This window comes from Dendrobates tinctorius, unplaced genomic scaffold (genome assembly GCF_039654945.1).
Source record: "Dendrobates tinctorius isolate UK_male_01 unplaced genomic scaffold, ASM3965494v1 ptg000364l, whole genome shotgun sequence".
NCBI classification, from domain to species: domain Eukaryota; kingdom Metazoa; phylum Chordata; class Amphibia; order Anura; family Dendrobatidae; genus Dendrobates; species Dendrobates tinctorius.
The window spans coordinates 288,490-576,847 of record NW_027362030.1 but is presented as its reverse complement, the minus strand read 5'-3'; the positions used below and the strand labels follow the sequence as shown (position 1 = coordinate 576,847).

General features: G+C 52.1%; 2 protein-coding genes across 2 annotated transcripts; both read left to right on the top strand.

The window, feature by feature from the left end:
- Positions 1–38,238: 38,238 nt before the first annotated feature.
- Positions 38,239–42,618, top strand: LOC141075582 (E3 ubiquitin/ISG15 ligase TRIM25-like). Its single transcript, XM_073562694.1, has one exon. The coding sequence runs from the start codon at positions 39,210–39,212 to the stop codon at positions 40,740–40,742; it is 1,533 nt and encodes a 510-aa protein (XP_073418795.1). The 5' UTR covers positions 38,239–39,209; the 3' UTR covers positions 40,743–42,618.
- A 52,246-nt stretch (positions 42,619–94,864) lies between these two features.
- Positions 94,865–249,365, top strand: FAM20A (FAM20A golgi associated secretory pathway pseudokinase). The gene is made up of 11 exons (XM_073562690.1): positions 94,865–99,040; positions 178,649–178,833; positions 191,869–191,919; positions 192,125–192,203; positions 192,305–192,397; positions 208,497–208,612; positions 218,403–218,583; positions 241,064–241,173; positions 244,598–244,679; positions 248,236–248,295; positions 249,039–249,365. Exons 1-11 carry the CDS (start codon positions 98,706–98,708, stop codon positions 249,301–249,303), a joined length of 1,557 nt encoding a protein of 518 aa, XP_073418791.1. The 5' UTR covers positions 94,865–98,705; the 3' UTR covers positions 249,304–249,365.
- The last annotated feature ends 38,993 nt before the right edge of the window (positions 249,366–288,358 follow it).

The window sequence follows — 288,358 nt, the reverse complement described above, 5'->3', positions numbered from 1 at the left end:
TGGAGAATTTGGGGGACTGGGGAGAAGGTGTGTGGGGAGAATGTGGAGGACTGGGGAGAATGAGGGGGCTGGGAAGAATGTGGAGGACTGGGGAGAATGAGGGGGCTGGGGAGACGGTGTGTGACTTGGGAGAAGGTGTGTGACTGGGGAGACGGTGTGTGACTTGGGAGAATGAGGGGAACTGGGGAGAAGGTGTGTGACTGGGGAGAATGAAGGGACTGGGGAGAAGGTGTGTGACAGTGGAGAATGATGGGGCTGGGAAGAAGGTGTGTGACTGAAGAGAATGAGGGGGACTGTGGAGAAGGTGGGGGACTGGGGAGAAGGTGTGTGACGGGAGAATGAGGGGGACTGGGGAGAATGATGGGGGCTGGGAAGAAGGTGTGTGACTGGGGAGAAGGTGTGTAGGGAGAATGAGGGGAACTGGGGAGAAGGTGTGTGACTGGGGAGAAGGTGTGTGACTGGGGAGAAGGTGTGTGACTGGGGAGAAGGTGTGTGACTGGGGAGAAGGTGTGTGACTGGGGAGAAGGTGTGTGACTGGGGAGAAGGTGTGTGACTGGGGAGAATGTGGAGGACAGTGGAGAATGATGGGGGCTGGGAAGAAGGTGTGTGACTGGGGAGAAGGTGTGTGACTTGGGAGAATGAGGGGAACTGGGGAGAAGGTGTGTGGGGAGAAGGTGTGTGACTGGGGAGAATGAGGGGAACTGGGGAGAAGGTGTGTGGGGAGAATGAGGGGAACTGGGGAGAAGGTGTGTGGGGAGAATGAGGGGAACTGGGGAGAAGGTGTGTGGGGAGAATGAGGGGAACTGGGGAGAAGGTGTGGGGAGAATGAGGGGGACTGGGGAGAATGAGGGGAACTGGGGAGAAGGTGTGTGGGGAGAATGAGGAGGACTGGGGAGAATGAGGGGGACTGGGGAGAAGGTGTGTGACTGGGGAGAATGAGGGGAACTGGGGAGAAGGTGTGTGGGGAGAATGAGGGGGACTGGGGAGAAGGTGTGTGACTGGGGAGAATGAGGGGAACTGGGGAGAAGGTGTGTGGGGAGAATGAGGAGGACTGGGGAGAATGAGGGGGACTGGGGAGAAGGTGTGTGGGGAGAATGTGGAGGACAGTGGAGAATGATGGGGGCTGGGAAGAAGGTGTGTGACTGGGGAGAAGGTGTGTGACAGGAGAATGAGGGGAACTGGGGAGAAGGTGTGTGGGGAGAATGAGGGGGACTGGGGAGAAGGTGTGTGGGGAGAATGAGGGGGACTGGGGGGAATGAGGGGGGACTGGGGGAATGAGGAGGACTGGGGAGAATGAGGGGGACTGGGGAGAAGGTGTGTGGGGAGAATGAGGGTGGACTGGGGGGAATGAGGGTGGACTGGGGGAATGAGGAGGACTGGGGAGAATGAGGGGGACTGGGGAGAAGGTGTGTGGGGAGAATGTTGAGGACAGTGGAGAATGATGGGGGCTGGGGAGAAGGTGTGTGACTGGGGAGAAGGTGTGTGACGGGAGAATGAGGGGAACTGGGGAGAAGGTGTGTGGGGAGAATGAAGGGACTGGGGAGACGATGTGTGACTGAAGAGAATGAAGGGACGTGGGAGAAGGTGTGTGACTTGGGAGAAGGTGTGTGACAGTGGAGAATGATGGGGCTGGGAAGAAGGTGTGTGACTGAAGAGAATGAGGGGGACTGTGGAGAATTTGGGGGACTGGGGAGAAGGTGTGTGGGGAGAATGTGGAGGACTGGGGAGAATGAGGGGGCTGGGAAGAATGTGGAGGACTGGGGAGAATGAGGGGGCTGGGGAGACGGTGTGTGACTTGGGAGAAGGTGTGTGACTGGGGAGACGGTGTGTGACTTGGGAGAATGAGGGGAACTGGGGAGAAGGTGTGTGACTGGGGAGAATGAAGGGACTGGGGAGAAGGTGTGTGACAGTGGAGAATGATGGGGCTGGGAAGAAGGTGTGTGACTGAAGAGAATGAGGGGGACTGTGGAGAAGGTGGGGGACTGGGGAGAAGGTGTGTGGGGAGAATGTGGAGGAATGGGGAGAATGTGGAGGACTGGGGAGAATGAGAGGGCTGGGGAGACGGTGTGTGACTTGGGAGAAGGTACGTGACTGGGGAGAATGAGGGGGACTGGGGAGAAGGTGTGTGACTGGGGAGACGGTGGGGGACTGGGGAGACGGTGTGTGACTTGGGAGACGGTGTGTGACTTGGGAGACGGTGTGTGACTGGGGAGAAGGTGTGTGACTGGGGAGAATGAGGGGGACTCGGGAGAAGGTGTGTGGGGAGAATGAGGGGGGACTGGGGAGAATGTGGTGGACAGTGGAGAATGATGGGGGCTGGGAAGAAGGTGTGTGACTGAAGAGAATGAGGGGGACTGGGGAGAAGGTGTGTGACAGTGGAGAATGATGGGGCTGGGAAGAAGGTGTGTGACTGAAGGGAATGAGGGGGACTGGGGAGAAGGTGTGTGACTGGGGAGAAGGTGTGTGGGGAGAATGACGGGACTGGGGAGAAGGTGTGTGACAGTGGAGAATGATGGGGCTGGGAAGAAGGTGTGTGACTGAAGAGAATGAGGGGGACTGGGGAGAAGGTGTGTGACAGTGGAGAATGATGGGGCTGGGAAGAACGTGTGTGACTGAAGGGAATGAGGGGGACTGGGGAGAAGGTGTGTGGGGAGAATGTGGAGGACTGGGGAGAATGAGGGGGCTGGGGAGAAGGTGTGTGACTGGGGAGAAGGTGTGTGACTGGGGAGAAGGTGTGTGACTGGGGAGAAGGTGTGTGACTGGGGAGACGATGTGTGACTGGGGAGACGATGTGTGACTTGGGAGAAGGTGTGTGACTGGGGAGAAGGTGTGTGACTTGGGAGACGATGTGTGACTTGGGAGAAGGTGTGTGACTGGGGAGAAGGTGTGTGACTGGGGAGACGATGTGTGACTTGGGAGAAGGTGTGTGACTGGGAAGAATGAGGGGGACTGGGGAGAAGGTGTGTGACTGGAGAGAATGAGGGTGACTGGGGAGAATGAGGGGACTGGGGAGAATGATGGGGCTGGGAAGGTGTGTGACTGGGGAGAAGGTGTGTGACAGTGGAGAATGAGGGGGACTGGGGAGAATGTGGGGGCTGGGAAGAAGGTGTGTGACAGTGGAGAATGAGGGGGACTGGAGAGAAGGTGTGTGACTGAAGAGAATGAGGGGGACTGGGAGGAAGGTGTGTGGGGAGAAGGTGTGTGACTGGGGAGAATGAGGGGGACTGTGGAGAATGAGGGGCACTGGAGAGAAGGTGTGTGGGGAGAAGGTGTGTGACTGGGGAGAATGAGGGGGACTCGGGAGAAGTTGGGTGACTGGGGGGAAGGTGTGTGACAGTGGAGAATGAGGGGGCTGGGAAGAAGGTGTGTGACAGTGGAGAATGAGGGGGACTGGAGAGAAGGTGTGTGACTGAAGAGAATGAGGGGGACTGGGAGGAAGGTGTGTGGGGAGAAGGTGTGTGACTGGGGAGAATGAGGGGGACTGTGGAGAATGAGGGGCACTGGAGAGAAGGTGTGTGGGGAGAAGGTGTGTGACTGGGTAGAATGAGGGGGACTCGGGAGAAGTTGGGTGACTGGGGGGAAGGTGTGTGACAGTGGAGAATGAGGGGGCTGGGAAGAAGGTGTGTGACAGTGGAGAATGACAGGGCTGGGAAGAAGGTGTGTGACTGAAGAGAATGAGGGGGACTGGGGAGAATGTGGGTGACTGGGGAGAATGTGGGTGACTGGGGAGAATGTGGAGGACTGGGGAGAATGTGGGGAACAGGGAGAAGGTGTGTGACTGGGGAGAAGGTGGGTGACTGGGGAGACGGTGTGTGACTTGGGAGAATGAGGGGAACTGGGGAGAAGGTGGGTGACTGGGGAGAAAGTGTGTGACTGAAGAGAATGAGGGGGCTGGGAAGAAGGAGTGTGACTGGGGAGAAGGTGGGTGACGGGAGAAGTTGGGTGACTGGGGAGAATAAGGGGGACTGGGGAGAAAGTTTTGTGACAGTGGAGAATGATGGGGCTGGGAAGAAGGTGTGTGACTGAAGAGAATGAGGGGGCTGGGAAGAAGGAGTATGACTGGGGAGAAGGTGGGTGACGGGAGAAGTTGGGTGACTGGGGAGAATAAGGGGGACTGGGGAGAAGGTGGGGAACTGGGGAGAAGGTGTGTGACTGGGGAGAAGGTGTGTGGGGAGAATGAGGGGACTGGGGAGAAGGTGTGTGACAGTGGAGAATGAGGGGGCTGGGAAGAAGGAGTGTGACTGGGGAGAATGAGGGGGACTGGGGAGAAGGTGGGTGACTGGAGAGAAGGTGGGTGACTGGGGAGAAGTTGGGTGACTGGGGAGAAGGTGTGGGACTGGGGAGAAGGTGTGGGACTGGGGAGAAGGTGTGGGCCTGGGGAGAAGGTGTGGGACTGGGGAGAAGGTGTGGGACTGGGGAGAATGTGTGTGACTGGGGAGAATGTGTGTGACTGGGGAGAATGTGTGTGACTGGGGAGAATGTGTGTGACTGGGGAGAATGTGTGTGACTGGGGAGAATGTGTGTGACTGGGGAGAATGTGTGTGACTGGGGAGAATGTGTGTGACTCGGGAGAAGGTGTGTGACTGGGAAGAATGAGGGGGACTGGGGAGAAGGTGTGTGACTGGGAAAAATGAGGGGGACTGGGGAGAATGAGGGGAACTGGGGAGAAGGTGTGTGACTGGGGAGAATGAGGGGAACTGGGGAGAAGGTGTGTGACTGGGGAGAATGAGGGGAACTGGGGAGAAGGTGTGTTACTTGGGAGAAGGAGGGGAACTGGGGAGAAGGTGTGTGACAGTGGAGAATGATGGGGCTGGGAAGGTGTGTGACTGGGAAGAATGTGGAGGGCTGGGAAGGTGTGTGACTGGGAAGAATGTGGAGGACTGGGAAGAAGGTGTGGGACTGGGGAGAATGTGGAGGACTGGGGAGAAGGTGTGTGACAGTGGAGAATGAGGGGGACTGGGGAGAATGTGGGGGCTGGGAAGAAGGTGTGTGACAGTGGAGAATGAGGGGCACTGGAGAGAAGGTGTATGGGGAGAAGGTGTGTGACTGGGGAGAATGAGGGGCACTGGAGAGGTGGTGTGTGGGGAGAAGGTGTGTGACTGGGGAGAATGAGGGGGACTCTGGAGAAGTTGGGTGACTGGGGGGAAGGTGTGTGACTGGGGAGAAGGTGTGTGACTGGGGAGAATGAGGGGGACTCGGGAGAAGTTGGGTGACGGGGGAAGGTGGGTGACTGGGGAGAAGGTGTGTGACAGTGGAGAATGAGGGGGCTGGGAAGAAGGTGTGTGACTGGGGAGAATGTGGAGGACTGGGGAGAATGTGGAGGACTGGGGAGAATGTGGAGGACTGGGGAGACGGTGTGTGACTTGGGAGAATGAGGGGAACTGGGGAGAAGGTGTGTGACTGGGGAGACGGTGTGTGACTGGGGAGAATGAGGGGAACTGGGAAGAAGGTGTGTGACTGGGGAGAAGGTGTGTGGGGAGAATGAAGGGACTGGGGAGAAGGTGTGTGACAGTGGAGAATGATGGGGCTGGGAAGAAGGTGTGTGACTGAAGAGCATGAGGGGGACTGTGGAGAAGGTGGGGGACTGGGGAGAAGGTGTGTGGGGAGAATGTGGAGGACTGGGGAGAATGAGGGGGCTGGGAAGAAGGTGGGTGACTGGGTAGAAGGTGTGTGACAGTGGAGAATGAGGGGGCAGGGAAGAAGGTGTGTGACTGAAGAGAATGAGGGGGGCTGGGAAGGTGGTGTGTGACTGGGGAGAATGAGGGGGACTGGGGAGAAGGTGGGTGACGGGAGAAGTTGGGTGAATGAGGGGGACTGGGGGGAAGGTGGGTGACTGGGGAGAAAGTGTGTGACAGTGGAGAATGGTGGGGCTGGGAAGAAGGTGTGTGACTGGGGAGAATGAGGGGGACTTGGGAGAAGGTGTGTGACTGGGGAGAAGGTGTGTGACTGGGGAGAAGGTGTGTGACTGGGGAGAAGGTGTGTGACTGGGGAGAAGGTGTGTGACTTGGGAGAAGGTGTGTGACTAGGAAGAATGACGGGGACTGGGGAGAAGGTGTGTGACTGGGGAGAAGGTGTGTGACTGGGGAGAAGGTGTGTGACTGGGGAGAAGGTGTGTGACTGGGGAGAAGGTGTGTGACTGGGGAGAAGGTGTGTGACTGGGGAGAAGGTGTGTGACTGGGGAGAAGGTGTGTGACTGGGGAGAAGGTGTGTGACTGGGGAGAAGGTGTGTGACTGGGGAGAAGGTGTGTGACTGGGGAGAATGAGGGGGACTGGGGAGACGATGTGTGACTTGGGAGAAGGTGTGTGACTGGGGAGAATGAGGGGGATTGGGGAGAAGGTGTGTGACTGGGGAGAATGAGGGGAACTGGGGAGAATGAGGGGAACTGGGGAGAAGGTGTGTGACTGGGGAGAATGAGGGGAACTGGGGAGAAGGTGTGTTATTGGGGAGAAGGAGGGGAACTGGGGAGAAGGTGTGTGACAGTGGAGAATGATGGGGCTGGGAAGGTGTGTGACTGGGAAGAATGTGGAGGACTGGGAAGCTGGTGTGGGACTGGGGAGAATGTGGAGGACTGGGGAGAAGGTGTGTGACAGTGGAGAATGAGGGGGACTGGGGAGAATGTGGGGGCTGGGAAGAAGGTGTGTGACAGTGGAGAATGAGGGGCACTGGAGAGAAGGTGTATGGGGAGAAGGTGTGTGACTGGGGAGAATGAGGGGGACTGTGGAGAATGAGGGGCACTGGAGAGAAGGTGTGTGGGGAGAAGGTGTGTGACTGGGGAGAATGAGGGGGACTCGGGAGAAGTTGGGTGACTGGGGGGAAGGTGGGTGACTGGGGAGAAGGTGTGTGACAGTGGAGAATGAGGGGGCTGGGAAGAAGGTGTGTGACTGTGGAGAATGTGGAGGACTGTGGAGGACTGTGGAGAATGTGGAGGACTATCTGCTATCTGCAGACCGGATATAACTACAAGAGAAATGTGCTGTCTTCCAGGTGCAAAAATTAAAGATGTGTCTGACAGGATATCAGGACTCTTCAGACCTACAGATGACTACCCATTCCTGCTACTACATGTGGGGACAAATGACACCGCAAGAAACGACCTGGAAATCATCTGCAGAGACTTTGAAGACTTAGGCAAGAAAGTGAAAGAACTGGGAGCGCAGGTGGTCTTCTCTTCCATCCTCCCAGTGGATGGCCATGGAACAAGGAGGTGGAATAAGATTCTGCAGGTGAACAACTGGCTACGTCGATGGTGCCGTCAGCAACGATTTGGATTTCTGGATCACGGAGTGAACTACTTATACGATGGACTACTTGCTAGAGATGGGGTGCACCTTACGAAGACTGGAAAGCATGTATTTGGAAGTCGCCTTGCTACACTTGTAAGGAGAGCTTTAAACTAGAACAACATGGGAAGGGAAGCAAAAGACCAGAAAAAGCCATACACCTGACAAATGCTATTGAGAACTCTGCTATTAGAAGTGGAAAGGAAGAACAAAGACGAAAGAATCTAATTAATAAAAATAATGGAGAAAGAGAAACCAATCACAAACTAAAATGTTTCTATATTAATGCACAAAGCATGGGCAACAAACAAGGAGAATTGGAACTACTAACACAGGAACAGAAATATGATGTAATTGGAATCACTGAAACTTGGTGGGACAATACACATGATTGGAATACAAGACTAGAAGGATACAACTTATTTGCAAGAAATAGACTTGATAAACGAGGAGGAGGTGTCGCATTGTATGTTAGAAACGCGTATATCTGCACAGAGATTGAAGCTTCAGAGACTGGGAGTTCTGTGGAAACTGTTTGGGTAAGAATACAAGGACAGAACAATGGAAAGGACACCATTGTAGGCATTTACTACAGGCCGCCTGTGCAAGCCGAAGATATAGATGAACTCTTTATGCATCAAATGGCCAAGTTCTCCAAAAAATATGACATAGTTGTCATGGGAGATTTCAACTATCCAGACATTTGTTGGGAATCTCTCTCAGGCAAAACTAACAGGTCAAGGAAATTCTTATCCTCTCTTGCTGACAACTTTATCTTCCAAAAGGTAAGGGAGAAAACAAGGGGAACTGCTACCTTGGATCTAATCCTTATAAACAGGGAGGAAATGGTTGAGGAGGTAAAAGTGGCTGGGACCCTAGGAGGTAGCGACCATGCTATTTTAGAATTTTGGATTACTAGAGGTGGAAGACCTGTGAAGACTCAGACGTCAAGGTTAGATTTCAGAAAGGCAGATTTTAAGGGATTCAGAAAGAGAATTGGAGGGATCCAATGGCTGGATATCCTTAAAGACAAAAATGTCCAGGAAGGATGGGAAATCTTGAAAAATGAAATTCTCAAAGCACAGTTGTTAACAATTCCGAAAAGAGGGAAGAATAGGAAGCATTTAAGGAAACCAGGATGGATGAACACAGAACTTAAGCACATGCTAAAAAGGAAGAAAAAAATGTTTATAAAATGGAAAGAGGGAGGCATATCTAAAGAAGAATATAATGCTGTCTGCAGAACCTGCAGGGCACAAATCAGATTAGCTAAAGCTGAAAATGAACTGAGGCTTGCAAGAGATGTCAAAAGCAATAATAAAGGATTTTGGGGATATGTCAAAAGTAAAAGAAAAGTCAAAGATGCTATAGGATTTTTACAGGATGAAAATGATGAAATGGTAAGACAGGATGTTGAGAAGGCCGAACTTTTAAATTCCTATTTTGCATCTGTTTTCTCTCAGAAAGGAAATGTAACATCAACTGTTCTTCACTGTCCTATTAAGGGAATAGAAGAATCCAGGATATCTATAAACAGAAAGATAGTGAGGAAACACTTAGCTAACCTAAATGAATTCAAGTCTCCAGGTCCAGATGAATTACACCCCAGAGTACTGAAGGAGATAGCAGAAGAAATTTTTGAACCCCTCTCCATAATCTTTGAAAATTCTTGGAGAACAGGAGAAGTGCCAGAAGACTGGAGAAGAGCAAATGTTGTTCCTATCTTCAAAAAGGGGAAGAAGGTGGACCCAGGCAACTATAGGCCGGTGAGTCTGACTTCTATACCAGGAAAGATCTTTGAACAAATTATTAAACAACATGTATGTCAATACCTGGATAAGAATGAAGTGATTAAACAGAGTCAGCATGGGTTTGTAACTAATAAGTCATGTCAGACTAACTTAATTTCCTTCTATGACGGTATCACTGATTGGGTGGATCAAGGAAATGCTGTAGATATAGTATATCTTGACTTCACCAAAGCATTTGACAAAGTCTCTCATACAATCCTTATTGAAAAAATGACTAAGTATGGAATGGACAAGGCAACTGTTAGGTGGATTCATAACTGGCTTAGTGATCGGACCCAAAGAGTGGTCGTAAATGGCTGCACATCCAGTTGGAAGAATGTCTCAAGTGGGGTACCACAGGGCTCTGTCCTGGGCCCTGTATTGTTCAACATCTTTATCAACGATTTAGATGAAGGAATTGAGGGTAAACTGATTAAATTTGCTGATGACACAAAGCTAGGAGGGATAGCTAATACTAGAGAAGAGAGAGAGAGGATTCAAAAAGATTTAAATAAACTGGAGAAGTGGGCAGCAACTAACAGAATGGTTTTTAACAGGGAGAAATGCAAAGTACTACATCTGGGCAATAAAAATGAAAAAAGCATATATAGAATGAGAGGAATAGGGCTAAGTGACAGCACATGTGAAAAAGACTTGGGTATACTAATAGATCACAGACTGAATATGAGTCAACAGTGTGATGCAGCAGCAAAAAAGGCAAATGCAATTCTAGGATGTATTAACAGAAGCATACAGTCTAGAACACGTGAAGTCATTATTTCCCTCTACTCCTCTTTGGTCAGGCCTCATCTGGAATATTGTGTCCAGTTTTGGGCACCACATTTTAAAAAAGACATCAACAAACTGGAGCAAGTTCAGAAAAGAGCGACCAGAATGGTGACCGGTCTGCAAACCCTGTCTTATGAGGAAAGGTTGCAGGATTTGGGAATGTTTAGTTTGCAAAAGAGAAGACTGAGAGGAGACTTAATAGCTGTCTACAAATATCTAAAGGGATGTCACATTGTAGAAGGATCAACTTTATTCTCATTTGCACAAGGAAAGACTAGAAGCAATGGGATGAAACTGAATGGGAAGAGACACAGATTAGATATTAGAAAAAACTTTTTGACAGTTAGAGTGATCAATGAGTGGAACAGGCTGCCACGAGAAGTGGTGAGTTCTCCTTCAATGGAAGTCTTCAAACAGAGGCTGGACAGACATCTGACTGGGATGATTTAGCGAATCCTGCTTTGAGCAGGGGGTTGGACCAGATGGCCCAGGAGGTCCCTTCCAACTCTACGATTCTATGATTCTATGATTCTATGACTGGGGAGACGGTGTGTGACTTGGGAGCATGAGGGGGACTGTGGAGAAGGTGGGGGACTGGGGAGAAGGTGTGTGGGGAGAATGAGGGGGCTGGGAAGAAGGTGGGTGACTGGGTAGAAGGTGTGTGACAGTGGAGAATGAGGGGGCAGGGAAGAAGGTGTGTGACTGAAGAGAATGAGGGGGGCTGTGGAAAATGAGGGGGCTGGGAAGAAGGTGTGTGACTGGGGAGAATGAGGGGGACTGGGGAGAAGGTGGGTGACGGGAGAAGTTGGGTGACTGAGGAGAATGAGGGGGACTGGGGGGAAGGTGGGTGACTGGGGAGAAAGTGTGTGACAGTGGAGAATGATGGGGCTGGGAAGAAGGTGTGTGACTGGGGAGAATAAGGGTGACGGGAGAATGAGGGACTGGGGGGAAGGTGGGTGACTGGGGAGAAAGTGTGTGACAGTGGAGAATGATGGGGCTGGGAAGAAGGTGTGTGACTGAAGAGAATGAGGGGGCTGGGGAGAAGGTGGGTGACGGGAGAATGAGGGGGCTGGGGAGAATGAGGGGGACTGGGGGGAAGGTGGGTGACTGGGGAGAAAGTGTGTGACAGTGGAGAATGATGGGGCTGGGAAGAAGGTGTGTGACTGAACAGAATGAGGGGGCTGGGAAGAAGGAGTGTGACTGGGGAGAAGGTGGGTGACGGGAGAAGTTGGGTGACTGGGGAGAATGAGGGGGACTGGGGAGAAGGTGTGTGTGGGGAGAATGAGGGGAACTGGGGAGAAGGTGTGTGTGTGGGGAGAATGAGGGGACTGGGGAGAAGGTGTGTGACAGTGGAGAACGATGGGGCTGGGAAGAAGGTGTGTGACTGAAGAGAATGAGGGGGACTTGGGAGAAGGTGGGTGACAGTGGAGAATGATGGGGCTGGGAAGAAGGTGTGTGACTGTGGAGAATGAGGGGGACTGGGGAGAATGTGGAGGACTGGGGAGAATGTGGAGGACTGGGGAGAATGTGGAGGACTGGGGAGAATGTGGAGGGCTGGGAAGAAGGTGGGTGACTGGGAAGAAGGTGTGTGACTGAAGAGAATGAGGGGGCTGGGAAGAAGGTGTGTGACTGGGGAGAAGGGGGGTGACTGGGGAGAAAGGGGGACTGGGGGGAAGGTGGGTGACTGGGGAGAAAGTGTGTGACAGTGGAGAATGAGGGGGCTGGGAAGAAGGTGTGTAACTGAAGAGAATGAGGGGGTTGGGAAGAAGGTGTGTGACAGTGGAGAATGAGGGGGTCTGGGGGGAAGGTGGGTGACTGGGGAGAAAGTGTGTGACAGTGGAGAATGATGGGTCTGGGACGAAGGTGTGTGACTGAAGAGAATGAGGGGACTGGGGAGAATGTGGGGGACTGGGGAGAATGAGGGGGACTTGGAAGACGGTGTGTGACTTGGGAGAAGGTGTGTGACTGGGGAGAAGGTGTGTGGGGAGAATGAGGGGACTGGGGAGAAGGTGTGTGACAGTGGAGAATGATGGGGCTGGGAAGAAGGTGTGTGACTGAAGAGAATGAGGGCGACTGTGGAGAATGAGGGGGCTGGGAAGAAGGTGTGGGGAGAATGAGGGGGACTGGGGAGAAGGTGGGTGGCTGGGGAGAATGAGGGGGACTGGGGAGAAGGTGGGGGACTGGTGAGAATGAGGGGGACTGGGGGGAAGGTGGATGACTGGGGAGAATGAGAGGGACTGGGGGGAAGGTGGATGACGGGAGAATGAGAGGGACTTGGGGGAAGGTGGGTGACTGGAGAATGAGGGGGACTGGGGGAAGGGTGACTGAGGAGAAGGTGTATGAGGAGATCAAGGGGGGCTGAGAATGAGGGGGACTGGGGGGAAGGTGGGCAACTGGGGGTGAGGCGTGTGACTGGGGAGAAGGTGTGTGAGGAGAATAAGGGGGACTGGGGGGAAGGTGTGTGAGGAGAATGAGGGGGACTGGGGAGAAAGTGGGTAACTGGGGAGAATGTGGGTGACTAGGGAATCGGTGTGTGGGGAGAATGTGGGGAACTGAGGAGAAGGTGTGTGGGGAGAATATGGGAAACGTGGGTGACTTGGGAGAAGGTGTGTGGGGACAATATGGGTTACTGGGGAGAGTGGGGGACTAAGGAGGAGGCGTGTGGGGACTGGGGAGAAGGATAGTAAGGTTTTGATGTGAGGTAGGTAGGGGTTGAGGTTAGGGGATGGTGGACTAGGATTGGGGGAGATGTCCCCTGAAATCTGTAGGAGTAGGAAGATAAAGAGCAAGTAGTTATTGGAATTGTCAGGTTTTTTTAATGCGATGTGTTTGGGCAAGATGGGCTGAAGTTTTTCAGGAAGGTGAGAAGTGCATGGGAGCTTAAAGTTTTACATGGGAGAAGGAAGTATAAAGGGGCTTGTGATGTACCATGTCTGCAAGATATGTTTTCTGTTGCAATGTGCTAACAAATCCTCCATCCTAGGACATTGTAAACTCTCAGTAGTAGGAATTCCTTCCCCCCAGGTTTTATCAACCCTGCCACTTCCTCTGGAAGAGCAGGAATGTTAATTAGCTAGACCATCTTCCTCACACCATTTGCCTTCTCTCCTCTTCAGAGCGGGAAAAACTTCTTTGTTTGAAACGAATAAAACTATGAGAGACTATACCATAAGAACCAAATACCCTAGAGATATGAAAATCATATTTTTGTAACCTGAGCGGTCCCAGCTTCGAGACCGCGTATGTTTCGAAGTTCTACCCTGTCCAGAACATGAGATAGGATTTGCGCCCAAATGGACGGTCATATCGCATAGATGTTTGATGTTTTCTTGATGGGCTCATTACGCTGGGAAACATGATACCACTGATGAGTCCATACCAGCTTCTCCCATAAAGTTATAGCTAATCTAAGTTTTGTAGCCAAAACATAACTTGGATAAGAGAGGTGGGATCAACCCAGAATGCACCTCTCTGTGATGTCACATAGGAAAGTCTATAAGGCATTTCCTGGGCAAACCAGCTCAGAACAGCTGCAGAATCCGTGCTGACAAGAACTCAGATGAGCGGAGAAGTGCAGCTCCGCCTCCACCCACCTTAGCCGCATGGTCTGCCTAAGGAACAATATGGAACTGTGAGTGTAATCTCTTTGTTTTCTCCACTTTTATTTTATACCTGTACTGTACATATTTTATGTCTCAATTTTATAGCAACTTTTATCTGTAATCACTGTCCTCTTTCGGAAAATAAATGAAATTATTTAGATCTGTCTCCATGCTCTAAGAATCGAACTATACGCCTTTGATGGATAATCGCTACTAATTCAAGGGGTTTGCCACGGACCCTCTTAATTTAACACTGTGAATTAAGTAACCGTGACTGGTGGCAGCGCGTTGTGTACGGCTATTACGGCTTGCTGGCAGTCTAGAAGGGTCTTATATTGCTGAGTAAGGGGCTTCAGCCACAGCATTGATAATTCCCTTACTGCAGAAGCCTAATTGCCGGTTCACAACAGGCAGCCCGTCCGGCGACTAATTATCCTAGGTGCAGTTCCCTGACTGACCTGAGGGTAAGGGGGGCGCCAGAGAGCTGCGAGTTCCAAAGTGGAACTGAGAAAGTGGGATATACATAAATCCCCGCAGTACTTGGAAGATTGATAGCAGTGGTGGGGCATCCAAATTAAACTCCCCCTGCGGCAAATTGTAGAGCGAGATTAGCTTGCTGGATATTTTTGGTCACATGGTGCCAGTGTTGGGATAACTAAGATAAGCCCCACTGCGCCTGTGATAGCCGTGTGCCGGCATTGTGTCACGCCCCTCCGTCCGCTGATACACCCGTGTCAGTGGTGGGACTGTGACATAGTGGTGACACAGGGTCCGCTGTCCGTCGCGTTTTGGTGGCAGCGGGACTCCCGTTAGTGTCGCCCGTAAGTGGACGAACGGCGGTGGGCTGTTCGTCACATATTGGTGGCAGCGCGGTGGGATAATCCTAGAGCATTAGTGATTTGGTTTGAGCAATCATTCCTCTCACTAAAAACCTGCACGGTTCCTGCGGGAATCCTGCATCATAGGTTTTGGAGAACAGACTCAGTGGTTACTAGTCCTGAGACATTAGTGTGTACTTGCAAGTATCCCCCTCCCGTTTCTTCGTTTTTCTTTTTCTATCTTTTATTTGGCAACCATGGCGGCAAAAGGAGAACCTTGGTACACCCGGCAGACAAAGGAAGTTCTTGCTGCGTTATGCACGTACCAAGGCCTTGACGCCACGAACAAAAACAGAGCTCAAATGATCGCGGCTCTAGTGCAGCTGGACAACGACCAGAATCCAGCGAGTGCAGAAGTTGGCCCAAGTTGCAATGGGGCTGCAGCAGAGGCTCCACTCCTGAGCGCTGGCCCCACATTCAACCAGAACGGGGTGGACCCCTATCTGCAAATGGCCTTGGACGAACTCCCCGCCGAAGACAGTGATGGGCGGGTGAGGCTGATCCAGCAAGCTCGAGAGAGAGCAGAGCAGCGAGCCGAGCGCCAGGCGGAGAGAGCTGAGCGCCAAGCTGAGGCTGAGAGAGCCGAGCGCCAGGCGCAGAGGGCCCATGAACTGGAGGTACTCCAGCGGGGTGGGAATGCCCTCACAGCCCGAAGCCGTGAGCCCAGCAGCGTCCAGACTCCTAAACCCCGGCCAGAGCATTTTCCCGTGATGGAAAAGGAAGGGGACTTGGACACATTTCTGCGAGCCTTTGAGAAAGCCTGCAGACAGTACCAGCTGCCTAGAGACCAATGGGCAAGGTACTTGACCCCAGGGCTAAAAGGCAAAGCCCTGGAGGCATTTGCTTCTCTTCCGCCAGAAGCCGATGATGACTATGACGCCATAAAGCAGGCGCTGATCGCCAAATACCGGCTGACACCTGAGGTATACCGAAAGAAGTTCCGACACCTCCAACGTGGCCCACACGATAGCTACAGTGATGTGGTGCAAGGACTCAGGACCCACTTTGACCAGTGGATCCATGGACTGTCCGTTGAAACCTTTGAGCAGCTACGGGACCTGATGATCAAAGACCAGTTCCTGCATCTCTGCCCAGCTGAGGTCCGACAGTTCATCCTGGACCGCGAACCAACGAACGCGGACAAAGCGGCGCAGATCGCCGACAACCACGAGGCCAACCGGAAGCCCGAGATGCGGAGGCCAGTCGCCACCAGCTGGAAAGGGGGTAAGCCAGCAACCAACCCCAATGCCCCAGCTAGCCGTCCCTCCGGAGGCCCTGTCCCTGTTGCCAACAACAGGCCAGCTACTGACAGTCGCCTGTGTCACCACTGCCAGCGGCCTGGTCACTTCTTTTACACCTGTCCGAACAGGCCGAAGAACCCCCCAGCCAAGGCCCCCGGGCCCAATGCCTCTGTTCTTTTGGTGGGAGGTGTGGTTGGGAGGGCTGACGACAACGTTCAACCTGTTCAGGTGGGGGCCCGTCTTGCTACAGGCCTCAAGGACACCGGGGCTGAACGAACCCTCATCCGTCCTGGACTGGCGGCCCCTGAAGAGTTTGTTGAGGGGAAAACCCTGACTGTCACCGGGATTGGAGGCACCCGTTGTCCCTTGCCAGTGGCACGAGTTTTTCTTGACTGGGGTGCCGGGAGCGGGTTGAGGGAGGTGGGAGTGTCTGAAAATTTGCCCACTGATGTTTTATTGGGGACTGACTTGGGGAGGATGGTTGCATACTATGTCCCTGACACCCTTCCCCAAACTAATAATAAGGGTAACGTTAACCCTGATGATGATGATGGGAAACTGAATGTGTTACCTGCTAATGCCTTGATGAGTAATGATGCAACTAACAACCATTCTTTCCCCAGGTACGATGCTGATGCTGATGTGAATGTACCAAAGCAAACTGATAACCATTCTTCTCCTAGGAAGGATGATGATGATGTTGATGTATCTGTGCCGACTGAACCCGTTAACCCTTTCTTTGAAGCGGTAGATGTGTCCACAGGTACCGAAGTGCTCAGCCCCGTCACTCTGCGGAGTGAGACGGCTGAGGAACCCCTGGCAGGAGTAAGCAACGGTGCTCAAGGAAATGGGGAGGTGCATGGGGACCATGAGGAAGGTAATGCCATGCAGCTGACCAGTGCCACCGAGGAAGGTAACTGGCCCATAAGTAGCACTGCTCCTGAAGTGTTGGGGGTGGATGGGGAGGTAGAGCCCAGGGCAGCACCAGCTGGTGGGTCTGCAGAAATCCCCAGGGAGACAGCATACATAGCAGCTGTCACACGCAGTCAGAGTGCCCAGATTGCAGGTAACGCACTGTCTTCTGGACCCTCTGCTGCTACAGGAGAGACTGAACCAGAGGTGAACCCAGAGCCGGTTCCAGAGGGTCCCAGTAAAGAGGGGACCCTGACGTCACTTCTGGCAGCCTCCAGCATGGAGTTCCAGGCTGCTCTGCACTCAGATGCCAGCCTGGAGAAATTGAGAGGTCTCGCCGAGACGCCCACCTCCAAGTCTGATAAGGAGAGGGTGTTCTGGGAACGAGGAAGGTTGTACCGGGAGACAGTACCCGGAGATCCTAAAAAGGAGTGGTTGAGGGAAAGACAGCTGGTCGTCCCCTATCAGTTCAGAACTGAGTTGTTGCGGATTGCCCATGAGATTCCACTCGCTGGACACTTGAGGATCAGCAAAACAAAGGCACGACTGTCTCAACACTTCTATTGGCCCAAGATGGGGACAGATGTAACACACTACTGCCGCTCCTGTGCCACCTGTCAAAAAGTGGGTAAGGCGGGGCCTGCTCTTAAGGCTCCCCTTATTCCTTTGCCGGTGATAGAGGAGCCTTTCCAGAGAATCGCGGTGGACATTGTAGGACCGCTGTCCGTCCCCAGCAGCTCCGGAAAGCGATACATTCTCACCGTGGTAGACTACGCTACCCGGTACCCAGAGGCAGTAGCTCTGTCTTCAACCAGGGCAGATAAGGTGGCTGACGCACTGGTGACCATCTTTTCGAGAGTAGGATTTCCCAGGGAGATGCTTACCGATCAAGGGCCCCAATTCATGTCTCGCCTAATGGAGGCTCTCTGTGAGAAAATGCAGGTGACGCAGCTGGTATCGAGTCCGTATCACCCACAGACTAACGGTTTGTGTGAACGTTTCAACGGTACCCTCAAACAGATGCTCCGCATACTGGTTGAGACCCAAGGGCGCGACTGGGAGCGGTACCTCCCACACCTGCTGTTCGCTTACAGAGAAGTTCCGCAGGCTTCGACCGGGTTCTCCCCCTTCGAGCTCCTGTATGGCAGGCGAGTCCGGGGACCCCTTGGGTTGATAAGAGAATCCTGGGAAGATGAGCCAAACCCCACAGAAGTGTCCATCGTGGATTATGTCATGCGCTTCCGTGACAAGATGCAGACCTTGACGCAGTTGGTGCATGACAACATGACGCAGGCTCCGGCTGACCAGAAGCGCTGGTACGACCAGAACGCCCGGGAGCGGACCTACCAGGTGGGTCAAAAGGTGTGGGTGTTGGTCCCGGTACCAACGGATAAGCTTCAGGCAGCCTGGGAAGGCCCGTACGTCGTCCACCAACAGCTCAACCCGGTCACCTACGTGGTCACGCTTGACCATGCTCGGGGTAGGCGCAAGGCCTTTCACGTCAACATGCTGAAGGCGCACTACGAACGTGAAGCTTGCATCCTACCGGTCTGCAATCTGCCAGAGGATGGGGAGGAAGATTCCCTCCTGGACATGCTGGCCCAGGCCAAGGCCAATGGGTCCATTGAGGACATGGAGATAAGTGGTTCGCTCACCGTGTCCCAGCGGTTGCAGTTGATGGCCACCCTGGAACTCTTCCGGCCCGTGTTCACCAACCGTCCTGGGAGGACGGAGTTAGCGGTTCATGAGGTGGACACCGGGAATCATGCCCCATTACGGCGAACACCTTATCGGATCTCTGAAACGGTGCAACAAGTCATGCGCCAAGAGGTCGATGAGATGTTAAGGCTGGGAGTGATTCGACGGTCAAAAGGTGCGTGGGCTTCACCTGTAGTCCTCGTGCCTAAAAAGGATCGAACCACCCGGTTCTGCGTGGACTACAGGGGGCTCAACGCCATCACAACCTCTGATGCCCACCCGATGCCGCGCATCGAGGATCTGCTCGAGCGGTTGACAAACGCCAACTACATATCCATCATGGATTTGAGTCGGGGATACTGGCAGATTCCCCTGAGCCCTGAGGCGCAGGAGAAATCCGCCTTTATCACCCCCTTTGGACTGTACGAGTCCACGGTCATGCCCTTCGGCATGAAGAATGCCCCTGCCACTTTCCAGCGGATGGTCAACCACCTGCTTCGGGGACTGGAGGAGTACGCAGTGGCGTACTTAGACGATATTGCCGTCTTCAGTTCCACCTGGGAGGAACACCTTCAGCACCTCCAGGAGGTGCTCAAGCGTCTTCACCAGGCAGGCCTGACCATCAAGCCGGGGAAGTGCCAGATAGGCATGCGCGAGGTCCACTACCTGGGGCACCGGGTAGGCGGGGGTTCCATGAGTCCGGAGCCAGAAAAAGTGGACGCAATCGTGTCCTGGCCCACCCCCAGGACCAAGAAACAGGTGAAGTCCTTCTTGGGCACTGCAGGGTACTATAGGCGGTTCGTACAGGACTATAGCGCCCTTGCCAAACCCTTGACTGACCTCACCAAGCAGAGGCTACCCCAAACAGTCAACTGGACAGATGACTGTGAGGCGGCTTTCCAAGCTTTGAAAGCAGCCCTGTGCAACTCTCCAGTGTTGAGAGCAGTCGACAGCAGTCGCCCGTTTCTGGTACAGACCGACGCCAGCGAGTTTGGCCTCGGTGCTGTGCTTAGCCAGGTCGACTCGGGGGACCAAGAGCACCCCGTGTTGTACCTGAGCCGGAAACTTTTGCCGAGGGAAGTGGCATACTCGACCATCGAGAAGGAGTGTCTGGCCATGGTGTGGGCACTGCAGCGTTTGCAGCCCTACCTGTATGGGCGCGCCTTCATGGTGGTAACCGACCACAACCCACTGAGCTGGTTGCACACCGTGTCGGGAACCAATGGAAGATTGCTCCGCTGGAGCCTTGCCCTTCAACAGTACGATTTTACTGTAAAACACAGGAAGGGCAGTGAAAACGGCAATGCCGATGGGTTGTCCCGCCGGGGCGAACCCGCTGAGGTGCGCATGGCCGATTACCGAGAGGTAATGCCTCCTTAGCGCCCTCTTAAGGGGGGAGGTGTGATGTACCATGTCTGCAAGATATGTTTTCTGTTGCAATGTGCTAACAAATCCTCCATCCTAGGACATTGTAAACTCTCAGTAGTAGGAATTCCTTCCCCCCAGGTTTTATCAACCCTGCCACTTCCTCTGGAAGAGCAGGAATGTTAATTAGCTAGACCATCTTCCTCACACCATTTGCCTTCTCTCCTCTTCAGAGCGGGAAAAACTTCTTTGTTTGAAACGAATAAAACTATGAGAGACTATACCATAAGAACCAAATACCCTAGAGATATGAAAATCATATTTTTGTAACCTGAGCGGTCCCAGCTTCGAGACCGCGTATGTTTCGAAGTTCTACCCTGTCCAGAACATGAGATAGGATTTGCGCCCAAATGGACGGTCATATTGCATAGATGTTTGATGTTTTCTTGATGGGCTCATTACGCTGGGAAACATGATACCACTGATGAGTCCATACCAGCTTCTCCCATAAAGTTATAGCTAATCTAAGTTTTGTAGCCAAAACATAACTTGGATAAGAGAGGTGGGATCAACCCAGAATGCACCTCTCTGTGATGTCACATAGGAAAGTCTATAAGGCATTTCCTGGGCAAACCAGCTCAGAACAGCTGCAGAATCCGTGCTGACAAGAACTCAGATGAGCGGAGAAGTGCAGCTCCGCCTCCACCCACCTTAGCCGCATGGTCTGCCTAAGGAACAATATGGAACTGTGAGTGTAATCTCTTTGTTTTCTCCACTTTTATTTTATACCTGTACTGTACATATTTTATGTCTCAATTTTATAGCAACTTTTATCTGTAATCACTGTCCTCTTTCGGAAAATAAATGAAATTATTTAGATCTGTCTCCATGCTCTAAGAATCGAACTATACGCCTTTGATGGATAATCGCTACTAATTCAAGGGGTTTGCCACGGACCCTCTTAATTTAACACTGTGAATTAAGTAACCGTGACTGGTGGCAGCGCGTTGTGTACGGCTATTACGGCTTGCTGGCAGTCTAGAAGGGTCTTATATTGCTGAGTAAGGGGCTTCAGCCACAGCATTGATAATTCCCTTACTGCAGAAGCCTAATTGCCGGTTCACAACAGGCAGCCCGTCCGGCGACTAATTATCCTAGGTGCAGTTCCCTGACTGACCTGAGGGTAAGGGGGGCGCCGGAGAGCTGCGAGTTCCAAAGTGGAACTGAGAAAGTGGGATATACATAAATCCCCGCAGTACTTGGAAGATTGATAGCAGTGGTGGGGCATCCAAATTAAACTCCCCCTGCGGCAAATTGTAGAGCGAGATTAGCTTGCTGGATATTTTTGGTCACATGGTGCCAGTGTTGGGATAACTAAGATAAGCCCCACTGCGCCTGTGATAGCCGTGTGCCGGCATTGTGTCACGCCCCTCCGTCCGCTGATACACCCGTGTCAGTGGTGGGACTGTGACATAGTGGTGACACAGGGTCTGCTGTCCGTCGCGTTTTGGTGGCAGCGGGACTCCCGTTAGTGTCGCCCGTAAGTGGACGAACGGCGGTGGGCTGTTCGTCACAGGGCTGATGTGTATGAGTCGTGATCGAGGGGGGATGAGGCGGTGAATGTGGATGGCAAGGGAACACAGGAGGATAGAAATAAAGCACATTGTCATGCTCGCCATGTCTGTCGTGTCCGCCATGTCTGTTCTATCCTGCATGTTCCCTAGAGCAGTGTGCACAATCACCTCATGACTGTTGAGCTGCGTTTCTGCTCTGCCTTCTGTGATCGTCTCGTCATGTTTAGAACCCCTGATCATGTGTCCTTCCTATGTTCCAGCAGAGGCTGGTTCTGCAATCATCTCTGCATGCCTGGAACTCTGATCATGTGACCTGCCTAGGTTTCAATACTGGTTCTGCAATCATCCCTGCATGTCTGGAATCCTGATCATGTGACTGCTCCCTGTGATCCTGGAGGACTGAACTGGAAGTTCTTCCCTGGTCCTGACCCGGAAGTGGGGGTGCTATGCCCTATATCAGACCTCCCCTTCCTATGCTCAGGGCCTGAGTATTGTGTTGCTTCCCTGCATGGCTGTTTGGTCTGCTGGGTCGCTCCCTCTATTCTGTGCCTTTGCACTCTGCTCTGTTGTGCGTCTCTGCACACGCTCAGTGCTTGTACTCCGTCTCTTGTCTCGTGTTGTCCTTCGTGCTTTGTTTGTCCTCGCTGTGCTTCCTTGTTATGTTTTGTCTCTGCTCTGCTTTGCCTTGTAGTCCTTCCTCGCTCTGATTCCGTTCTGTGCTTCAGCCTAGCTTCAGTTCCTTGTTCAGTACCTTGTCTTGCTCTGCCTCGCTCTCTCCTATGGTGCTCTGTAGTGGTCCCTGGCACACGCACCATTCCTCCTCTCTTTCCTTTTGTGCTCTTTTCCATGTCTAGTCCCAAGGCTCTGCCTTGGCCCGGCTCTGGGCTTCGGCCTACGCTCCGCTGCTAGCTCTGTTCTTGCTCTGACCTGATTCCATGTTTCTGCCTATGCTTCCATTCCTGGTTCTGTACTCTGCCTAAGCTCTGCCTGGTGTCTTGTCTTCCCTTGCTGCTTCGTGTGCTCTTTGCATGCGCCTGGCCTTCCTAGCCTCCTGTTTGTGCCTCAGCCGTGCCCGCCCTAGCCGTGCCCGCCTGCTTGTGCCTCAGCCGTGCTCATCGGTCAGTGACAGCTGTGTCGCCTGCTATGCCTCAGCCGGGTTCGCTGGAGTCTTGCCCGTCAGTGCCGCAGCCCGATCAGCTAGCCAGTGCCCCAGCCGTGCTCTCTGTGCTTCATTGCACTTCACGCTGTTTCCGCACTGTGCTTTCCGTGCTCTCTAAAGCACGCGCAGGCCCTTGCCTGCCCATGGCATACCTCCCCATGCTTCTATAAAAGTACGCGCAGGTTTTGCTATGTATCCTGTTGTACCCTCTTGCACGCACAGGCCCTAACCCTGTTCTCGTACTCTGTCCCTGGCGTGTCCTCGCACGCGCAGGCCACCGTCCTTGTACCTGTCCCTGGCGTGCCCCATGGCATGCGCATGCCTCCGTCCTGTGAACCTGATCCTGGCATGTCTCCAAGCACGCACCCTGCCTTGAACCCTGGCGTGGCTCCAAGCACGCACCCTGCCTCGTATCCTGGTTTGCCTGTCGGATTCCCGAAACCTGCCGACCGCTGCCAGAGGTCCGGAACCAGATTTCCGCAGCCTGATGCCTGGATCCTGTCGGTCACTGCCAGTAGTCCGGAGTCCGATGCCATCGCACCCTGCCTTGGACCCTGGCGTGTCTCCTGGGCACGCACCCTGCCTTGGACCCTGGCGTGTCTCCTGGGCACGCACCCTGCCTTGGACCCTGGCGTGTCTCCTAAGCACGCACCGTCTTGGACTCTGGCGTGTCCTAGCACGCATTCCTCCTAGGAACTCTGGTGTGATCCCTAACACGTACCCTGCCTTGGACCCTGGTATGTTTTCTTCACGTGTTATGTCTGGAACATTTGGCGCACGCCCCTTGCCGTGTTTCACCGTTTGTGCCCTGCACCTGATTCCCTGTTCATGCCTTGCACCTGAATAAAGTGTGTAACTTCGTTTGCTGAAGAACCCTGTGACTTCGCTTTGTGTTTCGTATCCTGCCCGTCCTGTTGCCTGACACTTAATAGTGTCTCCCTGAGCCAGCCGTCTGGTCCCAGCAGTCGTGGTGGCCCACCCCCTTGGTCTTGCCCCTGACACTCCCTGTATAGGGGGTGGATTCTCACTAGGTCAGCTTGCCCTAGGTGGGTGGGTGCCACGGCCCAGAGGGTCCACTCATTCAAAAGGAAAACGACTCAGCGTAAGCTGACGCTCGTCACACAGATGACTAAACGGGAGAGCAAAGTGTGAATTTCCTGTCTCTTGCCCTGTCTAACTGCCATGGATTACCTGCTTTTTCTTGATGATTAGCTTCTGTGATGCTTTGCCTATGGGATGCGTGCATGCACCCCACACTGCGTGCACCCCTTAGAATGCTTCTAAATTTATAGGCCACACTACAGGGTCAGGAGAGAGGGATTGAGGAAGCTGGTCTGGGATAAATTAGCAGCTGCTCACACACCAGGGGGTGGATAGATGATAAAACAGTAGTCCTGGCTCCATCTCTATGCTATAACACCTTTCCCAAGATGATATCTACAGTGACCCCAACCATGGATATACAGCAGTGAGTATTGAGTACAATGCAACAGATGAATTATAGCAAGGATTCAGCAAGGAGAGTTCTATACCATTAACGTGTCATGATCCATGCTGGATCATGACAGATGAAAAGCACTAGTAACCTTTTTTTTTTTTTCTTGCACTGTGGTGGTTTCAGTTCTAGTTTTGCCCCCGGTGGCCATTAGGGTCATTGCACGCTGGTGGTTTCAGTTCTAGTTTTGCCCCGGTGGCCGTTAGGGTCATTGCACTTGATGTTTTCTTTGCTTTGCCTTTTGCCCCCGTGGTCAATGGGATTATAGCAGCCTTTAGCCCTGATCATTTGACCATTCCCTTTTCCTATATAGGATACAAAAGTGGACATAACCCATTAAAAACATTTAAAAAGTCAAAGATATGACAATAAACCCTGCTAGCCTACAATAGAGCTAGAAAACTCCCCCAAAGACAACACTTAAAATGCACATTGGTTTATGTAAGCTCAAAAAACCATAAGGCATGCAGGACAAAATATACAGAATTCAGAGATCATGTCACAAGAAATTTCTTGTATGTACACATAATGAATCCACTACACTGGAAATGACGTCAAACAATACCTATTCCTTTGTCACTAACATGCTAATATACGCTGTAGAAATGTAGCCAAAGATGTTGCCAAATAATTTAAATTACCATGTGTAGACGTGAAAAAATCCACAGGGAGGGAAGGAGAAAATTCCCAAAAATACATCGTATAATTGTCCCAAATGACATACATACAAAAGATCACTCAAATGCGATGGCTACCCGTCCCTCCTAATGGAAGCTGAATGGGATCATATAGGCATGTCTATTGCTGGGGGAGCTTGTGGAGATGCCCGACGTGTATCGCCACACCTGGGTGGCTTCGTCAGGGGCAAGTGGTTACACCAGAGCATATCCTATATATAGACTTAATCAAATTCGCAAAAATGAAGTGCAGCTGCGTCGTCGTCGAGTATTTTGTTATGTGAGCCATGTGATTTTTGTTGATACACCTAGGCTGAGCGATCGTTATTATCGCACTGTATACCATGGTTTGTATTTGTTTCCTCCGTTACCAGGGTCACTCCCCCCTTCCTGTGACGTATTTCCGCCTTTGATGTCGGTGATGTGAGGAGGCAGTATGTGATTGTGCGGGCGCCGATTTTGTCAGTACTTAAGCGCTGGGTGTATCAGTATGCGAGCTATTGGACGGCGCAAGCGCCGATTATTCTTGTCATTTCTATGCTGCGCGATTGTCACTCCCGCACTATTCAACATGTTCTGTATTTGTTTCTTTCGTTACCATGGCTACTCCCCTCCCTTTTGACGTATTTCTGCCCTAGACATCGGCAATGTGAGGAGATATGTGACTGCGCAGGCGCCGACTTGGTCAGGACCTATGCGCCGGGTATTTTGTCTTGCGAGTGTTATGACTGCGCAAGCGCCGACTCTGTCAAGACCTGAGTGTTTAACACTCTGTAATACTTCCGGGTTTTATGGAATCCGTCTCTATCCACATGTGAAGTGTACACAATACCATGGACTCTCTGAGGATTTGCTGCCGCCCCCAAAAGGGTTGTGTCCGATGAGCTAACGCCACAGCTGCACTTCATTTTTGCTAATTTGAGGTCTGAAGCCACTGCAGAAACCTGGTGAAGTTAGCAGCTGGCTTGAAGGTTGGAGCCACTGCTGAAACTGGTGTTGAACTCTGTCTGCCCGGTGTCCGCAGCAGAGTGAGATGGTGAAGGTGTCAGCTGGCTCTGAGGTGTCGAGCCACTGCGAAAAGTTAATCTGGTGATGCACTCTGCTGCCTGGTGCTGCAGCAGAGCAAGATAAGTCTTTTTGTGTTTCCCCTGTTTGTACTTTTCCTTGGTGTGTATTAGTACAGCGGTGGGGCCAGTGCCTGCACCACCCAGCTCCCTAGCAAGGGATAGGTGTAGGGTGTGCTAGGGTGACAGATATCCTGATCGGCGCCCGGTGCGGAACCGGACTAGGGAACGTTAGGAGTGGAGGGAGTGCAGGAGGTCTCCTCGTCCCCATTCCCTATCACGGGGTCCACCGTTGTAATTGTTTCCCCTTCCCCCGTGTCTTGTTGTTTTAGTACCGGCCTGCGGGCCGTGTCACACAGGACAGTTACACGTGCCGTGTTTTGTTGTCTGAGTTACTGGCCTACGGGTCGTGTCGCACAGGACAGGTCCACGTGACATTACGTTGTTGCAGGATAACAAGGCATTAGATGATAGACAGCAACCAGAGTTCTATACCGACTGTTCTAAGTGGAGGTAAACAACCAGATGGGCTGAAAATTAGGGAAAGATAATCAGCATGTCAACATCCATGAGGCCAAAATGGCTGCTGGCATAATATGAGCAGCGCCTGCCTAGGATACAATCCATCTGCTCAGAAGGCATAGGACAGCAGGCCGCTATGTGTCGCAGACTGTGACACCGCCAGCAGATCAGGTCTTTACCAGCAGCCTTTGGTAACCCCTCAGTGGCTCTTGGGAACTTGAAGTCCCCCCTGTGGTGGCTCTGTTAACCCTCTTTCGGGACCCCTTGGCTTTCTCAGCAACCTCTCGACCACCTGGTACTTTTCTACGAGGCCCAACCACGTCATCCGCATTCCCGGGGTCTCCTTGGGCAACCTGTTATGATTGAGTCACCGTAGGAGGCAAAAACAAAAATGCTAGCTAAGTCCAGAAATCCAGAGAGGTTGGCAGCTATCGGACTGCAGACCCCTGATCCTATCACAACAACTAACAGTAGCCGTGGGGGGTTCCTACGATGCCCTAGACCCCTCGATCACAGCCGGAGAATTAAATAGGCCTAAAGAAAGAAAGGGGAAATCTAAACTGCCCCAGAGCAGACCCCAAAGCAATAGGCAGCCCCCAACATATAATGACGGTGAAGCAAGATGAAAACACTAACACAGACAGAAAGATAGACTGAGCAAAGACGGGGCCCAAACTACCTAGATAGGAAAGGACAGGAAGGCTGCTGTCTGCAATCCGTGAAAAACCCTATGAAAATAAGAGCCAACAGACTGACAGTGAAAAAGGCCCTGAAGACGCTAGGCTTCAAAAAAGCTATGTCAGTACTCAGGAATATTCTGAAGACAGAGCAACCGGCAAAAGGAGATTCAGCTCATCCCAGCAGGGAATGGCAGAATCCAGAAAAGCAAGGAAAACATACACAAAACATAAATGCAAACAGGCAAAGCAGAAACTTAGCTTTAGGGAAGCGGGAATCAGACTGGTGTCCTAGAAGTCCACAGAGAAATCACCCGCAGGGCAGAAGGGCGTCGGCAGCCTTATATCCAGTCAGTGACTCCACTCAGCCAGTCATCCTCATTAGACTCAGGTGCCTGATAATCAGGCTCATTACCTTCCTTTACCAGAATAGGGAGTTCACCAGACCTCAGTGACGAAGGGGAAAATGAACTCACAACAGCAACACATGTCTGCACCAGCCTGGGGAGCGAGTGAACACATCTGTCCATAATGACCCGCTCGACCATCTGGGCTGGAGTGGAGGACTCCGGCTGCAATGATTTCTGGACCAAATGTAACAAGTCAAACATTTGTGAGCGGGGTTGTTTGTCACCATGATACGCCCAGTGATGAACCCTTTGGGCTCTGACAGACATAGTGACCCCTGAGCATTCCATTATGTCTGTTTTTAACTTGGCATATTCCCAGGCATCCTGCAAGGTCAAGTCAAAATAAACTTTCTGGGGTTCACCTGTCAGATTGTGGGCCAACACCTCCGACCACTGATCCGGGGCAGCCTCTTCCACTCCTGCAACCCATTCAAAAACAGTCAAAAACGCCTCTATATCATCCCCTGGGGTCATCTTTTGCATGGCTCGTCTTACCGCTTTCCAGACGCACTAGTCATCACCTTGATGTGGGGGAGGGGCGGTTTCTCTGCTGCAGACATCTCCCACCAGGAGTTCCATATGTCTTTGCTGTTGTTGCAGCTGCTGTATTAGGAGCTTATTAGTTTCTTGCTGTACCTGGTGCTGCTGTTGCTCCTCCATTTTCCCCAAACGCTGTTCCATCCCTGTAGCCGCCTTCACCTAGCACATACGGTTTATCCACCGCTGCTATACATGTTCCTGGAACGTTGCCCGCATTCTTCACCACGTGTGAGGAGTTGCCCGGCTTAGCTGCTCCTCGAGGTAGACTCATGTTAAAGTCTGTGATTTATTGCGTCATAAACCCAAAAAATAAAATGGTAACAGTAAAACAACCTGTCCAGCTCAAATGAAAATAAACAGTTCATACATCGTCCTGCCCAGGTCCTCTGGGACAACACATACGACAGCTCTCGCAGGAGCTAGCAATCTGGAGGCTTGCTTTCCTCCACACACACAGAGAAAAAAACTGGCTGGACATTTAACTCCACCCCAGCAGCCACACCCTGGAGGTGGAGATATGGTTGGTAGGCGTCTTATTATGAGCTCATTTTCTGCTCCAACAGTTCTGTTCTCCCTCTGGTGATGACGGGAGGTAGTGAGGTTGGTTTAAGTGGTGGTGATCTGCCACCTGGTGAGGAAGATAATGATTGGATCTCTGGAGTATCAGACTGGATATAAGACAGCCGACGCCCTATCCAGGGGCTGGTGATTCAGCCTGCTTCTCAGGTCTAGGACTCAGCTCTGTTCCAGTCTTCTAGTTTGTTTTTTGCTAATGTTCACACTTGCTCTTGTTGGTCTTTTCAGTTTTTTGTGTGGTCAGCCAGCCCGGCTGGGCTGTGCTGAATTTCCACTCTTATTTGCCAAATTGCCTTTTTTTTGTCCCTTATTAGATTGGCCTCTTTTTGCTCTGTCTCAGAATATTTCAGAGTGCTGATATAGTGGGAGAAGTCTAGTGACTTCAGGGTTAATTTTGCTATCAGTTGTGTTGGACATTTTGTAGGGTTTTTTGGCAGACTGCAGACAGTGTCTTTCCTTTTCTGTCCTTTCTAGTTAGTCGGGCCCCATCGTTTGCTAAGCCTATTTTCTTGCCTTTGTTTGTGTTTTCATCTTTTTTCACCTTCAATACATGTGAGGGACTGTCTCTCCTTTGGGGTCTGCTCTGGGGCAGTTAGTTTTCCTCTTTTCCTGCTTTAGGCTTATTTAGTTCTCCAGTTGTGACGAGGCGTCTAGGACCACCGTAGGAACGCTCCACGACTGCTGCTAGTTGTGTGTTAGGATCAGGGGTCTGCAGTCTGTATAGTTACCAACCTCTTTGGTTTTCTGAAACTTAGCTTGTATTGTTTTTTATTTCCTCCTCGGCTACCCGTTCATAACAGCGTCCTGCCCATCTCTGACCTACCCACCATGAAAGCCATCCCCATATAGCAACTGGATTGCTCTCAGCACATATCATGCTGAAGAAAAAACTTATGGCTTTCACATCACACAGGAAAGCAATCTTTATGACACATCTCTCCCCTCATGTACGACACCAGTAACCCTGTCACACATCTTTGACTTTTCTTTTTTACTTTTGACATATCCCCAAAATCCTTTTTTATTGATTTTGATGTCTCTTGCAAGCCTTAATTCATTGTCAGCTTTAGATAATCTGATTTGTGCCCTGCAAGTTCTGCAGACAGCATTATATTCTTCTTTAGATATGCCTCCCTCTTTCCATTTGATAAACATTTCTTTCTTTTTTAGCATGTGTTTAAGTTCTGTGTTCATCCATCTTGGTTTCCATAAATGGTTCCAATTCGTTCCTTTTTTTCAGAATTGTTAACGATTGTGCTTTGAGAATCTCATTTTTCAAAATTTCTCAGCCTTCCTAGACATTTTTGTTTTTAAGGATATTGTCAAGAACACCGTACTGCACTTGCTCACTGAGCCAGTGCGCGTGTCCTGAGTAAAACAAACTGTGTCCACAGATACCTGTGGAGCTGGGCAGCAGCGGTGAAGATGCTTCAGACAAACATGACCTGAAGCATGTGACTGATGGGGGCGTGGCCTAAGCTCCAGAGAGCTAGGAGCTGAAGAAAAACTCCTAGAAGGGTAACTACGGGACAAAGTTACCAAGGGGCATAGACAGGGACATAAAGCAGATCAGGACAGGGTTAAAGCACGAGCTAACACGACAGTACCAAAGGATTAGACAGAATGGATAGTCAGGATGTAGCCAAGGGGTCATACTCAGAGAGGGATGCGCTGTACAAGAGAAGCGGGCAGAGGATAGTCAGGATGTAGCCAAGGGGTCACACACAGAGAGGGCAGCACAGTACAAAAGGGGCAGGCAAAACGCGTAACAGGTACACAGCCAAATCAGAACCAGACACACGTAACGTAGCACAAAGCACTGCTACAGGCACAACAGGGTCAAACACACTAGGCCAAGGGTCAGAGTATAAGCAACTAGAAATGGTCCCACAATGAGGCTCTAAGAAGCCTCCCAGAATCCCAGAGTGAGGCCATCCAGGTTAACCCTAAAACCACCTAATCCCAGACACTCAGCAGATCATGACAGATATCCGGCCATTGGATCCCTCCGATTCTCTTTCCGAGTCCCTTAAAAATCTGCCTTTCTGAAATCTAACCTTGACGTCTGAGTCTTCACAGGTCTTCCTCCTCTAGTTATCCAAAATTCTAAAATAGCATGGTCGCTACCTCCTAGGGTCCCAGCAACTTTTACCTCCTCAACCATTTCCTCCCTGATTATAAAGATTAGATCCAAGGTAGCAGATTCCCTTGTTTTCTCCAATACCTTTTGGGAGATAAAGTTGTCAGCAAGAGAGGGTTAGGCGATATCGGATTGGTGCAGGGATTTCGGGTATGTGACTGGGGCGGATGTTCGTGCTATGTGACTGATGCAGGGCTTGGGGGGTGTCTGTGGTGTGGGGGTATCTGACTGCTACGGATGTTGGTTGGTATCTGACTGGCGCGGGCTTGGGGGGTGTCTGACTGGTGTGGGTGTTGAGTGCTATCTGACTGTGGTGTAGGGCATCTGACTGGCATGGAAATTGGGGGATTTCGGACTGGTGCGGGGGTTTTCGGTATCTGGTACGGGATTTGGGGTATCTGACTGATGCGTTTGGATGCTATGTGACTGGGGCTTGGGGTGTCTAACTAGTGTGGGGGTTGAGTGTATCTGACTGTGGTGCAGAGGTTGGGGGGTATCTGACTGCAGTGTGGGGTTTGAGGGGGTATATGACTGGTGTGGCTGCATGGTAGCTGACTGGCATGAGGGTTGGGGGTGTATCTGACTGGTGCGTGGGTTGGGAGGTAACTGACTGGCATGGGGATTGGGGGGTATCTAACTGGTGCAGGGCTTGGGGGGCATCTGACTGTAGTGAGGGGCATCTGACTGTGGTGCGGGGGTTGGGAGGTGTCTGACTGGTGTGGGTATTGGTTGGTATCTGACTGGTGTGGGGTTTAGGGGTATCTAGTGCAGGGGTTGGGGTCTCTGACTGTGGTGTGGGGGTTGAAGGGCATGGGTGTAGTGTGGGGGATTGCGGGGTTATCTGAATGTGATGCAGCGCATCTGACCGCGGCATGCAGGTTGGGGGATATTTGTCTGGTGTAGGGATTTTGGGTATCTGGCACGGGTGTTTGGTGCTATGTGACTGATGCGGGGCTTGGGAGGTAGCTGACTGTGGTGTGGGATATCTGACTGGTATGGGGGTTAGGTGGTATCTGCCTAGTGCGGGCTTGGGTGGTGTGTGACTGGTGTGGCGGTATCTGACTGGTGTGGGAATTGGATATCTGACTGGTGCGTGGGTTGGGAGGTATCTGACTGGCATGGAGGTTGGGGGGTATCTAACTGGTGCGGGGCTTGGGGGGCATCTGACTGTGGTGCAGGGGTTGGGTGGTATCTTATTGGTGCAGGTATTGGTATCTGACTGGTGCGGGGTTTGGGGGTATCTAGTGCAGGGGTTGGGTGGTCTCTGTGGTGTGGGGGTTGAGGGGTATCTGACTGGCGTGGGTGTAGTGTGGTGAGGTTGCGGGTTATTTGAATGTGGTGCAGGGCATCTGACCGTTGCGTGCGAGTTGGGGGGATATCTGACTGGTGCGGGGGTTTTGGGTATCTGACTGGTGCGGGGGTTTGGTGCTATTTGACTGAGGCTTGGGAGGTATCTGACTGTGGTATGGGGGCATCTGACTGGTATGGGAGTTAGATGGTGTCTTACTGGTGTGGTGGTATCTGACTGGTGTTGGGGCTGAGTGCAATCTGACTGTGGTGCAGAGGTTGGGGGTTATCTGACTGTGGTGCAGGGCTTGGGGGTATCTGACTGTGGTGCAGGGCATCTGACTGGCATGGGAGTTGGGGAATATCGGACTGGTGCGGGGGTTTTGGGTATCTGACTAGTGTGGGATTGGAGTAGCTGACTGGTGCGGGTGATGTGTGCTATGTGACTGGAGTGGGACTTGGGGTATCTAACTGTGGTGCGGGGGTTGGGTGGTATCTGTCTGGTGTGGGGTTATCTGTGGTGCCGGTTTAGGGGGTATCTGACTGTGGTGCAGGAGCTGAGTTATCTGACTGGTGCAGGACTTGAGGGGGTATCTGACTGTGGTGTGGGGGTATCTGGCTGTAGTGTGGGGATTGGGTGTTATCTCACTGTGGTGCAGGGGTTGGGTGGTATCTGACTGGTGCGGGGCATAAGTGACATCTGACTTTTGTGGGGGTTAGGATGTATCTGACTGCTGCAAGGTTTGGGGGCATCTGACTGATGCGGAGCTTGGGGGGGTGTCTGGTGTGGAGTTTTAGGGGTATCTAACTGCTGTGGGTATTGAGTGCTATCTGACTGGTGCAGGGAGTATCTGACTGTGGTATTGGGGGATATCTGACTGGTTTGGGGGTTTTGGGTATCTGCTGTGGTGCGGAGATTGGGGTATCTAACGGATGTGGGGATTCTTACTGTGGTGCGTGGGTCGGCGGTTATCTAACTGATGTGGGGATTGGGCGTTTTCTTATTGTGTTGCGAGAGTTGGGGTATCTGACTGGTGTGGTGGTTGGGGGGTATATCTTACTGTAGCGCAGTGGTTGGGGTGGTATTGGTGGCATAGTGGTTGGGTGGTATCTGTGGCACTGTGAAGGTTTGGGTGGTTTTTGACTGGAGGTTTGGTGGTATCTGACTGGAGGTTGAGTGGTATTTAACTGCGGATCTTGGGGGGTATCTGACTGTGGTGTGGGGATTGAGGGGTATCTGACAGCTGTGGCGGTTGGGAGGTATCTGACTGATGTGGGTATTGAGTGCTATCTTACTGTGGTTTGGGGGTTGAGTGGTATCTGACTGTGGTGTCGGTGTTGGCGGATATCTGACTGGTGTGGGTGCTATCTGAGGTGCAGGAGTTGGGGGTTGTCCACCTGGCGTGGGGATTGGGCGTTATCTGCCTGTGGTGCGGAGTTTGGGGGTATCTGACTGTGGTGCTGGGGTTGGGGGATATCTAACTGGTGTGGGGATTGGGCGTTTGGGCGTTATCTCACTGTGGTGCGGGAGTCAGGTGATATCTGACTGGTGTGGTTGGGGGGTGTATCTTACTGTTGTGCAGTGGTTGGGGTGGTATCTGTGGCACTGTGAAGGTTGGGTGGTATTTAACTGGAGAGGTTGGGTGGTATCTGACTGTGGCTCGGGGGTTGGGATATTTGACTGGTGCCGGTGTTTGATTCTATATGACTGGTGCAGAGCTTGGGGGGGTATCTGACTGATGCAGAGTTTGTGGGTAACTGACAGTGGTATGGGAGTTCTGTGGTGGTGCATGATTGTGACACATTGGTTGGGTAGTATCTCACTGTGGCACAGTGGTTGGGTGGTGTCTGGCACAGAGGTTGGGTTGTACATGACAGCACCCAACTACTGTGCCAATCTGACTATGACACAGTGGTTGGATGTATATGACTGTGGCGCAGCAGTTGGGTGGCGTCTGACTGGAGCAGTGGTTGGGTGGCATCTGACTGGCTTGGGGGTTGAGTGGAATCTCACTGTGGCACAGTTGTTTGGTGGTACATGACTGGTGCAGTAGTTGAGTGGTATCTTACTATGGAGGTTGGGTGGTATCTGACTGTGCTGCAGTGGTTGGATGTACATGACTCTGGCGCAGTGGCTGGGTGGTACATGATTGGCGCAATGGTTGCGTGGTACATGGCTGGCTCAGTAGTTGCGTGGTGCATGACTGGCACAGTGGTTGGTTGGCCCATTACTGTGGCGTAGTGGTTGGGTGGTACATGACTGTGGCACAGTGGTTGCATGGTACATGACTGGCACAGTGGTTGGGTGGTATCTTACTGTGGAGGTTGGATGGTACATGACTGTAGCACAGTGGTTGGGTGGTATCAGACTGTGGCACAATGGTTGGGTGGTATCGGACTGCTGCACAGTGGATGGGTGGTATCGGACTGTGGCACAGTGGTTGGGTGATTTCACTGTGACGCAGTTGTTGGGTGGTACATATCTGGCGCAGTGGTTTGGTGGTACATGACTGGCACAGTAGTTGAGTGATATCATACTGTGGAGGTTGGGTGGTATCTGACTGTGGCGCAGTGGTTGGATCATACATGACTGTGGCGCAGCGATTGGGTAGTATTGGACTGTGGCGCAATGGTTTGGTGGTATCGGCCTTTGGTGCAGTGGTTGGGTGGTACATGACTCGCGCAATGATTGCATGGTACATGACTGGCGCAGTGGATGCATGGTACATGTCTGGCGCAGTGGTTGCATGGTGCATGTCTGGCGCAGTGGTTGCATGGTGCATGTCTGGCGCAGTGGTTGCATGGTGCATGGCTGGCGCAGTGGTTGCATGGTGCATGGCTGGCGCAGTGGTTGCATAGTACATGGCTGGCGCAGTGGTTGCGTGGTACTTGACTGTGGTGCAGTGGTTGGGTGGTACATGACTGTCGCGCAGTGGTTGGGTATTATATGACTAGGGTGTAGTGGTTGGATGGTACATGACTGGCGCAGTGGTTGCGTGGTACATGACTGGCGCAGTCGTTGCGTGGTACATGACTGGCGCAGTGGTGGTGGTATCTCACTGTGGAGGTTGGGTGGTACATGACTAGTGCATTGTTTGGATGGTACATGACTGTGGCACAGTGGTTGGGTGGTATCAGACTGTGGCACAGTGGTTGGATGTATCGGACTCTGGCACAGTGGTTGGGTGGTATTGGACTGTGGCGCAGTGGTCAAGTGGTATCTTACTGTGGAGGTTGGGTGGTATCTTACCATGGAGGACTGTGGAGCAGGGGTTAAGTGGAATCTTACTGTGGAGGTTGGGTGGTACATGACTGGCGCAGTGTTTGGATGGTACATGACTATGGCGCAGTGGTTGCATGGTACATGACTGTGGCACAGTGGTTGAGTTGTAGCTTACTGTGGAGGTTGGGTGGTATCTGACTCTTTCGCAGTGGTTGGATGGTACATGACTGTAGTGCAGTGGTTGAGTGGTATCGGACTATGGTTCAGTGGTTGGGTGGTATTGGACTGTGGCGCAGTGGTTGAGTAGTATCTTACTGTGGAGGTTGGGTGGTATCGGACTGTGGAGCAAGGGTTGAGTGGAATCTTACTGTGTAGGTTGGGTGGTACGTCACTGAGGCACAGAGTTTGGATGGTTCATGACTGTGGCGCAGTGGTTGCATGGTACATGACTGTGGTGTAGTGGTTGAGTGGTATCTTACCATGGAGGATGGGTGGTATCTGACTGTTTCGCAGTGGTTGGATGGTACATGACTGTGGCGTAGTAGTTGGGTGGTACATGACTGTGGTGCAGTGGTTGCATGATACATGACTGGCGCAGTGGTTAGGTGGTATCTTACTGTGGAGGTTGGGTGGTACATGACTTTGGTGCAGTGTTTGGATGGTACATGACTAGCACAGTGGTTGGGTGGTATCAGACTGTGGCACAATGGTTGGGTGGTATTGGACTGTGGCACAGTGGTTGGGTGGTATTGGACTGTGGCGCAGTGGTTGGGTGGTATTGGACTGTGGTGCAGTTGTTGGGTGGTATCTTACTGTGGAGGTTGGGTGGTACATGACTGTAGCACAGTGGTTGGGTGGTATCAGACTGTGGCACAATGGTTGGATATTATCGGACTGTGGCACAGTGGTTGGGTGGTGCAGTGGTTGAGTGGTATCTTACTGTGGAGTTTGGGTGTTATTTTACTGTGAAGGACTGTGGAGCAGGGGTTGAGTGGAATCTTACTGTGGAGGTTGGGTGGTACATGACTGTGGCGCAGTAGTTGGGTGGTACATGACTGTGGCACAGTGGTTGCGTGGTACATGACTGACGCAGTGGTTGGGTAGTATTTTACAGTGGAGGTTGGGTAGTACATGACTGTGGTGCAGTGTTTGGGTGGTACATGTGACTGTGGCACACTGGTTGGGTGTTATCGGACTGTGGCGTAGTGGTTGGGTGGTATTGGACTGTGGCGCAGTGGTTGAGTAGTAATATCTTACCGTGGAGGTTGGGTGGTATCGGACTGTGGAGCAGTTGTTGGGTGATACATGACTGTGGCGTAGTGGTTGAGTGGTATATTACTGTGGAGGTTGGGTGGTATCTTACTGTGGTGCAGTTGTTGGGTGGTACATAACTGTGGTGCAGTGGTTGAGTGGTATCTTTTGTGGAGGTTGGGTGGTATCTTACTGTGGCACAGTTGTGTGGTACATGACTGTGGCGTAGTGTTTGGATGGTACATAACTTTGGCACAGTGGTTGCATGGTACATGACTGTGGCCCAGTGGTTGAATGGTACCTTACTTTGGAAGTTGGGTGGTATCTGACTTTTGCAGTGGTTTGATGGTACATGACTCTGGAGCAGTAGTTGGGTGGTATCGGACTGTGGCGCCGTGGTTGGATGGTATCTTACTGTGGAGGTTGGGCGGTATCTTACTGTGACGCAGTGGTTGGATGGTACATGACTGTGGCGCAGTGGTTGAGTGGTATCGGACTGTGGCGCAGTGGTTGCATGGTACATGACTGTGGCGTAGTGGTTGGGTGGTATCTTACTTTGGAAGTTGGGTGGTATCTTACTTTGGAAGTTGGGTGTTATCTGACTTTCAAAAAAACCTCCAAAAAATATTTTGGGATCAAAGACAAGAAAAGAAACCAAGGTAGCAACAGAAAAATGATCCCTAAAACTTCACTTTTAATCAATGTTTAAAATCTGGACAATCCCAGTGCATAAGGACTAGGGTAATATTTAAACAGACACCTAGACAAAAAATAGTAATAAATACTCCAGGTCACTAAACTCGCCCTAGTAGGCCCTGGCAATCCCTGCCTAGCCGCGGAGGTTGGCACCATAATTGTAGACGATAGTGGCGCCCCCGCTCAACGTCGGTGACCCTAATACACCCTACAAAACCCTAGTCCACGACGAGGATACACAAAAAAACACACAGTAACCACCCGAAAAAAAACCTTGGTGGAGAGACTGTATAACGTCTCAGAAAATGTTTAACATATCTCGTACTAAAATCATGGGTAAATAAACCCATCCCAGATATTATCTCGTAGTAAAAAATACAGATATATAGCAGCTTATATTGACTTATCTCGTAATAAAAAGGCTTATGCTGCATAAATGACAGACCTGATATAGCCCCCCCCAAAAAAAAGGGGAAAAGAAAAAACGTATACAGTAAGAGGTGCAACCACAGGGATGCACAATCCAAGCACCTCAGATTACAAAATTATCCACCAGATAAAGATTAGTGGCATAAAAATAATATACACAACGCTTAAATAATGGACATAATAGTCCTACATATAAACAGTGGTGGCAGCAAAAAACAATCCCTGATTGCCAGGTTGCCCTAATACAGAAACATTTTGCCAACCATCAAACAATAGGTCTGTCAGCGTTATGAAAATACTTATCAGCCATCAGAAGATATGAGGCCCAGCCCGACGCGTTTCCCCCTCCTGGATATTGAGGGTTCATCAGGGGCAAAGAAGGAAAGGGGATTCCATCCCCTCTGGCCGAAAGATCAGTGCAGTGTGCGGCGTCTTTTCTGTGTCTCTGAGGCTCATATTTACCGCGTTACTAGAATAGAGATAATATCTGGGATGGGTTTATTTACCCATGATTTTAGTACGAGATAAGTTAAACATTTTCTGAGACGTTATACAGTCTCTCCACCAAGGTTTATTTTCGGGTGGTTACTGTGTGTTTTTTTGTGTATCCTCGTCGTGGACTAGGGTTTTGTAGGGTGTATTAGGGTCACCGACGTTGAGCGGGGGCGCCACTATCGTCTACAATTATGGTGCCAACCTCCGCGGCTAGGCAGGGATTGCCAGGGCCTACTAGGGCGAGTTTAGTGACCTGGAGTATTTATTACTATTTTTTGTCTAGGTGTCTGTTTAAATATTACCCTAGTCCTTATGCACTGGGATTGTCCAGATTTTAAACATTGATTAAAAGTGAAGTTTTAGGGATCATTTTTCTGTTGCTACCTTGTTTTTTTGGTATCTGACTTTCACAGTGGTTGGATGGTACATGACTGTGGCGCAGTGGTTGGGTGGTATCTTACTGTGGAGGTTGGGTGGTATCTCACTGTGGTGCAGTTGTTGGGTGGTACATGACTGTGGCATAGTGGTTGAGTGTTATCTTACTGTAGAGGTAGGGTGGTATCTGTTTCGCAGTGGTTGGATGGTACATGACTCTGGAGCAGTGGTTGGGTGGTATCGGACTGTGGCGCAGTGGTTGGATGGTATCTTACTGTGGAGGTTGGGTGGTATCTCACTGTGGTGCAGTTGTTGGGTGGTACATGACTGTGGCATAGTGGTTGAGTGTTATCTTACTGTAGAGGTAGGGTGGTATCTGTTTCGCAGTGGTTGGATGGTACATGACTCTGGAGCAGTGGTTGGGTGGTATCGGACTGTGGAGCAGTGGTTGGATGGTATCTTACTGTGGAGGTTGGGTGGTATCGGACTATGGCACAGTGGTTGCATGGTACATGACTGCGGTGTAGTGGTTGGGTGGTATCGGACTGTGATGCAGTGGTTCTCACTCCCTGTGTGGCTGCCGTCTTCCCAGCCAGGGACTGTATTTTTTCCAATGACAATTCCACCTGCCTAGAGGTTTATTGCCAGTTAGGGTTGGTGTTGGTGGCAGTGAACTTTGGCCAAGTACAGGTTGCACCTCTTATGTAATCAGAGATTATTACAATACTTGAGTCTCCTGGTTACACAGTGATTATCAGATGTGGAGGGACGTTAACCCTTCCAGAGCTTCACGCTCAGTGTTAGTAAGCTGCTGGCTGTGCACCTGTGCCTCTGATATCTGCGGGAATAGAGATTTTATTGCTGGATGTTCCTCCTTGTCTTGATGTGCAGATCATTCTCAGCAACGCACTTTATTTATGGTATCCAGGGACAGCGAGACTACTGGGCGAGATACGCCTGACTACGGGTGGAGTTCACCTTTGCTTGCACAAATAGTCTAAAGTTCATTTGATCGATACTTGAGGTGGGGTAAAGCTCATCCGCGGTTTATTCAGCGTTTTCCATGATGGCTTCTGCTGATCCGACTGAACCTCTTACCTGTCCCAACTGCCAGAACACAAGTGTGGACACTGGAGCCGTCTCATGTGAGCACAACTTCTGCTGGGTGTGTATCGACTGTGTCCTGGACAAGCAGCGTGGAGTCCACACTCATCATGAGTGCCGAGTGGAGGAGCGGCCTTTTCAGGAGCGCAGAATCCGGGAGGTGGCGGGGTTCCACAGCGGCATTACCTGCACCTACTGCGTTCACTCCCCCATTCCAGCGATAAAGTCCTGCGTCATGTGTGAAGCTTCTCTCTGTGAAACCCATCTGGCTGTCCACAGCAAGTCACCAGAACATGTCCTGATCGAACCCACCACAGCTCTAAGCAACCGGAAATGTTCCATCCATAAGAAGATTCTCGAGTATTACTGCACCGCCGATGCCGCCTGCGTCTGTGTGTCCTGCATTCTCTTTGGAGATCATAGGGGACATCGGGTGGAGACGTTTGATGTGGTCTCCGAGAGGAAGAAGAAAAGCCTTAAGATCGACGTGAACAGACTCACCTCAAAGAGTGAAGAAACGGAGAAGAAAATCCAAACTCTGCAGACTCGTCGAGGGGAAGTAAAAGCCAAAACATCAGATATAACTGAGAGAGTCACTGCACTGTTTAGAGACATCAGAAGACAGTTGGACACGCTGGAGAAGAGAGTCTTGAGTGAGATCTCCAGACAGGAGGAGCAGGTGTCAGTCTCAGTCTCCAAACTGATCCAACATCTGGAGCTGCAGAGGGATGCGCTGTCCAGCAAGATGTCCTATCTGGAGGAGTTGTGTGCTAAGACTGATCCTCTTACCATCATCCAGGAGCAGGAATCTGAGAGAGAAGACTTCTGTGATGTAGAGGAGGATGCGGACGACTGGCGTGACAGGCAGATCTACAGAGTACCCGGTGTGGATGAAGGTCTGGTCTCAGTGACTTTACACACAGGATTATGTGCTATAATGGCCGGCATAAAGAAAGGGATCAACGTCCAGGGAGGTGTGGACATATCACTGGATGTCAACACAGCCGGCAACGATATCCAAGTATCCGGAGATTTGAAAGCTGCGTCTTGGTCACATATCAACCAGAACTACCCAGAAAAACCTGGACGGTTCCAGTATGACCAGGTACTTAGTACCAAAAGTTTCAGTTCGGGGCGGCATTTCTGGGAGGTAGAGACAAGTGAGACAGGAGTTTGGTTTCTAGGGATGTGTTACCCCAGCATTGATCGCAGGGGGCGCCAGTCATGGATTGGAGATAATAACAAGTCATGGTGTTTACGGCGCTATGATAATGTCCAGTACTCGGTGATACATGATGGGAAATGGCTGCAGTTACCCCACAGTGTGTCCTGCCAGTTACTGGGGATTTACCTGGACTATGAAGCCGGCCAGCTCTCCTTCTATGAGCTTCGCGACCCTATAAGACACTTACACACCTTTAGTGCCACCTTCATTGAGCCTTTGCACGTAGCCTTCAGTGTGTACAAATCATGGGTGCGCATCAGTGGCTAGGAGTGGGTGACCAATCCTTCCAATTTAGAGTCTGATATTGGACATCAGGGGCCACGAAGCGGGCAACGCATCCTGCCGATGTAGTGTTTGGATATCGTCCAACAGGGGCAGTATCAGAGGTCAAGTGTGGGCTCCCGATGTAGTGTCTGATACCATACATGGGGGGACAGAATCTGGCCAGGAGTGTCTGATATCAGACAGAAGTGGCAGCATCAGTGGCCAGGAGCGGGTGACTGATCCTCCCGATCTAATCTCAGATATCAGGGGCCAGGAGTGGGTGACTGATTCTCCCTATGTAGTGTCAGATATCAGGGGGCCAGGAGCAGCCAACTGATTCTCCCTATGTAGTGTAAGATATCAGGAGCGGGTGATTGATCCTCCCGATCTAATCTGAGATATCAGGGGCCAGGAGCGGGTGACTGATACTCCCGATGTAGTGTCTGATACCATACATGGGGGAAAGAGAACGCTGGTAGTGCAATAAGAGACTGTGCTGCTGTGGTAGAATTCAAGGTATCTTTATTGCCAACGCGTCTCCTGAGCCAGTCCCAGCTCACTTCATCAAGGCATGACTCTCACAACCCTATCAGGTGAGCCTAACACGTGCTGTGCACTCATCTACTTTCCATACAGACCTACACATTGGAAGCGCCCTGTCTCCCCCTTTTCTTTTTACCATACATGGGGAGACAGAATCTGGCCAGGAGTGTCTGATATCAGACAGAAGTGGCAGCATCAGTGGCCAGGAGCGGGTGACTGATCCTCCCGATCTAATCTCAGATATCAGGGACCAGGAGCAGGCGAACTATCCTCCCAATTTAGTCTCAGATATCAGGAGCGGGTGACTGATCCTCCCTATCTAATATCAGATATCAGTGTCCAGGAGTGGGTGACTGATCCCCCGATGTAGTGTCAGATATCAGGGGCCAGGAGTGGGTGACTGATCCCCCGATGTAGTGTCAGATATCAGTGTCCAGGAGTGGGTGACTGATCCCCCGATGTAGTGTCAGATATCAGTGTCCAGGAGTGGGTGACTGATCCCCCGATGTAGTGTCAGATATCAGGGGCCAGGAGTGGGTGACTGATCCCCCGATGTAGTGTCAGATATCAGGGGCCAGGAGCGGGTGACTGATCCCCCGATGTAGTGTCAGATATCAGTGTCCAGGAGTGGGTGACTGATCCCCCGATGTAGTGTCAGATATCAGGGGCCAGGAGTGGGTGACTGATCCCCCGATGTAGTGTCAGATATCAGGGGCCAGGAGCGGGTGACTGATCCCCCGATGTAGTGTCAGATATCAGGGGCCAGGAGTGGGTGACTGATCCCCCGATGTAGTGTCAGATATCAGGCCAGGAGCGGGTGACTGATCCTCCGATGTAGTGTCAGATATCAGGCCAGGAGTGGGTGACTGATCCTCACGATGTAGTGTCAGATATCAGGGGCCAGGAGCGGGTGACTGATCCTCCCAATCTAATCTCAGATATCAGGGGCCAAGAACGGGTGACTGATGCTCACAATGTAGTGTCAGATATTAGGGGCCTGGAGCGGGTGACTGATCCCCCCCGATGTAGTGTCAGATATCAGGGGCCAGGAGCGGGTGACTGATCCCCCCGATGTGGTGTCAGATATCAGGGGCCAGGAGCGGGTGACTGATCCTCCCAATCTAATCTCAGATATCAGGGGCCAGGAGCGGGTGACTGATCCCCCCGATGTAGTGTCAGATATCAGGGGCCAGGAGCGGGTGACTGATTCTCCCAATCTAATCTCAGATATCAGGGGCCAGGAGCGGGTGACTGATCCCCCCGATGTAGTGTCAGATATCAGGGGCCAGGAGCGGGTGACTGATCCTCCCTATCTAATCTCAGATATCAGGGGCCAGGAGTGGGTGACTGATCCCCCCCCCCCCCCGATGTAGTGTCAGATATCAGGGGCCAGGAGTGGGTGACTGATCCCCCCCCCCCGATGTAGTGTCAGATATCAGGGGCCAGGAGTGGGTGACTGATCCCCCCGATGTAGTGTCAGATATCAGGGGCCAGGAGTGGGTGACTGATCCTCCCAATCTAATCTCAGATATCAGGGGCCAGAAGCGGGTGACTGATCCTCCCAATCTATTCTCAGACATCAGGGCCAGGGGCGGGTGACTGATCCTCACGATGTAGTGTCTGATATCAGGGGCCACGAGTGGGTGACTGATCCCCCCCGATGTAGTGTCTGATATCAGGGGCCACGAGTGGGTGACTGATCCCCCCCGATGTAGTGTCAGATATCAGGGGCCAGGAGCGGGTGACTGATCCTCCCAATCTAATCTCAGATATCAGGGGCCAAGAACGGGTGACTCATCCTCACGATGTAGTGTCAGATATCAGGGGCCAGGAGCGGGTGACTGATCCCCCCCCCGATGTAGTGTCAGATATCAGGGGCCAGGAGCGGGTGACTGATCCTCCCGATCTAATCTCAGATATCAGGGGCCAGGAGCGGGTGACTGATCCCCCCCCCGATGTAGTGTCAGATATCAGGGGCCAGGAGTGGGTGACTGATCCTCCCAATCTAATCTCAGATATCAGGGGCCAGGAGCGGGTGACTGATCCTCACGATGTAGTGTCAGATATCAGGGGCCAGGAGCGGGTGACTGATCCTCACGATGTAGTGTCAGATATCAGGGGCCAGGAGCGGGTGACTGATCCCCCCGATGTGGTGTCAGATATCAGGGGCCAGGAGTGGGTGACTGATCCCCCCGATGTGGTGTCAGATATCAGGGGCCAGGAGTGGGTGACTGATCCCCCCGATGTAGTGTCAGATATCAGGGGCCAAGAGCGGGTGACTGATCCTCACGATGTAGTGTCAGATATCAGGGGCCAGGAGCGGGTGACTGATCCTCACGATGTAGTGTCAGATATCAGGGGCCAGGAGCGGGTGACTGATCCCCCCGATGTAGTGTCAGATATCAGGGGCCAGGAGTGGGTGACTGATCCCCCCGATGTGGTGTCAGATATCAGGGGCCAGGAGCGGGTGACTGATCCTCACGATGTAGTGTCAGATATCAGGGGCCAGGAGCGGGTGACTGATCCCCCGATGTAGTGTCAGATATCAGGGGCCAGGAGCGGGTGACTGATCCCCCCGATGTAGTGTCAGATATCAGGGGCCAGGAGCGGGTGACTGATCCTCCCAATCTAATCTCAGATATCAGGGGCCAGGAGCGGGTGACTGATCCCCCGATGTAGTGTCAGATATCAGGGGCCAGGAGCGGGTGACTGATCCCCCCGATGTGGTGTCAGATATCAGGGGCCAGGAGCGGGTGACTGATCCTCCCAATCTAATCTCAGATATCAGGGGCCAGGAGCGGGTGACTGATCCCCCCGATGTGGTGTCAGATATCAGGGGCCAGGAGTGGGTGACTGATCCTCCCAATCTAATCTCAGATATCAGGGGCCAGGAGCGGGTGACTGATCCTCACGATGTAGTGTCAGATATCAGGGGCCAGGAGCGGGTGACTGATCCTCACGATGTAGTGTCAGATATCAGGGGCCAGGAGCGGGTGACTGATCCCCCCGATGTGGTGTCAGATATCAGGGGCCAGGAGTGGGTGACTGATCCCCCCGATGTGGTGTCAGATATCAGGGGCCAGGAGTGGGTGACTGATCCCCCCGATGTAGTGTCAGATATCAGGGGCCAAGAGCGGGTGACTGATCCTCACGATGTAGTGTCAGATATCAGGGGCCAGGAGCGGGTGACTGATCCTCACGATGTAGTGTCAGATATCAGGGGCCAGGAGCGGGTGACTGATCCCCCCGATGTAGTGTCAGATATCAGGGGCCAGGAGTGGGTGACTGATCCCCCCGATGTGGTGTCAGATATCAGGGGCCAGGAGCGGGTGACTGATCCTCACGATGTAGTGTCAGATATCAGGGGCCAGGAGCGGGTGACTGATCCCCCGATGTAGTGTCAGATATCAGGGGCCAGGAGCGGGTGACTGATCCCCCCGATGTAGTGTCAGATATCAGGGGCCAGGAGCGGGTGACTGATCCTCCCAATCTAATCTCAGATATCAGGGGCCAGGAGCGGGTGACTGATCCCCCGATGTAGTGTCAGATATCAGGGGCCAGGAGCGGGTGACTGATCCCCCCGATGTGGTGTCAGATATCAGGGGCCAGGAGCGGGTGACTGATCCTCCCAATCTAATCTCAGATATCAGGGGCCAGGAGCGGGTGACTGATCCCCCCGATGTGGTGTCAGATATCAGGGGCCAGGAGTGGGTGACTGATCCTCCCAATCTAATCTCAGATATCAGGGGCCAGGAGCGGGTGACTGATCCCCCCGATGTAGTGTCAGATATCAGGGGCCAGGAGCGGGTGACTGATCCTCCCTATCTAATCTCAGATATCAGGGGCCAGGAGTGGGTGACTGATCCCCCCCCCCCCCGATGTAGTGTCAGATATCAGGGGCCAGGAGTGGGTGACTGATCCCCCCGATGTAGTGTCAGATATCAGGGGCCAGGAGTGGGTGACTGATCCCCCCGATGTAGTGTCAGATATCAGGGGCCAGGAGTGGGTGACTGATCCCCCCGATGTAATGTCAGATATCAGGGGCCAGGAGTGGGTGACTGATCCCCCCGATGTAGTGTCAGATATCAGGGGCCAGGAGTGGGTGACTGATCCCCCCGATGTAGTGTCAGATATCAGGGGCCAGGAGCGGGTGACTGATCCTCACGATGTAGTGTCAGATATCAGGGGCCAGGAGCGGGTGACTGATCCTCACGATGTAGTGTCAGATATCAACCTCATGCCGATGAAGGACCAGATCGAGAAGCGAACCGTCATTATTTTTTTGATTATTTGTGATTGTAAATAAATATCTTCTGCTCATTGCATCAATCTGAGTCTCATTAAATACTGTTAGGGTTTGGACCCTTCTATGCCACCGAGCATCTCTGCCGGAGAGCCGAAGACCATCACTACCAAAGTCAGACACCAGGAGGCGCCAGTTATTAATAATTACTATAGACTAACTGTTTCCAGACTGGTCCAGATAATAATGATCCTGCACTGTAATAAACGTCTGACGGACAGCACATTGATCACACGGGGCCACAGAATACAGGGGGATCACACGGGGCCACAGAATACAGGGGGATCACACGGGGCCACAGAATACAGGGGGATCACACGGGGCCACAGAATACAGGGGGATCACACGGTGTCACAGAATACAGGGGGATCACACGGGGCCACAGAATACAGGGGGATCACACGGGGCCACAGAATACAGGGGGATCACACGGGGCCACAGAATACAGGGGGATCACACGGGGCCACAGAATACAGGGGGATCACACGGGGCCAAAGAATACAGGGGGATCACACGGGGCCACAGAATACAGGGGGATCACACGGGGCCACAGAATACAGGGGGATCACACAGGGCCACAGAATACAGGGGGATCACACGGGGCCACAGAATACAGGGGGATCACACGGGGTCACAGAATACAGGGGGATCACACGGGGTCACAGAATACAGGGGGATCACACGGGGCCACAGAATACAGGGGGATCACACGGGGTCACAGAATACAGGGGGATCACACGGGGTCACAGAATACAGGGGAGATCACACGGGGTCACAGAATACAGGGGGATCACACGGGGCCACAGAATACAGGGGGATCACACGGGGCCACAGAATACAGGGGGATCACACGGGGCCACAGAATACAGGGGGATCACACGGGGTCACAGAATACAGGAGGATCACACGGTGTCACAGAATACAGGGGGATCACACGGGGCCACAGAATACAGGGGGATCACACGGGGCCACAGAATACAGGGGAGATCACACGGGGTCACAGAATACAGGGGGATCACACGGGGTCACAGAATACAGGGGGATCACACGGGGTCACAGAATACAGGGGGATCACACGGGGCCACAGAATACAGGGGGATCACACGGGGCCACAGAATACAGGGGGATCACAAGGGGTCACAGAATACAGGGGGATCACACGGGGTCACAGAATACAGGAGGATCACACGGTGTCACAGAATACAGGGGGATCACACGGGGCCACAGAATACAGGGGGATCACACGGTGTCACAGAATACAGGGGGATCACACGGTGTCACAGAATACAGGGGGAGATCACACGGGGCCACAGAATACAGGGGGATCACACGGGGCCACAGAATACAGGGGGATCACACGGGGCCACAGAATACAGGGGGATCACACGGGGTCACAGAATACAGGGGGATCACACGGGGTCACAGAATACAGGAGGATCACACGGTGTCACAGAATACAGGGGGATCACACGGGGCCACAGAATACAGGGGGATCACACGGTGTCACAGAATACAGGGGGATCACACGGTGTCACAGAATACAGGGGGAGATCACACGGGGCCACAGAATACAGGGGGATCACACGGGGTCACAGAATACAGGGGGATCACACGGGGCCACAGAATACAGGGGGATCACACGGGGTCACAGAATACAGGGGGATCACACGGGGTCACAGAATACAGGAGGATCACACGGTGTCACAGAATACAGGGGGATCACACGGGGCCACAGAATACAGGGGGAGATCACACGGGGCCACAGAATACAGGGGGAGATCACACGGGGCCACAGAATACAGGGGGATCACACAGGGCCACAAAATACAGGGGGATCACACGGGGCCACAGAATACAGGGGGATCACACGGGGCCACAGAATACAGGGGGATCACACGGGGCCACAGAATACAGGGGGGATCACACGGGGCCACAGAATACAGGGGGATCACACGGGGTCACAGAATACAGTGGGAGATCACACGGGGCCACAGAATACAGGGGGGATCACACGGGGCCACAGAATACAGGGGGATCACGCGGGGTCACAGAATACAGTGGGAGATCACACGGGGCCACAGAATACAGGGGGAGATCACACGGGGCCACAGAATTCAGGGGGATCACACGGGGCCACAGAATACAGGGGGATCACACGGGGCCACAGAATACAGGGGGGATCACACGGGGCCACAGAATACAGGGGGATCACACGGGGCCACAGAATACAGGGGGATCACACGGGGCCACAGAATACAGGGGGATCACACGGGGCCACAGAATACAGGAGGATCACACGGTGTCACAGAATACAGGGGGATCACACGGGGTCACAGAATACAGTGGGAGATCACACGGGGCCACAGAATACAGGGGAGATCACACGGGGCCACATAATACAGGGGAGATCACACGGGGCCACAGAATACAGGGGGATCACACGGGGCCACAGAATACAGGAGGATCACACGGGGTCACAGAATACAGGGGGAGATCACATGGGGCCACAGAATACAGGGGGATCACACGGGGCCACAGAATACAGGGGGATCACACGGGGCCACAGAATACAGGGGGATCACACGGTGTCACAGAATACAGGGGGATCACACGGGGTCACAGAATACAGTGGGAGATCACACGGGGTCACAGAGTACAGGGAGATCACACGGGGCCACAGAATACAGGGGGATCACACGGGGCCACAGAATACAGGGGGATCACACGGTGTCACAGAATACAGGGGGATCACACGGGGTCACAGAATATAGTGGGAGATCACACGGGGCCACAGAATACAGGGGGATCACACGGTGTCACAGAATACAGGGGGATCACACGGGGCCACAGAATACAGGGAGATCACACGGTGTCACAGAATACAGGGAGATCACACGGGGTCACAGAATACAGGGAGATCACACGGTGTCACAGAATACAGGGAGATCACACGGGGTCACAGAATACAGTGGGAGATCACACGGGGCCACAGAATGCAGGGAGATCACACGGTGTCACAGAATACAGGGGGATCACACGGGGTCACAGAATACAGGGGGATCACACGGGGCCACAGAATACAGGGGGATTACACGGGGTCACAGAATACAGTGGGAGATCACACGGGGCCACAGAATACAGTGGGAGATGACACGGGGCCACAGAATTCAGGGGGATCACACGGGGCCACAGAATACAGGGGGATCACACGGGGCCACAGAATACAGGGGGATCACACAGGGCCACAGAATACAGGGGGATCACATAGGGCCACAGAACACAGGGGGATCACACAGGGCCACAGAATACAGGGGGATCACACAGGGCCACAGAATACAGGGGGAGATCACACGGGGCCACAGAATACAGGGGAGATCACACGGGGCCAAAGAATGCAGGAGGATCACACGGAGCCACAGAATACAGGGGGATCACACGGGGCCACAGAATACAGGAGGATCACACGGTGTCACAGAATACAGGGGGATCACACGGGGTCACAGAATACAGTGGGAGATCACACGGGGCCACAGAATACAGGGGAGATCACACGTTGGTCACAGAATACAGGGGGATCACATGGGGTCACAGAATACAGGGGGATCACACGGGGCCACAGAATACAGGGGAGATCACACGGGGCCACAGAATACAGGGGAGATCACACAAGGCCACAGAATACAGGGGAGATCACACGGGGCCACAGAATACAGGGGGATCACACGGGGCCACAGAATACAGGAGGATCACACGGGGTCACAGAATACAGTGGGAGATCACACGGGGCCACAGAATACAGGGGGATCACACGGGGCCACAGAATACAGGGGGATCACACGGGGCCACAGAATACAGGGGGAGATCACACGGGGCCACAGAATACAGGGGAGATCACACGGGGCCACAGAATACAGGGGGATCACACGGGGCCACAGAATACAGGGGGATCACACGGGGCCACATAATACAGGGGATCACACGGGGCCACAGAATACAGGGGGATCACACGGGGCCACAGAATACAGGGGGAGGTCACACGGGACCACAGAATACAGGGGAGATCACACAGAGCCACAGAATGCAGGAGGATCACACGGGGCCACAGAATATAGGGGAGATCACACGAGGCCACAGAATATAGGAGGATCACATGAGGCCACAGAATAGAGGAGGATCACACGGGGTCACAGAATACAGGGGAGATCACACGGGGCCACGGAATACAGGGGAGATCACACGGGGCCACGGAATACAGGAGGATCACACGGGGTCACAGAATACAGGGGGAGATCACACGGGGCCACAGAATACAGGGGAGATCACCCGGGGCCACAGAATACAGGGGTGGTCACACGGGACCACAGAATACAGGGGAGATCACACGGGGCCACAGGATACAGGGGGATCACACGGGGCCACAAAATACAGGGGGATCACACGGGGCCACAGAATACAGGGGGAGGTCACACGGGACCACAGAATACAGGGGAGATCACCCGGGGCCACAGAATACAGAGGGATCACACGGGGCCACAGAATACAGGGGGAGATCACACAGGGCCACAGAATACAGGGGGGGTCACACGGGGCCACAGAATAAAGGGGGGGTCACACGAGGCCACAGAATAAAGGGGGGGTCACACGGGGCCACAGAATACAGGGGGATATCACACGGGGCCACAGAGTACAGGGGGATCACACAGGGCCACAGAATACTGGGGGAGGTCACAAGGGGCCAAAGAATACAGGGGGATCACACTGGGCCACAGAATACAGGGGGAAATCACACGGGACCACAGAATACAGGGGGATATCACACGGGGCCACAGAATACAGGGGGAGGTCACACGGGGCCACAGAATACAGGGGGATCACACTGGGCCACAGAATACAGGGGGAGATCACACGGGGCCACAGAATATAGGGGAGGTCACACGGGACCACAGAATACAGGGGGATCACACGGGGCCACAGAATACAGCGGAATATCACACGGTGACACAAAATACAGGGGAAGATCACACGGGGCCACAGAATACAGGGGGATATCACACGGGGCCACAGAATACAGGGGAGATCACACGGGGCCACAGAATACGGGGAGATCACACGGGGCCACAGAATACAGGGGGATCACACGGGGCCACAGAATACAGGTAGGATCACACGGGGCCACAGAATACAGGGGGATCACACGGGACCACAGAATACAGGGGGAGATTACATGGGGCCACAGAATACAGGGGGAGATCACACGGGACCACGGAATGCAGGGGGATCACACGGAGCCACAAAATACAGGGGGGAAATCACACAGGGCCACAGAATACAGGGGGGATCACACGGGGCCACAGAATACAAGAGAGATCACATGGGACCACAGAATACAGGGGGAAATCACACGGGGCCACAGAATACAGGGGGATCACACGTGGCCACAGAATACAGGGGGATCACATGGGACCCCAGAATACAGGGGGGAGATTACACAGGGCCACAGAATACAGGAGAGATCACACGGGGCCACAGAATACAGGGGGATCACACGGAGCCACAAAATACAGGGGGAAATCACACGAGGCCACAGAATACAGGGGGATCACACACGGGACCACAGAATACAGGGGGATATCACACCGGGCCACAGAATACAGGGGAGATCACACGGGGCCACAGAATACAGGGGGAAATCACACGGGGCCACAGAATACAGGGGGGATCACACGGGGCCACAGAATACAGGGGGAAATCACACGGGGCCACAGAATACAGGGGGATCACACGGGGCCACAAAATACAGGGGGATATCACACGGGGCCACAGAATACAGGGGGGATCACACGGGGCCACAAAATACAGGGGGGATCACACACGGGACCACAGAATACAGGGGGATATCACACGGGGCCACAGAATACAGGGGGAGATCACAAGGAGCCACAGAATACAGGGGGAAATCACACGGGGCCACAGAATACAGGGGAGATCACACGGGGCCACAGAATACAGGGGAGATAACACGGGGCCACAGAATACAGGGGGAAATCACACGGGGCCACAGAATACAGGGGGGATCACACGGGGCCACAGAATACAGGGGGAAATCACACGGGGCCACAGAATACAGGGGGGATCACACGGGGCCACAGAATACAGGGGGATCACATGGGACCCCAGAATACAGGGGGGAGATTACACAGGGCCACAGAATACAGGAGAGATCACACGGGGCCACAGAATACAGGGGGATCACACGGAGCCACAAAATACAGGGGGAAATCACACGGGGCCACAGAATACAGGGGGATCACACACGGGGCCACAGAATACAGGGGGATCACACACGGGACCACAGAATACAGGGGGGATCACACGGGGCCACAGAATACAGGGGAGATCACACGGGGCCACAAAATACAGGGGGAAATCACACGGGGCCACAGAATACAGGGGGGATCACACGGGGCCACAGAATACAGGGGGAAATCACACGGGGCCACAGAATACAGGGGGATCACACGGGGCCACAAAATACAGGGGGAAATCACACGGGGCCACAGAATACAGGGGGGATCACACGGGGCCACAGAATACAGGGGGAAATCACACGGGGCCACAGAATACAGGGGGGTCACACGGGGCCACAAAATACAGGGGGATATCACACGGGGCCACAGAATTCAGGGGGGATCACACGGGGCCACAAAATACAGGGGGGATCACACACGGGACCACAGAATACAGGGGGATATCACACGGGGCCACAGAATACAGGGGGAGATCACAAGGAGCCACAAAATACAGGGGGAAATCACACGGGGCCACAGAATACAGGAGGATCACACACGGGACCACAGAATACAGGGGGATATCACACGGGGCCACAGAATACAGGGGAGATCACAAGGAGCCACAAAATACAGGGGGAAATCACACGGGGCCACAGAATACAGGGGGGATCACACGGGGCCACAGAATACAGGGGGAAATCACACGGGGCCACAGAATACAGGGGGGATCACACGGGGCCACAGAATACAGGGGGATCACACGGAGCCACAAAATACAGGGGGAATCACACAGGACCACAGAATACAGGGGGAAATGACACGGGGCCACAGAATACAGGGGGGATCACACGGGGCCACAGAATACAGGGGATATCACACGGAGCCACAAAATACAGGGGGGAGATCACACGGGGCCACAGAATACAGGGGGGATCACACGGAGCCACAAAATACAGGGGGGAGATCACACGGGCTCACAGAGTACAGGGGGATCACACGGAGCCACAAAATATGGGGAGATCACACGGGGCCACAGAATACAGGGGGAAATCACACGGGGCCACAGAATACAGGGAGGATCACACGGGATCACAGAATAAAAGGGGGATCACACGGAGCCACAAAATACAGGGGGAAATCACACGGGCCACAGAATACAGGGGGGATCACACACGGGACCACAGAATACAGGGGAGATCACAAGGAGCCACAAAATACAGGGGGAAATCACACAGGGCCACAGAATACAGGGGGGAGATTACATGGGGCCACAGAATACAGAAGAGATCACACGGGGCCACAAAATACAGGGGGAAATCACACGGGGCCACAGAATACAGGAGAGATCACACGGGGCCACAGAATACAGGGGGATCACACGGAGCCACAAAATACAGGGGGAAATCACACGGGGCCACAGAATACAGGGGGATCACACACGGGACCACAGAATACAGGGGGATATCACACGGGGCCACAGAATACAGGGGAGATCACACGGGGCCACAGAATACAGGGGGAAATCACATGGGGCCACAGAATACAGGGGGGATCACACGGGGCCACAGAATACAGGGGGAAATCACATGGGGCCACAGAATACAGGGGAAATCACACAGGGCCACAGAATACAGGGGGGAGATTACATGGGGCCACAGAATACAGAAGAGATCACACGGGGCCACAAAATACAGGGGGAAATCACACGGGGCCACAGAATACAGGAGAGATCACACGGGGCCACAGAATACAGGGGGATCACACGGAGCCACAAAATACAGGGGGAAATCACACGGGGCCACAGAATACAGGGGGATCACACACGGGGCCACAGAATACAGGGGGAAATCACACGGGGCCACAGAATACAGGGGGGATCACACGGGGCCACAGAATACAGGGGGAAATCACACGGGGCCACAGAATACAGGGGAATCACACGGGGCCACAAAATTCAGGGGGATATCACACGGGGCCACAGAATACAGGGGGGATCACACGGGGCCACAAAATACAGGGGGGATCACACACGGGACCACAGAATACAGGGGGATATCACACGGGGCCACAGAATACAGGGGAGATCACACACGGGGCCACAGAATACAGGGGGATCACACGGGGCCACAGAATACAGGGGGAAATCACACGGGGCCACAGAATACAGGGGAGATCACACGGGGCCACAGAATACAGGGGGATCACACGGGGCCATAGAATACAAGGGGATCACACGGGGCCACAGAATACAGGGGGAAATCACACGGGGCCACAGAATACAGGGGGGATCACACGGGGCCACAGAATACAGGGGGAAATCACACGGGGCCACAGAATACAGGGGGGATCACACGGGGCCACAGAATACAGGGGGATCACATGGGACCCCAGAATTCAGGGGGGAGATTACACAGGGCCACAGAATACAGGGGGATCACACGGAGCCACAAAATACAGGGGGAAATCACACGGGGCCACAGAATACAGGGGGATCACACACGGGACCCAGAATAGAGGGGGATATCACACGGGGCCACAGAATACAGGGGAGATCACACGGGGCCGCAGAATACAGGGGGAAATCACACGGGGCCACAGAATACAGGGGGGATCACACGGGGCCACAGAATACAGGGGGAAATCACACGGGGCCACAGAATACAGGGGGATCACACGGGGCCACAGAATACAGGGGGATCACACGGGGCCACAGAATACAGGGGGAAATCACACGGGGCCACAGAATACAGGGGGGATCACACGGGGCCACAAAATACAGGGGGATATCACACGGGGCCACAGAATACAGGGGGGATCACACGGGGCCACAAAATACAGGGGGGATCACACACAGGACCACAGAATACAGGGGGATATCACACGGGGCCACAGAATACAGGGGGAGATCACAAGGAGCCACAAAATACAGGGGGAAATCACTCGGGGCCACAGAATACAGGGGGATCACACACGGGACCACAGAATACAGGGGGATATCACACGGGGCCACAGAATACAGGGGAGATCACAAGGAGCCACAAAATACGGGGGGAAATCACACGGGGCCACAGAATACAGGGGGGATCACACGGGGCCACAGAATACAGGGGGAAATCACACGGGCCACAGAATACAGGGGGGATCACACGGGGCCACAAAATACAGGGGGATATCACACGGGGCCACAGAATACAGGGGGGATCACACGGGGCCACAAAATACAGGGGGGATCACACACGGGACCACAGAATACAGGGGGATATCACACGGGGCCACAGAATACAGGGGGAGATCACAAGGAGCCACAAAATACAGGGGGATCACACACGGGACCACAGAATACAGGGGGATATCACACGGGACCACAGAATACAGGGGGATATCACACGGGGCCACAGAATACAGGGGGAAATCACACGGGGCCACAGAATACAGGGGGATCACACGGGGCCACAAAATACAGGGGGGATCACACACGGGACCACAGAATACAGGGGATATCACACGGGGCCACAGAATACAGGGGGAGATCACAAGGAGCCACAAAATACAGGGGGATCACACACGGGACCACAGAATACAGGGGGATATCACACGGGACCACAGAATACAGGGGGATATCACACGGGGCCACAGAATACAGGGGGATATCACACGGGGCCACAGAATACAGGGGGATATCACACGGGGCCACAGAATACAGGGGGAAATCACACGGGGCCACAGAATACAGGGGGAAATCACACGGGGCCACAAAATACAGGGGGGATCACACACGGGACCACAGAATACAGGGGGATATCACACGGGGCCACAGAATACAGGGGAGATCACAAGGAGCCACAAAATACAGGGGGAAATCACACAGGGCCACAGAATACAGGGGGAGGTCACACGGGGCCACAGAGTAGAGGAGGATCACCCGGGGCCACAGAATACAGGGGGATCACACGCGGCCACAGAATACAGGGGGAGGTCACCCAGGGCCACAGAATACTGGGGGATCACACAGGGTCACAGAATACAGGGGGAGGTCACCCGGGGCCACAGAATACAGGGAGATCACACGGGGCCACAGAATACAGGGGGATCACACAGGGTCACAGAATACAGGGGGAGGTCACACGGGGCCACAGAATACAGGGGGATGTCACAAGGGGCCATAGAATACAGGGGAGATCACACAGGGCCACAGAATACAGGGGGTTCACACAGGGTCACAGAATACAGGGGGAGGTCACACGGGGCCACAGAATACAGGAGGATCACACGGGGCCACAGAATACAGGGGGATCACACAGGGCCACAGAATACAGGGGGATCACACGGGGCCACAGAATACAGGAAGATCACACGGGGCCACAGAATACAGGGGGATCACACGGGGCCACAGAATACAGGTGGGAGATTACACGGGGCCACAGAATACAGGGGGATCACACGGGACCACAGAATACATGGGGAGGTCACCCGGGGCCACAGAATACAGGGGGAGGTCACACGGGGCCACAGAATACAGGGAGATCACACGGGGCCACAGAATACAGGGGAAAATCACACGGGGCCACAGAATACAGGGGAGATCACACAGGGCCACAGAATACAGGGGGATCACACGGGGCCACAGAATACAGGGGGATCACACGGGGCCACAGAATACAGGAGGATCACATGGGGCCACAGAATACAGGGGGAAATCACACAGGGCCACAGAATACAGGGGGATCACACAGGGTCACAGAATACAGGTGGGAGATTACACGGGGCCACAGAATACAGGGGGAGGTCACCCGGGGCCACAGAATAGAGGAGGATCACATGGGGCCATAGAATACAGGGGGATCACACGGGGCCACAGAATACAGGGGGATGTCACACGGGGCCACAGAATACAGGGGGAGATTACACGGGGCCACAGAATACAGGGGGAGGTCACACGGGGCCACAGAATAGAGGAGGATCACATGGGGCCACAGAATACAGGGGGATCACACGGGGCCACAGAATACAGGGGGATGTCACACGGGGCCACAGAATACAGGGGGAGATCACACGGGGTCACAGAATACAGGGGGAGATCACACGGGGCCACAGAATACAGGGGGAGATCACACGGGGCCACAGAATACAGGGGGATCACACAGGGTCACAGAATACAGGGGGAGATCACACAGGGCCACAGAATACAGGGGGTCACACGGGGCCACAGAATACAGGAGGATCACACGGGGTTCACAGAATACAGGGAGATCACACAGGGCCACAGAATACAGGGGGAGATCACACGGGGCCACAGAATACAGGGAGATCACACGGGGCCACAGAATACAGGGGGGTCACACGGGGCCACAGAATACAGGAGGATCACACGGGGTTCACAGAATACAGGGAGATCACACGGGGCTATAGAATACAGGGGGAGATCACACGGGGCCACAGAATACAGGGGGGATCACACGGGGCCACAGAATACAGGGGGAGGTCACACGGGGCCACAGAATGCAGGGGGATCACACAGGGTCACGGAATACAGGGGGAGATCACACAGGGACACAGAATACAGGGGGATCACACGGGGCCACAGAATACAGGAGGGATCACACGGGGCCACAGAATACAGGGGGATCACACAGGGTCACAGAATACAGGAGAGATCACATGGGGCCACAGAATACAGGAGGGATCACACGGGGCCACAGAATACAGGGGAAGATCACACGGGATCACAGAATACAGGGGGAGATCACACGGGGCCACAGAATACATGGGAGATCACCCGGGGCCACAGAATACAGGGGAAATCACACGGGGCCACAGAATACAGGGGAGATCACACGGGGCCACAGAATACAGGGGGATCACACGGGGCCACAGAATACAGGGGGATCACACGGGGCCACAGAATACAGGGGGATCACACGGGGCCACAGAATACAGGGGGAAATCACACGGGGCCACAGAATACACGGGGGATCACACGGGGCCACAGAATACAGGGGGAAATCACACGGGGCCACAGAATACAGGGGGATCACACGGGGCCACAGAATACAGGGGGAAATCACACGGGGCCACAGAATACAGGGGGGATCACACGGGGCCACAGAATACAGGGGGAAATCACACGGGGCCACAGAATACAGGGGGGATCACACGGGGCCACAGAATACAGGGGGATCACATGGGACCCCAGAATTCAGGGGGGAGATTACACAGGGCCACAGAATACAGGAGAGATCACACGGGGCCACAGAATACAGGGGGATCACACGGAGCCACAAAATACAGGGGGAAATCACACGGGGCCACAGAATACAGGGGGATCACACACGGGACCACAGAATACAGGGGGATCACACACGGGACCACAGAATACAGGGGGATATCACACGGGGCCACAGAATACAGGGGAGATCACACGGGGCCGCAGAATACAGGGGGAAGTCACACGGGGCCACAGAATACAGGGGGAGGTCACACGGGGCCACAGAGTAGAGGAGGATCACACGGGGCCACAGAATACAGGGGGATCACACGCGGCTACAGAATACAGGGGGAGGTCACCCAGGGCCACAGAATACTGGGGGATCACACAGGGTCACAGAATATAGGGGGAGGTCACCCGGGGCCACAGAATACAGGGAGATCACACGGGGCCACTGAATGCAGGGGAAAATCAGACGGGGCCACAGAATACAGGGGGATGTCACAAGGGGCCACAGAATACAGGGGAGATCACACAGGGCCACAGAATACAGGGGGTTCACACAGGGTCACAGAATACAGGGGGAGGTCACACGGGGCCACAGAATACAGGGGAAATCACACGGGGCCACAGAATACAGGGGGATCACACGGGACCACAGAATACAGGGGGAGGTCACCCGGGGCCACAGAATACAGGGGGAGGTCACACGGGGCCACAGAATACAGGGGGAGGTCACACGGGGCCACAGAATACAGGGAGATCACACGGGGCCACAGAATACAGGGGAAAATCACACGGGGCCACAGAATACAGGGGGATCACACGGGACAACAGAATACAGGGGGATCACACGGGGCCACAGAATACAGGAGGATCACACGGGGTCACAGAATACAGGAGGATCACACGGGACAACAGAATACAGGGGGATCACACGGGGCCACAGAATACAGGGGGATCACACGGGACAACAGAATACAGGGGGATCACACGGGGCCACAGAATACAGGAGGATCACACGGGGTCACAGAATACAGGAGGATCACACGGGACAACAGAATACAGGGGGATCACACAGGGCCACAGAATACAGGGGGATCACACGGGACAACAGAATACAGGGGGATCACACGGGGCCACAGAATACAGGAGGATCACATGGGGCCACAGAATACAGGGGGAAATCACACAGGGCCACAGAATACAGGGGATCACACAGGGTCACAGAATACAGGTGGGAGATTACATGGGGCCACAGAATACAGGGGGAGGTCACCCGGGGCCATAGAATACAGGGGGAGGTCACACGGGGCCACAGAATAGAGGAGGATCACATGGGGCCACAGAATACAGGGGGATCACACGGGGCCACAGAATACAGGGGGATGACACACGGGGCCACAGAATACAGGGGGAGATCACACGGGGCCACAGAATACAGGGGGAGATCACACGGGGCCACAGAATACAGGGGGATCACACAGGGTCACAGAATACAGGGGGAGATCACACAGGGCCACAGAATACAGGGGGTCACACGGGGCCACAGAATACAGGAGGATCACACGGGGTTCACAGAATACAGGGAGATCACACAGGGCCACAGAATACAGGGGGAGATCACACGGGGCCACAGAATACAGGGAGATCACACGGGGCCACAGAATACAGGGGGGTCACACGGGGCCACAGAATACAGGAGGATCACACGGGGTTCACAGAATACAGGGAGATCACACGGGGCCACAGAATACAGGGGGGATCACACGGGGCCACAGAATACAGGGGGAGGTCACACGGGGCCACAGAATGCAGGGGGATCACACAGGGTCACGGAATACAGGGGGAGATCACACAGGGACACAGAATACAGGGGGATCACACGGGGCCACAGAATACAGGAGGGATCACACGGGGCCACAGAATACAGGGGGATCACACAGGGTCACAGAATACAGGAGAGATCACATGGGGCCACAGAATACTGGAGGGATCACACGGGGCCACAGAATACAGGGGGAGATCACACGGGATCACAGAAAATACAGGGGGAGATCACACGGGGCCACAGAATACATGGGAGATCACCCGGGGCCACAGAATACAGGGGAGATCACCCGGGGCCACAGAATACATGGGGAGATCACACGGGACTACAAAATGCAGGGGGGATCACACGGGGCCACAGAATACAGGGGGAGATCACACGGGGCCACAGAATACAGGGGGGATCACACGGGACTACAAAATACAGGGGGGATCACACGGGGCCACAGAATACAGGGGAGATCACAAGGAGCCACAAAATACAGGGGGAAATCACACGGGGCCACAGAATACAGGGGGGATCACACGGGGCCACAGAATACAGGGGGAAATCACACGGGGCCACAGAATACAGGGGGGATCACACGGGGCCACAGAATACAGGGGGATCACACGGAGCCACAAAATACAGGGGGAATCACACGGGGCCACAGAATACAGGGGGGATTACACACGGGACCACAGAATACAGGGGGATATCACACGGGACCACAGAATACAGGGGGAATTACACACGGGACCATAGAATACAGGGGGATATCACACGGGGCCACAGAATACAGGGGGATATCACACGGGGCCACAGAATACAGGGGGGATTACACACGGGACCACAGAATACAGGGGGATATCACACGGGGCCACAGAATACAGGGGGATATCACACAGGGCCACAGAATACAGGGGGGATTACACACGGGACCATAGAATACAGGGGGATATCACACGGGACCACAGAATACAGGGGGATATCACACGGGGCCACAGAATACAGGGGGAATTACACACAGGACCATAGAATACAGGGGGAATCACACGGGGCCACAGAATACAGGGGGGATTACACACGGGACCACAGAATACAGGGGGATATCACACGGGGCCACAGAATACAGGGGGATATCACACGGGGCCACAGAATACAGGGGGAAATCACACGGGGCCACAGAATACAGGGGGAAATCACACGGGACCACAGAATACAGGGGGATATCACACGGGACCACAGAATACAGGGGGATCACACGGGGCCACAGAATACAGGGGGAAATGACACGTTGCCACAGAATACAGGGGAGATCACACGGGGCCACAGAATACAGGGGGAAATCACACGGGACCACAGAATACAGGGGGAATTACACACGGGACCATAGAATACAGGGGGAATCACACGGGGCCACAGAATACAGGGGGGATTACACACGGGACCATAGAATACAGGGGGATATCACACGGGGCCACAGAATACAGGGGAGATCACAAGGAGCCACAAAATACAGGGGGAAATGACACGTTGCCACAGAATACAGGGGAGATCACCCGGGGCCACAGAATACAGGGGGAGATCACACGGGACTACAAAATGCAGGGGGGATCACACGGGGCCACAGAATACAGGGGGGATCACACGGGGCCACAGAATACAGGGGAGATCACCCGGGGCCACAGAATACAGGGGGATCACACGGGGCCACAGAATACAGGGGAGATCACCCGGGCCACAAAATACAGGGGGATCACCCGGGGCCACAGAATACAGGGGGGATCACACGGGACTACAAAATACAGGGGGGATCACATGGGGCCACAGAATACAGGGGAGATCACACTCTTTCTTCTTGAACTCCTCCTGTGCTGCACCCTTTCTCTGAAGCTCTCTCCCCTCTCCCTTTTCCTGAACTCCTCCTGTCCTGCTTCGCTTCTTTGCCTTTCCTCTCTCTCTTCTTTCCTGAACTCCTTTAGTGCTGAACCCTTTCTGATTCACTCTCTCCTATTTTCCTGAATTCCTCTTGTCCTGTTTCCTTTCTCTGACTTTCTCTCCTCTCTCTCTTTTTTCCTGATCTCCTCCTGTGCTGCACCCTTTATCTGAAGCTCTCCCCCTCTTCTTTTCTTAACTCTCTCAGTGCTGCACCCTTTCTATGAAACTCTCTCCCCTCTCTCTTTTCTTGAACTCCTCCTGTGCTGCTTCCTTTCTCTGACTGTCTCTTATCTCTTTACCTGAGCTCCTCCTGTGCTGCACCCTTTCTCTGAAGTTCTCTCCTGACTCTCTTTCCTGAATTCCTAAAATGCTGCACCCTTTATCTGAAGCTCTCTACCCTCTCTCTTTATCTGAACTCCTCCTGTGCTGCACCCTTTATCTGAAACTCTCTCCCCTTTCTTTTCCTGAATTCCTCCTGTCCTGCTTTCTTCCTCTGTCTCTCTCCTCTCTCTTTTCCTGAACTCCTCCTGTGCTGCACCATATCTCTGAATCTCTCTCCCCGCTCATGTTTCGAGGACACCTTGTGCTGATTCCTTTCTCTGACTCTCTCCTCTCTCTTTTCCTGAACTCCTCTTGTGCTGCACCATATCTCTGAATCTCTCTCCCCGCTCATGTTTCGAGGACACCTTGTGCTGATTCCTTTCTCTGACTCTCTCCTCTCTCTTTTCCTGAACTCCTCTTGTGCTGCACCATATCTCTGAATCTCTCTCCCCGCTCATGTTTCGAGGACACCTTGTGCTGATTCCTTTCTCTGACTCTCTCCTCTCTCTTTTCCTGAACTCCTCTTGTGCTGCACCATATCTCCGAATCTCTCTCCCCACTCATGTTTCGAGGACACCTTCTGCTGCTTCCTTTCTATGACTCTCTCCTATCTTTTTACCTTATCTCCTCCTGTGCTGTACCCTTTCTCTGAAGCTCTCCCCCTTTCTCTTTTTCTGAACTCTTTCAGTGCTGCACCCTTTCTCTGAATCTCTCTCCCCGCTCATGTTTCGAGGACACCTTGTGCTGATTCCTTTCTCTGTCTCTCTCCTCTCTCTTTTCCTGAACTCCTCTTGTGCTGCACCACTTCTCTGAATCTCTCTCCCCGCTCATGTTTCGAGGACACCTTGTGCTGATTCCTTTCTCTGACTCTCTCCCCTCTCTTTTCCTGAACTCCTCCTGTGCTGCACCACTTCTCTGAATCTCTCTCCCCGCTCATGTTTCAAGGACACCTTGTGCTGATTCCTTTCTCTGACTCTCTCCCCTCTCTTTTCCTGAACTCCTCCTGTGCTGCACCATATCTCTGAATCTCTCTCCCCGCTCATGTCTCGAGGACACCTTGTGCTGATTCCTTTCTCTGTCTCTCTCCTCTCTCTTTTCCTGAACTCCTCTTGTGCTGCACCATATCTCTGAATCTCTCTCCCCACTCATGTTTCGAGGACACCTTGTGCTGATTCCTTTCTCTGTCTCTCTCCTCTCTCTTTTCCTGAACTCCTCCTGTGCTGCACCATATCTCTGAATCTCTCTCCCCACTCATGTTTCGAGGACACCTTGTGCTGATTCCTTTCTCTGTCTCTCTCCTCTCTCTTTTCCTGAACTCCTCTTGTGCTGCACCACTTCTCTGAATCTCTCTCCCCGCTCATGTTTCGAGGACACCTTGTGCTGATTCCTTTCTCTGACTCTCTCCCCTCTCTTTTCCTGAACTCCTCTTGTGCTGCACCATATCTCTGAATCTATCTCCCCTCTCATGTTTCGAGGACACCTTGTGCTGATTCCTTTCTCTGACTCTCTCCCCTCTCTTTTCCTGAACTCCTCCTGTGCTGCACCACTTCTCTGAATCTCTCTCCCCGCTCATGTTTCAAGGACACCTTGTGCTGATTCCTTTCTCTGACTCTCTCCCCTCTCTTTTCCTGAACTCCTCCTGTGCTGCACCATATCTCTGAATCTCTCTCCCCGCTCATGTCTCGAGGACACCTTGTGCTGATTCCTTTCTCTGTCTCTCTCCTCTCTCTTTTCCTGAACTCCTCTTGTGCTGCACCATATCTCTGAATCTCTCTCCCCACTCATGTTTCGAGGACACCTTGTGCTGATTCCTTTCTCTGACTCTCTCCCCTCTCTTTTCCTGAACTCCTCTTGTGCTGCACCATATCTCTGAATCTCTCTCCCCGCTCATGTTTCGAGGACACCTTGTGCTGATTCCTTTCTCTGTCTCTCTCCTCTCTCTTTTCCTGAACTCCTCTTGTGCTGCACCACTTCTCTGAATCTCTCTCCCCACTCATGTTTCGAGGACACCTTGTGCTGATTCCTTTCTCTGACTCTCTCCCCTCTCTTTTCCTGAACTCCTCCTGTGCTGCACCATATCTCTGAATCTCTCTCCCCGCTCATGTTTCGAGGACACCTTGTACTGATTCCTTTCTCTGACTCTCTCCTATCTTTTTACCTGATCTCCTCCTGTGCTGCACCCTTTCTCTGAAGCTCTCTCCTGACTCTCTTTTCCTGAATTCCTACAGTGCTGTACCCTTTCTCTGAAGCTCTCCCCCTCTCTCTTTTTCTGAACTCTTTCAGTGCTGCACCCTTTCTCTGAATCTCTCTCCCCGCTCATGTTTCGAGGACACCTTGTGCTGATTCCTTTCTCTGTCTCTCTCCTCTCTCTTTTCCTGAACTCCTCTTGTGCTGCACCACTTCTCTGAATCTCTCTCCCCGCTCATGTTTCGAGGACACCTTGTGCTGATTCCTTTCTCTGACTCTCTCCTCTCTCTTTTCCTGAACTCCTCTTGTGCTGCACCATATCTCTGACTCTCTCTCCCCTCTCATGTTTCGAGGACACCTTGTGCTGATTCCTTTCTCTGACTCTCTCCTCTCTTTTCCTGAACTCCTCCTGTGCTGCACCATATCTCGGAATCTCTCTCCCTGCTCATGTTTCGAGGACACCTTCTGCTGCTTCCTTTCTCTGACTCTCTCCTCTCTTTTCCTGAACTCCTCTTGTGCTGCACCATATCTCTGAATCTATCTCCCCTCTCATGTTTCGAGGACACCTTGTGCTGATTCCTTTCTCTGACTCTCTCCCCTCTCTTTTCCTGAACTCCTCCTGTGCTGCACCACTTCTCTGAATCTCTCTCCCCGCTCATGTTTCAAGGACACCTTGTGCTGATTCCTTTCTCTGACTCTCTCCCCTCTCTTTTCCTGAACTCCTCCTGTGCTGCACCATATCTCTGAATCTCTCTCCCCGCTCATGTTTCGAGGACACCTTGTGCTGATTCTTTTCTCTGACTCTCTCCTCTCTCTTTTCCTGAACTCCTCCTGTGCTGCACCATATCTCCGAAACTCTCTCCCCGCTCATGTTTCGAGGACACCTTCTGCTGCTTCCTTTCTCTGACTCTCTCCTCTCTTTTCCTGAACTCCTCCTGTGCTGCACCATATCTCGGAATCTCTCTCCCTGCTCATGTTTCGAGGACACCTTCTGCTGCTTCCTTTCTCTGACTCTCTCCTCTCTCTTTTCCTGAACTCCTCTTGTGCTGCACCATATCTCTGAATCTATCTCCCCTCTCATGTTTCGAGGACACCTTGTGCTGATTCCTTTCTCTGACTCTCTCCCCTCTCTTTTCCTGAACTCCTCCTGTGCTGCACCATATCTCTGAATCTCTCTCCCCGCTCATGTTTCGAGGACACCTTGTGCTGATTCCTTTCTCTGACTCTCTCCTCTCTCTTTTCCTGAACTCATCCTGTGCTGCACCATATCTCCGAATCTCTCTCCCCGCTCATGTTTCGAGGACACCTTGTGCCGATTCCTTTCTCTGTCTCTCTCCTCTCTCTTTTCCTGAACTCCTCTTGTGCTGCACCACTTCTCTGAATCTCTCTCCCCGCTCATGTTTCGAGGACACCTTGTGCAGATTCCTTTCTCTGACTCTCTCCCCTCTCTTTTCCTGAACTCCTCCTGTGCTGCACCATATCTCTGAATCTCTCTCCCCGCTCATGTTTCGAGGACACCTTGTGCTGATTCCTTTCTCTGACTCTCTCCTCTCTCTTTTCCTGAACTCCTCTTGTGCTGCACCATATCTCTGAATCTCTCTCCCCTCTCATGTTTCGAGGACACCTTGTGCTGATTCCTTTCTCTGACTCTCTCCCCTCTCTTTCCTGAATTCCTCCTGTGCTGCACCATATCTCTGAATCTCTCTCCCCGCTTATGTTTCGAGGACACCTTGTGCTGATTCCTTTCTCTGACTCTCTCCTCTCTCTTTTCCTGAACTCCTCTTGTGCTGCACCATATCTCTGAATCTCTTTCCCCACTCATGTTTCGAGGACACCTTGTGCTGATTCCTTTCTCTGACTCTCTCCCCTCTCTTTTCCTTAACTCCTCCTGTGCTGCACCATATCTCTGAATCTCTCTCCCCGCTCATGTTTCAAGGACACCTTGTACTGATTCCTTTCTCTGACTCTCTCCTATCTTTTTACCTGATCTCCTCCTGTGCTGCACCCTTTCTCTGAAGCTCTCTCCTGACTCTCTTTTCCTGAATTCCTACAGTGCTGTACCCTTTCTCTGAAGCTCTCCCCCTCTTTCTTTTTCTGAACTCTTTCAGTGCTGCACCCTTTCTCTGAATCTCTCTCCCCGCTCATGTTTCGAGGACACCTTGTGCTGATTCCTTTCTCTGTCTCTCTCCTCTCTCTTTTCCTGAACTCCTCTTGTGCTGCACCACTTCTCTGAATCTCTCTCCCCGCTCATGTTTCGAGGACACCTTGTGCTGATTCCTTTCTCTGACTCTCTCCTCTCTCTTTTCCTGAACTCCTCTTGTGCTGCACCATATCTCTGAATCTCTCTCCCCTCTCATGTTTCGAGGACACCTTGTGCTGATTCCTTTCTCTGACTCTCTCCCCTCTCTTTTCCTGAACTCCTCCTGTGCTGCACCATATCTCTGAATCTCTCTCCCCGCTCATGTTTCGAGGACACCTTGTGCTGATTCCTTTCTCTGACTCTCTCCTCTCTCTTTTCCTGAACTCCTCTTGTGCTGCACCACTTCTCTGAATCTCTCTCCCCGCTCATGTTTCGAGGACACCTTGTGCTGATTCCTTTCTCTGACTCTCTCCTCTCTCTTTTCCTGAACTCCTCCTGTGCTGCACCATATCTCTGAATCTCTCTCCCAGCTCATGTTTCGAGGACACCTTGTGCTGATTCCTTTCTCTGACTCTCTCCTCTCTCTTTTCCTGAACTCCTCTTGTGCTGCACCATATCTCTGAATCTTTCTCCCCGCTCATGTTTCGAGGACACCTTGTGCTGATTCCTTTCTCTGACTCTCTCCCCTCTCTTTTCCTGAACTCCTCCTGTGCTTCACCATATCTCTGAATCTCTCTCCCCGCTCATGTTTCGAGGACCCCTTGTGCTGATTCCTTTCTCTGACTCTCTCCCCTCTCTTTTCCTGAACTCCTCCTGTGCTGCACCATATCTCCGAATCTCTCTCCCCGCTCATGTTTCGAGGACACCTTCTGCTGCTTCCTTTCTCTGACTCTCTCCTCTCTCTTTTCCTGAACTCCTCCTGTGCTGCACCATATCTCCGAATCTCTCTCCCCGCTCATGTTTCGATGACACCTTGTGCTGATTCCTTTCTCTGACTCTCTCCTCTCTCTTTTCCTGAACTCCTCCTGTGCTGCACCAAATCTCTGAATCTCTCTCCCCGCTCATGTTTCGAGGACACCTTCTGCTGCTTCCTTTCTCTGACTCTCTCCTCTCTCTTTTCCTGAACTCCTCCTGTGCTGCACCATATCTCCGAATCTCTCTCCCCGCTCATGTTTCGAGGACACCTTGTGCCGATTCCTTTCTCTGTCTCTCTCCTCTCTCTTTTCCTGAACTCCTCTTGTGCTGCACCATATCTCCGAATCTCTCTCCCCGCTCATGTTTCGAGGACACCTTCTGCTGCTTCCTTTCTCTGACTCTCTCCTCTCTCTTTTCCTGAACTCCTCTTGTGGTGCACCACTTCTCTGAATCTCTCTCCCCGCTCATGTTTCGAGGACACCTTGTGCTGATTCCTTTCTCTGACTCTCTCCCCTCTCTTTTCCTGAACTCCTCCTGTGCTGCACCATATCTCCGAATCTCTCTCCCCGCTCATGTTTCGAGGACACCTTGTGCTGATTCCTTTCTCTGACTCTCTCCTCTCTCTTTTCCTGAACTCCTCCTGTGCTGCACCATATCACCGAATCTCTCTCCCCGCTCATGTTTCGAGGACACCTCCTGCTGCTTCCTTTCTCTGACTCTCTCCTCTCTCTTTTCCTGAACTCCTCCTGTGCTGCACCATATCTCTGAATCTCTCTCCCCGCTCATGTTTCGAGGACACCTTGTGCTGATTCCTTTCTCTGACTCTCTCCTCTCTCTTTTCCTGAACTCCTCCTGTGCTGCACCATATCTCTGAATCTCTCTCCCCGCTCATGTTTCGAGGACACCTTTTGCTGATTTCTTTCTCTGTCTCTCTCCTCTCTCTTTTCCTGAACTCCTCTTGTGCTGCACTTCTCTGAATCTCTCTCCCCGCTCATGTTTCGAGGACACCTTGTGCTGATTCCTTTCTCTGACTCTCTCCTCTCTCTTTTCCTGAACTCCTCCTGTGCTGCACCATATCTCTGAATCTCTCTCCCCGCTCATGTTTCGAGGACACTTTGTGCTGATTCCTTTCTCTGACTCTCTCCTCTCTTTTCCTGAACTCCTCTTGTGCTGCACCATATCTCTGAATCTCTCTCCCCTCTCATGTTTCAAGGACACCTTGTGCTGATTCCTTTCTCTGACTCTCTCCCCTCTCTTTTCCTGAACTCCTCCTGTGCTTCACCATATCTCTGAATCTCTCTCCCCGCTCATGTTTCGAGGACCCCTTGTGCTGATTCCTTTCTCTGACTCTCTCCCCTCTCTTTTCCTGAACTCCTCCTGTGCTGCACCATATCTCCGAATCTCTCTCCCCGCTCATGTTTCGAGGACACCTTCTGCTGCTTCCTTTCTCTGACTCTCTCCTCTCTCTTTTCCTGAACTCCTCCTGTGCTGCACCATATCTCCGAATCTCTCTCCCCGCTCATGTTTCGATGACACCTTGTGCTGATTCCTTTCTCTGACTCTCTCCTCTCTCTTTTCCTGAACTCCTCCTGTGCTGCACCAAATCTCTGAATCTCTCTCCCCGCTCATGTTTCGAGGACACCTTCTGCTGCTTCCTTTCTCTGACTCTCTCCTCTCTCTTTTCCTGAACTCCTCCTGTGCTGCACCATATCTCCGAATCTCTCTCCCCGCTCATGTTTCGAGGACACCTTGTGCCGATTCCTTTCTCTGTCTCTCTCCTCTCTCTTTTCCTGAACTCCTCTTGTGCTGCACCATATCTCCGAATCTCTCTCCCCGCTCATGTTTCGAGGACACCTTCTGCTGCTTCCTTTCTCTGACTCTCTCCTCTCTCTTTTCCTGAACTCCTCCTGTGCTGCACCACTTCTCTGAATCTCTCTCCCCGCTCATGTTTCGAGGACACCTTGTGCTGATTCCTTTCTCTGACTCTCTCCCCTCTCTTTTCCTGAACTCCTCCTGTGCTGCACCATATCTCCGAATCTCTCTCCCCGCTCATGTTTCGAGGACACCTTGTGCTGATTCCTTTCTCTGACTCTCTCCTCTCTCTTTTCCTGAACTCCTCCTGTGCTGCACCATATCACCGAATCTCTCTCCCCGCTCATGTTTCGAGGACACCTCCTGCTGCTTCCTTTCTCTGACTCTCTCCTCTCTCTTTTCCTGAACTCCTCCTGTGCTGCACCATATCTCTGAATCTCTCTCCCCGCTCATGTTTCGAGGACACCTTGTGCTGATTCCTTTCTCTGACTCTCTCCTCTCTCTTTTCCTGAACTCCTCCTGTGCTGCACCATATCTCTGAATCTCTCTCCCCGCTCATGTTTCGAGGACACCTTTTGCTGATTTCTTTCTCTGTCTCTCTCCTCTCTCTTTTCCTGAACTCCTCTTGTGCTGCACTTCTCTGAATCTCTCTCCCCGCTCATGTTTCGAGGACACCTTGTGCTGATTCCTTTCTCTGACTCTCTCCTCTCTCTTTTCCTGAACTCCTCCTGTGCTGCACCATATCTCTGAATCTCTCTCCCCGCTCATGTTTCGAGGACACTTTGTGCTGATTCCTTTCTCTGACTCTCTCCTCTCTTTTCCTGAACTCCTCTTGTGCTGCACCATATCTCTGAATCTCTCTCCCCTCTCATGTTTCAAGGACACCTTGTGCTGATTCCTTTCTCTGACTCTCTCCCCTCTCTTTTCCTGAACTCCTCCTGTGCTGCACCATATCTCTGAATCTCTCTCCCCGCTCATGTTTCGAGGACACCTTGTGCTGATACCTTTCTCTGACTCTCTCCTCTCTCTTTTCCTGAACTCTTCCTGTGCTGCACCATATCTCCGAATCTCTCTCCCCGCTCATGTTTCGAGGACACCTTCTGCTGCTTCCTTTCTCTGACTCTCTCCTCTCTCTTTTCCTGAACTCCTCCTGTGCTGCACCATATCTCCGAATCTCTCTCCCCGCTCATGTTTCGAGGACACCTTGAGCTGATTCCTTTCTCTGACTCTCTCCTCTCTCTTTTCCTGAACTCCTCTTGTGCTGCACCACTTCTCTGAATCTCTCTCCCCTCTCATGTTTCGAGGACACCTTGTGCTGATTCCTTTCTCTGACTCTCTCCCCTCTCTTTTCCTGAACTCCTCCTGTGCTGCACCATATCTCTGAATCTCTCTCCCCGCTCATGTTTCGAGGACACTTTGTGCTGATTCCTTTCTCTGACTCTCTCCTCTCTCTTTTCCTGAACTCCTCTTGTGCTGCACCACTTCTCTGAATCTCTCTCCCCACTCATGTTTCGAGGACACCTTGTGCTGATTCCTTTCTCTGACTCTCTCCCCTCTCTTTTCCTGAACTCCTCCTGTGCTGCACCATATCTCCGAATCTCTCTCCCCGCTCATGTTTCGAGGACACCTTCTGCTGCTTCCTTTCTCTGACTCTCTCCTCTCTCTTTTCCTGAACTCCTCCTGTGCTGCACCATATCTCCGAATCTCTCTCCCCGCTCATGTTTCGATGACACCTTGTGCTGATTCCTTTCTCTGACTCTCTCCTCTCTCTTTTCCTGAACTCCTCCTGTGCTGCACCATATCTCTGAATCTCTCTCCCTGCTCATGTTTCGAGGACACCTTGTGCTGACTCCTTTCTCTGACTCTCTCCTCTCTCTTTTCCTGAACTCCTCTTGTGCTGCACCACTTCTCTGAATCTCTCTCCCCACTCATGTTTCGAGGACACCTTGTGCTGATTCCTTTCTCTGACTCTCTCCCCTCTCTTTTCCTGAACTCCTCCTGTGCTGCACCATATCTCCGAATCTCTCTCCCCGCTCATGTTTCGAGGACACCTTCTGCTGCTTCCTTTCTCTGACTCTCTCCTCTCTCTTTTCCTGAACTCCTCCTGTGCTGCACCATATCTCCGAATCTCTCTCCCCGCTCATGTTTCGAGGACACCTTGTGCTGATTCCTTTCTCTGACTCTCTCCCCTCTCTTTTCCTGAACTCCTCCTGTGCTGCACCATATCTCTGAATCTCTCTCCCCGCTCATGTTTCCAGGACACCTTGTGCTGATTCCTTTCTCTGACTCTCTCCTCTATCTTTTCCTGAACTCCTCTTGTGCTGCACCACTTCTCTGAATCTCTCTCCCCTCTCTCGTTTCGAGGACGCCTCTTGTGCTGCAGCAGCTCCCTGAGGCTGCTTTTTCTTCCACATCCCTAGGACTCTCTTCATGTATTTGGAGCTCTCCTTTTTCCATTCAGTGCATAGGGCTTTATTTATTCTACGTAGGTTGTGTTTGTCCCCGTATATTGCTTTCAGTGAAAACATCCGGCTCACACATAAAATGTGTCTCCTCTTGCTCAACTCCCCAGACTCTCCGGCTGGAAGATTTTTGTGCCTTTAATTAAATATCTAAAAGGCAAACACAATAAACGTATAATTAACAGCAGATGAGAATAGAACATGTGCAGGCAGCAAAACAAACTGTGTCATAGCTGTGCTCAACCAGTGGTCCAAGAACCTGTCCTGTGTGTACTGTGTGCGTAGAGCATGCAGTCCTGTGAAACTAAGTACACCCCACATTGTTTATGTATCAGGATACAACACAGAAGTGCCAGGGCTTAACAAGGTGTAAAAATGATTCAACTACAACACATGGCAAACTTGGTGATCGTGACCGTCTATCACCGTCTTCGGCTTTTGGATAGACACATCTGACTCTAGAATACCTCGTTATTCAGAGGCATTCATGGTCACTTAGCGACCACGAGGTGCCAGGTCCTGTGGCCACCCCACTGTCTGCTAACAGCTTGGTTGAGACATTTGTCCTGACGTGCGGTGTTAATGGCCAAACATCTCCACCGTGGACTCTTCTGTACAGAAGACATTGCTCCAGAAGTCTTGGGGTTTGTGCAGATACTCAGATAAGAGGTGAAGCCAAGACATATTGATGTGGCTGCTAATACCTGCAGGTGAACAACAGGCCACGTTAATGGTGCCATGGGCAATGTTTTGGGTTTCTCGACCATGGAGTGAATTGCCTGTATGATGGCCTCCTTGCTAGTTGTAAGGTTACATCTTACGAAAACAGGAAAACAAATATTTGGTAGACGCCTTGCTGCATCATCAGGAGAGCTTTATACTAGAGCAATATGGGATGAGAAATATACGGCCAGGAAAAAATATAAAGCTAATAAATTCTTTTGAGAACCATACTATTAGAAGTGGAAAGGAAGAACAAAAACAACAAATTCTGAATGAAAGTAGAGGAGAAAGAGAATCCGACTACAAACTAAAATATATCTACACAAATGCACAGAGCATGGGAAACATGGAGAATTGGAGCTGCTAACACTGGAAGAGAGATATGATGTCATAGGCATCACTGAAACTTGGTGGAATGATATACATGCTTGGAATACAAACCTTGAGGGATACAATTTATTTATAAGAAACAAGATTAACAAGAGGGCAGAAGGTGTTGCATTGTATGTTAGGAAACCATATATCTCCACAGAGATCCAAGCTTCAGAGACTGGTAGCTCTGTAGAAACTGTTTGGGTAAGAACAGTGTAACGGGGTAAGTTGCAACCATATTTGCATGGACGACAGTTTTCCCTCCTAACGGACCATAATCCCCTAGTCTGGCTTTATCGGGTCTCCGGAGACAACGCCAGATTGCTGCGGTGGAGTTTAGCCCTACAACCTCTGGACTTCACCATCCACTCCAGACCCGGCAAACAAAACGGTAACGCCGATGGACTAAGTTGACAAACGGAACTTGTACCAACCCCATAAACTTCGGTCATCCCCAAACCGATCCGTTAAGGATCAGACTGTGTATGCTGATCGTGTCGCTGAAAAGGGGGAGCCGTGTTACGTGTTACGGAACCACTCAGCACCCACAATATGCTGTGCAGTTATATGTATGTATAATAGATTCTATGTGAGATGCATGTCCCTAATGCATCAGCCCACAGGCTGCGCCCAGCCGCCCCCCCACCTTTGTAATTCCCAGTGTAAATAGCCACAGGTGGCCGGAGCCTGCCGATATTTACACTGGGAATTACAACGGTGGGGGGGCGGCTGGGCGCAGCCTGTGGGCTGATACATTAGGGACATGCATCTCCCATGGAACCTATTATACATACATATAACTGCACAACATATTCTGGGTGCTGAGTGGTTCTGTAACATGGCTCCCCCTTTTCAGCGACACGATCGGCATACACAGTCTGATCCTTAATGGATCGGTTTGGGGATGACTGAAGTTTATGGGGTTGGTACAAGTTCCGTTTGTCGACTTAGTCCATCGGCGTTACCGTTTTGTTTGCCGGGTCTGGAGTGGATGGTGAAGTCCAGAGGTTGTAGGGCTAAACTCCACCGCAGCAATCTGGCGTTGTCTCCGGAGACCCGATTATGCCAGCCTAGGGGATTATGGTCCGTTAGGAGGGAAAACTGTCATCCATACAAATATGGTTGCAACTTTTTGAGTGCCCATACTACCGCCAGGAACTCCTTCTCGATGGCCGCATAGCTTACTTCACGGGGCAGTAGTTTCCGACTCAGGTAAGCTACCGGGTGTTCTTGGCCGTCCGGCCCGACTTGGCTCAGTACTGCCCCCAATCCAAACATAGAAGCGTCTGTGTGAACCAGGAAACGTTTAGTTGGATCGGGTGCGGCCAATACAGGGGTATTGGTGAGGGCGTCCTTTAGTTGGCGGAAGGCTTCCTCACACTCTGGGGTCCAGGTTACCAGGCGGGGTTGGTTCTTACGGGTCAGATCAGTGAGGGGCTTGGCTACGCTGCTGTAATTGGGAACGAATTTCCTGTAATACCCCGCTGTCCCTAGAAACGCCATGACCTGGGTTTTAGTGCGTGGGATGGGCCATTTGGTTATAGCCTCAATCTTGGCTGGTTCTGGTCGTTGTTTCTCACTTCCCACCCAATGCCCTAAATACTGAACCTCTGATTTGCCCACGTGACACTTGTTTGGGTTCAGGGTGATTCCGGCCTGGTGGATCCTGTCCAATACTGTCTCTAGGTGATTTAGATGCTCTTCCCATGTCGCACTGTAGATGGCGATGTCGTCCAGGTAGGCACAAGCATAGTCCTGGAGACCATCCAGAAGCCGGTCAGCCAGCCTCTGGAAGGTCGCAGAGGCATTCTTCATCCCAAATGGCATAACTCGAAACTGGAATAAGCCGAACGGGGTGACAAATGCCGACTTGGGAATAGCGTCAGGACTAAGGGGAATCTGCCAGTAGCCTTTGCATAGATCGATGGTGGTCAAATACTTTGCCCCCGCCAGCCGGTCTAACAACTCATCCATACCCGGCATGGGATATGCATCCGTTACTGTTTTCTCATTGAGCTTACGATAGTCTACACAAAACCGTGTAGTCCCATCCATCTTGGGCACTAACACTACGGAGGATGCCCAGGGACTATCTGACTCTTCAATGACCCCTAAACGCAACATCTCTTGTATCTCTTGTCGCATCCCCTCTCGTACAGACTCAGGGACGCAGAAGGGGTTTTGTCGCAGGGGGGTCTGATCCTGGGTCTCAACCTTGTGTTGTGCCAGGCGAGTGTACCCTGGTCTCCCCGAAAACATCCTCTGTTGCTGCCTCAACAACTCCTCCACCTGCTGTCTCTCCCGGGGGCCTAGGTCTTCACCCAAGTGTACCTGGTCCCATGTTTTAGACTGAGTCCTTTCCCCTAAGACATCCGGCAAGGGAAGTCCGGCTAAATCCTCTGCTTTGGATGCACAGATGGCCACTACCTCTTCAGGGCGCTCCCGGTAGGGCTTCAGCATATTCACGTGGAACATGCGGATAACCCTGGGGTCGTCACAATCGGCAACATTGTAGGTGGTGTCGGCTATTTTCCCCACTACCTGGTAGGGCCCCTGCCATGCAGCTTGGAACTTGTTCTGCTTAGTGGGCTCTAACACCAGGACCTTCTGTCCTATTTCCAAGGTGCGCTCTCTGGCCCTCTGATCGTACCACACGCGCTGGCGCCGCTGGGTCGCCTGCATGTTCTCACGTACAGCCTGGGTCAGCTCCTGTAGGCGGTCACGGAATTCCTGCACATAGGGTACAATAGGTACCCCTTCTATGGTTCCCTCCCCTTCCCAGTGTTCTAGCACCAAGTCTAGGGGTCCCCTCACCCGTCTCCCGTATACCAGCTCGAACGGGGAGAACCCTGTGGATTCTTGGAGCACCTCCCGATTGGCAAACAGGAGGTGTGGCAAGAATTTCTCCCAGTCCCTGTAGGTCCTGGTAAAAGTCCCAATGAGTTGTTTTAATGTCCCATTAAAGCGTTCACACAACCCATTGATTTGCGGGTGGTACGGGGTGCTTCTAATGGACTTTACGCCGCACAGCTTCCACAGTTGGTTGGTCACCTCTGCTGTAAACTGGGTACCCTGGTCCGAGATAATCTCCCGGGGAAATCCAATCCGTGAGAAAACCTGAAGCGGGGTGGCCGTCACCGTCTCTGCCAGTATGTTAGGTAACGCAACCGCCTCTGGATACCGTGTGGCATAATCTACCACTGTCAATATATACTTTTTCCCTGACGGACTGGGTTTGGCTAACGGCCCTATCAGATCGACCGCTACTCGGCTAAATGGTTCCTCCACAATGGGGAGGGGGTGTAATCTGGCCTTGCATCGATCCCCCCTCTTGCCAATGCGCTGGCAACTGTCACAGGTCTGGCAGTACTGACGAACATCATAGGTTACCCCCGGCCAATAGAAGTTTTGTGTCAGAGGATGCCTGGTGCGACTGACGCCGAAGTGCCCGGCCAAGGGTATGTCATGAGAGATTCGCAGTAGCTCTTGCCTATACTTCTTGGGAACTACCAGCTGTCGTTTTATATTGGAGCTCGTCCCTGTGTGATGCTGCTCTGTGATCCGGTAGAGGAGTCCCTGCTTCCATACACACTGTTCCCCTTCCAGTACTCCTCTCCCCTCCTGTGCCTTCCCACAATATCCCTCCAATGAAGGATCCTCAAGTAACTCCCTCTTAAATTCATCTGGGGTGGCCCAAGAAATGTGTCTGGCTATGGGAATACGTGTAGGGCTGGGATGTCTTACCTGGGCCTCCTCTGAGTGTGATTCCGCCTCCGCAGCTCGAGCTTGTCTCCGGGTGGTCACAGGATAGGTCTCAGCCAGAGGGGCCACCGAGAATGCAGACAACATGGGCCCCAAGTCATTTCCCAGCAAGACGTCTGCAGGCAAATCCTCCATCAAGCCGACCTCAACAAGGCCATCCCCGACTCCCCAGTTCAGGTGAATCCTGGCAGTGGGCAGTCGATGTATAGCTCCCCCTGCTACACGGACTGCCACTGTCCGGTCTGTCTTCTCTTGGTCCCGGACGAGATGAGGCTTCACAAGGGTCAAAGTTGCCCTGGAATCTCTTAGTCCCTGCATACGTATCCCATTAACCCACACGACCTGTCGATGCTGTTGTCGATTATCTGCCCAGGCTGCCTGCACGGGGTCTACTTCATGCAGCACTTCCTCCATCTCTTCCACCCCTTGGTTAGTCGTAGCCCCCAATGCCAGGTCATCTTCGCCTTGGTAGCAGTGTAAAGCAGCCCGGCTGAAGGTAGCTGTTCCCGCCTTTGGCCACTGGGTATGCTGAGTTCGGTTGGGACATTGTCTTTGCAGGTGGCCCAGCTGACGGCAGGTGTGGCATCGCGCCCCAGGTGAACTGTGGTAGGCCGGGTTTCTAGCTGGTCCCCCTACAATCTTCGGTGGTTTGGGGCCCTCCAGGTCCATGGGCGGGCCCCTAGTAACCATCTTTGATCCGGACAATTGAGGCCTCCTGGCATCATGATGTTCATCGGCCAGACGAGCGGCTTCCTCAAGAGTCGTTGGCCGCCTGTCCCAAAGCCATTCCTGTGTCTCGGGGGTTAGTCCATTAAAGAATCGTTCTAACAAGAAGAGCTGGAGGACGTCCTCCTCAGTGGTTGCTTGGCTCCCTTGTACCCACCGTAGCAGTAACCGCCGTAATTTACAGGCCCATTCAGCGTGGGTATCGGTTACCTGTTTTATAAGTCCGCGGAACTTTTGGCGGTAGGCCTCTGGTGTCAGCGTATACCGGGCCAAGATCACTTCTTTGATCCGCTCATAGTCCATACAGTCCTCATCAGGTACCGTGCGATAGGCGTCCGCTGCCCGGCCTGTCAGCTTGCTGGCCAGAATCTGAACTCGTTCCTCCGGCTTTACTTGATGAAGGGCACACTGCCGCTCAAAGTCCTGCAGAAAGCCATCAATGTCTTCCTCTGCCTCCCCCAACTGTCGGAAGGCATTATACTGGATCTTTTTGTGGCTTACTGCTGACGGTACCTGGGCGGAGGCCAGAGCTCCCCCTGCTCGCTGACTCTCCTCTCTCCGCTCTGCCATCTCCATCTTGGCCAGCTCCACTTTTGTCCGCTCTGCCATCTCCATCTTGGCTAGCTCTATCCTGGTCCGCTCGGCCATCTTTTCCTTCAGATCAGTACGCACATCAGCCATCACCTCTCGTATGATCTCTACTGCAGGGTTTGGGCCATAGAACGCCAGTCTGTTCTTTACCTCCCTCTGGAATTCGGTCTCCTGCACGTTCACATTCGGGGGCGCTGCACAGTCGTGTTCCATGATGGCTGCTATCAAATCCGCTTTTGTTTTGTTGCTGGCGATCAACCCTCGGGCTTCCACCAGATCTTTTAATGTAGTCCTCTTTAACTTCTGGTAGTTGTTTTCCATTCATTCCTTTCCTCCTGTAGAAGGGATATCATATCCCGCTGCCTGCCACCAGTGTAACGGGGTCTTCCAATCTCGGGTACCTCTTTCAGTACCACCCCGTGTTTCCGGAGGTCCACTCTGCTTTGGATGGAGTCTGAATGAAAGACGCTGGCTGGAATTCCTTTGTTACATGGGCGCATATAAAAGATCACTGCTTCTCCACGTATTTCCAGTCTGACAACACTTTACTCACAGGACACAGAATATATCATACAGATACAGAGGGCAGGCCAATAGAAGAGCGGCAGGCCAGACATACATTACAATAGCCACAGGTAGCCGGAGCCTGCCGATATTTACTGTGGAAATGACAAAGGTGGGGGAAGGGGGCGGCTGGGCGCAACCTGTGGGCTGATGCAGTAGGGACATGCATCTCCCATGGAACCTATTATACATACATATAACTGCACAACATATTCTAGGTGCTGAGTGGATCCGTAACACGTAACACTCCCCTGATATCCAGTGCCAGATCTGCCCCTATACTCCCCTGATATCCAGTGTCAGATCTGCCCCTATACTCCCCTGATATCCAGTGCCAGATCTGCCCCTATACCCCCTGATATCCAGTGCCAGATCGGCCCCTATACTCCCCTGATATCCAGTGTCAGATCTGCCCCTATACTCCCCTGATATCCAGTGCCGAATCTGCCTCTATACTCCCCTGATATCCAGTGCCAGATCTACCCCTATACTCCCCTGATATCCAGTTCCAGGTCTGCCCCTATAGACCCCTGATATCCAGTGTCAGATCTGCCCCTATACTCCCTTGATATCCAGTGCCAGATCTGCCTCTATACTCCCCTGATATCCAGGGCCAGATTGGCCCCTATACTCCCCTGATATCCAGAGACAGATCTGCCCCTATACTCAACTGATATCCAGTGCCAGATTTGCCCCTATACTCCCCTGATATCCAGTGCCAGATCTGCCCATATATACTCCCCTGATATCGAGTGCCAGATCTGTTCCTATACTCCCCAGATATCCAGTGTCAGATCTGCCCCTATACTCCCCTGATATCCAGTGCCAGATCTGCCTCTATACTCCCCTGATATCCAGTGCCAGATCTGCCCCTATACTCCCCTGATATCCAGTGCCAGATCTGCCTCTATACTCCCTTGACATCCAGTGCCAGATCTGCCTCTATACTCCCCTGATATCAAGTGTCAGATCGGTCCCTATACTCCTCTGATATCCAGTGCCAGATCTGCCCCTATACTCCCCTGATATCGAGTGTCAGATCTGCCCCTATACTCCCCTGATATCCAGTGCCGAATCTGCCTCTATTCTCCCCTGAAATCCAGTGCCAGATCTACACCTATACTCCCCTGATATCCAGTTCCAGGTCGGCCCCTATAGACCCCTGATATCCAGTGTCAGATCTGCCCCTATACTCCCTTGATATCCAGTGCCAGATCTGCCTCTATACTCCCCTGATATCCAGGGCCAGATTGGCCCCTATACTCCCCTGATATCCAGTGTCAGATCTGCCTCTATACTCCCCTGATATCCAGTGTCAGATCTGCCCCTATACCCCCTGATATCCAGTGTCAGATCTGCCCCTATACTCCCCTGATATCCAGTGTCAGACCTGCCTCTATACCCCCCTGATATCCAGTGTCAGATCTGCCCCTATACTCCCCTGATATCCAGTGTCAGATCTGCCCCTATACACCCCTGATATCAAGTGTCAGATCTGCCCCTATACCCCCTGATATCCAGTTCCAGATCTGCCCCTATACTCACCTGATATCCAGTGCCAGATCTGCCCCTATACCCCCTGATATCCAGATCCAGGTCTGCCCCTATACTCCCCTGATATCCAGTGCCAGATCTGCCTCTATACCCCCTGATATCCAGTGTCAGATCTGCCCCTATACTCCCTGATATTCAGTGTCAGATCTGCCCCTATACTCCCCTCATACCCAGTGTCAGATCTGCACCTATACCCCCGTTATCCAGTGTCAGATCTGCCCCTATACCCCCTGATATCCAGTGCCAGATCTACCTCTATACTCCCCTGATATCCAGTGTTAGATCGGCCCCTATACTCCCCTGATATCCAGTTCCAGATCTGCACCTATACTCCCCTGATATCCAGTGTCAGATCTGCCTCTATACTCCCCTGCTATCCAGTGTCAGATCGGCCCCTATATTCCCCTGATATCCAGTGCCAGATCTGCCCCTATGCTCCCCTGATATCCAGTGCCAGATCAGACCCTATATTCCCCTGATATCCAGTGGCAGATCTGCCCCTATACTCCCCTGATATCCAGTGCAATATCTGCCCCTATACTCCTCTGATATCCAGAGCCAGATCGGCTCCTATACTCCCCTGATATCCAGTGTCAGATCTGCCCCTTTTCTCCCCTGATATCCAGTGCCAGATCTGCCCCTATACCCCCTGATATCCAGTGTCAGATCTACCCCTATACCCCTTGATATCCAGTGTCAGATCTGCCCCTATACTCCCCTGATATCCAGTGCCAGATCAGCCCCTATACTCCCCTGATATTCAGTGGCAGATCTGCCCCTATACTCCCCTGATATCCAGTGGCAGATCTGCCTCTATACTCCCCTGATATCCAGTGCCAGATCTGCCCCTATACTCCCCTGATATCCAGTGCCAGATCTGCTCCTATATTCACCTGATATCCAGTGTCAGATCTGCCCCTATACTCCCCTGATATCCAGTGCTAGATCTGCCTCTACACTCCCCTGATATCCAGTGCCAGACCTGCTCCTATTCTCCCCTGATATCCAGTGTCAGATTTTCCCCTATACTCCCCTGATATCCAGTGCTAGATCTGCCTCTACACTCCCCTGATATCCAGTGTCAGATCTGCCCCTATACCCCCATGATATACAGTGTCAGATCTGCCACTATACTCCCATGATATCCAGTGCCAGATCAGCCCCTATACTCCCCTGATATCGAGTGGCAGATCTGCCCCTATACTCCCCTGATATCCAGTGGCAGATCTGCCTCTATGCTCCTCTGATATCCAGTGCCAGATCTGCCCCTATACTCCCCTGATATCCAGTGCAAGATCTGCTCCTATATTCCCCTGATATCCAGTGTCAGATCTACCCCTATACCCCTTGATATCCAGTGTCAGATCTGCCCCTATACACCCCTGATATCCAGTGGCAGATCTGCCCCTATACTCCCCTGATATCCAGTGGCAGATCTGCCTCTATACTCCCCTGATATCTAGTGCCAGATCTGCCCCTATACTCCCCTGATATCCAGTGCCAGATCTGCTGCTATATTCACCTGATATCCAGTGTCAGATCTGCCCCTATACTCCCCTGATATCCAGTGCTAGATCTGCCTCTACACTCCCCTGATATCCAGTGCCAGACCTGCTCCTATTCTACCCTGATATCCAGTGTCAGATCTGCCCCTATAATCCCCTGATATCCAGTGCTAGATCTGCCTCTACACTCCCCTGATATCCAGTGTCAGATCTGTCCCTATACCCCCATGATATACAGTGTCAGATCTGCCCCTATACTCCCCTGATATCCAGTGCAATATCTGCCCCTTTACTCCTCTAATATCCAGAGCCAGATCAGCCCCTATACTCCTCTGATATCCAGTGCCAGATCTGCCCCTAAACTTCCATGATATCCAGTGTCAGATCGGCCCCTATACTCCCCTGATATCCAGTGCCATGTCTGCCCCTATGCTCCCCTGATATCCAGTGTCAGATCGGCCACTATACATCCCTGATATCCAGTGTCAGATCTGCCCCTATACTCCCCTGATATCCAGTGCCATGTCTGCCCCTATACTCCCCTGATATCCAGTGTCAGATCTGCCTCTATACTCCCCTGATATCCAGTGCCAGATTTGCCCCTATACTCTCCTGATATCCAGTGCCAGATCTGCCCGTATACTCCCTTGATATCCAGTGTCAGATCTGCCCCTATACTCCCCTGATATCCAGTGTCAGATCTGCCCCTATACCCCCCTGATATCCAGTGTCAGATCTGCCCCTATGCTCCCCTGTTATCCAGTGCAATATCTGCCCCTATACTCCCCTGATATCCAGTGCAAGATCTGCCCCTATACTCCCCTGATATCCAGTGTCAGATCTGCCTCTATGCTCCCCTGATATCCAGTGTCAGATCGGCCCCTATACACCCCTGATATCCAGTGTCAGATCTGCCCCTATACTCCCCTGATATCCAGTGCCAGATTTGCCCCTATACAACCCTGATATCCAGTGCCAGATCTGCCCCTATACACCCCTGATATCCAGTGTCAGATCTGCCCCTATACTCCCTTGATACCCAGTGTCAGATCTGCTATTATACACCCCTGATATCCAGTGTCAGATCTGCCCCTATACTCCCCTGATATCCAGTGTCAGATCTGCCCCTATACTCCCCTGATATCCAGTGTCAGATCTGCTCCTATTCTCCCCTGATATCCAGTGTCAGATCTGCCCCTATACTCCCCTGATATGTAGTGCCAGATCTGCCCCTATACTCCCCTGATATCCAGTGTCAGATCTGCCCCTATACTCCCCTGATATCCAGTGTCAGACCTGCCTCTATACCCCCCTGATATCCAGTGTCAGATCTGCCTCTATACTCCCCTGATATCCAGTGTCAGACCTGCCTCTATACCCCCCTGATATCCAGTGTCAGATCTGCCCCTATACTCCCCTGATATCCAGTGTCAGATCTGCCCCTATACCCCCCTGATATCCAGTGCCAGATCTGCCCCTATACTCCCCTGATATCCAGTGTCAGATCTGCCCCTATTCTCCCCTGATATCCAGTGTCAGATCTGCCCCTATTCTCCCCTGATATCCAGTGTCAGATTTGCCCCTATATCCCCTGATATCCAGTGTCAGATCTGCCTCTATACTCCCCTGATATCCAGTGTCAGATCTGCCCCTATACCCCCTGATATCCAGTGTCAGATCTGCCCCTATACTCCCCTGATATCCAGTGTCAGACCTGCCTCTATACCCCCCTGATATCCAGTGTCAGATCTGCCCCTATACTCCCCTGATATCCAGTGTCAGATCTGCCCCTATACACCCCTGATATCAAGTGTCAGATCTGCCCCTATACCCCCTGATATCCAGTTCCAGATCTGCCCCTATACTCACCTGATATCCAGTGCCAGATCTGCCCCTATACCCCCTGATATCCAGATCCAGGTCTGCCCCTATACTCCCCTGATATCCAGTGCCAGATCTGCCTCTATACCCCCTGATATCCAGTGTCAGATCTGCCCCTATACTCCCTGATATTCAGTGTCAGATCTGCCCCTATACTCCCCTGATACCCAGTGTCAGATATGCACCTATACCCCCGTTATCCAGTGTCAGATCTGCCCCTATACCCCCTGATATCCATTGCCAGATCTACCTCTATACTCCCCTGATATCCAGTGTTAGATCGGCCCCTATACTCCCCTGATATCCAGTTCCAGATCTGCACCTATACTCCCCTGATATCCAGTGTCAGATCTGCCTCTATACTCCCCTGCTATCCAGTGTCAGATCGGCCCCTATATTCCCCTGATATCCAGTGCCAGATCTGCCCCTATGCTCCCCTGATATCCAGTGCCAGATCAGCCCCTATATTCCCCTGATATCCAGTGGCAGATCTGCCCCTATACTCCCCTGATATCCAGTGCAATATCTGCCCCTATACTCCTCTGATATCCAGAGCCAGATCGGCTCCTATACTCCCCTGATATCCAGTGTCAGATCTGCCCCTTTTCTCCCCTGATATCCAGTGCCAGATCTGCCCCTATACCCCCTGATATCCAGTGTCAGATCTACCCCTATACCCCTTGATATCCAGTGTCAGATCTGCCCCTATACTCCCCTGATATCCAGTGCCAGATCAGCCCCTATACTCCCCTGATATCCAGTGGCAGATCTGCCCCTATACTCCCCTGATATCCAGTGGCAGATCTGCCTCTATACTCCCCTGATATCCAGTGCCAGATCTGCCCCTATACTCCCCTGATATCCAGTGCCAGATCTGCTCCTATATTCACCTGATATCCAGTGTCAGATCTGCCCCTATACTCCCCTGATATCCAGTGCTTGATCTGCCTCTACACTCCCCTGATATCCAGTGCCAGACCTGCTCCTATTCTCCCCTGATATCCAGTGTCAGATTTTCCCCTATACTCCCCTGATATCCAGTGCTAGATCTGCCTCTACACTCCCCTGATATCCAGTGTCAGATCTGCCCCTATACCCCCATGATATACAGTGTCAGATCTGCCACTATACTCCCCTGATATCCAGTGCCAGATCAGCCCCTATACTCCCCTGATATCGAGTGGCAGATCTGCCCCTATACTCCCCTGATATCCAGTGGCAGATCTGCCTCTATGCTCCCCTGATATCCAGTGCCAGATCTGCCCCTATACTCCCCTGATATCCAGTGCAAGATCTGCTCCTATATTCCCCTGATATCCAGTGTCAGATCTACCCCTATACCCCTTGATATCCAGTGTCAGATCTGCCCCTATACACCCCTGATATCCAGTGCCAGATCAGCCCCTATACTCCCCTGATATCCAGTGGCAGATCTGCCCCTATACTCCCCTGATATCCAGTGGCATCATCTGCCTCTATACTCCCCTGATATCTAGTGCCAGATCTGCCCCTATACTCCCCTGATATCCAGTGCCAGATCTGCTGCTATATTCACCTGATATCCAGTGTCAGATCTGCCCCTATACTCCCCTGATATCCAGTGCTAGATCTGCCTCTACACTCCCCTGATATCCAGTGCCAGACCTGCTTCTATTCTACCCTGATATCCAGTGTCAGATCTGCCCCTATAATCCCCTGATATCCAGTGCTAGATCTGCCTCTACACTCCCCTGATATCCAGTGTCAGATCTGTCCCTTTACCCCCATGATATACAGTGTCAGATCTGCCCCTATACTCTCCTGATATCCAGTGCAATATCTGCCCCTTTACTCCTCTAATATCCAGAGCCAGATCAGCCCCTATACTCCTCTGATATCCAGTGCCAGATCTGCCCCTAAACTTCCATGATATCCAGTGTCAGATCGGCCCCTATTCTGCCCTGCTATCCAGTGCCAGATCTGCCCCTATACAGCCCTGATATCCAGTGTCAGATCTGCCTCTATGCTCCCCTGATATCCAGTGTCAGATCGGCCACTATACATCCCTGATATCCAGTGTCAGATCTGCCCCTATACTCCCCTGATATCCAGTGCCATGTCTGCCCCTATACTCCCCTGATATCCAGTGTCAGATCTGCCTCTGTACTCCCCTGATATCCAGTGCCAGATTTGCCCCTATACTCTCCTGATATCCAGTGCCAGATCTGCCCGTATACTCCCTTGATATCCAGTGTCAGATCTGCCCCTATACTCCCCTGATATCCAGTGTCAGATCTGCCCCTATACCCCCCTGATATCCAGTGTCAGATCTGCCCCTATGCTCCCCTGCTATCCAGTGCAATATCTGCCCCTATACTCCCCTGATATCCAGTGCAAGATCTGCCCCTATACTCCCCTGATATCCAGTGTCAGATCTGCCTCTATGCTCCCCTGATATCCAGTGTCAGATCGGCCCCTATACATCCCTGATATCCAGTGTCAGATCTGCCCCTATACTCCCCTGATATCCAGTGCCAGATTTGCCCCTATACAACCCTGATATCCAGTGCCACATCTGCCCCTATACACCCCTTATATCCAATGTCAGATCTGCCCCTATACTCCCCTGATACCCAGTGTCAGATCTGCCCCTATACACCCCTGATATCCAGTGTCAGATCTGCCCCTATACTCCCCTGATATCCAGTGTCAGATCTGCCCCTATACTCCCCTGATATCCAGTGTCAGATCTGCTCCTATTCTCCCCTGATATCCAGTGTCAGATCTGCCCCTATACTCCCCTGATATGCAGTGCCAGATCTGCCCCTATACTCCCCTGATATCCAGTGTCAGATCTGCCCCTATACTCCCCTGATATCCAGTGTCAGACCTGCCTCTATACCCCCCTGATATCCAGTGTCAGATCTGCCTCTATACTCCCCTGATATCCAGTGTCAGACCTGCCTCTATACCCCCCTGATATCCAGTGTCAGATCTGCCCCTATACTCCCCTGATATCCAGTGTCAGATCTGCCCCTATACCCCCCTGATATCCAGTGCCAGATCTGCCCCTATACTCCCCTGATATCCAGTGTCAGATCTGCCCCTATTCTCCCCTGATATCCAGTGTCAGATCTGCCCCTATTCTCCCCTGATATCCAGTGTCAGATTTGCCCCTATACCCCCTGATATCCAGTGTCAGATCTGCCTCTATACTCCCCTGATATCCAGTGTCAGATCTGCCCCTATACCCCCTGATATCCAGTGTCAGATCTGCCCCTATACTCCCCTGATATCCAGTGTCAGACCTGCCTCTATACCCCCCTGATATCCAGTGTCAGATCTGCCCCTATACTCCCCTGATATCCAGTGTCAGATCTGCCCCTATACCCCCTGATATCCAGTGTCAGATCTGCCTCTATACTCCCCTGATATCCAATGTCAGATCTGCCCCTATACACCCCTGATATCAAGTGTCAGATCTGCCCCTATACCCCCTGATATCCAGTTCCAGATCTGCCCCTATACTCCCCTGATATCCAGTGCCAGATCTGCCCCTATACCCCCTGATATCCAGATCCAGATCTGCCCCTATACTCCCCTGATATCCAGTGCCAGATCTGCCTCTATACCCCCTGATATCCAGTGTCAGATCTGCCCCTATACTCCCTGATATTCAGTGTCAGATCTGCCCCTATACTCCCCTGATACCCAATGTCAGATCTGCACCTATACCCCTGTTATCCAGTGTCAGATCTGCCCCTATACCCCCTGATATCCAGTGCCAGATCTACCTCTATACTCCCCTGATATCCAGTGTTAGATCGGCCCCTTTACTCCCCTGATATCCAGTTCCAGATCTGCACCTATACTCCCCTGATATCCAGTGTCAGATCTGCCTCTATACTCCCCTGATACCCAGTGTCAGATCGGCCCCTATATTCCCCTGATATCCAGTGCTAGATCTGCCCCTATGCTCCCCTGATATCCAGTGCCAGATCAGCCCCTATGTTCCCCTGATATCCAGTGTCAGATCTGCCCCTATACTCCCCTGATATCCAGTGTCAGATCTGCCCCTATACTCCCCTGATATCCAGTGTCAGATCTGCCTCTATACTCCCCTGATATCCAGTGCCAGACCTGCCCCTATACTCCCTTGATATCCAGTGTCAGATCTGCCCCTATACTCCCCTGATATCCAGTACCAGATCTGCCCCTATAGACCCCTGATATCCAGTGCCAGATCTGCCCCTATACTCCCCTCATATCCAGTGTCAGATCTGCCCCTATACTCCCCTGATAACCAGTGCCAGATCTGCCCCTATACACCCCTGATATCCAGTGCCAGATCGGCCCCTATACTCCCGTGATATCCAGAGCCAGATCGGCTCCTATACTCCCCTGATATCCAGTGTCAGATCTGCCCTTTTCTCCCCTGATATCCAGTGCCAGATCTGCCCCTATACCCCCTGATATCCAGTGTCAGATCTACCCCTATACCCCTTGATATCCAGTGTCAGATCTGCCCCTATACTCCCCTGATATCCAGTGCCAGATCAGCCCCTATACTCCCCTGATATCCAGTGGCAGATCTGCCCCTATACTCCCCTGATATCCAGTGGTAGATCTGCCTCTATACTCCCCTGATATCCATTGCCAGATCTGCCCCTATACTCCCCTGATATCCAGTGCCAGATCTGCTCCTATATTCACCTGATATCCAGTGTCAGATCTGCCCCTATACTCCCCTGATATCCAGTGCTAGATCTGCCTCTACACTCCCCTGATATCCAGTGCCAGACCTGCTCCTATTCTCCCCTGATATCCAGTGTCAGATTTGCCCCTATACTCCCCTGATATCCAGTGCTAGATCTGCCTCTACACTCCCCTGATATCCAGTGTCAGATCTGCCCCTATACCCCCATGATATACAGTGTCATATCTGCCACTATACTCACCTGATATCCAGTGCCAGATCAGCCCCTATACTCCCCTGATATCGAGTGGCAGATCTGCCCCTATACTCCCCTGATATCCAGTGGCAGATCTGCCTCTATGCTCCCCTGATATCCAGTGCCAGATCTGCCCCTATACTCCCCTGATATCCAGTGCAAGATCTGCTCCTATATTCCCCTGATATCCAGTGTCAGATCTACCCCTATACCCCTTGATATCCAGTGTCAGATGTGCCCCTATACACCCCTGATATCCAGTGCCAGATCAGCCCCTATACTCCCCTGATATCCAGTGGCAGATCTGCCCCTATACTCCCCTGATATCCAGTGGCAGATCTGCCTCTATACTCCCCTGATATCCAGTGCCAGATCTGCCCCTATACTCCCCTGATATCCAGTGCCAGATCTGCTGCTATATTCACCTGATATCCAGTGTCAGATCTTCCCCTATACTCCCCTGATATCCAGTGCTAGATCTGCCTCTACACTCCCCTGATATCCAGTGCCAGACCTGCTCCTATTCTACCCTGATATCCAGTGTCAGATCTGCCCCTATACTCCCCTGATATCCAGTGCTAGATCTACCTTTACACTCCCCTGATATCCAGTGTCAGATCTGTCCCTATACCCCCATGATATACAGTGTCAGATCTGCCCCTATACTCCCCTGATATCCAGTGCAATATCTGCCCCTATACTCCTCTAATATCCAGAGCCAGATCGGCCCCTATACTCCTCTAATATCCAGTGCCAGATCTGCCCCTAAACTTCCATGATATCCAGTGTCAGATCGGCCCCTATTCTGCCCTGCTATCCAGTGCCAGATCTGCCCCTATACAGCCCTGATATCCAGTGTCAGATCTGCCTCTATGCTCCCCTGATATCCAGTGTCAGATCGGCCACTATACATCCCTGATATCCAGTGTCAGATCTGCCCCTATACTCCCCTGATATCCAGTGCCATGTCTGTCCCTATACTCCCCTGATATCCAGTGTCAGATCTGCCTCTATACTCCCCTGATATCCAGTGCCAGATTTGCCCCTATACTCTCCTGATATCCAGTGCCAGATCTGCCCGTATACTCCCTTGATATCCAGTGTCAGATCTGCCCCTATACTCCCCTGATATCCAGTGTCAGATCTGCCCCTATACCCCCCTGATATCCAGTGTCAGATCTGCCCCTATGCTCCCCTGTTATCCAGTGCAATATCTGCCCCTATACTCCCCTGATATCCAGTGCAAGATCTGCCCCTATACTCCCCTGATATCCAGTGTCAGATCTGCCTCTATGCTCCCCTGATATCCAGTGTCAGATCGGCCCCTATACACCCCTGATATCCAGTGTCAGATCTGCCCCTATCCTCCCCTGATATCCAGTGCCAGATTTGCCCCTATACAACCCTGATATCCAGTGCCAGATCTGCCCCTATACACCCCTGATATCCAGTGTCAGATTTGCCCCTATACTCCCCTGATACCCAGTGTCAGATCTGCCCCTATACACCCCTGATATCCAGTGTCAGATCTGCCCCTATACTCCCCTGATATCCAGTGTCAGATCTGCCCCTATACTCCCCTGATGTCCAGTGTCAGATCTGCTCCTATTCTCCCCTGATATCCAGTGTCAGATCTGCCCCTATACTCCCCTGATATGTAGTGCCAGATCTGCCCCTATACTCCCCTGATATCCAGTGTCAGATCTGCCCCTATACTCCCCTGATATCCAGTGTCAGACCTGCCTCTATACCCCCCTGATATCCAGTGTCAGATCTGCCTCTATACTCCCCTGATATCCAGTGTCAGACCTGCCTCTATACCCCCCTGATATCCAGTGTCAGATCTGCCCCTATACTCCCCTGATATCCAGTGTCAGATCTGCCCCTATACCCCCCTGATATCCAGTGCCAGATCTGCCCCTATACTCCCCTGATATCCAGTGTCAGATCTGCCCCTATTCTCCCCTGATATCCAGTGTCAGATCTGCCCCTATTCTCCCCTGATATCCAGTGTCAGATTTGCCCCTATACCCCCTGATATCCAGTGTCAGATCTGCCTCTATACTCTCCTGATATCCAGTGTCAGATCTGCCCCTATACTCCCCTGATATCCAGTGTCAGACCTGCCTCTATACCCCCCTGATATCCAGTGTCAGATCTGCCCCTATACTCCCCTGATATCCAGTGTCAGATCTGCCCCTATACCCCCCTGATATCCAGTGCCAGATCTGCCCCTATACTCCCCTGATATCCAGTGTCAGATCTGCCCCTATTCTCCCCTGATATCCAGTGTCAGATCTGCCCCTATTCTCCCCTGATATCCAGTGTCAGATTTGCCCCTATACCCCCTGATATCCAGTGTCAGATCTGCCTCTATACTCCCCTGATATCCAGTGTCAGATCTGCCCCTATACCCCCTGATATCCAGTGTCAGATCTGCCCCTATACTCCCCTGATATCCTGTGTCAGACCTGCCTCTATACCCCCCTGATATCCAGTGTCAGATCTGCCCCTATGCTCCCCTGATATCCAGTGTCAGATCTGCCCCTATACCCCCTGATATCCAGTGTCAGATCTGCCTCTATACTCCCCTGATATCCAGTGTCAGATCTGCCTCTATACTCCCCTGATATCCAGTGTCAGATCTGCCCCTATAGACCCCTGATATCCAGTGTCAGATCTGCCCCTATACACCCCTGATATCCAGTGTCAGATCTGCCTCTATACTCTCCTGATATCCAGTGTCAGATCTGCCCCTATACACCCCTAATATCCAGTGTCAGATCTGCCTCTATACTCCCCTGATATCCAGTGTCAGATCTGTACCTATTCCCCCTGATATCCAGTGTCAGATCTGCCCCTATACTCCTCTGATATCCAGTGTCAGATCTGCCCCTATACTCCCCTGATATCCAGTGTCAGATCTACCTCTATACTCCCCTGATATCCACTACCAGATCTGCCCCTATACTCCCCTGATATCCAGTGCCAGATCTGTACCTATTCCCCCTGATATCCAGTGTCAGATCTGCCTCTATTCTCCCCTGATATCCAGTGTCAGATCTGCCCCTATACTCCCCTGATATCCAGTGTCAGATCTGCCCCTATACTCCCCTGATATCCAGTGTCAGATCTGCCCCTATACCCCCTGATATCCAGTGTCAGATCTGCCCATATAGACCCCTGATATCCAGTGTCAGATCTGCCCCTATACACCCCTGATATCCAGTGTCAGATCTGCCTCTATACTCTCCTGATATCCAGTGTCAGATCTGCCCCTATACACCCCTGATATCCAGTGTCAGATCTGCCTCTATACTCCCCTGATATCCAGTGTCAGATCTGTACCTATTCCCCCTGATATCCAGTGTCAGATCTGCCCCTATACTCCCCTGATATCCAGTGTCAGATCTGCCCCTATACTCCCCTGATATCCAGTGTCAGATCTACCTCTATACTCCCCTGATATCCAGTGCCAGATCTGCCCCTATACTCCCCTGATATCCAGTGCCAGATCTGTACCTATTCTCCCTGATATCCAGTGTCAGATCTGCCTCTATTCTCCCCTGATATCCAGTGTCAGATCTGCCCCTATACTCCCCTGATATCCAGTGTCAGATCTGCCCCTATACTCCCCTGATATCCAGTGTCAGATCTGCCCCTATACTCCCCTGATATCCAGTGTCAGATCTGCCCCTATACTCCCATGATATCCAGTGTCAGATCTGCCTCTATACTCCCCTGATATCCAGTGTCAGATCTGTACCTATACTCCCCTGATATCCATTGTCAGATCTGCCCCTATACTCCCCTGATATCCACTTCCAGATCTGCCCCTATACTACCCTGATATCCAGTGTCAGATCTGCCCCTATACTCTCCTGATATCCACTTCCAGATCTGCCCCTACACTACCCTGATATCCAGTGTCAGATCTGCCTCTATACTCCTCTGAAATCCAGTGTCAGATCGGCCCCTATACTCCCCTGATATCCACTTCCAGATCTGCCCCTATACTACCCTGATATCCAGTGTCAGATCTGCCCCTATACTTCCCTGATATCCAGTGTCAGATCGGCCCCTATACTCCCCTGATATCCAGTGCCAGATCTGCCCCTATACTCCCCTGATATCCAGTGCCAGATCTGCCCCTATACTCCCCTGATATCCAGTGTCAGATCTGCTTCTATACTCCCCTGATATCCAGTGTCAGATCTGCCCCTATACTCCCCTGATATCCAGTGCCAGATCTGCCCCTATACTCCCCTGATATCCAGTGTCAGATCTGCCCCTATAGACCCCTGATATCCAGTGTCAGATCTGCCCCTATACCCCCTGATATCCAGTGTCAGATCTGTACCTATTCCCCCTGATATCCAGTGTCAGATCTGCCCCTATACTCCCCTGTTATACAGTGCCAGATCTGCCCCTATACTCCCCTGATATCCAGTGCCAGATCTGTACCTATTCCCCCTGATATCCAGTGTCAGATCTGCCCCTATACCCCCTGATATCCAGTGTCAGATCTGCCCCTATAGACCCCTGATATCCAGTGTCAGATCTGCCCCTATACACCCCTGATATCCAGTGTCAGATCTGCCTCTATACTCTCCTGATATCCAGTGTCAGATCTGCTCCTATACACCCCTGATATCCAGTGTCAGATCTGCCTCTATACTCCCCTGATATCCAGTGTCAGATCTGTACCTATTCCCCCTGATATCCAGTGTCAGATCTGCCCCTATACTCCCCTGATATCCAGTGTCAGATCTGCCCCTATACTCCCCTGATATCCAGTGTCAGATCTGCCCCATACCCCCTGATATCCAGTGTCAGATCTGCCCCTATAGACCCCTGATATCCAGTGTCAGATCTGCGTCTATACTCTCCTGATATCCAGTGTCAGATCTGCCCCTATACACCCCTGATATCCAGTGTCAGATCTGCCTCTATACTCCCCTGATATCCAGTGTCAGATCTGTACCTATTCCCCCTGATATCCAGTGTCAGATCTGCCCCTATACTCCCCTGATATCCAGTGTCAGATCTACCTCTATACTCCCCTGATATCCAGTGCCAGATCTGTACCTATTCCCCCTGATATCCAGTGTCAGATCTGCCTCTATTCTCCCCTGATATCCAGTGTCAGATCTGCCCCTATACTCCCCTGATATCCAGTGTCAGTTCTGCCCCTATACTCCCCTGATATCCACTGTCAGATCTGCCCCTATACTCCCCTGATATCCAGTGTCAGATCTGCCCCTATACTCCCCTGATATCCAGTGTCAGATCTGCCTCTATTCTCCCCTGATATCCAGTGTCAGATCTGCCCCTATACTCCCCTGATATCCAGTGTCAGTTCTGCCTCTATACTCCCCTGATATCCAGTGTCAGATCTGCCTCTATTCTCCCCTGATATCCAGTGTCAGATCTGCCCCTATACTCCCCTGATATCCAGTGTCAGATCTGCCCCTATACTCCCCTGATATCCAGTGTCAGATCTGCCCCTATACCCCCTGATATCCAGTGTCAGATCTGCCCCTATAGACCCCTGATATCCAGTGTCAGATCTGCCCCTATACACCCCTGATATCCAGTGTCAGATCTGCCCCTATACTCCCCTGATATCCAGTGTCAGATCTACCTCTATACTCCCCTGATATCCAGTGTCAGATCTGCCCCTATACTCCCCTGATATCCAGTGTCAGATCTGCCCCTATACCCCCTGATATCCAGTGTCAGATCTGCCCCTATAGACCCCTGATATCCAGTGTCAGATCTGCCCCTATACACCCCTGATATCCAGTGTCAGATCTGCCCCTATACTCCCCTGATATCCAGTGTCAGATCTACCTCTATACTCCCCTGATATCCAGTGTCAGATCTGCCTCTATACTCTCCTGATATCCAGTGTCAGATCTGCCCCTATACTCCCCTGATATCCAGTGTCAGATCTGCCCCTATACTCTCCTGATATCCAGTGTCAGATCTGCCTCTATACTCTCCTGATATCCAGTGTCAGATCTGCCCCTATACACCCCTGATATCCAGTGTCAGATCTGCCTCTATACTCCCCTGATATCCAGTGTGAGATCTGCCCCTATACTCCCCTGATATCCAGTGTCAGATCTACCTCTATACTCCCCTGATATCCAGTGCCAGATCTGTACCTATTCCCCCTGTACAGTGTCCATGACACTGTACCCCTGATATCCAGTGTCAGATCTGCCTCTATTCTCCCCTGATATCCAGTGTCAGATCTGCCCCTATACTACCCTGATATCCAGTGTCAGATCTGCCCCTATACTCCCCTGATATCCAGTGTCAGATCTGCCCCTATACTCCCCTGATATCCAGTGTCAGATCTGCCCCTATACTCCCCTGATATCCAGTGTCAGATCTGCCCCTATAGACCCTATTTGTTTCCCAGCCTTGAACATTTGCAATGTGTGTTGCTGTTCTGCTCCTGGTCAGTGACACCCATTCTCCTCTAAGTATTCCACCCAGCAGCTTCAGCGACGCCCATCAGCACCCTGACTGCAGTGTGTCACCCAGCAGCTGATCCGTCATCTATTCCTGCCACAGCTATCCAGAGCACACAGCCCATAGGACTCTGCACCCAGCGCTGCCGGCTTCCCGGGACTCTGCTCTCAGCCCAGGACTCTGCACCAAACTCTGCTCAGGACTCTGCACCAAACTCTGCTCTCAGCTCAGGACTCTGCACCAAACTCTGCTCAGGACTTTGCACCCAGCACTGCCGGCTTCCCGGGACTCTGCTCTCAGCCCAGGACTCTGCACCAAACTCTGCTCAGGACTCTGCACCAAACTCTGCTCAGGACTCTGCACCAAACTCTGCTTTCAGCCCAGGACTCTGCACCAAACTCTGCTCTCAGCTCAAGACTCTGCACCCAGCGCTGCCGGCTTCCCGGAACTCCGCTCTCAGCTCAGGACTCTGCACCAAACTTTGCTCTCAGCCCAGGACTCTGCACCAAACTCTGCTCTCAGCTCAGGACTCTGCACCAAACTCTGCTCTCAGCTCAAGACTCTGCACCCAGCGCTGACGGCTTCCCGGAACTCTGCTCTCAGCTCAGGACTTTGCACAAAACTCTGCTCTCAGCCCAGGACTCTGCACCCGACTCTGCTCTCAGCTCAGGACTCTGCACCCAGCGCTGACGACTTCCCGCGACTCTGCTCTCAGCTCAGGACTCTGCACCAAACTCTGCTCTCAGCCCAGGACTCTGTACCAAACTCTGCTCTCAGCTCAAGACTCTGCACCAAACTCTGCTCTCAGCTCAAGACTCTGCACCCAGCGTTGCCAGCTTCCTGGAACTGTGCTCTCAGCTCAGGACTCTGCACCAAACTCTGCTCTCAGCCCAGGACTCTGCACCCGACTCTGCTCTCAGCTCAGGACTCTGCACCCAGCGGTGACGGCTTCCCGGGACTCTGCTCTCAGCCCAGGACTCTGCACCAAACTCTGCTCTCAGCCGAGGACTCTGTACCAAACTCTGCTCTCAGGTCAGGACTCTGCACCCAGCCCAGGACTTTGCACCTGACTCTGCTCTCAGATCAGGACTCTGCACCCGACTCTGCTCTCAGCTCAGGACTCTGCTCCCGACTCTGCACCCAGCGCTGCCGGCTTCCCGGGACTCTCCTCTCAGCTCACGACTCTGTACCAAACTCTGCTCTCAGCCCAGGACTCTTCACCTGACTCTCCTCTCAGTCTAGGACTCTGCACCCAGCGCTGCCGACTTCCCGGGACTCTGCTCTCAGCTCAGGACTGTGCACCCAGCTCAGGACTCTGCACCCGACTCTGCTCTCAGCTCAGAACTCTGCACCCGACTGTGCTATCGGCCCAGGACACTGCACCCTGCGCTTCCGGCTTCCCGGGACTCTGCTCTCAGCTCAGGACTTTGCACAAAACTCTGCTGTCAGCCCAGGACTCTGCACCCGACTCTGCTCTCAGCTCAGGACTCTGCACCCGACTTTGCTCTCAGTCCAGGTCTCTGCACCCAGCGCTGTCGGCTTCCCGGGACTCTCCTCTCAGCTCAGGACTCTGCACCCGACTCTGCACCCAGCGCTGCCGGCTTCCCAGGACTCTCCTCTTAGCTCACGACTGTGTACCAAACTCTGCTCTCTGCCCAGGACTCTGCACCTGACTCTCCTCTCAGTCTAGGACTCTGCACACAGTGCTGCCGACTTCCCGGGACTCTGCTCTCAGCTCAAGACTGTGCACCCAGCCCAGGACTCTGCACCCGACTCTGCTCTCAGCCCAGGACTCTGCACCCAGTGCTGCCGGCGTCCTGGGACTCTGCTCTCAGCCCAGAACTCTGCACTTGACTTTGCCACTTGCCCTCTGCATCCAACAGTGCTTATTGCCTCGGACACTGCACTCAGCACAGGAATCTGTACCCAGCACTGCCGCCTGCCCAGGACTCTGCACCCGGCACTTCCGCCTGCCCAGACTCTGCACCTTGCACTGTGGCCTGCCCAGGGCTCTGCACTCAACTCTAATTTTGCCCAGCACTCTGCACCCGCCACTGCTGCCTGTCCAAGACTCTTCACCCGGCACTGCTGCCTGCCCAGGACTCTGCTCCCAGCACTTTCATCTGCCCAGGACTCTGCACCCAGCACTGCAGCCTGTCCAGGACTCTGCACCCAGCACTGCCGCCTGCCCAGGACTCTGCGCATGGCACTTCCGCTTGCCCAGGACTCTGCACTCAACTGTGACGCCTTCCCAGGACTTTGAACCTGGATCAGCCCCCTGCTCAGAACACTGACTCAGCACAGGACTCTGCAACCAGCACTACTGCCTGCTCAGGACTCTGCACCCGACTCTGACACCATCCCAGGACTCTGCACCCAGCACCTCCACCTGTACAGGAATCTGCAGCCAACTCTGCCTGCCAAGGTCTTTGCACGCGGCGCTGCTGTGTACCTAGAAAATACCACACACCACACACTTCAGGTCTTCTCAGGACTCTGCATTCAACTCTGACGTCTTCTCAGGACTCTGAACCCCGCACAGCCACCTTCCCAGGACTCTGCACCTGGCTCTGCCGCCTGCCCAGGACTCTGAATCCGGCACAGCCACCTGCCCAAAACTCTGCACCTGGCTCTGCCGCCTGCCTAGGACTCTGCACCTGGCTCTGCCGCCTGCCTAGGACTCTGCACCTGGCTCTGCCACCTGTCCAGGACTCTGCACCTGGCTCTTCCACTTGCTCAGGGGTCTGCACCTGGCTCTTCCACCTGCCCAGGACTCTGAACCCGGCACAGCCACCTGCCCAAAACTCTGCACCTGGCTCTGCCGCCTGCCTAGGACTCTGCACCTGGCTCTGCCGCCTGCCTAGGACTCTGCACCTGGCTCTTCCACCTGCCCAGGACTGTGCACCTGGCTCTTCCACCTGCCCAGGACTGTGAACCTGGCTCTTCCACCTGCCCAGGACTGTGAACCTGGCACAGCCACCTGCCCAGGACTCTGAACCCGGGACAGCCACTTGCCCAAATCTCTGCACCTGGCTCTGCCGCCTGCCTAGGACTCTGCACCTGGCTCTGCCGCCTCCCTAGGACTCTGCACCTGGCTCTGCCGCCTGCCTAGGACTCTGCACCTGGCTCTGACGCCTGCCTAGGACTCTGCACCTGGCTCTGCCACCTGTCCAGGACTCTGCACCTGGCTCTTCCACCTGCCCAGGACTCTGAACCTGGCACAGCCACCTGCCCAGGACTCTGCACCTGGCTCTGCCACCTGCCTAGGACTCTGCACCTGGCTCTGCCGCCTGCCTAGGACTCTGCACCCGGCACTGCCGCCTGCCCAGGACTCTGCACCCAAATCTGAATCCTTCACAGTACTCTGCACCACACACTTCAGTCTTCCCAGGACTCTGCATTCAACTCTGACGTCTTCTCAGGACTCTGAACCCTGCACAGCCACCTGCTCAGGACTCTGCATCTGGCTCTGCCGCCTGCCCAGAATTCTGCACCTGGCTCTGCTGCTTGCCCAGGACTCTGCACCTGATTCTGCCGTTTGCCCAGGACTCTGCACCTGGCTCTGCTGCTTGCCCAGGACTCTGCACCTGGCTCTGCCGTTTGCCCAGGACTCTGCACCTGGCTCTGCTGCCTGCCTAGGACTCTGTACCAGGCTCTGACACCTGCCCAAGATTCTGCACCAGGCTCTGCCGCCTGCCCAGGACTCTGCAACTGGCTCTGCTGCCTGCCTAGGACTCTGCACCTGGCTCTGCCGCCTGCCTAGGACTCTGCATCTGGCTCTGCCGCCTGCCTAGGACTCTGTGCCAGGCTCTGACACCTGCCCAAGATTCTGCACCAGGCTCTGCCACCTGTCCAGGACTCTGCACCTTGCTCTGCCACCTGCCCAGACCACTGATCTCAGCACCTTGACAGCTCCTGCGTCATCTTCTGCTGCCCCTTGCTGTCATGCAGCTGCTCCGAAGGGATCGGCTGCTGCTGGTTCTGGCGCTGTCCGCTCTCCTTGGCGCTGATATTTATTTCCACCTGTGGCCAGAGATCCAGGTTCGGCTCGGCCGGGGCTGCGTCTGTCAGGACTCTGTACAACATGTGCATGGTGCCACCATATCCAGTGCCAGCCACACTGCCGCCCCCACCAAGCCATACACTGGCTCCAAGCTGCAGCACCTCTTTTCTCATCCTCTGTACCAGGCAGCAGGAACCAAACCACTTGCCGAGGACCTGCTGCTCAACGCCCACGAGACCGTCCGCAGCCAGAAAAAGAGGGTGGCTAGATTCAACCGGTAAGATGGCGCAAACACCCCGCTAAAAAACGCTCTACCCCCAACCCACCAATGTGTCTGATCCCTAACCCTACTAACATGTACAAATAATGTACCTCCTCCTCTGACGTGTCCTCACCTGTGTATAATACCGTAACTCCTCATCTAACGTGTCCTCACCTGTGTATAATACCGTAACTTCTCATATAACGTGTCCTCACCTGTGTATAATACCGTAACTCCTCATCTAACGTGTCCTCACCTGTATATAATACCGTAACTCCTCATGTAACGTGTCCTCACCTGTGTATAATACCGTAACTTCTCATATAACGTGTCCTCACCTGTGTATAATACCGTAACTCCTCATCTAACATGTCCTCACCTGTGTATAATACCGTAACTTCTCATATAACGTGTCCTCACCTGTGTATAATACCGTAACTTCTCATATAACGTGTCCTCACCTGTGTATAATACCGTAACTCCTCATCTAACGTGTCCTCACCTGTGTATAATACCGTAACTTCTCATATAACGTGTCCTCACCTGTGTATAATACCGTAACTTCTCATATAACGTGTCCTCACCTGTGTATAATACCGTAACTTCTCATATAACGTGTTCTCACCTGTGTATAATACCGTAACTCCTCATCTGACGTGTCCTCACCTGTGTATAATACCGTAACTCCTCATCTAACGTGTCCTCACCTGTATATAATACCGTAACTTCTCATATAACGTGTCCTCACCTGTGTATAATACCGTAACTTCTCATCTAACGTGTCCTCACCTGTATATAATACCGTAACTCCTCATCTAATGTGTCCTCACCTGTGTATAATACCGTAACTTCTCATATAACGTGTCCTCACCTGTGTATAATACCGTAACTCCTCATCTAACGTGTCCTCACCTGTGTATAATACCGTAACTCCTCATCTAACGTGTCCTCACCTGTGTATAATACCGTAACTTCTCATATAACGTGTCCTCACCTGTGTATAATACCGTAACTTCTCATCTAACGTGTCCTCACCTGTATATAATACCGTAACTTCTCATCTAACGTGTCCTCACCTGTGTATAATACCGTAACTCCTCATCTAACGTGTCCTCACCTGTATATAATACCGTAACTCCTCATCTAACGTGTCCTCACCTGTGTATAATACCGTAACTTCTCATATAACGTGTCCTCACCTGTGTATAATACCATAACTTCTCATATAACGTGTCCTCACCTGTATATAATACCGTAACTTCTCATCTAACGTGTCCTCACCTGTGTATAATACCGTAACTCCTCATCTAACGTGTCCTCACCTGTATATAACACCGTTATTCCTCATCTAACGTGTCCTCACCTGTATATAATACTGTAACTCCTCATCTAACGTGTCCTCACCTATATATAATACCGTAACTCCTCATCTAATGTGTCCTCACCTGTGTATAATACCGTAACTCCTCATCTAACGTGTCCTCACCTGTATATAATACCGTAACTCCTCATCTAACATGTCCTCACCTGTGTATAATACCGTAACTTCTCATATAACGTGTCCTCACCTGTGTATAATACCGTAACTCCTCATCTAACGTGTCCTCACCTGTATATAATACCGTAACTCCTCATCCAACGTGTCCTCACCTGTATATAACACCGTTATTCCTCATCTAACGTGTCCTCACCTGTATATAATACCGTAACTCCTCATCTAACGTGTCCTCACCTGTATATAATACCGTAACTCCTCATCTAACGTGTCCTCACCTGTGTATAACACCGTAACTCCTCTTCTAACGTGTCCTCACCTGTGTATAATACCGTAACTCCTCATCTAACGTGTCCTCACCTGTGTATAATACCGTAACTTCTCATATAACGTGTCCTCACCTGTGTATAATACCGTAACTTCTCATATAACGTGTCCTCACCTGTGTATAATACCGTAACTCCTCATCTAATGTGTCCTCACCTGTGTATAATACCGTAACTTCTCATCTGACGTGTCCTCACCTGTGTAAAATACTGTAACTCTTCATCTAACGTGTCCTCACCTGTGTATAATACCGTAACTTCTCATATAACGTGTCCTCACCTGTGTATAATACCGTAACTCCTCATCTAACGTGTCCTCACCTGTATATAATACCGTAACTCCTCATCTAACGTGTCCTCACCTGTGTATAATACCGTAACTTCTCATATAACGTGTCCTCACCTGTGTATAATACCGTAACTTCTCATATAACGTGTCCTCACCTGTGTATAATACCGTAACTCCTCATCTGACGTGTCCTCACCTGTGTATAATACTGTAACTCCTCATCTAACGTGTCCTCACCTGTATATAATACCGTAACTTCTCATATAACGTGTCCTCACCTGTGTATAATACCGTAACTCCTCATCTAACGTGTCCTCACCTGTGTATAATACCGTAACTCCTCATCTAATGTGTCCTCACCTGTGTATAATACCGTAACTTCTCATATAACGTGTCCTCACCTGTGTATAATACCGTAACTCCTCATCTAACGTGTCCTCACCTGTGTATAATACCGTAACTCCTCATCTAACGTGTCCTCACCTGTATATAATACCGTAACTCCTCATCTAACGTGTCCTCACCTGTGTATAATACCGTAACTTCTCATATAACGTGTCCTCACCTGTGCATAATACCGTAACTCCTCATCTAACGTGTCCTCACCTGTATATAATACCGTAACTCCTCATCCAACGTGTCCTCACCTGTATATAACACCGTTATTCCTCATCTAACGTGTCCTCACCTGTATATAATACTGTAACTCCTCATCTAACGTGTCCTCACCTGTATATAATACCGTAACTCCTCATCTAACGTGTCCTCACCTGTGTATAACACCGTAACTCCTCTTCTAACGTGTCCTCACCTGTGTATAATACCGTAACTTCTCATCTAACGTGTCCTCACCTGTGTATAATACCGTAACTCCTCATCTAACGTGTCCTCACCTGTATATAACACCGTTATTCCTCATCTAACGTGTCCTCACCTGTATATAATACTGTAACTCCTCATCTAACGTGTCCTCACCTATATATAATACCGTAACTCCTCATCTAATGTGTCCTCACCTGTGTATAATACCGTAACTTCTCATATAACGTGTCCTCACCTGTGTATAATACCGTAACTCCTCATCCAACGTGTCCTCACCTGTATATAATACCGTAACTCCTCATCTAACGTGTCCTCACCTGTATATAATACCGTAACTCCTCATCTAACGTGTCCTCACCTGTATATAATACCGTAACTCCTCATCTAACGTGTCCTCACCTGTGTATAACACCGTAACTCCTCATCTAACGTGTCCTCACCTGTGTATAATACCGTAACTTCTCATCTAACGTGTCCTCACCTGTGTATAATACCGTAACTCCTCATCTAACGTGTCTTCACCTGTGTATAATACCGTAACTCCTCATCTAACGTGTCCTAACCTGTGTATAATACCGTAACTCCTCATCTAACGTGTCCTCACCTGTATATAATACCGTAACTCCTCATCTAATGTGTCCTCACCTGTGTATAATACCGTAACTTCTCATATAACGTGTCCTCACCTGTATATAATACTGTAACTCCTCATCTAACGTGTCCTCACCTGTATATAATACCGTAACTCCTCATCTAACGTGTCCTCACCTGTGTATAATACCGTAACTCCTCATCTAACGTGTCCTCACCTGTGTATAATACCGTAACTCCTCATCTAACGTGTCCTCACCTGTGTATAATACCGTAACTCCTCATCTAACGTGTCCTCACCTGTGTATAATACTGTAACTCCTCATCTAACGTGTCCTCACCTGTGTATAATACCGTTATTCCTCATCTAACGTGCCCTCACCTGTGTATAATACCGTTATTCCTCATCTAACGTGCCCTCACCTGTGTATAATACCGTTATTCCTCATCTAACGTGTCCTCACCTGTGTATAATACCGTAACTTCTCATGTAACATGTCCTCACCTGTGTATAATACTGTAACTCCTCATCTAACGTGTCCTCACCTGTGTATAATACCGTAACTCCTCATCCAACGTGTCCTCACTTGTGTATAATACCGTAACTTCTCATGTAACGTGTCCTCACCTGTGTATAATACCGTTATTCCTCATCTAACGTGCCCTCACCTGTGTATAATACCGTAACTTCTCATGTAACATGTCCTCACCTGTGTATAATACTGTAACTCCTCATCTAACGTGTCCTCACCTGTGTATAATACCGTAACTCTTCATCTAACGTGTCCTCACCTGTGCATAATACCGTAACTCCTCTAATGTGTCCTCACCTGTGTATAATACCGTAACTTCTCATGTAACATGTCCTCACCTGTATATAATACCGTAACTCTTCATCTAACGTGCCCTCACCTGTGTATAATACAGTAACTCCTCTAATGAGTCCTCACCTGTGTATAATACCTTAACTCCTCCTCTAATGTGTTCTCATCTGTGTATAACACCATAACTCCTCATCTAACGTGTCCTCACCTGTGTATAATACCGTAACCTCTCATGTAACATGTCCTCACCTGTATATAATACTGTAACTCCTCCTCTGACGTGTCCTCACCTGTGTATAATACCGTAACTCCTCATCTAACGTGTCCTCACCTTTGTATAATACCGTAACTCTTCATCTAACGTGTCCTCACCTGTGTATAATACCATAACTCCTCTAACGTGTCCTCACCTGTGTATAATACCGTAACTCCTCTAATGTGTCCTCACCTGTGTATAATACCGTAACTTCTCATGTAACATGTCCTCACCTGTGTATAATACCGTAACTCTTCATCTAACGTGCCCTCACCTGTGTATAATACAGTAACTCCTCTAATGTGTCCTCACCTGTGTATAATACCGTAACTCCTCCTCTAATGTGTTCTCATCTGTGTATAACACCATAACTCCTCATCTAACGTGTCCTCACCTGTGTATAATACCGTAACTTCTCATGTAACATGTCCTCACCTGTATATAATACTGTAACTCCTCCTCTGACGTGTCCTCACCTGTGTATAATACCGTAACTCCTCATCTAACGTGTCCTCACCAGTGTATAATACCGTAACTCTTCATCTAACGTGTCCTCACCTGTGTATAATACCGTAACTCCTCTAACGTGTCCTCACCTGTGTATAATACCGTAACTCCTCTAATGTGTCCTTACCTGTGTATAATACCGTAACTCCTCCTCTAATGTGTTCTCATCTGTGTATAACACCATAACTCCTCATCTAACGTGTCCTCACCTGTATATAATACCGTACCTCCGCCTATGACGACTCCTTACTTGAGTATAATAACGTACCTACGCCTCTCACAATTCCTCACCTGTGTATAATACTGTACCTCCATCTCTAATTTGTCCTCACCTGTATATTATACTGTACTTCCTCCTCTTACATGTCTTCACCTGTGCATAATACCGTACCTCCTCCTTTAACGTGTCCTCACCTGTGTGTAATACCGTACCTCCTCCTCTCACGGGTGTATAACTCTGTACCTTCACAGTTAATATGTCCACACCCCTCCCCCGCGGTCCCGTTAGTCATTGTTCTTTCCTGGTTGTGGTCAGTGGGGATTTTCTGATGACGAATCTTCCTGATTCTGAAATGTCTGCGGCTCCTTCACAATCTCGGGAGTGATGACTGTACACAGTTGCTCCACCATTGTATGTCCACTGTATGGAGGAAAGTATGGACACCCCGCAGTCACTGAGTTCTCGTCCCCCAGAGCAGAACATCCACACCCCCGGGTATAATATACGACCCCACGGGGGTATAACATCCACCCCGACCTCCCCGGGAGTATAACATCCACCTAAACCTCCCCGGGAGTATATCATCCACCTCAACCTCCCGGGAGTATAACATTCACCCCACCTCCCCAGGAGTATAACATCCACCTCAACCGTCCCGGGAGTATAACATCCACCTCAACCTGCCTGGGAGTAGAACATCCACCCTGACCTCCCCGGGGGTATAACATCCACCCCACCTCCCCAGGAGTATAACATCCACCCAACCGTCCCGGGAGTATAACATCCACCTCAACCTGCCTGGGAGTAGAACATCCACCCTGACCTCCCCGGGGGTATAACATCCACCCCACCTCCCCAGGGGTATAACATCCACCCCGACCTCTCCGGGAGTAGAACATTCACCCCCACCTCCCCGGGAGAATAACATCCACCCCGACCTTTCTGGGAGTATAACATCCACCCCCACCTCCCCGGGAGTATAACATTCACCCCCACCTCCCCGGGAGTATAACATTCATCTCCCCGAGAGTATAACATTCACCCCCACCTCCCCTGGAGTATAACATCCACCCCCACCTCTCCGGGAGTATAACATTCATCTCCCTAGGAGTATAACATCCACCCCCACCTCCTTGGTAGTATAACATCCACCCCGACCTTTCTGGGAGTATAACATCTACCCCCACCTCCCCAGGAGTATAACATCCACCCCACCTCCCCAGGAATATATCATCCACCCAACCGTCCCGGGAGTATAGCATCCAACTCAACCTCCCTGGGAGTAGAACATCCACCCTGACCTCCCCGGGGGTATAACATCCACCCCACCTCCCCGGGAGTATAACATCCACCCCCACCTCCCTGGCAGTATAACATCCACCCTCTCCTCACCGGGAGTATAACATCCACCCTCTCCTCACCGGGAGTATAACATCCACCCCCACCTCCCCAGGAGTATAACATCCACCCCGACCTTTCCGGGAGTATAACATCCACCCCCACCTCCTTGGTAGCATAACATCCACCTCGACCTTTCCGGGAGTATAACATCCACCCCCACCTCCCCGGGAGTATAACATTCATCTCCCCGAGAGTATAACATCCACCCCCACCTCTCCGGGAGGATAACATTCATCTCCCCAGGAGTATAACATCCACCCCCACCTCCTTGGTAGTATAACATCCACCCCGACCTTTCTGGGAGTATAACATCCACCCCCACCTCCCCAGGAGTATAACATCCACCCCCCGAGAGTATAACATCCACTCAGACCTTTCCGGGAGTATAATATCCACCCCCACCTCCCCGAGAGTATAACATCCACCCCAACCTTCACGGGAGTATAACATCCACCCCCACCTCCCCTTGAGTATAACCTCCACCCAACCTCCCCGGGAGTATAACATCCACCCCCACCTCCCTGGGAGTATAACATCCACCCCCACCTCCCTGGGAGTATAACATCCATCCCCACCTCCCCGGGAGTATAACATCCATCCCCACCTCCCCAGGAGTATAACATCCACCCCCACCTCCCCGGGAGTATAACATCCATCCCCACCTCCATGGTAGTTTAACATCCCCACCCCCTCCTCACCGGGAGTATAACATCCACCCCTTCCTCACTGGGAGTATAACATCTACCCCCACCTCCCCGGGAGTATAACATCCACCCCATCCTCCCCGGGAGTATAACATCCACCCCATCCTCCCCGGGAGTATGACATCCACCCCCACCTCCCCGGGAGTATGACATCCACTCTGACCTCCCCGGGAGTATAACATCCACCCCATCCTCCCCGGGAGTGTGACATCCACCCCCACCTCCCCGAGAGTATAACATTCACAACCACCTCCCCGGGAGTATAACATCCACCCCCACCTCCCCGGGAGTATAACATCCACCCCAACCTCCCCGGGAGTATAACATTCACCACCACCTCCCCGGGAGTATAACATTCGCCCCGACCTCCCCGGGAGTATAACATCCACCCCGACCTCCCCAGGAGTATAACATCCACCCCCACCTCCTTGGTAGTATAACATCCACCCCCACCTCCCCGGGAGTATAACATCCACCCCCACCTCCCCGGGAGTATAACATTCATCTCCCCGAGAGTATAACATCCACTCTGACCTTTCCGGGAGTATAATATCCACCCCCACCTCCCCGAGAGAATCATAGAATCGTAGAGTTGGAAGGGACCTCCTGGGCCATCTGGTCCAACCCCCTGCTCAAAGCAGGATTCGCTAAATCATCCCAGTCAGATGTCTGTCCAGCCTCTGTTTGAAGACTTCCATTGAAGGAGAACTCACCACTTCTCGTGGCAGCCTGTTCCACTCATTGATCACTCTAACTGTCAAAACGTTTTTTCTAATATCTAATCTGTGTCTCCTCCCATTCAGTTTCATCCCATTGCTTCTAGTCTTTCCTTGTGCAAATGAGAATAAAGTTGATCCTTCTACAATGTGACAGCCCTTTAGATATTTGTAGACAGCTATTAAGTCTCCTCTCAGTCTTCTCTTTTGCAAACTAAACATTCCCAAATCCTGCAACCTTTCCTCATAAGACAGGGTTTGCAGACCGGTCACCATTCTGGTCGCTCTCTTCTGAACTTGCTCCAGTTTGTTGATGTCTTTTTTTAAATGTGGTGCCCAAAACTGGACACAGTATTCCAGATGAGGTCTGACCAAAGAGGAGTAGAGGGAAATAATGACTTCACGTGATCTAGACTGTATGCTTCTGTTAATACATCCTAGAATTGCATTTGCCTTTTTTGCTGCTGCATCACACTGTTGACTCATATTCAGTCTGTGATCTATTAGTATACCCAAGTCTTTTTCACATGTGCTGTCACTTAGCCCTATTCCTCCCATTCTATATATGCTTTTTTCATTTTTATTGCCCAGATGTAGTACTTTGCATTTCTCCCTGTTAAAAACCATTCTGTTAGTTGCTGCCCACTTCTCCAGTTTATTTAAATCTTTTTGAATCCTCTCTCTCTCTTCTCTAGTATTAGCTATCCCTCCTAGCTTTGTGTCATCAGCAAATTTAATCAGTTTACCCTCAATTCCTTCATCTAAATCGTTGTTAAAGATGTTGAACAATACAGGGCCCAGGACAGAGCCCTGTGGTACCCCACTTGAGACATTCTTCCAACTGGATGTGCAGCCATTTACGACCACTCTTTGGGTCCGATCACTAAGCCAGTTATGAATCCATCTAACAGTTGCCTTGTCCATTCCATACTTAGCCATTTTTTCAATAAGGATTGTATGAGAGACTTTGTCAAATGCTTTGCTGAAGTCAAGATATACTATATCTACAGCATTTCCTTGATCCACCCAATCAGTGATACCGTCATAGAAGGAAATTAAGTTAGTCTGACATGACTTATTAGTTACAAACCCATGCTGACTCTGTTTAATCACTTCATTCTTATCCAGGTACTGACATACATGTTGTTTAATAATTTGTTCAAAGATCTTTCCTGGTATAGAAGTCAGACTCACCGGCCTATAGTTGCCTGGGTCCACCTTCTTCCCCTTTTTGAAGATAGGAACAACATTTGCTCTTCTCCAGTCTTCTGGCACTTCTCCTGTTCTCCAAGAATTTTCAAAGATTATGGAGAGGGGTTCAAAAATTTCTTCTGCTATCTCCTTCAGTACTCTGGGGTGTAATTCATCTGGACCTGGAGACTTGAATTCATTTAGGTTAGCTAAGTGTTTCCTCACTATCTTTCTGTTTATAGATATCCTGGATTCTTCTATTCCCTTAATAGGACAGTGAAGAACAGTTGATGTTACATTTCCTTTCTGAGAGAAAACAGATGCAAAATAGGAATTTAAAAGTTCGGCCTTCTCAACATCCTGTCTTACCATTTCATCATTTTCATCCTGTAAAAATCCTATAGCATCTTTGACTTTTCTTTTACTTTTGACATATCCCCAAAATCCTTTATTATTGCTTTTGACATCTCTTGCAAGCCTCAATTCATTGTCAGCTTTAGCTAATCTGATTTGTGCCCTGCAGGTTCTGCAGACAGCATTATATTCTTCTTTAGATATGCCTCCCTCTTTCCATTTTATAAACATTTTTTTCTTCCTTTTTAGCATGTGCTTAAGTTCTGTGTTCATCCATCCTGGCTTCCTTAAATGCTTCCTATTCTTCCCTCTTTTCGGAATTGTTAACAATTGTGCTTTGAGAATTTCATTTTTCAAGATTTCCCATCCTTCCTGGACATTTTTGTCTTTAAGGATATCCACCCTTACCTCCCCGGGAGTATAACATCCACCCCAACCTCCCCAGGAGTATAACATCCACCTCAACCTCCCCAGGAGAATAATATTCACCACCACCTCCCCGGGAGTATAACATTCACCCCGACCTCCCCAGGAGTATAACATCCACCCCAACCTCCCCAGGAGTATAATATTCACCACCACCTCCCCGGGAGTATAACATTCACCCCGACCTCCCCGGGAGTATAACATCCACCCCAACCTCCCCAGGAGTATAACATCCACCCCCACCTCCTTGGTAGTATAACATCCACCCCCACCTCCCCGGGAGTATAACATCCACCCCCACCTCCCCGGGAGTATAACATTCATTTCCCCGAGAGTATAACATCCAGTCTGACCTTTCCGGGAGTATAATATCCACCCCCACCTCCCCAAGAGTATAACATCCACCCTGACCTCCCCGGGAGTATAACATCCACCCCCACCTCCCCAAGAGTATAACATCCACCCTGACCTCCCCGGGTGTATAACATCCACCCCCACCTCCCCGGGAGTATAACATTCATCTCCCCGAGAGTATAACATCCACTCTGACCTTTCCGGGAGTATAATATCCACCCCACCTCCCCGAGAGTATAACATCCACCCTGACCTCCCCGGGAGTATAACATCCACCCCCACCTCCCCGGGAGTATAACATCCACCCCCACCTCCCCGGGAGTATAACATCCACCCCCACCTCCCCGGGAGTATAACATCCACCCCCACCTCCCCGGGAGTATAACATTCATCTCCCCAGGAGTATAACATCCATCCCCACCTCCATGGTAGTTTAACATCCCCACCCCCACCTCACCAGGAGTATAACATCCACCCTTTCCTCACCGGGAGTATAACATCCACCCCTTCCTCAATGGGAGTATAACATCCACCCCATCCACCCCGGGAGTATAACATCCACCCCAACCTCCCCAGGAGTATAATATTCACCACCACCTCCCTGGGAGTATAACATCCACACTCACCTCCTTGGTAGTATAACATCCACCTGTGACGAACAGCCCACCGCCGTTCGTCCACTTACGGGCGACACTAACGGGAGTCCCGCTGCCACCAAAACGCGACGGACAGCGGACCCTGTGTCACCACTATGTCACAATCCCACCGCTGCCACCAATATGTGACGAACAGCCCACCGCCGTTCGTCCACTTACGGGCGACACTAACGGGAGTCCCGCTGCCACCAAAACGCGACGGACAGCGGACCCTGTGTCACCACTATGTCACAGTCCCACCACTGACACGGGTGTATCAGCGGACGGAGGGGCGTGACACAATGCCGGCACACGGCTATCACAGGCGCAGTGGGGCTTATCTTAGTTATCCCAACACTGGCACCATGTGACCAAAAATATCCAGCAAGCTAATCTCGCTCTACAATTTGCCGCAGGGGGAGTTTAATTTGGATGCCCCACCACTGCTATCAATCTTCCAAGTACTGCGGGGATTTATGTATATCCCACTTTCCCAGTTCCACCTTGGAACTCGCAGCTCTCCGGCGCCCCCCTTACCCTCAGGTCAGTCAGGGAACTGCACCTAGGATAATTGGTCGCCGGACGGGCTGCCTGTTGTGAACCGGCAATTAGGCTTCTGCAGTAAGGGAATTATCAATGCTGTGGCTGAAGCCCCTTACTCAGCAATATAAGACCCTTCTAGACTACCAGCAAGCCGTAATAGCCGTACACAACGCGCTGCCACCAGTCACGGTTACTTAATTCACAGTGTTAAATTAAGAGGGTCCGTGGCAAACCCCTTGAATTAGTAGCGATTATCTATCAAAGGCGTATAGTTCGATTCTTAGAGCATGGAGACAGATCTAAATAATTTCATTTATTTTCCGAAAGAGGACAGTGATTACAGATAAAAGTTGCTATAAAATTGAGACATAAAATATGTACAGTACAGGTATAAAATAAAAGTGGAGAAAACAAAGAGATTACACTCACAGTTCCATATTGTTCCTTAGGCAGACCATGCGGCTTTAAGGTGGGTGGAGGCGGAGCTGCACTTCTCCGCTCATTGGGGTCCTTCTAGCACGACGACTTGAGCTGTTCTGAGCTGGTTCTGCCAGGGAATGCCTTATAGACTTTCCTATGTGACATCACAGAGAGGTGCATTCTGGGTTGATCCCACCTCTCTTATCCAAGTTATGTTTTGGCTACAAAACTTAGATTAGCTATAACTTTATGGGAGAAGCTGGTATGGACTCATCAGTGGTATCATGTTTCCCAGCGTAATGAGCCCATCAAGAAAACATCAAACATCTATGCGATATGACCGTCCATTTGGGCGCAAATCATATCTCAGGTTCTGGACATCCGAGAGTTTTGCAACAGGCACCACAGCGAAGCTGGGTCTGCTCGGATCGCAGAAATATGATTTTTATATTTCTGCTGGGTATGGTTTTCGCGGGACAATCCCTTATTGTTTTATTCAAACTCCTGGTTTCAAACAAAGAGTTTAGTTCCCGCACTTTTTTTTCTCTTTCAGCTGAGAGAAGCCAAATGGTGTGAGGAAGATGGTCTAGCTAATTAACATTCCTGCTCTTCCAGAGGAAGTGGCAGGGTTGATAAAACCTGGGGGGAAGGAATTCCTATTACTGACAGTTTACAATGTCCTAGGATGGAGGATTTGTTAGCACATTGCAACAGAAAACATATCTTGCCGACATTGTACATCACACCTCCCCCCTTAAGAGGGCGCTAAGGAGGCATTACCTCTCGGTAATCTGCCATGCGCACCTCAGCGGGTTCGCCCCGGCGGGACAACCCATCGGCATTGCCGTTTTCACTGCCCTTCCTGTGTTTTACAGTAAAATCGTACTGTTGAAGGGCAAGGCTCCAGCGGAGCAATCTTCCATTGGTTCCCGACACGGTGTGCAACCAGCTCAGTGGGTTGTGGTCGGTTACCACCGTGAAGGCGCGCCCATACAGGTAGGGCTGCAAACGCTGCAGTGCCCACACCATGGCCAGACACTCCTTCTCGATGGTCGAGTATGCCACTTCCCTCGGCAAAAGTTTCCGGCTCAGGTACAACACGGGGTGCTCTTGGTCCCCCGAGTCGACCTGGCTAAGCACAGCACCGAGGCCAAACTCGCTGGCGTCGGTCTGTACCAGAAACGGGCGACTGCTGTCGACTGCTCTCAACACTGGAGAGTTGCACAGGGCTGCTTTCAAAGCTTGGAAAGCCGCCTCACAGTCATCTGTCCAGTTGACTGTTTGGGGTAGCCTCTGCTTGGTGAGGTCAGTCAAGGGTTTGGCAAGGGCGCTATAGTCCTGTACGAACCGCCTATAGTACCCTGCAGTGCCCAAGAAGGACTTCACCTGTTTCTTGGTCCTGGGGGTGGGCCAGGACACGATTGCGTCCACTTTTTCTTGCTCCGGACTCATGGAACCCCCGCCTACCCGGTGCCCCAGGTAGTGGACCTCGCGCATGCCTATCTGGCACTTCCCCGGCTTGATGGTCAGGCCTGCCTGGTGAAGACGCTTGAGCACCTCCTGGAGGTGCTGAAGGTGTTCCTCCCAGGTGGAACTGAAGACGGCAATATCGTCTAAGTACGCCACTGCGTACTCCTCCAGTCCCCGAAGCAGGTGGTTGACCATCCGCTGGAAAGTGGCAGGGGCATTCTTCATGCCGAAGGGCATGACCGTGGACTCGTACAGTCCAAAGGGGGTGATAAAGGTGGATTTCTCCTGCGCCTCAGGGCTCAGGGGAATCTGCCAGTATCCCCGACTCAAATCCATGATGGATATGTAGTTGGCGTTTGTCAACCGCTCGAGCAGATCCTCGATGCGCGGCATCGGGTGGGCATCAGAGGTTGTGATGGCGTTGAGCCCCCTGTAGTCCACGCAGAACCGGGTGGTTCGATCCTTTTTAGGCACGAGGACTACAGGTGAAGCCCACGCACCTTTTGACCGTCGAATCACTCCCAGCCTTAACATCTCATCGACCTCTTGGCGCATGACTTGTTGCACCGTTTCAGAGATCCGATAAGGTGTTCGCCGTAATGGGGCATGATTCCCGGTGTCCACCTCATGAACCGCTAACTCCGTCCTCCCAGGACGGTTGGTGAACACGGGCCGGAAGAGTTCCAGGGTGGCCATCAACTGCAACCGCTGGGACACGGTGAGCGAACCACTTATCTCCATGTCCTCAATGGACCCATTGGCCTTGGCCTGGGCCAGCATGTCCAGGAGGGAATCTTCCTCCCCATCCTCTGGCAGATTGCAGACCGGTAGGACGCAAGCTTCACGTTCGTAGTGCGCCTTCAGCATGTTGACGTGAAAGGCCTTGCGCCTACCCCGAGCATGGTCAAGCGTGACCACGTAGGTGACCGGGTTGAGCTGTTGGTGGACGACGTACGGGCCTTCCCAGGCTGCCTGAAGCTTATCCGTTGGTACAGGGACCAGCGCCCACACCTTTTGACCCACCTGGTAGGTCCGCTCCCGGGCGTTCTGGTCGTACCAGTGCTTCTGGTCAGCCTGAGCCTGCGTCATGTTGTCATGCACCAACTGCGTCAAGGTCTGCATCTTGTCACGGAAGCGCATGACATAATCCACGATGGACACTTCTGTGGGGTTTGGCTCATCTTCCCAGGATTCTCTTATCAACCCAAGGGGTCCCCGGACTCGCCTGCCATACAGGAGCTCGAAGGGGGAGAACCCGGTCGAGGCCTGCGGAACTTCTCTGTAAGCGAACAGCAGGTGTGGGAGGTACCGCTCCCAGTCGCGCCCTTGGGTCTCAACCAGTATGCGGAGCATCTGTTTGAGGGTACCGTTGAAACGTTCACACAAACCATTAGTCTGTGGGTGATACGGACTCGATACCAGCTGCGTCACCTGCATTTTCTCACAGAGAGCCTCCATTAGGCGAGACATGAATTGGGGCCCTTGATCGGTAAGCATCTCCCTGGGAAATCCTACTCTTGAAAAGATGGTCACCAGTGCGTCAGCCACCTTATCTGCCCTGGTTGAAGACAGAGCTACTGCCTCTGGGTACCGGGTAGCGTAGTCTACCACGGTGAGAATGTATCGCTTTCCGGAGCTGCTGGGGACAGACAGCGGTCCTACAATGTCCACCGCGATTCTCTGGAAAGGCTCCTCTATCACCGGCAAAGGAATAAGGGGAGCCTTAAGAGCAGGCCCCGCCTTACCCACTTTTTGACAGGTGGCACAGGAGCGGCAGTAGTGTGTTACATCTGTCCCCATCTTGGGCCAATAGAAGTGTTGAGACAGCCGTGCCTTTGTTTTGCTGATCCCCAAGTGTCCAGCGAGTGGAATCTCATGGGCAATCCGCAACAACTCAGTTCTGAACTGATAGGGGACGACCAGCTGTCTTTCCCTCAACCACTCCTTTTTAGGATCTCCGGGTACTGTCTCCCGGTACAACCTTCCTCGTTCCCAGAACACCCTCTCCTTATCAGACTTGGAGGTGGGCGTCTCGGCGAGACCTCTCAATTTCTCCAGGCTGGCATCTGAGTGCAGAGCAGCCTGGAACTCCATGCTGGAGGCTGCCAGAAGTGACGTCAGGGTCCCCTCTTTACTGGCACCCTCTGGAACCGGCTCTGGGTTCACCTCTGGTTCAGTCTCTCCTGTAGCAGCAGAGGGTCCAGAAGACAGTGCATTACCTGCGATCTGGGCACTCTGACTGCGTGTGACAGCTGCTATGTATGCTGTCTCCCTGGGGATTTCTTCAGACCCACCAGCTGGTGCTGCCCTGGGCTCTACCTCCCCATCCACCCCCAACACTTTAGGAGCAGTGCTACTTATGGGCCAGTTACCTTCCTCGGTGGCACTGGTCAGCTGCATGGCATTACCTTCCTCATGGTCCCCATGCACCTCCCCATTCTCTTGAGCACTGTTGCTTGCTCCTGCCAGGGGTTCCTCAGCCGTCTCACTCCGCAGAGTGACGGGGCTGAGCACCTCGGTACCTGTGGACACATCTACCGTTTCAAAGAAAGGGTTAACGGGTTCAGTCGGCACAGATACATCAACATCATCATTCCTAGGAAAAGAATGGTTATCAGCTTGCTTTGGTACATTCACATCAGCATCAGCATCGTACCTGGGGAAAGAATGGTTGTTAGTTGCATCATTACTCATCAAGGCATTAGCAGGTAACACATTCAGTTTCCCATCATCAACATCATCAGGGTTAACGTTACCCTTATTATCAGTTTGGGGAAGGGTGTCAGGGACATAGTATGCAACCATCCTCCCCAAGTCAGTCCCCAATAAAACATCAGTGGGCAAATTTTCAGACACTCCCACCTCCCTCAACCCGCTCCCGGCACCCCAATCAAGAAAAACTCGTGCCACTGGCAAGGGACAACGGGTGCCTCCAATCCCGGTGACAGTCAAGGTTTTCCCCTCAACAAACTCTTCCGGGGCCGCCAGTCCAGGACGGATGAGGGTTCGTTCAGCCCCGGTGTCCTTGAGGCCTGTAGCAAGACGGGCCCCCACCTGAACAGGTTGAACGTTGTCGTCAGCCCTCCCAACCACACCTCCCACCAAAAGAACAGAGGCATTGGGCCCGGGGGCCTTGGCTGGGGGGTTCTTCGGCCTGTTCGGACAGGTGTAAAAGAAGTGACCAGGCCGCTGGCAGTGGTGACACAGGCGACTGTCAGTAGCCGGCCTGTTGTTGGCAACAGGGACAGGGCCTCCGGAGGGACGGCTAGCTGGGGCATTGGGGTTGGTTGCTGGCTTACCCCCTTTCCAGCTGGTGGCGACTGGCCTCCGCGTCTCGGGCTTCCGGTTGGCCTCGTGGTTGTCGGCAATCTGCGCCGCTTTGTCCGCGTTCGTTGGTTCGCGGTCCAGGATGAACTGTCGGACCTCAGCTGGGCAGAGATGCAGGAACTGGTCTTTGATCATCAGGTCCCGTAGCTGCTCAAAGGTTTCAACGGACAGTCCATGGATCCACTGGTCAAAGTGGGTCCTGAGTCCTTGCACCACATCGCTGTAGCTATCGTGTGGGCCACGTTGGAGGTGTCGGAACTTCTTTCGGTATACCTCAGGTGTCAGCCGGTATTTGGCGATCAGCGCCTGCTTTATGGCGTCATAGTCATCATCGGCTTCTGGCGGAAGAGAAGCAAATGCCTCCAGGGCTTTGCCTTTTAGCCCTGGGGTCAAGTACCTTGCCCATTGGTCTCTAGGCCGCTGGTACTGTCTGCAGGCTTTCTCAAAGGCTCGCAGAAAAGTGTCCAAGTCCCCGTCCTTTTCCATCACGGGAAAATGCTCTGGCCGGGGTTTAGGAGTCTGGATGCTGCTGGGCTCACGGCTTTGGGCTGTGAGGGCATTCCCACCCCGCTGGAGTACCTCCAGTTCATGGGCCCTCTGCGCCTGGCGCTCGGCTCTCTCAGCCTCAGCTTGGCGCTCAGCTCTCTCCGCCTGGCGCTCGGCTCGCTGCTCTGCTCTCTCTCGAGCTTGCTGGATCAGCCTCACCCGCCCATCACTGTCTTCGGCGGGGAGTTCGTCCAAGGCCATTTGCAGATAGGGGTCCACCCCGTTCTGGTTGAATGTGGGGCCAGCGCTCAGGAGTGGAGCCTCTGCTGCAGCCCCATTGCAACTTGGGCCAACTTCTGCGCTCGCTGGATTCTGGTCGTTGTCCAGCTGCACTAGAGCCGCGATCATTTGAGCTCTGTTTTTGTTCGTGGCGTCAAGGCCTTGGTACGTGCATAACGCAGCAAGAACTTCCTTTGTCTGCCGGGTGTACCAAGGTTCTCCTTTTGCCGCCATGGTTGCCAAATAAAAGATAGAAAAAGAAAAACGAAGAAACGGGAGGGGGATACTTGCAAGTACACACTAATGTCTCAGGACTAGTAACCACTGAGTCTGTTCTCCAAAACCTATGATGCAGGATTCCCGCAGGAACCGTGCAGGTTTTTAGTGAGAGGAATGATTGCTCAAACCAAATCACTAATGCTCTAGGATTATCCCACCGCTGCCACCAATATGTGACGAACAGCCCACCGCCGTTCGTCCACTTACGGGCGACACTAACGGGAGTCCCGCTGCCACCAAAACGCGACGGACAGCGGACCCTGTGTCACCACTATGTCACAATCCCACCGCTGCCACCAATATGTGACGAACAGCCCACCGCCGTTCGTCCACTTACGGGCGACACTAACGGGAGTCCCGCTGCCACCAAAACGCGACGGACAGCGGACCCTGTGTCACCACTATGTCACAGTCCCACCACTGACACGGGTGTATCAGCGGACGGAGGGGCGTGACACAATGCCGGCACACGGCTATCACAGGCGCAGTGGGGCTTATCTTAGTTATCCCAACACTGGCACCATGTGACCAAAAATATCCAGCAAGCTAATCTCGCTCTACAATTTGCCGCAGGGGGAGTTTAATTTGGATGCCCCACCACTGCTATCAATCTTCCAAGTACTGCGGGGATTTATGTATATCCCACTTTCCCAGTTCCACCTTGGAACTCGCAGCTCTCCGGCGCCCCCCTTACCCTCAGGTCAGTCAGGGAACTGCACCTAGGATAATTGGTCGCCGGACGGGCTGCCTGTTGTGAACCGGCAATTAGGCTTCTGCAGTAAGGGAATTATCAATGCTGTGGCTGAAGCCCCTTACTCAGCAATATAAGACCCTTCTAGACTACCAGCAAGCCGTAATAGCCGTACACAACGCGCTGCCACCAGTCACAGTTACTTAATTCACAGTGTTAAATTAAGAGGGTCCGTGGCAAACCCCTTGAATTAGTAGCGATTATCTATCAAAGGCGTATAGTTCGATTCTTAGAGCATGGAGACAGATCTAAATAATTTCATTTATTTTCCGAAAGAGGACAGTGATTACAGATAAAAGTTGCTATAAAATTGAGACATAAAATATGTACAGTACAGGTATAAAATAAAAGTGGAGAAAACAAAGAGATTACACTCACAGTTCCATATTGTTCCTTAGGCAGACCATGCGGCTTTAAGGTGGGTGGAGGCGGAGCTGCACTTCTCCGCTCATTGGGGTCCTTCTAGCACGACGACTTGAGCTGTTCTGAGCTGGTTCTGCCAGGGAATGCCTTATAGACTTTCCTATGTGACATCACAGAGAGGTGCATTCTGGGTTGATCCCACCTCTCTTATCCAAGTTATGTTTTGGCTACAAAACTTAGATTAGCTATAACTTTATGGGAGAAGCTGGTATGGACTCATCAGTGGTATCATGTTTCCCAGCGTAATGAGCCCATCAAGAAAACATCAAACATCTATGCGATATGACCGTCCATTTGGGCGCAAATCATATCTCAGGTTCTGGACATCCGAGAGTTTTGCAACAGGCACCACAGCGAAGCTGGGTCTGCTCGGATCGCAGAAATATGATTTTTATATTTCTGCTGGGTATGGTTTTCGCGGGACAATCCCTTATTGTTTTATTCAAACTCCTGGTTTCAAACAAAGAGTTTAGTTCCCGCACTTTTTTTTCTCTTTCAGCTGAGAGAAGCCAAATGGTGTGAGGAAGATGGTCTAGCTAATTAACATTCCTGCTCTTCCAGAGGAAGTGGCAGGGTTGATAAAACCTGGGGGGAAGGAATTCCTATTACTGACAGTTTACAATGTCCTAGGATGGAGGATTTGTTAGCACATTGCAACAGAAAACATATCTTGCCGACATTGTACATCACACCACCCCCCCGAGAGTATAACATCAACTCTGACCTTTCCGGGAGTATAATATCCACCCCACCTCCCCGAGAGTATAACATCCACCCTGACCTCCCCAGGAGTATAACATCCACCCCAACCTTCACAGGAGTATAACATCCACCCCAACCTTCACGGGAGTATAACATCCACCCCAACCTTCACGGGAGTATAACATCCACCCCCACCTTCCCAGGAGTATAACATCCACCCCCACCTCCCCAGGAGTATAACATCCACCCCCACCTCCCCTTGAGTATAATATCCACCCCCACCTCACCAGGAGTATAACATCCACCCCCACCTCCCCGGGAGTATAACATCTACCCCACCTCCCCGGGAGTATAACATTCACCCTCACCTCCCCAGGAGTATAACATTCACCACCACCTCCCCGGGAGAATAACATCCACCCCCACCTCCTTGTTAGTATAACATTCACCCCACCTCCCTGGGAGTATAACATCCACCCCCACCTCCCCAGGAGTATAACATCCACCCCCACCTCACCGGGAGTATAACATCCACCCCTTCCTCACCGGGAGTATAGCATCCACCCCATCCTCCCCGGGAGTATGACATCCACCCCCACCTCCCCGGGAGTATAACATTCATCTCCCTAGTAGTATAACATCCATCCCCACCTCCATGGTAGTTTAACATCCCCACCCCTTCCTCACCAGGAGTATAACATCCACCCCTTCCTCACCGGGAGTATAACATCCACCCCTTCCTCACCGGGAGTATAACATCCACCCCATCCACCCCGGGAGTATAACATCCACCCCAACCTCCCCAGGAGTATAATATTCACCACCACCTCCCCGGGAGTATAACATTCCCCCCGACCTCCCCGGGAGTATAACATCCACCCCCCCGAGAGTATAACATCCACTCTGACCTTTCCGGGAGTATAATATCCACCCCCACCTCCCCGAGAGTATAACATCCACCCTGACCTCCCCAGGAGTATAACATCCACCCCAACTTTCACGGGAGTATATCATCCACCCCAACCTTCCCAGGAGTATAACATCCACCCCCACCTCCCCAGGAGTATAACATCCACCCCCACATCCCCTTGAGTATAATATCCACCCCCACCTCACCAGGAGTATAACATCCACCCCCACCTCCCCGGGAGTATAACATCTACCCCAACCTTCCCGGGAGTATAACATTCACCCTCACCTCCCCAGGAGTATAACATTCACCACCACCTCCCCGGGAGAATAACATCCACCCCCACCTCCTTGGTAGTATAACATTCACCCCACCTCCCTGGGAGTATAACATCCACCCCCACCTCCCCAGGAGTATAACATCCACCCCCACCTCACCGGGAGTATAACATCCACCCCTTCCTCACCGGGAGTATAGCATCCACCCCATCCTCCCCGGGAGTATGACATCCACCCCCACCTCCCCGGGAGTATGACATCCACTCTGACCTCCCCGGGAGTATAACATCCACCCCCACCTCCCCGGGAGTATGACATCCACCCCCACCTCCCCGAGAGTATAACATACACAACCACCTCCCCGGGAGTATAACATTCACCCCGACCTCCCCGGGAGTATAACATCCACCCCAACCTCCCCAGGAGTGTAACATTCACCCCGACCTCTCCGGGAGTATAGCATCCACCTCGACCTCCCCAGGAGTATAACATCCACCCCCACCTACTTGGTAGTATAACATCCACCCCCACCTCCCCGAGAGTATAACATCCACCCCCTCCTCCCCGGGAGTATAACATTCATCTCCCCGAGAGTATAACATCCACTCTGACCTTTCCAGGAGTATAATATCCACCCCCACCTCCCCGAGAGTATAACATCCACCCTGACCTCCCCAGGAGTATAACATCCACCCCAACCTTCACGGGAGTATAACATCCACCCCCACCTCCCCGGGAGTATAACATCCACCCCCACCTCCCCGGGAGTATAACATTCACCCCCACCTCCCCGAGAGTATAACATCCACCCTGACCTCCCCAGGAGTATAACATCCACCCCAACCTTCATGGGAGTATAACATCCACCCCCACCTCCACAAGAGTATAACATCCTGTGTCTAATCTTCCCTTCATCTCTAAACTCCTGGAACGCCTGGTCCACTCCCGTCTTATCCGCTATCTCTCAGATAACTCTCTCCTCGACCCTCTCCAATCTGGTTTCCTCTCTTTACATTCTACTGAAACTGCACTCACTAAAGTCTATAATGATCTACTAAAAGCTCAATCTAATGGTCATTACTCCATGCTAATTATCCTGGATCTCTCTGCAGCATTCGACACTGTGGATCATCAGCTCCTCCTCACTATGTTCTGTTCCATTGGCCTCAAGGACACCGTTCTCTTCTGGTTCTCCTCCTATCTCTCTGACCGCTCCTTTACTGTATCTTTTGCTGGCTCCTCCTCCTCTCATCTTCCCCTTACTGTTGGGGCTCCTCAAGGATCGGTTCTCGCCCCCTCCTCTTCTCTTTGTATACTGCCCCTATTGGTCAAGCAATCAGTAGATTTGGTTTCCAGTACCATCCCTATGCTGATGACACCCAATTATACGCTTCTTCTCCTGACATCACGCCAGCCTTTTTGGAAAACACCGGCGATTGTCTTACTGCTGTCTCTAACATCACGTCCTCCCTCTATCTGAAACTGAACATGTCAAAAACTGAACTCCTTGTGTTTCCTCCCTCTATTAACCTACCTATACCCGACATTGCCATTCCCGTGTGTGGTTCCACTATTACTCCCCAGCAACATGCCCGCTGTCTTGGGGTCATACTTGATTCATAGCTGTCATTCACCCCCCCATATCCGATCACTGGCTTGCTCTTGTCATCTGCACCTCAAAAACATATCTAGAATTCGACCTTTTCTTACCTTTGACTCTGCAAAAACTCTTACTGTTTCTCTTATTCATTCTCGTCTCGACTATTGTAACTCTCTTCTAATCGGTCTCCCTCTTACCAAACTCTCCCCCCTCCAATCTGTCTTGAATGCTGCAGCCAGGATCATATTCCTCACCAATCGTTACACCGATGCCTCTACCTTGTGCCAGTCATTACACTGGCTACCCATCCACTCCAGAATTCAGTATAAACTTATTACCCTCACCCACAAAGCCCTCCATGGCTCAGCACCACCCTACATCTCCTCCCTTGTTTCAGTATACCACCCTACCCACGCCCTCCGTTCTGCTGATGACCTGAGGTTAGCATCCTCAATAATCAGAACCTTCCACTCCCGTCTCCAAGACTATAAACGTGCTGCGCCAATTCTTTGGAATGCACTTCCCAGGCTAGTACGATTAATCCCAAACCCCACAGTTTTAAGCGTGCCCTGAAAACTCATTTGTTCAGACTAGCCTACCGCCTCAACACATTAACCTAACCTATCCCTGTGTGGCACAGCCAAAAGTTTTACCATAACCAGGTTCCCCGCATCATGTCCCCACATGCTTTATGCATCCATTAGCCCTCTGTGTCTGTACTGTTACATATTTAGACTGATAACTGGTTCATGCAGCAACAGGAACACCCGATTCTTACACTAGGGCTGGTCCAAACAATAAAAGCAATTATTACCACCCTTCTTTCGTGTCTCCCCTTTTCCCTCATAGACTGTAAGCTTGCGAGCAGGGCCCTCATTCCTCTTGGTATCTGTTATAATCTATGTGATTATTGTTATGCTGTAATGTCTATTGTCTGTACAAGTCCCCTCTGAAATGTAAAGTGCTGTGGAATATGTCAGCGCTATAGAAATAAAATTATTATTATTATCCACCCCCACCTCCCTAGGAGTATAACATCCACCCTGACGTCCCCGGGAGTATAACATTCACCACCACCTCCCCGGCAGAATAACATCCTCTCCCACCTCCCCGGGAGTATAACATTCATCTCCCCAGGAGTATAACATCCACCCCCACCTCCTTGGTAGTATAACATCCACTCTGACCTTTCCGGGAGTATGACATGCACCCCCAACTCCCTAGGAGTATAACATCCACCCCACCTCCCTGGGAGTATAACATCCACCCAACCTCCCTGGGATTATAACATCCACCCCATCCTCCCCGGGATTATAACGTCCACCCCATCCTGCCCGGGAGAATAACATCCACCCCCACCTCCCTAGGAGTATAACATCCACCCCACCTCCCTGGGATTATAACATCCACCCCATCCTCCCCGGGAGTATAACATTAACCCCCACCTCCCCAGAAGTATAACATTCATCTCCCTAGGAGTATAACATCCATCCCCACCTCCCCAGGAGTATAACATCCACCCCCACCTCCCCGGGAGTATAACATTTATCTCCCCAGGAGTATAACATCCACCCCCACCTCCTTGGTAGTATAATATCCACACCGACCTTTCCTGGAGTATGACATCCACCACCAACTCCCCATGACTATAACATCCACCCCACCTACCCGGGAGTATAACATCCACCCTCACCTCCCCAGGAGTATAACATTCACCACCACCTCACCGGGAGTATAACATTCACCCCCACCTCCCCTTGAGTATAACATCCACCCCACCTCCCCCGGGAGTATAACATCTACCCTGACTTCCCCGGGAGTATAACATCCACACCATCCTCCCCGGGAGTATAACATCCACCCCCACCTCCCCTTGAGTATAACATCCACACCACCTCCCCAGTAGTATAACATCCACCCCCACATCCCCGGGAGTATAACATCCACCCCCACCTCCCCAGGAGTATAACATCCAACCCCACCTCCCCAGGAGTATAACATCCACCCCTACCTCCCCAGGAGTATAACATCCACCCCCACCTCCCTGGGGGTATAACATCCACCCCCACCTCCGCGGGAGTATAACATCCATCCCATCCTCCCCAGGAGTATGACATCCACCCCCACCTCCCGGGAGTATGACATCCACTGCAGACGGCTGAAAAGTCACCACTGCTCTCCTGACCCCATAACTGCAGAGTCTAGACATCTTCTGATATCAGCACAAACCCTTCGCCCCCCACACGGGATTTTCATGTATGAGCAGCTGCATGCTGCCATACATCACCAAGCACAGCGCAGATGGAGAGGTGTAAAGCTTATGGATGTAGATGAGGACAGAGAAGCCCCCGGAGGTGGATGTGGGGGGCACATACTTTCCCCCATGTTAATGTCTGTAGCTGTAGGACAGAAATCCCCCAGTTCTGCTTTTCGCTGTTTGCTCTCTGCTATTTGTCTAAGGATGTTCTGTTTGTTCTGTTCATTCCTCCTGGGGACGGTGTCAGGATTATCGGTGACACTGGATCACATCCTACATCCTGATCTGTCCCCAGGATTCTGGCATGTGAGCACTTAACCACTGATCCACCATTATCCACATCATCATGCGAATCACCCTGATATACACTACCGTTCAAAATTTTGGAGTCACCCAGACAATTATGTTTCCATGAAAACTCATACTTTTATTAATCAAATGAGTTATTATTATTATTATTTATTTCTTTAGCGCCATTGATTCCATGGTGCTGTACATGAAATGGGGTGACATACAAATTACAGATATCACTTACATAAACTAACAATCACAGACTGATACAGAGGGGAGAGAGGACCCTGCCCTTTCGGGCTTACATGCTACAGGATGGTGGGGAAGGAGACAGTAGGTTGGGGGATTGCAGCAGTTCCGGTGTTGGTTGAGAAGATATCTCCGGTAGTGGTGAGGACGTAGTGGGGTCATTGTAGGCTTTCTTGAAGAGATGGGTTTTCAGGTTCCGTCTGAAGGATCTGAGTGTGGATGATAGCCGGACTTGTTTGGGCAGGGAGTTCCAGAGGATGGGGGCTATTCGGGAGAAGTCTTGGAGGCGGTTGGGTGAGGAGCGAATAAGTGTGCAGGAGAGAAGGAGGTCTTGGGATGACCAGAGATTACATGAGGGAAGGTATCGGGAGAATAGTTCAGAGATGTATGGAGGAGACAGGTTGTAGATGGCCTTGTAGGTCAGTATTAGTAATTTGAGCTGGATACACTGAGGGAATGGGAGCCAGTGAAGAGTTTTGCAGAGGTGAGAAGTGGAGGAGTAGCGAGGAGAGAGATGAATTAGTCGGGCGTCAGAGTTGAGGATGGACTGGAGAGGTGCAAGGGTGTTAGCAGGGAAACCACAGAAAAGGATGTTGCAATAGTCGAGGCGGGAGATGATGAGGGCATGCACAAGTAGTTTAGTAGATTGAGGGTTGAGGAAGGGATGGATTCTGGAAATATTTTTGAGCTGGAGGCGGCAGGAGGTGGAGAGAGCTTGGATGTGCGGTGTGAAGGACAGGGCAGAATCAAGGGTTACTCCGAGGCAGCGGACCTCCGGTACGGGGGAAAGCGTGATGTCAATTGTTATAGAAAGGTCGGGTAAGGAAGATCTGTGGGATGGGGGAAAGATGATCAGTTCAGATTTGTCCACATTGAGTTTGAGGAAGCGAGAGGAGAAGGAGGAGGATATGGCTGATACACTCTAGGATTCTGAAGAGCAGAGAGGTGACGTCTGGGCCAGAGAGGTAGATCTGAGTATCATCGGCATAAAGGTGGTACTGGAATCCGTGGGACTTTATGAGGTGCCCCAGACCAAGTGTATAGACTGAGAAGAGTAGGGGTCCTAAAACAGAGCCTTGGGGGACTCCAACAGAGTGGGATGAGGAGGTAGGGTGGGAGTGGGAGACGCCGAATGTGCGGTTGGAAAGGTATGAGGAGGTCCAGGATCGGGCGAGGTCTTTGATGCCAAAGGACGAGAGGATCTGTAGTAGGAGGCAGTGGTCAACTGTGTGGAAAGCAGAGGACATTGTTGTGAGTTCATTTTTCCCTTCACCATTGAGGTCTGATGAACTCCCTCCTCTGGTGAAGGAAGGTAGTGAGGCTGATTACCAAACACCTGGGCAGCTAGATGATGACTGGGTGGCTGGAATTGAGGACTGGATATAAGGCAGCCGACGCCCTTCTGCCTTGCTGGTGATCCTGCTGGATTCTTGGAGACCAGTCTGATTCCTGCGTCTCAAAGCTAAGTTTTTCTGCTCTGCTTTGTACTCTTCAGTTTTGTTTTTGTTTTGCCTTGTTTTTTGGGAGTTCTGCCATCCCCGGCCGGGGGTGAGCTGAATTCCATTTTTGTCTCTGATCTGTTGATCTTTTGCTCTGTCTTCAGAATATACCTGAGTGCTGATGTAGTCTTTTGAAGCCTAGCGACTTCAGGGCCTGTTTTTCCTATCAGTCGGTTGGCTCATTTTGGATAGGGTTTTTGCGGATGGCAGACAGCAGCTTTCCTATCCTGTCCTATTTAGTTAGTTTGGTCCCCATCATTTGCTCAACCTATCTTTCTATCTGTGTTAGTGTTTCATCTTGCTTCACCGTCATTATATGTTGGGGGCTGCCTATTGCTTTGGGGTGTGCTCTGGGGCAGTTTAGTTTTTCCCCTTTCTGTCTTTAGGCTATGTAGTTCTCCGGCTGTGATCGAGGGGTCTAGGGCACCGTAGGAACCCCCCACGGCTACTGCTAGTTGTTGTGGATAGGTTCAGGGGTCTGCAATCCGATAGCTGCCAACCTCTATGGTTTTTCTGGACTTAGCTAGTATTTTGTTTTTTCCTCCTTCGGTGACTCATCATAACAGGACAGGTCTAGAAGCATGAGTATAGAGTATTGTTCGTTTGCTTTGGCTGTAAGTAGGTCGTTAGTAATTTTGGTCAGGGCTGTCTTAGTGGTGTGATGGGGGCGGAAGCCAGATTGTAGATTGTCAAAGAGCAAGTTAGATGAGAGGTGGAAGGAAAGTTCAGCGTGGACGTGCAGCTCTAGGAGTTTAGAAGCGAATGGGAGCAGCAATATTGGGTGATAGCTGGACATAGTGGTTGGATCGAGGGTTGGCTTTTTAAGGATAGGCGTGATTGTGGCATGTTTGAAAGCAGAAGGGAAGGTACCAGAAGTTAGTGATATGTTGAAGAGGTGGGTTAGCGATGGGATAAGAGTTGTGGTGATGTTGGGGAGGAGATGGGATGGGATCGGGTCAAGTGCACAAGTGGTGAGGTGCGATTTGGAGAGAAGATGAGCAAGCTCCCCTTCAGTGATGTTAGATACGGAGGTTAAGGAGTTTGGGCATTGGTCTGGTATGCAAAGGGGTTGAGGTGGTTGAGCAACAAACACTTGCCGTGTTTGGTCTATCTTGTTTTTGAAGTGTGCGGCAAAGTCCTCGGCAGAGATTAGGAAAGTCGGAGGGGGCAGTGGTGGGCGGAGGAGGGAGTTAAAAGTATTGAACAACTGTTTCGGGTTGTGGGATAAGGAAGATACAAGGGATGTAAAGTAGGCCTGTTTAGCAGAGGTGAGGGCAGATTTGAATGCAATTAGAATCATAGAATCGTAGAGTTGGAAGGGACCTCCTGGGCCATCTGGTCCAACCACCTGCTCAAAGCAGGATTCACTAAATCATCCCAGACGGATGTCTGTCCAGCCTCTGCTTGAAGACTTCCATTGAAGGAGAACTCACCACCTCTCGTGGCAGCTTGTTCCAATCATTGATCAATCTGTCAAAAAGTTTTTTCTAATATCTAATCTGTCTCCTCCTCCAATTCAGTTTCATCCCATTGCTTCTAGTCATTCCATGTGCAAATGAGAATAAAGATGATCCTTCTACAATGTGACAGCCCTTTAGATATTTGTAGACAGCTATTAAGTCTCCTCTCAGTCTTCTCTTTTGCAAGTTAAACATTCCCAAATCCTGCAACCTTTCCTCATAAGACAGGGTTTGCAGACCGGTCACCATTCTGGTCGCTCTTTTCTGAACTTGCTCCAGTTTGTTGATGTCTTTTTTAAAACGTGGTGCCCAAAACTGGACACAATATTCCAGATGAGGTCTGACCAAAGAGGAGTAGAGGGAAATAATGACTTCACGTGATCTAGACTGTATGCTTCTGTTAATACATCCTAGAATTGCATTTGCCTTTTTTGCTGCTGCATCACACTGTTGACTCATATTCAGTCTGTGATCTATTAGTATACCCAAGTCTTTTTCACATGTGCTGTTGCTTAGGCCTATTCCTCCCATTCTGTATATGCTTTTTTCATTTTTATTGCCCAGATGTAGTACTTTGCATTTTTCCCTGTTAAAAACCATTCTGTTAGTTGCTGCCCACTGCTCCAGTTTATTTATATCTTTTTGAATCCTCTCTCTCTCTTCTCTAGTATTAGCTATCCCTCCTAGCTTTGTGTCATCAGCAAATTTAATCAGTTTACCCTCAATTCCTTCATCTAAATCGTTGATAAAGATGTTGAACAATACAGGGCCCAGGACAGAGCCCTGTGATACCCCACTTGAGACATTCTTCCAACTGGATGTGCAGCCATTTACGACCACTCTTTGGGTCCGATCACTAAGCCAGTTATGAATCCACCTAACAGATGCCTTGTCCATTCCATACTTAGCCTTTTTTTCAATAAGGATTGTATGAGAGACTTTGTCAAATGCTTTGCTGAAGTCAAGATATACTATATCTACAGCATTTCCTTGATCCACCCAATCAGTGATACCGTCATAGAAGGAAATTAAGTTAGTCTGACATGACTTATTAGCTACAAACCCATGCTGACTCTGTTTAATCACTTCATTCTTATCCAGGTACTGACATACATGTTGTTTAATAATTTGTTCAAGGATCTTTCCTGGTATGGAAGTCAGACTCACCGGCCTATAGTTGCCTGGGTCCACCTTCTTCCCCTTTTTGAAGATAGGAACAACATTTGCTCTTCTCCAGTCTTCTGGGACTTCTCCTGTTCTCCAAGAATTTTCAAAGATTATGGAGAGGGGTTCAAAAATTTCTTCTGCTATCTCCTTCATAACTCTGGGGTGTAATTCATCTGGACCTGGAGACTTGAATTCATTTAGGTTAGCTAAGTGTTTCCTCACTATCTTTCTGTTTATAGATATCCTGGATTCTTCTATTCCCTTAATAGGACAGTGAAGAACAGTTGATGTTACATTTCCTTTCTGAGAGAAAACAGATGCAAAATAGGAATTTAAAAGTTCGGCCTTCTCAACATCCTGTCTTACCATTTCATCATTTTCATCCTGTAAAAATCCTATAGCATCTTTGACTTTTCTTTTACTTTTGACATATCCCCATAATCCTTTATTATTGCTTTTGACATCTCTTGCAAGCCTCAATTCATTGTCAGCTTTAGATAATCTGATTTGTGCCCTGCAGGTTCTGCAGACAGCATTATATTCTTCTTTAGATATGCCTCCCTCTTTCCATTTTATAAACATTTTTTTCTTCCTTTTTAGCATGTGCTTAAGTTCTGTGTTCATCCATCCAGGTTTCCTTAAACGCTTCCTATTCTTCCCTCTTTTCGGAATTGTTAATAATTGTGCTTTGAGAATTTCATGTTTCAAGATTTCCCATCCTTCCTGGACATTTTTGTCTTTAAGGATATCCAGCCATTGGATCCCTCCAATTCTCTTTCTGAATCCCTTAAAATCTGCCTTTCTGAATTCTAACCTTGACGTCTGAGTCTTCACAGGTCTTCCGCCTCTAGTTATCCAAAATTCTAAAATAGCATGGTCGCTACCTCCTAGGGTCCCAGCCACTTTTACCTCCTCAACCATTTCCTCCATGTTTATAAGGATTAGATCCAAGGTAGCAGTTCCCCTTGTTTTCTCCCCTACCTTTTGGAAGATAAAGTTGTCAGCAAGAGAGGATAAGAATTTCCTTGACCTGTTAGTTTTGCCTGAGAGAGATTCCCAACAAATGTCTGGATAGTTGAAATCTCCCATGACAACTATGTCATATTTTTTGGAGAACTTGGCCATCTGATGCATAAAGAGTTCATCCATATCTTCAGCTTGCACAGGCGGCCTGTAGTAAATGCCTACAATGGTGTCCTTTCCATTGTTCTGTCCTTGTATTCTTACCCAAACAGTTTCCACAGAACTCCCAGTCTCTGAAGCTTGGATCTCTGTGCAGATATACGCGTTTCTAACATACAATGCGACACCTCCTCCTCGTTTATCAAGTCTGTTTCTTGCAGATAAGTTGTATCCTTCTAGTCTTGTATTCCAATCATGTGTATTGTCCCACCAAGTTTCAGTGATTCCAATGACATCATATTTCTGTTCCTGTGTTAGTAGTTCCAATTCTCCTTGTTTGTTGCCCATGCTTTGTGCATTAGTATAGAAACATTTTAGTTTGTGATTGGTTTCTCTTTCTCCAATATTTTTATTAATTAGATTCTTTCGTCTTTGTTCTTCCTTTCCACTTCTAATAGCAGAGTTCTCAATAGCATTTGTCAGGTGTATGGCTTTTTCTGGTCTTTTGCTTCCCTTCCCATGTTGTTCTAGTTTAAAGCTCTCCTTACAAGTGTAGCAAGGCGACTTCCAAATACCTGCTTTCCAGTCTTCGTAAGGTGCACCCCATCTCTAGCAAGTTGTTCATCGTATAGGTAATTCACTCCGTGATCCAGAAATCCAAATCGTTGCTGACGGCACCATCGATGTAGCCAGATGTTCACCTGCAGAATCTTATTCCACCTCCTTGTTCCATGGCCATCCACTGGGAGGATGGAAGAGAAGACCACCTGCGCTCCCAGTTCTTTCACTTTCTTGCCTAAGTCTTCAAAGTCTCTGCAGATGGTTTCCAGGTCGTTTCTTGCGGTGTCATTTGTCCCCACATGTAGTAGCAGGAATGGGTAGTCATCTGTAGGTCTGAAGAGTCCTGATATCCTGTCAGACACATCTTTAATTTTTGCACCTGGAAGACAGCACATTTCTCTTGAAGTTATATCCGGTCTGCAGATAGCGGCCTCTGTTCCTCTCAGCAGGGAATCCCCCATGACCACCACTCTCCGTTTCTTCTTCACAACATTTTTCTTTCTCCATCCAGGAGGACTCTGAAGGCGTACAAGGTTGCTGTTTGTTGGCAAAGTCTTATCCTGATGTATTTCTTCATCGTTTTCCTGCGTGAGAGCCTGGTACTGGTTTCTGAGCAGTATGGGTGCTGACTGCCTCCTGATCCTCCTGCTTCTCTGGGTCACATGTCTCCATTCCTCTGTTTCTTCAGGTGCACTTCGAATTTCTTCTCTTTCTGTAACACGAAGAGATAATTCTGCTCTGTCTAAGAACTCTTCACCTTCCTTAATGATCTTCAACGTAGCTAACCTCTCTTCGAGATTTTGCAACTTTTCCTCCAACAGGGACACAAGCTTGCATTTGTGGCATGTGAAGTTTGGCTTTTCCACTGGTAAGTCTGTGAACATGTAGCAAGAAATGCAGCTCACCAAATGGCTCCTGGCCTCTTCCACATTGTTATAGTTCTAGAGATTTCAAAACGACGAAAAATTAGCAAAAATATTGGCGCGCGGTTTACCAATTTTACTCTTTTCAGCTGCAACGGCCAAAATCCAGTGATCGTTGAGCTCGCGGAAACTCTTCACTTATCCCAGAAGGCACTGGGAATATGAAAATGATCTCCTCAGGACTCTTCCACTGGTTGTTGCTTGTTTGAGTGCAGTGAAGTCGTCTTGCAAGTGCGTTTTCTTCCAGCGCCGTTCAGCAATCCTGGACACTTGCCGAAGCTTTTTAGTGGTGTTATTGTGCCAGGGTTGTCTATTGATTCATCGCACTCTGTTATGCATGACAGGGGCGACCGAGTCGATGGCTGATGCAAGAGTGGCATTGTAGAAACTAGTGGCAGTGTCTGTGTCGTGAAGATATGGAGGACAGTGGTAGAATAGAGTCAGAGAGTGTGCGAGTGTCTAGATGTGAGGTTTCTGCGGTGGTGCGCATGCTGCTGGACATGAGTGACAGGTGAGGAGAACAGGGATGAGAAAGTGAGTAGATGGTGGTCAGATAGAGGAAGAGGGGAGGTGGTTAGAAAGAGAGCAGAGGCAGGTGAAGACCAGGTCTAATGTGTGTCCGTCTGTGTGGGTGGCTGAGGAGGACCACTGGGTAAGTCCAAAGGATGAAGTAAGGGACAGGAGTTTGGAGGCAGCTGACTGGTGGGTGTTAATGGGGATGTTAAAGTCACCAATGATGATAGTGGGAATGTCAGCAGAGAGAAAGTAAAGGAGCCAGGTAGAGAATTGGTCAATGAAGGAAGTGGTCGGGCCCGGAGGTCGGTATATGATGGTCACTTGGAGGTTGGAGGGAGAATAGATGCGGACAGAGTAGACTTCAAAAGAGGGGAGGACAAGGGAGGGACGAGGTGGGATTGGGTTGAAGGTGCAGTTGGAAGAAAGGAGAAGGTCCACTCCTCCACCATGTCTGTTGCCAGAGCGAGGAGTGTGGGTGAAGTGGAGGCTGCTGTAACTAAGCGCAGCAGGGGAGGCGGTGTCGGAGGGTGTCAGCCATGTTTCGGTGAGGCCAAGGAAGGAAAAATTACGAAAGGTAAAGAGGTTGTGAATCACATGGAGTTTATTGCAGACGGAGCGGGCCTCCCAGAGTGATCCAGAGAGTGGGAGCAGGGTGGTGGTTGTCACGGGCATGGATTTGAGGTGGGAAAGATTTCTGTTGTTTGTGTTTGTTTTGGAACGATAGAAGGGGGTAATAATGGGAGGTATGAGCTGTGGGGGTCCAGGGTTGGGAGATATGTCACCAGCAGTGAGGAGAAGCAGAGAGAGGGAGAGCATGTGGGAGAAGGAGGGTGGGTGGTTTGTTTTGTATTTTATTAGGAGAGCTCTGAGGTTGAGGAGCAGTTCAGCAGAGGAGGTCAGGTGGGGAGGCAAGAGGGAAGGAGAGATTACTATTTGGTTAGCGGGTGCTGGGGTTTGCAGAATGCGAAGGAGAGTGAGGATTAATGGAGCAAAAACTGTTATAGCGTATGTCAGCATGGTGAGAGTAATTTAGAAGGCAAAAGATATTTAGAACATGTAAATGCAGCGGTTAGTCGTTCCTTCTGGTCACTCCAGGCTCATTTCAGGCATATTTTAGAATTTATCCTTAGAAGACATCCTTGGATTGACAGCCAGACCGAGGTCCAGACAGACCTCTGAGTCAGTTGCCATATGAATGTAAAATCTCGTCCAGACATTGACAAGGGTCGTAAAAAAGATTTTTATTTGAGATAATAATTTTCTCCTTCAGACTTTGCTTTCGGCACAGAATGCTCCTTTGCATCAATTCCAGCATTGCAGACCTTTGGCATTCTAGCAGTTAATTTGCTGAGGTAATCTGGAGAAATTTCACCCCGTGCTTCCAGAAGCCCCTCCCACATGTCGGTTTGGCTTGATGGGCACTTTTTGCGCACCATACGGTCAAGCTGCTCCCACAACAGCTCAATGGGGCTGAGATCTGGTGACTGCGCTGGCATCTCCATTACAGATAGAATGCCAGCTGCTTCTTCCCTAAATAGTTCTGGCATAATTTGGAGGTGTGCTTTGGGTCATTGTCCTGTTGTAGGAGGAAATTGGCTCCAATCAAGCGCTGTCCACAGGGTATGGCATGGCGTTGCAAAATGGAGTGATAGCCTTCCTTATTCAAAATCCCTTGTACCTTGTAGAAATCTCCCACTTTACCAGCCCCAAAGCAACCCCAGACCATCACATTACCTCCACCATGCTTGACAGATGGCGTCAGGCTCTCTTCCAGCATCTTTTCACTTGTTCTGCGTCTCACAAATGTTCTTCTGTGTGATCCAAACACCTCAAACTTGGATTCGTCTGCCCATAACACTTTTTTCCAATCTTCCTCTGTCCAGTGTCTGTGTTCTTTTGCCCATATTAATCTTTTCCTTTTATTAGCCAGTCTCAGATGTGGCTTTTTCTTTGCCACTCTGCCCTGAAGGCCAGCATCCCGGAGTTGCCTCTTCACTGTAGACGTTGACTCTGGCGTTTTGTGTGTACTATCTAATGAAGCTGCCAGCTGAGGACCTGTGAGGCGTCGATTTCTCAAACTACAGACTCTAATGTACTTGTCTTGTTACTCAGTTGTGCAGTGGGGCCTCCCACTTCTCTTTCTACTCTGGTTAGAGCCTGTTTGTGCTCTCCTCTGAAGGGAGTAGTACACACCGTTTCTTGCCTGGAATAGCCTTCATTTCTAAGAACGAGAATAGACTGTCGAGTTACACATGAAAGTTCTTATTTTTCTGGCCATTTTGAGAGTTTAATGGAACCAACAAATGTAATGCTCCAGATTCTCAACTGGCTCAAAGGAAGGTCAGGTTTATAGCTTCTCTAATCAGCCAAACTGTTTTCAGCTGTGCTAACATACTTGCACAAGGGTTTTCAAGGGTATTCTATCCATCCATTAGCCTTCTTACACAGTTTGCAAACACAAAGTACCATAAGAACACTGGAGTGATGGTTGTTGGAAATGGGCCTCTGTACACCTATGAAGATATTGTATTACACACCAGACGTTTGCAGCTAGAATAGTCATTCACCACATTAACAATGTATAGTGTATCTCTGAATCATTTGTTAGCTTCATTGGAAAAAACTGCTTTTCTTTCAAAAATAAGGAAGTTACCGTTCAAAAGTTCAGGGTCACTTAGGCTGGTTTCACTTTCGCGTATTTTCCATGCAGCGCACAGCGCAGCTAAGCCCCGCCTGTGACGAACAGCCCACCGCCGTTCGTCCACTTACGGGCGACACTAACGGGAGTCCCGCTGCCACCAAAACGCGACGGACAGCGGACCCTGTGTCACCACTATGTCACAGTCCCACCACTGACACGGGTGTATCAGCGGACGGAGGGACGTGACACAATGCCGGCACACGGCTATCACAGGCGCAGTGGGGCTTATCTTAGTTATCCCAACACTGGCACCATGTGACCAAAAATATCCAGCAAGCTAATCTCGCTCTACAATTTGCCGCAGGGGGAGTTTAATTTGGATGCCCCACCACTGCTATCAATCTTCCAAGTACTGCCGGGATTTATGTATATCCCACTTTCTCAGTTCCACTTTGGAACTCGCAGCTCTCCGGCGCCCCCCTTACCCTCAGGTCAGTCAGGGAACTGCACCTAGGATAATTAGTCGCCGGACGGGCTGCCTGTTGTGAACCGGCAATTAGGCTTCTGCAGTAAGGGAATTATCAATGCTGTGGCTGAAGCCCCTTACTCAGCAATATAAGACCCTTCTAGACTGCCAGCAAGCCGTAATAGCCGTACACAATGCGCTGCCACCAGTCACGGTTACTTAATTCACAGTGTTAAATTAAGAGGGTCCGTGGCAAACCCCTTGAATTAGTAGCGATTATCTATCAAAGGCGTATAGTTCGATTCTTAGAGCATGGAGACAGATCTAAATAATTTCATTTATTTTCCGAAAGAGGACAGTGATTACAGATAAAAGTTGCTATAAAATTGAGACATAAAATATGTACAGTACAGGTATAAAATAAAAGTGGAGAAAACAAAGAGATTACACTCACAGTTCCATATTGTTCCTTAGGCAGACCATGCGGCTAAGGTGGGTGGAGGCGGAGCTGCACTTCTCCGCTCATTGGGGTCCTTCTAGCACGACGACTTGAGCTGTTCTGAGCTGGTTCTGCCAGGGAATGCCTTATAGACTTTCCTATGTGACATCACAGAGAGGTGCATTCTGGGTTGATCCCACCTCTCTTATCCAAGTTATGTTTTGGCTACAAAACTTAGATTAGCTATAACTTTATGGGAGAAGCTGGTATGGACTCATCAGTGGTATCATGTTTCCCAGCGTAATGAGCCCATCAAGAAAACATCAAACATCTATGCGATATGACCGTCCATTTGGGCACAAATCATATCTCAGGTTCTGGACATCCGAGAGTTTTGCAACAGGCACCACAGCGAAGCTGGGTCTGCTCGGATCGCAGAAATATGATTTTTATATTTCTGCTGGGTATGGTTTTCGCGGGACAATCCCTTATTGTTTTATTCAAACTCCTGGTTTCAAACAAAGAGTTTAGTTCCCGCACTTTTTTTTCTCTTTCAGCTGAGAGAAGCCAAATGGTGTGAGGAAGATGGTCTAGCTAATTAACATTCCTGCTCTTCCAGAGGAAGTGGCAGGGTTGATAAAACCTGGGGGGAAGGAATTCCTACTACTGACAGTTTACAATGTCCTAGGATGGAGGATTTGTTAGCACATTGCAACAGAAAACATATCTTGCCGACATTGTACATCACACCTCCCCCCTTAAGAGGGCGCTAAGGAGGCATTACCTCTCGGTAATCGGCCATGCGCACCTCAGCTGGTTCGCCCCGGCGGGACAACCCATCGGCATTGCCGTTTTCACTGCCCTTCCTGTGTTTTACAGTAAAATCGTACTGTTGAAGGGCAAGGCTCCAGCGGAGCAATCTTCCATTGGTTCCGGACACTGTGTGCAACCAGCTCAGAGGGTTGTGGTCAGTTACCACCGTGAAGGCGCGCCCGTACAGGTAGGGCTGCAAACGCTGCAGTGTCCACACCATGGCCAGACACTCCTTCTCGATGGTCGAGTATGCCACTTCCCTCGGCAAAAGTTTCCGGCTCAGGTACAACACGGGGTGCTCTTGGTCCCCCGAGTCGACCTGGCTAAGCACAGCACCGAGGCCAAACTAGCTGGCGTCGGTCTGTACCAGAAACGGGCGACTGCTGTCGACTGCTCTCAACACTGGAGAGTTGCACAGGGCTGCTTTCAAAGCTTGGAAAGCCGCCTCACAGTCATCTGTCCAGTTGACTGTTTGGGGTAGCCTCTGCTTGGTGAGGTCAGTCAAGGGTTTGGCAAGGGCGCTATAGTCCTGTACGAACCGCCTATAGTACCCTGCAGTGCCCAAGAAGGACTTCACCTGTTTCTTGGTCCTGGGGGTGGGCCAGGACACGATTGCGTCCACTTTTTCTGGCTCCGGACTCATGGAACCCCCGCCTACCCGGTGCCCCAGGTAGTGGACCTCGCGCATGCCTATCTGGCACTTCCCCGGCTTGATGGTCAGGCCTGCCTGGTGAAGACGCTTGAGCACCTCCTGGAGGTGCTGAAGGTGTTCCTCCCAGGTGGAACTGAAGACGGCAATATCGTCTAAGTACTCCACTGCGTACTCCTCCAGTCCCCGAAGCAGGTGGTTGACCATCCGCTGGAAAGTGGCAGGGGCATTCTTCATGCCGAAGGGCATGACCGTGGACTCGTACAGTCCAAAGGGGGTGATAAAGGCGGATTTCTCCTGCGCCTCAGGGCTCAGGGGAATCTGCCAGTATCCCCGACTCAAATCCATGATGGATATGTAGTTGGCGTTTGTCAACCGCTCGAGCAGATCCTCGATGCGCGGCATCGGGTGGGCATCAGAGGTTGTGATGGCGTTGAGCCCCCTGTAGTCCACGCAGAACCGGGTGGTTCGATCCTTTTTAGGCACGAGGACTACAGGTGAAGCCCACGCACCTTTTGACCGTCGAATCACTCCCAGCCTTAACATCTCATTGACCTCTTGGCGCATGACTTGTTGCACCGTTTCAGAGATCCGATAAGGTGTTCGCCGTAATGGGGCATGATTCCCGGTGTCCACCTCATGAACCGCTAACTCCGTCCTCCCAGGACGGTTGGTGAACACGGGCCGGAAGAGTTCCAGGGTGGCCATCAACTGCAACCGCTGGGACACGGTGAGCGAACCACTTATCTCCATGTCCTCAATGGACCCATTGGCCTTGGCCTGGGCCAGCATGTCCAGGAGGGAATCTTCCTCCCCATCCTCTGGCAGATTGCAGACCGGTAGGATGCAAGCTTCACGTTCGTAGTGCGCCTTCAGCATGTTGACGTGAAAGGCCTTGCGCCTACCCCGAGCATGGTCAAGCATGACCACGTAGGTGACCGGGTTGAGCTGTTGGTGGACGACGTACGGGCCTTCCCAGGCTGCCTGAAGCTTATCCGTTGGTACCGGGACCAACACCCACACCTTTTGACCCACCTGGTAGGTCCGCTCCCGGGCGTTCTGGTCGTACCAGCGCTTCTGGTCAGCCTGAGCCTGCGTCATGTTGTCATGCACCAACTGCGTCAAGGTCTGCATCTTGTCACGGAAGCGCATGACATAATCCACGATGGACACTTCTGTGGGGTTTGGCTCATCTTCCCAGGATTCTCTTATCAACCCAAGGGGTCCCCGGACTCGCCTGCCATACAGGAGCTCGAAGGGGGAGAACCCGGTCGAAGCCTGCGGAACTTCTCTGTAAGCGAACAGCAGGTGTGGGAGGTACCGCTCCCAGTCGCGCCCTTGGGTCTCAACCAGTATGCGGAGCATCTGTTTGAGGGTACCGTTGAAACGTTCACACAAACCGTTAGTCTGTGGGTGATACGGACTCGATACCAGCTGCGTCACCTGCATTTTCTCACAGAGAGCCTCCATTAGGCGAGACATGAATTGGGGCCCTTGATCGGTAAGCATCTCCCTGGGAAATCCTACTCTCGAAAAGATGGTCACCAGTGCGTCAGCCACCTTATCTGCCCTGGTTGAAGACAGAGCTACTGCCTCTGGGTACCGGGTAGCGTAGTCTACCACGGTGAGAATGTATCGCTTTCCGGAGCTGCTGGGGACGGACAGCGGTCCTACAATGTCCACCGCGATTCTCTGGAAAGGCTCCTCTATCACCGGCAAAGGAATAAGGGGAGCCTTAAGAGCAGGCCCCGCCTTACCCACTTTTTGACAGGTGGCACAGGAGCGGCAGTAGTGTGTTACATCTGTCCCCATCTTGGGCCAATAGAAGTGTTGAGACAGCCGTGCCTTTGTTTTGCTGATTCCCAAGTGTCCAGCGAGTGGAATCTCATGGGCAATCCGCAACAACTCAGTTCTGAACTGATAGGGGACGACCAGCTGTCTTTCCCTCAACCACTCCTTTTTAGGATCTCCGGGTACTGTCTCCCGGTACAACCTTCCTCGTTCCCAGAACACCCTCTCCTTATCAGACTTGGAGGTGGGCGTCTCGGCGAGACCTCTCAATTTCTCCAGACTGGCATCTGAGTGCAGAGCAGCCTGGAACTCCATGCTGGAGGCTGCCAGAAGTGACGTCAGGGTCCCCTCTTTACTGGGACCCTCTGGAACCGGCTCTGGGTTCACCTCTGGTTCAGTCTCTCCTGTAGCAGCAGAGGGTCCAGAAGACAGTGCGTTACCTGCGATCTGGGCACTCTGACTGCGTGTGACAGCTGCTATGTATGCTGTCTCCCTGGGGATTTCTGCAGACCCACCAGCTGGTGCTGCCCTGGGCTCTACCTCCCCATCCACCCCCAACACTTCAGGAGCAGTGCTACTTATGGGCCAGTTACCTTCCTCGGTGGCACTGGTCAGCTGCATGGCATTACCTTCCTCATGGTCCCCATGCACCTCCCCATTTCCTTGAGCACCGTTGCTTACTCCTGCCAGGGGTTCCTCAGCCGTCTCACTCCGCAGAGTGACGGGGCTGAGCACTTCGGTACCTGTGGACACATCTACCGCTTCAAAGAAAGGGTTAACGGGTTCAGTCGGCACAGATACATCAACATCATCATCATCCTTCCTAGGAGAAGAATGGTTATCAGTTTGCTTTGGTACATTCACATCAGCATCAGCATCGTACCTGGGGAAAGAATGGTTGTTAGTTGCATCATTACTCATCAAGGCATTAGCAGGTAACACATTCAGTTTCCCATCATCAACATCATCAGGGTTAACGTTACCCTTATTATCAGTTTGGGGAAGGGTGTCAGGGACATAGTATGCAACCATCCTCCCCAAGTCAGTCCCCAATAAAACATCAGTGGGCAAATTTTCAGACACTCCCACCTCCCTCAACCCGCTCCCGGCACCCCAATCAAGAAAAACTCGTGCCACTGGCAAGGGACAACGGGTGCCTCCAATCCCGGTGACAGTCAGGGTTTTCCCCTCAACAAACTCTTCAGGGGCCGCCAGTCCAGGACGGATGAGGGTTCGTTCAGCCCCGGTGTCCTTGAGGCCTGTAGCAAGACGGGCCCCCACCTGAACAGGTTGAACGTTGTCGTCAGCCCTCCCAACCACACCTCCCACCAAAAGAACAGAGGCGTTGGGCCCGGGGGCCTTGGCTGGGGGGTTCTTCGGCCTATCCGGACAGGTGTAAGAGAAGTGACCAGGCCGCTTGCAGTGGTGACACAGGCGACTGTCAGTAGCCGGCCTGTTGTTGGCAACAGGGACAGGGCCTCCGGAGGGACGGCTAGCTGGGGCATTGGGGTTGGTTGCTGGCTTACCCCCTTTCCAGCTGGTGGCGACTGGCCTCCGCGTCTCGGGCTTCCGGTTGGCCTCGTGGTTGTCGGCGATCTGCGCCGCTTTGTCCGCGTTCGTTGGTTCGCGGTCCAGGATGAACTGTCGGACCTCAGCTGGGCAGAGATGCAGGAACTGGTCTTTGATCATCAGGTCCCGTAGCTGCTCAAAGGTTTCAACGGACAGTCCATGGATCCACTGGTCAAAGTGGGTCCTGAGTCCTTGCACCACATCACTGTAGCTATCATGTGGGCCACGTTGGAGGTGCCGGAACTTCTTTCGGTATACCTCAGGTGTCAGCCGGTATTTGGTGATCAGCGCCTGCTTTATGGCATCATAGTCGTCATCGGCTTCTGGCGGAAGAGAAGCAAATGCCTCCAGGGCTTTGCCTTTTAGCCCTGGGGTCAAGTACCTTGCCCATTGGTCTCTAGGCAGCTGGTACTGTCTGCAGGCTTTCTCAAAGGCTCGCAGAAATGTGTCCAAGTCCCCATCCTTTTCCATCACGGGAAAATGCTCTGGCCGGGGTTTAGGAGTCTGGACGCTGCGGGGCTCACTGCTTCGGGCTGTGGGGGCATTCCCACCCCGCTGGAGTACCTCCAGTTCATGGGCCCTCTGCGCCTCCCTCTCGGCTCGCTGCTCTGCTCTCTCAGCCTCCGCTCGGCGCTCAGCTCTCTCAGCCTGGGCTTGACGCTCGGCTTGGGCCTCCTGCCGATATTGCTGGATCAGCCTCACCCGCCCATCACTGTCTTCGGCGGGGAGTGCGTCCAAGGCCATTTGCAGATAGGGGTCCACCCCGTCCTGGTTGAATGTGGGGCCAGCGCTCAGGAGTGGAGCCTCTGCTGCAGCCCCATTGCCACTTGGGCCAACTTCTGCGCTCGCTGGATTCTGGTCGTTGTCCAGCTGCACTAGAGCCGCGATCATTTGAGCTCTGTTTTTGTTCGTGGCGTCAAGGCCTTGGTACGTGCATAACCCAGCAAGAACTTCCTTTGTCTGCCGGTTGTACCAAGGTTCTCCTTTTGCCGCCATGGTTGCCAAATAAAAGATAGAAAAAGAAAAACGAAGAAATGGGAGGGAATACTTGTACGTACACACAAATGTCTCAGAACTAGTAACCACTGAGTCTGTTCTCCAAAACCTATGATGCAGGATTCCCGCAGGAACCGTGCAGGTTTTTAGTGAGAGGAATGATTGCTCAAACCAAATCACTAATGCTCTAGGATGATCCCACCGCGCTGCCACCAATATGTGACGAACAGCCCACCGCCGTTCGTCCACTTACGGGCGACACTAACGGGAGTCCCGCTGCCACCAAGACGCGACGGACAGCGGACCCTGTGTCACCACTATGTCACAGTCCCACCACTGACACGGGTGTATCAGCGGACGGAGGGACGTGACACAATGCCGGCACACGGCTATCACAGGCGCAGTGGGGCTTATCTTAGTTATCCCAACACTGGCACCATGTGACCAAAAATATCCAGCAAGCTAATCTCGCTCTACAATTTGCCGCAGGGGGAGTTTAATTTGGATGCCCCACCACTGCTATCAATCTTCCAAGTACTGCGGGGATTTATGTATATCCCACTTTCTCAGTTCCACTTTGGAACTCGCAGCTCTCCGGCGCCCCCCTTACCCTCAGGTCAGTCAGGGAACTGCACCTAGGATAATTAGTCGCCGGACGGGCTGCCTGTTGTGAACCGGCAATTAGGCTTCTGCAGTAAGGGAATTATCAATGCTGTGGCTGAAGCCCCTTACTCAGCAATATAAGACCCTTCTAGACTGCCAGCAAGCCGTAATAGCCGTACACAATGCGCTGCCACCAGTCACGGTTACTTAATTCACAGTGTTAAATTAAGAGGGTCCGTGGCAAACCCCTTGAATTAGTAGCGATTATCTATCAAAGGCGTATAGTTCGATTCTTAGAGCATGGAGACAGATCTAAATAATTTCATTTATTTTCCGAAAGAGGACAGTGATTACAGATAAAAGTTGCTATAAAATTGAGACATAAAATATGTACAGTACAGGTATAAAATAAAAGTGGAGAAAACAAAGAGATTACACTCACAGTTCCATATTGTTCCTTAGGCAGACCATGCGGCTAAGGTGGGTGGAGGCGGAGCTGCACTTCTCCGCTCATTGGGGTCCTTCTAGCACGACGACTTGAGCTGTTCTGAGCTGGTTCTGCCAGGGAATGCCTTATAGACTTTCCTATGTGACATCACAGAGAGGTGCATTCTGGGTTGATCCCACCTCTCTTATCCAAGTTATGTTTTGGCTACAAAACTTAGATTAGCTATAACTTTATGGGAGAAGCTGGTATGGACTCATCAGTGGTATCATGTTTCCCAGCGTAATGAGCCCATCAAGAAAACATCAAACATCTATGCGATATGACCGTCCATTTGGGCGCAAATCCTATCTCAGGTTCTGGACATCCGAGAGTTTTGCAACAGGCACCACAGCGAAGCTGGGTCTGCTCGGATCGCAGAAATATGATTTTTATATTTCTGCTGGGTATGGTTTTCGCGGGACAATCCCTTATTGTTTTATTCAAACTCCTGGTTTCAAACAAAGAGTTTAGTTCCCGCACTTTTTTTTCTCTTTCAGCTGAGAGAAGCCAAATGGTGTGAGGAAGATGGTCTAGCTAATTAACATTCCTGCTCTTCCAGAGGAAGTGGCAGGGTTGATAAAACCTGGGGGGAAGGAATTCCTACTACTGACAGTTTACAATGTCCTAGGATGGAGGATTTGTTAGCACATTGCAACAGAAAACATATCTTGCCGACATTGTACATCACACCGCCCCCTGCCGGCTCCCTGCCCGCCCCATCCGGTTATCGCCGCCTCCTATTGCACATGGACGCATGCGATCTGCGCACCCTCTCTTTAGCATAGGGTGCGCAGACCGTGTGCTGGCCGTGCGCTAGTTGGATTTTAGCGTGCGCTGCGCACTTTTGAAGGTGCGCCGAGCGCTCCAAAATGCAACATGGTGCGTTAGACGCACACAGGCGCACCTTCAAAAGTGCTAAAGAGAGGGTGCGCAGATCGCATGCGGCCATGTGCGATAGGAGGCGGCAATAACCGGATGGGGCGGGCAGGGAGCCGGCAGGGGGTGGGGCTTAGTGGCGCCGTGCGCTGCATGGAAGATACGCGAATGTGAAACCAGCCTTAGAAGTGTACGTATGTATACACTGCACAGTACCACTTCTGTATATATACACTGCACAGCACCGCTCCTCCTGTATATATACACTGCACAGTACCACTTCTGTATATATACACTGCACAGCACCACTCCTCCTGTATATATACACTGCACAGTACCACTTCTGTATATATACACTGCACAGTACCACTCCTCCTGTATATATACACTGCACAGTACCGCTCCTCCTGTATATATACACTGCACAGTACCGCTCCTCTTGTATATATACACTGCACAGTACCACTCCTCCTGTGTATATACACTGCACAGCACCACTCCTCCTGTATATATACACTGCACAGTACCACTTCTGTATATATACACTGCACAGTACCACTCCTCCTGTATATATACACTGCACAGTACCGCTCCTCCTGTATATATACACTGCACAGCACCGCTCCTCCTGTATATATACACTGCACAGTACCACTCCTCCTGTATATATACACTGCACAGTACCGCTCCTCCTGTATATATACACTGCACAGTACCACTCCTCCTGTATATATACACTGCACAGTACCCCTCCTCCTGTATATATACACTGCACAGTACCACTCCTCCTGTATATATACACTGCACAGTACCACTCCTCCTGTATATATACACTGCACAGTACCGCTCCCCCTGTATATATACACTGCACAGTACCACTCCTCCTGTATATATATACTGCACAGTACCGCTCCTCCTGTATATATACACTGCACAGTACCGCTCCTCCTGTATATATACACTGCACAGTACCACTCCTCCTGTATATATACACTGCACAGTACCACTCCTCCTGTATATATACACTGCACAGTACCGCTCCCCCTGTATATATACACTGCACAGTACCACTCCTCCTGTATATATATACTGCACAGTACCGCTCCTCCTGTATATATACACTGCACAGTACCGCTCCTCCTGTATATATACACTGCACAGTACCACTCCTCCTGTATATATACACTGCACAGTACCACTCGTCCTGTATATATACACTGCACAGTACCCCTCCTCCTGTATATATACACTGCACAGTACCCCTCCTCCTGTATATATACACCGCACAGTACCCCTCCTCCTGTATATATACACTGCACAGTACCGCTCCTCCTGTATATATACACTGCACAGCACCGCTCCTCCTGTATATATACACTGCACAGTACCACTCCTCCTGTATATATACACTGCACAGTACCGCTCCTCCTGTATATATACACTGCACAGTACCACTCCTCCTGTATATATACACTGCACAGTACCCCTCCTCCTGTATATATACACTGCACAGTACCCCTCCTCCTGTATATATACACCGCACAGTACCCCTCCTCCTGTATATATACACTGCACAGCACCGCTCCTCCTGTATATATACACTGCACAGTACCACTCCTCCTGTATATATACACTGCACAGTACCGCTCCTCCTGTATATATACACTGCACAGTACCGCTCCTCCTGTATATATACACTGCACAGTACCACTCCTCCTGTATATATACACTGCACAGTACCACTCCTCCTGTATATATACACTGCACAGTACCCCTCCTCCTGTATATATACACTGCACAGTACCACTCCTCCTGTATATATACACTGCACAGTACCACTCCTCCTGTATATATACACTGCACAGTACCGCTCCCCCTGTATATATACACTGCACAGTACCACTCCTCCTGTATATATACACTGCACAGTACCACTCCTCCTGTATATATACACTGCACAGCACCACTCCTCCTGTATATATACACTGCACAGTACCACTCCTCCTGTATATATACACTGCACAGTACCCCTCCTCCTGTATATATACACTGCACAGTACCCCTCCTCCTGTATATATACACCGCACAGTACCCCTCCTCCTGTATATATACACTGCACAGTACCACTCCTCCTGTATATATACACTGCACAGTACCACTCCTCCTGTATATATACACTGCACAGTACCACTCCTCCTGTATATATACTGCACAGCACCTCTCCTCCTGTATATATACACTGCACAGTACCGCTCCTCCTGTATATATACACTGCACAGTACTGCTCCCCCTGTATATATACACTGCACAGTACCGCTCCTCCTGTATATATACACTGCACAGTACCACTCCTCCTGTATATATACACTGCACAGTACCGCTCCTCCTGTATATATACACTGCACAGTACCACTCCTCCTGTATATGCACACTGCACAGTACCGCTCCTCCTGTATATATACACTGCACAGTACCACTCCTCCTGTATATATATACTGCACAGTCCCGCTCCTCCTGTATATATACACTGCACAGTACCGCTCCTCCTGTATATATACACTGCACAGTACCACTCCTCCTGTATATATACACTGCACAGTACCCCTCCTCCTGTATATATACACTGCACAGTACCCCTCCTCCTGTATATATACACCGCACAGTACCCCTCCTCCTGTATATATACACTGCACAGTACCACTCCTCCTGTATATATACACTGCACAGTACCACTACTCCTGTATATATACACTGCACAGTACCACTCCTCCTGTATATATACACTGCACAGTACCACTCCTCCTGTATATATATACACTGCACAGTACCACTCCTCCTGTATATATATACACTGCACAGTACCACTCATCCTGTATGTATACACTGCACAGCACCGCTCCTCCTGTATATATACACTGCACAGTACCACTCCTCCTGTATATATATACACTGCACAGTACCACTCATCCTGTATGTATACACTGCACAGCACCGCTCCCCCTGTATATATACACTGCACAGTACCACTCCTCCTGTATATATACTGCACAGCACCTCTCCTCCTGTATATATACACTGCACAGTACCGCTCCTCCTGTATATATACACTGCACAGTACTGCTCCCCCTGTATATATACACTGCACAGTACCGCTCCTCCTGTATATATACACTGCACAGTACCACTCCTCCTGTATATATACACTGCACAGTACCACTCCTCCTGTATATATACACTGCACAGTACCACTCCTCCTGTATATGCACACTGCACAGTACCGCTCCTCCTGTATATATACACTGCACAGTACCACTCCTCCTGTATATATATACTGCACAGTCCCGCTCCTCCTGTATATATACACTGCACAGTACCGCTCCTCCTGTATATATACACTGCACAGTACCCCTCCTCCTGTATATATACACTGCACAGTACCCCTCCTCCTGTATATATACACCGCACAGTACCGCTCCTCCTGTATATATACACTGCACAGTGTGACGAACAGCCCACGGCCATTCGTCCACTTAGGGGCGATACTAACGGGGGTCCCGCTGCCACCAAAACGCGACGGACAGCGGACCCTGTGTCACCACTATGTCACAATCCCACCACTGACACGGGTGTATCAGCGGACGGAGGGACGTGACACACTGCCGGCACACAGCTATCACAGGCACCGTTGGGGCTTATCTTAGTTATCCCACCACCGGCACCATGTGACCAAAAATATCCAGCAAGCTAATCTCGCTCTACAATTTGCCGCAGGGGGAGTTTAATTTGGATGCCCCACCACTGCTATCAATCTTCCAAGTACTGCGGGGATTTATGTATATCCCACTTTCTCAGTTCCACTTTGGAACTCACAGCTCTCCGGCGCCCCCCTTACCCTCAGGTCAGTCAGGGAACTGCACCTAGGATAATTGGTCGCCGGACGGGCTGCCTGTTGTGAACCGGCAATTAGGCTTCTGCAGTAAGGGAATTATCAATGCTGTGGCTGCAGACCCTTATTCAGCAATATAAGACCCTTCTGTACTGCCAGCAAGCCGTAATAGCCGTACACAACGCGCTGCCACCAGTCACGGTTACTTAATTCACAGTGTTAAATTAAGAGGGTCCGTGGCAAACCCCTTGAATTAGTAGCGATTATCTATCAAAGGCGTATAGTTCGAGTCTTAGAGCATGGAGACAGATCTAAATAATTATTTCATTTATTTTCCGAAAGAGGACAGTGATTACAGATAAAAGTTGCTATAAAATTGAGACATAAAATATGTACAGTACAGGTATAAAATAAAAGTGGAGAAAACAAAGAGATTACACTCACAGTTCCATATTGTTCCTTAGGCAGACCATGCGGCTAAGGTGGGTGGAGGCGGAGCTGCACTTCTCCGCTCATCTGGATCTTTCTAGCACGACGACTTGAGCTGTGCTGAGCTGGTTCTGCCAGGGAATGCCTTATAGACTTTCCTATGTGACATCACAGAGAGGTGCATTCTGGGTTGATCCCACCTCTCTTATCCAAGTTATGTTTTGGCTACAAAACTTAGATTAGCTATAACTTTATGGGAGAAGCTGGTATGGACTCATCAGTGGTATCATGTTTCCCAGCGTAATGAGCCCATCAAGAAAACATCAAACATCTATGCGATATGACCGTCCATTTGGGCGCAAATCATATCTCAGGTTCTGGACATCCGAGAGTTTTGCAACAGGCACCACAGCGAAGCTGGGTCTGCTCGGATCGCAGAAATATGATTTTTATATTTCTGCTGGGTATGGTTTTCGCGGGACAATCCCTTATTGTTTTATTCAAACTCCTGGTTTCAAACAAAGAGTTTAGTTCCCGCACTTTTTTTCTCTTTCAGCTGAGAGAAGCCAAATGGTGTGAGGAAGATGGTCTAGCTAATTAACATTCCTGCTCTTCCAGAGGAAGTGGCAGGGTTGATAAAACCTGGGGGGAAAGAATTCCTACTACTGACAGTTTACAATGTCCTAGGATGGAGGATTTGTTAGCACATTGCAACAGAAAACATATCTTCGGGCATTGTACATCACACCTCCCCCCTTAAGAGGGCGCTAAGGAGGCATTACCTCTCGGTAATCTGCCATGCGCACCTCAGCGGGTTCGCCCCGGCGGGACAACCCATCGGCATTGCCGTTTTCACTGCCCTTCCTGTGTTTTACAGTAAAATCGTACTGTTGAAGGGCAAGGCTCCAGCGGAGCAATCTTCCATTGGTCCCGGACACTGTGTGCAACCAGCTCAGAGGGTTGTGGTCGGTTACCACCGTGAAGGCGCGCCCGTACAGGTAGGGCTGCAAACGTTGCAGTGCCCACACCATGGCCAGACACTCCTTCTCGATGGTCGAGTATGCCACTTCCCTCGGCAGAAGTTTCCGGCTCAGGTACAACACGGGGTGCTCTTGGTTCCCCGAGTCGACCTGGCTAAGCACAGCACCGAGGCCAAACTCGCTGGCGTCGGTCTGTACCAGAAACGGGCGACTGCTGTCGACTGCTCTCAACACTGGAGAGTTGCACAGGGCTGCTTTCAAAGCTTGGAAAGCCGCCTCACAGTCATCTGTCCAGTTGACTGTTTGGGGTAGCCTCTGCTTGGTGAGGTCAGTCAAGGGTTTGGCAAGGGCGCTATAGTCCTGTACGAACCGCCTATAGTACCCTGCAGTGCCCAAGAAGGACTTCACCTGTTTCTTGGTCCTGGGGGTGGGCCAGGACACGATTGCGTCCACTTTTTCTGGCTCCGGACTCATGGAACCCCCGCCTACCCGGTGCCCCAGGTAGTGGACCTCGCGCATGCCTATCTGGCACTTCCCCGGCTTGATGGTCAGGCCTGCCTGGTGAAGACGCTTGAGCACCTCCTGGAGGTGCTGAAGGTGTTCCTCCCAGGTGGAACTGAAGACGGCAATATCGTCTAAGTACGCCACTGCGTACTCCTCCAGTCCCCGAAGCAGGTGGTTGACCATCCGCTGGAAAGTGGCAGGGGCATTCTTCATGCCGAAGGGCATGACCGTGGACTCGTACAGTCCAAAGGGGGTGATAAAGGCGGATTTCTCCTGCGCCTCAGGGCTCAGGGGAATCTGCCAGTATCCCCGACTCAAATCCATGATGGATATGTAGTTGGCGTTTGTCAACCGCTCGAGCAGATCCTCGATGCGCGGCATTGGGTGGGCATCAGAGGTTGTGATGGCGTTGAGCCCCCTGTAGTCCACGCAGAACCGGGTGGTTCGATCCTTTTTAGGCACGAGGACTACAGGTGAAGCCCACGCACCTTTTGACCGTCGAATCACTCCCAGCCTTAACATCTCATCGACCTCTTGGCGCATGACTTGTTGCACCGTTTCAGAGATCCGATAAGGTGTTCGCCGTAATGGGGCATGATTCCCGGTGTCCACCTCATGAACCGCTAACTCCGTCCTCCCAGGACGGTTGGTGAACACGGGCCGGAAGAGTTCCAGGGTGGCCATCAACTGCAACCGCTGGGACACGGTGAGCGAACCACTTATCTCCATGTCCTCAATGGACCCATTGGCCTTGGCCTGGGCCAGCATGTCCAGGAGGGAATCTTCCTCCCCATCCTCTGGCAGATTGCAGACCGGTAGGATGCAAGCTTCACGTTCGTAGTGCGCCTTCAGCATGTTGACGTGAAAGGCCTTGCGCCTACCCCGAGCATGGTCAAGCGTGACCACGTAGGTGACCGGGTTGAGCTGTTGGTGGACGACGTACGGGCCTTCCCAGGCTGCCTGAAGCTTATCCGTTGGTACAGGGACCAGCGCCCACACCTTTTGACCCACCTGGTAGGTCCGCTCCCGGGCGTTCTGGTCGTACCAGTGCTTCTGGTCAGCCTGATCCTGCGTCATGTTGTCATGCACCAACTGCGTCAAGGTCTGCATCTTGTCACGGAAGCGCATGACATAATCCACGATGGACACTTCTGTGGGGTTTGGCTCATCTTCCCAGGATTCTCTTATCAACCCAAGGGGTCCCCGGACTCGCCTGCCATACAGGAGCTCGAAGGGGGAGAACCCGGTCGAGGCCTGCGGAACTTCTCTGTAAGCGAACAGCAGGTGTGGGAGGTACCGCTCCCAGTCGCGCCCTTGGGTCTCAACCAGTATGCGGAGCATCTGTTTGAGGGTACCGTTGAAACGTTCACACAAACCGTTAGTCTGTGGGTGATACGGACTCGATACCAGCTGCGTCACCTGCATTTTCTCACAGAGAGCCTCCATTAGGCGAGACATGAATTGGGGCCCTTGATCGGTAAGCATCTCCCTGGGAAATCCTACTCTTGAAAAGATGGTCACCAGTGCGTCAGCCACCTTATCTGCCCTGGTTGAAGACAGAGCTACTGCCTCTGGGTACCGGGTAGCGTAGTCTACCACGGTGAGAATGTATCGCTTTCCGGAGCTGCTGGGGACGGACAGCGGTCCTACAATGTCCACCGCGATTCTCTGGAAAGGCTCCTCTATCACCGGCAAAGGAATAAGGGGAGCCTTAAGAGCAGGCCCCGCCTTACCCACTTTTTGACAGGTGGCACAGGAGCGGCAGTAGTGTGTTACATCTGTCCCCATCTTGGGCCAATAGAAGTGTTGAGACAGCCGTGCCTTTGTTTTGCTGATCCCCAAGTGTCCAGCGAGTGGAATCTCATGGGCAATCCGCAACAACTCAGTTCTGAACTGATAGGGGACGACCAGCTGTCTTTCCCTCAACCACTCCTTTTTAGGATCTCCGGGTACTGTCTCCCGGTACAACCTTCCTCGTTCCCAGAACACCCTCTCCTTATCAGACTTGGAGGTGGGCGTCTCGGCGAGACCTCTCAATTTCTCCAGGCTGGCATCTGAGTGCAGAGCAGCCTGGAACTCCATGCTGGAGGCTGCCAGAAGTGACGTCAGGGTCCCCTCTTTACTGGGACCCTCTGGAACCGGCTCTGGGTTCACCTCTGGTTCAGTCTCTCCTGTAGCAGCAGAGGGTCCAGAAGACAGTGCGTTACCTGCGATCTGGGCACTCTGACTGCGTGTGACAGCTGCTATGTATGCTGTCTCCCTGGGGATTTCTTCAGACCCACCAGCTGGTGCTGCCCTGGGCTCTACCTCCCCATCCACCCCCAACACTTTAGGAGCAGTGCTACTTATGGGCCAGTTACCTTCCTCGGTGGCACTGGTCAGCTGCATGGCATTACCTTCCTCATGGTCCCCATGCACCTCCCCATTCTCTTGAGCACTGTTGCTTGCTCCTGCCAGGGGTTCCTCAGCCGTCTCACTCCGCAGAGTGACGGGGCTGAGCACCTCGGTACCTGTGGACACATCTACCGTTTCAAAGAAAGGGTTAACGGGTTCAGTCGGCACAGATACATCAACATCATCATTCCTAGGAAAAGAATGGTTATCAGCTTGCTTTGGTACATTCACATCAGCATCAGCATCGTACCTGGGGAAAGAATGGTTGTTAGTTGCATCATTACTCATCAAGGCATTAGCAGGTAACACATTCAGTTTCCCATCATCAACATCATCAGGGTTAACGTTACCCTTATTATCAGTTTGGGGAAGGGTGTCAGGGACATAGTATGCAACCATCCTCCCCAAGTCAGTCCCCAATAAAACATCAGTGGGCAAATTTTCAGACACTCCCACCTCCCTCAACCCGCTCCCGGCACCCCAATCAAGAAAAACTCGTGCCACTGGCAAGGGACAACGGGTGCCTCCAATCCCGGTGACAGTCAAGGTTTTCCCCTCAACAAACTCTTCAGGGGCCGCCAGTCCAGGACGGATGAGGGTTCGTTCAGCCCCGGTGTCCTTGAGGCCTGTAGCAAGACGGGCCCCCACCTGAACAGGTTGAACGTTGTCGTCAGCCCTCCCAACCACACCTCCCACCAAAAGAACAGAGGCATTGGGCCCGGGGGCCTTGGCTGGGGGGTTCTTCGGCCTGTTCGGACAGGTGTAAAAGAAGTGACCAGGCCGCTGGCAGTGGTGACACAGGCGACTGTCAGTAGCCGGCCTGTTGTTGGCAACAGGGACAGGGCCTCCGGAGGGACGGCTAGCTGGGGCATTGGGGTTGGTTGCTGGCTTACCCCCTTTCCAGCTGGTGGCGACTGGCCTCCGCGTCTCGGGCTTCCGGTTGGCCTCGTGGTTGTCGGCGATCTGCGCCGCTTTGTCCGCGTTCGTTGGTTCGCGGTCCAGGATGAACTGTCGGACCTCAGCTGGGCAGAGATGCAGGAACTGGTCTTTGATCATCAGGTCCCGTAGCTGCTCAAAGGTTTCAACGGACAGTCCATGGATCCACTGGTCAAAGTGGGTCCTGAGTCCTTGCACCACATCACTGTAGCTATCGTGTGGGCCACGTTGGAGGTGTCGGAACTTCTTTCGGTATACCTCAGGTGTCAGCCGGTATTTGGTGATCAGCGCCTGCTTTATGGCGTCATAGTCGTCATCGGCTTCTGGCGGAAGAGAAGCAAATGCCTCCAGGGCTTTGCCTTTTAGCCCTGGGGTCAAGTACCTTGCCCATTGGTCTCTAGGCAGCTGGTACTGTCTGCAGGCTTTCTCAAAGGCTCGCAGAAATGTGTCCAAGTCCCCATCCTTTTCCATCACGGGAAAATGCTCTGGCCGGGGTTTAGGAGTCTGGACGCTGCTGAGCTCACTGCTTCGGGCTGTGGGGGCATTCCCACCCCGCTGGAGTACCTCCAGTTCATGGGCCCTCTGCGCCTCCCTCTCGGCTCGCTGCTCTGCTCTCTCAGCCTCCGCTCGGCGCTCAGCTCTCTCAGCCTGGGCTTGACGCTCGGCTTGGGCCTCCTGCCGATATTGCTGGATCAGCCTCACCCGCCCATCACTGTCTTCGGCGGGGAGTGCGTCCAAGGCCATTTGCAGATAGGGGTCCACCCCGTCCTGGTTGAATGTGGGGCCAGCGCTCAGGAGTGGAGCCTCTGCTGCAGCCCCATTGCAACTTGGGCCAACTTCTGCGCTCGCTGGATTCTGGTCGTTGTCCAGCTGCACTAGAGCCGCGATCATTTGAGCTCTGTTTTTGTTCGTGGCGTCAAGGCCTTGGTACGTGCATAACGCAGCAAGAACTTCCTTTGTCTGCCGGGTGTACCAAGGTTCTCCTTTTGCCGCCATGGTTGCCAAATAAAAGATAGAAAAAGAAAAACGAAGAAACGGGAGGGGGATACTTGCAAGTACACACTAATGTCTCAGGACTAGTAACCACTGAGTCTGTTCTCCAAAACCTATGATGCAGGATTCCCGCAGGAACCGTGCAGGTTTTTAGTGAGAGGAATGATTGCTCAAACCAAATCACTAATGCTCTAGGATTATCCCACCGCTCTGCCACCAATATGTGACGAACAGCCCACGGCCGTTCGTCCACTTAGGGGCGATACTAACGGGGGTCCCGCTGCCACCAAAACGCGACGGACAGCGGACCCTGTGTCACCACTATGTCACAATCCCACCACTGACACGGGTGTATCAGCGGACGGAGGGACGTGACACAATGCCGGCACACAGCTATCACAGGCACCGTTGGGGCTTATCTTAGTTATCCCACCACCGGCACCATGTGACAAAAATATCCAGCAAGCTAATCTCGCTCTACAATTTGCCGCAGGGGGAGTTTAATTTGGATGCCCCACCACTGCTATCAATCTTCCAAGTACTGCGGGGATTTATGTATATCCCACTTTCTCAGTTCCACTTTGGAACTCACAGCTCTCCGGCGCCCCCCTTACCCTCAGGTCAGTCAGGGAACTGCACCTAGGATAATTGGTCGCCGGACGGGCTGCCTGTTGTGAACCGGCAATTAGGCTTCTGCAGTAAGGGAATTATCAATGCTGTGGCTGCAGACCCTTATTCAGCAATATAAGACCCTTCTGTACTGCCAGCAAGCCGTAATAGCCGTACACAACGCGCTGCCACCAGTCACGGTTACTTAATTCACAGTGTTAAATTAAGAGGGTCCGTGGCAAACCCCTTGAATTAGTAGCGATTATCTATCAAAGGCGTATAGTTCGAGTCTTAGAGCATGGAGACAGATCTAAATAATTATTTCATTTATTTTCCGAAAGAGGACAGTGATTACAGATAAAAGTTGCTATAAAATTGAGACATAAAATATGTACAGTACAGGTATAAAATAAAAGTGGAGAAAACAAAGAGATTACACTCACAGTTCCATATTGTTCCTTAGGCAGACCATGCGGCTAAGGTGGGTGGAGGCGGAGCTGCACTTCTCCGCTCATCTGGATCTTTCTAGCACGACGACTTGAGCTGTGCTGAGCTGGTTCTGCCAGGGAATGCCTTATAGACTTTCCTATGTGACATCACAGAGAGGTGCATTCTGGGTTGATCCCACCTCTCTTATCCAAGTTATGTTTTGGCTACAAAACTTAGATTAGCTATAACTTTATGGGAGAAGCTGGTATGGACTCATCAGTGGTATCATGTTTCCCAGCGTAATGAGCCCATCAAGAAAACATCAAACATCTATGCGATATGACCGTCCATTTGGGCGCAAATCATATCTCAGGTTCTGGACATCCGAGAGTTTTGCAACAGGCACCACAGCGAAGCTGGGTCTGCTCGGATCGCAGAAATATGATTTTTATATTTCTGCTGGGTATGGTTTTCGCGGGACAATCCCTTATTGTTTTATTCAAACTCCTGGTTTCAAACAAAGAGTTTAGTTCCCGCACTTTTTTTCTCTTTCAGCTGAGAGAAGCCAAATGGTGTGAGGAAGATGGTCTAGCTAATTAACATTCCTGCTCTTCCAGAGGAAGTGGCAGGGTTGATAAAACCTGGGGGGAAAGAATTCCTACTACTGACAGTTTACAATGTCCTAGGATGGAGGATTTGTTAGCACATTGCAACAGAAAACATATCTTCGGGCATTGTACATCACACACAGTACCACTCCTCCTGTATATATATACACTGCACAGTACCACTCCTCCTGTATATATACACTGCACAGTACCACTCCTCCTGTATATATACACTGCACAGTACCACTCCTCCTGTATATATACACTGCACAGTACCGCTCCTCCTGTATATATACACTGCACAGCACCTCTCCTCCTGTATATATACACTGCACAGTACTGCTCCCCCTGTATATATACACTGCACAGTACCACTCCTCCTGTATATATATACACTGCACAGTACTGCTCCCCCTGTATATATACACTGCACAGTACCACTCCTCCTGTATATATACACCGCACAGTACCACTCCTCCTGTATATATACACTGCACAGTACCACTCCTCCTGTATATATATACACTGCACAGTACTGCTCCCCCTGTATATATACACTGCACAGTACCACTCCTCCTGTATATATACACTGCACAGTACCACTTCTCCTGTATATATACACTGCACAGTACTGCTCCCCCTGTATATATACACTGCACAGTACCGCTCCTCCTGTATATATACACTGCACAGTACCACTCCTCCTGTATATATACACTGCACAGTACCTCTCCTCCTGTATATATACACTGCACAGTACCACTTCTCCTGTATATATACACTGCACAGTACTGCTCCCCCTGTATATATACACTGCACAGTACCGCTCCTCCTGTATATATACACTGCACAGTACCACTCCTCCTGTATATATACACTGCACAGTACCACTCCTCCTGTATATATACACTGCACAGTACCACTTCTCCTGTATATATATACACTGCACAGTACCGCTCCCCCTGTATATATACACTGCACAGTACCACTCCTCCTGTATATATACACTGCACAGTACCACTCCTCCTGTATATATATACTGCACAGTCCCGCTCCTCCTGTATATATACACTGCACAGTACAGCTCCTCCTGTATATATACACTGCACAGTACCGCTCCTCCTGTATATATACACTGCACAGTACCGCTCCTCCTGTATATATACACTGCACAGTACCACTCCTCCTGTATATATACACTGCACAGTACTGCTCCCCCTGTATATATACACTGCACAGTACCACTCCTCCTGTATATATACACTGCACAGTACCGCTCCTCCTGTATATATACACTGCACAGTACTGCTCCCCCTGTATATATACACTGCACAGTACCACTCCTCCTGTATATATACACTGCACAGTACCGCTCCTCCTGTATATACACACTGCACAGTACCACTCCTCCTGTATATATACACTGCACAGTACCACTCCTCCTGTATATATACACTGCACAGTACCACTCCTCCTGTATATATACACTGCACAGTACCACTCCTCCTGTATATATACACTGCACAGTACTGCTTCCCCTGTATATATACACTGCACAGTACCGCTCCTCCTGTATATATACACTGCACAGTACCACTCCTCCTGTATATATACACTGCACAGTACCACTCCTCCTGTATATATACACTGTACAGTACCACTCCTCCTGTATATACACTGCACAGCACCACTCCTCCTGTATATATACACTGCACAGTACCACTCCTCCTGTATATATACACTGCACAGTACCACTCCTCCTGTATATATACACTGTACAGTACCACTCCTCCTGTATATATACACTGCACAGTACCACTCCTCCTGTATATATACACTGCACAGTACCGCTCCTCCTGTATATATACGCTGCACAGTACCGCTCCTCCTGTATATATACACTGCACAGTACCCCTCCTCCTGTATATATACACTGCACAGTACCACTCCTCCTGTATATATACACTGCACAGCACCACTCCTCCTGTATATATACACTGCACAGTACCACTCCTCCTGTATATATACACTGCACAGTACCGCTCCTCCTGTATATATACTGCACAGTACCACTCCTCCTGTATATATACACTGCACAGTACCACTCCTCCTGTATATATACACTGTACAGTACCATTCCTCCTGTATATACACTGCACAGTACCACTCCTCCTGTATATATACACTGCACAGTACCGCTCCTCCTGTATATATACACTGCACAGTACCACTCCTCCTGTATATATACACTGTACAGTACCACTCCTGTATATATACACTGCACAGTACCACTCCTCCTGTATATATACACTGCACAGTACCACTCCTCCTGTATATACACACTGCACAGTACCACTCCTCCTGTATATATACACTGCACAGTACCACTCCTCCTGTATATATACACTGCACAGTACCACTCCTCCTGTATATATACACTGCACAGTACCACTCCTCCTGTATATACACACTGCACAGTACCACTCCTCCAGTATATATACACTGCACAGTACCACTCCTCCTGTATATATACACTGCACAGTACCACTCCTCCTGTATATATACACTGCACAGTACCACTCCTCCTGTATATATACACTGCACAGCACCACTCCTCCTGTATATATACACTGCACAGTACCGCTCCTCCTGTATATATACACTGCACAGTACCACTCCTCCTGTATATATACACTGTACAGTACCACTCCTCCTGTATATACACACTGCACAGTACCACTCCTCCTGTATATACACACTGCACAGTACCGCTCCTCGTTGACTTTATATTTGCACACCCCATTCTGCCCTGTTACGCCCGAGGCACATGCTGACCTAAGGCCATTGACACGTGTGTGGGGCGGTGGTTGGCGTGTGTTTGGCGCGTTGGGCGATGCTGGGTGCTGTTGACAGATCTTGTGTTGGCCGTCACAGCTTCTTGTCTCTGGAGCTGACAGGATCCTCGCACAATCCCGGATTGATTCACTGAAGACAGATCTCGGCTTTTGCCCGATGATGAGTAAATGTTTGGTGATCTGCATGACGTGTCAGGTCATGGTGACCCTGGCTGGGGGTTGACCGTGACAGCACAGCTCTGACACCGAGGGGACATGGTACATCACCACTGCGCCTGTACATCACATGGTTCATCAGTACACTCCGCTCCTGACACACTCAGTGCTGCTGAGGAGATGACTATGCCACCGACCATCACCTACAACCTACAAACCAGGTTCTGGCTGTAAGCCAGTGGAGCTATGGTTTCACAATGGCTTGGGGTCTTCTGTACACTGACCTTTAGTCTGTGCTCGTTTTCTATTAATTATTTGTAGAGCAGAGATTTTTTGGCAGATTTGTCTGTAACTTAGGAGCCGCCTCCCCTGGTTTCAGTGGAGGGGTCCGCACCAAGAAGCTCAGGTGTCTTCAGAACGGTCCTTGTAAAATTGAGGATGATAAGGGTGTGGGAGGACTAGATCTAAGTGCAACTTCATAATGTGACAGAACCCCACCATTCCGGCATGACCAGACCCAACAATCCAGGCATTACCGGCCCCCATCCCGGCTTGACCAGATCTCATCATCCAGGCATCACTGGACCGCACCATCCCAGAGTTACCTGACACCACCATCCCAGTGTCACAGGACCCCCCATCCGAGGATCACCGGACACCCCCATCCCAATGTCACCGGACCCCACCATCCAGGGATCACTGGACACCCCTATCCCAGTGTCACAGGACCCTCCCATCACAATGTCACTGGACCCCACCATCCGAGGATCACTGGACACCCCCATTCCAATGTCACCGGACCCCACCATCCGAGGATCACCGGACACCCCCATCTCAATGTCACTGGACCCCACCATCCGAGGATCACCAGACACCCCCATCTGTTATGAATGAGTCACCGAGGAGGAAAAAAACAAAAAGCAAGCTAAGCCCAGAAAACCGGAGAGGTTGGTAGCTAGCGGATTGCAGACCCCTGATCCTATCCACAACAACTAGCAGTAGCCGTGGAGCGTGCCTACGGTGGTTCTAGATGCCTCGTCACGGCCGGAGAACTAAATAAGCCTAAAGAAAGAAAGGGAAAATCTAAACTGCACCAGAGCAGACCCCAAAGCAATAGACAGCCCCCAACTGTGACGAACAGCCCACCGCCGTTCGTCCAAATACGGAGGCGACTAACGGGGGTCCCGCTGCCACCAAAACGCGACGGACAGCAGACCCTGTGTCACCACTATGTCACAGTCCCACCACGGACACGGGTGTATCAGCGGACGGAGGGACAAGACACAGTGCCAGCACACGGCTATCACAGGCACAGTTGGGGCTTATCTTAGTTATCCCACCACTGGCACCATGTGACAAAAATATCCAGCAAGCTACTCTCGCTCTACAATTTGCCGCAGGGGGAGTTTAATTTGGATGCCCCACCACTGCTATCAATCTTCCAAGTACTGCGGGGATTTATGTATATCCCACTTTCTCAGTTCCACTTTGGAACTTGCAGCTCTCCGGCGCCCCCCTTACCCTCAGGTCAGTCAGAGAACTGCACCTAGGATAATTAGTCGCCGGACGGGCTGCCTGTTGTGAACCGGCAATTAGGCTTCTGCAGTAAGGGAATTATCAATGCTGTGGCCGCAGCCCCTCGTTCAGCTATATAAGACCCTTCTGGACTGCCAGCAAGCCGCAATAGCCATACACAACGTGCTGCCACCAGTCACGGTTACTTAATTCACAGTGTTAAATTAAGAGGGTCCGTGGCAAACCCCTTGAATTAGTAGCGATTATCTATCAAAGGCGTATAGTTCGATTCTTAGAGCATAGAGACAGAACTAAATAATTTTATCATTTATTTTCCGAAAGAGGACAGTGATTACAGATAAAAGTTGCTATAAAATTGAGACATAAAATATGTACATTAGACAAGTATAAAAACAAAGTGGATGAAAGAAGAAGGTACACTCACATTTAGTCAGTTGTTGTTAGGCATCCCATGTGGCTTTAAGGGGGGTGGAGGCGGAGCTGCACGTCTCCGCTCATCTGGGTTCTGCTCAGCACAAGGACTGGAGCTCTTGTGAGCTGGTTTTGCCAGGGAATGCCTTATAGACTTTCCTATGTGACATCACGGAGAGGTGCATTCTGGGTTGATCCCACCTCTCTCACCCAAGTTATATTTTGGCTACAAAACTTAGATTAGCTATAACTTTATGGGAGAAGCTGGTATGGACTCGTCAGTGGTATCATGTTTCCCAGCGTAATGAGCCTATCAAGAAAACATCAAACATCTATGCGATATGACCGTCCATTTGGGGACAAATCATATCTCATGTTCTGGGCAGGGTAGAACTTCGAAAGATACGCGGTATCGAAGCTGGGACCGCTCAGGTTACAAAAATATGATTTTCATATCTCTGCTGTGTATGGTTTTCATAATATGACTTATTTTTATGTTTCCCATATACCGGCATACAGCCTGTGTTTTTCCGAACAAAGGGATCCCTTCCCCCTGCTCTTCGAGAGGAAGTTGGTTTAAGGTTTCAGAGCTAGCCCAGGCAGGGGGGCACTGGTCAGTGTGTGAGTGAGCCATGGGCGAAAAGAGGAGGGGGGAAGGTGCTGCATGAGCTGACAGCCTGCATGGTCATAGAGGGCTGGATTTTCTAGAAAGTTCCAACAGAAAAACCTATTTTGCAGACATTGTATATCACACCAACATGTATTGTCGGTGAAACAAGATGAAAACACAGACACAGATAGAAAGATAGGATGAGCAAACGATGGGGCCCTCGCTAACTAGAAAGGACAGGAAAGAAAAGCTGCTGTCTCCAATCAGGCAAAAAACCCTGCCAAAAAGAATGTCCATCACGTCTGATAGAAAAGGCCCTGAAGTCGCTAGATATATCAGCACTCAGGTATATTCTGAAGACAGAGCAAAAGATCAACTGATCAGAGACAAAATGGGGATTCAGCCCAGTCCCAGCCAGGGCTGGCTGAACACAAAAACTAAGTAAACCAGACAAAATCTCATATGAACAATAGCAGAGAAAACTTGGCTTTCGGAAGGCAAGAGCCAAACTGGAAACCAGAAGCCACAGTCAGGAGAAATCACCAACAAGAAACTAGGGAGTCGGCTGCCTTAAATCCAATCAGAAACTCCTGATGTCCAATCGCAGTCCTCTTCCTCAGGTGGCCGGTCTCTGCCATTTAGATCAGCTTTATTACCTCCCTTCACCAACAGAGGGAGTCCAGATAGAGAACTCACTACTCCTCTGTCAGCACAGCCAGCTCCATAACCCTCACCAGAAGCCAGAGGCAAACCCGAAAATGAGCTCACAACACCCATCCCAGTGTAATACTCTATCCATAAAGCACAGTCCTGCCCCTATCACTAAGCCCTCCCCCTGTGGGCTAGTCACAACATTTGCAATTTCTTACCCTGCTGTCTGTTGCTGAGCAGATCTCCCTCATAAACACTATGCATTATGTTAATTTGCACTAAGCATATTATAATTACAACTAGATGGTGGCCCGATTCTAACGCATCGGGTGTTCTAGAATTTGTATTGTAAGGTAGCGCCCAGTGTTCATGTTGAGTGACACTCACTCGGCAGAGGATTAACCACGCCAGGCACGGGTTGTTCACATAAATCAGTCCATCTCGTTTATTGTGCAGCATAAACCATATAGCAGCAACAGTCTTACATCAGACCAAATGAAGATTCATTGTAGAGCTCCGCTCTCTTAGCTCTGTGGTCATACAGGCTGCGCTTTGTCCAGCAAATAGGCTCTACAGTCTCTCAGTTAATTCCCCCTGACCGGGTTACCTCTTCTCAGTCCTGACATCCCTTCCCTCCTGGGAACTGTCACACACACACAGGCCATTATACAGAGGCCTCACACGGTCAGCGGCATCCGCACGTGCTCTTCAGGAAGGCAGCACTTCTTCCAGCACGTCGGGACATTCCACATGGACCAATCAGATCCAGGCACACACTCATGTGACCTTCCCTGGTCACCTTATATGGTCCGTAGCCACGCCCACTGGATCACATGGCTATGACCTCGTCGCAGGTCCTATTTCAGACACCCATTCATACCCACATAGGCTTTACTTCAGACACACGCCCCTGGGTGGGTTTCTAGGTGACTGGTCCCACCCATCTCACCAAGTCACCTGAGAGCTTTCCCTGACACACTGTAACAAAAACCTCAGCAGTACCTCTGATGATCAACACACATTCAAGCTCCCATCCCAGGGCCACCCACCCTGGGATACATATTGGTCCTTTACCATCCTGCCATTCATCCTATTTCCATTACCAAAATGTACATGTCTGTCCTGGGACAGCCACACAGTGCCCCCTAGTGGACACAGTGGTCACTGCACCACAGTATGTAGTTTATTTATGAAGATTTAAGAATAATGCAATGACTGCACGGGATTTTCCAGGTAAAGTTGCCGGGCGTGACCAATCAGAAAAGCGTGGTTCAAATCCTACGGCAATTCGTGGGCAGACTGCACCTGTCGCTAATTGGTCGCGGCCGGCCATCTCCCGGCTGCGTTGCCACTGACCTCCGTGTGTCAGGAGAAGACCCGCGGCAACCGTCGGGAGATTAGCGGCTAGCACCGCAGATCTCCCGACGGTAGGGGTGACGTACGTCGTTCGAATTCCACAGCAATTCACGGCCGGACTGCGCCTGTCGCGGATTGCTCACGGCCGGCCATCTCCCGGCTGCGTTGCCACTGACCTCCGTGTGTCAGGAGAAGACCCGCGGCAACCGTCGGGAGATTAGCGGCTAGCACCGCAGATCTCCCGACGGTAGGGGTGACGTACGTCGTTCGAATTCCACAGCAATTCACGGCCGGACTGCGTCTGTCGCGGATTGCTCACGGCCGGCCATCTCCCGGCTGCGTTGCCACTGACCTCCATGTGTCAGGAGATGACCCGCGGCAACCGTCGGGAGATTAGCGGCTAGCACCGCAGATCTCCCGACGGTAAGGGTGACGTGCGTCGTTCGAATTCCACACCAATTCACGGCCGGACTGCGCCTGTCGCTGACTGGTCGCGGCCGGCCATCTCCCGGCTGCGTTGCCACTGACCTCTGTGTGGCAGGAGATGACCCGCGGCAACCGTCGGGAGATTAGCGGCTAGCACCGCAGATCTCCTGACAGTAAGGGTGACGTGCGTCGTTCGAATTCCACACCAATTCACGGCCGGACTGCGCCTGTCGCTGATTGGTCGCGGCCGGCCATCTCCCGGCTGCGTTGCCACTGACCTCCGTGTGTCAGGAGATGACCCGCGGCAACCGTCGGGAGATTACCGGCTAGCACCGCAGATCTCCTGACGGTAAGGGTGACGTGCGTCGTTCGAATTCCACACCAATTCACGGCCGGACTGCGCCTGTCGCTGATTGCTCACGGCCGGCCATCTCCCGGCTGCGTTGCCACTGACCTCCGTGTGTCAGGAGAAGACCCGCGGCAACCGTCGGGAGATTAGCGGCTAGCACCGCAGATCTCCTGACGGTAAGGGTGACGTGCGTCGTTCGAATTCCACACCAATTCACGGCCGGACTGCGCCTGTCGCTGATTGCTCACGGCCGGCCATCTCCCGGCTGCGTTGCCACTGACCTCCGTGTGTCAGGAGAAGACCCGCGGCAACCGTCGGGAGATTAGCGGCTAGCACCGCAGATCTCCTGACGGTAAGGGTGACGTGCGTCGTTCGAATTCCACACCAATTCACGGCCGGACTGCGCCTGTCGCTGATTGGTCGCAGCCGGCCATCTCCCGGCTGCGTTGCCACTGACCTCCGTGTGTCAGGAGAAGACCCGCGGCAACCGTCGAGAGATTAGCGGCTAGCACCGCAGATCTCCTGACGGTAAGGGTGACGTACGTCGTTCGAATTCCACACCAATTCACGGCCGGACTGCGCCTGTCGCTGATTGCTCACGGCCGGCCATCTCCCGGCTGCCTTGCCACTGACCTCCATGTGGCAGGAGATGACCCGCGGCAACCGTCGGGAGATTAGCGGCTAGCACCGCAGATCTCCTGACGGTAAGGGTGACGTGCGTCGTTCGAATTCCACACCAATTCACGGCCGGACTGCGCCTGTCGCTGATTGGTCGCGGCCGGCCATCTCCCGGCTGCGTTGCCACTGACCTCTGTGTGGCAGGAGATGACCCGCGGCAACCGTCGGGAGATTACCGGCTAGCACCGCAGATCTCCTGACGGTAAGGGTGACGTGCGTCGTTCGAATTCCACACCAATTCACGGCCGGACTGCGCCTGTCGCTGATTGGTCGCGGCCGGCCATCTCCCGGCTGCGTTGCCACTGACCTCTGTGTGGCAGGAGATGACCCGCGGCAACCGTCGGGAGATTAGCGGCTAGCACCGCAGATCTCCTGACGGTAAGGGTGACGTGCGTCGTTCGAATTCCACACCAATTCACGGCCGGACTGCGCCTGTCGCTGATTGGTCGCGGCCGGCCATCTCCCGGCTGCGTTGCCACTGACCTCCGTGTGTCAGGAGAAGACCCGCGGCAACCGTCGAGAGATTAGCGGCTAGCACCGCAGATCTCCCGACGGTAAGGGTGACGTGCGTCGTTCGAATTCCACACCAATTCACGGCCGGACTGCGCCTGTCGCGGATTGCTCACGGCCGGCCATCTCCCGGCTGCGTTGCCACTGACCTCCGTGTGTCAGGAGATGACCCGCGGCAACCGTCGGGAGATTAGCGGCTAGCACCGCAGATCTCCTGACAGTAAGGGTGACGTGCGTCATTCGAATTCCACACCAATTCACGGCCGGACTGCGCCTGTCGCTGATTGGTCGCGGCCGGCCATCTCCCGGCTGCGTTGCCACTGACCTCCGTGTGTCAGGAGAAGACCCGCGGCAACCGTCGAGAGATTAGCGGCTAGCACCGCAGATCTCCTGACGGTAAGGGTGACGTGCGTCGTTCGAATTCCACTCCAATTCACGGCCGGACCGCGCCTGTCGCGGATTGCTCACAGCCGGCCATCTCCCGGCTGCGTTGCCACTGACCTCCGTGTGTCAGGAGATGACCCGCGGCAACCGTCGGGAGATTAGCGGCTAGCACCGCAGATCTCCTGACAGTAAGGGTGACGTGCGTCGTTCGAATTCCACACCAATTCACGGCCGGACCGCGCCTGTTGCGGATTGCTCACGGCCGGCCATCTCCCGGCTGCGTTGCCACTGACCTCTGTGTGGCAGGAGATGACCCGCGGCAACCGTCGGGAGATTAGCGGCTAGCACCGCAGATCTCCCGACGGTAGGGGTGACGTGCGTCGTTCGAATTCCACACCAATTCACGGCCGGACTACGCCTGTCGCGGATTGCTCACGGCCGGCCATCTCCCGGCTGCGTTGCCACTGACCTCTGTGTGGCAGGAGATGACCCGCGGCAACCGTCGGGAGATTAGCGGCTAGCACCGCAGATCTCCTGACAGTAAGGGTGACGTGCGTCGTTCGAATTCCACACCAATTCACGGCCGGACTGCGCCTGTCGCTGATTGGTCGCGGCCGGCCATCTCCCGGCTGCTTTGCCACTGACCTCTGTGTGGCAGGAGATGACCCGCGGCAACCGTCGGGAGATTAGCGGCTAGCACCGCAGATCTCCTGACGGTAAGGGTGACGTGCGTCGTTCGAATTCCACACCAATTCACGGCCGGACTGCGCCTGTCGCTGATTGGTCGCGGCCGGCCATCTCCCGGCTGCGTTCCCACTGACCTCCGTGTGTCAGGAGATGACCCGCGGCAACCGTCGGGAGATTAGCGGCTAGCACCGCAGATCTCCCGACGGTAAGGGTGACGTGCGTCGTTCGAATTCCACACCAATTCACGGCCGGACTGCGCCTGTCGCTGATTGGTCGCGGCCGGCCATCTCCCGGCTGCGTTGCCACTGACCTCCGTGTGTCAGGAGATGACCCGCGGCAACCGTCGGGAGATTAGCGGCTAGCACCGCAGATCTCCCGACGGTAAGGGTGACGTGCGTCGTTCGAATTCCACACCAATTCACGGCCGGACTGCGCCTGTCGCTGATTGGTCGCGGCCGGCCATCTCCCGGCTGCGTTGCCACTGACCTCTGTGTGGCAGGAGATGACCCGCGGCAACCGTCGGGAGATTAGCGGCTAGCACCGCAGATCTCCCGACGGTAGGGGTGACGTGCGTCGTTCGAATTCCACACCAATTCACGGCCGGACTGCGCCTGTCGCGGATTGCTCACGGCCGGCCATCTCCCGGCTGCGTTGCCACTGACCTCTGTGTGGCAGGAGATGACCCGCGGCAACCGTCGGGAGATTAGCGGCTAGCACCGCAGATCTCCTGACGGTAAGGGTGACGTGCGTCGTTCGAATTCCACACCAATTCACGGCCGGACTGCGCCTGTCGCTGATTGGTCGCGGCCGGCCATCTCCCGGCTGCATTGCCACTGACCTCCGTGTGGCAGGAGATGACCCGCGGCAACCGTCGGGAGATTAGCGGCTAGCACCGCAGATCTCCTGACGGTAAGGGTGACGTGCGTCGTTCGAATTCCACACCAATTCACGGCCGGACCGCGCCTGTCGCGGATTGCTCACGGCCGGCCATCTCCCGGCTGCATTGCCACTGACCTCCGTGTGTCAGGAGATGACCCGCGGCAACCGTCGGGAGATTAGCGGCTAGCACCGCAGATCTCCTGACAGTAAGGGTGACGTGCGTCGTTCGAATTCCACACCAATTCACGGCCGGACCACGCCTGTCGCGGATTGCTCACGGCCGGCCATCTCCCGGCTGCGTTGCCACTGACCTCTGTGTGGCAGGAGATGACCCGCGGCAACCGTCGGGAGATTAGCGGCTAGCACCGCAGATCTCCCGACGGTAAGGGTGACGTGCGTCGTTCGAATTCCACACCAATTCACGGCCGGACTGCGCCTGTCGCTGATTGGTCGCGGCCGGCCATCTCCCGGCTGCTTTGACACTGACCTCTGTGTGGCAGGAGATGACCCGCGGCAACCGTCGGGAGATTAGCGGCTAGCACCGCAGATCTCCTGACGGTAAGGGTGACGTGCGTCGTTCGAATTCCACACCAATTCACGGCCGGACTGCGCCTGTCGCTGATTGGTCGCGGCCGGCCATCTCCCGGCTGCGTTGCCACTGACCTCCGTGTGTCAGGAGATGACCCGCGGCAACCGTCGGGAGATTAGCGGCTAGCACCGCAGATCTCCCGACGGTAAGGGTGACGTGCGTCGTTCGAATTCCACACCAATTCACGGCCGGACTGCGCCTGTCGCTGATTGGTCGCGGCCGGCCATCTCCCGGCTGCGTTGCCACTGACCTATGTGTGTCAGGAGATGACCCGTGGCAACCGTCGGGAGATTAGCGGCTAGCACCGCAGATCTCCCGACGGTAAGGGTGACGTGCGTCGTTCGAATTCCACACCAATTCACGGCCGGACTGCGCCTGTCGCTGATTGGTCGCGGCCGGCCATCTCCCGGCTGCGTTGCCACTGACCTCTGTGTGGCAGGAGATGACCCGCGGCAACCGTCGGGAGATTAGCGGCTAGCACCGCAGATCTCCTGACGGTAAGGGTGACGTGCGTCGTTCGAATTCCACACTAATTCACGGCCGGACTGCGCCTGTCGCTGATTGGTCGCGGCCGGCCATCTCCCGGCTGCGTTGCCACTGACCTCCGTGTGGCAGGAGATGACCCGCGGCAACCGTCGGGAGATTAGCGGCTAGCACCGCAGATCTCCTGACGGTAAGGGTGACGTGCGTCGTTCGAATTCCACACCAATTCACGGCCGGACCGCGCCTGTCGCTGATTGCTCACGGCCGGCCATCTCCCGGCTGCGTTGCCACTGACCTCCGTGTGTCAGGAGATGACCCGCGGCAACCGTCGGGAGATTAGCGGCTAGCACCGCAGATCTCCTGACGGTAAGGGTGACGTGCGTCGTTCGAATTCCACACCAATTCACGGCCGGACCGCGCCTGTCGCGGATTGCTCACGGCCGGCCATCTCCCGGCTGCGTTGCCACTGACCTCTGTGTGGCAGGAGATGACCCGCGGCAACCGTCGGGAGATTAGCGGCTAGCACCGCAGATCTCCTGACAGTAAGGGTGACGTGCGTCGTTCGAATTCCACACCAATTCACGGCCGGACTGCGCCTGTCGCTGATTGGTCGCGGCCGGCCATCTCCCGGCTGCTTTGCCACTGACCTCTGTGTGGCAGGAGATGACCCGCGGCAACCGTCGGGAGATTAGCGGCTAGCACCGCAGATCTCCTGACGGTAAGGGTGACGTGCGTCGTTCGAATTCCACACCAATTCACGGCCGGACCGCGCCTGTCGCGGATTGCTCACGGCCGGCCATCTCCCGGCTGCGTTGCCACTGACCTCTGTGTGGCAGGAGATGACCCGCGGCAACCGTCGGGAGATTAGCGGCTAGCACCGCAGATCTCCTGACAGTAAGGGTGACGTGCGTCGTTCGAATTCCACACCAATTCACGGCCGGACTGCGCCTGTCGCTGATTGGTCGCGGCCGGCCATCTCCCGGCTGCTTTGCCACTGACCTCTGTGTGGCAGGAGATGACCCGCGGCAACCGTCGGGAGATTAGCGGCTAGCACCGCAGATCTCCTGACGGTAAGGGTGACGTGCGTCGTTCGAATTCCACACCAATTCACGGCCGGACCGCGCCTGTCGCGGATTGCTCACGGCCGGTCATCTCCCGGCTGCGTTGCCACTGACCTCTGTGTGGCAGGAGATGACCCGCGGCAACCGTCGGGAGATTAGCGGCTAGCACCGCAGATCTCCTGACGGTAAGGGTGACGTGCGTCGTTCGAATTCCACACCAATTCACGGCCGGACCGTGCCTGTCGCTGATTGGTCGCGGCCGTCCATCTCCCGGCTGCTTTGCCACTGACCTCTGTGTGGCAGGAGATGACCCGCGGCAACCGTCGGGAGATTAGCGGCTAGCACCGCAGATCTCCTGACGGTAAGGGTGACGTGCGTCGTTCGAATTCCACACCAATTCACGGCCGGACTGCGCCTGTCGCTGATTGGTCGCGGCCGGCCATCTCCCGGCTGCGTTGCCACTGACCTCTGTGTGGCAGGAGATGACCCGCGGCAACCGTCGGGAGATTAGCGGCTAGCACCGCAGATCTCCCGACGGTAGGGGTGACGTGCGTCGTTCGAATTCCACACCAATTCACGGCCGGACTACGCCTGTCGCGGATTGCTCACGGCCGGCCATCTCCCGGCTGCGTTGCCACTGACCTCTGTGTGGCAGGAGATGACCCGCGGCAACCGTCGGGAGATTAGCGGCTAGCACCGCAGATCTCCTGACAGTAAGGGTGACGTGCGTCGTTCGAATTCCACACCAATTCACGGCCGGACTGCGCCTGTCGCTGATTGGTCGCGGCCGGCCATCTCCCGGCTGCTTTGCCACTGACCTCTGTGTGGCAGGAGATGACCCGCGGCAACCGTCGGGAGATTAGCGGCTAGCACCGCAGATCTCCTGACGGTAAGGGTGACGTGCGTCGTTCGAATTCCACACCAATTCACAGCCGGACCGCGCCTGTCGCTGATTGGTCGCGGCCGTCCATCTCCCGGCTGCTTTGCCACTGACCTCTGTGTGGCAGGAGATGACCCGCGGCAACCGTCGGGAGATTAGCGGCTAGCACCGCAGATCTCCTGACGGTAAGGGTGACGTGCGTCGTTCGAATTCCACACCAATTCACGGCCGGACTGCGCCTGTCGCTGATTGGTCGCGGCCGTCCATCTCCCGGCTGCGTTGCCACTGACCTCTGTGTGGCAGGAGATGACCCGCGGCAACCGTCGGGAGATTAGCGGCTAGCACCGCAGATCTCCCGACGGTAGGGGTGACGTGCGTCGTTCGAATTCCACACCAATTCACGGCCGGACTACGCCTGTCGCGGATTGCTCACGGCTGGCCATCTCCCGGCTGCGTTGCCACTGACCTCTGTGTGGCAGGAGATGACCCGCGGCAACCGTCGGGAGATTAGCGGCTAGCACCGCAGATCTCCTGACGGTAAGGGTGACGTGCGTCGTTCGAATTCCACACCAATTCACGGCCGGACTGCGCCTGTCGCTGATTGGTCGCGGCCGGCCATCTCCTGGCTGCTTTGCCACTGACCTCTGTGTGGCAGGAGATGACCCGCGGCAACCGTCGGGAGATTAGCGGCTAGCACCGCAGATCTCCTGACGGTAAGGGTGACGTGCGTCGTTCGAATTCCACACCAATTCACGGCCGGACTGCGCCTGTCGCTGATTGGTCGCGGCCGTCCATCTCCCGGCTGCGTTGCCACTGACCTCTGTGTGGCAGGAGATGACCCGCGGCAACCGTCGGGAGATTAGCGGCTAGCACCGCAGATCTCCCGACGGTAGGGGTGACGTGCGTCGTTCGAATTCCACACCAATTCACGGCCGGACTACGCCTGTCGCGGATTGCTCACGGCCGGCCATCTCCCGGCTGCGTTGCCACTGACCTCTGTGTGGCAGGAGATGACCCGCGGCAACCGTCGGGAGATTAGCGGCTAGCACCGCAGATCTCCTGACGGTAAGGGTGACGTGCGTCGTTCGAATTCCACACCAATTCACAGCCGGACCGCGCCTGTCGCGGATTGCTCACGGCCGGTCATCTCCCGGCTGCGTTGCCACTGACCTCTGTGTGGCAGGAGATGACCCGCGGCAACCGTCGGGAGATTAGCGGCTAGCACCGCAGATCTCCTGACGGTAAGGGTGACGTGCGTCGTTCGAATTCCACACCAATTCACGGCCGGACCGCGCCTGTCACGGATTGCTCACGGCCGGTCATCTCCCGGCTGCGTTGCCACTGACCTCTGTGTGGCAGGAGATGACCCGCGGCAACCGTCGGGAGATTAGCGGCTAGCACCGCAGATCCCCTGACGGTAAGGGTGACGTGCGTCGTTCGAATTCCACACCAATTCACGGCCGGACTGCGCCTGTCGCTGATTGGTCGCGGCCGTCCATCTCCCGGCTGCGTTGCCACTGACCTCTGTGTGGCAGGAGATGACCCGCGGCAACCGTCGGGAGATTAGCGGCTAGCACCGCAGATCTCCTGACGGTAAGGGTGACGTACGTCGTTCGAATTCCACACCAATTCACAGCCGGACCGCGCCTGTCGCGGATTGCTCACGGCCGGTCATCTCCCGGCTGCGTTGCCACTGACCTCTGTGTGGCAGGAGATGACCCGCGGCAACCGTCGGGAGATTAGCGGCTAGCACCGCAGATCTCCTGACGGTAAGGGTGACGTACGTCGTTCGAATTCCACACCAATTCACAGCCGGACCGCGCCTGTCGCGGATTGCTCACGGCCGGTCATCTCCCGGCTGCGTTGCCACTGACCTCTGTGTGGCAGGAGATGACCCGCGGCAACCGTCGGGAGATTAGCGGCTAGCACCGCAGATCTCCTGACGGTAAGGGTGACGTGCGTCGTTCGAATTCCACACCAATTCACAGCCGGACCGCGCCTGTCGCGGATTGCTCACGGCCGGTCATCTCCCGGCTGCGTTGCCACTGACCTCTGTGTGGCAGGAGATGACCCGCGGCAACCGTCGGGAGATTAGCGGCTAGCACCGCAGATCTCCTGACGGTAAGGGTGACGTGCGTCGTTCGAATTCCACACCAATTCACGGCCGGACCGCGCCTGTCATGGATTGCTCACGGCCGGCCATCTCCCGGCTGCGTTGCCACTGACCTCTGTGTGGCAGGAGATGACCCGCGGCAACCGTCGGGAGATTAGCGGCTAGCACCGCAGATCTCCCGACGGTAGGGGTGACGTGCGTCGTTCGAATTCCACACCAATTCACGGCCGGACTACGCCTGTCGCGGATTGCTCACGGCCGGCCATCTCCCGGCTGCGTTGCCACTGACCTCTGTGTGGCAGGAGATGACCCGCGGCAACCGTCGGGAGATTAGCGGCTAGCACCGCAGATCTCCTGACGGTAAGGGTGACGTGCGTCGTTCGAATTCCACACCAATTCACGGCCGGACCGCGCCTGTCGCGGATTGCTCACGGCCGGTCATCTCCCGGCTGCGTTGCCACTGACCTCTGTGTGGCAGGAGATGACCCGCGGCAACCGTCGGGAGATTAGCGGCTAGCACCGCAGATCTCCTGACGGTAAGGGTGACGTGCGTCGTTCGAATTCCACACCAATTCACGGCCGGACTACGCCTGTCGCGGATTGCTCACGGCCGGCCATCTCCCGGCTGCGTTGCCACTGACCTCTGTGTGGCAGGAGATGACCCGCGGCAACCGTCGGGAGATTAGCGGCTAGCACCGCAGATCTCCTGACGGTAAGGGTGACGTGCGTCGTTCGAATTCCACACCAATTCACGGCCGGACCGCGCCTGTCGCGGATTGCTCACGGCCGGTCATCTCCCGGCTGCGTTGCCACTGACCTCTGTGTGGCAGGAGATGACCCGCGGCAACCGTCGGGAGATTAGCGGCTAGCACCGCAGATCTCCTGACGGTAAGGGTGACGTGCGTCGTTCGAATTCCACACCAATTCACGGCCGGACCGCGCCTGTCGCGGATTGCTCACGGCCGGTCATCTCCCGGCTGCGTTGCCACTGACCTCTGTGTGGCAGGAGATGACCCGCGGCAACCGTCGGGAGATTAGCGGCTAGCACCGCAGATCTCCCGACGGTAAGGGTGACTTGCGTCGTTCGAATTCCACACCAATTCACGGCCGGACCGCGCCTGTCGCGGATTGCTCACGGCCGGTCATCTCCCGGCTGCGTTGCCACTGACCTCTGTGTGGCAGGAGATGACCCGCGGCAACCGTCGGGAGATTAGCGGCTAGCACCGCAGATCTCCTGACGGTAAGGGTGACGTGCGTCGTTCGAATTCCACACCAATTCACGGCCGGACCGCGCCTGTCGCGGATTGCTCACGGCCGGCCATCTCCCGGCTGCGTTGCCACTGACCTCTGTGTGGCAGGAGATGACCCGCGGCAACCGTCGGGAGATTAGCGGCTAGCACCGCAGATCTCCTGACGGTAAGGGTGACGTGCGTCATTCGAATTCCACACCAATTCACGGCCGGACTGCGCCTGTCGCTGATTGGTTGCGGCCGGCCATCTCCCGGCTGCGTTGCCACTGACCTCCGTGTGTCAGGAGATGACCCGTGGCAACCGTCGGGAGATTAGCGGCTAGCACCGCAGATCTCCCGACGGTAAGGGTGACGTGCGTCGTTCGAATTCCACACCAATTCACGGCCGGACTGCGCCTGTCGCTGATTGGTCGCGGCCGGCCATCTCCCGGCTGCGTTGCCACTGACCTCTGTGTGGCAGGAGATGACCCGCGGCAACCGTCGGGAGATTAGCGGCTAGCACCGCAGATCTCCTGACGGTAAGGGTGACGTGCGTCGTTCGAATTCCACACCAATTCACGGCCGGAGCGCGCCTATCGCGGATTGCTCACGGCCGGTCATCTCCCGGCTGCGTTGCCACTGACCTCTGTGTGGCAGGAGATGACCCGCGGCAACCGTCGGGAGATTAGCGGCTAGCACCGCAGATCTCCCGACGGTAGGGGTGACGTGCGTCGTTCGAATTCCACACCAATTCACGGCCGGACTGCGCCTGTCGCGGATTGCTCACGGCCGGTCATCTCCCGGCTGCGTTGCCACTGACCTCTGTGTGGCAGGAGATGACCCGCGGCAACCGTCGGGAGATTAGCGGCTAGCACCGCAGATCTCCTGACGGTAAGGGTGACGTGCGTCGTTCGAATTCCACACCAATTCACGGCCGGACCGCGCCTGTCGCGGATTGCTCACAGCCGGCCGGGCGCGACCAATCAGCGACGCGGGATTTCCGTTACAGAGCGACAGACAGAATTAGACGAGTATATAGTAGATATTTACGCTGACTTTTTACATCTTCTCTACAATTCTTGTTTTTGACGACATTTTCCGGCTCATCTGTTTCCAATGGCACCTGAGCGGTTGCTACGGTTACGCTGTCAGCTGTAATGATCTATTGCCTGCCCCTGTGAGAAACTATTTTCTGAGTTTTTAGGTCATTTGTGAGAGACTCTCCTCTCCCCTGAGGATCTAACGGCATGGGACATTGGTCGTCATGGTAACGCTGCTCCTACCTACAAAGAGCGGTTTTTCCTCTATGTCATTTTGCTTCAGGACGTCTACATACACCTTCTTTAGGGTTGCCCCGTGCCATCCGGGGGGTTTTGCCCTTTTTTGTCTATGCTATCACTGGGGACATCTAAAGCTCCTGTCATTGAGCGCTGTGGGCGCCATCTTTTTTCCTATTGGTGAGGTCACCGCTTTCCGGTGTTCGGGCAGTGTAGAAAATTGCTTTGGAAAGGCTTCTGGGATCGACTTTGGGATTGCCCCTCACTGACCGGGGGGATTTCGCCCTCCTCTGCTCAAGTTAAGGCAGGGCACATAGTTGGTGAAGTTCCTGCGGGCGCCATCTTCCTCCACCCTCAGTGACGTCAGTGCTACCAGCGGTGTCCGGGTCGGTGCTCAAATTATCTTGGATCTTCTTCTGTCACCTTCCTTGGGGACGCCCCTCATGGCCTGAGGGGTCTGCGATCTATTTTGGACTTTTTTTTCACCGAGCACACTGCCCTAGAAGATCTCGCTGCAGAGCACTGTCTCCTCCTGCTCCCCGGCTTCTCCTCCCAGGCTGGTGACATCATCGCTGTCAGCGATATCCGTATCGGAACATCCTCTGCTGCCGTCCTTGGAGCTGCCCCGTGTGCTGTGAGGGGCCAGGAGTTGGTTTTAGCTTTGTTTTCATAGGCCCCACCGCCCTGGAAGATCTGCTCCGGGACCGCTGACTCCTCCGCCCCTGCTGGTGACGTCATCCCTGCCTGTGCTCACCTCCTGCATGGTGAAGACATCTGCAGCTGACTTATCAGTGCAGAGTATTGCTGAGTTACAGAACCTACCGGGCGCAACCAATCGGCGACTCGGGATTCGCGACCAGACTGCGCCTGTTGCTGATTGGTCACGCCCGGCCGGCTGCGACCATTCAGCGACGTGAGATTTCTGTTACAGACAGACAGAATTAGATGATTATATAGTAGATGCTTATCATACTCTATCTCACTCTGTCCATGAATCACTAAAAACTCCCCTTATGGGCTAGTTCCAACACTAACTATTTCCGACCCTGCTGTCTGTTGCTGGGCAGCTTTCCCTCACAAACACTATGTATCACATTACTTTGCACTGAGCATACTACACTTACAATGCTTATCACACTCGATCTTACCCTATACTTATGCCGTACTGCACACTACTCACATTATATTGCGTGACAAAGTATATGTACTGTATGTACATATAAGAAGCACAATACTCTTCACATAACACGAGTGGTGTCTTCAGGGGTCGGAACACGACCGTTCAGTCCACACACCTTACACCAGCATCATCGGACCCCCCCCATCCCAGCATGTTTGTAATGAGAAAAAAAGCTGCACAGAGGTGACGTGTCCAGGAGCCATTATCCTAGAGTGCTGCCATATCTCCGATCTGCAGCCTCCCTGAAGTACAAGGTGCTCAGAGAAAGGGCCGAGGTGAGGAGGCTGAGCCCGACCACCTATGAGCAAGACAGGGAAGTACAAGGCTACATAAACACACAAACTGCTGTCCAAAGCCAGCGTAGGGTAGCACAATATAAATGACAAATTGCCAAAAGGCAAATAATCCCCAACTGAAGACCTAAAAATTAACTTTTATTAAACTACTAAAGGATGATTACAATAGACGGACCTGAATGGATTTTATAAAGAGGACATGTATACAATTCGAGTTTGAATAAACAAAGGATGTACAATACAAAATAAAATTGTGGTACCGTGTTAGCCAGAAAAATCGATGTAAATACTTATGTGCCCCCTAAAAATTGAGAAAAGTATTCAAGGAGTGATACCTTCATTGGCTAACCAGAGAAATTATATTCACAAGGTTTCAAGGCTCAGAAGGTCCCTTCATCAGGCTAGATTACAAGTGAATTACTGAGAACAACATATAGGAATTACAACAGGACATGAGATGATGCTAGCTATAGACAGGCCAAGGAAATCAAATTAAGATTTTTGTTACACATGCAGATGAGGACCAAGTGTTCTATTAGAGATCTGAAGACCTTCTTGTGGAGGTGTGAACTGTATCCATGTAATGAATCATGAATCCAGGTGTCAAGTTCAGTTATATGTTCCAATCGCTAACAATAGGACTAAATTTGACACCTGGGTTAATGACTCATTACATGGATACAGTTCACACCTCCACAAGACGGTCCTCAGATCTCTAATAGAACACTTGGACCTCACCTGCATGTGTAACAAAAATCTTAATTTGATTTCCTTGGCCTGTCTATAGCTAGCATCATCTCATGTCCTGTTGTAATTCCTATATAAATGTCTCCATCTCTTCTCAGTAATTCACTTGTAATCCAGCCTGATGAAGGGGCCTTCTGAGCCTTGAAAGCTTGCAAATATAATTTCTCTGGTTAGCCAATAAAGGTATCTGTTATGAATGAGTCACCGTAGGAGGCAAAAACAGAAATACAAGCTAAGTCCAGAAAACCAGAGGAGTTGGCAACTATCAGATTGCAGACCCCTGAACCTATCAACACAACTAGCAGTAGCCGTGGGGGGTTCCTACGATGCCCTAGACGCCTCGATCACAGCCGGAGAGATACATAGGCCTAAAGAAGGAAAGGGGAAATCTAAACTGCCCCAGAGCAGACCCCAAAGCAATAGGCAGCCCCCAACATATAATGACGGTGAAGCAAGATGAAAACACTAACACAGACAGAAAGATAGACTGAGCAAAGCCAGGGACCAAAACTACCTAGATAGGAAAGGACAGGAAGGCTGCTGTCTGCAATCTGCCAAAACCCTATCAAAGACATAAGCCAACAAGCTGATATGAAAAAGGCCCTCAAGCAGCTAGGCTTCAAAAACTAAATCAGCACTCAGGTATTTTCAGAAGACAGAGCTAAAGGAATTCAGCACACCCCAGCAGGGAATGGCAGAAATCCAGAAAAACAAAGCAAAACAAAGTCAAAGCACCAATGCAAAAGGCCGAGCAGAAAACTTAGCTTTAGAGGAGCAGGAATTCAGACTGGTCTCCAAGGATCCCACAGAGAAATCACCCGCAGGGCAGAAGGGCGTCGGCAGCCTTATATCCAGTCAGTAACTCCACTCAGCCAGTCATCATCATCAGCCTCAGGTGTTTGATAATCAGGCTCACTACCTTTCTTTACCAGAAGAGGGAGTTCCTCGGGCCTCAGTAATGAAGGGGAAAATGAACTCACAACAGGTATCACTCCTTGAATACTTTTCTCAATTTTGGGGGGGACATAAGTATTTACAACAATAAACAAAGGAAGTTTTAATTCATTGGCGGGTCCTGGGCCCCATCCTGTTATACACAGCTCTGATGAATATTAAGAGACCGCGGCACAATGTTCTGTTTGTCGGATTTTTCTCTTTATATTTTTGAGTAAAATGTAAATTGCTCTTTTATTCTATAAACTCCTGACAACATGTCTCCAAATTTCCAAGCACTACATTTTGATTTATTTTCAGAAAATGAGAAATGGTCAAAAGAACAAAAAATGCAGACCTCAAATAATGCTAAGAAAACAAGATCATAATCATGTAGAAACAACAATACTGATGTTTTACCTCAGGAAGAGTTCAGAGATCAATATTCTGTGGAATAACCATGATCTTTAGTCACAGTATTGCACACTATCTTTGGGGGACAGGGACATAGGGTAATCGAACAATAGACATTTGCTAATGTGTTGATTATCCATTGTATGAGTCCATGTTGCATGTGGACTTGCAAAACAGAGGACCAACTACGCAGATTGATTAAATAATCAAACAATGAGAGTTAATCTCCCCCCTGACCTGTGGACCATGACTTGAACCATAGATGTGTGTATAAAAAGGGATTTTCTATCCTTCTGCATAATCAGAGACTCTCTACAAAACCACTTGTCAGGAACACTCTACAGGACAGCTGCCAGGGCACCATGGCTCCATTACGAGGGACACAGATTTGACATCCTGCCAGATTAAGGACCACGGTCTGGGCTGGAAGAATACAGATCTTCTCCATTAATTATCACTGAACCCATGGATACATTTGCAGAAGCCAGGATTGGGACCCTCCGGTCATCTGGCCCCGTGGATACGTTGGAGGAAGCCAGAATTGGGACCCACTGGTCACCTGCACATGTGCCTTCTGAAGCTTCTGATGTCAGTAATGTGACGTCTAGCGCTGCAGATCCCACAGATCGCAGATCCCACAGATCACCGATCTCAGCTCTTCACAACCTAGACGATGTCCGGACTCAGGTTCTGCAGGAGAATTTGTGCATTTCGAGGTTTTTAGTTTTGAAAATAATCCTCATCTCATTGGGAGATTTGCCCTAAAAACGTGATTTATCCTGTAACGGTCGATGACTGAACGATGCCCGACTCATCTGTGTCCAGGAAAATCAGAGGGAAATGGCATCTGAGCAATCTTTTGTAAGGCGCTGTTAGTGCTGGTGATATTTGGTCATGGTCTGGTGGTGTTTGGAGTAGTATTACTAAGGCTTATATATATTATTGGAAACATAGGTAGGTCTCCCATCTTGATTTCCTGTAGTCAGGATAATATTAGTTATGGAGGCCCCTGTCTTATATTCAGATTTCTTCACCTTCCAGATTGTCGACATTGGAGAACATCAGTAATGGAATTATCATCAGAGACACAAATTATCTAATAATTCTGCCCAGGGTGTAGTGATTATGATAGGAATGATGGTGGTGCTGATACTAATGATGGTGGGAATAGTAGGACATTTTTCTTTCTAACTGTTTTTTGTAACTTGCAGGCGTCGTCGCTCCTATCATATGGACCAGAACCGCACAAGCACCTTCATAGATGCCAAGTTTGACTTCTTCACCCCATGGCTACAGTTCCACCTAGGGATCACTAAAAAGTCCCTCTATCCTCGCTCTAGTCCAGTGGTGGAGCAGCTTTTGGAAAGAATGAGCAACCTGACGATAATCAGTGCTGGTAAGTGCCAAGGCAATGGCCGCTCTCATATAGTAAGTAAAAGTCACAGTCAGGGGTCGAATGGAGCTGAGGAATAGCTGGTTTTATTGAGGGGTTTGTCTAAAGATGATGGTAATGAGACTGGGCTCACAATCTGGGATTGAATGGAATAGGGTTCATGCAATTGGGTTGATGCCTTGCAGTGAAGTTGGTGACGAGGCCAGACTCACATTTGAAGTTGGATGAGATTAAGGTCTTGGAGTGATGTTGGTGGTGAGGCCAGGCTCATAGTCGGGGTTTGAATGGCACTGAGGTCTTGCCGTGCAGTTGGTGATGAGGAGCTAACAGTCAGCGGTTGGAACAGATTAAGGTTTTGCAGTGATGTCGGTGCAGTGCCTAGGCTCGCAATCGGGGGTTGGATTGGATTGAGGTCTTGCAGTGATGTTGGTGGTGAGTCTAGGCTCGCAATCATCGGGGGTTGGATTGGATTGAGGTCTTGCAGTGATGTTGGTGGTGAGTCTAGGCTCGCAATCGGGGGTTGGATTGGATTGTGGTCTTGCAGTGATGTTGGTGGTGAGACCGGGCTAACTGTTATCGGTTGGCCAGGATTGAAGTGTTGCAGTTATGTTGAGGATGGGCTGACAGTTGTCAGATGGATAGGATTGAGGTCTTGTAATAATGTTGTTGATGAGGCTGTGCTCACAATCTGGGATTGGATGGGTTTGAGATTTGGAAGTAATGTTAATCAAGAAGTTGAGTCACAATTAGGGATTGGATGGGACTGAGGTCTTGCACTGATGTTGGTGATGAGACTGGGATTATAGTCGAGGGTCGATGAGATTGATGTTTTTCAGTGGTATTGGTGGTGAGACCAGGCTCCTATTGGGAAGTTGCATTGGATTGAGGTATTGCAGTGATGTTGTTGATGAGAATGTGCTCACAGTTGGGGGTTGATGGGATTGATGTCTTGCAGTGATGCTGCTCATGAGGCAAGGCTTCATAGTATCATAGAATGGCAGAGTTGGAAGTGTCCTCCTGAGTCATCTTTTCCAACCCCCTGCTCAAAGAAGGATTCACTAATTCATCCCAGACAGATGTCTGTCCAGCCTCTGTTTGAAGACTTCCATTGAAGGAGAACTCACCACTTCTCGTGGCAGCCTGTTCCACTCATTGATCACTCTAACTGTCAAAAAGTTTTTTCTAATATCTAATCTGTGTCTCCTCCCATTCAGTTTCATCCCATTGCTTCTAGTCTTTCCTTGTGCAAATGAGAATAAAGTTGATCCTTCTACAATGTGACAGCCCTTGAGATATTTGTAGACAGCTATTAAGTCTCTCAGTCTTCTCTTCTGCAAGCTAAACATTCCCAAATCCTGCAACCTTTCCTCATAAGACAGGGTTTGCAGACCGGTCACCATTCTGGTCGCTCTTTTCTGAACTTGCTCCAGTTTGTTGATGTCTTTTTTAAAATGTGGTGCCCAAAACTGGACACAATATTCCAGATGAGGTCTGACCAAAGAGGAGTAGAGGGAAATAATGACTTCACGTGATCTAGACTGTATGCTTCTGTTAATACATCCTAGAATTGCATTTGCCTGTTTTGCTGCTGCATCACACTGTTGACTCATATTCAGTCTGTGATCTATTAGTATACCCAAGTCTTTTTCACATGTGCTGTCACTTAGCCCTATTCCTCCCATTCTATATATGCTTTTTCCATTTTTATTGCCCAGATGTAGTACTTTGCATTTTTCCCTGTTAAAAACCATTCTGTTAGTTGCTGCCCACTTCTCCAGTTTATTTATATCTTTTTGAATCCTCTCTCTCTCTTCTCTAGTATTAGCTATCCCTCCTAGCTTTGTGTCATCAGCAAATTTAATCAGTTTACCCTCAATTCCTTCGTCTAAATCGTTGATAAAGATGTTGAACAATACAGGGCCCAGGACAGAGCCCTGTGGTACCCCACTTGAGGCATTCTTCCAACTGGATGTGCAGCCATTTACGACCACTCTTTGGGTCCGATCACTAAGCCAGTTATGAATCCACCTAACAGTTGCCTTGTCCATTCCATACTTAGTCATTTTTTCAATAAGGATTGTATGAGAGACTTTGTCAAATGCTTTGCTGAAGTCAAGATATACTATATCTACAGCATTTCCTTGATCCACCCAATCAGTGATACCGTCATAGAAGGAAATTAAGTTAGTCTGACATGACTTATTAGTTACAAACCCATGCTGACTCTGTTTAATCACTTCATTCTTATCCAGGTATTGACATACATGTTGTTTAATAATTTGTTCAAAGATCTTTCCTAGTATAGAAGTCAGACCTTTTTGAAGATAGGGACAAGAACTGAGATAGGTATTTATGAATTATTTAGAGAATATTCCACTTTTGTACCACCAGCTGGCAGTATAATAAAAAATATATATATGACTACATGATGTATTTTCTCTATGATTTTGAATAAACTATGGAAATTAATTACAGAGATTTATAAATGCATACATTCCTCCTTTTTGTATATCAGTATGTCAATAAATTAACGTGGATAAATAGTATATATAGTTACATACTTATACGCTACGGATTACTTTTTTCCCGTCTCCCATGACGGCACACATGAGAGGGGATCCGCCCAGTCAGGACAGGAACCCTACTGAAGATAAAAGGGCGGTACCTCTCCCTCGCTTCAGTTGGGTTTCCTGTCCTGACAGGGACCCGTGTGCTGAAGACAGCGGTCACACGTACCTGCCCCTCTTCCGTGCCGGTGTTGAAGATCAGGCTGGTTTCCTGAGCGCTGCGCGTCGGGAGGGGGAAGCGCCGTCCGCGGGTCCCCAGGGGGCTCAGCGTCCGAGCGGGCACAGAAGCAGCACGGCTGGGGTCCTGGGGCTCTGCCGTGGCTGCCGCGCCGCCCTCACCCCCTCTGCCAGGTCCAGAAGCGGCGCAGGAGCGTCAGGATGCGGCCGCTTCCGGGTCGCGCCCCTCTGATGTCACGCGCAGGGCACGCTGGGAAGGGGCGTGCCCGCGTGACGTCGGGAGGCGGCGCCGACAATCCAAGATGGCGGCGCCCATAGAGAACAACGACGGCTGGCGAAAGGAGATCCCGGCGGCATGGCAGGGGGGGAGGGGCTATGGGGTAACCGGAGGAGGCGGAGAGTGCAGTGGATCCCCCTTACATAAGGGGGATGACCACAGAAGACGCACTCATGCCCAAGGCTTCAGGATGGAAGTGGGGCAAGATGAGCAGCAGCAGCAGCGTAAGCAGCAGCGACAACAGCGTCAGCAGCAAGAGCTCTCGCCAGATGCCAGGCCGGGCCGCCAGCATACCAGGAGCAGTCGCTCGAGTGGTGGGAGCGGCAGTCGTAAACGCGACCGGCATGACTCTGAGACGTCCAGGAGGAACATCACGAGTGCATCTGAGAAGCCTCCGAGATCGGTACCCCTGATTGACAGCGGTGGTGAGTGATCTTCGTGAATGTCACCCTTATGGTAACGGGTTTCCTTTTTCTCTGTTTGATCACTAGGGGTCGAGGAAGGCCAGCAGCAAAACCAAAAATAGAGAATGCGCCCTATGTAAAAACCCGCTGGCAGATCAGTGGCAGAAAGACCTCTGCGCTGACTGTATAAACAAAACTACACAGGAGGAGACCCCTGATTTGGTGGCTAGCCTTAAAGAGTTAATACAACAGGAGGTGAAAGGCTCCTTAAAGGCAGCCCTTAAAAAGAAAGAGAAAAGAAACCGTAGAAGGAGCTCTGATTCAGAGGCCTCGCCACGGCAGAAGGGGCGGGATAGACCCTTGTCCCCCTCCACCTCCTCTACCCAGTCCTCAGAATCCTCCTCGGACAGCGATATAGGCGGCCGTCCATGTTTTCCAGCTGAGGACGTGGAAAAGCTGGTCAAAGCTATTAGGGCTACAATGGGCCTTAAAGAGGAAGAAGCTCCCAAATCATTAGAGGATGTAATGTTTGGAGGACTGGAGGAAAAACGAAAACGTACCTTCCCTGTAAATGATAAAAAAAAAGCACTAATTGACAGGGAATGGAAAAAACCGGAGAGGTCAGGGGGCTTACCTTCCACATCAAAGAGGAGGTACCCTTTTGAGCAGAAGGATTCAGAGACCTGGGAGAAAGTCCCTAAAATTGATGGGGCCGTAGCCAGATCCTCAAAAAAGGTATCCCTACCATTAGAGGATTCCGGCGTGTTGAAAGACCCGCTTGATAAAAAAGCAGACGGTTTCCTGAAGCACATCTGGGAAGCTTCAGCAGGTGGATTGAAACCAGCGATAGCTGGTACCTGTACCGCTCGTGCCCTCATAGTCTGGCTGCAACAAATAGAGGACCAGATCAAGGATAGAGTTACTAGGGACGAAATTTTGTCTAATTTGACACTGGTGCACGGAGCAGCGGCTTTCCTAGCGGATTCCTCTGCAGACTCCGCAAGATTGACAGCTAGAGCAGCAAGTCTGTCAAATGTGGCAAGACGAGCCCTGTGGCTTAAAGGGTGGCCCGGAGATTTACCATCGAAGCATAGGTTATGTTCCATTCCATGTGATGGCCAATTCCTCTTCGGGAAAAAACTAGAAGAGATTTTGGAACATGCAGGGGATAGGAAGAAAAGCTCTCCCCGATTTCCGGGAGAACCCAAAAAGCAGCCCTTTCGTAGGAGGAGATTTAACAGGGGTCGTCCCCCGGGAGATAGAAAAAGCTGGGACTTTAAAGAAAGAAGAGCATCGGGCTATATGTTTAAAGGGCCCTCCACTTCCTCCAAAAAATCTCCCCAATGACGTTGGGCCGGAGGTAGGGGGAAGGCTTTCTCTCTTCCTTTCCGCCTGGGCAAGTATCTCCCCCAGTACATGGGTCCTAAATATAATCAAGGACGGCTTAAAAATAAAATTCATCCGTCCGCCCAGGCATACCTTCATAATAACACCCAGAAGGAAAGCCCAAGAGCAACAGCTGGCCCTGGAGACGGAAGTCTTGGGACTAGTGAAAAAACAAGTCCTACAGGAAGTCCCAGTGCAAGAAGAAGGAAGGGGGTTCTACTCCCCCCTCTTCTTAATACAAAAACCAGACGGCTCTTGGAGAACCATTGTCAACCTGAGGAGACTCAATCAGTGGATAGACAATTGCTCCTTCAAAATGGAGTCAATCAACACGGCCACAAAGATCCCGTTCCAGCATTGCCTCATGGCAGTGATAGACTTAAAAGATGCCTACTATCACATCCCAATCCATCGGGAGTATCAGAGATATTTGAGAGTAGCGCTCTATGTCCAGGGGCAGGTGAAACACTACCAATACGCAGCCCTTCCGTTTGGCCTGTCTACAGCCCCCAGAGTATTCACCAAAGTGATGGCTGAAGTAATGTCTTTTCTTCATTCCAGGGACATAGTGATCGTCCCATACCTAGACAACTTTCTGGTAATAGGGAGGTCGGAGTCCCACTGCGCACATCAAGTGAAGTGATAGCAATTCTAGTAGTACTAGGATGGATAGTAAACATCCCCAAGTCAACGATAACCCCAGTAAAAGAGCAATCCTTCCTAGGGTTGATATTGGACTCCGAGCAACAACGCTGCCTCCTACCAGAGAGCAAAGTGACCAAGATAAAGGGCCTAGCTCGCACAGCAATACAAAGACCAAATATGACACTGAGGAACGCAATGTCCCTTTTAGGCTCGTTGACATCATGCATACCCGCAGTAGCATGGGCGCAGTACCACTTAAGGCAACTACAGTGGGAAGTTCTGTCAGCACAGAAACAATTAAAAGGGCATTTAGAAGGCAAACTATGTCTCTCAGTGGCTGTAAGAGATTCCCTGCTCTGGTGGACTGTAGAAAAGAATCTAACAGCCGGTGTCCCGTGGCAAAAACCAGTCGAGGACATCATTACAACAGACGCGAGTGCCACAGGATGGGGAGCACACCTGAGATCCTACTCAATACAGGGGACCTGGTCCTCGCTAGAAAGGGATCACGGTTCAAATGTAAAAGAACTATGGGCAGTGGAAAAAGCCATGAAACATTTCCTTCCCTTACTTCAGGGCCGCCACACCCGGGTCATGATGGACAATCAAGCAGTAGTAGCCTACATCAATCCCCAGGGGGGAACGAGATCTCGGGGCCTCATGCAAATATCAGATCTACTCTTCCAGCTAGCAGAACAACATCTGTTATCCATCACAGCACTGCACATAAAGGGGGCAGAAAATATACAGGCAGACTTCCTGAGTCGCAGGCACCTAAAACAAGGGGAATGGTCCCTAAACCCCCAAGTCTTCCAACAAATAGTTCAGGCCTGGGGCAAACCAGAAATAGACCTGTTCGCTACCGCACACAACCGGAAGGTCAGGAAGTTCTGCTCACTAAACCCCTTCGCAGTAAATGCCCTACAAATACCCTGGAAGTTCATCCTGGCCTATGCATTTCCCCCGACAACAATGATCCCAGTAGTGGTCAGGAAAACCAGGGAGGATCGAGTGAGACTAATTCTTATAGCTCCGTTTTGACCGAGAAGGCCTTGGTTCTCCCTTCTGAGGCTCATGTCAGTGACAGATCCATGGATACTACCGGAGATTCCAGACCTGCTTTCCCAGGGACCAGTGGTCCACTCTCAGGTGAAGGGCTTCCATCTAGCAGCCTGGAATTTGAGAGGGCGCTACTGAGTCGCCAGGGATTCTCCCCAGGGTTAGTCTCCACCCTGTTGAAAAGTAGGAAACCTATAACATCCCTAATCTACGGTAGAACGTGGAAAAAGTTCCTAGACTTCCTGGGGGAACCCTTGGGGGATGTAGCGCCAGTGGGACCTATCCTAGAGTTCTTACAGTCGGGGCTACAACTGGGGATAGCCACTAATACACTCAAAGTTCAAGTCTCAGCTTTGGGGGCCCTATATAACTGCAACTTAGCAGCCAATAGGTGGGTGTCCCGATTCATAAAGTCCTGTGGCAGGTCAAGGCCGGTCATTATCCCAAAGATACCACCCTGGGACCTCAACCTAGTCTTAGAGGCCTTAACCAAAGACCCCTTTGAACCACTACTAGAGCTGTCACCAAAGCTACTTACACTTAAAACTGTCTTACTGGTAGCCTTAACATCAGCCCGAAGAGTCAGCGAACTTCAAGCTCTGTCTATATGTTCTCCATATACACAGATATTGGAGGACCGAGTGGTTCTAAGACCAGACCCGGCCTATCTCCCCAAGGTAGTCCAAAAGTTTCATAGGACTCAGGAGATCTCCTTGCCATCGTTCTGTAACAAACCTAGAAACCCTGGGGAGCAAAAGTTCCATACATTAGATGTAAGAAGAGCCATATTACAATATATGTCAGTAACTAGTCAGTGGAGGAAAGATCAGTCCCTTTTTGTAGCCTTTCAAGGTAGTAGAAAAGGGCACGGGGTAGCTAAGAGTACCATTGCCAGATGGATCAGGGAGGCCATTATGTTATCCTACTCCGCAAGTGGCGCTCCGGTTCCAGAAGGCATCAAGGCTCACTCCACCAGAGCCGTGGCTACCTCCTGGGCAGAGAAGGCTGAGGTATCAATTGAACAAATTTGTAAAGCCGCTACTTGGTCCTCACCTTCGACCTTTTTTAAGCACTACCGACTTGATCTGTCTTCCTCTACTGACCTAACCTTTGGTAGAAGGGTGCTGCAAGCGGTGGTCCCTCCCTAAGGTGTCTTATTCTACAAAAGTCTCTCATGTGTGCCGTCATGGGAGACGGGAAAACACCAAGGTTACTTACCGGTAGCCGGTTTTTCCGGAGCCCATGACGGCACCTGTATATTCCCCCCCTTTTCACTCCTTTGGTGTGCACTATAGGTTGGGTGTTTTTTTAGTTAGATATAATGTGGTGATAGTTTTACCATGTGTACTAACCCGGGGAGCCTCTCATGCTCTGTAAACCAACTGAAGCGAGGGAGAGATACCGCCCTTTTATCTTCAGTAGTGTTCCTGTCCTGTCTGGGGCGGATCCCCTCTCTCATGTGTGTCGTCATGGGCTCCGGAAAAACCGGCTACCGGTAAGTAACCTTGGTGTTTTGTGAGAATAATTGTGTCCAAAAAAATGTTTGTGTTATTATTGATACCACTTTTTATCTGAAAGTACCATGCGCTGTCTAATTATGTACTACTTTTTAATGTTTATGTTTTATTAATTGGTATTGTATTCAAGAAACATTTGTCCATTATCTTTTCAATAGAATGTTAATGTAGGCCTGATTACAGTATGGTCCATGCAAACAGGCTGTTGTGACACTTTGTTACATAGATATCCTGGATTCTTATATTCCCTTAATAGGACAGTGAAGATCAGTTGATGTTACATTTCCTTTCTGAGAGAAAACAGATGCAAAATAGGAATGAAAAGTTCGGCCTTCTCAACATCCTGTCTTACCATTTCATCATTTTCATCCTGTAAAAATCCTATAGTATCTTTGACGTCTCTTGCAAGCCTCAATTCATTGCCAGCTTTGGATAATCTGATTTGTGCCCTGCAGGTTGTGCAGACAGCATTATATTCTTCTTTAGATATGCCTCCCTCTTTCCATTTTATAAACATTTCTTTCTTCCTTTTTAGCATGTGCTTAAGTTCTGTGTTCATCCATCCTGGTTTCCTTAAATGCTTCCTATTATTCCCTCTTTTTAGAATTGTTAATGATTGTGCTTTGAGAATCTCATTTTTCAAAATTTCCCATCCATCCTGGACATTTTTGTTCTTAAGGATATCCAGCCATTGGATCCCTCCAATTCTCTTTCTGAGTCCTTTAAAATCTGCCTTTCTGAAATCTAACCTTGATGTCTGAGTCTTCACAGGTCTTCCTCCTCTAGTTATCCAAAATTCTAAAATCTACCATGACCACTATGTCATATTTTTTGGAGAACTTAGCCATTTGATGCATAAAGAGTTCATCCATATCTTCAGCTTGCACAGGCGGCCTGTAGTAAATGCCTACAATGGTGTCCTTTCCATTGTTCTGTCCTTGTATTCTTACCCAAACAGTTTCCACAGAACTCCCAGTCTCTGAAGCTTGGATCTCTGTGCAGATGTACGCGTTTCTAACATACAATGCGACACCTCCTCCTCGTTTATCAAGTCTGTTTCTTGCAAATAAGTTGTATCCTTCTAGTCTTGTATTCCAATCATGTGTATCGTCCCACCAAGTTTCAGTGATTCCAATGACATCATATTTCTTTTCCTGTGTTAGTAGTTCCAATTCTCCTTGTTTGTTGCCCATGCTTTGTGCATTAGTATAGAAACATTTTAGTTTGTGATTGGTTTCTCTTTCTCCAATATTTATATTAATTAGATTCTTTCGTCTTTGTTCTTCCTTTCCACTTCTAATAGCAGAGTTCTCAATAGCATTTGTCAGGTGTATGGCTTTTTCTGGTCTTTTGCTTCCCTTCCCACATTGTTCTAGTGTAAAGCTCTCCTTACAAGTGTAGCAAGGCGACGTCCAAATACCTGCTTTCCAGTCTTCGTAAGGTGCACCCCATCTCTAGCAAGTAGTCCATCGTAAAGGTAATTCAATCCGTGATCCAGAAATCTAAATCGTTGCTGACGGCACCATCGACGTAGCCAGTTGTTCACCTGCAGAATCTTATTCCACCTCCTTGTTCCATGGCCATCCACTGGGAGGATGGAAGAGAAGACCACCTGCGCTCCCAGTTCTTTCACTTTCTTTCCTAAGTTTTCAAAGTCTCTGCAGATGGTTTCCAGGTCATTTCTTGCAGTGTCATTTGTCCCCACATGTATTAGCAGGAATGGGTAGTCATCTGTAGGTCTGAAGAGCCCTGATATCCAGTCCATGGGTTGGTTTGGATTGAGGTCTTGCAGTGATGTTGGTGATGTGATTAGGACATGCTCACAATCATGGGTCAATGGGATTGGTGTCTTGCAGTAATGTTGGTGTTAAGGCCAGGTTCACCGTCGAGGGTTGATAGGATTGATGTCTTGCAGTGATGTTGGTGATGAAGCTGGGCTTACAATCAGGGATTGGATGGGATTGAGGTCTAGCAGTGATGTTAATGATAAGACTGAGTTCACAGTCATTATTTCGATGGGACGGAGGTCTTGCAATGATGTTGCTGATGAGGCCGGGCTCACAATTAGGGATTGGATGGGACTGAGTTCTTGACTTGATGTTGGTGATGAGAATGGGTTTACAGTGCGGAGTTGGATAGAATTGAGGTCTTGCAGTGATGTTGATGATGACGACTAGCTCACAGTTTTTGGTTGGGACGGAGGTCTTGCAATGATGTTGCTGATGAGGCCGGGCTCACAATTAGGGATTGGATGGGATTGAGTTCTTGACTTGATGTTGGTGATGAGAATGGGTTTACAGTGCGGAGTTGGATAGAATTGAGGTCTTGCAGTGATGTTGATGATGAGGACTAGCTCACAGTTTTTGGTTGGGACGGAGGTCTTGCAATGATGTTGCTGATGAGGCCGGGCTCACAATTAGGGATTGGATGGGATTGAGTTCTTGACTTGATGTTGGTGATGAGAATGGGTTTACAGTGCGGAGTTGGATAGAATTGAGGTCTTGCAGTGATGTTTATGATGAGGCTGGGCTCACAGTCTGAGGTCAATGTAATTGAGAACTTACAGTGATGTTTGTGGTGAGGCTGGACTCGCATTTGGGAGTTGAATGGATTTAAGGTCTTGCAGTGATGTTAGTTATGATGATGATGGGATCACAGTCAGGTCAATGGGATTGATGTTGTTCATGGGGCAAGGCTTCAGTCATGGGTTGGATTAGATTAAGGTTTTGCAATGATGTTGGTATTGTGGTGATTAGGATGTGTTCACAGTGGTGGGTCGATGGGATTGATGTCTTGCAGGGATATTGGTGTGTAGTCCGATCTCACTTTCGAGGGTTGGATAATATTGAGGTCTTGCAGTGATGTTGGAGGTGAGGCCAGACTCACAGTCAAAGTTGAATGGGATTGAGATTTTGCAGTGATGTTGGGAATAAGGATGTTCTCACAGTCGGATTTTGGATGGGATTGAGGTCTTTCAATGCTGTTGGTGGTGAAGCAGAGCTCCCGTTCGGGGGCTGGATGGGTTTAAGGTCTTGTAGTTATATTGATGGCTGAATGAGATTAACATCTTGCCATGAGGTTGAGGTTTTGCAGTGATGCTGGTGGTAAGGTCGGGCTCACAGTGAGAGTTGGATGGGATTGAGTTCTGTCAGTGATGTTAAGTGATGAGGTTGTTCTGACATTCAGGGTTTGGATGGCGCTGAGGTTTTCCAGTGATGTTGGTGGTGAGGGCTGCCTCATAGAATCATAGAATCGTAGAGTTGGAAGGGACCTCCTGGGCCATCTGGTCCAACCCCCTGCTCAAAGCAGGATTCGCTAAATCATCCCAGTCAGATGTCTGTCCAGCCTCTGTTTGAAGACTTCCATTGAAGGAGAACTCACCACTTCTCGTGGCAGCTTGTTCCACTCATTGATCACTCTAACTGTCAAAAAGTTTTTTCTAATATCTAATCTGTGTCTCCTCCCATTCAGTTTCATCCCATTGCTTCTAGTCTTTCCTTGTGCAAATGAGAATAAAGTTGATCCTTCTACAATGTGACAGCCCTTTAGATATTTGTAGACAGCTATTAAGTCTCCTCTCAGTCTTCTCTTTTGCAAACTAAACAATCCCAAATCCTGCAACCTTTCCTCATAAGACAGGGTTTGCAGACCGGTCACCATTCTGGTCGCTCTTTTCTGAACTTGCTCCAGTTTGTTGATGTCTTTTTTAAAATGTGGTGCCCAAAACTGGACACAATATTCCAGATGAGGTCTGACCAAAGAGGAGTAGAGGGAAATAATGACTTCACGTGATCTAGACTGTATGCTTCTGTTAATACATCCTAGAATTGCATTTGCCTTTTTTTCTGCTGCATCACACTGTTGACTCATATTCAGCCTGTGATCTGTTAGTATACCCAAGTCTTTTTCACATGTGCTGTCACTTAGCCCTATTCTTCCATTTCTGTATATGCTTTTTTCATTTTTATTGCCCAGATGTAGTACTTTGCATTTTTCCCTGTTAAAAACCATTCTGTTAGTTGCTGCCCACTTCTCCAGTTTATTTAAATCTTTTTGAATCCTCTCTCTCTCTTCTCCAGTATTAGCTATCCCTCCTAGCTTTGTGTCATCAGCAAATTTAATCAGTTTACCCTCAATTCCTTCATCTAAATCGTTGATAAAGATGTTGAACAATACAGGGCCCAGGACAGAGCCCTGTGGTACCCCACTTGAGACATTCTTCCAACTGGATGTGCAGCCATTTACGACCACTCTTTGGGTCCGATCACTAAGCCAGTTATGAATCCACCTAACAGTTGCCTTGTCCATTCCATACTTAGTCATTTTTTCAATAAGGATTGTATGAGAGACTTTGTCAAATGCTTTGCTGAAGTCAAGATATACTATATCTACAGCATTTCCTTGGTCCACCCAATCAGTGATACCGTCATAGAAGGAAATTAAGTTAGTCTGACATGACTTATTAGTTACAAACCCATGCTGACTCTGTTTAATCACTTCATTCTTATCCAGGTACTGACATACAGGTACTGACATAGTCGGAGGTTGGATGGGACTGAGGTTCTACTGTGATGTTAGTGGTGAGGCTGGGCTCACAGTCAGAGTTTGATGGAATTGAGTTCTTGCAGTGATGTTTGTGATGAGGACAGACTCACAGTCGGTGGTATTATGGGATTGAGGTCTTCCAGTGATGTTGGTGATGATGCCAAACTCGCAATCCAAGGTTGGAGAACATTCTGCTTAGAGTAGTATTGTTTCATAGGGAGTAATGAAGCAGAGGCAGACCATGGGAGGACACTGTCTATGCAGCTCCACAGATTTGGATTCATGGCATAAGAATCCACTTTATAGAACACTGAAGGTTCTGACCATCACTGTTATCTGCCATCCAGTGGCATCCTCATTCTCAACCCAAGCTAGGCCTTTACACTACAGTTCTTTGCCAATGGTGACAGTGGTTGGACATTTTAAGGCTGTCATCAATAACTGGTCTTCTTTTATTCCAGATTACAGCCCAGATCAGAAAGCTTTGGATGGGGAATGTGACTGCAGTCAAAGTAAGTGCCTCCACCTCCCACATGGCACACTGTGGAGCTTCTGCTGAATGGGGAATTTGCATTCTATAGGGGCTCCTACAGATGGGGTCTGCTACAATCTCTAACTTTTTTGTGGGTGAGGATTGTTTGGGTGTATATAACAGTCCTTTGGGTTGGGGTCTCTATCTTGGCCTCTCGTCATCGGTAATGTCTGTGCTTTTTGCAGTTGTGAAACCAAGTGGGACACATTTGAAGCTGGTTCTGCACTTTCAAGACTTTGGGAAAGCCATGTTGAAGCCTATGAGGTCGGTCAGGGGGGAACTGGAGCTAGTGGACTCTTGGGCAGATATCTCCTGGGGTCATGAAGCTGTAGAACTTGTAATAACTTAATGTTCATCTTCACAAGGCAGAAGCGCCACGAAGAGACACCAGAAGATTTCTTCTACTTTGTAGATGTCCAGCGCCACAACGCAGAGATTGCTGCCTTTCACCTAGACCGGTGAGAATTCCAGTAGCTGCAATCATCAGAAGACTGTGCAGGGTCAGCAGTAGAACAAGTAGTTGTAGCCAACAGCACACAGATGAATAAATAGAATGCACGCTCCAAAGATTTCAGGGCCCAACAGGATCAACGGCTCACAGAAAACATAAAGAAGGAGCAGCATCCATTCCAGGTGAAGAAGAATCTTATGCTTTTATTCTGCCATCAATAGATACAACGTTTCGACCATAAAATGGTCTTTATCAAGTACCTTGACCATTTTATGGTCGAAACGTTGTATCTATTGATGGCAGAATAAAAGCAAAAGATTCTTCTTCACCTGGAATGGATGCTGCTCCTTCTTTATGTTTTCTGTGCAGGGTCAGCAGTCATACTGAGGGCTGTGGGGGCAGCAGTCACACTTAAGCCTGCGGAGGTGGTGGTCACACAGAGACTGTGCAGGGTCGGTGGTCACACTGAGGGCTCTGGGGGCAGCAGTCACACTTAAGCCTGCGGAGGTGGTGGTCACACAGAGACTGTGCAGGGTCGGTGGTCACACTGAGGGCTCTGGGGGCAGCAGTCACACTTAAGCCTGCGGAGGTGGTGGTCACACAGAGACTGTACAGGTTTGGTGGTCACACTGAGGGCTGTGGAGGCGGCAGTCACACAGAAGACTGCGGAGGTGGTGGTCACACAGATGACTATGCTGGGTCGGTTGTCACACTGAGGACTGTGGGGGAGGCAGTCACACAAGACTGCGGAGATGGTGGTCACACAGAAGACTATGCTGGGTCGGTGGTCACACTGAGGGCTGTGGGGGAGGCAGTCACACAAGACTGCGGAGATGGTGGTCACACAGAAGACTGTGCTGGGTCGGTGGTCACACTGAGGGCTCTGGCGGCAGCAGTCACACAAGACTGCGGAGATGGTGGTCACACAGAAGACTGTGCTGGGTCGGTGGTCACACTGAGGGCTGTGGAGGCGGCAGTCACACAAGACTGCAGAGATGGTGGTCACACAGAGACTGTGCAGGGTCGGTGGTCACACTGAGGGCTGTGGGGGAGGCAGTCACACAAGACTGCGGAGATGGTGGTCTCACTGAGGGCTGTGGAGACGACAGTCATACTTTTGGACTGCTGAGGTGGTGGTCACACAGAGACTGTGCAGATTTGGTGGTCACACTGAGGGCTGTGGAGGCGGCAGTCACACAGAAGACTGCGGAGGTGGTGGTCACACAGAAGACTGCGGAGGTGGTGGTCACACAGAAGACTGCGGAGATGGTGGTCACACAGAAGACTGTGCTGGGTCGGTGGTCACACTGAGGGCTCTGGCGGCAGCAGTCACACAAGACTGCGGAGATGGTGGTCACACAGAAGACTGTGCTGGGTCGGTGGTCACACTGAGGGCTGTGGAGGCGGCAGTCACACAAGACTGCAGAGATGGTGGTCACACAGAGACTGTGCAGGGTCGGTGGTCACACTGAGGGCTGTGGGGGAGGCAGTCACACAAGACTGCGGAGATGGTGGTCTCACTGAGGGCTGTGGAGACGACAGTCATACTTTTGGACTGCTGAGGTGGTGGTCACACAGAGACTGTGCAGATTTGGTGGTCACACTGAGGGCTGTGGAGGCGGCAGTCACACAGAAGACTGCGGAGGTGGTGGTCACACAGAAGACTGCGGAGGTGGTGGTCACACAGAAGACTGCGGAGATGGTGGTCACACAGAAGACTATGCTGGGTCGGTGGTCACACTGAGGGCTGTGGGGGAGGCAGTCACACAAGACTGCAGAGATGGTGGTCACACAGAAGACTATGCTGGGTCGGTGGTCACACTGAGGGCTCTGGCGGCAGCAGTCACACAAGACTGCGGAGGTGGTGGTCACACAGAGACTGTGCAGGGTCGGTGGTCACACTGAGGGCTGTGGGGGAGGCAGTCACACAAGACTGCGGAGATGGTGGTCTCACTGAGGGCTGTGGAGACGACAGTCATACTTTTGGACTGCTGAGGTGGTGGTCACACAGAGACTGTGCAGGTTTGGTGGTCACACTGAGGGCTGTGGAGGCGGCAGTCACACAGAAGACTGCGGAGGTGGTGGTCACACAGAAGACTGCGGAGGTGGTGGTCACACAGAAGACTGCGGAGGTGGTGGTCACACAGAAGACTGCGGAGATGGTGGTCACACAGAAGACTATGCTGGGTCGGTGGTCACACTGAGGGCTGTGGGGGAGGCAGTCACACAAGACTGCAGAGATGGTGGTCTCACTGAGGGCTGTGGAGACGACAGTCAGACTTTTAGACTGCTGAGGCGGTGGTCACACAGACTGTGCAGGTTTAGTGGTCACACTAAGGGCTGTGGAGGCGGCAGTCATACTTTTGGACTGCTGAGGTGGTGGTCACACAGAAGACTGTGGAGGTGGTGGTCACACAGAGACTGTGCAGGTTTGGTGGTCACACTGAGGGCTGTGGAGGCGGCAGTCACACAGAAGACTGCGGAGGTGGTGGTCACACAGAAGACTGTGGAGGTGGTGGTCACACAGAGACTGTGCAGGTTTGGTGGTCACACTGAGGGCTGTGGAGGCGGCAGTCACACAGAAGACTGCGGAGGTGGTGGTCACACAGAAGACTGTGGAGTTGGTGGTCACACAGAGACTGTGCAGGTTTGGTGGTCACACTGAGGGCTGTGGAGGCGGCAGTCACACACAAGACTGTGGAGATGGTGGTCACACAGAAGACTATGCTGGGTCGGTGGTCACACTGAAGGCTGTGGGGGAGGCAGTCACACAAGACTGTGGAGATGGTGGTCACACAGAAGACTATGCTGGGTCGGTGGTCACACTGAGGGCTGTGGGGGAGGCAGTCACACAAGACTGTGGAGATGGTGGTCACACAGAAGACTATGCTGGGTCGGTGGTCACACTGAAGGCTGTGGGGGAGGCAGTCACACAAGACTGTGGAGATGGTGGTCACACAGAAGACTGTGCTGTGTCGGTGGTCATACTGAGGGCTGTGGGGGAGGCAGTCACACAAGACTGCAGAGATGGTGGTCACACTGAGGGCTGTGAAGACGACAGTCATACTTTTAGACTGCTGAGGTGGTGGTCTCACACAGACTGTGCAGGTTTAGTGGTCACACTAAGGGCTGTGGAGGCGGCAGTCATACTTTTGGACTGCTGAGGTGGTGGTCACACAGAAGACTGTGGAGGTGGTGGTCACACAGAGACTGTGCAGGTTTGGTGGTCACACTAAGGGCTGTGGAGGGGGCAGTCATACTTTTGGACTGCTGAGGTGGTGGTCACACAGAAGACTGTGGAGGTGGTGGTCACACAGAGACTGTGCAGGTTTGGTGGTCACACTGAGGGCTGTGGAGGCGGCAGTCACACAGAAGACTGCGGAGGTGGTGGTCACACAGAAGACTATGCTGGGTCGGTTGTCACACTGAGGGCTGTGTTGGCGGCAGTCACTCTTTTAGACTGCTGAGGTGCTGGTCACACAGAAGACTGCAGAGGTGGTGATCACTAGGGTGGCCACAAAAAATCGATGTCGGAATTTTGTCCGTCTGGACCCCACAAAACGATTCCCCTTTCCAGATATTGAGAGAGCCAAAATTTGAGCTCGATCAAACGACGTTAACCCGTGCCGCTCGTCGCTCAAAGTTTGAAAAAATCCAAATTGAGGTATTTTAAGATTTAGGTATTTTGCATAGTCTGTTAGACTATAAAGAATGTGACAACAACATTGCAGAAATAGCCCTGACCAAATCTTCCAACCATTTGTGGTATTTGAATGCAGAGTTGGTGGGATTATCGTTTTTTGATCCCACCATTACAATGAAAAGTTGTTAATGGCTAATAAATTGCTCAGTAGCACAGATGAACCATCAGAGCACGCTAACCTACATGAGCTGATAATGTTACATAGTTATCTAATCTATTCTAGAGCTTTTGTTACAGTAGTTTTTGAAACGTCAGAATATAATGCTCGGCATTTGCTTACAACTTGCAGGACATATTGCTTTTGTTCTTCATCTTTTGTCAGAAGGTCGTTAAAGTCGGTTACTTCCTACCTCTTTTAATTTTTCTTTCCTAACTTTTGGATTTACAACCCTAGCGTGCTCTGATGGTTCATCTGTGCTACTGAGCAATTTATTAGCCATTAACAACTTTTCATTGTCTGTAATGGTGGGATCAAAAAACGATAATCCCACCAACTCTGCATTCAAATACCACAAATGGTTGGAAAATGTGGTCAGGGCTATTTCTGCAATGTTGTTGTCACATTCTTTATAGTCTAACAGACTATGCAAAATACCTAAATCTTAAAATACCTCAATTTGGATTTTTTCAAACTTTGAGCGACGAGCGGCACGGGTTAACGTCGTTTGATCGAGCTCAAATTTTGGCTCTCTCAATATCTGGAAAGGGGAATCGTTTTGTGGGGTCCAGACGGACAAAATTCTGACATTTTTTCCCCCCATATGAGATCCGGTCACCCTAGGATCACACTGAAGGCTGGGGCGCTCGGTTGGTGGACACACTGATGACTGTGGGGGAGGCTGTGACACTGAAAACTGCGGGGGTGGAGGTCACACTGAAGGCTGCAGGGGTAGCGGTTACTTTGAAAATTTGGGGGGAAGCGGTTACATTGAGGACTGCGGGGGTGTCAGAAAGGGTATGGTCATTCTATCAGGATTTGTAAGCGAAAACCAGGAGAGGGTGATCATACAGAAGTGGTGACGGGCTTCTATTAGGTCTCCTCTGATTGTTCCTCTCCTGATTTTCTATTACACATACTGATGTAAAATACTGACCAAATACTGATCACGTGACTGTGGCCTAAGACTGAGCACTGTAGGCGAGAAGGTCACACTGAAGGGTGCAGCGATAGAGGTCACACTGGAGACTGCGAAAGAGGCCGTCACACTGAAGACTGCAGAGGTGGTGGTCACACTGAGGACTGCAGATGTGGCGGTCACACAGAAGACTGCAGAGGCGGTCACACTGAAGACTGCGGCGGTGGTGGTCACACTGATGACTGCAGAGGTGGTGGTCACACTGATGACTGCAGAGGTGGTCACACTGATGACTGCAGAGGAGGTGGTCACACTGATGACTGCAGAGGAGGTGGTCACACTGATGACTGCAGAGGTGGTGGTCGCACTGATGACTGCAGAGGTGGTCACACAGAATACTGCGGAGGAGGCGGTTACACTGAAGACTGCAGAGGTGGTGGTCACACTGATGACTGCAGAGGTGGTGGTCACACTGATGACTGCAGAGGTGGTGGTCACACTGATGACTGCAGAGGTGGTCACACAGAATACTGCGGAAGAGGCGGTAACACTGAAGACTGCGGAGGTGGTGGTCACACTGATGACTGCAGAGGTGGTGGTCGCACTGATGACTGCAGAGGTGGTGGTCACAAGAATACTGTGGAGGTGGTGGTCACACTGATGACTGCAGAGGTGGTGGTCACACTGATGACTGCAGAGGTGGTGGTCACACTGATGACTGCAGAGGTGGTGGTCACACTGATGACTGCAGAGGTGGTGGTCACACTGATGACTGCAGAGGTGGTGGTCACACTGATGACTGCAGAGGAGGTGGTCACACTGATGACTGCAGAGGTGGTGGTCGCACTGATGACTGCAGAGGTGGTCACACAGAATACTGCGGAGGAGGCGGTTACACTGAAGACTGCAGAGGTGGTGGTCACACTGATGACTGCAGAGGTGGTGGTCACACAGAATACTGCGGAGGAGGCGGTTACACTGAAGACTGCAGAGGTGGTGGTCGCACTGATGACTGCAGAGGTGGTCACACAGAATACTGCGGAGGAGGCGGTTACACTGAAGACTGCAGAGGTGGTGGTCACACTGATGACTGCAGAGGTGGTGGTCACACAGAATACTGCGGAGGAGGCGGTTACACTGAAGACTGCGGAGGTGGTGGTCGCACTGAAGACTGCAGAGATGGTGGTCACACAGAATACTGCGGAAGAGGCGGTAACACTGAAGACTGCGGAGGTGGTGGTCACACTGATGACTGCAGAGGTGGTCACACTGATGACTGCAGAGGTGGTGGTCGCACTGATGACTGCAGAGGTGGTCACACAGAATACTGCGGAGGAGGCGGTTACACTGAAGACTGCAGAAGTGGTGGTCACACTGATGACTGCAGAGGTGGTGGTCACACTGATGACTGCAGAGGTGGTGGTCACACAGAATACTGCGGAGGAGGCGGTTACACTGAAGACTGCGGAGGTGGTGGTCGCACTGAAGACTGCAGAGATGGTGGTCACACAGAATACTGCGGAAGAGGCGGTAACACTGAAGACTGCGGAGGTGGTGGTCACACTGATGACTGCAGAGGTGGTGGTCGCACTGATGACTGCAGAGGTGGTGGTCACAAGAATACTGTGGAGGAGGCGGTTACACTGAAGACTGCGGAGGTGGTGGTCACACTGAAGATTGTGGAGTAGGCAGTCACACTAAGGATTGCAGAGGTGGTGTTCACACTGAAGACTGCAGAGGTGGCGGTCACACAGAAGACTGCAGAGGTGGTGGTCACACTGAAGATTGTGGAGTAGGCAGTCACACTAAGGATTGCAGAAGTGGTGTTCACACTGAAGACTGCAGAAGTGGTGGTCACACAGAAGACTGCAGAGGTGGTGGTCACACTGAAGATTGTGGAGTAGGCAGTCACACTAAGGATTGCAGAAGTGGTGTTCACACTGAAGACTGCAGAAGTGGTGGTCACACAGAAGACTGCAGAGGTGGTGGTCACACTGAAGATTGTGGAGTAGGCAGTCACACTAAGGATTGCAGAAGTGGTGTTCACACTGAAGACTGCAGAAGTGGTGGTCACACAGAAGACTGCAGAGGTGGTGGTTACACAGAAGACTGCAGAGGTGGTGGTCACACTGAAGATTGTGGAGTAGGCAGTCACACTAAGGATTGTAGAAGTGGTGTTCACACTGAAGACTGCAGAGGTGGCGGTCACACTGAAGATTGTGGAGTAGGCAGTCACACTAAGGATTGCAGAGGTGGTGTTCACACTGAAGACTGTGGAGTAGGCAATCACACTAAGGATTGCAGAGGTGGTGTTCACACTGAAGACTGCAGAGGTGGCGGTCACACTGAAGACTGCAGAGGTGGTGGTCACACTTAAGATTGTGGAGTAGGCAGTCACACTAAGGATTGCAGAGGTGGTGTTCACACTGAAGACTGCAGAGGTGGTGGTTACACAGAAGACTGCAGAGGTGGTGGTCACACTGAAGATTGTGGAGTAGGCAGTCACACTAAGGATTGCAGAGGTGGTGTTCACACTGAAGACTGCAGAGGTGGTGGTTACACAGAAGACTGCAGAGGTGGTGGTCACACTGAAGATTGTGGAGTAGGCAGTCACACTAAGGATTGCAGAAGTGGTGTTCACACTGAAGACTGCAGAGGTGGCGGTCACACAGAAGACTGCAAAGGTGGTGGTTACGCTGAAAATTGCGGAGGAGGCGGTCAAGCTGAAGACTCACTCCGGAGGCATCAGTCATACTGGAGACTGTGGGGAAGGTGGTCACACAAATGCCAGCAAAGGCGGCTTTCACACAGAAGACTGTGGGGCATTGGTCACAATGGAGACTGCAGAGGTGGAAGTCAAACTGGAGACTGCAGGGTCAGAGGTCATTCTGAAGATTAGGGGGGCAGTGACACACTGGAAATTGCGGGGGCGGAGGTCACACTAAAGAATGCAAGGGCAGAATTCAAAATGGAGACTGCTGGGTTTGTGGTCACATTGAAGACTGCTGGAGTGATAGTCACACTAAAGTATAGGTGTGTCTGATGTCACACTAAAGACTGATAGCACAAAAGATTGCAGGATCGGCGGTCACACTGTAGACTGCAGGGCGGAGGTCACACTGAAGACTGCAAGATTGGTAGTCACACTGAACACTGTGGGGGCGGAGGTAACACTGAACACTGTGGGGGCGGAGGTGACACTGAACACTGCGGGGGCGGAGGTGACACTGAACACTGCGGGGGCGGAGGTGACACTGAACACTGCGGGGGCGGAGGTGACACTGAACACTGTGGGGGTGGAGGTGACACTGAACACTGTGGGGGCGGAGGTGACACTGAACACTGCGGGGGCGGAGGTAACACTGAACACTGTGGGGGTGGAGGTGACACTGAACACTGCGGGGGCAGAGGTGACACTGAATACTGCGGGGGCGGAGGTAACACTGAATACTGCGGGGGCGGAGGTGACACTGAATACTGCGGGGGCGGAGGTGACACTGAATACTGCGGGGGCGGAGGTAACACTGAATACTGCGGGGCAGAGGTGACACTGAATACTGCGGGGGCGGAGGTGACACTGAATACTGCGGGGGTAGAGATGACACTGAATACTGCGGGGGGGCGGAGGTGACACTGAATGCTGTGGGGGCGGAGGTAACACTGAATACTGCTGGGGTAGAGGTGACAATGAATAATGTGGAGGAGGAGGTAACACTGAATACTGCGGGGGTGGAGTTAACACTGAATACTGCTGGGGTAGAGGTAACACTGAATACTGTGGGGGGGGCAGAGGTAACACTGAATACTGCTGGGGCGGAGGTGACACTGAATACTGAGGGGGGGGCAGAGGTAACACTGAATACTGCGGGTGCGAAGGTAACACTGAATGCTGCTGGGGCGGAGGTGACACTGAATACTGCGGGGGCGGAGGTGACACTGAATACTGCGGGGGTAGAGGTAACACTGAATACTGCGGGGGTAGAGGTAACACTGAATACTGCGGGGGCAGAGGTAACACTGAATACTGCGGGGGTAGAGGTGACACTGAATACTGCGGGGGTAGAGGTGACACTGAATACTGTGGAGGAGGAGGTAACACTGAATACTGCGGGGGTGGAGTTAACACTGAACACTGCTGGGGCGGAGGTAACACTGAATACTGTGGGGGCGGAGGTGACACTGAATACTGAGGGGGGGGCAGAGGTAACACTGAATACTGCGGGTGCGAAGGTAACACTGAATACTGCGGGGGCGGAGGTGACACTGAATACTGCGGGGGCGGAGGTGACACTGAATACTGCGGGGGCGGAGGTAACACTGAATACTGCGGGGGCGGAGGTAACACTGAATACTGCGGGGGCAGAGGTAACACTGAATACTGTGGGGGTAGAGGTAACACTGAATACTGCGGGGGGGCGGAGGTAACACTGAATGTTGCGGGGGTAGAGGTGACACTGAATACTGTGGAGGAGGAGGTAACACTGAATACTACGGGGGCGGAGGTGACACTGAATACTGCGGGGGGGCGGAGGTAACACTGAATGCTGCGGGGGCGGAGGTGACACTGAATACTGCGGGGGCGGAGGTGACACTGAATACTGTGGAGGAGGAGGTAACACTGAATACTGCGGGGGGCGGAGGTAACACTGAATACTGCGGGGGGGGCGGAGGTAACACTGAATGCTGCAGGGGCGGAGGTAACACTGAATACTGCGGGGGGGGTGAAGGTAACACTGAATGCTGCGGGGGAGGAGGTGACACTGAATACTGCTGGGGTAGAGGTGACACTGAATACTGTGGAGGAGGAGGTAACACTGAATACTGCGGGGGGGAGGTAACACTGAATACTGTGGGGGCGGAGGTGACACTGAATACTGCGGGGGGCGAAGGTGACACTGAATACTGCGGGGGCGAAGGTGACACTGAATACTGTGGGGGCGAAGGTGACACTGAATACTGCGGGGGCGAAGGTAACACTGAATACTGTGGGGGGGTGGAGGTAACACTGAATGCTGCGGGTGCGGAGGTGACACTGAATACTGCTGTGGCGGAGGTAACACTGAATGCTGCGGGGGCGGAGGTAACACTGAATACTGCGGGGGCGGAGTTAACACTGAATACTGCGGGGGCGGAGGTAACACTGAATACTGCGGGGGCGGAGGTAACACTGAATACTGCGGGGGGGGGCGGAGGTAACACTCAATGTTGCGGGGGCGGAGGTGACACCGAATACTGCTGGGGTAGAGGTGACACTGAATACTGTGGAGGAGGAGGTAACACTGAATACTGCGGGGGCGGAGGTAACACTGAATACTGCGGGGGGGCGGAGGAAACACTGAATGCTGCGGGGGCGGAGGGGACACTGAATACTGCGGGGGCGGAGGTAACACTGAATACTGCGGGGGCGGAGGTAACACTGAATACTGCGGGGGGGGCGGAGGTAACACTGAATACTGCGGGGGGGGGCGGAGGTAACACTCAATGTTGCGGGGGCGGAGGTGACACCGAATACTGCGGGGGCGGAGGTGACACTGAATACTGCGGGGGCGAAGGTAACACTGAATACTGCGGGGGCGGAGGTAACACTGAATACTGCGGGGGGGCGGAGGAAACACTGAATGCTGCGGGGGCGGAGGGGACACTGAATACTGCTGGGGCGGAGGTAACACTGAATGCTGCGGGGGGGCGGAGGTAACACTGAATACTGGGGGGGCGGAGGTAACACTGAATACTGTGGGGTGGAGGTGACACTGAATACTGCGGGGGTAGAGGTGACACTGAATACTGCGGGGGGGGGCCGAGATGACACTGAATACTGTGGGGGCGGAAGTGACACTGAATGCTGCGGGGGCGGAGGTGACACTTAATACTGCGGGGGCAGAGGTAACACTGAATACTGCGGGGGTAGAGGTGACACTGAATACTGTGGGGGCGGAGGTAACACTGAATACTGCGGGGGCGGAGGTAACACTGAATACTGCGGGGGCGGAGGTAACACTGAATACTGCGGGGGCGGAGGTAACACTGAATACTGCGGGGGCGGAGGTAACACTGAATACTGCTGAGGTAGAGGTGACACTGAATACTACGGGGGGGCGGAGGTAACACTGAATACTGCGGGGGCGGAGGTAACACTGAATACTGCGGGGGTAGAGGTGACACTGAATACTGCAGGGGGGGTGAAGGTAACACTGAATGCTGCGGGGGTGGAGGTGACACTGAATACTGCTGGGGCGGAGGTAACACTGAATGCTGCGGGGGCGGAGGTAACACTGAATACTGCGGGGGCGGAGGTAACACTGAATACTGCGGGGGCGGAGGTAACACTGAATACTGCGGGGGCAGAGGTGACACTGAATACTACGGGGGGGCGAAGGTAACACTGAATACTGCGGGGGAGGAGGTAACACTGAATACTGCGGGGGTAGAGGTGACACTGAATACTGCGGGGGGGGTGAAGGTAACACTGAATGCTGTGGGGGTGGAGGTGACACTGAATACTGCTGGGGCGGAGGTAACACTGAATGCTGCGGGGGCGGAGGTAACACTGAATACTGCGGTGGCGGAGGTAAGACTGAATACTGCGGGGGGGGGCGGAGGTAACACTGAATACTGCGGGGCAGAGGTAACACTGAATACTGCGGGGGTGGAGGTGACACTGAATACTGCTGAGGTAGAGGTGACACTGAATACTACGGGGGGGGCGGAGGTAACACTGAATACTGCGGGGGCGGAGGTAACACTGAATACTGCGGGGGTAGAGGTGACACTGAATACTGCGGGGGGGGCGGAGGTAACACTGAATACTGCGGGGCAGAGGTAACACTGAATACTGCGGGGGTGGAGGTGACACTGAATACTGCTGAGGTAGAGGTGACACTGAATACTACGGGGGGGGCGGAGGTAACACTGAATACTGCGGGGGCGGAGGTAACACTGAATACTGCGGGGGTAGAGGTGACACTGAATACTGCGGGGGGGGCGGAGGTAACACTGAATACTGCGGGGGCGGAGGTGACACTGAATACTGTGGAGGAGGAGGTAACACTGAATACTGCGGGGGCGAAGGTAAGGGGGCAGAGGTAACACTGAATGCTGCGGGGGCGGAGGTGACACTGAATACTGCTGGGGCGGAGGTAACACTGAATGCTGCGGGGGGGGCGGAGGTAACACTGAATACTGCGGGGCAGAGGTAACACTGAATACTGCGGGGGTGGAGGTAACACTGAATACTGCAGGGGAGGAGGTAACACTGAATACTGCAGGGGGGCGGAGGTAACACTGAATACTGCAGGGGAGGAGGTAACACTGAATACTGCGGGGGCGGAGGTAACACTGAATACTGCGGGGGCGGAGGTAACACTGAATGCTGCGGGGGCGGAGGTAACACTGAATGCTGCGGGGGCGGAGGTGACACTGAATACTGCTGGGGCAGAGGTAACACTGAATACTGCGGAGGGGGCGGAGGTAACACTGAATACTGAGGGGGCGGAGGTAATACTGAATACTGCGGGGGTAGAGGTGACACTGAATACTGAGGGGGCGGAGGTAATACTGAATACTGCGGGGGTAGAGGTGACACTGAATACTGCGGGGGCGGAGGTGACACTGAATACTGCCTGGGCGAAGGTAACACTGAATACTGAGGGGGCGGAGGTAATACTGAATACTGCGGGGGTAGAGGTAACACTGAATACTGAGGGGGCGGAGGTAATACTGAATACTGCGGGGGTAGAGGTGACACTGAATACTGCGGGGGGGGCGGAGGTAACACTGAATACTGCGGGGGCGGTGGTGACACTGAATACTGCCTGGGCGAAGGTAACACTGAATACTGCGGGGGGGGCGGAGGTAACACTGAATGCTGCGGGGGCGGAGGTGACACTGAATACTACTGGGGCGGAGGTAACACTGAATGCTGCGGGGGCGGAGGTAACACTGAATACTGTGGGGGCGGAGGTAACACTGAATACTGCGGGGGCGGAGGTAACACTGAATACTACTGGGGCGGAGGTAACACTGAATGCTGCGGGGGCGGAGGTGACACTGAATACTACTGGGGCGGAGGTGACACTGAATACTGCGGGGGCGGAGGTAACACTGAATACTGCGGGGGCGGAGGTAACACTGAATGCTGCGGGGGCGGAGGTGACACTGAATACTACTGGGGCGGAGGTAACACTGAATGCTGCGGGGGCGGAGGTAACACTGAATACTGCGGGGGCGGAGGTGACACTGAATACTGCTGGGGTAGAGGTGACACTGAATACTGCGGGGGGGGCGGAGGTAACACTGAATACTGCGGGGGCGGAGGTGACACTGAATACTGCCTGGGCGAAGGTAACACTGAATACTGCGGGGGGGGCGGAGGTAACACTGAATGCTGCGGGGGCGGAGGTGACACTGAATACTACTGGGGCGGAGGTAACACTGAATGCTGCGGGGCGGAGGTAACACTGAATACTGTGGGGGCGGAGGTAACACTGAATACTGCGGGGGCGGAGGTAACACTGAATACTGCGGGGGGGCGGAGGTAACACTGAATACTGCGGGGAGGGTGAAGGTAACACTGAATGCTGCGGGGGCAGAGGTGACACTGAATACTGCGGGGGCGGAGGTGACACTGAATACTGCGGGGGCGGAGGTAACACTGAATACTGCGGGGGTAGAGGTGACACTGAATACTGCGGGGGTAGAGGTAACACTGAATATTGCAGGGGGCGGAGGTAACACTGAATACTGCGGGGCGGAGGTGACACTGAATACTGTGCAGGAGGAGGTGACACTGAATACTGCGGGGGCGGAGGTAACACTGAATACTGCGGGGGCGAAGGTAACACTGAATACTGCAGGGGTAGAGGTGACACTGAATACTGCGGGGGGGGCGGAGGTAACACTGAATACTGCGCGGCGGAGGTGACACTGAATACTGTGCAGGAGGAGGTGACACTGAATACTGCGGGGGTGGAGGTAACACTGAATACTGCGGGGGGAGGAGGTAACACTGAATACTGCGGGGGCGGAGGTGACACTGAATACTGTGCGGGGGTAGAGGTGACACTGAATACTGCGGGGTCGGAGGTAACACTGAATACTGCTGGGGCGGAGGTGACACTGAATACTGTGCGGGGGCGGAGGTGACACTGAATACTGTGGGGTCGGAGGTGACACAGAATAGTGCGGGGGCGGAGGTAACACTGAATACTGCAGGGGCGGAGGTGACACTGAATGCTGCGGGGGCGGAGGTGACACTGAATACTGCTGGGGCGGAGGTAACACTGAATACTGCTGGGGTAGAGGTAACACTGAATGCTGCAGGGCGGAGGTAACACTGAATACTGTGGGGTCGGAGGTGACACTGAATACTGTGGGGTCGGAGGTGACACTGAATAGTGCGGGGGCGGAGGTAACACTGAATACTGCAGGGGTGAAGGTAACACTGAATGCTGCGGGGGCGAAGGTAACACTGAATACTGCAGGGGTGAAGGTAACACTGAATAGTGCGGGGGCGGAGGTAACACTGAATACTGCAGGGGTGAAGGTAACACTGAATACTGCAGGGGTGAAGGTAACACTGAATACTGCGGGGCGGAGGTGACACTGAATACTGTGCAGGAGGAGGTGACACTGAATACTGCGGGGGCGGAGGTAACACTGAATACTGCGGGGGCGAAGGTAACACTGAATACTGCAGGGGTAGAGGTGACACTGAATACTGCGGGGGGGGCGGAGGTAACACTGAATACTGCGCGGCGGAGGTGACACTGAATACTGTGCAGGAGGAGGTGACACTGAATACTGCGGGGGTGGAGGTAACACTGAATACTGCGGGGGGAGGAGGTAACACTGAATACTGCGGGGGCGGAGGTGACACTGAATACTGTGCGGGGGTAGAGGTGACACTGAATACTGCGGGGTCGGAGGTGACACTGAATACTGCGGGGGCGGAGGTGACACTGAATACTGTGGGGTCGGAGGTGACACTGAATAGTGCGGGGGCGGAGGTAACACTGAATAGTGCGGGGGCGGAGGTAACACTGAATACTGCAGGGGCGGAGGTGACACTGAATGCTGCGGGGGCGGAGGTGACACTGAATACTGCTGGGGCGGAGGTAACACTGAATACTGCTGGGGTAGAGGTAACACTGAATGCTGCAGGGCGGAGGTAACACTGAATACTGCAGGGGCGGAGGTGACACTGAATACTGCGGGGGCGGAGGTGACACTGAATACTGCTGGGGTAGAGGTAACACTGAATACTGTGGGGTCGGAGGTGACACTGAATACTGCTGGGGTAGAGGTGACACTGAATACTGTGGGGTCGGAGGTGACACTGAATACTGTGGGGTCGGAGGTGACACTGAATAGTGCGGGGGCGGAGGTAACACTGAATACTGCAGGGGTGAAGGTAACACTGAATGCTGCGGGGGCGGAGGTGACACTGAATACTGCTGGGGCGGAGGTAACACTGAATGCTGCAGGGCGGAGGTAACACTGAATACTGTGGGGGTAGAGGTGACACTGAATACTGCGGCGGCGGATGTGACACAGAATAGTGCGGTGGCGGAGGTAACACTGAATACTGCGGGGGCGGAGGTCAAATTGAATACTGCAGCGACGGAGGTCACACTGATTACAGTGGGGGCGGCAGTCACACTGAAGATGGGACAAAAATTAATTTACATAAATTCTTAAAATTATATTACACCGAAGATGTGAGCCCATATGGTTAGTGCAGGTGTATAACCCCTTCCTCTATGATTTGTGAAGGTGTGCAACACCCCCATATCATTTGTGTAGGAGTGACCCCCTATAGTCAGTGCTATAATTTGGGTAGGTGTGTAATCTCAGCCTTATAGTGACTCCTCCCCCATATTCAGTGGAGGTCTATGACCCCTTGTAGTCAGCGTAGGCATGTGACCCCCATGTCCCCGATATTTAGAGTAGGTGTGTGACCCCCCTATATTTAGTGTTGGAGGCTAACCCCCTTATAACTAGTGTAGGTGTGTATTAGTATATGTGTGTGACCCCCTAAAATTGGTATATGTGTGTGACCCCCTATAATTAGTATATGTGTGTGACCCCCCCTATAATTAGTGCAGGTGTGTGACCCCCTAAAATTAGTATATGTGTGTGACCCCCCTATAACTAGTGTAGGTGTGTGACCCCCCTATAATTAGTATATGTGTGTGACCCCCCCCTTTAATTAGTGCAGGTGTTTGACTCTTACTAGTGTGGGTGTGTGACCCCCCCCAATTAGCAGGGCAGCTGACACCCCCTTTAAATTTGCCACCACTTCTATCTCTTCTCGCTTTGTTTCGGCACAGGATCCTGGATTTCCGCCGTGTCCCCCCGGTTTCAGGACGTCTTATTAATATAACACAAAATGTTCTGTCGGTGACGGGGAACTCAGAGCTGGAGAGCATCTTCTTCATCTCACCAGGTACAGGCGACCACCAGTGTATGTAAGGGAGCAGTATATAAAAGGAGGGGGGCAGTGCATACAACAGGTGGCGTGGTGTATATAAAAAGGGGGGGCAATGTATACAACAAGGGAGGGCAGTGCATATAACAATGGGCGTGGTGTAAATATTAAGGGGAGGCGTCGAATATAACTAGGGGGGCAATTTATATAACAAGGGGTGAAGTATAAATAATAAGGGGGCATTGTATATAATGAGGGGGAAGTGCATATAACAATGGGCGTGGTGTAAATATTAAGGGGAGGCGTCGAATATAACAAGGGGGGCAATTTATATAACAAGGGGTGAAGTATAAATAATAAGGGGGCATTGTATATAATGAGGGGGAAGTGCATATAACAATGGGCGTGGTGTAAATATTAAGGGGAGGCGTCGAATATAACAAGGGGGGCAATTTATATAACAAGGAGTGAAGTATAAATAATAAGGGGGCATTGTATATAATGAGGGGGAAGTGCATATAACAATGGGCGTGGTGTAAATATTAAGGGGAGGCGTCGAATATAACAAGGGGGGCAATTTATATAACAAGGGGTGAAGTATAAATAATAAGGGGGCAATGTATACAACAAGGGAGGGCAGTGCATATAACAATGGGCGTGGTGTAAATATTAAGGGGAGGCGTCGAATATAACTAGGGGGGCAATTTATATAACAAGGGGTGAAGTATAAATAATAAGGGGGCATTGTATATAATGAGGGGGAAGTGCATATAACAATGGGCGTGGTGTAAATATTAAGGGGAGGCGTCGAATATAACAAGGGGGGCAATTTATATAACAAGGGGTGAAGTTTAAATAATAAGGGGGCATTGTATATAATGAGGGGGAAGTGCATATAACAATGGGCGTGGTGTAAATATTAAGGGGAGGCGTCGAATATAACAAGGGGGGCAATTTATATAACAAGGGGTGAAGTATAAATAATAAGGGGGCATTGTATATAATGAGGGGGAAGTGCATATAACAATGGGCATGGTGTAAATATTAAGGGGAGGCGTCGAATATAACAAGGGGGCAATTTATATAACAAGGGGTGAAGTATAAATAATAAGGGGGCATTGTATATAATGAGGGGGAAGTGCATATAACAATGGGCGTGGTGTAAATATTAAGGGGAGGCGTCGAATATAACAAGGGGGGCAATTTATATAACAAGGGGTGAAGTATAAATAATAAGGGGGCATTATATATAATGAGGGGAAGTGCATATAACAATGGGCATGGTGTAAATATTAAGGGGAGGCGTCGAATATAACAAGGGGGCAATTTATATAACAAGGGGTGAAGTATAAATAATAAGGGGGCATTGTATATAATGAGGGAGAAGTGCATATAACAATGGGCGTGGTGTAAATATTAAGGGGAGGCGTCGAATATAACAAGGGGGGCAATTTATATAACAAGGGGTGAAGTATAAATAATAAGGGGGCATTGTATATAATGAGGGGGAAGTGCATATAACAATGGGCGTGGTGTAAATATTTAGGGGGGCGTCAAATATAACAAAGGGGGACAATTTATATAACGGGGCGAGATAAATAATAAGGGGCGTTGTATATAATGAGGGGGCAGTGCATATAACAATGGGTGTGATGTAAATAATATGGGGGCGCTGTATATAATGAGGGTTGACAATGTATGTAACGGGGCGTGGAATAAATAATAAGGAGGCGGTGTATATAATATATATGAGGGGAAGCAGTGTATATAACAGGCGGTGCAGTGTAAATAATAAGGGGGCAGTGTATATGAAAAGGGGGCAATGCATATAATGAGATGGCAGTACATATAACGAGGGTATGGTGTAAATAATAAGGGGGCGGTGTATATAATGAGGGGGACAATGTATATAACAGGGGGCGCTTTGTAAATAATAAGGGAGTGGTGTATATAACGAGGGGGGCAGTGCATATGAGGTGTGGGCGGTGTATATAACGAGGGGGGGCAGTGCATATTATGACGTGTGGACAGTGGATATAACAGGTGGCCCCGGTGTAAATAATTAGGAGTTGATGTATATAAAAGAGGGGCAGTGCATATAATGAGGAGGGGCAGTGTAAATAATAAGGGGGCAGTGTACATAAAAAGGGAGGGGGCAGTGCATACATCCAGGGATGTGGCGTAAGTAATAAGGGGCCTGTGTATATAGCGAGGGGGGACCGTGTATATAACCTGACTTTGGATATGGGATGGACCCCCACTCCATCTTAAAACCACCATAACTACAGTAAACCTAGGCACTAGAATAAATACACAACACATTATTTTGGTTGTCAAACTGGCCACAGCTTTATTTAAATCACAAGATTAAAGCAACCACAGTAGGAGTCAGGTGAAGTGCTCATACATTGGGATTCACAAGTACTGTGATATCCCCAGCTGTCTGACATATAGCACCAGGACAGACAGCCATAAAAGGGGTGGCACCAGGACAGACAGCCATAAAAGTGGCGGCACCAGGACAGAGCCATAAATGGGGCGGCACGCCCTGGCTTGCCATTCAAGCATAGCCAGTAAACTTTCAGGGCACCAATGACCCTATTATCCTCACTCCTGTGCTTAACACTATGCCCACTCCTGGTTGACGTTACCATTGCAACGTCCTTGAGGCCACCAATACCTAGCCTGTTCACCACCATGAGGTTTATACCTCCTCTATTAGTTACAATGAGTCCACCTTAACTTGTCCGCAACTTCCACCCGACTCCTAAACCGCCACCAAGAGGCCATTTGACACCTTAAATGGACTCGACCGCCATCAACCATGCCTAATAAAGCCATCAACCAGTTCTACACTGGTCCAAAGCGTTTGATCCCCTGCCACACAAGAGGTTGGTACACAAAATGAGAATGCTGGGTCTGGGGAAAATGTGTGTAAATGGGTAACTGGCTGAGTGATAGAAAGCAGAGGGTGGTTATAAATGGTATATTCTCTAACTGGGCCGCTGTGACCAGTGGGGACCACAGGGGTCGGTGTTGGGACCTCTTCTCTTCAACATAATTATTAACGATCTGGTAGAAGGTTTACACAGTAAAATATCGATATTTGCAGATGATACAAAACTATGTAAAGCAGTCAATACCAGAGAAGATAGTATTCTGCTACAGATGGATCTGGATAAGTTGGGAACTTGGGCCGAAAGGTGGCAGATGGGGTTTAACAATGATAAATGTAAGGTTATACACATGGGAAGAAGGAATCAATATCACCATTACACACTGAACGGTAAACCACTGGGTAAATCTGACCTGGAGAAGGACTTGGGGATCCTAGTTAATGATAAACTTACCTGGAGCAGCCAGTGCCAGGCAGCGGCTGCCAAGGCAAACAGGATCATGGGGTGCACTAAAAGAGGTCTGAATATACATGATGAGAGCATTATACTGCCTCTGTACAAATCTCTGGTTAGACCGCACATGGAGTACTGTGTACAGTTTTGGGCGCCGGTGCTCAGGAAGGATATAATGGAACTAGAGTGGGTACAAAGGAGGGCAACAAAATTAATAAAGGGGATGGGGAACTACAATACCCAGAGAGATTAGCAAAATTAGGATTATTTAGTCTAGAAAAAAGACGACTGAGGGGTGATCTAATAACCATGTATAAGTATATAAGGGGACAATGCAATCACTCCGAGGATCTGTTTATACCAAGGAAGGTGACGGTCACAAGGGGGCATTCTCTGCGTCTGGAGGAGAAAAGGTTTTTCAACCAACATAGAAGAGGATTCTTTACTGTTAGGGCAGTGAGAATCTGGAATTCCCTGCCTGAGGAGGTGGTGATGGCGAACTCAGTTGAGTGGTTCAAGAGAGGCCTGGATGGCTTCCTGGAGCGTAACAATATTGTATCTTACAGTGAGTAGGTTCTTTAGAGGAACGTATATCTGGGGATTTATTCTGATGGAATATAGGCTGAGCTGGATGGACACAGGGCTTTTTTTCTGCCTTGCTCACTATTTTAAACACTATGGAAAGACTGTTATTGCCCTTGGTGTTAATGAACTAGATTACTTTACCCTTAGCCTCTCCCCCAGCTCAAGGGCACCAGGAATAGGCATATTGCCCTTTGTGTTAACGAACTTGATTACTTTACTGTTAGCCGCTCCCCCAGCTCAAGGGCACCGGGAATAGGCATATTGCCCTTGGTGTTAATGCACTTGATTACCCTTAGCCTCTCCCCCAGCTCAGGGGCACCGGGAGTAGGCATATTGCCCTTGGTGTTAATGCACTTGATTACTTTACCCTTAGCCTCTCCCCCAGCTCAAGGGCACCAGGAATAGGCATATTGTCCTTGGTGTTAATGCACTTGATTACTTTACCCTTAGCCTCTCCCCCAGCTCAGGGGCACCGGGAATAGGCATATTGCCCTTGGTGTTAATGCACTTGATTACTTTACCCTTAGCCTCTCCCCCAGCTCAGGGACACTGGGAGTAGGCATATTGCCCTTGGTGTTAATGCACTTGATTACTTTACCCTTAGCCTCTCCCCCAGCTCAAGGGCACCGGGAATAGGCATATTGCCCTTCGTGTTAATGCACTTGACTACTTTACCCTTAGTCTCTCCCAATAGCTCAAGGGCACCGGGAATAGGCATACTGCCCTTCGTGTTAATGCACTTGACTACTTTACCCTTAGTCGCTCCCACTAGCTCAGGGGCACCAGGAATAGGCATACTGCCCTTCGTGCTAATGCACTTGATTACTTTACCCTTAGTCGCTCCCAATAGCTCAAGGGCACTGGGAATAGGCATACTGCCCTTCGTGTTAATGCACTTGACTACTTTACCCTTAGTCGCTCCCACTGACTCAGGGGCACCGGGAATAGGCATATTGCCCTTGGGGTTACCGCCCGGGAGCCGCGAAAATCTTGGCAGATCCATCAAAAAACGGGTGAGACGGACGACCGTCAGTCAAAGTCCGCCACTAATGTAAGTCTATGGGGGGAAAAAACGGATCCGCCCCTTTTTGGCAGATCCGTTTTTTCTAAGATTGGCGGATTTTGACTGACGACAAAAAACGGAGGTGTGAAACAGGCCTTAAAGCAACATCACTCTTGCTTAAAATAATAATAATCTTTATTTATATAGCGCCAACATATTCCGCTGCGCTTTACAGTTTAACTGTTTCAAACACAAGTCATAAGTAACAACGTTAACAATACAATAAAGCACAATCAGCCGACCCTGCTGGTGAGAGCTTACACTCTACAGTGAGGTGGGGGAGATACAGAGTACAGGTGTGTATTTACAATGGTATATTTACAATGAAGGTCCAGCCATCCTGAGGGAGTGAGGGATGGATGGAGATAGTGAATGGGCTACACACGCACACTTACACAGAGAATGACTGTGATTAGTGACCGTGATAGGACGCTCTGAACAAATGTGTTTTGAGGGAACGCCTGAAACTATGCAAATTGCTAATTTCTTGGGGTAGAGCATTCCAGAGAATAGGAGCAGCACGGGAGAAGTCTTTGAGTTGGGAGTGGGAGGTGCGGATTAGTGCAGAGATTAGTCAAAAGTCGTTTGCAGAGCGCAGTGGTCGGTTAGGCCGATAGACAGAAATGAGGGAGGAGATGTAGGGGGTGCTGCACTGTGGAGAGCTTTGTGGGTGAGAACAAGTACTTTGAATTGGATCCTATAATGAAGGGGCAGCTAATGTAAGGACTGGCGAAGAGCGGACGTGTCGGAGTACCGATTAGCCAGATGGACGACCCTGGCTGCTGCATTAAAGATGGACAGGAGAGGGGATAGTGGAGTAACGGGGAGGCCAATTAATAGAGCATTGCAGTAGTCCAGGCGGGAGTGGATCAGGGCTACAGTGAGAGTTTTTGTTGTTTCCATGGTGAGAAAAGGGCGGATTCTAGAGATGTTCTTTAGGTGTAGGCGGCAAGAGCGGGCAAGAGATTGTATATGGGATGTGACGGAGAGATTGGTGTCAAACATAACACCCAGACAGCGTGCCTGCTGTCGGGGTGTTATTGTGGTGCCACCCACGGAGAGGGAAATGTCAGATTTAGGGAGGTTAGTAGATGGTGGGAGCAGAAGTTGTTCAGTTTTGGAGAGGTTGAGTTTCAGATAGAGAGCAGACATGATGTTGGAGACTGCAGACAGACAGTCACTGACGTTCTGTAGTACAGCGGAGGTAAGGTCAGGGGATGATGTGTACAGTTGTGTGTCATCAGCATAAAGATGGTACTGAAAGCCAAATCTGCTGATGGTCTGTCCAATTGGGGCCGTGTAGAGAGAGAAGAGAAGGGGGCCAAGGACTGAGCCCTGAGGTACCCCGACAGTGAGAGGAAGAGGAGATGACGTGGAGCCAGCGAACAAAACACTGAAGGAGCGGTCAGAGAGATAGGAAGAGAACCAGGAGAGAGCAGTGTCCTTAATGCCTAGTGACTGGAGCCTAGAGAGTAGGAGATGGTGGTCAACAGTATCGAAAGCTGCAGATAGGTCGAGAAGAAAGAGAAGAGAGTGGTCACCGTTATGTTTTGCTGTCAGAAGGTCATTGGTCACTATGATGAGGGCAGTTTCAGTCGAATGTAGGGGGCGGAAGCCGGACTGTGAAGGGTCTAGAAGGGAGTGAGTGGAGAGGTAATGGGTAAGGCGGGAGTAAACTAGGCGCTCCAAAAGTTTAGAGATGAAGGGGAGATTGGAGACTGGTCTGTAGTTGTTTGTGCAGGATAGGTAGAGAGTGGGTTTCTTTAGTAATGGAGTAAAGATGGTGTGTTTGAAGGAGGAGGGGAAAATGCCCGAGGAGAGGGAGAGATTAAAGATTGCAGTTAGGTGAGTTGTGACGACTGGAGAGAGAGACTGGAGGAGATGTGAGGGAATGGGGTCGGTAGTGCATGTGGTCGGACGAGGAGAGGAGTCTGGAGACGACTTCTTGTTAGGAGTGGCGGAAGACACTAAAAAAAAAAAATAATTAAAGTGCCTTCGCCACTCGGGGTCCACCGTGCGGCAGGTGATATAACCGCTGCTAGAGAGGCAGAGCACTGTGGCGTTAATGTGCACGGGGTTAACTGCACCCAGAGTGCACTGAAGCAAGCTCTGTTAAAGACACAGAGCCGCAACCTTAAAGCACACAAAAACGCTGTGTCTGTTTAAGTCACAGAACAACAGCGACACGGTAATAAAGGGTTACAGGAGCAGCCTTAAATATCAGAACTATTCCGACAAGACCTACCGTGAAAAGAGGTGCGAGGCGTCGCAACTGCGAACGCTCGAGGAACTGCAGATGAGGCGCCATGTGAACGGAGCCTCAGAGGAGACACCACGATATCGCTGGCGCGATGCAGAACGCTAGCTGCTGAGACAGGAATAGCTGGAGCGCGCTGGCGCTGCTACTGGCGGCTGCCCAATCACTCACACAATCGTATTATCAGAGGGAAGGGGTTTCTTAATAAGTCAGTCACCAGTCCAAGCATCCGTCACCATACATACAGCAGCAAGTATGAAATACTAGCGCAGGGCATAGCGGCCATGCGCACTTTTTATATCGTACGGGATCTGCCAGAAATCTCCAGAGCCCTGAGCTAAGCCAATGGAATCAGGAGCAGGACCTGAGCACCTGACTCCTGAACTCCAATGGGAGCTCGTCCCGTGGGCATGCTCAGAAGCTGGAAAGAAGGACTTAGCCTCTGGAGACATTTGTGAGAACCTGGATCCCTGCATAGGCAGCATAGCACCCAGATTCCTAACACTTCTTCTGTGATGGGATCAAATGTGGAAAGTGAGCCAGGGGAGATGCAGGAAGGGATGGGAGTCACAGCACTTGATGGTTGGGTGCAGATTTCCTGACGGATATTATCTATTTTTTCTGTAAAGTGGGAGGCCAGGTCATCAGCACAAATGTCTGTGATAGGGGCTTGTGCTTTTGGCCTGAGGAGGGAGTGAAAAGTGTTGAAAAGTTTCTTGGGGTTGTTGGCTAGTGAGGAGATCAGGGTGGTGAAGTAGGTCTGTTTGGCGAGGTGAAGGGCAGCGTTATAGGTTCTTAACATGAATCTACACCGATATACAAACAAAACTGCAAGATTTAAAGGTCCACCCCTCCCAAAGTCATGTCCTCCCCTGTTTAGTGCTCTGGTGGCATTGTAAATAATAAGGGGGTGGTGTATATAACAAGGGGGACAGTATATATAACCAGGGGAACGTATAAATAATAAAAGGGCAGTGTAAATAACGAGGGGGTACAGTGTAAATAATAAGAGGGTGGTGTATACAACGATTAAGGGCAGTACATAAGACCAGGGGCATGGTGTAACAAATGAGTGGGGTTGTATTTAACTAGGGGAGACAGTGTATATAACAAAGGGCGTAGTGTAAATAATAAGGGGGGAGGTGTATATAGCGAGGGGGGACAGTGTATATAACAAAGGGCGTAGTGTAAATAATAAGGGGGAGGTGTATATAGCGAGGGGGTACAGTGTATATAACAAAGGGCATAGTGTAAATAATAAGGGGGAGGTGTATATAGCGAGGGGGGACAGTGTATATAACAAAGGGCGTAGTGTAAATAATAAGGGGGAGGTGTATATCGCGAGGGGGGACAGTGTATATAACAAAGGGCGTAGTGTAAATAATAAGGGGGAGGTGTATATAGCGAGGGGGGACAGTGTATATAACAAAGGGCGTAGTGTAAATAATAAGGGGGAGGTGTATATAGCGAGGGGGGACAGTGTATATAACAAAGGGCGTAGTGTAAATAATAAGGGGGAGGTGTATATAGCGAGGGGGGACAGTGTATATAACAAAGGGCGTAGTGTAAATAATAAGGGGGAGGTGTATATAGCGAGGGGGGACAGTGTATATAACAAAGGGCGTAGTGTAAATAATAAGGGGGAGGTGTATATAGCGAGGGGGGACAGTGTATATAACAAAGGGCATAGTGTAAATAATAAGGGGGAGGTGTATATAGCGAGGGGGGACAGTGTATATAACAAAGGGCGTAGTGTAAATAATAAGGGGGAGGTGTATATAGCGAGGGGGGACAGTGTATATAACAAAGGGCGTAGTGTAAATAATAAGGGGGAGGTGTATATAGCGAGGGGGGACAGTGTATATAACAAAGGGCGTAGTGTAAATAATAAGGGGGAGGTGTATATAGCGAGGGGGGACAGTGTATATAACAAAGGGCGTAGTGTAAATAATAAGGGGGAGGTGTATATAGCGAGGGGGGACAGTGTATATAACAAAGGGCATAGTCTAAATAAGGGGGCGTGTATAGGAGGGAGTGTATATAATAAGGAGGCTGAGTATATAATGAGGAAGTGGAGTATATCATGAGGGGGAGGAGTATATTATAAGAGGGTGAAGTACATAATCAGAGGGCGGAGTAAATAATTGGGCGGAGTACATAATGGGACGGAGTATATAATGTTGGCGGAGTATATTATGAGGGGGTAGAGTAAATAATTATGATACGTGTTTATAACGAGAGGGTAGGCAGAATATATAATGAAGAAGTGGATTATATAATGGGGTGGAGTATCTAATGAGGGTCGAGTATAATATGAGGGGGCGAAGTATATAATGGGTCCAGAGTATGTAATGGCGTGAAGTATATTATAAGGGTGCAGAGTATATAATTAGGATACGTGCATATTACGAGGGGGAGGCGGAACATATAATGAGGGGGTGAATTATATAATGGGGCGGTGTGTATTATGAGGGGGCAGAGTATGGGTTATATAATGGGGTGGCATGTATATAATAAGAGCACAGCTGACATTTTCTATGCTCTCTCCTGCAGCGGACAACGTGTGCTTCTTCTCCAAGTGTCTGTACAAGTGTAAGACGGAGTACGCGGTGTGCGGGAACCCCCACATGATAGAGGCCTCACTCTCCGCCTTCCTGCCCCCGCTGAACTCTGCACCCCGAGTCTCAGTCCACAACCCCTGGATCAGATCCTACTCCTTCTCGGGGACAGAGGAGTAAGTGTCGGGGCTCCATTCTCTGTCTGTTATTGGCTGTGGTGCCGGACGTGGTGGAGGATCGGGGTTCACCTACAGATGGGGGATAAATACAGTGTGACACCGCTCAGACTCCTCGGAGGCCGGACTTCAGCATTGTCAACCACCACGTCTGTGTATATACCGTGCGCTGTGATGTCACCCACCACGTCTGTGTATATACCGTGCGCTGTGATGTCACCCACCACGTCTGTGTATATACCGTGCGCTGTGATGTCACCCACCACGTCTGTGTATATACCGTGCGCTGTGATGTCGCCCACCACGTCTGTGTATACACCGTGTGCTGTGATGTCACCCACCACGTCTGTGTATACACCGTGCGCTGTGATGTCACCCACCTCGTCTGTGTATACACCATGTGCTGTGATGTCACTACCACGTATGTGTATATACCGTGCACTGTGATGTCACCCACCACGTCTGTGTATATACCGTGCGCTGTGATGTCACCCACCACGTCTGTGTATACACCGTGCGCTTTGATGTCGCCCACCACGTCTGTGTATACACCGTGCGCTGTGATGTCACCCACCTCGTCTGTGTATACACCATGTGCTGTGATGTCACTACCACGTATGTGTATATAACGTGCGCTGTGATGTCGCCCACCACGTCTGTGTATATACCGTGCGCTGTGATGTCACTACCACGTATGTGTATATACCGTGCGCTGTGATGTCGCCCACCTCGTCTGTGTATACACCATGTGCTGTGATGTCACTACCACGTCTGTGTATATAACGTGTGCTGTGATGTTGCCCACCACGTCTGTGTATACACCGTGCGCTGTGATGTCACCCACCTCGTCTGTGTATACACCATGTGCTGTGATGTCACCCACCTCGTCTGTGTATACACCATGTGCTGTGATGTCACTACCACGTATGTGTATATAACGTGCGCTGTGATGTCACCACCACGTCTGTGTATATACAGTGCGCTGTGATGTCACCACCACGTCTGTGTATATACAGTGCGCTGTGATGTCATCACCACGTCTGTGTATATAACGTGCGCTGTGATGTCGCCCACCACGTCTGTGTATACACCGTGTGCTGTGATGTTGCCCACCACGTCTGTGTATACACCGTGCGCTGTGATGTCACCCACCTCGTCTGTGTATACACCGTGCGCTGTGATGTCACCCACCTCGTCTGTGTATACACCATGTGCTGTGATGTCACTACCACGTATGTGTATATAACGTGCGCTGTGATGTCACCACCACGTCTGTGTATACACCGTGTGCTGTGATGTCGCCCACCACGTCTGTGTATATACAGTGCACTGTGATGTCACCACCACGTCTGTGTATATACAGTGCGCTGTGATGTCACCATCACGTCTGTGTATATACAGTGCGCTGTGATATCACCACCACGTCTGTGTATATACAGTGCACTGTGATGTCACCCACCATGTCCGTGTATACACCGTGCGCTGTGATGTCACCCACCACGTCTGTGTATACACCGTGCACTGTGATATCACCCACCATGTCTGTGTATACACCGTGCGCTGTGATGTCACCCACCACGTCTGTGTATATACAGTGTTCTGTGATGTCACCACCACGTCTGTGCATACACCGTGCGCTGTGATGTCACCCACCACGTCTGTGTGTACACCGTGCGCTGTGATGTCACCCACCACGTCTGTGTATATACAGTGCGCTGTGATGTCACCCACGACGTCTGTGTATATACTGTGCGCTGTGATGTCACCACCACGTCTGTGTATACACCGTGCTGGGATGTCACCCACCACGTCTGTGTATATACAGTGTGCTGTGATGTCACCACCACGTCTGTGTATACACCGTGCGCTGTGATGTCACCCACCACGTCTGTGTATATACCGTGCGCTGTGATGTCACCACCACGTCTGTGTATACACCGTGTGCTGTGATGTCACCCACCATGTCTGTGTATACACCGTGTGCTGTGATGTAACCCACCACGTCTGTGTATACACCATGTGCTGTGATATCATCCACCACGTCTGTGTATATACAGTGCGCTGTGATGTCGCCACCACGTCTGTGTATACACCGTGTGCTGTGATGTCACCCACCACGTCTGTGTATATACCGTGCGCTGTGATGTCACCCACCACGTCTGTGTATATACAGTGCGCTGTGATGTCACCCACCACGTCGGTGTATATACAGTGTGCTGTGATGTCACCACCACGTCTGTGTATATACCGTGTGCTGTGATGTCGCCCACCACGTCTGTGTATATACAGTGTGCTGTGATGTCACCCACCACGTCTGTGTATATACCGTGTGCTGTGATGTCACCCACCACGTCTGTGTATATACCGTGTGCTGTGATGTCACCACCACGTCTGTGTATATACCGTGCACTGTGATGTCACCCACCACGTCGGTGTATATACAGTGTGCTGTGATGTCACCACCACGTCTGTGTATATACCGTGTGCTGTGATGTCGCCCACCACGTCTGTGTATATACAGTGTGCTGTGATGTCACCCACCACGTCTGTGTATATACCGTGTGCTGTGATGTCGCCCACCACGTATGTGTATATACCGTGCACTGTGATGTCACCCACCACGTCGGTGTATATACAGTGTGCTGTGATGTCACCACCACGTCTGTGTATATACCGTGTGCTGTGATGTCGCCCACCACGTCTGTGTATATACAGTGTGCTGTGATGTCACCCACCACGTCTGTGTATATACCGTGTGCTGTGATGTCACCCACCACGTCTGTGTATATACCGTGTGCTGTGATGTCACCACCACGTCTGTGTATATACCGTGCACTGTGATGTCACCACCACGTCTGTGTATACACCGTGCACTGTGATATCACCCACCATGTCTGTGTATACACCGTGCGCTGTGATGTCACCCACCACGTCTGTGTATATACAGTGTTCTGTGATGTCACCACCACGTCTGTGCATACACCGTGCGCTGTGATGTCACCCACCACGTCTGTGTATACACCGTGCGCTGTGATGTCACCCACCTCGTCTGTGTATACACCATGTGCTGTGATGTCACCCACCTCGTCTGTGTATACACCATGTGCTGTGATGTCACTACCACGTATGTGTATATAACGTGCGCTGTGATGTCACCACCACGTCTGTGTATATACAGTGCGCTGTGATGTCATCACCACGTCTGTGTATATAACGTGCGCTGTGATGTCGCCCACCACGTCTGTGTATACACCGTGTGCTGTGATGTTGCCCACCACGTCTGTGTATACACCGTGCGCTGTGATGTCACCCACCTCGTCTGTGTATACACCGTGCGCTGTGATGTCACCCACCTCGTCTGTGTATACACCATGTGCTGTGATGTCACTACCACGTATGTGTATATAACGTGCGCTGTGATGTCACCAACACGTCTGTGTATACACCGTGTGCTGTGATGTTGCCCACCACGTCTGTGTATACACCGTGCGCTGTGATGTCACCCACCTCGTCTGTGTATACACCGTGCGCTGTGATGTCACCCACCTCGTCTGTGTATACACCATGTGCTGTGATGTCACTACCACGTCTGTGTATACACCGTGTGCTGTGATGTCGCCCACCACGTCTGTGTATATACAGTGCACTGTGATGTCACCACCACGTCTGTGTATATACAGTGCGCTGTGATGTCACCACCACGTCTGTGTATATACAGTGCGCTGTGATATCACCACCACGTCTGTGTATATACAGTGCACTGTGATGTCACCCACCATGTCCGTGTATACACCGTGCGCTGTGATGTCACCCACCACGTCTGTGTATACACCGTGCACTGTGATATCACCCACCATGTCTGTGTATACACCGTGCGCTGTGATGTCACCCACCACGTCTGTGTATATACAGTGTTCTGTGATGTCACCACCACGTCTGTGCATACACCGTGCGCTGTGATGTCACCCACCACGTCTGTGTGTACACCGTGCGCTGTGATGTCACCCACCACGTCTGTGTATATACAGTGCGCTGTGATGTCACCCACGACGTCTGTGTATATACTGTGCGCTGTGATGTCACCACCACGTCTGTGTATACACCGTGCTGGGATGTCACCCACCACGTCTGTGTATATACAGTGTGCTGTGATGTCACCACCACGTCTGTGTATACACCGTGCGCTGTGATGTCACCCACCACGTCTGTGTATATACCGTGCGCTGTGATGTCACCACCACGTCTGTGTATACACCGTGTGCTGTGATGTCACCCACCATGTCTGTGTATACACCGTGTGCTGTGATGTAACCCACCACGTCTGTGTATACACCATGTGCTGTGATATCATCCACCACGTCTGTGTATACACCGTGTGCTGTGATGTCACCCACCACGTCTGTGTATATACCGTGCGCTGTGATGTCACCCACCACGTCTGTGTATATACCGTGCTGGGATGTCACCCACCACGTCGGTGTATATACAGTGTGCTGTGATGTCACCACCACGTCTGTGTATATACCGTGTGCTGTGATGTCGCCCACCACGTCTGTGTATATACAGTGTGCTGTGATGTCACCCACCACGTCTGTGTATATACCGTGTGCTGTGATGTCACCCACCACGTCTGTGTATATACCGTGTGCTGTGATGTCACCACCACGTCTGTGTATATACCGTGCACTGTGATGTCACTCACCACGTCTGTGTATATACCGTGTGCTGTGATGTCACCCACCACGTCTGTGTATATACCGTGTGCTGTGATGTCACCACCACGTCTGTGTATACACCATGCGCTGTGATGTCACCCACCACGTCTGTGTATACACCGTGCGCTGTGATGTCACTCACCACGTCTGTGTATATACCGTGTGCTGTGATGTCACCCACCACGTCTGTGTATATACCGTGCGCTGTGATGTCACCACCACGTCTGTGCATACACCATGTGCTGTGATGTCACCCACCACGTCTGTGTATATACCGTGCGCTGTGATGTCACCCACCACGTCTGTGTGTACACCGTGCGCTGTGATGTCACCCACCACGTCTGTGTATATACAGTGTTCTGTGATGTCACCACCACGTCTGTGTATATACCGTGCGCTGTGATGTCACCCACCACGTCTGTGTATATACCGTGCGCTGTGATGTCACCCACCACGTCTGTGTATACACCGTGCGCTGTGATGTCACCCACCACGTCTGTGTATATACCGTGTGCTGTGATGTCACCCACCACGTCTGTGTATATACCGTGCGCTGTGATGTCACCCACCACGTCTGTGTATATACAGTGCGCTGTGATGTCACCACCACGTCTGTGTATACACCGTGCGCTGTGATGTCACCCACCACGTCTGTGTATATACCGTGCGCTGTGATGTCACCCACCATGTCTGTGTATACACCGTGTGCTGTGATGTAACCCACCACGTCTGTGTATATACAGTGCGCTGTGATGTCACCCACCACGTCTGTGTATATACCGTGCGCTGTGATGTCACCCACCACGTCTGTGTATATACAGTGCGCTGTGATGTCACCCACCATGTCTGTGTATACACCGTGTGCTGTGATGTAACCCACCACGTCTGTGTATATACAGTGCGCTGTGATGTCACCCACCACGTCTGTGTATATACTGTGCTCTGTAATGTCACCCACCACGTCTGTGTATAAACTGTGCGCAGTAATGTCACCCACCATGTCTGTGTATATACAGTGTGCTGTGATGTCACCCACCACGTCTGTGTATACACCGTGCGCTGTGATGTCACCCACCACGTCTGTGTATATACCGTGTGCTGTGATGTCACCCACCACGTCTGTGTATATACCGTGCGCTGTAATGTCACCCACCACGTCTGTGTATATACAGTGCGCTGTGATGTCACCCACCACGTCTGTGTATATACAGTGTGCTGGGATGTCACCCACCACGTCTGTGTATATACAGTGCGCTGTGATGTCGCCCACCACGTCTGTGTATACACCGTGCGCTGTTATATCATCCACCACGTCTGTGTATACACCGTGCGCTGTGATGTCACCCACCACGTCTGTGTATACACCGTGCGCTGTGATGTCACCACCACGTATGTGTATACACCGTGCGCTGTGATTTCACCCACCACGTCTGTGTATATATAGTGCGCTGTGATGTCACCCACCATGTCAGTGTATATACCGTGCGCTGTGATGTCACCCACCACGTCTGTGTATACACCGTGCGCTGTAATGTCCCCCCCACGTCTGTGTATATACAGTGTGCTGTAATGTCACCACCACGTCTGTGTATATACAGTGCGCTGTGATGTCACCACCACGTCTGTGTATACACCGTGCGCTGTAATGTCCCCCCCACGTCTGTGTATACACCGTGCGCTGTAATGTCACCACCACGTCTGTGTATATACAGTGCGCTGTGATGTCACCACCACGTCTGTGTATATACAGTGCGCTGTGATGTCACCACCACGTCTGTGTATACACCGTGCGCTGTGATGTCGCCCACTACGACTGTGTATACACCGTGCGCTGTGATGTCGCCCACCACGTCTGTGTATATACAGTGTGCTGTGATGTCACCACCACGTCTGTGTATATACAGTGCGCTGTGATGTCACCCACCACGTCTGTGTATACACCGTGCGCTGTAATGTCCCCCCCACGTCTGTGTATACACCGTGCGCTGTAATGTCACCACCACGTCTGTGTATATACAGTGCGCTGTGATGTCACCACCACGTCTGTGTATATACAGTGCGCTGTGATGTCACCACCACGTCTGTGTATACACCGTGCGCTGTGATGTCGCCCACTACGACTGTGTATACACCGTGCGCTGTGATGTCGCCCACCACGTCTGTGTATATACAGTGTGCTGTGATGTCACCCACCACGTCTGTGTATACACCGTGCGCTGTGATATCATCCACCACGTCTGTGTATACACCGTGCGCTGTAATGTCATCCACCACGTCTGTGTATATACCGTGCGCTGTGATGTCACCCACCATGTCTGTGTATATACAGTGCGCTGTGATGTCACCCACCATGTCTGTGTATACACCGTGTGCTGTGATGTCACCCACCACGTCTGTGTATACACCGTGTGCTGTGATGTCACCCACCACGTCTGTGTATACACCGTGCGCTGTGATATCACCCGCCATGTCTGTGTATATATAGTGCGCTGTGATGTCACCACCACGTATGTGTATATAACGTGCGCTGTGATGTCACCACCACGTCTGTGTATACACTGTGCGCTGTGATGTCACCCACCATGTCTGTGTATATACAGTGCGCTGTGATGTCACCCACCATGTCTGTGTATATATAGTGCGCTGTGATGTCGCTCACCACGTCTGTGTATACACCGTGCGCTGTGATGTCACCCACCACGTCTGTGTATACACCGTGCACTGTGATGTCCCCCACCACGTCTGTGTATACACCGTGCACTGTGATGTCCCCCACCATGTCTGTGTATACACCGTACGCTGTGATGTCACCCACCACGTCTGTGTATACACCGTGCACTGTGATGTCCCCCACCACGTCTGTGTATACACCGTGCACTGTGATGTCCCCCACCACGTCTGTGTATACACCGTGCGCTGTGATGTCACCCACCACGTCTGTGTATACACCGTGCACTGTGATGTCCCCCACCACGTCTGTGTATACACCGTGCACTGTGATGTCTCCCACCACGTCTGTGTATACACCATGTGCTGTGATATCATCCACCACGTCTGTGTATACACCGTGCGCTGTGATGTCACCCACCACGTCTGTGTATACACCGTGTGCTGTGATGTCACCCACCACGTCTGTGTATACACCGTGCACTGTGATGTCACCCACCATGTCTGTGTATACACTGTGTGCTGTGATGTCACCCACCATGTCTGTGTATACACCGTGCACTGTGATGTCACCCACCATGTCTGTGTATACACCGTGCACTGTGATGTCACCCACCATGTCTGTGTATACACCGTGCGCTGTGATGTCACCCACCATGTCTGTGTATACACCGTGTGCTGTGATGTCACCCACCACGTCTGTGTATATACAGTGCGCTGTGATGTCGCCCACCACGTCTGTGTATACACCATGTGCTGTGATATCATCCACCACGTCTGTGTATACACCGTGCGCTGTGATGTCACCCACCACGTCTGTGTATACACCGTGAGCTGTGATGTTGCCCACCACGTATGTGTATATAACGTGCGCTGTGATGTCACCACCACGTCTGTGTATACACCGTGCGCTGTGATGTCACCCACCACGTCTGTGTATATACAGTGCGCTGTGATGTCACCACCTCGTCTGTGTATACACCGTGCGCTGTGATGTCACCACCTCGTCTGTGTATACACCATGCGCTGTGATGTCACCCACCACGTCTGTGTATATACAGTGCGCTGTGATGTCACCCACCACGTCTGTGTATATACAGTGCGCTGTGATGTCACCCACCACGTCTGTGTATACACCGTGCGCTGTGATGTCACCAACACGTCTGTGTATACACCATGCGCTGTGATGTCGCTCACCACGTCTCTGTATACACCGTGCGCTGTGACGTCACCACCACGTCTCTGTATACACCGTGCGCTGTGATGTCACCACCACGTCTGTGTATACACAGTGCGCTGTGATGTCACCACCACGTCTCTGTATACACCGTGCGCTGTGATGTCACCACCACGTCTCTGTATACACCGTGCGCTGTGATGTCACCACCACGTCTCTGTATACACCGTGCGCTGTGATGTCACCACCACGTCTCTGTATACACCGTGCGCTGTGATGTCACCACCACGTCTCTGTATACACCGTGCGCTGTGATGTCACCACCACGTCTGTGTATACACTGTGCGCTGTGATGTCTCCCACCACGTCTGTGTATACACCGTGCGCTGTGATGTCACCCACCACGTCTGTGTATACACCGTGCGTTGTGATGTCGCTCACCACGTCTGTGTATACACCGTGTGCTGTGATTTCACCACCACGTATGTGTATATACAGTGCGCTGTGATGTCACCCACCACGTCTGTGTATATACAGTGCGCTGTGATGTCACCCACCACGTCTGTGTATACACCGTGTGCCGTGATGTCACCCACCACGTCTGTGTATATAACGTGCGCTGTGATGTCACCCACCACGTCTGTGTATACACCGTGCGCTGTGATGTCACCCACCACGTCTGTGTATACACCGTGTGCTGTGATTTCACCACCACGTATGTGTATATACAGTGCGCTGTGATGTCACCCACCACGTCTGTGTATATACAGTGCGCTGTGATGTCACCCACCACGTCTGTGTATACACCGTGTGCCGTGATGTCACCCACCACGTCTGTGTATATAACGTGCGCTGTGATGTCACCCACCACGTCTGTGTATACACCGTGCGCTGTGATGTCACCCACCACGTCTGTGTATACACTGTGCGCTGTGATGTCACCCATCACGTCTGTGTATACACCGTGCACTGTGATGTCACCCACCACGTCTGTGTATACACCGTGCACTGTGCTGTCACCCACCACGTCTGTGTATATACCGTGCGCTGTGATGTCACCCACCACGTCTTTGTATATAACGTGCGCTGTGATGTCACCCGCCACGTCTGTGTATACACCGTGCGCTGTGATGTCCCCCACCACGTCTGTGTATATAACGTGCGCTGTGATGTCACCCACCACGTCTGTGTATACACCGTGCGCTGTGATGTCCCCCACCACGTCTGTGTATATAACGTGCGCTGTGATGTCACCCACCACGTCTGTGTATACACCGTGCGCTGTGATGTCACCCACCACGTCTGTGTATATACCGTGCGCTGTAATGTCACCACCACGTCTGTGTATATACCGTGCGCTGTGATGTCGCCCACCACGTCTGTGTATATAACGTTCGCTGTGGTGTCATCCACCACATCTGTGTATATACAGTGCGCTGTGATGTCACCCACCACGTCTGTGTATACACTGTGCGCTGTGATGTCGCCCACCACGTCTGTGTATATAACGTGCGCTGTGATGTCATCCACCACGTCTGTATATATACAGTGTGCTGTGATGTCACCCACCACGTCTGTGTATATACAGTGCGCTGTGATGTCACCCACCACGTCTGTGTATACACTGTGCGCTGTGATGTCGCCCACCACGTCTGTGTATATAACGTGCGCTGTGATGTCATCCACCACGTCTGTATATATACAGTGTGCTGTGATGTCACCCACCACGTCTGTGTATATACAGTGCGCTGTGATGTCACCCACCACGTCTGTGTATACACCGTGTGCTGTGATTTCACCACCACGTATGTGTATATACAGTGCGCTGTGATGTCACCCACCACGTCTGTGTATATACAGTGCGCTGTGATGTCACCCACCACGTCTGTGTATACACCGTGTGCCGTGATGTCACCCACCACGTCTGTGTATATAACGTGCGCTGTGATGTCACCCACCACGTCTGTGTATACACCGTGCGCTGTGATGTCACCCACCACGTCTGTGTATACACTGTGCGCTGTGATGTCACCCATCACGTCTGTGTATACACCGTGCACTGTGATGTCACCCACCACGTCTGTGTATACACCGTGCACTGTGCTGTCACCCACCACGTCTGTGTATATACCGTGCGCTGTGATGTCACCCACCACGTCTTTGTATATAACGTGCGCTGTGATGTCACCCGCCACGTCTGTGTATACACCGTGCGCTGTGATGTCCCCCACCACGTCTGTGTATATAACGTGCGCTGTGATGTCACCCACCACGTCTGTGTATACACCGTGCGCTGTGATGTCCCCCACCACGTCTGTGTATATAACGTGCGCTGTGATGTCACCCACCACGTCTGTGTATACACCGTGCGCTGTGATGTCACCCACCACGTCTGTGTATATACCGTGCGCTGTAATGTCACCACCACGTCTGTGTATATACCGTGCGCTGTGATGTCGCCCACCACGTCTGTGTATATAACGTTCGCTGTGGTGTCATCCACCACATCTGTGTATATACAGTGCGCTGTGATGTCACCCACCACGTCTGTGTATACACTGTGCGCTGTGATGTCGCCCACCACGTCTGTGTATATAACGTGCGCTGTGATGTCATCCACCACGTCTGTATATATACAGTGTGCTGTGATGTCACCCACCACGTCTGTGTATATACAGTGCGCTGTGATGTCACCCACCACGTCTGTGTATACACCGTGCGCTGTGATGTCACCCACCACGTCTGTGTGTACACCGTGTGCTGCGATGTCTCCACCACGTCTGTGTGTACATCGTGCGCTGTGATGTCACCACCACGTCTGTGTATACACGGTGCACTGTGATGTCACCCACCATGTCTGTGTATATACAGTGCGCTGTGATGTCACCCACCACGTCTGTGTATACACCGTGCGCTGTGATGTCACCCACCATGTCTGTGTATATACAGTGCGCTGTGATGTCACCCACCATGTCTGTGTATATACAGTGCGCTGTAATGTCACCACCACGTCTCTGTATATACAGTGCGCTGTGATGTCACCCATCACGTCTGTGTATACACGGTGCACTGTGATGTCACCCACCATGTCTGTGTATATACAGTGCGCTGTGATGTCACCCATCACGTCTGTGTATACACCGTGCGCTGTGATGTCACCCACCACGTCTGTGTATATACAGTGCGCTGTGATGTCACCCACCATGTCTGTGTATATACAGTGCGCTGTGATGTCACCCACCGCGTCTGTGGATATAACGTGCGTTGTGATGTCACCACCACGTCTGTGTATACACCGTGCGCTGTGATGTCTTTCACCACGTCTCTGTATATACAGTGCGCTGTGATGTCACCCATCACGTCTGTGTATATACAGTGCGCTGTGATGTCACCCACGACGTCTGTGTGTACACCGTGTGCTGTGATGTCACCCACCACGTCTGTGTATACACCGTGTGCTGTGATGTCACCACCACGCATGTGTATACACCGTGCGCTGTGATGTCACCACCACGTCTCTGTATATACTATACAGTGCGCTGTGATGTCACCCACCACGTCTCTGTATATACAGTGCGCTGTGATGTCACCCACCACGTCTGTGTGTACACCGTGTGCTGTGATGTCACCCACCACGTCTGTGTATATACCGTGTGCTGTGATGTCACCACCACGTCTGTGTATACAGTGCGCTGTGATGTCACCCACCACGTCTGTGTATACACCGTGCGCTGTGATGTCATCCACCACGTCTGTGTATACACCGTGCGCTGTAATGTCACCCACCACGTCTGTGTGTACACCGTGCGCTGTGATGTCGCCCACCACGTCTCTGTATATACAGTGCGCTGTGATGTCACCCATCACGTCTGTGTATATACAGTGCGCTGTGATGTCACCCACGACGTCTGTGTGTACACCGTGTGCTGTGATGTCACCCACCACGTCTGTGTATACACCGTGTGCTGTGATGTCACCACCACGCATGTGTATACACCGTGCGCTGTGATGTCACCACCACGTCTCTGTATATACTATACAGTGCGCTGTGATGTCACCCACCACGTCTCTGTATATACAGTGCGCTGTGATGTCACCCACCACGTCTGTGTGTACACCGTGTGCTGTGATGTCACCCACCACGTCTGTGTATATACCGTGTGCTGTGATGTCACCACCACGTCTGTGTATACAGTGCGCTGTGATGTCACCCACCACGTCTGTGTATACACCGTGCGCTGTGATGTCATCCACCACGTCTGTGTATACACCGTGCGCTGTAATGTCACCCACCACGTCTGTGTATATACAGTGCGCTGTGATGTCACCCACCACGTCTGTGTATATACAGTGTGCTGTGATGTCGCCCACCACGTCTGTGTATATACCGTGTGCTATGATGTCATCCACCACGTCTGTGTATATACAGTGCGCTGTGATGTCACCCACCACGTCTGTGTATACACCGTGCGATGTGATGTCATCCACCACGTCTGTGTATACACCGTGTGCTGTGATGTCACCCACCACGACTGTGTATATACAGTGCGCTGTGATGTCATCCACCACGTCTGTGTATACACCGTGCGCTGTGATGTCATCCACCACATCTGTGTATATACAGTGCGCTGTGATGTCGCCACCACGTCTGTGTATACACCGTGTGCTGTGATGTCACCCACCACGTCTGTGTATATACAGTGCGCTGTGATGTCACCACCACGTCTGTATATACAGTGCGCTGTGATGTCACCCACCACGTCTGTGTATACAGTGCGCTGTGATGTCACCACCACGTCTGTGTATACACCGTGTGCTGTGATGTCACCCACCACGTCTGTGTATACACCGTGCGCTGTGATGTCACCACCACGTCTTTGTGTACACTGTGCGCTGTGATGTCACCCACCACGTCTGTATATACAGTGCGCTGTGATGTCACCCACCACGTCTGTGTATACACCGTGTGCTGTGATGTCACCCACCACGTCTGTGTATATACAGTGCGCTGTGATGTCACCACCACGTCTGTATATACAATGCGCTGTGATGTCACCCACCACGTCTGTGTATACAGTGCGCTGTGATGTCATCCACCACGTCTGTGTATACACCGTGTGCTGTGATGTCACCCACCACGTCTGTGTATATACAGTGCGCTGTGATGTCACCACCACGTCTGTATATACAATGCGCTGTGATGTCACCCACCACGTCTGTATATACTGTGCGCTGTGATGTCACCCACCACGTCTGTGTATACACCGTGTGCTGTGATGTCGCCCACCACGTCTGTGTATACACCGTGTGCTGTGATGTCACCCACCACGTCTGTGTATACACCGTGTGCTGTGATGTCGCCCACCACGTCTGTGTATACACCGTGTGCTGTGATGTCACCCACCACGTCTGTGTATATACAGTGCGCTGTGATGTCACCCACGTCTGTATATACAGTGCGCTGTGATGTCACCCACCACGTCTGTGTATACACCGTGTGCTGTGATGTCGCCCACCACGTCTGTGTATACACCGTGTGCTGTGATGTCACCCACCACGTCTGTGTATATACAGTGCGCTGTGATGTCACCCACGTCTGTATATACAGTGCGCTGTGATGTCACCCACCACGTCTGTGTATACACCGTGTGCTGTGATGTCGCCCACCACGTCTGTGTATACACCGTGTGCTGTGATGTCACCCACCACGTCTGTGTATATACAGTGCGCTGTGATGTCACCCACCACGTCTGTGTATATACCGTGCGCTGTGATGTCACCCACCACGTCTGTGTATACACTGTGCGCTGTAATGTCACCCACCACGTCTGTGTATATACAGTGCGCTGTGATGTCACCCACCACGTCTGTGTATACACCGTGCGCTGTGATGTCACCCACCACGTCTGTGTATATACCGTGCGCTGTGATGTCACCCACCACGTGTGTGTATACACCGTGTGCTGTGATGTCACCCACCACGTCTGTGTATATACAGTGCGCTGTGATGTCACCCACCACGTGTGTGTATACACTGTGCGCTGTAATGTCACCCACCACGTCTGTGTATATACAGTGCGCTGTGATGTCACCCACCACGTCTGTGTATATACAGTGCGCTGTGATGTCACCCACCACGTGTGTGTATACACCGTGTGCTGTGATGTCGCCCACCACGTCTGTGTATATACAGTGCGCTGTGATGTCACCCACCTCGTCTGTGTATATACAGTGCGCTGTGATGTCACCCACCACGTGTGTGTATACACCATGTGCTGTGATGTCACTCACCACGTCTGTGTATATACAGTGTGCTGTGATGTCACCCACCACGTCTGTGTATATACCGTGCGCTGTGATGTCACCCACCACGTCTGTGTATATACCGTGCGCTGTGATGTCACCCACCACGTCTGTGTATATACAGTGCGCTGTGATGTCACCCACCACGTCTGTGTATATACAGTGCGCTGTGATGTCACCCACCACGTCTGTGTATTTACCGTGTGCTGTGATGTCACCCACCACGTCTGTGTATACAGTGCGCTGTGATGTCACCCACCACGTCTGTGTATTTACCGTGCGCTGTGATGTCACCCACCACGTCTCTGTATATACAGTGCGCTGTGATGTCACCCACCACGTCTGTGTATACACCGTGCGCTGTGATGTCACCCACCACGTCTGTGTATATACCGTGCGCTGTGATGTCACCCACCACGTCTGTGTATACACTGTGCGCTGTAATGTCACCCACCACGTCTGTGTATACAGTGCGCTGTGATGTCACCCACCACGTCTGTGTATATACCGTGCGCTGTGATGTCACCCACCACGTCTGTGTATATACAGTGCGCTGTGATGTCACCCACCACGTCTGTGTATATACAGTGCGCTGTGATGTCACCCACCACGTCTGTGTATTTACCGTGTGCTGTGATGTCACTCACCACGTCTGTGTATACAGTGCGCTGTGATGTCACCCACCACGTCTGTGTATTTACCGTGCGCTGTGATGTCACCCACCACGTCTCTGTATATACAGTGCGCTGTGATGTCACCCACCACGTCTGTGTATACACCGTGCGCTGTGATGTCACCCACCACGTCTCTTTATATACAGTGCGCTGTGATGTCACCCGCCACGTCTGTGTATATACCGTGTGCTGTGATGTCACCACCACGTATGTGTATATAATGTGCGCTGTGATGTCCCCCACCACGTCTGTGTATATACCGTGTGCTGTGATGTCACCCACCACGTCTGTGTATATACAGTGCGCTGTGATGTCACCCACCACGTCTTTGTGTACATCGTGTGCTGTGATGTCACCACCACGTATGTGTATACACCGTGCGCTGTAATGTCACCCACCACGTCTGTGTATACAGTGCGCTGTGATGTCACCCACCACGTCTGTGTATATACCGTGCGCTGTGATGTCACCCACCACGTCTGTGTATATACAGTGCGCTGTGATGTCACCCACCACGTATGTGTATATACAGTGCGCTGTGATGTCACCCACCACGTCTGTGTATTTACCGTGTGCTGTGATGTCACCCACCACGTCTGTGTATACAGTGCGCTGTGATGTCACCCACCACGTCTGTGTATTTACCGTGCGCTGTGATGTCACCCACCACGTCTGTGTATACACCGTGTGCTGTGATGTCACCACCACGTATGTGTATATAATGTGCGCTGTGATGTCCCCCACCACGTCTGTGTATATACCGTGTGCTGTGATGTCACCCACCACGTCTGTGTATATACAGTGCGCTGTGATGTCACCCACCACGTCTTTGTGTACATCGTGTGCTGTGATGTCACCACCACGTATGTGTATACACCGTGCGCTGTAATGTCACCCACCACGTCTGTGTATACACCGTGCGCTGTGATGTCACCCACCACGTCTGTGTATATACAGTGCGCTGTGATGTCACCCACCACGTCTTTGTGTACATCGTGTGCTGTGATGTCACCACCACGTATGTGTATATACAGTGCGCTGTGATGTCACCCACCACGTCTGTGTATACACCGTGCGCTGTGATGTAGCCCACCACGTATGTGTATACACCGTGTGCTGTGATGTCATCCACCACGTCTGTGTATACACTGTGCGCTGTGATGTCACCCACCACGTCTGTGTATACACCGTGCGCTGTGATGTAGCCCACCACGTATGTGTACACTGTGCGCTGTGATGTCTCCCACCACGTCTGTGTATACACCGTGCGCTGTGATGTAGCCCACCACGTATGTGTACACTGTGCGCTGTGATGTCTCCCACCACGTCTGTGTATACACCGTGCGCTGTGATGTCTCCCACCACGTCTGTGTATATACAGTGCGCTGTGATGTCACCCACCACGTCTGTGTATACACCGTGCACTGTGATGTCTCCCACCACGTCTGTGTATACACCGTGCGCTGTGATGTAGCCCACCACGTATGTGTACACTGTGCGCTGTGATGTCTCCCACCACGTCTGTGTATACACCGTGCGCTGTGATGTAGCCCACCACGTATGTGTACACTGTGCGCTGTGATGTCTCCCACCACGTCTGTGTATACACCGTGCGCTGTGATGTCACCACCACGTCTTTGTGTACACTGTGCGCTGTGATGTCACCCACCACGTCTGTGTATATACAGTGCGCTGTGATGTCACCCACCACGTCTGTGTATATACAGTGTGCTGTGATGTCACCCACCACATCTGTGTATATACAGTGCGCTGTGATGTCACCCACCACGTCTGTGTATATACCGTGCGCTGTGATGTCGCCCACCACGTCTGTGTATATACCGTGCGCTGTGATGTCACCCACCACGTCTGTGTATATACAGTGCGCTGTGATGTCACCACCACGTCTGTGTACATACAGTGTGCTGTGATGTCACCCACCACGTCTGTGTATATACTGTGCGCTGTGATGTCGCCCACCACTTCTGTGTATACACCGTGTGCTGTGATGTCACCCACCACGTCTGTGTATATACCGTGCGCTGTGATGTCACCCACCATGTCTGTGTATATACAGTGCGCTGTGATGTCACCCACCACGTCTGTGTATACAGTGTGCTGTGATGTCACCCACCACGTCAGTGTATACACCGTGCGCTGTAATGTCCCCCCCACGTCTGTGTATACACCGTGCGCTGTGATGTCATCCACCACGTCTGTGTATACACTGTGCGCTGTAATGTCACCCACCACGTCTGTGTATATACAGTGTGCTGTGATGTCACCCACCACGTCTGTTTATACACCGTGTGCTGTGATGTCACCACCACCTCTGTGTATACACCGTGCGCTGTGATGTCATCCACCACGTCTGTGTATACACCGTGCGCTGTGATGTCGCCCACCACGTCTGTGTATATACCGTGTGCTGTGACGTCACCACCACGTCTGTGTATACACCGTGCGCTATGATGTCATCCACCACGTCTGTGTATATACAGTGCGCTGTGATGTCATCCACCACGTCTGTGTATACACCGTGTGCTGTGATGTCACCCACCACGTCTGTGTATACACCGTGCGCTGTGATGTCATCCACCACATCTGTGTATATACAGTGCGCTGTGATGTCGCCACCACGTCTGTGTATACACCGTGTGCTGTGACGTCACCACCACGTCTGTGTATACACCGTGCGCTATGATGTCATCCACCACGTCTGTGTATATACCGTGCGCTGTGATGTCATCCACCACGTCTGTGTATACACCGTGTGCTGTGATGTCACCCACCACGTCTGTGTATACACCGTGCGCTGTGATGTCATCCACCACATCTGTGTATATACAGTGCGCTGTGATGTCGCCACCACGTCTGTGTATACACCGTGTGCTGTGATGTCACCCACCACGTCTGTGTATATACAGTGCACTGTGATGTCACCACCACGTCTGTATATACAGTGCGCTGTGATATCACCACCACGTCTGTGTATACACCGTGTGCTGTGATGTCACCCACCACGTCTGTGTATATACAGTGCGCTGTGATGTCACCACCACGTCTGTATATACAATGCGCTGTGATGTCACCCACCACGTCTGTGTATATACCGTGCGCTGTGATGTCACCCACCACGTCTGTGTATACACCGTGTGCTGTGATGTCACCCACCACGTCTGTGTATATACAGTGCGCTGTGATGTCACCCACGTCTGTATATACAGTGCGCTGTGATGTCACCCACCACGTCTGTGTTTACACCGTGTGCTGTGATGTCGCCCACCACGTCTGTGTATACACCGTGTGCTGTGATGTCACCCACCACGTCTGTGTATATACAGTGCGCTGTGATGTCACCCACGTCTGTATATACAGTGCGCTGTGATGTCACCCACCACGTCTGTGTATACACCGTGTGCTGTGATGTCATCCACCACGTCTGTGCATACACCGTGTGCTGTGATGTCACCCACCACGTCTGTGTATATGCAGTGCGCTGTGATGTCACCCACCACGTCTGTGTTTATACCGTGCGCTGTGATGTCACCCACCACGTCTGTGTATACACTGTGCGCTGTAATGTCACCCACCACGTCTGTGTATACACCGTGTGCTGTGATGTCACCCACCACGTCTGTGTATACACTGTGCGCTGTGATGTCACACACCACGTCTGTGTATATACAGTGTGCTGTGATGTCACCCACCACGTCTGTGTATATACAGTGCGCTGTGATGTCACCCACCATGTCTGTGTATACACCGTGTGCTGTGATGTCACCCACCACGTCTGTGTATATACCGTGTGCTGTGATGTCGCCCACCACGTGTGTGTATATACAGTGTGCTGTGATGTCACCACCACGTCTGTGTACACACCGTGTGCTGTGATGTCGCCCACCACGTCTGTGTATATACAGTGTGCTGTGATGTCACCCACCACGTCTGTGTATATACCGTGCGCTGTGATGTCACCCACCACGTCTGTGTATACACTGTGCGCTGTAATGTCACCCACCACGTCTGTGTATATACAGTGCGCTGTGATGTCACCCACCACGTCTGTGTATATACAGTGTGCTGTGATGTCACCCACCACGTGTGTGTATACACCGTGTGCTGTGATGTCACCCACCACGTCTGTGTATATACCGTGTGCTGTGATGTCACCCACCACGTCTTTGTGTACATCGTGTGCTGTGATGTCACCACCACGTATGTGTATACACCGTGCGCTGTGATGTAGCCCACCACGTATGTGTATACACCGTGTGCTGTGATGTCATCCACCACGTCTGTGTATACACTGTGCGCTGTGATGTCACCCACCACGTCTGTGTATACACCGTGCGCTGTGATGTAGCCCACCACGTATGTGTACACTGTGCGCTGTGATGTCTCCCACCACGTCTGTGTATACACCGTGCGCTGTGATGTCTCCCACCACGTCTGTGTATATACAGTGCGCTGTGATGTCACCCACCACGTCTGTGTATACACCGTGCACTGTGATGTCTCCCACCACGTCTGTGTATACACCGTGCGCTGTGATGTAGCCCACCACGTATGTGTACACTGTGCGCTGTGATGTCTCCCACCACGTCTGTGTATACACCGTGCGCTGTGATGTAGCCCACCACGTATGTGTACACTGTGCGCTGTGATGTCTCCCACCACGTCTGTGTATACACCGTGCGCTGTGATGTCACCACCACGTCTTTGTGTACACTGTGCGCTGTGATGTCACCCACCACGTCTGTGTATATACAGTGCGCTGTGATGTCACCCACCACATCTGTGTATATACAGTGCGCTGTGATGTCACCCACCACGTCTGTGTATACACTGTGCGCTGTGATGTCACCCACCACGTCTGTGTATACAGTGCGCTGTGATGTCGCCCACCACGTCTGTGTATATACCGTGCGCTGTGATGTCACCCACCACGTCTGTGTATATACAGTGCGCTGTGATGTCACCACCACATCTGTGTATATACAGTGTGCTGTGATGTCGCCCACCACTTCTGTGTATACACCGTGTGCTGTGATGTCACCCACCACGTCTGTGTATATACCGTGCGCTGTGATGTCACCCACCATGTCTGTGTATATACAGTGCGCTGTGATGTCACCCACCACGTCTGTGTATACAGTGTGCTGTGATGTCACCACCACGTCTGTGTATACACCGTGCGCTGTGATGTCACCACCACGTCTGTGTATATACCGTGCGCTGTGATGTCACCCACCACGTCTGTGTATACACCGTGTGCTGTGATGTCACCACCACGTCTGTGTATATACAGTGCGCTGTGATGTCACCCACCACGTCTGTGTATACACTGTGCGCTGTAATGTCACCCACCACGTCTGTGTATATACAGTGTGCTGTGATGTCACCCACCACGTCTGTGTATACACCGTGTGCTGTGATGTCACCACCACGTCTGTGTATACACTGTGCGCTGTAATGTCACCCACCACGTCTGTGTATATACAGTGTGCTGTGATGTCACCCACCACGTCTGTGTATACACCGTGTGCTGTGATGTCACCACCACGTCTGTGTATACACTGTGCGCTGTAATGTCACCCACCACGTCTGTGTATACACCGTGTGCTGTGATGTCACCACCACGTCTGTTTACACACCGTGTGCTGTGATGTCGCCCACCACGTCTGTGTATACACTGTGCGCTGTGATGTCACCCACCACGTCTGTGTATATACAGTGTGCTGTGATGTCACCCACCACGTCTGTGTATACACCGTGCGCTGTGATGTCACCCACCACGTCTGTGTATACACTGTGCGCTGTAATGTCACCCACCACGTCTGTGTATATACAGTGTGCTGTGATGTCACCCACCACGTCTGTGTATACACCGTGTGCTGTGATGTCACCACCACGTCTGTGTATATACCGTGTGCTGTGATGTCACCACCACGTCTGTTTACACACCGTGTGCTGTGATGTCGCCCACCACGTCTGTGTATATACAGTGTGCTGTGATGTCACCCACCACGTCTGTGTATACACTGTGCTCTGTAATGTCACCCACCACGTCTGTGTATACACTGTGCTCTGTAATGTCACCCACCACGTCTGTGTATATACAGTGCGCTGTGATGTCACCCACCACGTCTGTGTATATACAGTGCGCTGTGATGTCACCCACCACGTCTGTGTATATACAGTGCGCTGTGATGTCACCCACCACGTCTGTGTTTATACCGTGCGCTGTGATGTCACCCACCACGTCTGTGTATACACTGTGCGCTGTAATGTCACCCACCACGTCTGTGTATACACCGTGTGCTGTGATGTCACCCACCACGTCTGTGTATACACTGTGCGCTGTGATGTCACACACCACGTCTGTGTATATACAGTGTGCTGTGATGTCACCCACCACGTCTGTGTATATACCGTGCGCTGTGATGTCACCCACCACGTCTGTGTATATACCGCGCGCTGTGATGTCGCCCACCACGTCTGTGTATATACCGTGTGCTGTGATGTCACCCACCACGTCTGTGTATACACCGTGTGCTGTGATGTCACCACCACGTCTGTGTATATACAGTGCGCTGTGATGTCACCCACCACGTCTGTGTATATACCGTGCGCTGTGATGTCACCCACCACGTCTGTGTATACACTGTGCGCTGTAATGTCACCCACCACGTCTGTGTATATACAGTGTGCTGTGATGTCACCCACCACGTCTGTGTATATACAGTGTGCTGTGATGTCACCCACCACGTCTGTGTATATACCGTGTGCTGTGATGTCACCCACCACGTCTGTGTATATACCGTGTGCTGTGATGTCACCACCACGTCTGTGTATATACCGTGTGCTGTGACGCGCGCTCCATCTCTAATTGACCGGTGATCTCGGGATCCACTTTTCTTCATTGCTTGTCTCCCCTGTAGGTGGGAGGTGAATCCATCCTTCTGTGACTTGGTGAAGCGGCTGCCTCCGTACAATAACCCCCATCGTCTCCTCGCCATGATGGATCTAGCCATATTTGACTTCTTAATAGGTTAGTGGGAGTCTTCGATCCTGTCAGAAAATCCATGCATACCACCATCCCTGTGACGGGGTATGTGACAGAGCATGAAGGGACACCAGGCCGAAGATCAATCCAACGGGATTTGTTGAGACAGGGAGCACAGAACATAAAATATCAATAGCGTCTCTTAGAGTCCACAATAAGTTCACGCAAAGAGAGCACATTTAGGGGAGCCACCCGGCAATCCGACGCCAGGAAAATAGTCCTTGTGTGAATTCAGTGGATCCAGCAGATGAGGGACACAACACAGTCCCATGTGGCAGCTTCCAACAATACTCACGGTCACTGGGATCTCACCTCAGCATAAGATCCCAGCCCTTCACAGGTCACCACAACTGAACTCAGCCAACACATGAGTCTATTGTCCTGGGATCAGCCCATCGATGGGGGACGTTCACACCAACTTTTAACATATGGCTACATTGAGAAGCTTCCAGAAGCTACCGGCTCCATTCTATCTTACAGGTTTGTGTATTGGATAAGTCCCATGCTGAGAAGAAGAAAGACAGAATCCCCCACTAGATGCAGCACAAGAGAGGTGGACCTAGGGTTGATTACATTACAGTCCAGGGACACAGGTCGGGGGAGGGACACGCTGTTACAACCCATCCCCCCTCAATTTGTGTACGGACTAGTACCCTCCACAGGTTACTTGTCAAGTACACGTGGTCATGGCCAACATGACTCTTGGCTCCTCCTGTCTGGACAATCCATCAGTATTTTGTTGTTGACTAGCTCTTCTTTATTGTATGGGGAAGTTGTAGGGTTGAAGGACGGCCTCCATTTTGCATCCTATTTGACTTAAACTCTAGTTCCTGCACCCTCAAATCAACATTGTAGCTCTCCCACATCATTTCCTAGCACAATATGAGGTAGGCACCTCATCACTCCAACCACACATTGCTTGACCCCAAAGCCAAAGTCCAGTTCCACACTTGCTTTTGGGATATTCTTCCTTTGGCCTCCAGCTAATTCAATGGTAATCCCAGGTCCTTGCTGTATTGCCTCTGGCTGATCCACTCTGGGATTAGCTATGGTGAGAAATGCCCCAGAGTCACAAAAACCAAGAACTCTCCGACCGTCCAGCACGACCTCCTGTAAGTGCTTTCTTTGAGGATTAGTGGAACTCGTGGCTGTAGCCTGCACCCCATAAACCCCTAATGGTGGATCATGGGTTTCTGAGCCATTAGGCAAGTCAATTTGGAGGGGTGGCACCTCTTCCTTCATTGTAGTTGGCTGTAAATAATTGATAGGCCGATTTGCTGTAGGGTCACTCCTCAATTGACCCTGAGGGCAGATGCCCAGGCTGCCCACATCGGTATCATCTGCACTGTATCACACTCCTTCCCATGTGCACTCTATTGATGGAGGTAAGGGAACCTGGAGGCTGATATCTATGTGAAGGTACATGAGGTGGTTGTTGGGGGTTGAGACCGATTTCTCCACTGTACAGCTGGGCATGTGACCTGCAGGTGCCCGGGATCCCCACAACCATAACACCTGCGCTCTACCACTTTCTCTGTCGCATTTCAGAGGAGGAGGCAGGACTTTTTGAAAGGTGATGCACATGGGTATCACCATGAGGTGGTTGTCTAGTGGGACAGCAAATTTCAGGGATTGAAGGACAAGGTACCACAGGTGGTGGGGGGCTGGTAGTTTTTACTCCATCCACCAGTAATTTTTTCCAGTGAGGCTTGATGGTGAGAACCTCATCAGCTAGAGCAGCAGCTCGTTCCACTGTCCCTGGTTTCCTCTCACGTACCCATTCCCGGATCTCAGTGGGGCATTTGGCGTAGAACTCTTCTTTTAGGATGACCTGGAGGAAAGTATCTCAAGTTAAGGCCCCCTCTCTCTCCAGCCAGAGGTGACATACTTGTTTGAGCCTGTGGGCATATATCATGAAAGATACTTCCCCCTCACAGGCTAAGGAGTGGAACTGTGCTCTGTAAGTGTCTGGAGTTACAGCATAATGTTCCAAGATCGTCTCTTTAATATTCCCATAGTTCCACCGAGGGTCCATAGCTCTATAGGCTTCGGCAGCTCCACCGTCTAAGAGCCCCACTAAATGTCTGACTCGCTCCCTTTCCTGGACTTCCATTAATCGACATTGATGTTCGAAGTCCTGGAAGAAGCCTTCAATGTCGCCTGCAGCCTCATTATATGGCTTGAAGTCCTTGCGGGACACTCTGGGGAACTCTCTCATGGTGAATGCTGTGGATACAGTCTGTCTGGGGCTTCCAGCTGCTTCCACAACGAGCTGTCTCTCCAGCAATGCCCTCTCTTGAACTCTATGAATGGCCTCCATCTTATATTATATGGTGACCTCCTCTCCAAGCAACCCACTGACTTTTTTGGGTATTTATCTCCATCTCCCATCTTTCCTCCCCTTGCTGTGGAAATCCTTTCTCTGTGCCATTTTGCAGGCAAGCTTCTTCCAGAGCCTCAATCAGTTGCTCCTTGGACAGCCCTTTGTAGCCGACTCCTAATTCACGGGCTTTTGTTTGTAAGCTCAACAGAGTCCAGTTCCTGTATCCTGAGGTTCTGGTTCCAAATGTTAATGGGTTGTTGTCTTCCATTCCTTCAGCACTGAACCCACTGCTGCCAACCAGTTTGTGACGAGGTATGTGACAGAGCATGAAGAGACACCAGGCCGAAGATCAAACCAACGGGATTTATTGAGATAGGGAGCACAGAACATAAAATATCAATAGCGTCTCTTAGAGTCCACTATGAGTCCACACAAAGGGAGCAGATCCGGGACCGCCACCCGGCAATCCGACGCCAGGAAAATAGAAATAGTCCGTGTGTGAATTCAATGGATCCAGCAGATGAGGGACACAACACAGTCCCACGTGGCAGTTTCTAACAATACTCACGGTCACTGGGATCTCACCTCAGCATAAGATCCCAGCCCTTCACAGGACTCCACACAACTGACTCCGCCAACACATGAATCTATTGTCCTGTGTCCTGGGATCAGCCCATCGATGGAGGACGGTCACACCAACTTTTAACATGTGGCAACATTGAGAAGTTTCCAGAAGCTACCGGCTCCATTCTATCTTACAGGTTTGTGTATTGGATAAATCCCATGCTGAGAAGAACAAAGACAGAATCCCCCTCTAGATGCAGCACAAGAGCGGTGGACCTAGGGCTGATTATATTACAGTCCAGGAACACAGGCTGGGGAAGGGACACGCTGTTACAATCCCCCTATCTGGTGCAGGGTAACGAATGTTGACATCCTTCTGATGACCCCAAATATCAGCCTTTGGCCTGTCCTGGTGGGGGAGTGGTCCGGGCCCGTGGGGGTCTGAGTAATGGAGGTTGGTCCCAGGATCAGGGGCCTCTGATGTTTTATATACTTTTTGTCTCTTATTCTTGCTCTCTCCAGGAAATATGGACAGGCATCACTACGAAATATTCACAAGGTTCGGGGATGATGGCTTCCTGCTGCACCTGGACAACGCCCGAGGGTGAGGGGCTGTGGGGATCCTCTATTCATGTGTGACATACAGTCCCCCTCATCTCAGCTTCTTGAGAGCATGTCTTCCCAAAATACCGGCACAATCTGAGCATACTACACACTGGGCCCCCCGTACCCAAACTCTGTCCCCCCTGTAACTATACACTGCCCCCCTGTACCCAAACTCTGGGCCCTTCACCCTGTACCCAAGCTCTGGGCCAGAGGCGTAGCTAGGGTTTTGGTTCAGGGGGGGAAAACTTCTCAGTGGGCCCCTAACCAGGTAACCTTGATTACAGCTCGGTGACGCCCCTCATAGTGGAGGAGAACCTCAGCAGATGACCGCGATGTTGCTGAAAATAATCTCTATATAAAGACCAACATAGATATTACCGCCATATGGTCAGTGGTAGATACCAGTCCTGCAGAACATATAAGAAATCACAGCAGAGTTACAGATGGTGACTTACCGCTGACGATCTTTCTGATGGAATCGGTCACTTTTCACGTCTTTTCCATCTGGCCCAGACCGACATGACGACTCCTCCAGCCAGGACTCGTCTGCAGAGATTACAGGAAAGACACGTTTCACTTCTCATATTCCAGCCCCATCACCATCTATCCCCAACCTGCACAAACTCCTCATCCTGCTTCTGTATGTGTCCCTATTACTGCTCCTGCTGTGTGCAACTACGTGCCCTCTAAATTCTATACCAACCCTCTAGAATATAGTAATGCCGGGTGCAAGAGCCCTAGAAAACAGGGCCCACACAATGTCCCCTAGAAAGTAATAATGCCCTGTGTGTCCTTTTGGTAGTCACAGTAACCTGAGTTCCCCTATAACAATAAGTGCCCATTTTACATTTAATAATGTCCAGAGTCCCCCTCCCTGTACAGCTCCTCTATACACAGTATAATGCTCTTATACTTAACAGGATGCCTCCTCACTGTAATGTACCCCACACAGTATACTGACCCCTTAGTAGCCCCAAAACTGCTTGATGGCCCCTTCACTGTAATCCCCACACTGTATTATGGCCCCCTAGATAGTCTCCATATAGTATAATGCACCACCATAGGCAGCCAGTACACTATAATGCACCCCCATAGGCAGCCAGTACAGTACAATGCACCCCCATAGGCAGCCTCTATAGTATAATGCACCCCCATAGGCAGCCAGTACAGTATAATGCACCCCCACAGGCAGCCTGTATAGTATAATGCACCCCCATAGGCAGCCTGTATAGTATAATGCACCCCCATAGGCAGCCTGTATAGTATAATGCACCCCCATAGGCAGCCTGTATAGTATAATGCACCCCCATAGGCAGCCAGTACAGTATAATGCACCCCCATAGGCAGCCAGTACAGTATAATGCACCTACATAGGCAGCCTCTAAAGTATAATGCACCCCCATAGGCAGCCAGTATAGTATAATGCACCCCCATAGGCAGCCAGTACAGTATAATGTACCCCCATAGGCAGCCAGTATAGTATAATGCACCCCCATAAGCAGCCTGTATGGTATAATGCACACCCATAGGCAGCCGGTACAGTATAATGCACCCCCATAGGCAGACAGTACTGTATAATGCACCCCCATAGGCAGCCAGTACAGTATAATGCACCTACATAGGCAGCCTCTAAAGTATAATGCACCCCCATAGGCAGCCAGTATAGTATAATGCACCCCCATAGGCAGCCAGTACAGTATAATGCACCCCCATAGGCAGCCAGTATAGTATAATGCACCATCATAGGCAGCCAGTATAGTATAATGCACCCCCATAGGCAGCCAGTATAGTATAATGCACCCCCATAGGCAGCCGGTACAGTATAATGCACCCCCATAGGCAGACAGTACTGTATAATGCACCCCTATAGGCAGCCTCTATAGCATAATGTACCCCCATAGGCAGCCAGTATAGTATAATGCACCCCCATAAGCAGCCTGTATAGTATAATGCACACCCATAGGCAGCCGGTACAGTATAATGCACCCCCATAGGCAGACAGTACTGTATAATGCACCCCTATAGGCAGCCTCTATAGTATAATGTACCCCCATAGGCAGCCAGTATAGTATAATGCACCCCCATAAGCAGCCTGTATAGTATAATGCACACCCATAGGCAGCCGGTACAGTATAATGCACCCCCATAGGCAGACAGTACTGTATAATGCACCCCTATAGGCAGCCTCTATAGTATAATGTACCCCCATAGGCAGCCAGTATAGTATAATGCACCCCCATAAGCAGCCTCTATAGTATAATGCACCCCCATAGGCAGCCTGTACAGTATAATGCACCCCCATAGGCAGCCTGTACAGTATAATGCACCCCCATAAGCAGTCAGTATAGTATAATGCACCCCCAAAGGCAGTCAGTATAGTATAAAGCACCCCCATAGGCAGCCTCTATAGTACAATGCACCCTCATAGGCAGTCAGTATAGTATAATGCACCCCCATAGGCAGCCTCTATAGTATAAAGCACCCCCATAGGCTGCCAGTATAGTATAATGCACCCCCATAGGCAGCCTCTATCGCATAATGCACCCACATAGGAAGCCAGTAGAGTATAATGCACCCCCATAGGCAGCCAGTAGAGTATAATGCACCCCCATAGGCAGCCAGTACAGTATAATGTACCCCCATAGGCAGTCAGTATAGTATAATGCACCCCCATAGGAAACCTCTATAGCATAATGCACCCCCATAGGCAGCCGGTACAGTATAATGCACCCCCATATGAAGCCAGTACAGTATAATGCACCCCCATAGGCAGACAGAACAGTATAATGCACCCCCATAGGCAGACAGAACAGTATAATGCACCCCCATAGGCAGACAGTACAGTATAATGCACCCCCATAGGCAGCATGTACAGTATAATGCACCTCCATAGGCAGCCTGTATAGACAGTAGTTTAATGCATTCCCCATAGGCAGACAGTATAGTATAATGCATTCCCCATAGGCAGACAGTATAGTATAATGCATTCCCCATAGGCAGGCAGACAGTATAGTATAATGCACCCCCATAGGCAGCCTGTACAGTATAATGCATTCCCTGTATCCCCTATAGCCACACACTGGGCCCCTCCCCTGTACCCACACAGTGGGCCCTTCCCTCTGTACCCACTCACTGAGTCCCTCCCCCTGTACCCACACACTGGGCCCCTCCCCCCATCCACACACTGGGACCCTGTCCGTACCCACACACTGGGCCCTTCCCCTGTACCCACACACTGGGCCCCTCCCCCTGTACCCACACACTGGGCCCCTCCCCCTGTACACACACACTGGGCCCCTGTCCATACCCACACACTGGGCCCCTCCCCCTGTACCCACACACTGGGCCCCTCCCCCTGTACCCACACACTGGGCCCCTCCCCTGTACCCACACACTGGGCCCCTCCCCTGTACCCACACACAGACCCTACTCTCCTCCTGGTGCCACATGCAATCCTGAGCCTTCCCAACAGAAACCCACGGTGGTGAAATAAGCTGTCGATTTAAAGCGGGTCGTTTAACACGTCATATCACGCTCTACTCTCTGTCTTACAGGTTTGGGCGACATTCGCGGGACGAGATTTCCATCCTGGCACCTCTATTCCAGTGCTGCTTGTAAGTAATGGGGGGGTCACTGAGTGCAGACATGGCCCACCCTGACCTGAGACCAGGGTAGATGTAGGACAACAGTAGGGGGATACGTAACTTAGGTCACACAGCAATCACCACGGAGTGTCAGCATTGGGGCGTTACACTGTTATGGGGTCACTCACCTGTCCTCACTCCAGGGTGTCAACATTGGGGCATTACACTGTTATTGGGAAGCACACCCCAGGGGGGGCAGTATTCAGATGTTACACTGTTTTGGGGTTACACATGTGTTCTCACCACGTGGTGTCAATATTGGGACGTTACACTGTTATGGGGTCACACACGTGTCCTCGCCTCAGGGGGGGGGGTCAGTTTTCAGACATTACATTGTTATGGGGTCACTCAGCTGTCCTCACCCCAGGAGGGTCAGTTTTAGGGCATTACACTGTTATGGGATCACACACGTGTCCTCACCTTGGGGTGTCAGTATTCGGATGTTATACTGTTTTGGGGTCACACACGTATACGCACCACGTGGTGTCAATATTGGGATGGTACGCTGTTATGGGGTCACAAACATGCCCTCACCTCGGGGTGTCAGTACTGGGGCGTTACTGTTATCGGGTCACAGAAGTTTACTCAACACTGGATGTCGGTTTTGGGGTGTTACATTGTTATGGGGTCACACATGTCCTCACCACGTGGTGTCAATATTTGGATGTTACACTGTTATGGGGTGATACACCCTTTGTGGACCTGTCTTGCAGGGTGAAGGATGACACGTGGCAGCGTCTAAACCTCCTGGCGATGCCCAAGTATCGGCTGAGTGATGTGATGCGGGAGTCTTTGAGGTCGGACCCCCTGAATGCTGTCCTTGCGGAGCCGCACCTGAATGCTCTGGACCGGCGTCTGCAGAAGGTTCTGGAGGTCGTGCAGCAGTGTGTGAGGACCTACGGGGAGGAGGCCGTGCTGATCAAAGACACACGCTGGGCCCTGCGGAGGACGGCCCAGCGCCCCAGCCTCCAGAGATGACTCCCTGTTCTCCATCATGGCTGTAAATCTGTGGACACTAATAAAATTTATGAATTCATACATTTCTGGGTGGGAAAGTGATGATGTGACCAGATGAAGCTAGGCCCCCAGTGCTGTGATCAGACCAGCAATGTCCCAGAAAGGGTGGCACAGAGGGGGCCACACGGAAAAAAAGCAATTCTGGTTTCTCATCACTTCCATTGTCCCATCCCGGTGTATAAGATCTGCCCCATCACCCCGCCCCCAGTGAATAAGATCTGCCCCATCACCCCTCCCCCAGTGAATAAGATCTGCCCCATCACCCCGCCCCCAGTGAATAAGATCCGCCCCCATCACCCCACCCCCAGTGAATAAGATCCGGTCCTGTTACACCAGTGTATAAGATCCGCTCCTTCACCCCACCCCTAATATATAAGATCTATCCCCATCACCTCTCCCCTGATGTATAAGACCCAGCCCCATCACCCGTACCCCCAGTGTTAAGATCTGCTTTATCACCCCTTTCCTGGTGTATCAGATATGCCCCATCACCCCTTCAACCAGAGAAAAGATCCAGGCCCGTTACCCCAGTGAATAATATTCCACCCCGTCGCCCTCTCCCATGATGTATAAGATCCACCCCATCACCCTGCCCCCAGTGATAAGATCTGGCCCCATCACCCCAGTTTATGAAATCCGCTTCATCATCCCTCCAATGGTGTATAAGAGCAGGCCCCATCACCCCTCCCTTAGTATATAAGATCCAGCCCATCACCCCGCCCTCAGTGAATAAGATTAGCACCGCCATTCCTCCCCCAGTGATAACATCCGGTCCCGTTACGCCAGCGTATAATATTCCAAAATCGTCAACCTTCACCTGGTGTATAAGATCTGGCCCCGTCACCCCAGTGTATGAAATCCGCTTCATCATCCCTCCAGTGGTGTATAAGAGCAGGCCCCATCACCCCTCCCTTAGTGTATTAGATCCGCCCCATCACCCCGCCCCAAGTGAATAAGATTAGCACCGCCACCCCTCCCCAGTGATAAGATTTGGCCTCGTTACACCAGCGTATAATATTCCAAAATCATCAACCCTCCCATGATGTATAAGATCCGCCCCATCACCCCGCCCCAAGTGAATAAGATTAGCACCGCCACCCCTCCCCCAGTGATAACATCCGGTCCCGTTACACCAGCGTATAATATTCCAAAATCGTCAACCCTCCCCTGGTGTATAAGATCTGGCCCCGTCTCCCCAGTGTATGAAATCCGCTTCATCATCCCTCCAGTGGTGTATAAGAGCAGGCCCCATCACCCCTCCCATGATGTATAAGATCCGCCCCATCACCCCGCCCCCAGTGAATAAGATCTGCCCCATCACCCCTCCCATGATGTATAAGATCCGCCCCATCACCCCTTCCATGATGTATAAGATCCGCCCCATCACCCCTCCCATGATGTATAAGATCCGCCCCATCACCCCGCCCCCAGTGAATAAGATCTGCCCCATCACCCCTCCCATGATGTATAAGATCCGCCCCATCACCCCTCCCATGATGTATAAGAGCCGCCCCATCACCCCGCCCCCAGTGAATAAGATCTGCCCCATCACCCCTCCCATGATGTATAAGATCCGCCCCATCACCCCTCCCATGATGTATAAGATCCGCCCCATCACCCCTTCCATGATGTATAAGATCCGCCCCATCACCCCTCCCATGATGTATAAGAGCCGCCCCATCACCCCGCCCCCAGTGAATAAGATCTGCCCCATCACCCCTCCCATGATGTATAAGATCCGCCCCATCACCCCTCCCATGATGTATAAGAGCCGCCCCATCACCCCGCCCCCAGTGAATAAGATCTGCCCCATCACCCCTCCCATGATGTATAAGATCCGCCCCATCACCCCTCCCATGATGTATAAGATCCGCCCCATCACCCCTTCCATGATGTATAAGATCCGCCCCATCACCCCTCCCATGATGTATAAGAGCCGCCCCATCACCCCGCCCCCAGTGAATAAGATCTGCCCCATCACCCCTCCCATGATGTATAAGATCCGCCCCATCACCCCTCCCATGATGTATAAGATCCGCCCCATCACCCCTTCCATGATGTATAAGATCCGCCCCATCACCCCTCCCATGATGTATAAGAGCCGCCCCATCACCCCGCCCCCAGTGAATAAGATCTGCCCCATCACCCCTCCCATGATGTATAAGATCCGCCCCATCACCCCACCCTCTTTTGTAAATGTAAGAGGGCGTGGCGTGGAAAATGATGTTCCCCAGCGTTGTGCAACATTTGTGACCGGAGAACGCCACCTACTGCTCCAACGAAACCTTGAGGAATCAAAAGAAGGGAAAAGTGTTTTTGGAACGACTGGTCTAACTGTGGCACTGGGTCAGGTGACTTCTGTGATGCAGCTCCCTGATATAAAAGGCCAGAGTGACCAGGCGGGAAACTGACTGGCGCCAAGCAGTGAGACTAGCGTTGTGCGCCAGAGAGCGGGATGCAGAAGATGTCGGTCAATATTCACTGACCAGACCACACCGGGCAAGGCCTGAGGCCTAGTCCTACGCCAATCAAGACCCCACATATCAGTTTTTTGCTATCAGTCACAATCCGTCGTTTTTTAAAAAACGGATCGGGCGACTGATGCCGCTGGATCCGTTTTATTCTCATAGCCTTGTATTAGCGACGGGTGGCCTCACATTTCATCCGTCGTTCGACGGATCCGTTGGAAATTCTCTGTCCGTCAGACGGAGACAACAGATATAGAAACATTTTATGTCTACGTAGAAAAAGTGAACAGTGACGGATCTGTCGCTGTCCGATATTTGCTAGAATGGAAACCTATGGGTGACGGATCCATCGCTGTCCGACAAACGATGGAATCCAGCGACGGATCCAGTTTTTTTTTAACTGCGCATGCGCTGACACTGTGGGTGTATGGTGTGTGCGAGCTGTGTGTGCACGTGTGTGTGGGGGGACCTGCGGGGCTGTGCATGGGGTGTATGCGGGGGTCTGTGTGCAGGTAAGCGGGCTGTGCGGGGGTCTGTGCGGGAGTATGCAGGGGTCTGTGCGGGGAGTATGCGGGGCTCTGTGCGGGGAGTATATGGGGTATGCAGGGCTGTGCGGGGGTCTGCAGGGCTGTGTGGGGGGACCTGCGGGGCTGTGCATGGGGGTGTATGCGGGGGTCTGTGCGGGGGGTATACGGGGCTCTGTGCGGGGGGTATACGGGGTATGCAGGGCTGTGCATGGGGGTCTGCAGGGCTGTGCATGGGGGTGTATGCGGGGGTCTGTGTGCAGGTAAGCAGGCTGTGCGGGGGTCTGTGCGGGAGTATGCGGGGGTCTGTGCGGGGAGTATATGGGGTATGCAGGGCTGTGCGGGGGTCTGCAGGGCTGTGTGGGGGGACCTGCGGGGCTGTGCATGGGGGTGTATGCGGGGGTCTGTGTGCAGGTAAGCGGGCTGTGCGGGAGTATGCAGGACTCTGTGGGGAGTATGCGGGGCTCTGTGCGGGGAGTATGCGGGGCTCTGTGCGGGGGGTATACGGGGTATGCAGGGCTGTGCGGGGGTCTGCGGGGCTGTGCATGGGGGTCTGCAGGGCTGTGCATGGGGGTGTATGCGGGGGTCTGTGTGCAGGTAAGCGGGCTGTGCGGGGGTCTGTGCGGGAGTATGCGGGGGTCTGTGCGGGGAGTATGCGGGTGTCTGTGCAGAGAGTATATGGGGTATGCAGGGCTGTGCGGGGGTCTGCAGGGCTGTGTGGGGGGACCTGCGGGGCTGTGCATGGGGGTGTATGCGGGGGTCTGTGTGCAGGTAAGCGGGCTGTGCGGGGGTCTGTGCGGGAGTATGCAGGACTCTGTGGGGAGTATGCGGGGCTCTGTGCGGGGGGTATAGGGGGTATGCAGGGCTGTGCATGGGGGTCTGCAGGGCTGTGTGGGGGGCCTGCGGGGCTGTGCATGGGGGTGTATGCGGGGGTCTGTGTGCAGGTAAGTGGGCTGTGCGGGGGTCTGTGCGGGAGTATGCAGGACTCTGCGGGGAGTATGTGGGGCTCTGTGCGGGGGGTATACGGGGTATGCAGGGCTGTGCGGGGGTCTGCAGGGCTGTGTGGGGGGCCTGCGGGGCTGTGCATGGGGGTGTATGCGGGGGTCTGTGTGCAGGTAAGCGGGCTGTGCGGGGGTCTGTGCGGGAGTATGCAGGACTCTGCGGGGAGTATGTGGGGCTCTGTGCGGGGGGTATACGGGGTATGCAGGGCTGTGCATGGGGGTCTGCAGGGCTGTGCATGGGGGTGTATGCGGGGGTCTGTGTGCAGGTAAGCGGGCTGTGCGGGGGTCTGTGCGGGAGTATGCAGGACTCTGTGCGGGGAGTATGCGAGGCTCTGTGCGGGGGGTATACGGGGTATGCAGGGCTGTGCATGGGGGTCTGCAGGGCTGTGTGGGGGGACCTGCGGGGCTGTGCATGGGGGTGTATGCGGGGGTCTGTGTGCAGGTAAGCGGGCTGTGCGGGGGTCTGTGCGGGAGTATGCAGGACTCTGTGCGGGGAGTATGCGGGGCTCTGTGCCGGGGGTATACGGGGTATGCAGGGCTGTGCATGGGGGTATATGCGGGGGTCTGTGCGGGAGTATGCAGGACTCTGTGCGGGGAGTATGCGGGGGTCTGTGCGGGGAGTATGCGGGGCTCTGTGCGGGGGGTATACTGGGTATGCAGGGCTGTGCATGGGGGTCTGCAGGGCTGTGTGGGGGGACCTGCGGGGCTGTGCATGGGGGTGTATGCGGGGGTCTGTGTGCAGGTAAGCGGGCTGTGCGGGGGTCTGTGCGGGAGTATGCAGGACTCTGTGCGGGGAGTATGCGAGGCTCTGTGCGGGGGGTATACGGGGTATGCAGGGCTGTGCGGGGGTCTGCAGGGCTGTGTGGGGGGACCTGCGGGGCTGTGCATGGGGGTGTATGCGGGGGTCTGTGTGCAGGTAAGCGGGCTGTGCGGGGGTCTGTGCGGGAGTATGCAGGACTCTGTGCGGGGAGTATGCGAGGCTCTGTGCGGGGGGGTATACGGGGTATGCAGGGCTGTGCATGGGGGTCTGCAGGGCTGTGTGGGGGGACCTGCGGGGCTGTGCATGGGGGTGTATGCGGGGGTCTGTGTGCAGGTAAGCGGGCTGTGCGGGGGTCTGTGCGGGAGTATGCAGGACTCTGTGCGGGGAGTATGCGAGGCTCTGTGCGGGGGGGTATACGGGGTATGCAGGGCTGTGCATGGGGGTCTGCAGGGCTGTGCGGGGGTCTGCGGGGCTGTGCATGGGGGTATATGCGGGGGTCTGTGTGGGAGTATGCAGGACTCTGTGGGGAGTATGCGGGGCTCTGTGCGGGGGGTATACGGGGTATGCAGGGCTGTGCATGGGGGTCTGCAGGGCTGTGTGGGGGGCCTGCGGGGCTGTGCATGGGGGTGTATGCGGGGGTCTGTGTGCAGGTAAGCGGGCTGTGCGGGGGTCTGTGCGGGAGTATGCAGGACTCTGTGCGGGGAGTATGCGGGGCTCTGTGCGGGGGGTATACGGGGTATGCAGGGCTGTGCGGGGGTCTGCAGGGCTGTGTAGGGGGACCTGCGGGGCTGTGTATGGGGGTGTATGCGGGGGTCTGTGTGCAGGTAAGCGGGCTGTGCGGGGGTCTGTGCGGGAGTATGCAGGACTCTGTGCGGGGAGTATGCGGGGCTCTGTGCCGGGGGTATACGGGGTATGCAGGGCTGTGCATGGGGGTCTGCAGGGCTGTGCATGGGGGTATATGCGGGGGTCTGTGCGGGAGTATGCAGGACTCTGTGCGGGGAGTATGCGGGGGTCTGTGCGGGGAGTATGCGGGGCTCTGTGCGGGGGGTATACGGGGTATGCAGGGCTGTGCATGGGGGTCTGCAGGGCTGTGTGGGGGGACCTGCGGGGCTGTGCATGGGGGTGTATGCGGGGGTCTGTGTGCAGGTAAGCGGGCTGTGCGGGGGTCTGTGCGGGAGTATGCAGGACTCTCTGTGGGGAGTATGCGTGGCTCTATGCGGGGGTATACGGGGTATGCAGGGCTGTGCATGGGGGTCTGCAGGGCTGTGTGGGGGGCCTGCAGGGCTGTGCATGGGGGTGTATGCAGGTAAGCGGGCTGTGCGGGGGTCTGTGCGGGAGTATGCAGGACTCTGTGCGGGGAGTATGCGAGGCTCTGTGCAGGGGGTATACGGGGTATTCAGGGCTGTGCATGGGGGTATATGCGGGGGTCTGTGCGGGAGTATGCAGGACTCTGTGCGGGGAGTATGCGGGGCTCTGTGCGGGGGGTATACGGGGTATGCAGGGCTGTGCATGGGGGTCTGCAGGGCTGTGTGGGGGGCCTGCAGGGCTGTGCATGGGGGTGTATGCGGGGGGTCTGTGTGCAGGTAAGCGGGCTGTGCGGGGCTCTATGCGGGGGGGTATACGGGGTTTGCAGGGCTGTGTGGGGGGTCTGCAGGGCTGTGTGGGGGGACCTGCGGGGCTGTGCATGGGGGTATATGCGGGGGTCTGTGCGGGGGGTATACGGGGTATGCAGGGCTGTGCATGGGGGTCTGCAGGGCTGTGTGGGGGGACCTGCGGGGCTGTGCATGGGGGTGTATGCGGGGGTCTGTGTGCAGGTAAGCGGGCTGTGCAGGGGTCTGTGCGGGAGTATGCAGGACTCTGTGCGGGGAGTATGCGGGGCTCTGTGCGGGGGGTATACGGGGTATGCAGGGCTGTGCGGGGTCTGCAGGGCTGTGTGGGGGGACCTGCGGGGCTGTGCATGGGGGTGTATGCGGGGGTCTGTGTGCAGGTAAGCGGGCTGTGCGGGGGTCTGTGCGGGAGTATGCAGGACTCTGTGCGGGGAGTATGCGAGGCTCTGTGCGGGGGGGTATACGGGGTATGCAGGGCTGTGCATGGGGGTCTGCAGGGCTGTGCATGGGGGTATATGCGGGGGTCTGTGCGGGAGTATGCAGGACTCTGTGGGGAGTATGCGGGGCTCTGTGCGGGGGGTATACGAGGTATGCAGGGCTGTGCGGGGGTCTGCAGGGCTGTGTGGGGGGACCTGCGGGGCTGTGCATGGGGGTGTATGCGGGGGTCTGTGTGCAGGTAAGCGGGCTGTGCGGGGGTCTGTGCAGGAGTATGCAGGACTCTGCGGGGAGTATGTGGGGCTCTGTGCGGGGGGTATACGGGGTATGCAGGGCTGTGCGGGGGTCTGCAGGGCTGTGTGGGGGGACCTGCGGGGCTGTGCATGGGGGTGTATGCGGGGGTCTGTGTGCAGGTAAGCGGGCTGTGCGGGGGTCTGTGCGGGAGTATGCAGGACTCTGTGCGGGGAGTATGCGGGGCTCTGTGCCGGGGGTATACGGGGTATGCAGGGCTGTGCATGGGGGTCTGCAGGGCTGTGCATGGGGGTATATGCGGGGGTCTGTGCGGGAGTATGCAGTACTCTGTGCGGGGAGTATGCGGGGGTCTGTGCGGGGAGTATGCGGGGCTCTGTGCGGGGGGTATACGGGGTATGCAGGGCTGTGCATGGGGGTCTGCAGGGCTGTGTGGGGGGACCTGCGGGGCTGTGCATGGGGGTGTATGCGGGGGTCTGTGTGCAGGTAAGCGGGCTGTGCGGGGGTCTGTGCGGGAGTATGCAGGACTCTGTGGGGAGTATGCGGGGCTCTGTGCGGGGGGTATACGGGGTATGCAGGGCTGTGCATGGGGGTCTGCAGGGCTGTGTGGGGGGCCTGCAGGGCTGTGCATGGGGGTGTATGCGGGGGGTCTGTGTGCAGGTAAGCGGGCTGTGCGGGGCTCTATGCGGGGGGTATACGGGGTATGCAGGGCTGTGTGGGGGGGTCTGCGGGGCTGTGCATGGGGGTGTATGCGGGGGTCTGTGCGGGGGGTATACGGGGTATGCAGGGCTGTGCATGGGGGTCTGCAGGGCTGTGTGGGGGGACCTGCGGGGCTGTGCATGGGGGTGTATGCGGGGGTCTGTGTGCAGGTAAGCGGGCTGTGCAGGGGTCTGTGCGGGAGTATGCAGGACTCTGTGCGGGGAGTATGCGGGGCTCTGTGCGGGGGGTATACGGGGTATGCAGGGCTGTGCGGGGTCTGCAGGGCTGTGTGGGGGGACCTGCGGGGCTGTGCATGGGGGTGTATGCGGGGGTCTGTGTGCAGGTAAGCGGGCTGTGCGGGAGTATGCAGGACTCTCTGTGGGGAGTATGCGGGGCTCTGTGCGGGGAGTATGCGGGGCTCTGTGCGGGGGTATACGGGGTATGCAGGGCTGTGCAGGGGTCTGCAGGGCTGTGTGGGGGGACCTGCAGGGCTGTGCATGGGGGTGTATGCGGGGGTCTGTGTGCAGGTAAGCGGGCTGTGCGGGGGTCTGTGCGGGAGTATGCAGGACTCTGTGCGGGGAGTGTGCGGGGGTATACGGGGTATGCAGGGCTGTGCGGGGGTCTGCAGGGCTGTGAGGGGGGACCTGCGGGGCTGTGCATGGGGGTATATGCTGGGGTCTGTGTGCAGGTAAGCGGGCTGTGTGTGGGTCTGTGCGGCAGTATGCAGGACTCTGTGCGGGGAGTATGCGGGGCTCTGTGCGGGGGGTGTATGGGGTATGCAGGGCTGTGCGGAGGTCTGCAGGGTGTGGGGACCTGCGGGGGCTGTGCATGGAGGTGTATGTGGGGGTCTGTGCGGGAGTATGCAGGACTCTGTGCGGTGGGTATACGGGGTATGCAGGGCTGTACGTGTGTTTGTGTATGCAGGCATCGTCGGATGGGACTACAAGTCCCATCGGGCTATGCCTGCTACAGTGATTGACACATTGGCCAATGATGGGACAGTAGTAGTCCCATCATCCGGATAATGTGTTGAATGTAAAAAAAAACAAACAAAAAAAAACCACATACACACATATATAGTTCATACTTACCATCTACACCTAATCCCCGAAGCCCTTGATCACCTGAAAAAAATGTAAGTAATAAACCAACAATATACTCCCTTTGTCCAACGTAATACAATATATGAGCTGATGCGACCGCTCACCAGGGGCTCCAGTGATACAATGTGGAGGATTATCTCCGTCATTGTATCACTCCGCCGCTGACAGGTCTCCTGAGTTCCCCTGTCACTTTGCTGCAGTACAGCGTGAGAATTTTCTCACGCTGTAGTGCAGTAAAGCGAGAGGCTCATCTTGTTACAGATCTGCAACTCAGGACTAGGACAGAAGGGGGAGAAGCTGACCCTGCACTAGGACTAGCCTGAAGCCCTACGATGGAGTGGGCAACCTATTCCTTGTGAATAGACGCACCAATGTTTCCTCTCAAACGAAGACCTAAAGGTAGGGGGAAGAATATCCCTGAAACGAACCAGGGACTGGGAACAGAAAACAGGTAACCTCCTAGTAGGACAACAGAGGAAGCTGCAGAAACGAAAGGAAAACCGAAAAACAAAGCAGGCCGAACTAGAGATCCCAGAACTGCACGACATCAAACACAGAACGCCATCAAAGCTCCTAGCCAGAACGCTAGCGGATTACCACTGTTGTTCAGCAAGGACTGGGATGCAGGTGATGGGTAATAAAGGGTGATACAATCACCTGACCTCAGACAAACCCAGCACCAGGGGAAAAAGACCAGCAGCCAGAAAACCACAACAAGATGGCGGATGGCCAAAACGAAATAGATTCTAACACATCTCCGATGACACACTGCTGGAGGGTTATCTCCAGTCAGTGTGTCATCGGAGGCCTATAGAGGTCACATCTGCTGATGTGACAGCTCTATAGGGGAGATCGTCGTGGGACTATCGTTATTAATGGGATTACGTCGGACAGGGAGTATATTGTTGGTTTGTTTTTTTATTTTTTTTTGCAGGTGATCGCTGGCTTCGCTAGGATCTAGGCATGTAATAAAAATTATGAAAAAATGTGTTGTGTTTTATTTCATTAAAATACTTTATTATGTGTGTGGCTTTTTTTTAACCCTTTATTAATATAAGATTAATAATGGATCGGCGTCTCATTGACGCCTCTCCATTATTAACCGGACTTCATGTCACCTTCCAATAGCAAGGTGACATTAACCCCTTATTACCCCATATGCCACCACTACACGGCAGTGGGAAGAGAGGGGCTAAGTGCCAGAATTGGCGCATCTTAGAGATGCGCCATTTCTGGGGCGGCTGCGGGCTGGTAATTGTAGTTGGGGGGGGCAATATCCATGGCCCCTTCCTAGGCTATGAATATCAGCCCGCAGCTGTCTGCGTAGCCTGTCTATAAAATATAGGGGGACCCCATGTCATTTTTTTGTGGGGGTCTCCCTATTTTAACAGCCAGTAAAGGCTATGCAGACAGCTGCGGGCTGATATTCATAGCCTGGGAAGGGGCCATGGATATTACTCCCTTCCCAGGCTACAAATATTGGCCCCCGGTTGTTGGCTTTCCCCCTCTCAATTCAAGCAAAAAAGGAAGCACACTGTAGCGCCATAACATGCAAATATGAAAAATGGATTGCATTACTGCATGAGGAATGTTTATGCTTGGATGTGACGGTCAGTTTTTTGAAATTTGTATTCATTTACCTTCTGACTGAGCACTCCACCTGTTAGCCGCAGGCGTTTTTAATCACAGCAGGGCCACTTCCCCTCCACAGAGATATAGACTTCAGTCTAAACAGAGGATTTTCCATAGGTTCCCATTCAGATGGAGACTTCAGTCTTAGTGAGGATTGGCATAGATAGGGTCCTGGAAAACGAGAAATGCCTTGACGTGGCTTCCAGGTAAACATAACTTGGCCATCTTATGTGCTAAACTTTCTCAATTTTTCATGTTTGCATGTTATGGCGCTACAGTGTGCTTCCTTTTTTGCTTGAATGTATACGAGTTGGTGACTCTAGGTTAAGCACCTGTTTACACTATGCTTATGCTTGGATGTGACGGTCAGTTTTTGAAATTTGGCTTTCCCCCTCTGGCGCAGAAAATTGCACGGGAGCCCACGCCATTTTTCTATTTTTTTTTTTTTAACATATATGGCTATATAGCCATAGATAGAATCATAGAATCATAGAATCGTAGAGTTGGAAGGGACCTCCTGGGCCATCTGGTCCAACCCCCTGCTCAAAGCAGGATTCGCTAAATCATCCCAGTCAGATGTCTGTCCAGCCTCTGCTTGAAGACTTCCATTGAAGGAGAACTCACCACTTCTCATGGCAGCTTGTTCCACTCATTGATCACTCTAACAGTCAAAAAGTTTTTTCTAATATCTAATCTGTGTCTCCTCCCATTCAGTTTCATCCCATTGCTTCTAGTCTTTCCTTGTGCAAATGAGAATAAAGTTGATCCTTCTACAATGTTACAGCCCTTTAGATATTTGTAGACAGCTATTAAGTCTCCTCTCAGTCTTCTCTTTTGCAAACTAAACATTCCCAAATCCTGCAACCTTTCCTCATAAGACAGGGTTTGCAGACCGGTCACCATTCTGGTCGCTCTTTTCTGAACTTGCTCCAGTTTGTTGATGTCTTTTTTAAAATGTGGTGCCCAAAACTGGACACAATATTCCAGATGAGGTCTGACCAAAGAGGAGTAGAGGGAAATAATGACTTCACGTGATCTAGACTGTATGCTTCTGTTAATACATCCTAGAATTGCATTTGCCTTTTTTGCTGCTGCATCACACTGTTGACTCATATTCAGTCTGTGATCTATTAGTATACCCAAGTCTTTTTCACATGTGCTGTCACTTAGCCCTATTCCTCCCATTCTATATATGCTTTTTTCATTTTTATTGCCCAGATGTAGTACTTTCCATTTCTCCCTGTTAAAAACCATTCTGTTAGTTGCTGCCCACTTCTCCAGTTTATTTAAATCTTTTTGAATCCTCTCTCTCTTCTCTAGTATTAGCTATCCCTCCTAGCTTTGTGTCATCAGCAAATTTAATCAGTTTACCCTCAATTCCTTCATCTAAATCGTTGATAAAGATGTTGAACAATACAGGGCCCAGGACAGAGCCCTGTGGTACCCCACTTGAGACATTCTTCCAACTGGATGTGCAGCCATTTACGACCACTCTTTGGGTCCGATCACTAAGCCAGTTATGAATCCACCTAACAGTTGCCTTGTCCATTCCATACTTAGCCATTTTTTCAATAAGGATTGTATGAGAGACTTTGTCAAATGCTTTGCTGAAGTCAAGATATACTATATCTACAGCATTTCCTTGATCCACCCAATCAGTGATTCCGTCATAGAAGGAAATTTAGTCTGACATGACTTATTAGTTACAAACCCATGCTGACTCTGTTTAATCACTTCATTCTTATCCAGGTATTGACATACATGTTGTTTAATAATTTGTTCAAAGATCTTTCCTGGTATAGAAGTCAGACTCACCGGCCTATAGTTGCCTGGGTCCACCTTCTTCCCCATTTTGAAGATAGGAACAACCTTTGCTCTTCTCCAGTCTTCTGGCACTTCTCCTGTTCTCCAAGAATTTTCAAAGATTATGGAGAGGGGTTCAAAAATTTCTTCTGCTATCTCCTTCAGTACTCTGGGGTGTAATTCATCTGCACCTGGAGACTTGAATTCATTTAGGTTAGCTAAGTGTTTCCTCACTATCTTTCTGTTTATAGATATCCTGGATTCTTCTATTCCCTTAATAGGACAGTGAATAACAGTTGATGTTACATTTCCTTTCTGAGAGAAAACAGATGCAAAATAGGAATTTAAAAGTTCAGCCTTCTCAACATCCTGTCTTACCATCTCATCATTTTCATCCTGTAAAAATCCTATTTTTTTCCATAGATATTTCCATATTTATGGAAATATCTATGTATTCTATCTATCCCATATCTCTCTGTCTGCGGGCGTTTTTAAAAATGGATCCGTCAAAAAAAAAACCGGAAGAAATGGATGAAAATGGATCCGTCGCATCAGTTTTTCACAATCTGCGATGGATCGGTCGAGCCGACAGATTGCGACTGACGCCAAAAAACTGATATGTGAAACAACCTCCACTAGATGCCTTTCCGATGAACTTGCTCCTGAGCTAAAGTGACATTGTAATTAAATAACATTTTATGCTGTGTTATTATTATTTATATAGCGCCATTGATTCCATGGTGCTGTACAAGAGAAGGGGTTACATACAGATTACAGATATCACTTACAGTAAGGTAACAATGACAGACTGATACAGAGGAGAGAGAGGACCCTGCCCTTTTGGCTTACATGCTACAGGATGGTGGGGAAGGAGACAGTAGGTTGGGGGGGAGCAGCAGTTCCGGTGTTGGTTGAGGCGATATCTCCGGTAGTGGTGAGAGAGAAGGAGGTAGCGGGGTCATTGCAGGCTGTATGCTTTCTTGAAGAGGTGGGTTTTCAGGTTCCGTCTGAAGGATCCAAATGTGGTTGATAGTCAGACTTGTTGGGGCAAAGAATTCCAGAGGATGGGGCAGTTCAGGAGAAGTCTTGGAGGAGGATGGGTGAGGAGCGAATAAGTGTGGAGGAGAGAAGGAGGTCTTGGGAGGATCGAAGATTACGTGAGGGAAGGTATCGGGAGATTAGATCAGAGACATATGGGGGAGACAGGTTACAGATGGTGTTGTAGGTGTTGTTTATGAATTTAGTTTTATTATATGAAGTAATCGCTGTAGAACATCATTTAGTCCTATCACGAGTAAAATATGGGATATCAAAATCGTAGGACATTGTCTACACACATCCTCCACTTCACGTCTAGGCAGTTGGCGGCACCTTTCAGCTGTATAGAAACATCCTCCATGTCTAGGCAGTTGGCGGCACCTTTCAGCTGTATAGAAACATCCTCCATGTCTAGGCAGCTGGCGGCACCTTTCAGTTGTATAGAGACATCCTCCAGGTCTAGGCACCTTTCAGTTGTAAAGAGACATCCTCCACGTCTAGGCAGCTGGGTCACCTTTCAGTTGTACAGAGACATCCTCCACGTTTAGGCAGCAGGCGGCACCTTTCAGCTGTATAGAGACATCCTCCACGTCTAGGCAGTTGGCGGCACCTTTCAGCTGTATAGAAACATCCTCCACGTCTAGGCAGCTGGCGGCACCTTTCAGTTGTATAGAGACATCCTCCACGTCTAGGCAGCTGGCGGAACCTTTCAGCTGTATAGAGACATCCTCCACGTCTAGGCAGTTGGCGGCACCTTTCAGCTGTATAGAAACATCCTCCACGTCTAGGCAGCTGGCGGCACCTTTCAGTTGTATAGAGACATCCTCCACGTCTAGGCAGCTGGCGGCACCTTTCAGCTGTATAGAGACATCCTCCACGTCTAGGCAGTTGGCGGCACCTTTCAGCTGTATAGAAACATCCTCCACGTCTAGGCAGCTGGCGGCACCTTTCAGCTGTATAGAGACATCCTCCACGTCTAGGCAGTTGGCGGCACCTTTCAGCTGTATAGAAACATCCTCCATGTCTAGGCAGCTGGCGGCACCTTTCAGTTGTATAGAGACATCCTCCAGGTCTAGGCACCTTTCAGTTGTAAAGAGACATCCTCCACGTCTAGGCAGCTGGGTCACCTTTCAGTTGTACAGAGACATCCTCCACGTTTAGGCAGCTGGCGGCACCTTTCAGCTGTATAGAGACATCCTCCACGTCTAGGCAGTTGGCGGCACCTTTCAGCTGTATAGAAACATCCTCCACGTCTAGGCAGCTGGCGGCACCTTTCAGTTGTATAGAGACATCCTCCACGTCTAGGCAGCTGGCGGAACCTTTCAGCTGTATAGAGACATCCTCCACGTCTAGGCAGTTGGCGGCACCTTTCAGCTGTATAGAAACATCCTCCACGTCTAGGCAGCTGGCGGCACCTTTCAGTTGTATAGAGACATCCTCCACGTCTAGGCAGCTGGCGGCACCTTTCAGCTGTATAGAGACATCCTCCACGTCTAGGCAGTTGGCGGCACCTTTCAGCTGTATAGAAACATCCTCCACGTCTAGGCAGCTGGCGGCACCTTTCAGCTGTATAGAGACATCCTCCACGTCTAGGCAGTTGGCGGCACCTTTCAGCTGTATAGAAACATCCTCCACGTCTAGGCAGCTGGCGGCACCTTTCAGTTGTATAGAGACATCCTCCAGGTCTAGGCACCTTTCAGTTGTAAAGAGACATCCTCCACGTCTAGGCAGCTGGGTCACCTTTCAGTTGTACAGAGACATCCTCCACGTCTAGGTAGCTGGGTCACCTTTCAGTTGTACAGAGACATCCTCCACGTCTAGGCAGCTGGCGGCACCTTTCAGCTGTATAGAGACATCCTCCACGTCTAGGCAGTTGGCGGCACCTTTCAGCTGTACAGAGACATCCTCCACGTCTGGGCAGTTGGCGGCACCTTTCAACTGTACAGAGACATCCTCCACGTCTAGGCAGTTGGCGGCACCTTTCAGCTGTATAGAGACATCCTCCACGTCTAGGCAGCTGGCGGCACCTTTCAGCTGTATAGAGACATCCTCCACGTCTAGGCAGTTGGTGGCACCTTTCAGTTGTATAGAGACATCCTCCACGTCTAGGCAGCTGGCGGCACCTTTCAGCTGTATAGAGACATCCTCCACGTCTAGGCAGTTGGTGGCACCTTTCAGTTGTATAGAGACATCCTCCACGTCTAGGCAGCTGGCGGCACCTTTCAGCTGTATAGAGACATCCTCCACGTCTAGGCAGCTGGCGGCACCTTTCAGTTGTATAGAGACATCCTCCACGTCTAGGCAGTTGGCGGCACCTTTCAGCTGTATAGAGACATCCTCCACGTCTAGGCAGTTGGCGGCACCTTTCAGCTTTATAGAGACATCCTCCACGTCTAGGCAGCTGGCGGCACCATTCAGCTGTATAGAGACATCCTCTACGTCTAGTCAGCTGGCGGCACCTTTCAGCTGTACAGAGACATCCTCCACGTCTAGGCAGTTGGCGGCACCTTTCAGCTGTACAGAGACATCCTCCAGGTCTAGGCACCTTTCAGTTGTAAAGAGACATCCTCCACGTCTAGGCAGCTGGGTCACCTTTCAGTTGTACAGAGACATCCTCCACGTCTAGGTAGCTGGGTCACCTTTCAGTTGTACAGAGACATCCTCCACGTCTAGGCAGCTGGCGGCACCTTTCAGCTGTATAGAGACATCCTCCACGTCTAGGCAGTTGGCGGCACCTTTCAGCTGTACAGAGACCTCCTCCACGTCTGGGCAGTTGGCGGCACCTTTCAACTGTACAGAGACATCCTCCACGTCTAGGCAGTTGGCGGCACCTTTCAGCTGTATAGCGACATCCTCCACGTCTAGGCAGCTGGCGGCACCTTTCAGCTGTATAGAGACATCCTCCACGTCTAGGCAGTTGGTGGCACCTTTCAGCTGTACAGAGACATCCTCCACGTCTGGGCAGTTGGCAGCACCTTTCAGCTGTATAGAGACATCCTTCACGTCTAGGCAGTTGGCGGCACCTTTCAGTTGTATAGAGACATCCTCCACGTCTAGGCAGTTGGCGGCCCCTTTCAGTTGTATAGAGACATCCTCCACGTCTAGGCAGTTGGCGGCACCTTTCAGTTGTATAGAGACATCCTCCACGTCTAGGCAGTTGGCGGCACCTTTCAGCTGTATAGAGACATCCTCCACATCTAGGCAGTTGGCGGCACCTTTCAGCTGTATAGAGACATCCTCCACGTCTAGGCAGTTGGCGGCACCTTTCAGCTGTATAGAGACATCATCCTCGTCAAGGCAGTTGGCGGCACCTTTCAGCTGTATAGAGACATCCTCCACGTCTAGGCAGTTGGCGGCACCTTTCAGTTGTATAGAGACATCCTCCAGGTCTAGGCACCTTTCAGTTGTAAAGAGACATCCTCCACGTCTAGGCAGCTGGGTCACCTTTCAGTTGTACAGAGACATCCTCCACGTCTAGGCAGCTGGGTCACCTTTCAGTTGTACAGAGACATCCTCCACGTCTAGGCAGCTGGCGGCACCTTTCAGCTGTATAGAGACATCCTCCACGTCTAGGCAGTTGGCGGCACCTTTCAGCTGTATAGAGACATCCTCCACGTCTAGGCAGCTGGCGGCACCTTTCAGCTGTATAGAGACATCCTCCACGTCTAGGCAGCTGGCGGCACCTTTCAGCTGTATAGAGACATCCTCCACGTCTAGGCAGTTGGTGGCACCTTTCAGTTGTATAGACATCCTCCACGTCTAGGCAGCTGGCGGCACCTTTCAGTTGTATAGAGACATCCTCCACGTCTAGGCAGCTGGCGGCACCTTTCAGCTGTATAGAGACATCCTCCACGTCTAGGCAGTTGGTGGCACCTTTCAGTTGTATAGAGACATCCTCCACGTCTAGGCAGCTGGCGGCACCTTTCAGCTGTATAGAGACATCCTCCACGTCTAGGCAGTTGGTGGCACCTTTCAGTTGTATAGACATCCTCCACGTCTAGGCAGCTGGCGGCACCTTTCAGTTGTATAGAGACATCCTCCACGTCTAGGCAGTTGGCGGCACCTTTCAGCTTTATAGAGACATCCTCCACGTCTAGGCAGCTGGCGGCACCATTCAGCTGTATAGAGACATCCTCTACGTCTAGTCAGCTGGCGGCACCTTTCAGCTGTACAGAGACATCCTCCACGTCTAGGCAGTTGGCGGCACCTTTCAGCTGTACAGAGACATCCTCCACGTCTGGGCAGTTGGCGGCACCTTTCAGCTGTATAGAGACATCCTCCACGTCTAGGCAGTTGGCGGCACCTTTCAGTTGTATAGAGACATCCTCCACGTCTAGGCAGTTGGCGGCACCTTTCAGCTGTATAGAGACATCCTCCACATCTAGGCAGTTGGCGGCACCTTTCAGCTGTATAGAGACATCCTCCACGTCTAGGCAGTTGGCGGCACCTTTCAGCTGTATAGAGACATCATCCTCGTCAAGGCAGTTGTCGGCACCTTTCAGCTGTATAGAGACATCCTCCACGTCTAGGCAGTTGGCGGCACCTTTCAGTTGTATAGAGACATCCTCCAGGTCTAGGCACCTTTCAGTTGTAAAGAGACATCCTCCACGTCTAGGCAGCTGGGTCACCTTTCAGTTGTACAGAGACATCCTCCACGTCTAGGCAGCTGGGTCACCTTTCAGTTGTACAGAGACATCCTCCACGTCTAGGCAGCTGGCGGCACCTTTCAGCTGTATAGAGACTTCCTCCACGTCTAGGCAGTTGGCGGCACCTTTCAGCTGTACAGAGACATCCTCCACGTCTGGGCAGTTGGCGGCACCTTTCAGTTGTAAAGAGACATCCTCCACGTCTAGGCAGCTGGCGGCACCTTTCAGCTGTATAGAGACATCCTCCACGTCTAGGCAGCTGGCGGCACCTTTCAGCTGTAGAGACATCCTCCACGTCTAGGCAGTTGGTGGCACCTTTCAGTTGTATAGAGACATCCTCCACGTCTAGGCAGCTGGCGGCACCTTTCAGCTGTATAGAGACATCCTCCACGTCTAGGCAGTTGGTGGCACCTTTCAGTTGTATAGAGACATCCTCCACGTCTAGGCAGCTGGCGGCACCTTTCAGTTGTATAGAGACATCCTCCACGTCTAGGCAGTTGGCGGCACCTTTCAGCTGTATAGAGACATCCTCCACGTCTAGGCAGTTGGCGGCACCTTTCAGCTTTATAGAGACATCCTCCACATCTAGGCAGCTGGCGGCACCATTCAGCTGTATAGAGACATCCTCTACGTCTAGTCAGCTGGCGGCACCTTTCAGCTGTACAGAGACATCCTCCACGTCTAGGCAGTTGGCGGCACCTTTCAGCTGTACAGAGACATCCTCCACGTCTGGGCAGTTGGCGGCACCTTTCAGCTGTATAGAGACATCCTCCACGTCTAGGCAGTTGGCGGCACCTTTCAGTTGTATAGAGACATCCTCCACGTCTAGGCAGTTGGCGGCCCCTTTCAGCTGTATAGAGACATCCTCCACGTCTAGGCAGTTGGCGGCACCTTTCAGTTGTATAGAGACATCCTCCACGTCTAGGCAGTTGGCGGCACCTTTCAGCTGTATAGAGACATCCTCCACATCTAGGCAGTTGGCGGCACCTTTCAGCTGTATAGAGACATCCTCCACATCTAGGCAGTTGGCGGCACCTTTCAGCTGTATAGAGACATCATCCTCGTCAAGGCAGTTGGCGGCACCTTTCAGCTGTATAGAGACATCCTCCACGTCTAGGCAGTTGGCGGCACCTTTCAGTTGTATAGAGACATCCTCCAGGTCTAGGCACCTTTCAGTTGTAAAGAGACATCCTCCACGTCTAGGCAGCTGGGTCACCTTTCAGTTGTACAGAGACATCCTCCACGTCTAGGCAGCTGGGTCACCTTTCAGTTGTACAGAGACATCCTCCACGTCTAGGCAGCTGGCGGCACCTTTCAGCTGTATAGAGACATCCTCCACGTCTAGGCAGTTGGCGGCACCTTTCAGCTGTATAGAGACATCCTCCACGTCTAGGCAGCTGGCGGCACCTTTCAGCTGTATAGAGACATCCTCCACGTCTAGGCAGTTGGCGGCACCTTTCAGCTGTATAGAGACATCCTCCACGTCTAGGCAGCTGGCGGCACCTTTCAGTTGTACAGAGACATCCTCCACGTCTGGGCAGTTGGCGGCACCTTTCAGTTGTATAGAGACATCCTCCACGTCTAGGCAGCTGGCGGCACCTTTCAGCTGTATAGAGACATCCTCCACGTCTAGGCAGCTGGCGGCACCTTTCAGCTGTATAGAGACATCCTCCACGTCTAGGCAGTTGGTGGCACCTTTCAGTTGTATAGAGACATCCTCCACGTCTAGGCAGCTGGCGGCACCTTTCAGCTGTATAGAGACATCCTCCACGTCTAGGCAGTTGGTGGCACCTTTCAGTTGTATAGAGACATCCTCCACGTCTAGGCAGTTGGTGGCACCTTTCAGTTGTATAGAGACATCCTCCACGTCTAGGCAGCTGGCGGCACCTTTCAGTTGTATAGAGACATCCTCCACGTCTAGGCAGTTGGCGGCACCTTTCAGCTGTATAGAGACATCCTCCACGTCTAGGCAGTTGGCGGCACCTTTCAGCTGTATAGAGACATCCTCCACGTCTAGGCAGTTGGCGGCACCTTTCAGCTTTATAGAGACATCCTCCACGTCTAGGCAGCTGGCGGCACCATTCAGCTGTACAGAGACATCCTCTACGTCTAGTCAGCTGGCGGCACCTTTCAGCTGTATAGAGACATCATCCTCGTCAAGGCAGTTGGCGGCACCTTTCAGCTGTATAGAGACATCCTCCACGTCTAGGCAGTTGGCGGCACCTTTCAGTTGTATAGAGACATCCTCCAGGTCTAGGCACCTTTCAGTTGTAAAGAGACATCCTCCACGTCTAGGCAGCTGGGTCACCTTTCAGTTGTACAGAGACATCCTCCACGTCTAGGCAGCTGGGTCACCTTTCAGTTGTACAGAGACATCCTCCACGTCTAGGCAGCTGGCGGCACCTTTCAGCTGTATAGAGACATCCTCCACGTCTAGGCAGTTGGCGGCACCTTTCAGCTGTACAGAGACATCCTCCACGTCTGGGCAGTTGGCGGCACCTTTCAGTTGTATAGAGACATCCTCCACGTCTAGGCAGCTGGCGGCACCTTTCAGCTGTATAGAGACATCCTCCACGTCTAGGCAGCTGGCGGCACCTTTCAGCTGTATAGAGACATCCTCCACGTCTAGGCAGTTGGTGGCACCTTTCAGTTGTATAGAGACATCCTCCACGTCTAGGCAGCTGGCGGCACCTTTCAGCTGTATAGAGACATCCTCCACGTCTAGGCAGTTGGCGGCACCTTTCAGTTGTATAGAGACATCCTCCACGTCTAGGCAGTTGGTGGCACCTTTCAGTTGTATAGAGACATCCTCCACGTCTAGGCAGCTGGCGGCACCTTTCAGTTGTATAGAGACATCCTCCACGTCTAGGCAGTTGGCGGCACCTTTCAGCTGTATAGAGACATCCTCCACGTCTAGGCAGTTGGCGGCACCTTTCAGCTTTATAGAGACATCCTCCACGTCTAGGCAGCTGGCGGCACCATTCAGCTGTACAGAGACATCCTCTACGTCTAGTCAGCTGGCGGCACCTTTCAGCTGTACAGAGACATCCTCCACGTCTAGGCAGTTGGCGGCACCTTTCAGCTGTATAGAGACATCCTCCACGTCTAGGCAGTTGGCGGCACCTTTCAGCTGTATAGAGACATCCTCCACGTCTAGGCAGTTGGCGGCACCTTTCAGCTGTACAGAGACATCCTCCACGTCTGGGCAGTTGGCGGCACCTTTCATCTGTATAGAGACATCCTCCACGTCTAGGCAGTTGGCGGCACCTTTCAGCTGTATAGAGACATCCTCCACGTCTAGGCAGTTGGCGGCACCTTTCAGCTGTATAGAGACATCCTCCACGTCTAGGCAGTTGGCGGCACCTTTCAGCTGTATAGAGGCATCCTCCATGTCTAGGCAGTTGGCGGCACCTTTCAGCTGTATAGAGACATCCTCCACGTCTAGGCAGTTGGCGGCACCTTTCAGCTGTATAGAGGCATCCTCCATGTCTAGGCAGTTGGCGGCACCTTTCAGCTGTATAGAGACATCCTCCACGTCTAGGCAGTTGGCGGCACCTTTCAGTTGTATAGAGACATCCTCCACGTCTAGGCAGTTGGCGGCACCTTTCGGCTGTATAGAGACATCCTCCACGTCTAGGCAGTTGGCGGCACCTTTCAGCTGTATAGAGACATCCTCCACGTCTAGGCAGTTGGCGGCACCTTTCAGCTGTATAGAGGCATCCTCCATGTCTAGGCAGTTGGCGGCACCTTTCAGTTGTATAGAGACATCCTCCACGTCTAGGCAGTTGGCGGCACCTTTCAGCTGTATAGAGACATCCTCCACGTCTAGGCAGTTGGCGGCACCTTTCAGCTGTATAGAGGCATCCTCCATGTCTAGGCAGTTGGCGGCACCTTTCAGTTGTATAGAGACATCCTCCACGTCTAGGCAATTGGCGGCACCTTTCAGCTGTATAGAGACATCCTCCACGTCTAGGCAGTTGGCGGCACCTTTCAGCTGTATAGAGACATCCTCCACGTCTAGGCAGTTGGCGGCACCTTTCAGCTGTATAGAGGCATCCTCCATGTCTAGGCAGTTGGCGGCACCTTTCAGCTGTATAGAGACATCCTCCACGTCTAGGCAGTTGGCGGCACCTTTCAGCTGTATAGAGGCATCCTCCATGTCTAGGCAGTTGGCGGCACCTTTCAGCTGTATAGAGACATCCTCCACGTCTAGGCAGTTGGCGGCACCTTTCAGTTGTATAGAGACATCCTCCACGTCTAGGCAGTTGGCGGCACCTTTCGGCTGTATAGAGACATCCTCCACGTCTAGGCAGTTGGCGGCACCTTTCGGCTGTATAGAGACATCCTCCATGTCTAGGCAGTTGGCGGCACCTTTCAGCTGTATAGAGACATCCTCCACGTCTAGGCAGTTGGCGGCACCTTTCAGCTGTATAGAGACATCCTCCACGTCTAGGCAGTTGGCGGCACCTTTCAGCTGTATAGAGGCATCCTCCATGTCTAGGCAGTTGGCGGCACCTTTCAGCTGTATAGAGACATCCTCCACGTCTAGGCAGCTGGCGGCACCTTTCAGCTGTATAGAGGCATCCTCCATGTCTAGGCAGTTGGCGGCACCTTTCAGCTGTATAGAGACATCCTCCACGTCTAGGCAGTTGGCGGCACCTTTCAGCTGTATAGAGACATCCTCCACGTCTAGGCAGTTGGTGGCACCTTTCAGCTGTATAGAGACATCCTCCACGTCTAGGCAGTTGGCGGCACCTTTCAGTTGTATAGAGACATCCTCCACGTCTAGGCAGTTGGCGGCACCTTTCGGCTGTATAGAGACATCCTCCACGTCTAGGCAGTTGGCGGCACCTTTCGGCTGTATAGAGACATCCTCCATGTCTAGGCAGTTGGCGGCACCTTTCGGCTGTATAGAGACATCCTCCACGTCTAGGCAGTTGGCGGCACCTTTCAGCTGTATAGAGACATCCTCCACGTCTAGGCAGTTGGCGGCACCTTTCGGCTGTATAGAGACATCCTCCACGTCTAGGCAGTTGGCGGCACCTTTCAGCTGTATAGAGGCATCCTCCATGTCTAGGCAGTTGGCGGCACCTTTCAGTTGTATAGAGACATCCTCCACGTCTAGGCAGTTGGCGGCACCTTTCAGTTGTATAGAGACATCCTCCACGTCTAGGCAGTTGGCGGCACCTTTCAGTTGTATAGAGACATCCGCCATGTCTAGGCAGTTGGCGGCACCTTTCAGTTGTATAGAGACATCCTCCACGTCTAGGCAGTTGGCGGCACCTTTCAATATTATCAGGAGCAGACCTCTATTCCAACATCAGCTTCCTCAATGCGACCTCAGACTCTCGCTAGTTTGATTCCATTTTGACTCCAGATTTGCATATAATTAGCTATTAAGCTTAGATACATCAGATAAATATCTAATACGGGTTTCATTAAATACAGTCCTTGCCGGAACTGCTAAGGTCATTGTTCTTAAACATTTGGCATGACACCTTCAGTTCTCACTCAGTCTACCACAATTATTTTAGAGACATAATACTTGTATTACTATTTTTTTTATTCATTTTAAATTAATTTTTAAAGTTTTTTATTAACATCCATCATATCCATAGATTAGCAACGGTTTATTTTCCTTCTATAACATTTAGCTCCGGAGCCAGTGCATCGGAAAGGCAGCGAGTCAGTCTGAGCCGGTCATGAAGCTGGTTCTGGTCCCGTCATTTTTGGGATCACTTCACCTTTTCTTCTCTCATCCGTGTAAGATGCAAAAACGGCGTGGAAGTGCAATAAGGACTGCGCTTGCTTCTGGTGGAGTACAAGGTTCTTTATTCAGCCAACGCGTTTCCTGAGCCTACTGGCTCACTTCATCAGGGCAGATTACATTGAAAGATGGTGAAACATTCTTATAGAGAAAAAAATGGCGCCAATACAGGGTTAAATGACATCAGCAAAGGTCAAAGAAAAAAAAACAAAAAAAAACAAACTCAAAAACAATGACATTTTATTAACATAAAAACACCACAATAAAAGTGTATTAAAATGAGAAAAAATATATAAAATTATGCAAAAATAAAACAGAGTGCTATGGATCACGGGGTAAAAAGTGGCTAAGGTTAATGAAAAAAAAGGGGGGGAGGGGTGAGACCTCAAGGAGTATTAGAACCTGGCTCATGAAGTGCAGATGTATGCTGTAAAGTGCAAGTACCAGGTATTAGTCCACTAAACCATTAGATTTAGCTGAAGTGGTTTAAGAAAGAATTTAAGAAATTATTTGTTTTATAGAAATCAAAATTCAGCAAAATAACTTGAAGTGGTATTAGGACCTGGCTCATGGCAGGCTATAAGGTATTAGTCCACTCCACTATAATGATGTTTCTGTATGTGTTAGTACATTATACCATTAGACTTAAATGATGTTTTTTTGTAAAGAAATTGTCTTTTCATTTTATTTTGTAGAGAGAAAATCAAAATCGGACATCAGAGGAAAAAAAAAAAAAAAGACATAAAATTGGGTAAAATGTAATAAAAGTGTATGAAAATCACAATAAGGATAAAATGAAATGAAAGCATGATTGATAATATTGAGGCCATAGGGGCCAATTGTCTTCAATGTATAGATCCAATAGACCTCTTTTCTGTTTAATGCTTGGGTTCTATTGGAAACGTGTTCAGGGATGTGTTCTAGAGGGAAAATGATGGCTTTAGAGAAATCTCTTTGGTGAAATGAATCAGAGTGACGTGACAGACCGTGTTGTTGGTATCCGTGTCTATGAGAGTTCATTCTACAGTGAAGGGGTTGTGTGGTTCTCCCAACATACAATGTAGGACAAGGACACAGGATGACATAGATGACAAAGGCAGACACACAGGACAGGTGAATGGATGTGAAAAGATGAAGGTATTATGGGCAATATTACTGCATAGGCTGCACCTGGGCCTCTGGCATCTGAAAATGCCTGGTGTCAGGCCAGTATGATTGTCAGGAGTACACTGGCTCAATCTGCTAGGGGCCAGATGGTTTTTTAGGGATCTGGCCTTCCTAAATGTAACAGTAGGTTTGTCAGGAAGAACTTTATTAAGTCCTGGTTTTTTTTTTTCTTTGACCTTTGCTGATGTCATTTAACCCTGTATTGGCGCCATTTTTTTCTCTATAAGAATGTTTCACCATCTTTCAGTGTAATCTGCCCTGATGAAGTGAGCCAGCAAGCTCAGGAAACGCGTTGGCTGAATAAAGAACCTTGTACTCCAGCAGAAGCAAGCGCAGTCCTTATTGCACTTCCACGCCGTTTCTGCAATTCTGTCCTAGGGCCCTGTGCAGACTTGCTGCTGCTTCTCATGCGTTTATGGGCGTTCTGGCAGGCACCGTACTGAATAAGGATGGTGCCTCTGACTGTAGAGCCCCCATGGATTTGATGATAAGTAAACTCCGTGCAGTGCCTCCTCCTCTCACACTAATCCCCCTCCACAGGTGATTAGGACGCCCCACGGACCAATGGAAAGTGAATGGAAGGGGCGTCTGGCCATACCCCCAGGGGTTAAATTCAGATGCTGGGTGGGGGACTCTCTCTTTCCTCCCCGGCTGATACCTAGAAGCTTTTGTTTTCCTGAGGACCCTGGAGCCATGTCTGAGGCAGTGATTGCGGCCCTGCGGCAGAGAGCAGCACAGGTGGGTGATCCATGTATTTTAGCCCTTTTATCTGAATTAGATTATCACCCACCTGTGCCCTCTCTTAATCCCCCGTCACCGCTGGCCTCTCCTTTATCCCCCGAGGCTCAATCCACTCCAAGGCCACAGGGTCCTTTGTCTCCCCCCGCTCCGGTGATGCCTGCAGCACACGCAGCCCCTGTGTCTCCCACTCCTTCTGCCCTGCCTCTGCATGCCTCCCTTGTAGTCTCACATGCGCCGTCCTCTGCTGGCCCGTCCGCTGCGTCCCCTCCGGCTCCTTTGTCGGCCCCGGCGCTGCCCTTTGTACAAGCCGCCCCTGAGTTACCCACCACGCCTGCTCTGCCTCCGCATGCCTCCCTTGTAGTCTCACATGCGCCGTCCTCTGCTGGCCCGTCCACTGCGTCCCCTCCGGCTCCTTTGTCGGCCCCGGCGCTGCCCTTTGTACAAGCCGCCCCTGAGTTACCCACCACGCCTGCTCTGCCTCTGCATGCCTCCCTTGTAGTCTCACATGCGCCGTCCTCTGCTGGCCCGTCCGCTGCGTCCCCTCCGGCTCCTTTGTCGGCCCCGGCGCTGCCCTTTGTACAAGCCGCCCCTGAGTTACCCACCACGCCTGCTCTGCCTCTGCATGCCTCCCTTGTAGTCTCACATGCGCCGTCCTCTGCTGGCCCGTCCACTGCGTCCCCTCCGGCTCCTTTGTCGGCCCCGGCGCTGCCCTTTGTACAAGCCGCCCCTGAGTTACCCACCACGCCTGCTCTGCCTCTGCATGCCTCCCTTGTAGTCTCACATGCGCCGTCCTCTGCTGGCCCGTCCGCTGCGTCCCCTCCGGCTCCTTTGTCGGCCCCGGCGCTGCCCTTTGTACAAGCCGCCCCTGAGTTACCCACCACGCCTGCTCTGCCTCCGCATGCCTCCCTTGTAGTCTCACATGCGCCGTCCTCTGCTGGCCCGTCCGCTGCGTCCCCTCCGGCTCCTTTGTCGGCCCCGGCGCTGCCCTTTGTACAAGCCGCCCCTGAGTTACCCACCACGCCTGCTCTGCCTCTGCATGCCTCCCTTGTAGTCTCACATGCGCCGTCCTCTGCTGGCCCGTCCACTGCGTCCCCTCCGGCTCCTTTGTCGGCCCCGGCGCTGCCCTTTGTACAAGCCGCCCCTGAGTTACCCACCACGCCTGCTCTGCCTCTGCATGCCTCCCTTGTAGTCTCACATGCGCCGTCCTCTGCTGGCCCGTCCGCTGCGTCCCCTCCGGCTCCTTTGTCGGCCCCGGCGCTGCCCTTTGTACAAGCCGCCCCTGAGTTACCCACCACGCCTGCTCTGCCTCTGCATGCCTCCCTTGTAGTCTCACATGCGCCGTCCTCTGCTGGCCCGTCCACTGCGTCCCCTCCGGCTCCTTTGTCGGCCCCGGCGCTGCCCTTTGTACAAGCCGCCCCTGAGTTACCCACCACGCCTGCTCTGCCTCCGCATGCCTCCCTTGTAGTCTCACATGCGCCGTCCTCTGCTGGCCCGTCCACTGCGTCCCCTCCGGCTCCTTTGTCGGCCCCGGCGCTGCCCTTTGTACAAGCCGCCCCTGAGTTACCCACCACGCCTGCTCTGCCTCCGCATGCCTCCCTTGTAGTCTCACATGCGCCGTCCTCTGCTGGCCCGTCCGCTGCGTCCCCTCCGGCTCCTTTGTCGGCCCCGGCGCTGCCCTTTGTACAAGCCGCCCCTGAGTTACCCACCACGCCTGCTCTGCCTCCGCATGCCTCCCTTGTAGTCTCACATGCGCCGTCCTCTGCTGGCCCGTCCGCTGCGTCCCCTCCGGCTCCTTTGTCGGCCCCGGCGCTGCCCTTTGTACAAGCCGCCCCTGAGTTACCCACCACGCCTGCTCTGCCTCCGCATGCCTCCCTTGTAGTCTCACATGCGCCGTCCTCTGCTGGCCCGTCCACTGCGTCCCCTCTGGCTCCTTTGTCGGCCCCGGCGCTGCCCTTTGTACAAGCCGCCCCTGAGTTATCCACCACGCCTGCTCTGCCTCCGCATGCCTCCCATGTAGTCTCACATGCGCCGTCCTCTGCTGGCCCGTCCACTGTGTCCCCTCCGGCTCCTTTGTCGGCCCCGGCGCTGCCCTTTGTACAAGCCGCCCCTGAGTTATCCACCACGCCTGCTCTGCCTCCGCATGCCTCCCTTGTAGCCTCACATGCGCCGTCCTCTGCTGGCCCGTCCGCTGCGTCCCCTCCGGCTCCTTTGTCGGCCCCGGCGCTGCTGCTCAGATACAGGATTCTTCCCCACTTGTATCAGCCCGGGGCGTCGCATGTAGGCCGCAGAACCGGACGCCATTACTGTGTTCTTCTAGTGGTGTGAGTCGGACGGTGGCTCCGCCCACTTCCCCCCACAATCGTCCTCCCACTCACACACCCACCCCTTCACTTTTGCTGGGACCTGGGCGTTATAGCCGGCCTGTAGCTCCACCCACTTCAGCCTAGCGTCACCACATAGGCCCGCCCATCTCCAGTCCCACCCCTAATCCTTTGTTTAGGGACAGGCATCTGAGCCCCTAGATCCACCCAAGCAGCGTCCCATCTCTACTTCCTCCATGTCTGCAGCAATGGCAAGTCCTGTAGAGCAGCCTCTACAGAGGAGGCCGCCAGCCATCTCAGGTACACCCGGTCTGCAACATCATCCCTGCGGGCGCAGCTCTGCCGCCAGTGCGGGATGACGTGGGATGCAGAAGAAACAATGCTGCGGCCGAGCGCACTGTCCGGACCAACCCGACCGTTCAGCGCGCTCTGCTCCAACAACAAGGTGAAACACGTATAGCAAGCACAACACACTATACACCGCCGACCCACCAATGAGCCAATCCCGCTCTGCACACCCCACATTATTGGCGGAGATTACGCCATCCTCCCTGCTAAACGCCGACAGCAATCGCCCAGAGCCCTCAGAATATTCCTCTTCAACTGGTACCAGAAACTACCCTTAGGCAGGCACCAAGTCAGCATATAAGCTCCAACCTTGGTAGTGGAAATTCCATACACCACAGGTCTTTATCCCCCTCCTCAGGGGATTCCCATCACCATTCTCGCTGTCCCTCTGTCTGTCGCTGTTCCCGTTTCAGTCAAAAGTGAAGCTCCAATAGAAGCCGTCACAGATCGCGGTCATCCAGGTGGCGGTCACCTTCTACTTCTGAACAGTCCGACGCACCCGAGAGTTGTCGCAGCAGGCGGTCGGGGGCATCCAGAAGACGGCGTACGAGATCTCCATCCCAGTCAGCCAGACGGAGGGCCTCCTCAACACCAATTGGGACCTCCGGTCAGATCGTGGTCGGAACCAGTGCGCAGCTATCATCGACAGCATATCCACCACGGGCAGACAGCAGTCATCAGCTGCCACATGCTCCACCATCATATCCACCACGGGCAGACAGCAGTCATCAGCTGCCACATGCTCCACCATCATATCCACCACGGGCAGACAGCAGTCATCAGCTGCCACATGCTCCACCATCATATCCACCACGGGCAGACAGCAGTCATCGGCTGCCACATGCTCCACCATCATATCCACCACGGGCAGACAGCAGTCATCATCTGCCACATGCTCCACCATCATATCCACCACGGGCAGACAGCAGTCATCAGCTGCCACATGCTCCACCGTCATATCCACCACGGGCAGACAGCAGTCATCAGCTGCCACATGCTCCACCATCATATCCACCACGGGCAGACAGCAGTCATCGGCTGCCACATGCTCCACCATCATATCCACCACGGGCAGACAGCAGTCATCAGCTGCCACATGCTCCACCATCATATCCACCACGGGCAGACAGCAGTCATCAGCTGCCTCATGCTCCACCATCATATCCACCACGGGCAGACAGCAGTCATCAGCTGCCACATGCTCCACCATCATACCCACCACGGGCAGACAGCAGTCATCAGCTGCCACATGCTCCACCATCATATCCACCACGGGCAGACAGCAGTCATCAGCTGCCTCATGCTCCACCATCATACCCACCACGGGCAGACAGCAGTCATCAGCTGCCACATGCTCCACCGTCATATCCACCACGGGCAGACAGCAGTCATCGGCTGCCACATGCTCCACCATCATATCCACCACGGGCAGACAGCAGTCATCGGCTGCCACATGCTCCACCATCATATCCACCACGGGCAGACAGCAGTCATCAGCTGCCACATGCTCCACCATCATATCCACCACGGGCAGACAGCAGTCATCGGCTGCCACATGCTCCACCATCATATCCACCACGGGCAGACAGCAGTCATCAGCTGCCACATGCTCCACCATCATATCCACCACGGGAAGACAGCAGTCATCGGCTGCCACATGCTCCACCATCATATCCACCACGGGCAGACAGCAGTCATCGGCTGCCACATGCTCCACCATCATATCCACCACGGGCAGACAGCAGTCATCAGCTGCCACATGCTCCACCGTCATATCCACCACGGGCAGACAGCAGTCATCAGCTGCCACATGCTCCACCATCATACCCACCACGGGCAGACAGCAGTCATCAGCTGCCACATGCTCCACCATCATACCCACCACGGGCAGACAGCAGTCATCAGCTGCCACATGCTCCACCATCATATCCACCACGGGCAGACAGCAGTCATCGGCTGCCACATGCTCCACCATCATATCCACCACGGGCTGACAGCAGTCATCGGCTGCCACATGCTCCACCATCATATCCACCACGGGCAGACAGCAGTCATCGGCTGCCACATGCTCCACCATCATATCCACCACGGGCAGACAGCAGTCATCGGCTGCCACATGCTCCACCATCATATCCACCACGGGCAGACAGCAGTCATCGGCTGCCACATGCTCCACCATCATATCCACCACGGGCAGACAGCAGTCATCGGCTGCCACATGCTCCACCATCATATCCACCACGGGCAGACAGCAGTCATCGGCTGCCACATGCTCCACCATCATATCCACCACGGGCAGACAGCAGTCATCAGCTGCCACATGCTCCACCATCATATCCACCACGGGCAGACAGCAGTCATCGGCTGCCACATGCTCCACCATCATATCCACCACGGGCAGACAGCAGTCATCAGCTGCCACATGCTCCACCATCATATCCACCACGGGCAGACAGCAGTCATCAGCTGCCACATGCTCCACCATCATATCCACCACGGGCAGACAGCAGTCATCAGCTGCCACATGCTCCACCGTCATATCCACCACGGGCAGACAGCAGTCATCGGCTGCCACATGCTCCACCATCATATCCACCACGGGCAGACAGCAGTCATCAGCTGCCACATGCTCCACCATCATATCCACCACGGGCAGACAGCAGTCATCAGCTGCCACATGCTCCACCATCATACCCACCACGGGCAGACAGCAGTCATCAGCTGCCACATGCTCCACCATCATATCCACCACGGGCAGACAGCAGTCATCAGCTGCCACATGCTCCACCATCATATCCACCACGGGCAGACAGCAGTCATCGGCTGCCACATGCTCCACCATCATATCCACCACGGGCAGACAGCAGTCATCAGCTGCCACATGCTCCACCGTCATACCCACCACGGGCAGACAGCAGTCATCAGCTGCCACATGCTCCACCATCATATCCACCACGGGCAGACAGCAGTCATCAGCTGCCACATGCTCCACCATCATATCCACCACGGGCAGACAGCAGTCATCAGCTGCCACATGCTCCACCGTCATACCCACCACGGGCAGACAGCAGTCATCAGCTGCCACATGCTCCACCATCATATCCACCACGGGCAGACAGCAGTCATCGGCTGCCACATGCTCCACCATCATATCCACCACGGGCAGACAGCAGTCATCGGCTGCCACATGCTCCACCATCATACCCACCACGGGCAGACAGCAGTCATCAGCTGCCACATGCTCCACCATCATATCCACCATGGGCAGACAGCAGTCATCAGCTGCCACATGCTCCACCATCATATCCACCACGGGCAGACAGCAGTCATCAGCTGCCACATGCTCCACCATATCCACCACGGGCAGACAGCAGTCATCGGCTGCCACATGCTCCACCATCATATCCACCACGGGCAGACAGCAGTCATCAGCTGCCACATGCTCCACCGTCATACCCACCACGGGCAGACAGCAGTCATCAGCTGCCACATGCTCCAACATCATATCCACCACGGGCAGACAGCAGTCATCGGCTGCCACATGCTCCACCATCATATCCACCACGGGCAGACAGCAGTCATCGGCTGCCACATGCTCCACCATAATACCCACCACGGGCAGACAGCAGTCATCAGCTGCCTCATGCTCCACCATCATACCCACCACAGGCAGACAGCAGTCATCAGCTGCCACATGCTCCACCATCATATCCACCACGGGCAGACAGCAGTCATCGGCTGCCTCATGCTCCACCATCATATCCACCACGGGCAGACAGCAGTCATCAGCTGCCACATGCTCCACCATCATATCCACCACGGGCAGACAGCAGTCATCGGCTGCCACATGCTCCACCATCATATCCACCACGGGCAGACAGCAGTCATCAGCTGCCACATGCTCCACCATCATATCCACCACGGGCAGACAGCAGTCATCGGCTGCCACATGCTCCACCGTCATACCCACCACGGGCAGACAGCAGTCATCGGCTGCCTCATGCTCCACCGTCATACCCACCACGGGCAGACAGCAGTCATCAGCTGCCACATGCTCCACCGTCATATCCACCACGGGCAGACAGCAGTCATCAGCTGCCACATGCTCCACCATCATACCCACCACGGGCAGACAGCAGTCATCGGCTGCCACATGCTCCACCATCATACCCACCACGGGCAGACAGCAGTCATCAGCTGCCACATGCTCCACCGTCATACCCACCACGGGCAGACAGCAGTCATCAGCTGCCACATGCTCCACCGTCATATCCACCACAGGCAGACAGCAGTCATCGGCTGCCACATGCTCCACCATCATATCCACCACGGGCAGACAGCAGTCATCAGCTGCCTCATGCTCCACCATCATATCCACCACGGGCAGACAGCAGTCATCAGCTGCCACATGCTCCACCGTCATACCCACCACGGGCAGACAGCAGTCATCAGCTGCCTCATGCTCCACCATCATATCCACCACAGGCAGACAGCAGTCATCGGCTGCCACATGCTCCACCATCATACCCACCACAGGCAGACAGCAGTCATCAGCTGCCACATGCTACACCATCATATCCACCACGGGCAGACAGCAGTCATCAGCTGCCTCATGCTCCACCATCATATCCACCACGGGCAGACAGCAGTCATCAGCTGCCACATGCTCCACCATCATATCCACCACGGGCAGACAGCAGTCATCAGCTGCCACATGCTCCACCATCATATCCACCACGGGCAGACAGCAGTCATCAGCTGCCACATGCTCCACCGTCATACCCACCACGGGCAGACAGCAGTCATCAGCTGCCTCATGCTCCACCATCATATCCACCACGGGCAGACAGCAGTCATCGGCTGCCACATGCTCCACCATCATATCCACCACGGGCAGACAGCAGTCATCAGCTGCCACATGCTCCACCGTCATATCCACCACGGGCAGACAGCAGTCATCGGCTGCCACATGCTCCACCGTCATACCCACCACGGGCAGACAGCAGTCATCAGCTGCCACATGCTCCACCGTCATATCCACCACGGGCAGACAGCAGTCATCAGCTGCCACATGCTCCACCATCATATCCACCACGGGCAGACAGCAGTCATCAGCTGCCACATGCTCCACCATCATATCCACCACGGGCAGACACCAGTCATCAGCTGCCACATGCTCCACCGTCATACCCACCACGGGCAGACAGCAGTCATCAGCTGCCACATGCTCCACCATCATATCCACCACGGGCAGACACCAGTCATCAGCTGCCACATGCTCCACCATCATATCCACCACGGGCAGACAGCAGTCATCAGCTGCCACATGCTCCACCGTCATACCCACCACGGGCAGACAGCAGTCATCAGCTGCCACATGCTCCACCGTCATATCCACCACGGGCAGACAGCAGTCATCAGCTGCCACATGCTCCACCATCATATCCACCACGGGCAGACAGCAGTCATCAGCTGCCACATGCTCCACCATCATATCCACCACGGGCAGACACTAGTCATCAGCTGCCACATGCTCCACCGTCATACCCACCACGGGCAGACAGCAGTCATCCGCTGCCACATGCTCCACCATCATATCCACCACGGGCAGACAGCAGTCATCAGCTGCCACATGCTCCACCATCATATCCACCACGGGCAGACAGCAGTCATCAGCTGCCACATGCTCCACCATCATATCCACCACGGGCAGACAGCAGTCATCGGCTGCCACATGCTCCACCATCATATCCACCACGGGCAGACAGCAGTCATCGGCTGCCACATGCTCCACCATCATATCCACCACGGGCAGACAGCAGTCATCAGCTGCCTCATGCTCCACCGTCATACCCACCACGGGCAGACAGCAGTCATCAGCTGCCACATGCTCCACCATCATATCCACCACGGGCAGACAGCAGTCATCAGCTGCCACATGCTCCACCATCATATCCACCACGGGCAGACAGCAGTCATCGGCTGCCACATGCTCCACCATCATATCCACCACGGGCAGACAGCAGTCATCGGCTGCCACATGCTCCACCATCATATCCACCACGGGCAGACAGCAGTCATCAGCTGCCACATGCTCCACCGTCATATCCACCACGGGCAGACAGCAGTCATCAGATGCCACATGCTCCACCATCATACCCACCACGGGCAGACAGCAGTCATCAGCTGCCACATGCTCCACCATCATACCCACCACGGGCAGACAGCAGTCATCAGCTGCCACATGCTCCACCATCATATCCACCACGGGCAGACAGCAGTCATCGGCTGCCACATGCTCCACCATCATATCCACCACGGGCTGACAGCAGTCATCGGCTGCCACATGCTCCACCATCATATCCACCACGGGCAGACAGCAGTCATCGGCTGCCACATGCTCCACCATCATATCCACCACGGGCAGACAGCAGTCATCGGCTGCCACATGCTCCACCATCATACCCACCACGGGCAGACAGCAGTCATCGGCTGCCACATGCTCCACCATCATACCCACCACGGGCAGACAGCAGTCATCGGCTGCCACATGCTCCACGATCATACCCACCACGGGCAGACAGCAGTCATCAGCTGCCACATGCTCCACCATCATATCCACCACAGGCAGACAGCAGTCATCGGCTGCCACATGCTCCACCATCATATCCACCACGGGCAGACAGCAGTCATCAGCTGCCTCATGCTCCACCATCATATCCACCACGGGCAGACAGCAGTCATCAGCTGCCACATGCTCCACCGTCATACCCACCACGGGCAGACAGCAGTCATCAGCTGCCTCATGCTCCACCATCATATCCACCACAGGCAGACAGCAGTCATCGGCTGCCACATGCTCCACCATCATACCCACCACAGGCAGACAGCAGTCATCAGCTGCCACATGCTACACCATCATATCCACCACGGGCAGACAGCAGTCATCAGCTGCCTCATGCTCCACCATCATATCCACCACGGGCAGACAGCAGTCATCGGCTGCCACATGCTCCACCATCATATCCACCACGGGCAGACAGCAGTCATCAGCTGCCACATGCTCCACCATCATATCCACCACGGGCAGACAGCAGTCATCAGCTGCCACATGCTCCACCATCATATCCACCACGGGCAGACAGCAGTCATCGGCTGCCACATGCTCCACCGTCATATCCACCACGGGCAGACAGCAGTCATCGGCTGCCACATGCTCCACCATCATATCCACCACGGGCAGACAGCAGTCATCAGCTGCCACATGCTCCACCATCATATCCACCACGGGCAGACAGCAGTCATCAGCTGCCACATGCTCCACCATCATACCCACCACGGGCAGACAGCAGTCATCAGCTGCCACATGCTCCACCATCATATCCACCACGGGCAGACAGCAGTCATCAGCTGCCACATGCTCCACCATCATATCCACCACGGGCAGACAGCAGTCATCGGCTGCCACATGCTCCACCGTCATATCCACCACGGGCAGACAGCAGTCATCGGCTGCCACATGCTCCACCGTCATACCCACCACGGGCAGACAGCAGTCATCAGCTGCCACATGCTCCACCATCATATCCACCACGGGCAGACAGCAGTCATCAGCTGCCACATGCTCCACCGTCATATCCACCACGGGCAGACAGCAGTCATCAGCTGCCACATGCTCCACCGTCATACCCACCACGGGCAGACAGCAGTCATCGGCTGCCACATGCTCCACCATCATATCCACCACGGGCAGACAGCAGTCATCGGCTGCCACATGCTCCACCATCATATCCACCACGGGCAGACAGCAGTCATCAGCTGCCACATGCTCCACCATCATATCCACCACGGGCAGACAGCAGTCATCAGCTGCCACATGCTCCACCATCATATCCACCACGGGCAGACAGCAGTCATCAGCTGCCACATGCTCCACCGTCATACCCACCACGGGCAGACAGCAGTCATCAGCTGCCACATGCTCCACCATCATATCCACCACGGGCAGACAGCAGTCATCAGCTGCCACATGCTCCACCGTCATACCCACCACGGTCAGACAGCAGTCATCAGCTGCCACATGCTCCACCGTCATATCCACCACGGGCAGACAGCAGTCATCGGCTGCCTCATGCTCCACCGTCATACCCACCACGGGCAGACAGCAGTCATCAGCTGCCACATGCTCCACCGTCATATCCACCACGGGCAGACAGCAGTCATCGGCTGCCTCATGCTCCACCATCATATCCACCACGGGCAGACAGCAGTCATCGGCTGCCACATGCTCCACCATCATATCCACCACGGGCAGACAGCAGTCATCGGCTGCCTCATGCTCCACCATCATATCCACCACGGGCAGACAGCAGTCATCAGCTGCCACATGCTCCACCATCATATCCACCACGGGCAGACAGCAGTCATCGGCTGCCACATGCTCCACCATCATATCCACCACGGGCAGACAGCAGTCATCAGCTGCCACATGCTCCACCGTCATATCCACCACGGGCAGACAGCAGTCATCAGCTGCCACATGCTCCACCATCATATCCACCACGGGCAGACAGCAGTCATCAGCTGCCACATGCTCCACCATCATATCCACCACGGGCAGACACCAGTCATCAGCTGCCACATGCTCCACCGTCATACCCACCACGGGCAGACAGCAGTCATCAGCTGCCACATGCTCCACCATCATATCCACCACGGGCAGACACCAGTCATCAGCTGCCACATGCTCCACCATCATATCCACCACGGGCAGACAGCAGTCATCAGCTGCCACATGCTCCACCGTCATACCCACCACGGGCAGACAGCAGTCATCAGCTGCCACATGCTACACCATCATATCCACCACGGGCAGACAGCAGTCATCAGCTGCCTCATGCTCCACCATCATATCCACCACGGGCAGACAGCAGTCATCGGCTGCCACATGCTCCACCATCATATCCACCACGGGCAGACAGCAGTCATCAGCTGCCACATGCTCCACCATCATATCCACCACGGGCAGACAGCAGTCATCAGCTGCCACATGCTCCACCATCATATCCACCACGGGCAGACAGCAGTCATCGGCTGCCACATGCTCCACCGTCATATCCACCACGGGCAGACAGCAGTCATCGGCTGCCACATGCTCCACCATCATATCCACCACGGGCAGACAGCAGTCATCAGCTGCCACATGCTCCACCATCATATCCACCACGGGCAGACAGCAGTCATCAGCTGCCACATGCTCCACCATCATACCCACCACGGGCAGACAGCAGTCATCAGCTGCCACATGCTCCACCATCATATCCACCACGGGCAGACAGCAGTCATCAGCTGCCACATGCTCCACCATCATATCCACCACGGGCAGACAGCAGTCATCGGCTGCCACATGCTCCACCGTCATATCCACCACGGGCAGACAGCAGTCATCAGCTGCCACATGCTCCACCGTCATACCCACCACGGGCAGACAGCAGTCATCAGCTGCCACATGCTCCACCATCATATCCACCACGGGCAGACAGCAGTCATCAGCTGCCACATGCTCCACCGTCATATCCACCACGGGCAGACAGCAGTCATCAGCTGCCACATGCTCCACCGTCATACCCACCACGGGCAGACAGCAGTCATCGGCTGCCACATGCTCCACCATCATATCCACCACGGGCAGACAGCAGTCATCGGCTGCCACATGCTCCACCATCATATCCACCACGGGCAGACAGCAGTCATCAGCTGCCACATGCTCCACCATCATATCCACCACGGGCAGACAGCAGTCATCAGCTGCCACATGCTCCACCATCATATCCACCACGGGCAGACAGCAGTCATCAGCTGCCACATGCTCCACCGTCATACCCACCACGGGCAGACAGCAGTCATCAGCTGCCACATGCTCCACCATCATATCCACCACGGGCAGACAGCAGTCATCAGCTGCCACATGCTCCACCGTCATACCCACCACGGTCAGACAGCAGTCATCAGCTGCCACATGCTCCACCGTCATATCCACCACGGGCAGACAGCAGTCATCGGCTGCCTCATGCTCCACCGTCATACCCACCACGGGCAGACAGCAGTCATCAGCTGCCACATGCTCCACCGTCATATCCACCACGGGCAGACAGCAGTCATCGGCTGCCTCATGCTCCACCATCATATCCACCACGGGCAGACAGCAGTCATCGGCTGCCACATGCTCCACCATCATATCCACCACGGGCAGACTGCAGTCATCGGCTGCCTCATGCTCCACCATCATATCCACCACGGGCAGACAGCAGTCATCAGCTGCCACATGCTCCACCATCATATCCACCACGGGCAGACAGCAGTCATCGGCTGCCACATGCTCCACCATCATATCCACCACGGGCAGACAGCAGTCATCAGCTGCCACATGCTCCACCGTCATATCCACCACGGGCAGACAGCAGTCATCAGCTGCCACATGCTCCACCATCATATCCACCACGGGCAGACAGCAGTCATCAGCTGCCACATGCTCCACCATCATATCCACCACGGGCAGACACCAGTCATCAGCTGCCACATGCTCCACCGTCATACCCACCACGGGCAGACAGCAGTCATCAGCTGCCACATGCTCCACCATCATATCCACCACGGGCAGACACCAGTCATCAGCTGCCACATGCTCCACCATCATATCCACCACGG

What these genes read in the sequence shown, in the direction of transcription:
- LOC141075582 (XM_073562694.1), top strand. Translation starts at nt 39,210, where the DNA reads ATGATGGCTTCTGCTGATCCGACTGAACCTCTTACCTGTCCCAACTGC.
- FAM20A (XM_073562690.1), top strand. Translation starts at nt 98,706, where the DNA reads ATGCAGCTGCTCCGAAGGGATCGGCTGCTGCTGGTTCTGGCGCTGTCC. An exon ending in GCTGCCTTTCACCTAGACCG is followed by an intron (nt 192,398 to 208,496) that starts GTGAGAATTCCA and finishes GTTTCGGCACAG; the next exon opens with GATCCTGGATTTCCGCCGTG. An exon ending in CATCTTCTTCATCTCACCAG is followed by an intron (nt 208,613 to 218,402) that starts GTACAGGCGACC and finishes TCTCTCCTGCAG; the next exon opens with CGGACAACGTGTGCTTCTTC.